Below are 258,731 nucleotides of genomic sequence, written 5' to 3'. Positions count from 1 at the left end.
TGATCCTTTGCCCATCAGATAAGTGACTAATTTACCATGACTTTACAAATGAGGAAAATGAAACATAATTAAAGAGCAAAGACTGGAATTCAGGCCTTTTGATGCCCAAGAATTATACTATACCTACCCCAGGATAAAAATTAATCAGGGTTTTAAAGTCTAATCCAGGAATACTTTTCCGTTGACTTTCATGTTGAAAGAGCTCTTTCTATATCATAGAAATTCACATTTTTCTGGCCAGTATGTTACAAATAATGTTTCTTTCTTTTTTTTTTTTTTTAAAGATGACTGGTAAGGGGATCTTAACCCTTGATTTGGTGTTATCAGCACCACACTCTCCCGAGTGAGCCACAGGCCGGCCCTACAAATAATGTTTCTGAATTTGTCATCTACTTTAAAATTGTATGTGGTAGTGGTATTTGTTGTTATTAAAAAGTTTTACAGGCCAGCCCATGGCTCACTTGGGAGAGTGTGGGGCTGATAACACCAAGGCCACGGGTTCGGATCCCTATATACGGATGGCCAGTTGGCTTACTTCGAAGAGCGTGGTGCTGACAACACCAAGTCAAGGGTTAAGATCCCCTTACTGGCCAGCTTAAAAAAAAAAAAAAAAGTTTTACATTATCCTGTAATCAAATCTATTTTTCTTTATAACACGATGAGGAAATACACAGCACACATTATCATTTCTCACTCCAGTGCCATGATTAAGTCATTGTTAAGATTCAGTTGGGTTTGGATGCAGCTGTACAGATCTTTTTAAAATTTTTTTTCTTTTTATGTTTTCAGATCTTCTCAAGGTAATGTTACAGGCGACCAATTTTCAGCATTGGCATGCAAGATTTATTATCCTAGTTTGGTCTTCCAATGTTATTTTATTTTATTTTATTTATTTAATTTTTTTAAAAGATGATCGGTAAGGGGATCTTAACCCTTGACTTAGTGTTGTCAGCACCACGCTCACCCAGTGAGCTAACCAGCCATCCCTACTTGGGATCCGAACCCGTGGCCTTGGTGTTATCAGCACCACACTCTCCCGAGTGAGCCACGGGTCCGGCCCGTTCCAATGTTATTTTAAAGAAGTCCTTCCTTCTCTAATATTAAATAATCATTCAACTGTTGTTTTCTTATACTTTTATTTCTTGTACTTAATTTTTAAATCCAAATGGTTATTATTTTCATATATAGATTAGATGGTAAATGGGTGTCATCTTGCATCTTTTTTTTTTGTGAAAAACAACCACATTTTCCAAAACAACAACAAAATCAGTAAATGGAATGTCACTGTTTTACATTTTGCTATTCTTTTTAATTCCTGGCTTAGCAGAAAACTGCTGGATTGTCATATCTGCTTCTGTGTTCAATCTGTAGCAAAATGTTGTCATGGTTGAATTATATGAAGAAAATCTAGCCTCACATGCATATGCATACATATACATATACATTTTTTTAATTAAAAAAAGAGTATTTCAGTGGCCTTGTCAGATCATTGTGGATATTTTTCTATAATACTGCACCAAAAATTAGTAGTAGTTTCTTAATTATTATTTTCAAGTGGAATCTGAACTAGTATCAATGAATTTTCATACTCTGTTACATTAGAAGACATTGGTTTCCTTGCACTTTGCATGGATCTTATATTCTTGCATGATTTTGTCACATCTGAAAATATTGGCTCACTGAGTGATGCAGATCTTCCAAGTGTTGATAGTTCGTTACACAATACAAATAAATAAAATGACATTATATAATAACAAACAAAATCACATCTGTTAACATCACCACTGATTTCAGCAGAAAATGCTTGAAATATTGGGAAACTGTCAAGCTCAAGATAATAGCAAATACAAGTTTTTCAAAATTCTAATTTGTGCTTGAAAGTTCAAATTTTATCATTGGCAACATACACCATCAGTAGTTTTCCTTGAAGTGACAGGTTCTCTTGGTTAATTTTCAAGAATGTATCTACCAAATACCCAAATAATCAATATTTTGTCTGTCAGACATTCTTTCAAGTAAAAATGGTTTTCCATGAAAAACAGCAGCTACTTCAGCTTCTTATAATCAAACAATCACATAAGTAATTTCCTCAAGACAACCACCATGCTTTGGAATCTAGATGAATTTCTTCATGGCTACTTCCCATTTATCACACAATGGATCAAAAGAAAAGTATACTCAATATTACAAAGATGTAACATTGTAAATTAAGTTTTATTCCTTCATCAGAAGACTTTCTTAAAAAAAAAAAAAGCCAGTTTCACTTAACTGTGAGCACGTGTTCGTAAAGAATACAATGGTGACTTTTGTATTCTCTACCTTGATTCATGCTGAGGCACCTGCAGTTTTAATTTCTTTTCTACCTATCAGTGCAAATGTCAACATAGTGAAAAAGCCAAGTAAGATCATGGTACATTATGAAAATACTTTTGACTTTGTGGACCTCCCAGGGATCATGTAGGTCACACTCTGAGAACCACTGCTCCAGGGCTAATTAACTCTGTTACTGGGGTGTGACACTTCTGAGACCTTCTACTGAATGCCTCAGATATTTTGTAAGGTCTCTGGTTGGTTAGCTCAATTGGATAGATCGTGGTGCTGATAATACCAAGATCCAGGGTTTGATCCCTGTATTGGCCAGCTGCCAAAAAAAACACACAAAAAACAAAACCACTCACACACAAAAAATAAACAAAGAGAAAAAGATAAAGTCTCTCCATTTTGGCTAATGTGAGCTCTGGGAATTTTTCAGTTTACAATTGAAACAACTTTTAGGTGTTTTTTGCTTGGTGTTAAGGAATTTCACCCTATAAATTTGCAGTTTAATATTCAGCCTGTTAAAAGAACAACTTTATTTTTTGGTAGCTGGCCTGTGCAGAGATCTGATCCTTGGTGTTAGAAGGCTATCCGTTAACCAACTGAGCTAACCAGCAAGCCCTAAAAGAAAAACTTTAGGCAAATTAAACAATTAAACTTTAGGCAGAGATTTTTTGAGCAAAGAATGATTCATAAATTGGGCAGCACTCAAAACCAGAAGAGGTTCAGAGAGCTCCCCTCTGCAACATGGGTAGTGAGTATTTACAAACAGAAAAGGAGAACTACAGAAATATCTTGATTGGTTATAGCTAGGCATTTGTCTTATTTGGACATGGTGTGTTCTGTTGGCTGTGGCTTTAGAAGGGGGATCTATGTAGACCACAGCAAACTTGCTGACTTGAGGGGACCGAAAAATGATTCAGGGAAGTTAAGGGAGCTAGAATTTCTGGGGCAGAGTATCAGAGAGGAGGGAGCCACACAATGAAAAGAGCTGTAGAAATCTCCATAGGGGTCCCCTTGAGTCTTTGGCTTGTTAAATTAAATAAGCAGGAGGCCAGTGGCCTGAGGCTGTCTCCGTATTTTGAGTTTTACCCAGAATTTGTCCTTAGGGATTGTCCTCATCTATGTGTATTTTGGAGTTTGTGGGGACATCTGATGTAGATACCTACTGTTGCAGAAAATGTTTTTCATGGGTTTTTGGTTGTTCTCATTTTCTAATAAAGGCCAATTTGTCGAAGAAAAAATTTTTTAATTGTTATTACTTTTTGGGTCCTGCTTAAGAAATCCTTGGCTATCACAAGGTCATAAAGATATTTTCCTGTTTTTGTTTTTTGTTTCTGCTGGCTGGTACAGAAACCGAACCCTGGACCTTGGTGTTATCAGCACCACGCGCTAACCAACTGAGCTAATTATGTTATGTTTTATTTTACTTTTCATATTTAGGTCTATGACCAATCTCAAATAAATTTTTGCGGATGGTGTGACACAGGGGTCAAGGTTCACTTTTTCATATGGTCATCCAATTTATCTACTACCATTTATCGACAAGACCTTTATTTCTCCACTGACTTACAGCAGTCAGTGCATTTGCTGTAAACCAGGTGATCGTATATATGTAGTTTTGTTTCTGGACTCTTTGTTCTAGTCTGCTTAATTGACCTGTTTGTGTAACAATGTCAGACTTAACTGTAGTTCTGTAATTATACATTTTGGCAGGGTAGGCTATTTCCTCCAAATTTATTGTTTCAGGAATGTCTTTATTATTCTGAGATTTTAACTGGAATTGTGTTTGATCTAGATCAGTATAAGAAGAACTGAATGTAGGAAAATGGTCTATTTCTCCCTTTATTCAGGTTTCCTTTAATCTGTGCTTTATAGGCTTCTGTGTAGAGATTGTGCATAATTTTCACTAGATTATTCCTATGCATTTGATTTTTTTGATGCTATTGTAAACAGTATTTTTCTTTTCAAATAATTTATTGCTAATACATAGAAATACAATTTTTTTTCGATATATTGGCCTTGTAGTTAACTGCCTTGCCAAATTCCTTATTAATTCTAATAGTTTGGCATAGTTTCTTGGTTTTTATCTGTATATAGACATGTCAGCTGCAAATAAGAGTTCTACTCTCTTTCCAATTTTTATTACTTTTATTTATCTTGCCTTATTGACCTGACTAGAACTTCAGGCAATGTGAAATAAAAGTGATAAGAGTGAACATGTTTGTCTTATTTCTGAACTCAGGGAGAAAAGTATTTCACTACTAAGAATGATTTTAGTTGTAGATTTCCTTTTTCCTAATATAGTTTTCCTCTAAGTTTGCTGTTTTTTGTTTGTCTGCAGCTTGCCAGTATGCAGATCTGAACCCTTGACCTTGGTGTTACTGTTTTTACTATGATTGTTGGATTTTATAAAATCCTATTTTTTTTTTTTTTGGTCTTTTTGTGACCGGTAAGGGGAACACAACCCTTGGTGTGGTGTCGCCCGCACCGCACACCGGCCATTCCTATATAGGATCTGAACCCGCGGCGGGAGCGCCACTGCGCTCCCAAGCGCTGCACTCTCCCGAGTGCGCCACAGGGCCGGCCCTAAAATCCTATATTTTTTGTTTTTTGTTTTTGTTGTTTTGGCAGCTGGCTGGGGATCCGAACCCATGACCTTGGTGTTGCAAGGTTGCACTCTAACCAAGTGAGCTAACCAGCCAGCCCTCAAACCCTATATTTGTATTGAGATACTCTTGCACTGTTTTTCTCCTTTTACTCTGTAAATGTGAATTTATACTGGTTGATTTTCAAATGTTAAAACCACCTTTTATTCCTAAAATAACCCTACTTCGTTATAATGTATCAGCCCTATTATTTACCACTAGAATCAATTGCTGGTATTTTGGTTAGGATTTTAGTATGTTTATGAGAAATTGGCCTACAATTTTTCTTTCTTGTATTCTTGTTATTTTTTTGGCAGCTAGCCAGTACAGGGATCTGAACCCATGACCTTGGTGTTACAAGGCTGTGCTCTAACCAACTGAGCTAACTGGCAGCCCTTTTCTTGTATTTGTTATCAGGATATTTCCAGCCTTGGAAACAAGTTGCAGAGTGCTCCTTTCATTCTATTCTCTGGGATTGTGTGTATAAGCTTGGTATTATTTCTTCTGTAAGTATCTGGAATATTTCACCAGAGAAGCAATCTGAGCTACAGTTTTTTTTGTTTTTTTTTTTAAAGACTTGACATTTCAGAGTCAATTTCATCCATAAAGGCAGGCCTATTCAGATTTTCTATTTCTTCTTGGGTCAGATTTAGTGAGTTGTGCTTTTTGAGGGATTTCTCCATTATATCAAATTTGCCAAATTCTTTGTCTAAGTTGTTCATAATATTCTTATGTTTTTAATGTCCATAGGATCTCTAATGATTCCTGATATATTTTCTTTCTCTTTCTCTCTTTTTTTTTTTTTTTTTAAAAAGATGACTGGTAAAGGGATCTTAACCCTCGGCTTGGTGTTGTCAGCAGCACACTCTCCCGAGTGAGCCATGGGCCAGCCCCTGATATATTTTCTTAAATCCCTTGATCAGTTTTATCACAAGGCTTACAATTTTATTAATTTGTAGGCACATATTATAAGTCTTTTTAATACCAACAGGAGTGAAATGTTAGTCCTATTTCCCAGGTTTTAGGTTTCTCTTGCTTTATTTAACTGTTGAAGCAAACTGGATTACTTTGCTCTTCACTCTAAACATGACTTCCAAGATGTTAGTTCTTAATCGTCTACTCTCCAAATTTAAAATTACAATCTTAAAAAAAACCCCACTACTATAAACTTTTGAAAATCTTCTCTAGTCTTCAAAATTATCAACACTATCTTCCCAAAGTAACTTTGCACTTTCTTAAAAACAAAGACTTGGGTACTTGGATCAAATTTTTCTTTCAGGTCTAGCTAAATTCTCAAATTCTTATTTTCAGCCTTCACATGGTGTTATGGTTTGGAGGTGGTTTGTCTCCTGCCAAAATTCCTGCTGTAACTTGATCCCCAACGTGGTGGTATTGGAAGATGGGGCCTAGTGGGAGGTGTTTAGGTTGTGGGGGTAGATCCCTTATGAACAGATCAATGCCCTCCCCAGTGGCGGTGAGTTCCTGTGAGAGAGGGTTAAGAGTCTGGCTTCCTCAGTTTCTCTCTCTTGCTTCCTTTCTAACCATGTGATCTCTTTGCACTCACCCACTTCCCTTTTTTTCTGACATGCCATGAGTGAAAGCAGCATGAGGCCCTTGCCAGATGTAGTTGTCTTATCTTGGACCTTCCGGCCACCAGAATCATGAGCTGAATAAACCTCTTTACTTTATAAAATATCCAGTCTCAGGTATTCTGTTACAGCAACACTAAATGGACTAAGATACATGGTCACACCTTATAATTCAACATAATAGAGCACTATTTCATTTCCAAAATTCCATACCTTCATGTTGTCTTTGTCTATCTCTTTCCTTATTAGTGTGCCCCTGATGACTGCAGCTGCCTATCTTATCCTTGTGCCAAGGAATTGGAATTTTAAACTATAAGCAATAGGAACTTCAAAGCATTGAAAAAGAAGAGTGATGTGACCTAAAAAGATACAGCATTATTCTTTCTGCTGAATTTGACTGAGTACTTCCATTCAAGAGAGAAGAGGGCCAGGGAATCAAAAGAGGAAAATGGTTCAGTGTAAGAATTTTAAAGACAGCAACTCTGAAAATGAGGTTTATTAAAAAAAATTTGAGGCAGGCTAGGTTCTGTTCCCATGCCTCCGCCACACCCTCTGTGCTAATAAACTCCTTCTAGCCTGATTTCTCATCTTGGTGCCAATTCTTCCCAAACCTTTTGTATTTGGTGCCAAACCTTGGGAATAAGATGAGAATCCATAGAAGCTCAGCCCTTCCATTGCTTGCTGCTCATCTACCACCGGTCACCGATTTGGGGGAGAATCCCAAAGTTCTGTCCCACCTAATACTACACCTTTTCCAGATTTAATCAACCCTCAGGTTTGGGACAACAAACTTCCTTCAGTGGCTACAGGCCTACATCAGGACATACTTCCACAACAATTCTCCCAGTTCCTCCACACGACCATCCAGAAGATGACTCATGAGTGGGTTAACTGAAATTCTGACGATGACAGATGCCCATTATCATCTCCAGCCTCAAGGACAGTGACCAGGAAAACCCCCAGATCATTAGCCCCTTGTCGCCCCTTTGTCAGCATAAAGAAGTTACAGAAGATGGACCTTCACTCATATACCCGGTTTGGGGGTCTCCCTAATAACAGTAACTCACAACTTTTCTTTTTTACCAAACACAAAAGGGAGGACTATTAGATTTGGGGAGGACTACTTAAGATGGCACCACCCAAAGATACTCAAAATGGTGGTTCCCGATCTATGGGACTTCTCTGTAAAATAAAAAGACAAAGGAACTCATAACTGCAACAGAACTCTATGCTATTGGTCCCCTCTGAAACCCTACTTTACATACTAAGGGAACCAATAATCGCAAACCTAAAAATCACCTAATTAACATAAGGCCTCAATAACTCCCATTGGATATTTCATTTAACTCCTCATTAACATAAGCTATGGCCAAGCAGAACAATACAACTCACCACAAGAAGAAATAAACATAAACCCAACCCCCAGGAGGGAGGGCAGGCTAGGTTCTTTCCCTACGCCTCCGCCATGCCCCTCTGTGCTAATAAACTCCTTCTAGCCTGAAAAAAAATAAAAATAAAAAATAAAAAAATAATAAAAATTCACTTGTTCTCTGTGAATTGGGAAAACAAAAGTCAATATTGGTTGGCACTGCCATTTCTCAAGGACTGTTATTCTGAGACTGTCCTTCCTAATTTATTTTTTTTTGTGGCTGGCCCATAAGGGGATCTGAACCCTTGACCTTGATGTTATAGTATGACATTCTAACCAAGAGAGCTAGCTCACCTTCCTAATTTTTGATATTAAATTAGTGGTAGAAGATGACTTTTTCTTTTTCTTTTTTCTTTTTTTTTTTTTTAAAGATGACCGGTAAGGGGATCTTAACCCTTGACTTGGTGTTGTCAGCACCACGCTCAGCCAGCGAGCTAACCGGCCATCCCTATATGGGATCCGAACCCGGGGCCTTGGTGTTCTCAACACCGCACTCTCCCGAGTGAGCCACGGGCCGGCCCGAAGATGACTTTTTCTAATGCCTCTTCTCAGTGAAATTAAAGACTTGGAAACAAACCCTGGGTGCAGTCCAGATCACTAACAAATCCTGCAGCTGGGGAGGTGGAGGATGGTAAACAGGAAATTTACTTCTATGTTTTCTCCCTTTCCTTACAGTAAACACATATTATTTTACCATGTAAAAAAGAACTAGAGGGCCGGCCCCGTGGCTCACTCAGGAGAGTGCAGCGCTGGTAGCGCCAAGGCCGCGGGTTTGGATCCTATATAGGGATGGCTGGTGCGCTCACTGGCTGAGTGTGGTGCAGTCCACACCATGCCAGGGTTAGCGATCCCCTTACCGGTCAAAAAAAAAAAAGAACTAGAAAAATAATTATCCCCCTGCCTAGAGATATTTACATTTTTATCTTCTAAATTTAGTTGATTTTTCCTCTAACATTTTATTATAAAGGTAAAACATACTGAAAAGTTGAAAGTCATATAGTGAATGCAGATCAACTCAGCACCTTCATCTTTTTAGTTGTTTACATTTAATTCATTATTATGTGCAGAGTTAATGGTACCTTATGTAGGTGTGTAGTATAAATGAATTTAAGGTGAGGATCTAATTTTTTTTCCTCAATGTATACATTTGATGTTTTTACCAAACTGTCTTAAGCAGCTATTGGTTGATTTCATTAGTTTACTCAGATACCCGAGTCTAATATAATTACACAACACATCTCTCATTTAACTGACTGGTAGGCTTTAATGAAATAATGAACACACTAATCATTTGCAAAGAAACTTCAAAACCTGTTACATTCTCTAGAGCATCCTCTCAGGCTTCTGAGAGTAAACTTGATTTTGGAAAACATTCAAAGCCAATTCAGATCCAAGTCTAAAAGACTAAATGATTTTTCTGGATATTCCAAAAATAGTTTTATGCACTAGCATCACTGAGAGTTTGCAAGTATTCCCAGTGTCAGCCCACCAAAAAGAACATATTTCCGACTCTACTCATTGTTCACATACCATTTTGTTTCATAGGAAAAGCCTTGAAAGGAAACAAGCCCAAGTATATATAAGAATTTAATACATGATAAAATTGGCATCAGAAATCAGAACAAAAGGGAGAATTACTAAATACACAGCGATGGTGATACTAATTGGCTGTCTAAAAAAAACATAGATCCAAGGGCTGGCCAATTAGCTCAGTTGGTTAGAGCGCCGTGTTGTAACATCAAGGTCAAAGGTTTGTATCCCCTTACCAGTCAGCTGCCAAAAAAAATTAAAAATAAAGAAAGAACTGTAGATCCTTAATATTCATTAGTGTTTCTCAAATTTCAAGCATGTTGTCTCTCCTTCCACAGTGGCAAAAAAAAAAAACAAAACCCTACAATACCTGAAGGTTAACGTTTTTATTTTAATATTTCTTATATTTGTATCAACATAAAAATAGGCATATATTCTTTATGTTTTAAGTTCTCATGCAATGATAAAAGCTAAAACATTTACAAATTAAATTAAAACAAAAATATGAAACCAATAAAATGCAAATTAACCACCTTATTTATTTAATATAACAAATGATGCTGTTTGCTCAAATAAAACTGTTTTGCTCAAAAGAAATAAATCACAAGTATTTGGTTTAATAGCAAAAGCTACAGTTGCAAATCCTATTCTGTAAACTGTTTTGAGTGTTTTTACTTTAATATGTTGAGAATGCTTGTATACATAAATATCTTATTCAAATAGTATTCATAAATTCAAGTCTTTCCTCCTCCTTTCAAGGTAATCAGAATAGAGTATTAACCAAACCTGTCAAATGGCAGTCCTCAAATGCCAATTTTAAAAATGTGTGAATTGATAGGTTGAGAAAATTTAAAATTGCCTTTACTAAAATTTGCATTAATTACTATTGAATCCAATTAGTTTCAGATTTGGAACAGAAACATTCTTTACTATTTATTTGCTAATACACTTATTGCTAATGAACTGTTGCAAGTTACTCTACATGGGAGACTCACAACACAAGGGTACTGACTGTTATGGTACAGATCTTTTCTGAGTAATGTAAGACCCTGTCATTTCAGAAAACAAATCAGGTATGTTATGTGTACAACAATAGCACACTATTATTTTTCTCATCTTCATATGGTTTGTGTTCTGCAGCTTCAACAGTTTTTTCTTCCAAATCAGATTTTAATTTTGAATACTTAACACTATTGTTGATGTGCATTTCACTTTCTTCATGTTTACTAAGAATATGTGATAAATGCTGCCAATCTCTGCACCCATTCTCATTTTTCAGTTGGCTTTTTCCTTCCCCAAAAAGTTTGCAAAATAGACAAAACACAGAATCTTTTGAGGTTGAATAAAGTAACCAGGATCTAGTAGTTTTTTCACCATTTGGAAGTATTCGTGTATAATATGTTTCTGAAAACTTCCTCCCTGTATTGTCTTTTGGAAAGTTAAAATTTCTTACTTGAGGTGGATCATTTTCAATAAGAGTGTACCACTGTTTAATATTCAAAATTCGGGGCCATGTACCTGGATCTGGAGAAAGCACAACTGGAATAATGGAGTCTTCCAATTTTCTCTGTTCCAGTTGCTCTTGAAATATATCAGCTATGGTTGACATGGAAGAAGAAGGTAAATTCACATCCTGTTTGACCAGTAATGTATCTGTGCTACATTCTGCTGGAACTTGTAGCTCTGAAGTCTTTTCCTTTTTTTCTGGTATTCTCTCTGTTTTTCCCAAAAGTGTATTCAATGATCCATATGATTTTCTTTCATTTTCTTCTCTAACAGCATTCCTTTTTCTGTTTTCTGATGGTGATAATTTTTTTGACTTTGTTTCCATCATCTGGGGAAAACAGAATAGATTATAATTTCATTTTAGGGTCGTTAAGATTTAAAAAATGATACACAAATGCCCAATAAGCAAACACAAAGATGCTCATCATTAACCATCAAAGAAATGCAAATCAAAATGACAATAATATACTACTTCACACCCACTAGTATGGCTGTAATAAATCGATAATGACCAAGTGTTGGCAAAGATGTGAGGAAAAGGGAACTTCTCCCAAGGTGCTGGTGAGAATGCAAAATGATGCAGCCACTCTGGAAAACAGCTGGCAATTCCTCTAAACAGAGTTACCATACTACCCAGCAATTCCACTCCAAGGAATATACCAAGAGAAATTAAAGTATGTGTTCACACAAAAACTTAATACACAAATGTTCACAGCAACATTATTCATAATAGCCAAAAAGTAGATGTAACTCAAATGTCCACCACAGATGAATGGATAGATAAAAATGCAGTAGTATCCATACAATGAAACACTATAGAAATAAAAACAAATTAAGTACTGATACATGCTACAATACAGATGAACCTGGAAAACAGTATGATACATGAAAGAAGACAGTTGAAAAGTACCACATATAGTTTGATTATATATGTGTGAACTGTCTGGAACAGGCAAATCTATAGAGACAGAAGGTAGATTAACAGTTGCCTAGGACTTTGGGGGGTTGTAGCGAGAAATGGGAACTGACTGTTAATAGGTATGAGGTTTCTTTTTGGGGTGAGAGAAATGTTCTAAAATTGACTATGGTGAGGGGTCGGCCCGTGGCTCATTTGGGAGACTGTGGTGCTGATAATACCAAGGCAATGGGTCTGGATCCCTATATAGGGATGGCTGGTTAGCTCACTTAGGACAGTGTGGTGCTGACAACACCAAGTCAAGGGTTAAGATCCCCTTACAGGTCATCTTTAAAAATAATAATAATAAAATAAAATCGACTATGGTGAACTGTAGGGTGTTGTTAATTATATCTCAATAAAGTTGTTAATAAGAAATTAATGTAAAAGTCACTAAAATTTAACAGCAATTAGTTTTAATGGTGAAATTTCCATAAATAATTCTATCAATACACATGAGCATGCACACACACACACAAATATGGAGAGAGGGCTCTAATTCTGGTATACTTAGTACTTCGTTTATCATTGATCATTAATGATAAATGATTACTACTTTTTAAATTTGTCATAATGTGGACTGGCTGGTTAGCTCAGTTGATTAGAACTTGGGGTTGTTAACACCAAGTCAAGGATTTGGATTCCTATACCAGCCAGCTGCCAAAAAAAAGGAAAATTTGTCATTATGAAAGTACCTACAGATTTAAAGTGAAAACTGAGCATACTATATTTGTACTATACACATAAATATATATATATATATATTTATACTATACTATATATTAATACAAAGAGGACCTTTTTTAATTTGAAGATTTTAAACGATCAGCTCCTGGCTTGGAAACACAGGTCATTTTTAGATGTTGTTAGATTAACACTGTAAATTCAAAGTAGAATGTTATATACTGACATTGTTAGACCAAGGTGCCATATCTGTCAGAAATTTAATTCTGATTGTTTCTGAACATTTTACTGCCATCTACTGAAATGTGTTGTAGTAGACAAATTATTTTGTAGTCAACAAAATTATAATAAAAATGCAAAAAAGATTCAACATAACGAAGATGTATAACATGTAAATGGCATCCTCTTAGTTGTACACAGTACAACCAGAACTGTATACAATGGAGTTTAAGAAAGTAAGAGCCTTGGGCCGGCCCGTGGCTCACTCGGGAGAGTGCGGTGCTGATAACACCAAGGCCCCGGGTTCGGATCCCATATACGGATGGCCGGTTCGCTCACTGGCTGAGCGTGGTGCTGACAACACCAAGTCAAGGGTTAAGATCCCCTTACCGGTCATCTTTAAAAAAAAAAAAAAAAAAGAAAGTAAGAGCCTTGTCTAATTCTGAAAGCAGTGGGACAGCACTGAAGTAAAAAAAGCAGAGACATGATCAAATATGTACTTTAGAAATAAGTAATACAATCAGAATAATCTTTCTAACTATAAGAAAGCAAGACCAGAGGTAGAGAGATCAGTCAGGAAGCTGTGTTAGTAATTCTGGCAAGAGATGATGATAGCTGTTTAGGGTTATAGTAGTAGAGATATGATAGAGCTGAGAGATTAGGAAGTAGTTGGTAATTGAGGGGCTCTGCGGGCTAAGGAAGAGAGAACAGTCAATAATGACCTTATGTTTCTGTATGGGCATCTGACTGGATGGTAGGATCATCTATTGATATTGGAAACAAATAAAGAAAGCAGGTTTGGAGAGCCAGTTTTAGACTGAGTTTGAGGTAAATATGGAACACTCAAAGATTATAAATGGATACATTGGTCTAAAGCTGATGAGAGAAATATGAGCTGGAGATATATACTTGGAAGTCATCAAAATACATACCATTGTAACTACGGGACTGGAAGAACATATTTAAGAGACAAAAAGCCCAGGGCTGTAGTGTTATTTTTTACATAACCAAGCCCAAGCTCCAGTCTTACTAGTTTTTATAGTTACAATTTTCTTTTTTTTTCTTTTTTTTTTTTTTAAAAGATGACCGGTTAAGGGGATCTTAACCCTTGACTTGGAGCGAACCGGCCATCCGTATATGGGATCCGAACCCGGGGCCTTGGTGTTCTCAGCACCGCACTCTCCCGAGTGAGCCACGGGCCGGCCCGTTACAATTTTCAATGTATGGGCCATGTCCCAACTGCATGACCTTTGGCAAGTTATTTAACTTAAGCTTCAGTTTCTTCAGCAACAAAACAAGGATATTAATTGCATCTAACTACAAGACTGTTTAGATAAGAAATGAGAAAAGGCATGTAAAGCTGTAGGTATCTAGTTCCATAGTAAAGTCACGTTAGCTATTATTATTGGAACACACTCACACATGGATATGCTTATATGACAATTACTGAACATGGCCTAATAGCAAAGAATTGATAAAAAGACAAAGCTGGTTGATCCAGCTACCCCATGGTGCAAAGGTTCACGGAACTTCGGCCCTACATTCTAGGTTCCAAAGTTAAACTGCTTGTCTTCCCATCTGTGTCGCTCAGGAACTCTCTCCTGGAGCACCCATATGAGATTCTTTGAAAAACAAATTCAACGATACTGTACTTTAGTGCGGTATTACATTATTCTGTCACAAGGAACACTTTTACTGTTGACCTGGATAAAAACTGGAGCCAAATAAAAGGCAGGTGAAGGAGGCACCAATCAACTAAAGCCCCTAAAAAAAAGGACAAAAAGCCACCAGAAAGAAAGGTAACAAGATGGAGAGCTCAATATTTAATAACAGAACGTCGTATCACTCTCGGAAGTACCCCAGGTAGATGGTTGAGCCACTCCATGTATAAGGCCAGTTAGAGACTACTAAGTTGAAGCAGACATAGATACTGGCCTCAGAGAAACTATGGTTTACTGGGGGAGATGATGTACACATATAATTAAATATTTCTAGGGGGTGAGGGAGGAGGGAGAGAGGGATGGGGAGAGAGATTGGACAAGGGGCTTAATAATTATGACTTGTAACTATATATGCTAGTAATATTGATTTGATCAACATATCTCAATGTTGAACCCCAAAAATATGTATAATCAATTTTGATTAAATAAAAAAAAATAAATTAAAAAAAATTATATATTTCTACCAGAAGCACACTAATGAAAGTTTCAGATATGAGTCAAATCTAGCTATGTGATTTTTGGTTAGACACACTCTGAACTTCAGTATCTTTAACATTTAAAAATTAAATATACATTTAATATAAAGCATCAACTAGTTATATCAGGTTAATGCAAACAAATAGTCCCCTATCGCGTCCACCCATTTCCCCTTACCTAGAAGTTAAACTTAAAATTTCTTTTTTTCTTTTTTTTAGCAGCTGTCTGGTATGAAACCACTTAAAACATTTTTAGTCCATACTTTTAGTGTTGACTTCCAAATCTCAAAGCATGTTTGTGTCACTACTTACTGATTCTTCCTCTCTAGGTACCAAGTGACTTCTTTTTTTTTTTTTTTTTTTAAAGATGACCGGTAAGGGGATCTTAACCCTTGACTTGGTGTTGTCAGCACCACACTCAGCCAGTGAGCGAACCGGCCATCCATATATGGGATCCGAACCCGGGGCCTTGGTGTTATCAGCACCGCACTCTCCCGAGTGAGCCACGGGCCGGCCCCCAAGTGACTTCTTGATAAGCAAGATGGCAATTTAGTTCTTCTTCCTCTCACCATGCTTACCATGTACACACTCACCACCCAGCCACCTATGCACTCTTTAGTTACAGGATTTCTTGGGCAGGATAATAGTTTGTTGCAAGGGATTGTCTTGTGCACTGCACGATGTTTAGCAGCATCCCCTGCCTTTATCCACTACATTCCAGCAGCATCCCCTACCCCCCCAGATGTGACAGACAAAAATGTATCAAGACATTGCCAAATGTCCCCAGGAAGACAAAATCACCCCTGGTTGAGAACCACTGGCTTAGATCAATATCCAGTCATTACATTTTTTTTATGACTGTGTATATTATTCAGAGACACGCCACTAACTGCAAGATTTCAGTTTTCTCTTACAATCTCCATATACTACTAAGGCTTTAGCTAGTCTTCTCAGAAGGCAGCCACTAATCACTTCAAAATACTCATGTTCTGGGGGAAAGCACATTTATAAAACTCTATCACACGGAAATATCGTGCCTATCTATATTTGCCAACTGTTTATTAGATGCTCTGCATTACTGGACTATGCATGAATGAACAAACTTTCTTCTAGGGGATGAGTGGCAGGCAATAGTTATTCAAGGAAGTCTGGATATACGGTTGCTGCCTATTTTGGCCATGCATATTTCCTTATTTTTACTTCCTCTGTGGTGCCCATTTAGGAGTAAAAAATTTATAATCTATGTGTAAGCCTTATGCTTTTCAGAAAAAAGCATTATATCTGTCTTAAGTTTATGAGCTCACTGTGCTTAACTTAGCAAAAATTCAGACCCGAATGAGTCATCTATTTTAAAAATAAAAAAAGACTTGGAAAATATTAAGACTTAACAATGGTTTTATTACCAAATTAAAAGTTCCAGGTTACTTCTGTCATGTACTTTCTTTGAAAAAATATGTTGTCTTTGCCAATTTTTAAATCATTCATTGTGCTCTTCTATAAACCACCTCCAAAAGCTTTGTTAAACATTAGGTGCAGTACATATAAAGAAAACAATAAATTTGACATAAATAAGCCTGGCAAAAATAACTTAAAAGCCAACCATGGGTATGTACCTTTTCTTTTGTTCAATAAATATAGCACTTCAGGGTTACTTCTTCCTAAAGCCAATCACTTAAACCCTTATACAGTGAAATGGGGGTTAAGAATGTTCCTGGTTTTACATCTATGATCCATCTTGAATTAATTTTTGTGTATGGAATGAAATGGGGTCAAAGCTTACTTATTTCCATACAAACAAACAAACAAAAAAACTGCTTTAGCATCATTTGTTTAAAAACCTTGCTTTTGGGCCGGCTTGTGGCTCACTCGGGGGAGTGTGGTGCTGACAAGACCAAGTCAAGGGTTAAAATCCCCTTACTGGTCATCTTTAAAATTTTCCCATCAAAATGATCTGGTACCTTCTACAATCTGCTGACTACATGTGGTTCTATTTCTGGACTGTCTTCTATTCCACTATTTTTAAAAAAATCTATTTGTTTATATGCTAGTATCACACTGCCTTAATTACTGTAGCTTTTTAATGTCTGAAAATCAGGGAGTTGATGATTCCTTAACCCATACCTCAGACCATACACAAAATTAAGTCAAGATGTATCACAGACCTAAAAATACAAGCTAAAACCAAAAAGCTCCTAGAAAAAAATTTAGAAAACTATCTTCCTAACTTTGGTAGGCAGATTCTTTAAACAAGACTTTATTAAAAAAGTATTAATCAGATAAAAAGCCAATATCACAATGCCTTGATTACTGTAGTACTTTATTTTTTAAAAAGCACTTTATTAAAAAAGTATTAATCAGAAAAAAAGCAATTAATAAAATGGACTTTATAAAAATTAAAACCTTTGCACTTCTCAAAAAAACACTAAGAAAATGAAAAGACATCAGTCAGAGAGAAAATCTTCTGAATATCTTTATTTTACAAAAGACACATATGCTGAATATATAAAGAATTCCTATAACTCAATAACAAAAAGGCAACTCAATAAAAAAAATGGGCTGAAGACTTGAACAGACAAAAGATATATGTGATGAAAAGAGAGTATTAGTTATCAGGGTAATGCAAATTAAAACCATAATGGGATCATCAATTCATCACTAGGATGGCTTAAATCAAAACAAACACCAAATTTTGGTCGTAATGTGAAGTAACTGAAACTGTCAAGTTGTTAGTGGGAGTGCAAAATGGTACAGAAAAAAAGCACTCCTGTAATTTCTTCAAAGAGTAAACATTTATGACAAACTTACTTACAAGCAGTTGATAGATTTCAATATTAGAGATGGAACGGCTCAATGACAGAATGACAAAATGGAACTAAATGACATTCTGTGATAACTCTGGTTAATGTAAGCTAACAGGATAGAGCTGTTGTATACTTGATCATTTAAAGCTCATTAGAGAGAATTACCTGTTTATATTCATTAATGCAGCTTTGGCAGCAAAATCTCTTTTGCTGACTTCCAATCATCAGGATGTTTCTAGTACTTTTACTAGGCATGTACTCTCCACACTGTTCACAGCAGTTCATTACTAAACCATTGGCCAATCTGTACTTATTAAAGCAATGGTTACTGCATAGTTTATGTGTTACATTATTAACGCTGACTTCATGGCGAATCTGAAAGAAAAACCAGAATTTATTAACTAAAAGAAATCAACTGGGTTAGTGCAGTAAGCAATGAGATAACTAGTTTCTGCAACCGCTAATAAAATCTCAGTGAAAGAAATATTCAGGGAAAAGAAGACTTAAAAGCATATTTTGTTATTCTTTCATTTTTTTTTATGATTTCTTTGTAAGATAATTCTTTGATTTTATAAAAGAGAAAAAGAGTCACAGAACAAAAAGCAACAGAATCAGTAATAACTTGCTTAAAAACATTAAAGAATGACAGGAAATGAATTGGTAGAAGATTTTGATATGACCTGCTTTAAAAAAATAGACTTTAGACAGTATTACAAAGTTCATAGGTCTAGAACATTTGTGGGAGGGACTAAGGGAATTATTATTATCCATGTTAAGGATGCTGTCTGTGTATCCACAAGTAAGGTGGTTCCTCCTGTGGTAACTGATATAAAATCATGTCCTTGATTTGCGTAGCTCTGGTGTAACCAACACCAAATGTAGTTATCAAGTACTGTGTTAAGTGAGGACAGTCTGTAAGTATGTTTTTTTCTCTTCCAGCAACTGGAAAGACTGCAATGTCTTAATTAGTGTGGACGTTCACCCCACTTGTTCTGCATATTCTCATACCAGGATCCACTCCTTCCTTCTTGCCCCAAAACTACATTTTTATTTAGCATTGTTAATAGCAGCAAAATCCACCCTAAAACTATTGCCTTGTTTTATGAGTACAACCAATTTCATAGAAATAGATATGTACCTTCCATACTATGCAAATGGGATTTGTTTATAAGACAGTTCTAACATATCATTTTTTCTTTTAACTTCACATGCATTATGGATCCAGGACATGTGCATTACACAGACGGTAGAACATATAACAGCACTTAAAAGTTAAAATTATCTCTGATGGCCTAAATAATAACTTAGGTATAAAAATCCAGACCTCTGTTAATTTACTACAAATTGTACATCTTGACTTATTAAAAAGTTCTTTTCTAAGATTCTGGTTGTCTTCACAGGGAGACAAACAAGATGTATTACAAAATTCTTGGAAAGATTTGCTTGACTCCACTGGAGGAACAACAGTAGCCTTCTTTGTAGGTGCATCTCTGAAACACAAGGGACAGACACACAAGAACACTGCACTTTAATAAAAGTCAAATATATGAACAATAATTGACATTTTTCACTTTCTTATGATTTAATCCTAGGAATCAAGCATAATTTTTGGATGTAGCAAAATCCGCTTTTGGCTTCATTGCCAAGAGTTCATAAATACCATAAAAAGAGAAGATTCAGAAGTAAAAATATTTTGTAGCATAAGAATCTTGCCATGAGTTCTTTCAGATTTTCTAGAAACATTAAAAAATGCGGGTAGTAACTTGTAGAACTAAGGTGTAAGATGAGGAGACAAGGGAGGCAAAGGCAGTGGCAAGGAGAGTGGCAGTTTACATCCACACCTATCCCCCATTTTCCTACCCAGCTCTGACATACTCTAGGAGAATGCAAGCTCAGTAAACTTGAAGACACCCCTGCAACAATACTAGCCATGAATCTATCCAGCTCTGCAATTACATTCACGACATTTATTTATACTCCTAGTATTTGACCATAAAGAGAAATGTTGAAAAGAAAATACTGCTTACTTTTTACACATTACCCTTGGTGTCTTTGGAGTATGTTTATGAGAGAAGGAAGAAAGGCAGGTGGTAGAACAAAAGAGGTGAGCTGATCCTTTCCGTTGATAAGCTGTCTGTCCCTTCTGTAAAGGCTTTTTGCAGTTTGCACAAGTGATTTTGGCTGGTTTACTAAGTTGCTGTTGTGCTGAAGGCTGGAAATTCTGTTTAGGAAGTAAGGCGACTGGTGATAAAGAAACAACCCCGGGTTGTTTCTGATTATGGGGAAATGATGCTGACTGGGAAATCCAAGAATCTTAAAAATGAAACATACAAGAAAAAGTCATGGAATAAATCAAAATGTGCAGCAGAAAAATATTTTAAATTTTCACTTAAGAGTTTATGAGACTAGTGAGGCAGCTGTATAAGCATGCGGTTAAGGCCAGAGAGCCTTGACGCACACTCCCAGGGGAACTATCCACTTTGTATTCCAAGTGAATGATACTCCATTGTGCCAACAACAATAAAATACACGGTGGCCCCTGGAATTGTGCAATGTGGTAGCCATCAGCTCTTAGGTCAGATTCCCCAGGTTCAAAATGTATCTCCTTACCTTACTAGTGTGCAAGTATATTAAGCTGTGCCTTGGTTTTCTCAGCTATAAACTGGGCAATGATACCTAACTTATCAGAGTGTTAGGAGGAATAAATGAGATAATGCACAGTGAAGCACTGCCTGGCACACAGGGCACACTCAAAAAATAGGAGCTACTTTTTCTTCCCTAAAAGGAAAGTATTAAAACATTTATAGAATAAAGCAAAGGATATGCAAATACAAAGATAAGCATAGTAGAAGCTCGGCTATTCAGAACCCCTGAGGAATGTAATAGTCTGGTAGTTTATATGATATCCATTTTCATTAACAACTTCCTCCACCCCGGCATTATGAAAAATTTTGAGCATACAGAGAAGTTGAAAGAACTTATCCCCTTTTAACATTATATATTATGCTTTATTATGCTTATAGTCTGTCTACACACACATAGACTAATGTGTGCTCCACGTAAGCATCATGTGGGCAACAATTTTTTTTTTGTCTGTTTTGTTGCTGTTATATTCCAGTGCCTGCAAGAGTACTTGGCCCCTGTAAATGCTCACTTAACACGCTTATACTTACCAAGTAGATTCCACACTATTTTTGCTGTTTTTGTTCTATCACATCTTTCCATCTATTCATTTCTCTAAACAATTGATCCATCTTTTTTTTTTTTTTTTGTCTTTTTCGTGACCGGCACTCACCCAGTGAGTGCACCGGCCATTCCCATATAGGATCCGAACCCGCGGAGGGAGCGTCGCCGGGCTCCCAGCGCCGCACTCTCCCGAGTGCGCCACGGGCTCGGCCCAAACTAAGGCTTTGGTTTTATTTAATTTTTTTTTTTGTCTTTTTTGTGACCGGCACTCAGCCAGTGAGTGCACCGGGCATTCCTATATAGGAGCCGAACCCGCGGCGGGAGCATCGCCGGGCTCCCAGGGCCGCACTCTCCCGAGTGCGCCACGGGCTCGGCCCTTGATCCATCTTTTTAATGTATTTTAAGTCAAGTGCAGATATTAGTACTCTTCCCTTCAAAATACTTCAGACATCACACTTTAATGCAAATCTTCCCATAATTATTTCCCAGCTTTCTAAAATATTATTTCATAGGCTAATGCTTATATTTATAGGTGATGGATTACTTAGGATAGACTCCGCTTTCCTAACTATACTTCATACATTACTGTTAGCTTCAAAATAGTGCAGTATTATGTATAGGTGAGGTGCTTCTCGAACTTTAACACATGTATGAAATCACTTGGGAATCTTGTTTATATGGAGAGCCCAAATCAGTAGGTGTGAGGAGGGACCTGAGATTCTGTACTTCTAACCAACTCTCAAGTGGTGGTGAAGCTTCAAAAACACAAGGCCCGAGAGAGTATGGAATTATTTTGTCATCTCTCTTCAAAAGGAGCTTTTGTCATTAGCAAGAGGCCCATGGCTCCCTCCTCCTGTCACTGCTCCAAAGGCCTCTCACAATACTAACAGCACTAATAATCCTATCGATATTCATTTCTAAATTACAACCTAACTGCTTCTAACCTTCTTTGTCCTATTTTCAGACTCTTTCATTTCAAAGGCAAAAACAAAACAAGTAACAAATTATTTCATTCCTCAGGATGACATGTTGGCGAATCTTAAGTATATCTAAGTAAACTTTGTCACCAAGTACTCAAGGAGGATGTTTCTTTCTAGATAAATTTTATTGGTTCAGAACCATACCATTAGAAAACAAAACCAGGGCCGACTCCGTGGCACACTCGGGAGAGTGCGGCGCTGGGAGTGCTGCAGCGCTCCCGCCGTGGGTTCGGATCCTATATAGGGATGGCCCGTGCACTCGGTGTGGCCGGTCACAAAAAATAAAATAAAATAAAATAAAGTAAATTTCAAAACAAAACAAAACAAAACAAAACAAAACCATTCTGAACCACTCCAAAGAAAACAAAACATGCATACTCATCCACAGAATAAACAGAGGTTGCATTCTAGGATCGAACATTCTCTGCATGTCAGCTGGATGACAAGTTAGATTTAATAAATAGCAGAAAGAGACAGCAAATCATTACAAGTTTTTACCAAAGTTTTTACCAAATCATTACCATTGACATGGGAGAAATAAAAACCTTGAACACAGAAAAAGTTTGGTTTTGTGGACTTAACCACATTTACGGGAGCATATTTATATACAATTATGCAAAATGGGACATCAACTATAATGCTGAAGACTGTAATTTGACTCTGAATTTTTTTTTCATTCTGGCTTTGCTGCATATATAAAGAAAATGTTCCCTTTGTTTATACTGCAACTTTTAAAATTTTTCCTAATCAAAAAAATGTTTAACATCCTCTATTCTTCTTTCCTTGCTTTTTCTACATAGCACTTATCCCCTTAACATTCTATATATTTTACACTTTATTATGCTTATAGTCTGTCTACACACACACAGACTAATGTGTGCTCCACGTAAGCTTCATGTGGGCAACAATTTTTTGTTTTGTTTTGTTGCTGTTATATTCCAGTGTCTGCAAGAATATTTGGCCCCTGTAAATGCTCAGTACATGTCTTTTTATAATTTTTTTTGTGGCAGCTGGCTGGTATATGGGGATCTGAACAGTAACCTTGGTGTTATCAGCACCACACTCTAACCAAGTGAGTTATCTGGCTAGCCTATATTTTATTTTGTCAAAAAAAATTGTTTGGGTATTAAGTGTCTCAGGGTTAAAGTTAAAGAACTCTTAACCAAATCTTTCCATGCCTCCTCCCCAGAATAAATTTTAGGACCAGAAGGGGCCTATAGATTACTCAGTCCAAGTCCCTCAACATGTGCAAGGAAAATTAAGATCTAAAAGTTAGGTGATTTGCCTAAAAGTACTAGGTCCACTATTTTAATTTCTGGGTGTCTTCACTTACATCTTCCTGCATCTGAACTTTTCTGCCTAAACTTAACCTTTTAGTATTTCTTTAGTGTTGTTCTGCTGGTAAGTTTTCTCAGTATCTCAGTATTTTTATTGTTGTTAAAGAATAACATACACACAATAAAATTTTAAAATTTAAGTGCAGAGGTCAATTACTTTTTTACAACTGAATATACGTGCATGACCACCACCCAGATAAATATACAGAATTTTTTTTTTTTTTTTATACAGAATATTTCTAACATCCCAGAAGCTTTCCATATGTCTCTTGCCAGTCAACAATTCCCCTACAATCTTTGGTGACTGCAACCACCAAAGATTACTTGTCTTACTTTGAACTTCATATTCATGAAATCATATAGTATGTATACTTTAATATTCTAGTTTTCTGTAACTCAACATTTTGTAAGGTTCACCCATACCGCACATAGTTGGACATCTTTCTTTTTCATTGTTGTTGTGGCTAACACTACTTACCCATTCTACATCTGGATCATTTCCAATTATTGACTACGATTTCTGTATGTCTTTTAATGGTTTCTTAGGCATTTATTCTGATTGGGATTTGTAAAGATTCTTGAATTTGTAGGTTAATGGTTTTTCATTTTATAAAATTATCAGCTGTACCTCTTCTGCCTCATTCCTCTCCTGCTCTTTCTGGGACATTAACTATATGTCCTTTTCATCAAATGTCATAGGTTTCTTACATTCTTTTCTGTGTTTTCCACCCTTTGGCTCTCTCTGATTCAGACTGAATAATCTTCCCTGATATATCTTCCAGTTCACTCATGCTCTCTTCAAGAGTGCCCAATCTACAGTTAAAATGTAGTTTCTTCAAATCTGTGTCTGATTACCCTATTAACTTGAACCCTTGCGAGCTCATTTTTACTGTCTGCTTTTTTTATCTTGATTTTCTGTCATGTGACATTGCTTCCTATCTCTGATTGCTTTTTATCACTTTTATATGAAAAACTGCAAAAAAGCTTGAGGTTTTGGATGATGTCAGCATTCCAATCCAAAGGAAAGGTTTTTGTTTTGTTTTGTTTTTACCAGCAACCCCTTTGTGGGCCCCTAGTCAGTCTACTGAAAGTTTCGCTTAGCTTCTCAGCTTTTTGGGGGAGGGGGGCAGCTGGCGGGTGTGGTGTGGGGATCTGAATCCACGACCTTGGTGTTACAAGCCTGCTCAGTTGGTTAACAGGCTAGCCCTCCTCAGCCTTTCTTAGCAGCCTTTTCTGGAACATAGCCATCAGGGAAAAGCAGCCCAAGTACTAGGATTACTTCACTTCTCTGAGGTTTCCTCTCTCAGATCTCAGAATGCTAATTTGTTTGCTGTATTTGTAGCTCTATGATGTTTTTTTAACAAATATTTTATATATTTTGTCTTTTTTTTTCACTAATTTTTCTCAGCAGGAGGGATACTTATTAGAAGTGCAACTCTCTACAATCAGTTTCATTGCCAGAAATGCTTACTATGGAATAAAAATACAGCATAAATGCAAGAGCAATTTCTAAGCTTAGGCATTTTCTGTAATGAGATTTTACTGTTTTTTGTTTATTTGTTTTTGTTTTTTACTGTTTCTACATGTGGTGAGTGGAGAACTTTCACTGAATTACAGTCTACCCTAAGAGTTAATGAAAGGATTAAACGTCTGAAAGGCCCATTCTAATGAACATAATCCTATTTTCATAAAATGAAAAGTTTTACCTATGCTTTATGAAGAGTCACAATTTTATTTTTTTATTTTATTTTATTTTATTTTATTTTTTATTTTAAAGATGACCGGTAAGGGGATCTTAACCCTTGGCTTGGTATTGTCAGCATCACGCTGAGCTAGTGAGTGCACCGGCCATCCGTATATGGGATCCGAACCCGTGGCCTTGGTGTTATCAGCACTGCACCCTCCGAGTGAGCCACGGGCCAGCCCAAGAGTCACAATTTTATATGATGAAATTTGAACCTATGAGCCCTGGATTTAAATATAACTCAACTCCAGAAATCCTTGCCTTTTTTTGTTGTTGTTGTTACTAGAAAACCTTCAATTTAAGTGGGAAGCACATAGTAACTAAAGTTAGACACTGTGGGAGCTTTGACTTCGAATAGTAACTATAGCAATAATATGATAACTACCTTCTTACTCTAAAAGTTTTGTAGTAAAATTAATTAGTTTTACTAATGTTAACAACTAGTAAAAACAAAAGAGGGTTAATACTAAAAATAGACAGCTTTTACTATGCTATATTTAAGTTAGAGTGTGAAAAATAGCAACACCAAGAAGTCCTTTCAACAAGTGACTTAACCTTTAAGAAAACTTCAAATAGATCTTTGCCATACTCTTCACCTGAAAACTTGGTGAACATTCTCTTTAGAATTCTACATTAAGTATTATTTAGAGGATACAGTTTTGTAAACTTTGTCCTCCCAAACAGACCTTTAGAGAACTCAGGAACATTATAAATTCATCCATGCTTCAGAATAGACAATAAAAATTCATTGCCAAATATCATAAATAAAACAGTTTAAATGTAGTTATGAATATCTTTCTGCTTCATATATATGAATGAGTGTCAAGTGAGTCATTCAGTGCTTTTGGTCTTTCTGTTACATTTTAAAATCATTGATAGTTCATGTGACAAAAAAAAAAATCAGACATACAAAATACAGTTTTGGGGGCCGGCCCGTGGCTCACTCGGGAGAGTGTGGTGCTGATAACACCAAGGCCCCGGGTTCGGATCCCATATACAGATGGCCGGTTCGCTCACTGGCTGAGCGTGGTGCTGACAACACCAAGTCAAGGGTTAAGATCCCCTTACTGGTCATCTTTAAAAAAAAAAAATAAATAAATAAATAAAATAAAATACACTTTTGAATTAATGAGATAAAGGGATGACAAGAATAAAAATAAACCCAAGAGTAGTTAAACTGCTTTCAAACAACCCTGGCAACTCTCAATTACACCCACAATTTGAGTGGAATAATAGCACAGTATCTACTATGTTTGGAGGTAGTTTGTCCCTGCCAAAACTCATGTTGAAATTTGATTCCCAATGTGGCAGTGTTGGGGGATAAAGCCTAGTAGAAGGTATTTGGGTGATGGGGGCAGATCCCTTATGAACAGATGAATCATGAGCCAAATACACCTCTTTTCTTTATAAATTACCCAGTCTCAGGTATTCTTCTATAGCAACACAAAAAGAACTAAGACAGTATCTAACTACAGGATGACTTCTTATATTTAAGTATCAGACTATATATGATTTTATACTGAAAAGCATCTATTTACCCATGTCTACATCACACACTGTGATATGCCTAAATACACAACATTAATTTACTCCAGAAGGTGAAAAATAGTCTTGAAGACTGAAACATAAAAGAAATATATGGCAACGCTTCAAGTTTTAGCTCCATTTAAGAACTTATATTTATATTAGAAGGAATTTATGCTTATATAAACAAGCGTGAATAATATCTAAAACAACCAATAAATAAGCATCTGAAATTTAGGAAATAATTATCAAACAATAAGTAAAAGAATGAAAAAAATAAACAGGCCCAAAAAGATGACTTTCAATGCACATTATTTCAAAGTCTTTGACACCTTTAATGTTTTTAACACATGCTTCAATGTACAGATCACAAGTTTTTTGTGTTACTTCTCAGGTTTAACTATCAATAAACAAAAGATGCACATATCCAGTGTGAATCCTTCAGATGAAAAAATGTACCTAGTAATAAATGGATGACAGACATGAATTTGAGCAAATTTGTTAAAAAATTGCAAATAAATTTTTAAAAGGTCAATGATGTACAAATTAAGATGATACCACATTTCAATTTAGCAAACATTAAATAAAACTCCTACCCTTGAGAAGTGCTTACAATATGAAAAAAGAACAGTTATGTTGTAAGGAAAGTAAAATATCTTTTTGGTCAGGGAAATTTTGTATTAACCATCAGATGCTTTAAAAATATGTTGACATTTTGACTACAAATCTCTCTCTAGAAACTTTTCAAGAAATTAAGTGCACCAAACATAGAGATATTCATGAGAAACCTTTTTTGCAACTGCAAAGAATAAAAACAACACCAAATAACAAACTATTAAATGAATCATAAACATAAAAAAAATTATATTTGATATGAGCTAATAATATACTTAATGATGAAATTTCTGATGCTTCCCTGAGGTGGAGAACAAGACAAAGCTTCATTCTCTTACCCCTTCTACTCAGCATTGTACTGTATTAGAAAAAGCAATTAAAGGGGATGTGTGAGGCCAAACTATGTCCATAGTAATAATATTTACTACTTGCCTTTTTCATAATATTTACTACTTGTTGGCATTTGCACTAATAGTGTGAAAGCAAAACTTCTGGCAGTAGAACTAAACTGTACTAACAGTTTTCATTATCATGCACTTGCAAAAAGTGTCACCTTCAACTACGGATGTTATTCCAACACCAACTGGTATACTTGTAGCAATACAATTCTGACACTAACCACTAAGAATTAGCTTCAGACCCCACAGGTTTAAAGCTATGGTCCCCAACAAGACTGCCCTCACTTCAGACATCACCCGCACTTCTGATCAACTGACTACAAATACAGGAGGTTTCCAAGACTCCCCTATGGCTCGGTAATTTGCAAGAATGACTCATAGAACTCAGGAAAGCGCTATACTTACAATTACAGTTTTATTATAAAGGATACTAATCAGAAACAGCCAAATTAAGGGATTAACTGGGAAAGGTCTGGGAGGGTTCCAAATGCAGAGCTTCCGGGCCAGCTTTGTGGCATCAGGCAGCATCTTCCTCCTGGCACACTAATGTGTTCACCAACCAAGAGAATGCACTGAGCTTCAACCTCTAGTTTTATTGGGGTCTGATTATATAAGCATAACTGATCAATTGTTAGTCACATGACTGAACTCAATCTCCAGCTCTCCTTCCTTTCCAGTTTGGGCTGGCTCAAAGCCCCAGCTCTCTAACCACAAGGTCAGTCTTTCTCATGGCCAACACCCATCCTGAGTTATCTCATCTCTTAGCATAAATTCAGGTATGATCCAAGGGGCTCATTAATATAACAAAGACACTTTTCTCGGGAAATTCAGAGATTTAGTCTCCCTCCCAGGAGCCAGAGACAAAGGCCAATCAAATTCTTTACTATAAACAAACAGAAAGGACATTGTTGGGGGGGAGGGGGGGAGGGAGAAGGGAGGGAGGTTTTGGTGATGGGGAGCATTAATCAGCTACAATGTATATCGACAAAATAAAATTTAAAAAAAAAAAAAAAAAACAAATTCTTTACTATATAATATATACCTTCGATGAAACAGTAAAAATTATTAATTTTATTAAATTTCAGCCTTTGACTACATCTTAATTCTGTATGACAAACTGGGAAGACGCAATAAAGCATTTCGGTTTCACACCAAAGTACAATGGTTATCTTAAGGAAAAGTGGAAAAGCACTTGCGCAATTGGTGCACTGTAAACTGAACTAGCCATTTTCATAAAATATTTTTACTTGAAAGAATGACAAACTATGGCTATTGGGAGACATTTTCTTGAAAGGAAATCAAATGAGCCTGTCACTTCAAGAAAACTGACAGTACTTGCTGTCGATGACAACATCTGAACCTTCAAGTGAAAATTAGAATTTTTGAAAACTTGTATCCACCACTGTCAGCTTGACAGCTTCCTAAAGTGTTAACATTTCAAAGATCTGTGTAACTCAGTGAACTAATATTTTCCAAATAACCAATGCACAATGTTATTAAGTCATGCAAAGGCAAAAATCCATAAAAAAAAAGATCAATGGATTTTAAAGTAAGATTGTGAAAAGTTCATTACATGGTTTCAGAGTCCACATTGTTAAGAACTTTTTTTCTTTTGCAGCTGGCCAGTAGGAGGATTTGAACCCTTGATCTTAGTGTTTATCACCATCAGACTTTAACCGAGTGAGCTAACTGGCCTAGTCCACATTGTAAGAACTTTTAAAAACTACTAATTGTCAAGTTTTGGTGCTGTGTCAAAATAACACTATACATAACTATCTAAAAAGATTGTTAAAAGTAGTCCTCCCTTCTGCAACCACATTATCTATGTGAGACCAGATTTTCTTCATATACTTTAAACAGAACCACAAATTGCAACAAATTCAATATAGAAATACATCTAAGAAGCTTAGCTATACCTCTCTATCTTCTATTAAGCCAGATTTTATTTTATTTTACTATTTATTTATTTATTTAGTTAGTTAGTTAGTTAGTTATTATTATTTTTTTTTTACAAAAAGATGACTGGTAAGGGGATCTTAACCCTTACTGTGGTGTTGTCAGCACCATGCTCTCACAAGTGAGCTAACCGGCCATCACTATATGGGATCCGAACCCGTGGCCTTGGTGTTATCAGCACCACACTCTCCCAAGTGAGCCACGGGCTGGGCCAAGCCAGATTTTAAGTTGTGCAAAAATGTAAAGGTATATTATTCTTTTCACTTAATTTTTTTTACAAGTTATTTCTCATTAAAGATGTTATTCATAAAATCATATAATGGGTATTTATTGTTAAATAAATATTTTAATGATTTATTAATAGATATAAACAAAATACAATCTTTGGTATCCACGATCAATTTAAGAGTGAAACTGACACCAACAAGTTTGAGAATAAGTGCCCCAGGAAATAACAAAAAAAGTAAACAAAAATATTGGGTGTAGAGTTTTAGAAGTAAAAAATGGGAAATCATGTAAATGCTAATAAAAAGTAAGGGAATGGGTACCTCAAAGGAATATTTCGTGGCTACTAAAACTTATACTGTATTTATATTTTTAAAATGACATACTAAAATTTAAGTAAATCAACAAGACACAAAACCACATATAATATGCTCTTAACTACATTTTTAAAAACCAGAGGCAAAAGACTGAAAGCAAACAAACCCAAATTTTAAGTGTGGTCACTTCTGGTTCTGGGGTAAGGTGACAGATATTTCCTTACTTCTAACTTTCTAACTATGAGTTTTTCCCAAATATTTTGTAACAATCAAATAGTAGTATCATAAACAGAGAAAAAGAATAACTAAAAAAAGAAGAAAAAGACACCAGCATTCCATTAAACAATAACAGTGATAAGGTTCTTAGGATGTAGTCATTTTTCAGTCCTTTCCTAAAATTCAACTGGCTAAAAGCACTATCAAAAAACAATACCAACATCCCCCCCATGAAAAACGCCATATACAGTGTGATCGAGCCACAAAAATACATTATTAATCTGTTGTAACTCTGTTACATTTTAATTTTATCAGAACAAGACTGTCTCCATAAAATTTTTAATATACAATTCTTTGATTTAGAAAGTTTCCCAACTTTTAAAATCAAGCAACTAATACAATGCTGTTTTAAAAACTGAAATTAGAAAATCAAAACAAAAAATAAAAAAACCCTAAAATCAGAGATAAGCAGCCCAAGAGTAAACACTTAAAAAAGCAAAAATTGAAATTTCAAGTTACATAATTACAAATGAAATAAATTCACTTATTATACAATATTACTTTGTTCTTTCAGTTCACGATCCATCTTTTTATTTCACAATTTTTATATTAAAATAAACAAGATAAACAAGAATAGTGATAGTAGTTATGCGGGTTTTCAATTAAAACACTTTAGAAGTAAATCGCATTGGGTAAAACAGATTAAATTCCCCAAACTTCAGACCAAGTAGACTGCACGGTTTTACTAAGTAAAATATTCTATCTTAATACAAAAGTCAAGAGAAATAATGTAGTTCACATACAAAATGTAAATAAAATAGATATGGGTCCTAAAAAGAACAGCCAAAAGTTTATTTACTTCAGATAGAAGGAAAATATTATCACTTACTGCTTACCAGGATTATGATGAGTTGCAGATTCTCCATTCTGAAATATGTCTCCTGCCACATTCATGCTACCAGGATTAAAAGGTCTTACTCCAGTCTTGGTCTGTGAAGTTAAAGATGGGGTGTATGTTTGTATATTAACACCAAAATTACTTGACTGCAGTCCTTTCACGACATCTCCCAAGTTGGTATTCTACAGTCATGTTATATGTGTAATCATTAAGTTCATATCTCGCCCAGCATTCAGAGCTTATACCTGTTTCTAAGGTTGTAACATTAGTAATGTGTATTTCAGAGTCGATTCTGCAGTGATAACACTATTACCCATTCCTGCATTTACCTTACTTCTTGAAAGACTGGAAGTGGAGAAATCCAAATCTATGGTTCTGTTTTTAGTTCCAGGAAGTCCCCATTCAATAAAACCGGAGGAATTTTTCTCCTCCCCTCCATTTGTTTCTATGTCCTCTTCATCATCAATAACAATCGTCTCACTTATATTTCCCTTCTGAGAAGCCAAATCTCTTGAGGGAGGAAGAATTATGGAATAACTTCCTTGTGGCTTTTCATTTTTTGATGATGCAAATATAAGGTTGCTTTGATCAGCTATTGCTGGAGCAGAAGTTGAAGGAGGTTGAACAGATTCAATAAATACAACATCATCATCATCATCATCTTCCACTGATGAATTTTTAGATCTACTGACTAAAGGACTAGCTGGATCACCAAATGAACTTCCTATGTCCATGAGACTAGCTGCCATGGCTGTACTCCCTAATAAAGTAGGAGTCTGTTCAGTCAATTCTAATCCTCTCACTGAACATTTATCCATGCCAAAGACCCTGTAAGAGACAGAGAAAAGAACAAAAAGTTCTAGTATTTTACATGTTTCGCATTTCACTCCAATAAAATAGCACAAGTAAAATTTAAAACCCTTTTATGTGATTTCTTATCTAACTTTCAGAGAAAAAACTGATACCCATTCTGTTTTTCCTCTCCTGTTAACCATCAAATGTTTATTTCTTTGGGGTTTGATGGAAATTATGTAATTTTTGCTAGCCCTTTAAAAAAAAAATCTACCCAGTTTATAGTACTCACATCAAGCTACTCACCCTTTATAATGAAAAAAATACCTAAGTCTTTCTTTGAATTAGAAAATAGCAACAAAATAATTCTATTAAGTACCACTGACCTAGGATCCTAATATAATCCCTATACTCGATATGTTTTTATCTACTACAGTGTTTATAACATCATCCAATTCCTATTTCGCTAGTGTCTTTTATCAGTTTTTTCAAATTCTCTGCTTCCTGGGCCGGCCCTGTGGCTCACTCGGGAGAGTACGGCGCTGGTGGCACCGAGGCCCCAGGTTCAGATCCTATATAGGGATGGCCAGTGCGCTCAATGGCTGAGCGTGGTGCAGACCACACCGTGCCGAGGGCTGCAATCCCCTTACCAGTCAAAAAAAAAAAAAGACAAATTCTCTGCTTCCAATGTTAACTATGTGATTATGTCTTCCTGAATCTTTCTTGTCCTTGTCCAGGAAGCTTAAGTCCTTTTGTGCAAGACATTATTCTATGGGCTTAGGTAAAATTCTCAGAATAACCACATTATGGTGGGTGTAATTTACTCTATTTTACAGATCAAGAAAGTGAGGCTTAGAGAAGTTAAATAAATTGTTCTAGGTAAGCCTGGGTAGGACTTTAACTCAGAGCTCTAACTCTAGGACCCAACTGCTCTTGTTATACTCAATAAACATTTTTGTGTACCTACTATGCACTAGACTATTATGATGGAAAGGATCGAGCAGAGAAACAATAGTTGAAGAATCTGGAGAAGTGAATGATTGTAGAGCGTGGCTCTAAAGCATAGGAGAAATGAGGGCATGTGCACAGATGGTAGTGAAATGGATCATGTAAAGGAATCACCTCCGTTTCAACAGTAAGAAGGCAAAAGTAAGTATAATTGGAATGTATATAAGTACTGTATGTAGAAATGAATATATAAGTACTGTATGGAGAATGTGGAAAGTCGTGGTAGTTTATACATGCTCGCTCCAATTTTCTCAGTAGAACAGAAACTTAAGAGAGTGAAAGGGATAGAAACGACACAGGTGTTGAATGATGAAAACTCACTTCATTATGCACTCACCATTCCATTTTAAACATCTCATACTGAAATATGCCAACATTTTAATTCTACAGTTTTCCTACTTTTATAGTCATGTGACAAATAGGCAACATTTATTCTTAATAATGTGCTATGCCATCAAATATATTAATTCAGTTAATGCTTACTTAAATGATATAGAAATTTATTTTTCCCACTTTACCAACTAGGAAACTGAGACTCAGAAGATAAGTAACCTACCCAAGTCTCCATTCCTGGAAAAGGGAGAGTCAGAATTCAAATCCAAGAAACATGATTCTAGAACCTATTTCACAGCCACCATATTATATGCATTAATGTAGAAAACAATTTTTGAAAATTACTTATCTTTCAATAAGATGAGCTAATTCATTAAAATAACAAAATCAACATTCAAATAAGCCTGTTTCAAATCTAAGGGAGCATTTTTGTTGTTGTTGTTTGTGGACGGCAGGTACAGGGATCCAAACTCGTGATCTTGGTGTTATAAGGCTGCGCTCTAACCAACTGACCTAACTAGCCAACCCTGAGGGAGTAGTTTTAAAGGTTTATAAAAGAAAATGAACATTGGGATCATGGTTAATATTCATCCATTAAGCTTATTATGGTTGATTTCCAAAGGAAAGAGGCAGTAATTCAGTTTAAATAAACCGAGTTATAAAATATAAGGGCAGTTAAGACATGAATTCTCTCAGTCCTTTCTAGATTTGAGAAGCTTAAAACAGAGATGGACAATTTCTGAAAAAGAGCTATTACTGAATGTACAGTATCTTCTTGTGGTTGCTAGGATCCTATTTCAATCTTCCCACAGAAAACAGAAAGAATATTCTTTACACTTAGCTCACTGCAGTCACCTACCTCTGAAAAAAAGATTTAATATTCACCAATATTTACTTTTTTCCTCCTTTTTTCATTTACTCTTTATTTTTCACCTATATTTAAATCCCAGATCCAGTACTAAAAGCCACTGTGTTTATAATTTAACCATCACTTACTTTCTTAATTCCGTAAATACAAGACCACAAAGAAGTTTTGACTATTTCTACAATATTGTCCAAAAACAGAAAAAATTACTGTTAAGCCAATGTGGCACTGGGCAAATTACTTAACAGAAATAATACAAAAGTACTTCAAAAAGTTCATGAAAAGATTCAAAAGTCATTATCTTTTAATGACTCTGAGGTTTTAAATGAGATAACTGGACATGCATACTGCCTACACCAAATTAAAGAGTGCGAAAAAAAAAAATGTTAAATCCCTTTCCAGTTAGAAGGTATTCAGGCCAATACTTTGACTACATCTTAGGATTTCAACAAGTGTCTAGTTAACTTTAAATACTCAATTTTCTTGTGGTATATCATTCATCCACAAATTATAACTATTTAACATCTAATTCATTTTCATTTGATGCAATAAAAATTACTACTAAAGACCACACATCAAAGTAAAATCTAAGGAAAATCTGCACAAAGAAGGTCAACACAAAATTATATTACCATTATACAAAAAGTTAAGGCTGAAATCCAAGCAAGAGGCTTAAATGCAAAGTATCTCTTGGGAATGGGTAACAACCCTATATAATTAACAGTATATTTAGTGAAGGATAAAGATAAAAGATAACACTAAAACAAAGACATAAATAAAAATACTTTGTCCTACTGTATTTGGCTTTCTTCTGGTAGACTACTTTCTGTAACACCTCACAGTTTCTTTTTTCCCTGAAGGTTGTTGCATTTACATGTTCTACAGCATCTCTGTGGACTTACAGTGTCCCAGAACTAACAAATTTTTCTTAAAAGTTTTTTATACTTATATAAAAATAATCGCAACTCCAGAGCTAGCTTCATATTTAGTGAGTATATATTACAAGCTTTCCCATTTCAAATCAGAAATAAAATAAAGGTGTACCATGATATCGAAAGGTATGAACAAATGTAATGAGATAGAATAATCACCTGAACTACCACCACAAAGAGAATTATCGCGGTACCTAGGTACAAAATTATTGTCTAGAAATTAATAGTTGAATCAATAGCTTAATCCTTGACAGGGATATTAAGATGGTAGATTGATCACACACAATTAACTTCATGCCCTTCCAAAATTCCCTTAACAGCAGTACATGTCCAACTCACAAGGAAAGGAAGAACAAGAGAAGCAGCAGAAGCAACAAAATTTTATAAGCTGAAGAGCAGACGAATGAGTGGGTAACTAAGCTGACCTGTGATAGAGAAACACTAAAACAATGATGGAAAAAGCTAAGAAACATCTTGATTTATGTTGCAGAATCCTCAAAAGGCTGAGGAACCTGTAGCACCAGATATCCCTAGAACTGGGAAAGGAGATGGCTAAAATAAGGAAGTTGGGCCATGCTAGATCCCTCCCCTCCCATCATGTTGTTGGTGATAGGACTTTTCCCTAGCACATGTTCTAGAATTTTATTCTTTGGCGAGGACAGAACATAAAATCTTTGTCTTGGGTCCACCAAGCACTGGTGAATATTTCAATATCATGCATATGAAATATCTCCCCTCCCACTTGATTGCCAGAGAGGTGGCATCCCAACCTCTATCATCCAGGCAGCAGACTCTTCTCTGGAAGACTTCTTTCTCAGAACACTCTTCCCTGTGGAACTAAGAACCAGCAAAAAAGAAAGATCTAAAGATAATGATCCATGGGGTTCCCCATCAATTGGCCAAAAGATCACCCTACAGTGAAGCTTGAAGGCCCCACTCTCACTATTCCAATCTGCTTTCTACTCCCAAATTCTTTTTTTTCCTGGCAGCTGGCCAGTATGGGGAACTGAACTCTTGACCTTGGTATTATAACACCACAGCCTAACCATCTAGTCCCCAATTTTTATCATAAGTAGACCAGTCAAAAATTACAAAATACCTGAGGAAATCCTCTAATATGAAAAATAGTTAAAGAGGAAAAAAACAAAGATAAGAGATAATGCAGGAAAAAGAAAACATAAAATGAAAAACTGCATAACTATCATTAGTACTCTAGATGGGTAAGAGATGAGCAAAGATCACAAAAAATTAACATTTCTAACACACAAAAAAAGCTGCTAGAAATTAAAAGTTCAAGTAGCAGAAACAGAAAACTAAGTGAAAGGGTTGAAAGATAAAACGGAGGAAATCTCAGGAAATACAGAATAAGAATTACATCTACCTATAACTATATACATACGTGTGCATGTGCGTGTGTGTCCCATACCTTATGGGCTAAGTACTTTACCTGTTTTTATACTCTTTTCAATCCTCATAATAATCATGGGAAGACAGACATAATTTACTCCTTTATAAAATGTGCATAATAAAGGTTCAGAGAATCAGTGACTTGCCAAAGTAAATAAGAGAGCAGACACTTGAACCCCATTCCAGCTGGCACCAAAACCAAGTTCTCTGCACTACAGCATGCTGTAAATACCCTAGGAACAGTATACTGAGAAAAATGGCCTTTCTAAGTGGTAATAACTGAGACAGTGACATGTTCCTCTGCCAGTCTTCTTAGTAGTCCTCACTAATTTCCTTTCCCTAGGAAAGTTCATCATAGAGCTCTGGATTCACACCCACATCTCATCATCTCACCAAACAACTACCACGAAAAGTGAAATGTCACCGCTTCGGATACCCTATGAAAATTACCTATGTGAAACAATAACCATTCCAAGAAGATAAACATAGAACTCTATATCCTGACACGCTGTTCTAAGCTTAACTAACTAAAGATGTGTGCTGTGAAGTACAAGAAAGTAAGTGCTAATAAGTTGTCAGGGAGCAACAAGGACAAACGGAAGGCAGGAATACTGCTACAGGGGTAAATTAATCACAAGCTTCTTTTTGATGAGCAATCAAAAACTTTGATCAAAGTTGAAAAAAAACCCCGGAAAAACCTTAGAATCTCAGGTAATAAAGGTAGAAGCAGAGCTTTTTGAAAATTCATTTTGTGGCTCCTAATACAATTATCAATTCAGGCAAGGATTGGTGTTAAAACCATTAACTGAGTAACTAACAGAGAACAGGCATTCCTACCGCACGAAATGACCACATATGTCACTTTCTGGTAGCAAAAAAACCCACACTTCGTAATGGATAGATCGGGCAATCACTACCGATTCAGTGGTCAATCTTAGAATCAGGAATAGTCTGACAACTAGATTATATATTTCCTCATGTGATGTTAGCTGGAAGACTGTCAGGGTGCATAAATAAGTCTTCCTCAAATATAACGCAAACATACAAAAAAACCTCCCTTCCTCAATCTTAAAACAACAGATTATTCAGTAGTTTTTTGGTTTTTTTATCCAACGGCAAGAAAGAAAATGTTCTATCTATTGGAAAGTAGAAAAATAGTATAAAATACAAAGAATTTAAAACGGAGCTAACTTTAAATCCTAATCTAGAACTCTAGAGAGTACTACTGGTGTAAATGCCAGCACCCACCCCCAGTGCCTTCCCAAGATCACCCTGATTTAGCTCTGGGACCAGGGGCCACCCAAGCAATTAACTCTTTGCCTTCAAGATAACAGAAAAATAAATTGAACAGGAAAAAGACCCTAGTATTGCACTACGTAAATTAAACTGGAAAGCAGGGCAAAACTCACAATGGAGATGTTTTCCTTAATTTCTGCCACCGCTTCACCTGAAGATTGGCCCGAAGGTGATTCCTAGCCCTAGAATGAGAAGAGATGGAAAATGACTTACTAACAAAACGTGGACTCAGAACTGATTTCTTGACACCAAAGGGAGGAAGCAAAGGGATGAGAGGACAAGGAGTTTGGGCGCTCTTCGAATCTCATGCTGTGGAGATAGCAAGTTAAAAAAAACTATAGGAACTGCAACGACGAGACAAAACTAAATGTTTCTTCAAATTACAGAATGGGGGGTGCCCCGAGGGCCCCAAGCCTGCTCCCCAGAAGGGAGGGGGGAAGGACAAAAGATGCCCCGACGCCAGAAAGGGATTTAGCTTCCTCCCTAGATGTGTCCACCCGACGTCTTCCCCGTCACTCCTGGCAACAATTCCGAGGTAAGGGGCGGCTCACGTCACTACTGGGCCGATATCTGCCCCCCCTTTCACCCACGCAGTTGTCTACTGGCTCCAGATCCGCCATTAGAAACTCGTCCAAATAAGTAGAGTGGAAGCCGCGCAGCTCAGCGCCGCGGAGGAGCGGGCGGAGGGGCAGCCGGCGGCGCCGAGGCAGCAGCCCTCGCCCAAAAAAACTTAGGGACCTCGGCTCCGGCCACAGGGCGGGAGCGCAGCCCCGAGGCGGGAGAGCCGACCGGGCGCCCCTCCCCCCGGCCCCCAGGAGAAAGGAGAACACCCCGCGACCTCCCGGCCGGCGGCACCCCCGCCCCGGAGACCCCCGCCTCCGGCGTCCGCCTCACCCAGCCCGCCCGGCCTCGCCCCCACGCTCGCAGCCCCTCGGGCCGCACGCGAAGGCGCTCGTGACATGAGCGCAGCCCCGAGCCGCCCCCGAGGCCCCGACGCGGCAGCGGCGACGGCGGCCGCGCCGCGGGGTATTAAGCCCGGGTCGGTGGGAGGCTCCGGGGGCTGCCCTCACCCATCTCCGCCTCCCCGGCCGCCTCCGCCTCCGCCTCCTCCTCGGGAGGCTGCGCTGCACCCAGCCACCCCCACTCTCGGCGCCCCTGGATTGGGAAGACAGCGGGGATAAGCCTCACCCGGTTCTGGCTGCGCTCCACGGAACGAACCTCCCCTCCCGCGGCCCACCCCACTTCGGCGACACGCGCAACTCCGCTCGGTCCAGTCCCGGGTTTAGCGCTGGTGAGCAGCAGGAGGAGGCGGAGGCGGCGGCGGTGCGGCCGAGCCCCGGGAGGCCCCGCCCTCCGCGTGCTCACTGGCTGGCGACGAGGGCGGGCCGGGGCTCCTCGGGCACGTCCATTGGCTCCGCCGGCCTTCCCTCAGGACCCCCCTCGGTGGGGTGGTCCGAAGGGCTGTCCGTCAGGTGCGGGCCACGCCCCCGGGCTTGCCCTTCCACTCCCTCCCTCCGCCGACCCTCGTCTCCCGGCCGCGGCCCCTCCCCTTCGTTTCCCCGCCCCCACCCGCCGGATCCGCCGGGGTCGGGAGTCTGAGCTCTGTCGCCCGCCACAGCTAGGCTCCTGGGGCCCCCCCCACCGGGACCGCTGGGGAGACTGAGGCGGGGCCGCCTGCGTTCCCTGGGCCCGGGCACCCAGGCCGCTGCAACGGCCCCCAACGACTCTGCCCGAGGAGAGACTCGGCCTCGATGCCCCAACGTCCTCCCTGCCCAGTTCCTGGACGCCCCCCGCGAGGGCCGAGACCCCGAGGGCTGGAGCGAGGCCGAGCGGGCAGTCGGGTCGCGGGTCCCGGGGCGCGTCGAGGGCAGTGGAGGTACTTCCACCTCGCCCCGTGGGGAGTAGTCCCCCCACCTCCCGTCATGGCTGCAGCGGGAGGGGACGATGTCCTCCATCTTGTCGGGACCGCTGTGGAAACTTGGGGCCCCTTCCAACCCCAGCCCCGTGGGGCCCGGAAACTCGTCCCGAGAAGCCCCTGCTTGTTAGGTTGACGAGACAAAGGGATCAAAGGACTCCGAGCTAAACGTTTACCGCGTCAGAGAGTTTATTTCTAGCAAAGCTGGAGGGGAGACTGAAAGATCCCTTCCTGCCCCCTCACAGACCAGTAGAGGTTTTATAGTTTGAATTAGGGGAAGGGCTTTGGGTAGATAGTATAAGTTTTTAGATAATGTTTGGTAGCTATTTTGAGCATTCAGCACTTTGTAACGGCTTTGCGGTTTTCCTGTTTCGCACAAGAATCTGTTTTGCACAAAACCCGGTTTTTCTCGGAAAGCACTTCCTTTAGAGAAAGGGAGGGAGTAGGGGCCAGGGTGAGGAAGCGGTAACATGGCTGTGCTTATGCTAAGCTGACTGTGAGGCCTAGTACGGCTGGGCTCTGCCCTTCGGCCGATGGCACGGCCCCCGCTTCCGGTGTCTGCGCCCGCGGGGCCGGGGTGGGGAGGGCGGGGCGCCGCTGCCCACCTCCTTCGACCTAGACGGGGGAGCTGCGGCCTTCCCCGGGGGGGGGGGGGGGGGGGGCTCCCGCCGCCTGCGGTAGAGGGGCCGGGGCTGCCCCGGGGCGTCTCTCAGCGCCGCCACCCCCAGCTCCGCAGCCCCGGGAGCTCATCCTCCCCGGCCTCCCACCGCCTGCCACAGCTCCTGGTCCTCAACTGTTGGTGGAGGCTCCGCTCCACAGCCCCCTCCAACGCTTCGCCCCACCGGCGTGGCCCCCGCCCGAGAGCCCAGCCAGGTGCAGACGGCGTCGTGGGCCCCAGGAGCAACCTGCACTGGGGTCTTCTCTTTTGTTCCTCGTCTACACCTACGTCTTAGGCGGACGTCATGGTGCTGGGCGATTTCCAAGACTCCACGTAAAGAGGGAAGTGATGGCGCTGTCGTCTCGCCCTGGCGGTGGTTAGTGGGATTACAACGGATGGTGATGGATAGAAGTTGGTGAAGTACTTTGTGGCCATGATGTCTGGAAACCTAGATAATGTGATTTTTAAAAAACACATGGAGTTTTTTTGCTTTGTTTTGTTTTGTTTTTTACTTCTCTTGGGGAATGGCAAATGGTTTATTCAATGACAATCAGACACAAACCATCCAAAACAAACGCATGTTCATGGGTTGATGAGTACCATGAGTAGGACTTGGTGCTGTATTTCGTGGCTATTTCTTTTTTTTTTTTTCTTTTCTTTTTTTTTTTTTTAAAGATGACTGGTAAGGGGATCTCAACCCTTGGCTTGGTGTTGTCAGCACCAGGCTCAGCCAGTGAGCAAACCGGCCATCCCTATATAGGATCCGAACCCGGGGCCTTGGTGTTATCAGCACCGCGCTCTACCGAGTGAGCCACGGGCCGGCCCTCGTGGCTATTTCTAATATTGCCAAGGTTTTTTAAAAGTTCTCAGTCACTAGATAGAAATAAGTGAATTAAACGTAATGCCAACATTTTAGTAACTACTGTGAATTAGAACCATCCCTTTTTTGTTAAACGTGTTAAGTGCAAAACCAAAGATACATTGAGTTTATAGAGAAAGGCTCCATAGAGAACATTTAAAGTCTATACAGACATTAATGTCAGGCTCAGTAGCCAGGCACGTGTCACAGTTTCTGAAGGCCTGCCTTTCCCACAATTCTATGGCATTGGTACTGTTCAAAACTTTAAAAAAAAAAAAAAAAAAAAATTTTTTTAAAAGATGACCGGTAAGGGGATCTTAACCCTTGACTTGGTGTTGTCAGCACCACGCTCACCCAGTGAGCTAGACGGCCATCCATATACGGGATCCGAACCCATGGCCTTGGTGTTATCAGCACCACACCCTTCCGAGTGAGCCATGGGCCGGCCCCCAAAGCTTAAAAATTAATAACATTTATTTTCCCTGATAGTGGCAAGAGTACCAGGTTCATTTGCCAGTAACTCTCACTTTGGTATGTTGCCATGATTTCAGGGAGTGTTGATAATTTAGAACAAAAAAAATTTTCATTGGTGATAGTGTATTCTCTAATAAATTTAGTGTCACATAAAAGTAATTTTACAAATACATTTTCTTCACTGAAGGTTGACACAATGGTGCCTGTACTGACCACAAAAGCAAACTAAAGAGGCAGTATGTTGTAACTGGATTACATAAGAACTTTCCAGGGCAGACGACTTGCATTTCGATTCTTGTTTGGTCAGCTGCTAATTGGTAATCTCTTACTCTGTCTCAGCCTCACTTACTGTTTTGTAATAGACTAATACAGGATATTGTAAGGTCCAAATTTTTTTAAAAAGTGTTAAATACAAGACAATGTTATTTATTATGAATCTTTTGATAATTAAGAACTTAAGAGTAATGTAAAGGCAGAGTAGCATTGACCAAGAGTACACAATCTCTGGCCTGCCTTTGAATCTTAAATTTATCACCAGTTAGCTATGTGATCACAAGCAAGTTACTTAAACTCTCTCAGCTTCAGTTTCAATATCTTTATTTTTATTATTATTATTGTTAATTTATTTTTTGAATCAAAATTGATTTGACATATTTTGGGGGTTGAACATTGAGATATGTTGATTAAATCAATATTACTAGAATACATATTGTTACAAATCGTAATTATCCTTTATGCCCCTTGTCCAATCTCCATCCCCCTTCTCCTCCCCTCCCCCTCTAATTACCCTAGATTTCTTCTCTCCTTCTGAAAGAATAATGGTTACTCTGTTGATTTGTTGCCTAGATGATCTGTACAATGTTGAGAGGTGTAATCAGGTCCCCCAATATTATCATAGAGCAGATGCTTCCTCTGTCACTCTGAAATGGATTTTGTGGAAAGAGACATCCTCTTGTTTTCTTTGTCTCTGCTGGTGACTCTTCTTGTGTGAATGCACTCCAGTGATTCGTGGACCATCTGCATGATGGTTGTGGCAGGCCACCCACGTGGAGGTGCTGTTTTTGGCATGCTCCTTGGCCCTGGCAGTATGCCCGGTTGTAGGATGTGTTTGGTCCCCTTTGCATGCCTCTGGTCCCTGGGCAGGCCCCAAGGTGCTGGCGCAGTGTGCCTGGTTGTGGGAGAGAGATCTGGTCCCCTTCTCCTTGCCTCGGGTCCCTGGGCAGGCCCCAAGGTGTTGGCTTGCTGTGCCTGGTTGTGAGAGGGGAGTCCAGTCCCCTTCTCCATGCCTCAGGTCCCCAGGCTGGCCCCAAGGCACTGTGCAGTTTGTCTGGAAGTGGGAGTGGCGTCCAGTCCCTGGATCCAAACCTCCAGTTCCCAGGCAGGCCCCAAGGTGCTGGTGGTGTGCCTGGGCCAGAACTAATTTTCTGTCCTTTGTTTCTAATGGGGGAACTTCCTGTGGGAACCAGTACTTGAGCCCTGTGGTTGTTTAAATGCTACTTTGCTGCTATTTCCCTAGGGAAGACTTTTTGTGCAGCTCAGGGTTTAATGGTTGATCTTATAGGTACTTCCAGCTCTCCAGAGACCTGGTGGATCTGTGTTCTGTAGGATCTCTGATCTGGGCTGGACTTTTTCATCAAACTGCACCCCATGCAATTCTGCATTCCTGACCAGTCTCCTCTGAGTGGTCCTGTGCTGATTGGGGGGTGGATTGGCTGTCCTTGCTGTGTCCCAGTGTTCTCCTGCTGTTCCCATCTTGCCCACTGCTTGTGCTCCAAACACTTCCTATGGGATGGGCCCTGCGCTGGTCTTGTGATGACTCACTGGCCTCTGAATGGCTCCTTTTTTTTTTTTTTTTTTGTCCTTTTTTCGTGACCGGCACTCAGCCAGTGAGTACACCGGTCAGTCCTATATAGGATCCGAACCCGCGGCGGGAGCGTCGCCGCGCTCCCAGCGCAGCACTCTACCAAGTGCGCCACGGGCTCGGCCCTGAATGGCTCCTTTTTTTCAGTTGTTCTGGTTCCTTGCTCCTGCGTGGGTACATGGGAACCCTATTAGTGGTGTTGCTGTCCTGGGGGCCGCCAAGGCCCTCTTCTTTCCTGCTGCCTCCAAGTAACTCCATCTGAAGGGCACAGCTGCAGCTTCTGCCGGCTCCTGCTCCATGTGCTCAGCAGCTCCAGCCTTAAAGCAGCCGCGGCCAGAAATGCTCAGAGCAGCTTTTTCTTTCTCTCATCATGGTTTCTCCTGCCTTCATGCACTCTTTAGGTCTCTCCTCCTCTTCCCGAGCTCCAGCAGCCCCGGCTTGGCTAATGTTACATTTTTATAGTTGTAAATTTGGTTGATTTGTGGGAGAGAGTGATGCTGGGGACCTTCTATTCCACCATCTTGACTGGAACTCTTCCAGTTTCATCATCTTTAAAGTGTGGGTAACAAAAATACCTAAGAGGATTTTTTGAGGATTAAATGAATTACCATTCATATGACACAGAATTGAACCTGGCACATAGTAGAAGATTCATAAATTTTAGCTGTTTCTGTTAATTTCCCGTTAGCTCAGTGGTACGTTAAGAAAAATAAAATTTAAAAAATACTTTTATGAAACAAAAACATCTGTAATATAAAGTTAGCACTTTCTTAGTGTTATACTATAGAAAGGAAAGTGCTGGTCCAAAGGCAGTGAGTTAGCTACAGATCGAACTCTTTATATTACTCGTTTCTCTCTTCTCGCTACTGCACTTGATTAGTTTTAAAAAGATAAAAATGAAAATATTCTTAAAATAAAAAGGAAAGATTGAATATGTAAAATAAAGGAAACTTGGAGGAAATGTACTTGGAGCCAAAATTTATTTATTCTTCAAAAGTGGCTTAGAAAAATATTCTGAAATCATCATCCAAGTATTATACAGGAAATCAGAAACACGGATCAAAAACATTTGTGGGGGTGGGGGAATAGAGAGAAAAGAGTCTAAATGCTTATCTTGCATAAACCAACAAAAAAGTGTTTTAAGCAATAAGATAATGAAAATTTATTAGGAAAGAAAGAACAGGAACTAAGATTGAAAAAGCTTGAGATAGCTGATTACCATATTAAAAAAAAATTCTAGAACAGTAGGATGCTTATAATAGTTACCTTTGTAATTTGGTAACACAAAATAAGTTTGGTTTCATATATATGAAAATATTTTTCACATAAAAATATTTAATATGTTTTGTATGTCGTGTGTGTGTGTGTGTGTGTGTGTGTGTGTGTGTGTGTGTGTGTGTGTGTGTGTGTGTGTGTGTGTGTGTGTGTGTGTGTGTGTGTGTGTGTGTGTGTGTGTGTGTGTGTGTGTGTGTGTGTGTGTGTTTAGGTTGTTTACTCTGGAGAAAAGTTCCAGTCCTGGTATTTGAAGTATGACTGAACTGTGAAGTTTTGCAGTATTCTTCTCATAATTCTTAAAAGTCATTCTTTTTTGTGGGGGGGGGGGGATGGAGTTCATCTTTTTTAAACCTCATTCACTAGTCTTATTACTAGATGTGATTAAGGAATTGTTATTGAATTTGTTTAATAGATTTAAAGATAAAGTAAATATGCAATTATTTCGATGATGTTAGAGCCACAATTTTTACTGTAAAATAGATACAATATAAAATAAAAGAAATTAAGTAAAAGCTATTGGTCATCTTTGGAAATGACTGAGGCTACAACTCCTTACTCTGCAAATTGGCAAGAAAAAGAATTAAGAATTTATCTTGCCTTTTTGTTTAAATGAACTATATTTACAGGAAACCAAATAAACTTAGTTAATGATGGACATTTTGTTTTTACTGAAGAAATCCAAATAGCAAATATGGAAGAAATGCCAGAATTAAAATCAAAAGCATATTCTTTGAAAAAATTAATAACATAAACAGACCTCTGGCAAGACTATTAAAAGAGAGAGAAATAACAAATATACAGAAAGAAAAAAATGGAAATAACAACTGAAAAACATTATCATTTGGCAAGTTCTAATTAAATAATTGATCAAGGCCCCCCCCAAAAGAAAAAAGGCCCAGTGGAAAAAAACAATTAAGTGAAAGTTGGATGGTGACTTTAAAACAGAGGGATCATGCTGTCATCAAATTCCTAACAGTGGGATATTATGTGCTTCATACTGATAATTAAAAATGAGGTAAAGTCTGGCCAGTTAGCTCAGTTGGTTAGAGCACAGCCTTATAAAACTAAGGTCATGTGTTTGGATCCTTGTATCAGCCAGCCGTGTAAAAGAAAATATATATATATAAACAGTACTACGTATGGAATGGTTTTGTGAAAATAGTTTAACTATTAGCAAACTTGTAGAGCCAATTTCTAGCTATTATAGAAAATATTGAGCTCAAGGAACAAGTTAAGTAACAGGATCAAGAAACAAAAAGACACATCCCAAAAATGGGATGTACTGTTAATCTAATGATATGGATCTTTTATGCAAAAAAAAAAAATGTGGGAGCTGAATATTAAAAATTTACAAACACAGGGCCAGCCCGTGGCTCACTTGGGAGAGTGTGGTGCTGACAACACCAAGTCAAGGGTTAAGATCCCCTTACCGGTCATCTTTTAAAAAATAAATAAATAAATAAAAACTTACAAACATGGCAATCAGATTCAATGTGCGGACCTTGATGGATCCTGACTCCAACAAACCAAATGGAAAAAAAAAGACATTGAGACAATTGGGGAAATTTGAATATACATAGGATAATTTATAATATAAATGAATTATTTTAAATTTTGTTATGTGTGATAATGATATAGGTATGTAACAAGATCATTATTTTTGAGAGGTATGTTCTGAAATATCTCTACTTCAGATTCTGAAATCTGAGAGTACCTGAATTTATTATTTATTTATTTAAAGAATAAATCTGAATTTATTTTTAAATTCTTCACAGATAAAAAAATAAAAAGTTATAGATGCAGCAAGATTAGAAAAATTGTGATAAATTTAAAATCTGGTTAGTGAGTATAGAGATTCATTATACTACTATACTTTTACCAATTGAAATTTTTCATAATAAAATATTGAAATGTTATAATAAAAATTAGATATTTATATATTTTTTCGATGGCTGGCTGGTAGGGGGATCTGATAAAAATTAAAAACTTAAAAGATGGTTAAAGGCAGTGCATAAAAAGATAATTTTTGAGATGTATCTATTAGGAGTTCTGGGGGAAAAATTAGAATTGGGGCAAGGCAATATTGGAAAAGATAGTAGTTCCAAACTTTCCACAGTTAAAGAAAAATATGTAACTCTAGGCTGAAAAAGCATGCTTAGTTTTGAACAGAATAATTAAAAACAAATCCTCAGCTAGTCAATCATAATAAAATGGCAGAATATCTAAAGTAAGAAAAATTTTAAACAGTGAAATTAAAGTGTTTATACAAAAAGTTGAATTAGAATCATAAACTCATTAGGTATAACAGATATTTGAATGTAAGGCAATAGTATATTTAACATGTTAAGGGAAAATAATTGTCAACTTTGATTTCTGTACCTAGTTAAGTGATCCTTCAAGACTGAGAGCAAATAAATACTTTCTAGGACAGAGTCTGAGGGATCTTTCTTCTCACAGGCCATCACTGGAAGAAACGAGATAAACAGAAATAAACAGGAATTTTAAGCTGGAATAAACAGGAATTTTCGATAAACAAGAATTTTAAATAAAACCAAAGAGTAGGATTCAGGAAGGAATGGTAAACAAAAACATTTATGTACATGCTAAAAAAATGAAATAATCATGGTCTATATAAATAAAAGAATAATAAGAATTATTTAATTTGCGGAGAGTTGAGATTAAGGTAGCCCCTATTGAAATAAAGGAACTTGGCAGGGATGTAGGCAGTCTAGCAACAATGAAAGACAAAGCCACTAGGTAAATGCTGATGGAGAAGTTTCCAGTGGACGGACCAGGCTAATACTACCTGTGTCAGTTATTGATTTATTGCCTCTCAGCTCTAAATTCACTTTTTTTCCCCCTACTCTGTGAAAGTGGATCTGGGTTCTTTAAATGTTTTTCCTTGTCCAGATGGTGCGATGTTTGGTTTTGTCAGTAGAGAGTACTAGAGAGTACACTGGGTAGAAAATGTTTTGCTTCCCGGTGCAGTTTGCTCACCAGGCCCCTGCAGTGCTCCAAACTTTTGCAGGACCTAGCTCCTGCCATCGACGATGGCCAGCAGCACCCGCAGTCAGTGACTTCCCTGGGAACTCACCCCTCCAGGAGGTTTTGTAGTGGAGTGCCTCTGGTGAGACACCTCCCCATTAACAACTTTCCCCAGCACCGCAAAGGGTGAATTTCCAGAAAGTTCCAGAGCATAGGTGTAGTGGATTGAATTATGTCCCCCCAGAACTCACTGAAGCTTGAATTGTATGCCCCAAGTTTTATGTATTAGAAACCTAGTCCCCCAGGTGTGACTGTTAAGAGGGTGGGAAATTCTATTATGATAAGTGAAAGGTGGAGCCTTGAAAAGGTGATTGGTTTGTAGGACCATGCAGTAGTGAATGGGTTAAAAATGGTGGTCAGAGGTGTGGTTCTGAAGGCTTTAAAAGAAGAGGAGAGGCTGTCTTCCTCTCTCTCTGCTCTCTCTGCTTCTACCATCTTGCAATGTGAGACCCCTGGATCACTGTCGCCACTACCAAATGGAATTTGGACTTTCCAGCATCAGAAATTGTAAGCAATAAATTTTGTTTTTCTTTATAAATCACCCAGTTCCAGGTATTTTGTTATAAGCAACAGAAACTGACTAATAAAACAGGTTTCAGGAACTTCCACTGGCACCACACAGGATTTCTAGTAAGTTCCAGTGGGTGTATTTCCAGAAAGTTCTGTGGTGCTGCACCACAGTGATTTCCCTGCCATTCTGTGGGTTATGGTCATGCCCTGTCCGACAAATCTGACTCTTACCCTGGCAGAGGGGTGTCTTCCTTGGGCATGCTATCTTAGCCCTAAGGGTGCTAGCTACTCTTAATGTCTATTATTCCTAAATTTTCTAGAGTTTCCTTCACTTCTTACTAGCTAGTCCCTTACTAGTTCTTACTCCAACCCCCTCGTGCAAGGAGTAAGCAAACTACAACTACCTACAAGAACCGTCCTCACTTCTGACCCAAATTACAGGTTTGTGGGGGGTGTCCCAAAACCACCCTCAGGTTCGATAATTTGCTGAAGGACTCACAAATGTCACTGAAAGGTGTTATACTCCTGGTTTATTACAAGGAGAGGATACAGGTTAAAATTAGCCAAAAGAAGAGACACACAGGGCAGATTCTGGGAAGAGTCCAAACAAAGTAGTTCAGGTTGTCCTCTCCCCGTAGAGACTTAGGGGGCACTACCTCTCCAGCCATGATGTGTGGCACTGTGCCCAAGGTGTTGCCAACCAGGAAAGCTCACTGAACTTTTGGCGTCCAGAGTTTTTATTGGATATTAATCACATACAACCCACATGGCGACCTTTAGTCTCTAGCCCCTTCTTGAGGTCAGACTTGTACCTTCAGTCTCCATTTCTCATAGAGGTAGGAACTGATATGGCATGGTCAAGCCCCCATCACAAACCACATTGTTAGACTGTCCAGTGGCCAGTGCCCCAGGCAAACAAAGATCCTGTATCCAGTAGGCCTAGAGGCAAATACCCCTTTTAGGGTGAAGTTAATTCTTCCCTACCCACTTGTTATAGTTTATAATCTTTTTAAAATAATTCATTAGCTGGAATATTTATATAAAGAGAAATTTCTTATCAGTAATCTGGTGATTTGGAGATACAGTTTCCATAGAAGATTAAATCTTGATTATTTCTCTTTACAGGTTTTTAAGATAATGAGTAGTTTTACAAGTATCCTTCAGAGCAATGAAAATTTTTTTATAAGTGCAACCCAGGGATTGAAACATATGATAGCTTTTAATCCAGTCTAGTTATCATCCTATTGGTGGTCATCATGTTTCATGCTTGTCTTTTCAACTTTGCTCCTGAGTCTTTTTTTTTTTGGTGGCTGGCTGGTATGGGGATCAAACCCTACACGTTGGTGTTACCAGCACCACGCTGTAACTACCTGAGTTAACTGTCCAGCCCTTTTGATATGATCTGAATTGCCTTTCCTATCTCCTTACTTTCTCTCTTAAGACGTTCCATGTTCATTGCCTACATTTCCTGCCCCATACTTAAATCAGTCATTTCTCCAAAGTTTTGTTTAGTAGGACATAGTTGTTGGGGACCATAACCCAGGCGCTAGTGTGTTTAGCACTACTAAATAGGTCCTTGTTTATAGGCTTTTCAGTGGTCAGAGCTAGGAATGATGCATTACATTAGAAACATAACATGAGTTCATATTGAGCCACAGGGTTTTTACTTAATCTCATTGATCTTACATTTTTATTTCCTTTGTCTCATGCCAAAAATCCCATTTCCCAAAGACAGAAATATAATTCTTACATGATTTACCCTACACGTAGACACAACTATCACAGAATAACAATACATCAATACCACCCACAATATGATTACTGAAAATAGTTTAAAGTTAGTGCACAAGGGCTGTCCGGTTAACTCAGGTGATTAGAGCACAGCCTTGTAACACCAAGGTCGTGGGTTCAGATCCCTGTCCTGGCCAGCCACCAAAAAATAAAATAAAATTAGTGTGTAGTTACTTTTTCTTTAGGGAAATTTCAACTTAGCATGTACAGTAAATTAACGTGTGTAAAGTTACACGGTGTTTCCTGTAGGTGGCTATGCTGCCAACTGAATACATGTTTTACTTGTTTATTGTATTTTCAGGGATTGCTTTTGTAACTTTAATTTTATAAGTAATAAAATATTAACATGGAATATAGGAAAAATTAGAGTTAAGATATTCTGAAGTTCTTATATTTTTCAAGAGGAGGGTATATATGAGAGTACTTCAAAAAGTTTGTGGAAAAACAGAAGTAAAAGATAGTATGAATCTTTTCATGAACTTTTTGAAGACCCTTTGTATATAATTTAACTAGATATTTTTTAATTGAGTATGTATGTTAAAAATGGAAGCACAGCTGCTAAAAGAATACAAAAATTGGTGGTGATGGAATAAGGAGAACTTGAATCATGGCAGCACAACAGTTGTCTATTACCGCATAACAAATCACCTCAAAACTTAGTGGCTTAAAGCAACAAATATTCATTATCTCTCAGTTACTGAGAGTTGGGAATTTGGAAGAAACGCAGCTGGGTGGCCCTGACTTGGTGTCTCATGAGGCCACAATCCACATACAGACCAGGGCTGCAGGCGCAGGAAGGCTGGACAGGAGCTGGTGGGTCCACTCTAATCCCCACCATACCCACATGGCTGTTAGCATGAGGCCTCAGTTCTGCCTCCAGACACTGTCATTGCTGCTTTATTCAAGTCACGACAAACAAGTCTCTAAGTGCATCCCACAGTCAAGGAGAGGGGAATGAGACATCACAAATTAAATGGAGGAGTACAGAGGATTTGGTGGATATACGTTAAAGTTGTCACAAGCCAAAAGGAGAAAAAACACAAGCAAAGAAAAAAAAAATTGTACTGTAAATAGAAAGCACAAAATAAAATGTTAAAAATGGATGCCAGTATGAATAATTTCAATGAATATAAATATAAATAGACATTATACTTGTCTATTGAAAGAGAAATACTTGAAGACTGGATTTATTAAAATGATGACAATGTGCTATTTATGAGATACTCCAAATCATAATAATACAGAAAGTAAAGAGGTAAAAGTATACTAGAAAAATATTAAGCAAAAGAAAATTAGTGAAGCAACAGTAATATATAAAATAGATATTACAGTGAAATGCATTAGTAGGCAAAAGGAAGATTACTTATTGATAAAAGGTACAATTAACCAGAAAAGACTATCAGTTATGCAATTGTAAACACATATAAAATCATTCATAACTATATGGAGAAATGGAAAAATCCACAATTATCCCACACTTTAATAAAATCAAGCAGAAAAAAATTTGCTTAGCCCATTTATGGTTTTACTTTACAGTGAATTTAAAAGGTTAATCTGCACCAAAAATGAGAGAATGACTATTTTCTATCAATCATATGTGGAACATTTACACAAACTGACCACCAACTGGATCGTAAGGGATTTCTAAACAAATATTAAAGAATGGATCCTATACAGACTGCACTGCCTGACCACAATGCACAAAAAAGAAAGGTCAATATTGAAAAATCAGAGAGTAGTATCTGGAGAAACTTAAAAATGTGTATGTGTAGAAAATTTTAAATGTACTTGATGGAGTTTGGATGTGTTGTCCCCTCCAAAACTCGTGGAAATTTGATCTCCAATGTGGCAGTGTTGGAAACTGATTGAGTCGTGGGCGTGGATCCCTCATGAATGGATTAATGCTCTGCCTGGGGGTGGAGGGAGTAATGAGTGAGTTCCCAGGAGAGTTCTACCAGTTCCCACAAGAGCTGATTGTTTAAAAGACCCTGGCACCTCCCCTCTCTCTCGCTTGCTTCCTCTTACCATGTGATCTGCTTGTACCTGCTGGCTGCCTGCCACTTTCCACCATGAGTAGAGGCAGCCTGAGGCCGGTGCCAGATGCAGCTGTCCCAGAATCGTAAGCCAAATAAACCTCTCTTCTTTATAAATTACTCAGTCTCAGGTAATTCTGTTATAGGAACACAAAATGAAATAAAACAGTACTCACACATTTATAAATTTAAATATGGACTTCACAACAATTCATAGTCAAAGGAGAAATTATAATGAAAATTATAAAAATTTAGAACAGAACAAAGATAAAAGTAACATATTTGAAATTTCGTGGTATGAAGCTAAAGCAGTTCACACCAAGAAATGTGGATGTTATTGCCTTTCCAGATAAAAAGTAAAACTGAAAATTGATGGGTTACCTTTTAAACTTAGAGTTGGAAAAAGGACAACATAATAAATTGGAAGAATGTAACAGGAAAATATTCAGAGACAAAGAAAGAAAAACATGAACAAAAATTATTTGAAAATATCAATAAAATAGACAAGTCACTGGCAATATTAGTCATGACACCATAGAGACTACATGAATAAATAGTATTAGGAGTACTAAATAGAACATAGTGATAGCAGATTTTTATAAAGAAAACTATGAACAATTTTATGTCAACAAATGTGAAATCTCACACAAAATAGGAAATTGCTTAGAAAAATAAGAATTACCAAAAAAAAAAAACGAAGAAGAAATAGGAAATATGAATATTTTTTAAACTATTAAAGAAAAGCTGTCATCAAAACTTTATCTCCAAAAACCTAACAAACCCAGATTTTTTTTTTTAAAGATGACTGGTAAGGGGATCTTAACCCTTGACTTGGTGTTGTCAGCACCACGCTCTCCCAAGTGAGCCATGGGCCGGCCCCCAGATGTTTTTTAAGGTAACATTTTTTACTTTGAAATAATTTCAAACTTACGAAGAGTTATATTTAAAATAATACAAAGAATTCTGTATACCTTTTCACTCAGATTCACTGCTAACATTTTGCTACATCTGCTTTATCACTCCCTTTGATATGCACATATTTGGTTTTTGCTAGAATGATTGGAGATAGTTGCAGATGTAATGTCTCTTTACTTTTAAATCCTTCAGTAGCTATTAAAGAATAAGAGTGTTGTCTTTCATAATAACAGAACAAGTATCAAATTCCACTGTTACAATATCATCTAGTATCCAGATTTTATCAATGGTCCCCCTATTTTCCATTATGGTAATTGTTGAGCTAGGGCTAGGGTCTGGAGCTCACAGACCCCCTCGAGCCCGTTCACAAACCCTTCACATGCAGGTCTATGAGCTAGGTAACTGGCAAAAAGGTCCTTGGAGCCTTGGTTGAAGAAGGAATAGTCTTTATTCAGCACACACACGTCTAGGAGATAAACAGTCCAAAGGAGAAACTCTGAAACTCAACTGCTACCAGCAAAGTCCAAAGAAAAACTGAGCAGCTGACAGCAGAGTGAACATGTTCTATTTTTAGATGTAAGCTCTGCTCGCCAGCTCTGCTTCACAAACTCAGGAACACACAATAGCAGCAAAACTAAAAAGATACATTGGCGCACTGTGCGCACTAACTCCACCCACACATAACTTGTTTACAAGAAATGTGCTGTTCGACCCCAACTGGACCTGAACCGAGGGAGCCTGATTAAATTATCCTGTTTTCCCCACAGCAATTCTCCCTCCCGATCCAGGACCTGGTTCAGGAACACCGTTGCATGTACTTGTGCTATCTCTGTAGTCTCCTCCCATCTGGGACAGCCCCTCAGCCTTTCTGTCTCTTGTGACACCGGCAGTTTCCAAAGGCTCAGCCGACTGGTTCTGCAGACAGAGCTTGATTTTAAATATGTTCCTCTGGTGATTCTCTTGCCCTCTCTGATTTGAGAACCACCATCTGAGAGCCTTCTTCCTGTCTGAGCCATCCTTTCCACCCCAGCTGCAGAGAGTCTCTGAGTACTGTTGCTATCAGGGAGTCAGGAAGATATGGCTGGGCCCACATCTTACTCATTTGGGTCTCCCACACTCAGCCCAGTGCCTGGCACCCAGTAGGGGCTCAATAAAAACCAGACTTGGTTGTTGCATGGACCAAGACTTATGGCCCAAATATGCTGTGAGTGCCTTGGCAATGGCTTAAACTCTCCAGGATCACATTTCTCAATGGTGAAAAAAGATGGACAGTGGGTTGGGCTAGTTGGTCTTCAGAGCCTTTCGCAGCTTTGAAACTTGGTTATTTTTTGTTTGTTTGTTTGTATCTCCCATTTTTTTTTTTTAAATTTTATTTTGTCGATATACATTGTAGCTGATTAATGCTCCCCATCACCAAAACCTCCCTTCCTTCTCCCTCCCCCCCTCCCCCCCAACAATGTCCTTTCTGTTTGCTTGTTGTATCAACTTCAAATAATTGTGGTTGTTATATCTTCTTCCCTCCCCCCCCCGATTTGTGTGTGTGTGTGTGTATGTGTGTGTGTGAATTTATATATTAATGTTTAGCTCCCTCCAATAAGTGAGAACATGTGGTATTTCTCTTTCTGTGCCTGACTTGTTTCACTTAATATAATTCTCTCAAGGTCCATCCATGTTGTTGCAAATGGCAGTATTTCATTCGTTTTTATAGCTGAGTAGTATTCCATTGTGTAGATGTACCACATTTTCTGTATCCACTCATCTGATGATGGGCATTTGGGCTGGTTCCAACTCTTGGCTATTGTAAAGAGTGCTGCGATGAACATTGGGGAACAGGTATACCTTCGACTTGATGATTTCCATTCCTCTGGGTATATTCCCAACAGTGGGATGGCTGGGTCGTATGGTAGATCTATTTGCAATTGTTTAAGGAACCTCCATACCATTTTCCATAGAGGCTGCACCATTTTCCAGTCCCACCAACAATGTATGAGAGTTCCTTTTTCTCCGCAGCCTCGCCAGCATTTATCGTTGATAGTCTTTTGGATTTTAGCCATCCTAACTGGGGTTAGATGGTATCTCAATGTGGTTTTGATTTGCATTTCCCGGATGCTGAGTGATGTTGAGCATTTTTTCATATGTCTGTTGGCCATTTGGATATCTTCCTTAGAGAAATGCCTACTTAGCTCTTTTGCCCATTTTTTAATTGGGTTGCTTGTTTTCTTCTTGTAAAGTTGTTTGAGTTCCTTATATATTCTGGATATTAATCCTTTGTCAGATGTATATTTTGCAAATATTTTCTCCCACTCTGTTGGTTGTCTTTTAACTCTTTTAATTGTTTCTTTTGCTGTGCAGAAGCTTTTTAGTTTGATATGATCCCATTTGTTTATTTTTCCTTTGGTTGCCCGTGCTTTTGGGGTCATATTCATGAAGTCTGTGCCCAGTCCTATTTCCTGAAGTGTTTCCCCTATGTTTTCTTTAAGAAGTTTTATTGTCTCAGGGTGTATATTTAAATCCTTAATCCATTTTGAGTTGATTTTAGTATACGGTGAGAGGTATGGATCTAGTTTCATTCTCCTGCATATCGATATCCAGTTATCCCAACACCACTTGCTGAAGAGGCAGTCCCTTCCCCAGTGAATAGGCTTGGTGCCTTTGTCAAAGATCAGATGGCAGTAAGTGTGTGGGTTGATTTCTGGATTCTCTATTCTATTCCATTGGTCAGTGTGTCTGTTTTTATGCCAGTACCATACTGTTTTCGTTATTATAGCTTTGTAGTATAGCTTAAAGTCAGGTAGTGTTATGCCTCCAGCTTTATTTTTTTTGCTCAGCATTGCTTTGGCTATTCGTGGTCTTTTATTGTTCCATATAAATGTCTGAATAGTTTTTTCCATTTCTGAGAAAAATGTCTTTGGAATTTTGATGGGGATTGCATTGAATTTGTATATCACTTTGGGTAGTATGGACATTTTCACTATGTTGATTCTTCCAATCCAAGAGCATGGAATATCTTTCCATCTTCTTGTATCCTCTCTAATTTCTCTCAGCAGTGGTTTGTAGTTCTCATTATAGAGATTTTTCACCTCCTTGGTTAACTCAATTCCTAAGTATTTTATTTTTTTGGTGGCTATTGTAAATGGGCAGGCTTTCTTGATTTCTCGTTCTGCATGTTCACTATTGGAGAAACGAAATGCTACTGATTTTTGTGTGTTGATTTTGTATCCTGCTACTGTGCTGAAATCATTTATCAATTCCAACAGTTTTTTTGTAGAGGTTTTAGGCTGTTCGATATATAGGATCATGTCATCTGCAAACAGGGACAGTTTGACTTCATCTTTTCCAATCTGGATGCCCTTTATTTCCTTCTCTTCTCTGATTGCTCTGGCTAGTACTTCCAACACTATGTTGAATAGGAGTGGTGAGAGTGGGCATCCTTGTCTAGTGCCTGTTCTTAAAGGAAAAGCTTTCGGCTTTTCCCCATTCAGGATGATATTGGCAGTGGGTTTGGCATATATGGCTTTAATTATGTTGAGATACTTTCCCTCTATACCTAACTTATAGAGGGTCTTTGTCATGAATGAGTGCTGAACTTTATCAAATGCTTTTTCAGCATCTATAGAGATGATCATATGGTCCTTGTGTTTGAGTTTATTAATATGGTGTATCACATTTATTGATTTGCGTATGTTGAACCAACCTTGCATCCCTGGGATGAATCCCACTTGATCGTGATGAATAATTTTTCATATGTGTTGCTGTATTCTGTTTGCTAGTATTTTATTGAGGATTTTTGCATCTATATTCATCAAGGATATCGGCCTGTAGTTTTCTTTTTTGGTTATATCTTTACCTGGTTTTGGTATCAGGATGATGTTTGCTTCATAGAATGAGTTTGGGAGATTTGCGTCCGTTTCAATCTTTTGGAATAGTTTGTAAAGAATTGGTGTCAATTCCTCTTTGAATGTTTGGTAAAATTCTGCTGTGAATCCATCTGGTCCTGGGCTTTTCTTTGTTGGGAGCCTTCTGATAACAGCTTCAATCTCCTTTATTGTTATTGGTCTGTTCAAATTTTCTACGTCTTCACGGTTCAGTTTTGGGAGCTTGTGTGTGTCCAGAAATTTATCCATTTCCTCCAGATTTTCAAATTTGTTGGCGTATAGTTGGTTATAGTAGTCTCGAATGATTCCTTGTATTTCAGATGAATCAGTTGTAATATCGCCTTTTTCATTTCTAATTTTTGTTATTTGAGTCTTCTCTCTTCTTTTTTTTGTTAGCCATGCTAATGGTTTGTCAATTTTATTTATCTTTTCAAAAAACCAACTTTTTGATTCGTTGATCTTTTGAATTGTTTTTTGGTTTTCAATTTCATTCAGTTCTGCTCTGATCTTAATGATTTCTTTCTGTCTGCTAACTTTAGGATTGGATTGTTCTTGTTTTTCTAGTTCTTTAAGGTGAAGTGTTAGGTTGTTCACTTGCCATCTTTCCATTCTTCTGAAGTGAGCATTTAATGCAATAAATTTTCCCCTCAATACTGCTTTTGCAGTATCCCACAGGTTTTGGTATGATGTATCATTGTTTTCATTAGTTTCAATAAACTTTTTGATTTCCTGCTTGATTTCTTCTTGGACCCATATGTCATTAAGTAGAATGCTGTTTAATTTCCATGTGTTTGTATAGTTTCCAGAGTTTTGTTTGTTATTAATTTCTAGTTTTAATCCATTGTGGTCTGAGAAGATACATGGGATAATTCCAATTTTTTTGAATTTATTGAGACTTGATTTGTGACCTAATATGTGATCTATCCTGGAGAATGATCCATGTGCTGATGAGAAGAATGAATATTCTGAGGTTGTTGGGTGGAATGTTCTGTAGATATCTGCCAATTCCAATTGGTCTAGAGTCTTGTTTAGATCTTGTGTTTCTCTACTGATTCTTTGCCTAGATGATCTGTCTAATATTGACAGTGGAGTGTTCAGGTCCCCTGCTATTATGGTATTAGTGTCTATTTCCTTCTTTAGGTCTAATAGAGTTTGTTTTATAAATCTGGCTGCTCCAACATTGGGTGCGTACATATTTATGATTGTTATGTCTTCTTGATGGATCAGTCCTTTTATCATTAAGTAGTGTCCCTCATTGTCTCTTTTTATGGTTTTTAGTTTAAAGTCTATTTTGTCAGATATAAGAATAGCCACTCCAGCTCGTTTTTCTTTTCTGTTTGCATGGTAAATCTTTTTCCATCCTTTCACTCTTAGTCTGTGTGAATCTTTATGGGTGAGGTGGGTCTCTTGTAGGCAGCATATAGTTGGGTCCTGCTTTTTGATCCAGTCAGCCAGTCTGTGTCTTTTAATTGGGGAATTTAAGCCTTTAACATTAAGAGTTGTTATTGAAAGGTGTTGATTTATTCCTAGCATTTTATTGGTTGTTTGGTTGTCTTAGGTGTCTTTTGTTCCTTGCTTTCTGATTTACTGTTTGGTTTCTTTGTTTGTTGGTTCCTTAGGTTGTAGATAGTGTTTTTGTTAGCTTGTTTTCTCTTCATGAATGCCATTTTTATTGTACTAGCGGGTTTAGATTTTTCTTAGGTTTTTATGGCAGTGGTAGTTATTTTTCAGGAACCAAACCCAGTACTCCCTTGAGGATTTCTTGTAAGGGTGGTCTTGTGGTAGTGAACTCCCGCAGTTTTTGTTTGTCTGAGAAATATACTATTTGCCCCTCATTTCGGAAGGATAGCCTTGCAGGGTAGAGTATTCTTGGTTGGCAATCTTTGTCTTTTAGTATTTTGAAAATATCATCCCATTCCTTTCTAGCTTTTAGGGTTTGTGATGAAAAGTCTGATGTTAACCTGATTGGGGCTCCCTTATAGGTGATTTGACGCTTCTCTCTTGCAGCTTTTAAGATTCTCTCTTTGTCTCTGAGTTTTGCCAATTTGACTATGACATGTCTTGGAGAAGGCCTTTTTGGGTTGAATACGTTTGGAGAGCGTTGAGCTTCCTGGATCTGAAGATTTGTGATTTTTCCTATACCTGGGAAGTTTTCTGCCACTATTTTGTTGAATATGTTTTCAATGGAATCTCCATTTTCCTCCCCTTCTGGAATACCCATGACTCGGATATTTGAGCGCTTGAGGTTGTCTGATATCTCTCTCAGATTTTCTTCCATGTCCTTGATTCTTTTTTCTTTCTTTTTGTCTGCTTGTGTTATTTCAAACAGCCCATCTTCAAGTTCAGAGGTTCTCTCTTCAACTTCGACAAGCCTGCTGGTTAAACTCTCCGTTGTGTTTTTTATTTCGCTGAATAACTTCTTCAGTTCAGCAAGTTCTGCTACATTTTTTTTCAGGACATTGATTTCCTTGTATATTTCCTCTTTCAGATCCTGTATACTTTTCCTCATTTCATCATGATGTCTAGCTGAGTTTTCTTGTATCTCATTCAATTTCCTTAGAATTATCACTCGAAATTCCTTGTCAGTTATTTCAAGGGCTTCTTGTTCTATAGGATCTAGAGTATGAGATTTATTAACTTTTGGTGGTGTACTTTCTTGATTTTTTGTATTTCTGGTGTCTTTTTTTTGGTGTTTATTCATTGTGGCAGGGGGTTTCACAGTCCACCGGTTTGAGACTAATGACTAACTAGGATGTTGCTGTGGTTGCCAATTTGGTATGGCTCCCGCCGTGACTGCTCAGTTGGCCTCTAGTGTCTTGTGTGTGTGGTTGCCTCGGGTCTTGGGCTTCTCCGGGGATCCACCTTTCTGGTCAGCTTGTACTCTGCTGGGCTGGTGGATCACGTACCACAGGGTGTGTGATCTCTGTTGAGCTTTCACTTTCTGTACAGGACTTCTCCCCGTTCCGTGTGCTCTGGCCCAGGCTGTTAGATCGTGCAGTGGCGACCCCACCGGGTGTGTGGTTTCTGTCGAGTCTCCGCCTCCCTGGCCGCACGTCTCCCCCCTCTGTGCACACTGTGCTGGGCTGGGGTGTGTCTTCTGCACCCCTCGTCTATCAGCTGGGCCTTCAAGACCCTGCTCAGCACCGCCTCGCCCAGGAAGTCTACCAGGTTTCTGCTAGGCACAGACGACCGGTCTCTCTGGGTGCCTTTGTAGCACTGTGTAGATCTTTCTCGGGTCTTGTTCACCTTTGTATCCCCCCGGTATAAACCGAGTCTAGTGCCCGCCTGCAGCCTGCTCTCCGGCAGGTTCAAGCGGACCTGAGAACTCTCCTACCACACTATTCCCAACCAGAAATTCGTTAGGCTTTTTTCCAAACTGGTGGTCGCAGAGATGTTATCTGCCTCCCAGTAACAGGAAGTTTACCGGGGCCGGAGTCCAGGGTGTGGTGGAGTGACAGTCGGCCCGCCCGTACTTTCTAGCCCTCCCAACACTGGTCGGGACGCCCCACACCCCCAGCCCCACCAGAGAACCGCGGAGGGAGTGGGAGAGGAGGTCAGCCCGCAGGGTCTGGAAAGCCCCGCGCCAGGCCAAGCAAATGGGCTCAGTGATGGCCGAGCAGGGCGGAGCTGCCCGCACCTGGGAAAATGGAGGCAGCACCGGGGCAGTGAGTGGCCTGGTGGTGCAGGCAGGAGCCGCGTGGGCATCCACCCCCTGAACAGAGCTGTGCCAGGGATCACTCACAGTGCTGTGCCAGGTCGGGCGCTCGCTCTGTCTCTGGTTTGTTGCCTTCCGTGTTCTCGGCGCTGCCGCCTCGGGCTGTTCAGTCGCGGCGCCGCTCGGGCGCTCCCAGGAATCTTCTTTAATGCCGGCCTGAAACCTCGAATCCTGAATAGGGCAGCTGGCCGCCTTCAGTGCGGCCCCAGCCTCCGGGATGCTGGCTGCATCCACAGCAGCCCTGGCGCCGTGTTCCCTGTTTCAAGACTCGCTTTTGCAGCTAAGAATCAGTTCTTTTCCTGCTCCACACTTCAAAGCTGTTGCCCTTAAATGAGGCAGCCTCTCCTGCCGGGGGCAAAGTGGCGTTGAGCCCCCACGACCGGCCAGCAGCAGCAGTCCTCCCTTAAGAGATGGCCAGAGGAAGGTCCACAAGTTTCCCGGCTGCCTGAGGCCCAGTGGCCACCTTTTCCACCTCAGCTACTCCGCGCCAGCCGCCGCAGCCGCCGCCATCTTGAAACTCCGAAACTTGGTTGTTGACCCTGGAAAGGATCCCTGTCTTCTCACCTTGATTATCTCACTCTCTCCCTAATTCAGGATCCTTAACAACATTTGCAGATCTTTGCCATGTAAAGTAACACTTATAGATTCCAGAGATCAGAACCTGATATCTTTGGGGGGCATTATCCAGCCTATTACAGCTAGTGAGAATCATTTAAAGTTGGCTCCAGTGTGCTTTTTTTTTTCTTCAAAAACATTTTAAGGGCTGGCCCGTGGCTCACTTGGGAGAGTGTGTTGCTGATAACACCTAGGCCATGGGATCTCTATATAGGGATGGCCGGTTAGCTCACTTGGGAGAGTGTGGTGCTGACAACACCAAGTCAAGGGTTAAGATCCCTTTACCAGTCATCTTTAAAAACAAACAAACAAACAAATAAATAACCTTTTAAAAAATTATGATAAAATACAAATAACATAAAATTTATCATTGTAACTATTTTTAAGTTTACAGTTCAGTGATATTAAGTACATTCACATTGTTGTGCCACCATCACCATCATCTGTCTTCAGAACTCTTCTTATCTTGAAAAACTGAAACTCTATACCGATTAAACAATAGTTCCCTATTTCTCCTCTCCCCAACACATGGCAACCACCATTCTACTTTCTGTCTGTATGAAGTGGGGTATTTTGTGTTTTATTTCACTAAGCATAATGTCCTCAAGGTTCATCCATGTTGTAGCATATGTCAGAATTTCCTTCCTTTTTAAGACTAATATTCCATTGTATGTATATATCACATTTTGCTTATCCATTAATCTACTGATGGACACTTGGGTTGCTTCCCCATTTTAGCTATTGTGAATCATGCTGCTATGGACATTGGTGCACAAATATCTCTTCCAGACCCTGTTTTTAGTACTTCTGGCTATATGCACAAGAGGAATCACTGGATCATATGATAATTATATTTTGAATCTTTTGAGGAACAGATCTACTGTTTTCCACAGTGTCTGCACCATTTTACATTCCCACTAGAAGTGCACGAGGGTTCCAATTTCTCCCCATCCTTGCCAACACTCATTACTTCCTTGTTTTTTTGATAGTAGCCATCCTACTGAGTGTGAGATGGTATCTCATTGTGATTTTGATTTGCATTTCTCTGATAATTAGTGATGTTGAGCATATTTTCATGTGTTTATTGTCCATTTGTATGTCTTTTTTTTAGAAATGTCTATTCAACTCCATTGCTCATTTTTGAATTGGGTTGTTTGTTTTTGTTGTTGAATTTTAGGAGTTCTCTAGATATTCTGGTTATTAATCCCTTATCAGATATATGTTTTGCAGATATTTTCTCCTGTTCTGTGGGTTGCCTTTTTACTTTGTTGATAGTGTCTTTTCATGCAGAAAAGTTTTTAATTTTCATAAAGTCAAATTTGTCTATTTGACTATATGTTAAGTGTGCCTTTGGTGTCATATCCAAGAAATTATTGTCAAATTCAATGTCATGAAGCTTTCCCCCTATGTTTTCTTCTAAGAGTTTCATAGTTTTAGCTCTTACATTTAGATCTTTGATCCACTTTGACTTCATTTTTGTATACGGTGTAAGGTAAGGGTCCAACTTCATTATTCTGCATGTGAATATCAGTTTTCCCAGCACAATTTGTTTTAAAGACTGTCCTTTCCCCGTTGAATGGTCTTGTACCCTTGTTGAAAATCATTTGAAATATACACAAGGGTTTACTTCTGGGTTCTCTATTTTGTTCCATTCATTTATATGTCTGTCTTAATGACAGTATCACACTTTTTTGATGACTGTAGTTTTGTATTAAGTTTTGAAACCAGAAAGTGCAAGTCTTTCAACTTTGTTCTTCTTTCTCAAGATTGTTTTGGTTATTCAGGATCCCTTGATGGGCTGGCAGGTTAGCTCAGTTGGTTAGAGTGCAGCCTTGTAACACCAAGGTCAAAGGTTCAGTTCCCCATACCAGCCAGCTGCCAAAAAAAAAAAAAAAAAAAAAAATGATCCCTTGAAATTTCATATAAATTTTAAGATGAGTTGTTCTATTTCTGCAAAAAATGTCATTGGGATTTTGATAGAGATTGCATGAAGTCTGTAGATTGCTTTGAGTAGTATTGACATTGTGATGGTTAATTTTATGTGTAAAAATATTAATGTGTCATGAGCTCCCTGGTTGGTGTGCTTGATGCTTACTCCTTTTGGTTATTAGTAACCTAGTAAGTTGGACTAAGAGATGCCCAGATAGCTGGTAAAACATTCCTAGGTGTGTATGTGAGAGTGTTTCTGGAAGAGATTAGCATTTGAATCAGTAGACTGAGTAAAGATCCACCCTCACCAATGTCGATAAGCATCCTCCAATTTGTAGAGGGCCTGAATAGAACGAAAAGATGGAGAAAGGGCATATCCTCTCTCTCTCTTTCTCTCCAGGAGCTGGGACATACATTTTCTCCTGTCCTTGGACATTGGAGCACCTGGTTCTTGGGCCTTCGGACTCCAGGGCTAACCCAGCAGCTCACTGCCCACCCCCAAGTTCTCAGGACTGTGAACTTGGACTAAATTACATCACCAGCTTTCCTGATTCTCCAGCTTGTAGACAGCATATTTTGTGACTCCTCAGCCTCCCTAGTCAGGTGAGCCAGTTCCCATAATAAATCTTCCCTTAAATATCTATGTATATACTATTAGTTCTGTTTCTCTGGAGAACTCTGACTAATGCAGACATTATACAATATTGAGTCTTCCAATCCAATAACATGGAATGTCTTTCCATTTATTTGTGTTTTCTTCAATTTCTTCCAGCAAAGTTTTTGTAGTTTTCATTGTACAATTCTTTTGCCTCCCTGGTTAAGTTAATTCCTACATACTTATTCTTTTTGATGCTCTTGTAAAAAGAATTGTTTTCTTAATTTCCTTTTAAGATTTTTCATTGTTAGTATATAGAAATGCAACTGTTTTTTTTTTTTTTTTTTTTTTTGGCAGTTGGCCAGTATGGGGATCTGAACCCTTGACCTTGGTGTTATCAGCACCATGCTCTCCCATGTGAGCTAACTGGCCTGCCCTGCAACTGATTTTTCCATGTTGATTTTTTGTCCTGCTAGTTTGCTGAATTCATTTGTGAGTTTTAATAGTGTTTTTGAGGAATCTTTAGATTCCCTACATATAAGATGTATTCTGTGAAAAGATAATTTACTTAATCCTTTCCAATTTGAATAGCTTCTGTTACTTTTTCTTGCTTAATTGTTCTGGCAAATTGGGGAAAGAATAGTATCTTCAACAAATGGTGCTAGGGTTAGAGCCAGCCTTATAACACCAAGGTCATGGGTCCAGGTCTCTGTACCAGCCAGCTACCCAAAACAAAACAAAGCAAAACAAATGGTGCTAGGATAACAGAATATCTACATGGAAAAAACTAAAATTTGACATTTTTACAAAAATTTTATATATAAAAATTAACTCAGAGTAGATTAAGGACTTAGATATAAGAGCTAAAACCATAAAACATAAAAGATGAAAATATAGAAGTAAATCTCCATAACCTTGAATTGCCTATGTTTCTTAGATATAACACCAAAAGTTGAACAGTGAAAGAAAAAAATAGATAAACTGGACTTCATCAAAATTTTTTAAATTTGTGAATAAAATAGAATTATCAATAAAGTGAAAGGACAGTTTTCAGAATGGGAAAAATATTTGCAAATAATATATCTGATAAGGTCTAGTATCCAAAATATATAAAGAACTCTTACAACTCAACAGCAAAAGGGCAAAGAACTCAATTAAAAATGGATTAAAGACATGAATAGACATGTCTCCAAAGAAGATATACAAATAGCCAACTAGCACATGAAAAGATTCTCAACATCATTAGTCATTAAGAAATGTGCATCAAAACCACAATGTGATGCCAGTTTACATTCACATTGCTGGTGGGTGTATGAAATGGAGCAGCCACTGCAGAAAACTTGTGGTTCTTCAAAAAGATGAGCACTGAATTATTGTTTGATTTAGTGATTCACTCCTGGGTTTATGCCCAACATAAGTGAAAACTGTGGTTCAATCAAATATATATATGTACTTTTTCTCACATCTGTTTGCCAATTTCAAATATATATACATGAAACAACATGTATCTATCAATGGATGAATGAATAAACAAAATGTGGTCCATACAAATAATTAAATATTATTAGTTTATCAAAAGGAATGAAGTATTGATGCATGCTACAACTTGGATGAACCTCAAAACATTATGCTAAGAGAAAGAAACCAGACACAATAGGTCACATATTGTATGGTTCCATTTATATGAAATATCCAGAATAGGTAAATCCATAGAGGCAGAAAGCAGACAGGTAGCTTCTAGTGGCTAGAGGAGTGAAGAATGGGTATTGACTGTTTAATGGGTACTGGGCTTTCTTTTGGGACAATGAAAATGTTTTGGAACTTGATAAAGGTGGTGATTCCACAACATTGTGAGTGTACTAAGTGTCAACTGAATTGTACTTATTTATTTATTTATTTTTAAAAGATGACCGGTAAGGGGATCTTAACCCTTGACTTGGTATTGTCAGCACCATGCTCTATGAAGTGAGCTAACCGGCCATCCCCATATAGGGATCCAAACACATGGCCTTGGTGTTATCAGCACCACATTCTCCCAAGTGAGCCACAGGCCGGTCCTTGAATTGTACTTTAAGGTGTCTAATTTTATGTTATATGAATTTCACCATAATTCTTTTTTTTTTTTTAAAGATGACCAGTAAGGGGATCTTAACCCTTAGTGTTGTCAGCACCATGCTCACCCAGTGAGCTAACTGGCCATCCCTATATGGGATACGAACCCGTGGCCTTGGTGTTATCAGCACCACACTCTCCCGAGTGAGCCATGGACCAGCCCCACCACCATAATTCTTTTTTAAAAGTGCAAAGCATATCTCTGAATTAGACAACATGTATAAAATAAGGCTGGAATTTAGTAGTGCCCTCTTTGGAAGGATATTCTTTAATTGCCCTGATAGCGGGTATTGGGCATTCCTAATAATTTCTAAGCCCTGGCTATGTTTATTTAGTTTGTTTGGGTTAATGGCAGCTTTAAAAGTCTCTTTATTTTTCTTTTTGTCTTTCCAATTAGTGCTTACTATGTGCTGAAGCAGTACAAGGATACTTCAAAAAGTTCGTGGAAAAATAGAATTAAAAGGTAATACAAATTTTTCTGTGAACTTTTTGAAGTTCTCTTTTATATTAGGCCTTATGGATTCAACATGAGTATACTTGTAGTATTCTCATGGTATGTATTTTTTTTTTAAACTGTTGGTTTGAAGCGTACTTAAATAGCATCCCTTTTCAGTTTTCTAAGTTGGGGTTGAGGATAGATATCAGACGTTGTTCACTTTCCTGTCTTCCATTATGAAGACTGGTTCCAGTTTGCATTATTTTTCTATTAGTAGGAGCAGGAACTCAGCTGCCTAAAAGTCCCAAGATCACAGCAATGTCTATATAAAGTGGGCTTTCAGTACTGTTTTATTTATTTATGTTTTGAAATATGTATTTTAGGTCTTTTTAATCTGTAGGTTCCATATCCATCTCTTCCCTGTCACCCCTTTGCCAAGAGAAGCTACTGTAAAGGATTCGTAAAGCAAATGTACTTCACAGGGCCTGGTTTTCCAAAGCCTTGCAGTTTCAAATATTGACTTTGCAAAGGACAGAAAATTTTCCTCAAGCTATTGAGTGTCTGTTGCAAGATAAGAATTGTAACACAGCAAGGCTGCTGGTTCAAAGACAGACAAGTTACTAATTGATATGTAAAGTTACTAAAAAGCTGCTGGAGAGAAAAGGAATGTTTGCTAAATCAAGCCTTTGTTAGTGGATCACTTAATTGCCTAACAGAATGTCATCTGACTTGTTTTTATTGAATGTTACTAGCTTCTATTGTAAAACTTATTAAACTGTACTTAGCAAATCCCACCTATGTCTCTTCCTATAACTTCTTGGTCTGGAGAATAAATGCAGGAAGATAACCCCAATTCGTGGTTAGTTTCCCAAATGGAAGGATGCCTCATGCTCGAGGGTCCTGGGATATTAACCCCTTTCTGGGGCTTCTCACTGCTCAAAAGAGATGGGCTTTGAGTAATCTTTGGTGGCTCTGTCACCCAGGGAAAAAAGGGTGACAAATCTGTGGGAGGCAAAGCAACAAGCTACATAATTTGTGGACCCTGTTCAAAAACTATTGATAATACAGTGACAGCATAGCATTAGACCAAGTGCAGCCCTTCCCCATGTGAAGTCCTGCTCCACTGCCCAGTGCACACCCAGGAAGCCAGCCCTGTTGTTCACAATTTATTTGTTGCAGAAACTGGGTAATTTGTCTACAGAATTTTACTCAGTTTTGATTTTGATGATTACATTCTCATTTACATTTTCCTCAGTCTTTTGAATTCCCTGCAAATTAGTTACTGTGTCTAGCTGTTTAATCATATTCAAATGTGATTTTGGGGGGTAGATTACTGACATAGATTGAATGGCCTCCAAAGTTATTGAAGCTTAATCCTTATAACTGCTGATGGCGGGAAATCCTATTATGGTAAATGAAAGGTGGAGCCTTGAAGAGGTGATTAGATTCTGAGGACCAGGCCCTAATGAATGAATTAATAATGGTGGTCAGCGGCGTGGTTCTGAGGGCTTTAAAAGGAGAGCATGTGAGAGCCTCTCTCTCTCTGCTCTGCCATTTTCTGCCATGTGAGACTCCTGCATTGTTGTAAAGCCACCACCAAAGATGATCCTCTCCAGATGTGTTCCCTGGACTTTGGACTTCTCAGCCTCCCAAATTGTAAGCAATAAATTTCATTTTCTTATAAATTACCCACTTCCATGTATTTTGTTATACACAATAATAATGAACCAATATAGAAAATTCCTACCAGGAGTAGGGTGCTGCTTATAACAAATACTTGAAAATGTGGAAGTGGCTTTGGAAGTGGGTGTTGAGAAGAGGCTGGAAAAATTTGGAGGTACAGGCTAGAAAAAGCTTAGCTACTGGTGGGAGTTTAGATTACAAGAAAACCAGGGAAAGTTCGAAACTTCTTAGGGACTGGTTAAATGGTGGTGAGCAGAATGTTGATAGACATGTGGACAGTAAAGGCCATTCTGAGAAGATCTCAGATATAAATGAGAAGAGACTTAACGGAAACTGGGGCAAAGGTCACCCTTGCTATGAACTGGCAAGGAATATAGCTGCATTTTCTTCATGCCTAAAAGTAATATAGAGTGTGGAACTTAAAGGTGCTGACCCAAGGTATTTGGCAGAAGAAATTCCTAAGCAGCAAAACATTCAGGAATCTGTGTGGCTACTTGTGACAGCCTACACAGAGTTATGGTGGCAAAAACATGACATAAAGCCAGAAGTTGAAAGGGAAGCAGAGCATAAAGATTTAGAAAATTTGCAGCCTGGCCATTTGGTAGAGAAGCAGAGAGCATTTTCAGGAGACAAGTGCAATGGTTCAGCCCAAGGACCATTTGCTAAGGAAATTAGTACAAAAGCAAGGGGTTATCAAGAGAAGGGAAAAAAGGCCCTGAGGGCATTGCATAAATCTCTGTGGCCAACCCTTCCATCACAGGCCCAGTGGTCTAGGGAGACAGAATGGTCTCAGGGAACAGATATGAGGTGCCCTCTGTGGGCACTCGGGAAATTGCTTCCTGCACCAGCCCCCCAGCTGCTTTGGCTATTCTAGCTGTGGATAAATTGGCCACCAGTGTGGCTGGACCTGAAACTATGAAAGATACGAGCTAGAAGCCTTGGTAGTGTCCACATGTTGTTAAGTTTGCAAGCTCACAGAATGCCAGAGCTGAGGAGGCTTGGGAGCCTCCACCCCAATTTCAAGGAATGTATGGAAAAGCCTGTCACAGGGGTAGAGTCACTGTAGAAAGCTTTTATTGGAGTAATGCCAAGCAGAAATGTGGGCTCACAGTTGCAGCAGAGAAATCCCATAGGTGCCATGTTTACTGGAGCCTTGAGAGCAGGACTGCCATGGAGACCCCAGGTTTGTGGAGACCCCAGATTTGTGCAGCTACAGCCTGCAAGACCTAAAACATGGCCTCAGACTAGGAAAGCCATAGAAGCTGAGCTGCCTGAGGACTTGGGGACCCAGTCCCCACACCAGTGTGCAGAGGACATCAAACATGGAGTCAAGGTACATGATTTGTCAACTTCGAGATTTAATACCTGCCCTGTTGGGTTTTGGACTTGCTTAGCACCCATTACCCCTTTCTTTGGGCCTATTTTCTTGTCTCACTATTGTATCTTGGCAGTAGATAACTTGTTTAGATTTCACAGATGGGACTTTGAACTTTAGACTTTTGAGTGGAAACAAGAGTTTGGGGACAAAATGAATGTATGTGAAAAGGACATGGATTTGGGGGGAACAGGGATAGAATGCAGTGGATTGAATGTCCCTCCAAAGTCATTGAAGCTTAATCCTCATAACTGTTGAGGGTGGGAAATCCTATTATCGTAATTGAAAGGTGGAGCCTTGAAGAGGTGATTAGATTCTGAGGACCAGACCCTAATGAATGAATTAATAATGGTGGTCAGCGGCGTGGTTCTGAGGGCTTTAAAAGGATAGCACATGAGAACCTCTCTCTCTCTGCTCTGCCATTTTCTGCCATGTGAGACTCCTGCGTTGTTGTAAAGCCACCACCAAAGAAGACCCTCACCAGATGTGTTCCCTGGACTTTGGACTTCCCCGCCTCCCAAACTGTAAGCAATACATTTTGTTTTCTTATAAATTACCCACTTCCCTGTGTTTTGTTATAAGCAACAGAAAAGGACTGATACAATTACTTAATAGGTGGTGGCATGTTTTTTATAAAGTGGCACATAATGTCAGATTGGCTCTCTTTTTGCCTCCTTAGTAGCCATTGATGCTCAATGCTTAGATTATTTATTCATCAGAGGTTGCAAAATGGCAATATTCAAATTATATCATCACTTTCCTCATTTATTTGTTGGAATATTTCTATAACAAGAAACTACTAATTTTTCTATTTGATTACTCAGTGGTGCAGTTTTTAGGAAAAGCAGGATAAATAAACAACTCTTTCCCTTTATTTAAGTTTTTTTTTTTTGTCATTTTCGTGACTGGTAAGGGGATCGCAACCCTTGGCTTGGTGTCGTCCACACCACACTCAGCCAGTGAGCCCACCGGCCATTCCTATATAGGATCTGAACCCGTGGCGGGAGCGTCGCTGCGCTCCCAGCGCCGCACTCTCCCAAGTGCACCACGGGGTCGGCCCTAAGTTTTTTTCTTTTCTTTTCAACCATACTCTTTTAACCTTGATATTTAAGTTTTTGAGGTGAAGAGTTGGTCCCTTGGATACACCAAATGTGACCAATTCTTTTTTACAAGAAATATCCTTATGAGCATATGATTTTAAACACACCTGATGTGTTTTAGTCTTTTGCAATTATTTTCTTTATTTCATGCTCAAATTGCCTTATCTTTGTATAGTGGGAGCCTCTTCAATTGGCCTTCAAGTACTTTTAACACAACCTCAAAAGTGTTCGATGTGTCTTCACTATCTGGAGTGATAAGACATTCCATGCTCATGTCATACATGTCATGCCTTTTCTGCCTGAGACCTGAGATCAGTCACCTCATCCTCTCTCTTCAATAGACAGAGCTAAGAAATCTGTATCTATATCTATACTCCCTCCCCACAAAGATGAGATACCTCATGAATTTATCCTACTATCAATTCAAATTCAGGACCAAAAGTGTTTACTTAACCTATTCTATCTTAGATCCATGTCTTCTTTTTCCCACAGTGAAAATATTTTTCCCACAGTGAAAATATTATGATTAGAATATATGATTAGAATATAAAATAACATGATTAGAATATAATACAATTACTCATATGCTGCATCCCATATTACACATAAAACATACTCAGAATAAGAATAACACTGAAAACACCATTATTACAAAAGTAATTTTTTACAAAAGGGGTTTGCCTATGTTCTCCTTTACCCATCATTTTAATAGTTGTTTTGTATCTACTTTGTTATGGCATACAATCATTAAATACTGTGACTTGTATCCCAGATATATTCCTCGTATAGAAAATATATTCTCAGTTCTACATGTAAATATATATTCAATGCTCACCATCTGTCTTTCTGTCAATGACACTCCAGTCATTATTGTCCAAAGGTAATTTTCTCGTGGATTTGGAAGTAAGGACTCACAGTAAGAACATTCTTGGAATTTCTGCATGTAGTTGACAGTTTCTCTATATCCTTTATAATTGAAAATTAAGTTGACTGGATATAAGATCCTTGGCTCACATTTTTTCCTTGATTATCTTGAACATATTTATTTTCTTCAGGTACAAAATATTGCTGTCAAGAACATCTGGTGACAATCTAATTTTCTTTTATCACTCGTACCTGTGGATCCTCACAATTTATGTTGTTTTGTCAATTCTTTTATCATTTCAAGTGTCTTTTAACTAGTTTTGAAACATTAGGCTATTCTTTCCTTCTATTTTGTAAACATGTCTGTCTGGTGTCCTTCTATTTTCTGTAGAGAACTTGTAGAGGATTGAATATATCCCCTAAAACTCACTGAATCTTGAATTGTGTCCTCAAAGTTTTATGTATTAGAAATTTGGCCCCCACTGTGACTGTTAAGAGGATGGGAGATCCCATTATGGTAATTGAAAGGTGGAGCCTTGAAGAGGTGATTAGATTGTAGGACCATGCAGTAGTGAATGGATTAAAAATGGTGGTCAGGGGTGTGGTCCTGAGGGCTTTAAAAGAAGAGGAGAGTGTGTCTCTCTGTCTGCTTCCACCATCTTGCAATGTGAGACACCTGGGTCACTGTCACCACCACCAGATGTGTTCCTTGGGCTTTGGACTTCCCAGCCTCAGAAACTGTAAGCAATAAATTTTGTTTTCTCATAAGTCACCCAGTTCTGTGTATTTTGTTATAAGCAACAGATACAAACTAAAACAGAACTTGTCTGGTTTCTAATTCTCTCTCTCTCTCTCTTTTTTTATTATTTGTATGAGATTTAACTTGGATCTTCTTCTGTTATTTATTTTTAGTTTAAGTTAGTTCCCCAAACTGTTAGAAGGGAGGTGTGATTTAAGACTGTCTTTCTAATTTTACAGCTCTATAGTGCCATCTTCTGTTGTTTTTATGGGGAGTTAAACTGTATGGCAGATACTTTGTGAGGTCTCCTTTGTCCCCCCTGTCTTATCTTGACCCTCTTTTTCTTTTGTGTGCTTTGTTTGAGAACTGCATAAATCTTCAACACTCCTGGTAAGAGAGATTTAGCTGGTTAGTTTTGAGAGTTTATGCAGAAGTCTATCCCAGCCTCCTCTTATCTTATTAAGGATGCCTTGTGCAAACACCTGGAATTTCGAATATTATTCTCAAATTAGCCTGCTGAGCTTGCCAATGAGTGTCTACTGGTTATTTTGGAATTTTTAGATGTCTTATGCTCTGTTTCTTCCCTCTGCTTCTTCCTGCACAGCTTCTGATACCATTTATCTCCTGTAGTTTTTGGTGGTTTGGTGCTACCTGCTCGTGTTTTGTAGTGTGTGGGATTGCTGTAACATGTAGTTTTGTTGTAGGGATAATTCAAAGGTTTTTGTTTTTTATCCTAGTTCTTTGTGGGTTTTGAACCAATAAAGATACAGTTTTTGTTTTTGTGTTTTGTATTCAGAACTTGAGCAGTCATTATCGTGAAGTTCGTGGCATGAAATACACTTGTCATCTTCTCATGGGATGCCAACAGCTCACAGGGTATCAGTACTTTTCAATTTTGGTAGGATTGTTTTGATCCAACTGGATTAGAAATATACACAGGACTACACACTAAACTGTCAAAACTCATAAAAGGGCATGGTAATTAGCTGTAAAATTAGAGTTATCTATTTCCTTTGATTTAGATATCTCTGCTTCTGAGACTCTATGCTATAGAAATAGAAACATCAGTATGAAGAAACATACATACAAAGATATTAAAGCAACATCATTTGTAGTGCTTTTGTAAAAAAAAGTTGTGAAAAAAACCTATATGACCATAATTGGGGAATAGGTAGGTTACTTGTAGAACATCTATCTCTAGATTGATTATATAGTTATTAAAATTAATTAATAATTCCTGGAGGAATATCCATAATCTATTTTGTTTAGGAAATTTTCTAAAACTTGGAAATAAAGCAAAAAAGATTATTATATAATCTTAATATTCTGCTACAGCATTTTCTAACAAATTAACCTGAGGCTCTTGGGACTATAACTTGGTTTGACTTACTGTTCATAAGTGATCATGACCCAGGTATTTTACAGCTCTGTAAAGTTAGAGATTAACTTGTAGAAAACAGTAAGGTGTGCATTATGGGCTGAATTGTGTCCCCCCTCCAAAGTTCATATGTTGAAGCCGTGACACCCACTGTGACTATATGGAGATAGGGCCTATAAAAGGAGGTAATAAAGGTTAAGTGGGGTTGTAAATGCAGGGTCCTAATCTGATAGGACTGGTGTCATAAGAAGAGGAAGAGACATGAGAGAGCTCTCTCTCTCTTCACTGCACACAGAGAAGAGGCCATCTTAGGACACAGCAAGAGCATGATCTGTAAGCTGGGAACGGTGGCTTCAACAGGCACCAACCTTGATGGCACCTTGATCTTGGACTTCCAGCCTCCAGAACTATGAGAAAATAAATTTCTATTGTTAAAGCCACCCAGTGTATGGTATTCTATTATGATAGACTGAGCTGATTAATACATTTTTTTCTGATCATTTTTTCCTTTTTAGTAAAGAATTTCACCCCAAAGATTATGATTTTATTTCCTAGTAAGACTGTGACCAATTTTGTATTTAAAATAGCAGTCATATTATTGCATTCTTTTTATCATTGTTTATGTAAATCCAGGTTTCTCATATCTTAACTGAATCACCATTGTTATTCTACTGGGTTTTTTCTTCATTAATGATTCAAATAAAATTTTGACATGTACTCAGTAATATTTGTGTGAGAGTTGGTTTTGACCAATTTGAAAAATAGAGACGAATTTTAAAATTATAGTAAAGTATATTTAACATAAAAATTTTCATTTAAGCCATTTTTAAGTGTATTAATTACATTCACATTGTTGTATAACCATCATCATTTTAAAATATTTTGCCATCCCAAACAAAAATTCTAAAACCATTAAGAAATTTTTTTCCATTTTTTTCCTCTCCCACAGCCTCTATTTTAATTTCTGTCTCTGAATTCACCTAGTCTAGGAAGCTCATATAATTGAACTTGTAAAAAAGTGGGCTCACTAAAAAAAAAAAGGGTGCTGCACAGTAACTTGAAGACAGATAAAAATGTAAAGTTCTGGGGCCAAGCCCGTGGCACACTCGGGAGAGTGCAGCGCTGGGAGCGCGGAGACGCTCCCGCCGCGGGTTCGGATCCTATATAGGAATGGCCGGTGCACTCACTGAGTGCCGGTCAAAATAATGAAAATGTAAAGTTCCTTGGTACAGTTAAATATATGAACAACCATAAAAACCTGTATTATTGAAATTTGGGTTCAGAACTTCACTTTAAATTCTTTTATAGCATTTAAAAGACAAAAGCATAAAGAATAATTATGTCAACAGAAATGGATACAAAATACATAAAGATAATATCTGAAAAAAACATAATATTTGAGTTTAATAGTATGAAGTGGAGGGTGATGGAGCTGTAATGGAGTAGAGTTTTTGTATGTGATTTAATTCAGCTTGTTTCAGTTTAAAATAGATTGCTGAATCAAAACCATAATACCACCTCAAACCCATTAGGATCACTATTTTTTATATATATATATATATATATATATTTGAGGGTACGTCACAAAGTTCATGGAAAGATTTGTATTACCTTTTAGTTCTATTTTTCCACAAAGATTTTATATATATATAAAGAACATATATATAAAACATATAATATATATAAAACAGAAAATAAGTGTTGGTGTGGATATGGAGAAATTGGAATTCTTGTGCATTGATGGTAGGAATGTAAAATGGCACAGCAGCTGTGGAAAACAGTTTGGCTGTTCCTCAAAAAATTAAAAATTGAATTACCATATGATTCAGAAATTCCACTTCTAGGTATATACCCAAGAGAATTTAAAGCAGGGACAGAAAGGAGATATTTTTACACTTATGTTCACCCCAGCATTATTATTCACAATATCTAAAATGTGGAAGTAACCCAATTGTCTATTGATGGATAAATCAATAAGCAAAATGCGGTATACAGGGCTGACTCATGGCTCACTTGGGAGAGCGTGGTGCTGACAACACCAAGTCAAGGGTTAAGATCTCCTTACTGGTCATCTTTAAAGAAAAAAAAGTGGTATATACATACAATGGACAATTATTCAGCCTTAAAAAAAAATTCTGATCCATGCTACGACATGGATGAATCTTGACAATATACTAAGTGAAATAAGCCAATCACAAAAGGACTAATATTGTATAACTCCACTCTTATATGGTACATAGAGAAGTCGTATGTATACAGACAGAAAGCATGAAGAACGGTGATAGGGGTTGCCAGGAATTTAGGGTAGGAATAAGTAGGGAAAAATCAACTAAACACAAAGGAAGGAAGAGTGGGAGTAAGTGAGACACAAAAAAGATATAAGACAAAAAAAAAAAAAAAGATATAAGACACACAGAAAACAATTAAGAAAATGGCAATAAGTCCTTCCCTATCAATAATTACTTTAAATGTAAATGTATCAAAGTCTGCAATCAAAAGAGACAGGCTAGCAGAAAGGATAAAAATACAGGATACAAATATATGCTGTCTACAGGAGATTCACTTTCAATCTAAGAACATGATGAAAGTGAAAAGATGGAAAAGGATATTCCATGCAAATAATAATCAAAACAGAGCAGGGGTGGCTATACTATTATCAGATGAGAAAGAGTTTAAGTCAAAAACTGTTAACAAGACACAAAGAAGGACATCATATATAAATATATAAAATATAATTATATATATGTAAATGCATATATATATATACACATAGATATAAAATGACCATATACATACACACAAACACACACACATGTGTGTGTGTATATATATATATACACATTTATACAGCCATGCACTGTAAAACAACATTTTGGTCAGTGATGGACATGTACAATGTTAGTCTCACAGTATTTAATACAGTAGCATGTTGTATGGGTTTGTAGCCTAGGACCAACAGGCTCCATATAGTCTAGGTTTGTGTAGGTGCACTCTGTGATGTTCATGCAATGACGAAATTGCCTAACAAGACATTTCTCAGAATGTATCCCCATCTCTCAGTGACTCATGACTGTGTGTGTGTGTGTGTGTGTGTGTGTGTGTGTGTGTGTAATTGACCATATGAAATGGTTAATTCACCAACAAAATTATGACAATTATAAATATATATGCACCAAACGTCAGAGCTCATAAATATATGAAGTAATATGATAGAACTGAAGGGAGAAATAAGTCTAAATAATAGCAGAAAACTTTAATACTCCACTTTCAATAATGGATAGAACAACCAAAAAGAAAATCATGAAGGAGATAGAAGATTCAAACAATACTATATAACAGTTGGGCCTAACAGACATATACGGAACATTCCACCTGATAACAGCAGAATATACATTTTTCTCAAGGGCACATAGAAAATTCTCCAAGGACAAACCATATCTTAGTCCACAAACAAGTATTAATAAATCTAAAAATATTGAAATCATTCCAGGTAGTGTTTCTGATCACAATAGAATGGAAAAAGAAATAGACGAAGGAAAACTGGAAAAGCTACAAATATATGAAATTAAATAACACGAACAATTTATGAGACAAGGAAGAAAACACAAGGGATATTAAAAAATGTATTGAGACAATCAAAATGAAAGCACAACATAGCAAAACTTATGAAATACAGCGAAAGCAGTGCTAATGGGAAATTTATAGCTGTACATGCTGACATTAAAAAAGAAGAAAGATCTCAAGCCAACAAGTTAACTTTAAAAAGGCGAAAGATTTATACGTTTTGAAGAGAAACAAAGAGAGTATGAACAACAAGTTAACTTTACACATTAAGGAACTAGGGGGAAAATAGAACAACTAAAACCAAAGCTAGTAGAAGGAGATTAGAGCAGAGATAAACAAAAGAGAGAACAGAAAAACAGTAGCAAAAATCAATGAAACCAAGAGTTGTTTCTTTGAAAACCTCAACAAAATTGATTAACTTTTAGCTACATTGATTAAAAAAAAAAAAAAGACTCAAATAACTAAAATCAGAAATGAAAGAGATGACATTACAACCAATTTTATAGAAATAAAAATAATTATAAGAGAATATTATGAAGAATTTTACACCAATTAAATGGATAACATGTCTGAAATGGGTAAATTACTAGAAACACACAACCTACCAAGAATGACTCATGAAGCAGTAAAAAACCTGAACACACCTATTACTGGCAAGGAGATTGAATTAGTAATTAAAAACCTTCAAAAAAGAAAAGCCCAGAACCAGATGGCTTCCTGGTGAATTCTAGCAAACATTTATCAAAGAACTGACAAACACAATACTCCCCAAACTCTTCTAAAGAACTGAAAAAGAGGAAATGCTTCTGCATTCATTTTATGAGGCCAGCATTACTCTGTTATCAGACAAAGACAATACATAAAAAGAAAACTACAGAACAATGTCCCTGATGAATATTAATACAAAAATTCTCAACAAAGTACTACAAAACAGGATTCAATAGCACATTAAAAGGATGGTACACCATGACCAAGTGAGATTTATTCCTGGAATGTAAAAATGGTTTAACACATGAAAGTCAATGAATGTACTACACTGCACTAACACAACGTAGGCAAAAAAACACATGATTATCTCAATTGATGCAGAAAATGCATTTGACAAAATTGAGTGCCCTTCCATGATAAGAAAAACTAAATACACTGGGAATATAAGGAAACTACCACAACTTAATAAAAGCCACATATGAAAAACCCACAGCCAACATCATGTTCAATAGGGAAAGGCTCCAACACTTCTCTCAGATCAGAAACATTGTTGTCTTATTCCTGATCATAGAGAAATCCAAGTCCTTTTTATATGAAGAACATGAGGATTTTGAGAAGAGGCTGAGCATATCTGTATAGCGCTTAGGAGCCATCTCAGATGCTGAACATAGAATACCCGGACTCTGGAGTTTAATGCCTTAGGTAACACCAGATTGAAAACTGGTTTGAAACCAATGGGACAGAATATTTCATAGGGTTCAGAGTATCTGAAATATATAACGAAAAATAACAAGAGTTTAAAAGAGAAAAACATATAATCAAATGGCTATGGAAGCACTGTAGATAAATTGATTAGTTCTTCTGAGGGGAGCTTGTAGAACTTGAGAAGAGATGACACATGCGGGAGCCGTGAGTGAAGGACTTTGTCTGCAAGGGGGAGAAAGCATTAGTGTTAGACAAAGAGAAATGTATGAGCACAGGTGCAGAGATAGAAAAATAAGTGATTTGGTGTGGCTGAAGCTCAGCATGTCTGTGGGGAGGAGGAGTTGAGGCTAGAAAGGCAGGTTGGGCCAGATTGGAAGGTCCAAGAATATAACCGCAGACTTTTAGGTACCTATTCTGAAAAACATTGCCTAATAACAAATACCAAAATTACATATGAAGAGCTAAATATGAATAAAAACATCAAGTATGAATAAATATTATTTGAAATAAAATAGTCTCTACATCCACTGTATGTTCCTGAGCAATGAATGTCCCTCTCAGTCCTCAAGTACGTAGAGTTTACTGCAGGGCAGTTTGGATATTATTTTATGTGTACATATCTTATCTAAACATTGTGATCACAAGGATCCCATTGTGGATTTATTTTTAGCTATGCAGTACCTACCGTTTTTATGTAGGAAGTGCTACTTGTTTAGGGGGAAAGAAGTAGAAACTTGAGTTTCAGTTCCTCATTCACTTCTTTGGGAAAGTACAACCCCTATTTTACCTGTTTAGAAAGGGTGATTGCTAAAGTACTTTTTGGTGCAGACATTCCGATTCTAATAAAGCATATTAATGTCCAGATTCCAGGGAGCTGAAGGACTGTTAATGAAAAAGCATGTGAGTTCATTTTTAACTATTCTGAAAAAGTAATTATACATCAACATCTTGGTTGTGGTACTAAGCTATATTTTTGCAAAATGTAACCATAGGGGGAAACTTGGCAATTAAAGATCTATTATTATTATTCTTATTACTTTTATTAAGATAAACTTCATTATTTTAATCATTTTAAAGCGTATAACTCAGTTGTAGTTAGTACGTTCACAATGGTGGGCAACCTTCATCAATATCTAGTTCAGATACTTCTCCAAAAAGAAGCCCTGTATCCATTAAGCAGTCATCTCTATTTCTCTCTCTCTCTGTCCCTGGCAACCACTAATCTACTTTCTGTCCTTACAGATTGCCATATTATAGATATTGATATGAATGGAATCATGGTATGTGATATTTTCTAACTGGTGTCTTTTACTTAGCATAGTGTTTTCAAGATTTATCTAAGTTGCAGTGTGTAATATGATGTTAACTTTGGGCTTTCCTTTCTACCCTTTATCAGATTGAGGAAGTTTGTTTTATTGCTAGTTAAGTGTATCATGAAAGGGTGTTCGATTTTGTCAAATGGCTTTTGTGCATCGCTTGAGATGATCTGGTGGGTTTTTTCTGTTCATTCTGATAATATGGGTATTACACTGATGGATTTTCATCTGTTGAACCATCTTTGCCTTCCTGGGATAAATCCCATCTGATCATGATGTATAATCATTTTTATATACTATTGGATTCAGTTTGTTAATATATTTTGGAAAAATTTTGCACCAATATTTATAAGAGATTTTAGTCTATAGTTTCTTTGCTTGTGATGTCTCTGACTTGTGATGTTTTTTGGCTGGCTTATAAAGTGAGTTAGTAAGTTTTTCCTCTTCCTAAATAGTTTGGGAAGAGTTTGAGAAGAGTTGGTGTTAATTCATCAGTGAAGCTGTTTAGGGGCCGACCCCATGGCGCACTCGGGAGAGTGTGGTGCTGATAACACCAAGGCCCTGGGTTTGGATCCCATATAGGGATGGCCGGTTCGCTCACTGGCTGAGCGTGGTGCTGACAACACCAAGTCAAGGGTTAAGATCCCCTTACCGGTCATCTTTAAAAAAAAAAAAAAAAAAAAAAAGAAGCTGTTTAGTTTGGTATGCTGCCAGAACAATATACCATAGACTGGGTGGCTTAAACAATAGAAACGTATTTACTCACAATTCTGGAGGATAGTAGTCTGAGATCAAGGTTTTGGCAGGATTGGTTTCCTCAGAGGCGTCTCTCCTTGGCTTGTAGATGGTCATTCTCTCTCTGTGTCCTTACGTGGTCTTCCCTCTGTGTGTGTTTGTATCCTAAACTCCTGTTCTTATAAGGACACCAGTTCATACTGGATGAAAGGCCTACCCTAATGAACTCCTTTCAATTTAATTTCCTTGTTAAAGACACTGTGTCCAATATAGTCATAGGCACTGGGGGTTAGGACTTCAACATATGAATTTTAAGGGTATGTAATTTAGCCCATAACAGAAGCCATCTGTTCCTGGGTTTTTCCATTTTAGGAGGTTTTTAATTTTAATGGTGTGGTAAAATAAACATAAGATAAAATTTATCATTTTAACCATTTTTAAGTGTACAATTTAGTGGTATTAAAAACATTTATGAACTTCCAGTCAAGATGGCAGAATAGATGGTCCCCAGCATCACTCTCTCCCACAAATCAACTGGTTTAGAGTTATAAAAAAGCAACAACAGCCAAGCAGGGGTGCTAGAGCTCAGGGGAAGAGGAGGAGAGACCTACAGAGAGCATGAATGAAGGTGGGAGAAGCCATAATGAGAGAAAGAAAAAACCCCTCTGACTGTTTCGAGCCCTGGCCGCTTCCAGGCTGGAGCTGCTGAGCACACAGAGCAGGAGCTGGCAAAAGCCACAGCTGTGCCCTTTGGATGGAGTTGCTTGGAGGTGGCGGGGGAGAAGAGGGCCATGGTGGCCCTCAGGCCAGCTATACCACTAATAGGATTCCCGTAGACCCACATAGAACTGAAGAGCCACAAGAACTCATAAAAAGAAGCCACTCAGAGGCAGGTGGGTCATCACAAAGGACCAGAGCATGGCCCATCCCATGGGAAATGTTTGGAGCACAAGTGATGGGGGAGATGGCCCACCAGGGGAACACTGGGGCAGAGGAAGGACAGCTGATCTGTCCCCTGATCAGCATAGGACCACTCATAGAAGACTGATCAGGAATATGGAATTGCATGGGGTGCAGTTTGATGAAAAGACTCAGGCCCAGATCAGAGTTTCTACACAACCCAGGTGCCCCAGATTCCTAGAGCCAGAAGTACCTATAAAGTCAACCATTAAAACCTGAGATGCACGAAAAGCCTTCCCTAGGGAATCAGCAACAAAGCAACAATTTAGCTCAACCACAGGGCTCAAGCACTGGTCCCCACAGGAAGTTCCCCCATTTTAGAAGTAAGCAAAGGACAACAAATTAGTTCCAGCACAGAGTTTGAGTGATGGGACCAGCATATAATCCAACACAGAACTGAAAGAAAAAACAAAGTACCCATAACCAGAGACAAAGTTTGATATTAACTAGGAAAGTTCTCATTTCACCAAAGAACACCTATAACACCTAGAAGGACTGGAAGTCCCCTGGACTACCTAGCCTGAAAGGGGGGAGGGCTGGGGGCCTCAGCCATGCCCCCCGACACCTGCAACCAGTCCCGAGGGTGGGGGCCTCGGGCCTCAGTCACACCTCTCCAACAAACACAACTGCCCCAGCAACAACCACTGAGCCACCACGGGAAGCTCCCTGGGCTCTGCCGAGCTGGGGCAGTGGGGGGCCAAGGGCCTTGGTCACACCTCCCCAACATGAGCAACCAGCTCAGTGATAACCACTGAGCTGCCACAGGAAATGCCCTGGGCTCTCCCAAGCCAGGATGGTGGGGGGCCAAGGGCCTTGGCTACGCCCCCCACCCCCCACTCACAGCCAGCCCAGCAATGACCACCAAGCCACAGCAAGAAGGGCCCTGGCTTCCCAAGCTGGGGTGGTGGGAGGCAAGAGCTTTTGCCACACCCACCTGACATCTGCACCCATCCCAGTAATGACCAAGCCACCCCTGGAAGACCCCCGGTCTCTCCTGTGGGAATGTGGGGGTGCCACAGGCCTCAGTCCTGCCCTTCCTTTTTCCTCCTTCTTCCATCACATTTCCTTCTCCTTTACCCTCTCCCCCTCCCTCCCAAATGTTCTGCAACAACATTATAGAATGTAAAAAAATATTAACAATAATAAAAAAACATTTACATGTTGTGCAGCCAATTTCCAGAGCTCTTTTCATCTTGTAAAACTGAAGATCTCTATCAATTAAGCAACAATTCCCTACTTCACTCCTTCCCCCAGTCTGTGGCAGCCACCATTCTACTTTCTGTCTGTATACTTTTGACTACTGCAGGTACCTCATATAAGTAAAATCGTGCAGTATTTGTCTTTTTGTGACTAGCTCATTTCACTGGCTCGTTTCATAGTTAGCATAGTGTCCTCTAGATTTATCCATGATGTAGCATGTGTTGGAATTTCCTTCATGTTAAGACTGAAAAATATTCCATTGTATGTCTATATTACATTTTGTTTATCCATTCATCTATCAATTAATGGGCACTTGGGTTGCTTCTACCTTTTGGCTGTTATGAATAATGCTGGTATGTACATAGGTTTGCAATATCTCTTTAAGACCTTGCTTTCAATTCTTTTGGATATATACCCAAAAGTGGAGTTGCTGGATATTACAGTAATCCTATTTTAATTTTGAGGAAGCATCTGTATTAATCATGGCTTTTTTTCCCCTGTATTTTGATACTTTGACATGTGAGGCCTTCCTGATGCTATAGGCACTAGCCTTCCCCAGGTTAGCCAATTCCTAGAGATAGCAAAGGACTCACCTGCAAGTGTGCCTTTCATATGCAAAACAACTAATCCAGAGCCCATGCCACAACCACCTCTTTTACCAGGCTCTCACACATCTTACTCAATTCAGAAATGCTTTACTCACCTCAGGGCTGGATACCAGATGCACTACCTTGACCTTATACTTCCTGGCCTCAAAAGCTGAAAGAAACAAATTTCATTTCTTTATAAATTACCCAGTTTCAGATATTCTGTTACAAGTAACAGAAAATGGACTAATACAGTCCCTTTACCAATGTTGTTTATTTCTGCTTATGGCATTGAGCTACTCTCTAGTGTATTTTCTTTTGAGCCTTGAGAACTCTTTATTAGTCAGGGTTCTCCAGAGAAACAGAACCCATAATAAATACTGTTGATCATTTATATCTGTGGGTTCTGCATTTATGACATAGAGCTAGGGCTAGGGCTCACAGACCCCTCTTGCCCGTTGTCCAGACTGGGTCACAAACCCTTCATACACAGGTCTACAAGCTAGGTAACAGGAAAAGGTCCTTGGAGCCATGGGTGAAGAAACAATAGGCTTTATTTTTAGGCGCGAGCTCTGCCAACCAGCAGTTCAGAGCTGCTGCCTCACACACTGAAGAGCACACAAAAATAGCAACAAGCCCAAAGATACATGGGCACACATGCACACTAATTCTACTCCCACACAACCTGTTTACAAAGAATGTGCTGCACCACACCCACCTGGACCTAAGGTGAGGGGGCCTGACTAAACTACTCTATTTTCCTCACAATCCACCCCTTCAGGGTCCCTCGCTGTACAATCTACATGTTCAGAATCTTCTGCAATGTTCTCTTAGCGAGGATGAATGACCCTTATATTCATATAACCTATTGTCTGTTCAATATGCCTTAAGGCTTGTCCTTAAGACTTGTCCTTAAGGCTTGTCCTGTAGTTCTGTCCTTTAGCCGCGCATGTCTGGTTAGAAATCATCATTGGTGTGATTTTCCATGGGAATCCTGTAGTCATACTGATGGGCAGTTCAGTGCATATTCAGTAGGCTGACACATTGGTCACACAAATGTATTTAGGTACCCGGTCGACTCTGGTGCCTGCCAGGCACCAGAACACTAGGGGTGAAAAGACAGAAGGGTTATTGGTACCAATAGGGGGAGTTCTAGCCACTCTGATAAGATACATGCCAGTTTGCCATCCTGGGAAAGGATGGTTGCAGGAATAGGTATCTTACCTGGTTTGTGATACCATACTTTATCTGCTAACACCATTGGATCTGTAGGTTCTATATGTAACAGTATAGGAGAACTCACAATTGGCCATAATGATAATACAAATGTGCCGTTTGGAATAGAGTGCTTATCTGTTCCAGGCCATGTTACCTTCTACTCGAGGAGACCAGGTACTTGTCACCCAACGTGAAGCTTGCAAGTCTTCCTCTAATCCTTTCCCCAAGCCCCTATTAGGCCTACCCAGCATATATGGAGGGCTTCTATTCTCCAAGGCCATTCCCATTGTACTGTCTGTCCCTGTTGTAAACAGGTTGGGGCTGGTGAGAGAATATTTCCATTCTTGCCATATCCTGCTTCAAAAGCTCATCTCTAGCAGTGAGTGCACTTGTGTAGGTGCTGCGGCCCTATGCAACAGAGCTTCCACTGGAGGAGGCCCGCCTTTGCGGGGTCTCTCATTTAGCATCCTGACCGTTGGCCATAACTGCTGTGTCCACCCCTTCAGGGATGGGGGTTGGGCAGATAGCCTTAGTCCCTTTTAAAAAAATCCATTATACCGTTCAGTCATTCCCACCGCCTGGGGATGATATGGCACATGTAACTTTCACTGAATAGACAACTGGGAAGCCCACCTATGAACCCCACGTCCAGTAAAGTGGGTTCCATTATCACTCTCTATGACTACAGGCTGGCCATACATAGCCGTAAGGCTATTCCGTGCCTTCACAGTGTTTATCTGATCTAGGGCCTTACAAGGCCACACAAACAGAAAGACCAGTAGCCGTATCAACAGCTGTGAAGATGTATCTGAAATTCTCTGACCTTGGCGGTGGTCCAACAAAGTCCACTTGCCATCAAGTCAGGGGCACCCTTCCTTGAGTTATTTGCCCATCTGTATGGGGCACCCACCAGGGGTGTGGACTCTCTTGAGCACATACTGGACAAGCATGACAGGCATTCACTACATCTTCCCATTTTATAGGCAAGGCTCATCTTTTTTTTTTTTTTTTTTTTAAGATGACTGGTAAGGGAATTTTAACCCTTGACTTGGTGTTGTCAGCACCATGCTCACCCAGTGAGCTAACCATCCATCCCTATATGGGATCCGAACCCGTGGCCTTGTTGTTATCAGCACCACACTCTCCCAAGTGAGCCACAGGCCAGCCCCTAGGCAAGGCCCATCTTTGAGCCACCATCCATATATTATTGCTGCCAGCATGCTGCATTCGTCGATGAAACCACTGGGCTACATCAGTAGCTGGGGCTGTCTCCAGCCATCTTATCTTAGCCCAGGCATCGGCTTCATCATTTCCTGGACTGGCTAAGGGGAAGTGTTCTGTGACATGGAAAAGAGTTACTTCTTTCTTACGTCATAATTCCCATAACTCTTACCGCATGGCTTGTCCCCACAGGGGTCGGTGGCCTACCATCCACCGTTGATACTTCCAAGTAGAAATCCAAAGGGTTAAACCTTTGTACACAGCCCAGCTGTCAGTACAGGTGGTTAATGGCCCAGGCTCATTTTTTATCACCATCCATACTGCTCTCAATTCAGCCTATTGACTGCTTTGCCCTGTGCCGTTTTCATACCACATAGTATCTGTTAAGGGCTGGACAGCAACAGCTGTCCACAATGCTGAGGGTCCCATACTAGAGCCATCTGTATACCAGGCTTGCTCTGTGATAGGTCTCTGTCCCTCATGGAAAAGTGTAGCCTCCACCTCCATGGGTAACGGTTGTGTCAAAGTTTCCTCCACTGGTCCTAGCACAGTTTGCAACTCTTTCCTCCACCTCTACTGGTCCTAGCACAGTTCGCAACTCTTTGGACAGAGGACTCGTTGACCCAGTGCTTCTTTGTTCTATATATGCTCACCATTTAGACAGAGTGGGATTCTGAGCTATGCCCATTTTAGGGTTGGTTGCCCACATGTGCAGCCAACGTAGTATGGGGTATGTAGTCCTTACTAGGACTTTGGCAGTTCCTGTGATAGCTTCAGTGGCTATCAAGGCAGAATACACAGCTGCTAACTGTTTTTCTATTAGGGAATAATGCACTTCAGCGCCCTTCCAGAGCTGAGACCAGAATCCTACAGGTGTTTGGAATCAGTCTTGTCTCTGCCACAAACCCTATCCTAACCCCTCTTAGGTTATGTGCACATCTAATTCAAAAGGCTTGGTGGGATCTGCCACTTGTAAAGCCTGTACTTGCTGTATTGCCTCAATGTAGTGAAACATTGTAACCATGCTGGGTCTTGTCCACTTGTGTAGGTCCCCAGCCACTAAACCATGACAGATGATTGGGCTATGCAGATAATCTTGGGGCAATACTTGAAAGGTCCACTGCCTCCCTTCCCAGGTGAAGGCAAACTGATCTTTGCTATCAGCTAAGATTGGAATAGAGAAAAAAGCATTTACAAGGTCCAGTACATAATGGTAAGTTCCCAGCTGAGTCAAGTTGTGAACTGAAGGCACAGCTGCATGCAAAGGGGGCACTACTTTGTTTAGTTCTCGATACTCTACAGTAATTCTTCAGGTACCATCAGGTTTTTTTTTTTTTTTTTTTTTTTTTTTTTTGTCTTTTTCGTGACCGGCACTCAGCCAGTGAGTGCACCGGCCATTCCTATATAGGATCCGAACCCGCGGCGGGAGCGTCGCCGCGCTGCCAGCGCAGCACGCTACCGAGTGCGCCACGGGCTCGGCCCCATCAGGTTTTTTCACTGGCCTTACGAAGCATGAAATGGGCTATGAGCTGGACGAATAATGCCAACTTTCTCTAACTCCAATATCATGCACCTATCTCTGCATGTCCTCCTGGTAGGCAATACTGCTTTACATTAACTACATGCCTTGGCTTGGGTAACACTTGTGAGTTATGTTTAGCATATCCTCATATCACAGGCTTTACTGTCCATATTTGCAGCCAAAACTCTCCAACTGTTGTTTGCAGGTGCAAACCATAAAGTACATCCATATCCAAGATGTATTCAGCTACTGGGAATATATATACAGTATATATATGAGGGAGAAATCATTCTATGCCCAATGGCAATGACACAGCTTTGACTTCAATCATATGTCCTCCATAGCCATCTATACGAACTATGGCCCCTGGAAACTTATCTGGGTTGCCATATATCAGGCTACATTATGCACCTGTATCCACCAATGCCAAAACATGCTGCACATTTGTCCTTGACCAATGTATTGCCAATTCAACGTGAGGCCTTTGGTCATCACCTGCCCCCAAAAGATGAGTACCTTGGCCTGCTCCCTAATCAAAATTGAACAGTTCATCTGCTTCTTTGGGAGCAACCAAAAAATCCTTTAAATCCACTGAGCGTACCTTGCTACCTGTTTCCGGATGTTTAGTGAAACGCCGTTCAGGGTGCAACTGTTGCCACAAGGCAAACAGGACTACATTTGCCTGCCAGTCAATTTTCTTGCTATCAACCCCTGCTGCAAGCAAGTCAAGCCACATCTGCTTATGCCTAGTCTTGCTCGATCCCTTTGGGATAAAATCCCAAGCATTTCTTGGGGGTTTGGTCTTAGCCACCTTTCGGACCCTTTTTACTTCTCTCTTCTCCTCTACTTCACCCACGCTGGCTATCATGGTCATTACTTCATGTATGGGATGACCAACGTATGGGGCCAGTATGGACATCAGTGACCCAAAGGATGTTGACAGGGCATTTTGCAGCACAGTGTCTTTCATGCTGCCTGTAAAATTTTCATCATACGTTCCATGGGTGTTTACATTAAACATGGACTGCCACATCCCCAGCTCCCAAATTATCCAACTCAGCATGTTTGCTGTTTACTCACAATCTTGGGCAGTTCTCCAGTATTTGCCCATACAGTTCTGGCAGCTGCGTTCACCCATTCCATTAAGGAGTGATTACCTGCCACAATTCTGTGGCTGCTGCCTCAGGGACGGGTGCATGGTAATGGAGGCCAATTTCTCCATCTCCTCACCAGAGCACAGCATACTATCCACCCCTAGGTCCCATAACTGCAGCAGCCAAGCAGCCAGGGGCTCCCCCTGTTTCTGCTGAAACTGTCTCCCTAAGTCAATCAATTCAACCCGGGTATATGGGACACAGGTAGTGAATTAGGTCACCTGTGGATTGACCACTGGTTGTCCATCTGGTCCCATAGGCTGCTCATGTTTCACTTTCTGATGCACAACAGGCCATGTCTGGAGATGTATGGTTTGTTGTCTTCCCTGCTGTGAGAGGCAGAACTTGCCAGTTACTGCACGTCAACCTCCAGGACATTTATCCGCACTTCCAGCAACTCTGCTTTCTGCTTCAAATCTCTATCAGTTTGCAGTATAGTGAGCAGTAGCAGGGCTCTGGTCAGCAGAAAAGTGGCCACTGGGCACCACATATTCAAGGATAGCCACATTTCCTTCCCCTCCCAAGGGGTTCTCCACTGTAGTGCCTGGTCTATGCTGACTTGCAGTATAGTGAGCAGCAACCAGATCCCGGTCAGCAGGAAAGTGGCCACAGGGCACAACATGTTCAAGAGTAGCCACATTTCCTCCTTATCCCAAGGGGCTTTTGGCTCCTCTGCCTGCTCAGAATCCTGCTGCAGACCATGCCAATTGTAGAGCTAGGGCTAGGGCTCACAGACCCCTTGAGCCTGTTGTCCAGAATGGGACACAAACCCTTCACACACAGGTCTACAAGCTAGGTAACAGGAAAAGGTCCTTGGAGCCATGGGTGAAGAAATGAGTCTTTATTTTTAGATGTGAGCTCTGCCAACCAGCAGTTCAGAGCTGCTGCCTCACACACTGAAGAGCACACTAAAAATAGCAACAAGCCAAAAGATACATGGGCAAGCATCCACACTAATTCTACTCCCACACAACTTGTTTACAAAGAATGTGCTGCACCACACCCAGCCAGAACTGAGGCAAGGGGGCCTGACTCAAATACTCTATTTTCCTCACAATTGCCAAAAACGTATACAGTTGTTAAACTTTCTTTCAGTCTTCCCCACAGGGACCTTAAGCCTTTTACCAGGGTGACTATGTAATGGCGAGAAGGAAATAATCAGAACTTTTGAGGATTATTGTACAATGGCTCTTAAGTGATATTAATTCTAGAAGACACAGAATGTTACTGTGATCCACCTGTTAGATGAGGGGTTTTTGGAGGTCAGGTGATAAATAGAGTTTTAGCTCAATTTCATCTCATAGTGGGCCCAGTGGATGCCCAAACCCATTCTGTTGTTATTTCCCCAGTTTCACAAGGAATAATGTAATAGACATACTCAGCAACTGGCAGAATCCCCACATTGGTTCCCTGGCCTGTGGAGTTAGGGTTATTACGGTGCAAAAACCAAGTATGCCTGAGTGTGAGCTAACAGTACAATGCCCACCAAACGGAGAAGGTATCCGGACACCAAAGAATGAAGCAGACAACTCCATAGAATTTACAAGGAGTTTATAATTATTATTACTGATGGGTCAGTTACTTACAAGGAACAGATCTGGTGGAGTGTCAATGTATTTGCTACACAGTTGCTTTCTCTGCAATACTGGAGAGGGGAGGAGTTAAAGCTTACCAGGGACTTAGAGACAAAAGTGGAGCCATGCCAAAGAGAGAAAGGCTGCAGAAGTGGAAGATTCCCAGGTGCCTCACATCTACCTGTTGCTTATTCTTGGTGTTGCTGGAGTCACTCCCTTTATTGTACACAAGCATAGCATTCTGTTCCTTTCCCTTCCTTGCTTGCTAAGCAATCTGTGTAGGGGGAGAAATTGTAACTATTGAAGCCAGAGCTCTAAAGGCCACAAGAATAGAGTGAGTTTTGACCACATCCCTGCAGTCCACCCCCAACATCCAAATGGCCTGCACAATCTTATCCACCAACTTTCTGCAATGGTCCATAGGGAGGTGATAGTATTTAAGGTTCCTAAAATGTCCTTAGTGTAAGTGGTCACCCAGCCCTCCCCACCCAGAGTTCCCATTCAGTTCTGTTAAAGGGATAACCCTCCATGGCATCCCTTCCGAACTGAACACTGGCAGCAATTCACACATGCACCAGTCTGATGGGTTGTGATCTTTAGCATAATGTGGCAGCCCAGGACAGAAAGGCCTTCCTTGTGTTGCAAGCAAGAATCTAAAAGTGAAGAAGCAAAGGGCGACAAGACAAAAGTTTTAAAGGCACTAGACAAGGTAAATCTTCATCTAATAATAACATAGTTGCTGTTTGATCACCATCGTCTAACACCACCCCTGGTTTGGGCATTGTCCTGGGGGGGCAATACCGTACATTTTGGCCTTTGATGTTATCAGTAGGTACAAGCATATAGATGGGGGTCTTTGTTGGAGCCTGTAATAGTAAACTAATTTCTGACCCCTTCTTTATGAATCCTGGAAAGGCTGTAGTGGCCAAGGCTGGGCCCCCATTTAAATAAAAGGGGGACTGAGTGTGATGGCAAGGTAAGGCCATCCTTGCATGGAATGAGAATACCAAGCCCCTGGGAGGGTGATACCGCTGTAGTTTCCAGTCTATTAAAGTGTTACCAGGTGGGAGGTTCTGTGGCAAACAGAACAAGTCCATCCTCCCACCAGATGGGCCGTAGTCCTCCTTCTTGTACCTGTACCTTTAGAGCTCCAGTTATTAGTGTGTGTTCTGCAAGCTGGTCTTGTACAGACATGTGCCCCACCATGGGGGCAGCATTTATAAGTCTGATGGCTTCAGTCAGTTGGGGAGACCATCCCTTCAAGATCTACTCTGGTGACAAGATTTTCAGTGTGGCTTGGATCATGCCATTCAGCTGTTCAATGAGGCTGGTAATGGTGGGGTTATAAGGCAGATGAAAAGTCTGTAATGTGTTATGGGCTTGGGCCCACTCCTGCACATAATGTCCAGTGAAATGATATGTTAGTCTTTTTCTGTTGTTTATAACAAAATATCTGAATATCTGGACTGGGTGATTTATAAGGAAAATGAAATTTATTGCTTACATTTCTGAGGCTGGAAAGTCTAGAGCCTTGGTGGTGGCAACAGCAATGGCAGAGTATCACATTATGAAAATGGTGTAGGGGAGAGAAAGAGAGAGAGAGAAACTCTCCTCTCCTTTTAAAGCCCTCAGAACCATGCCCCTGACAAACATTGCTAATTCATTCACTACTGCATGGTCCTACAATCTAATCACCTCTTCAAGGCTCCAGCTTCCAATTACCATAATAGGATTTCCACCCTCTTTTCATTGTACAGTGGGGTCTAAGTTTTGGAGAGACATTCAACTGAAGGCATTCTACCCCGGGCCCCCAAAACTCATGTCCTTTTCACATACAAATATATTCATTTTGTCCCCAAAGTCTTAACTTGTTTCAACTTAAAAGTCCAAAGTTCAAAGTCCCATCTGTGAAATCAAAGAACAAGTTATCTACTTTCAATATACAGTGGTGGGACAAGCATAAGGTACATATTCCCATTCAAAAAGGGAGAAATAGGCCAACAGAAAGGTGTAATAGGTCTCAAACAAATCCAAAACCCAGCAGAGCAGGCATTAAATCTCAAAGCTGATGAGTCATATCCCTTGACTCCATGTTTGACATCCTCTGCATGCTGGTTGGATCCCCAAGTCTTCATAGCTCCACTGCTATGACTTTCCTGGTTTTAGGTGATGCTTCATCTGTCACAGGCTGGTTTTGCACACTGGTAGCTCCACAGGTCTGGGGTCTCCATGGCAGTCCTGTTCTCATGGCTCCACTAGACATGGAACTGATGGGGTTTCTCTGCTGCAGTTCTGACCCCACATTTCCTCTTGGCATTGCTCTAGTGAAGACTCTATGTGGAGACTCCACTCCTATGACAGATCGCTTCCTGGGCCCCTAGGCTTTTCCATACATCCTTTGAAATCAGGGTGGAGGCTTCCAAGCCTTCACAGCTCTAGCATTGTATGAACCTGCAGACCTGCCAAGGCTTCTGGCTCATATCTTCCAAAGCTGCAGGTCCAGCCACACCTGGGGCCAATTTAGCCATGGCTGAAGCAGCCAAAGAAGCTGGGGTGCTGGTGCTGGAAGCAGCTTCCCAAAGTGGCTCTGGGCAGTGAGCTTGTGGAGGGCACCTTGGGCCTGTTCCCCCAGAGCATTCTGTCTCCTAGGCCTTTGGGCCTGAAGTGGAAGAGTTGGCCCCAGAGCCTTCTGCAATGCCTTCAGGGCCTTTTCCACTTCTCTTGATGATCCCTTTCTTTTGTACTAATCTTCTTAGCACCATTACATTTTTATTGTGAAAATGTTCCCTACTTCTCTACCATATGGCCATACTGCAGATTTTCTAAGTTTTTGCTCTTTGCTTCCCTTTTAAATTCTGGCTTTGTCATGCCTTTGCTGCCGTAACTCAGTGTAGGCTGTTACAAGTAGTCATGCAGCTTCCTTAATGCTTTGCTGTTTAGAAATTTCTTCTGCCAAATACTCTGGTTCACAACTTTTAAGTTCCAATTTCCACAAAGTCCTAGGGCATGGACACAATGCAGCCAAGTTCCTTGCCAGCTCATGGCAAGTTTGATCTTTGCCCGATTTTCCGATAAGTCCCTTCTCATTTCCATCTGAGACCTCCTTAGAATGGTCTTTATAGGCCATATTTCCATAAGCATTCTGGTCACCACCATTTAACCAGTCTCTAAAACATTCTAAACTTTCCCTGGTTTTCATGTCTTCTGAACTCCCACCAGCAGCTTGGCTTTTTCTAGCCCACTCCTCTAAATTCTTCTAGCCTCTCCTCAACACCCAGTTCCAAAGCTGTTTCCACATTTTCAAGTATTTGTTATAGGCAACACCCCACTTCTCTAGTACCAATTTTCTGAATTAGTCTGTTTCTGTTGCTTATAACAAAACACCTGGAACTGGGTGATTTATAAGGTGAACAAAATTTATAGCTTAGAGTTTCTGAGGCTGGGAAGTCCAAAGCCCAGGGAACACATCTGGTGAGAGCCTTGGTGGTGGCGACAGTGATGGTATTGGCTGGCCATTCTAGTGCTATATTGATTAGAAACATTATTGGTGATTCTTGTCTTGTTTATGAACTTAATTCAAATGCTTTTTAAGCTGCCATTAACCATATTTGCTATAGATTTAAAATACATATTTAGAATTATTTTTAAAAGAAATCTTTCTCACCTGAAAGTTATAAAGATATTCTTTAATATTTCACTATGTTCTTCAAGAAACTTTAATTTTCCTTCTCAAAGTTAGGTCTTTAACCCAACTTGAGCACATTTTTGCATGTGGTATGTAATAGAGATTTAATCTTTTTTCATTTTTCTCCCAGGTAAAAAGCCAGTGGTCTCAGTGCTTTTCAGTGAGTCATTTATCCTTTCTTCACTAAATTATAATTCCTTTTCTCTGATGCATCAAAGTTTTATATGTATCTACTTGGATCTGTTTGGGAGCTTTTTGTGCTGTGCCATTGACCTATCCCTGTGCCCTATCACACTGTTTTAATTCTCTTTCTCTCAGTCTTTTTACTATCTTAACCATTCTTAAGTGTTGAGTAATGTTAACGTTAACTATATTCACATCGTTGTACAACAGATCTCTAGAACTTTTTAACCTTGCAAAACTGAAACTATGTCCATTGAACATCAGCTCCACATTTCCCCTCCCCTCAGCCCCTGGTAGCCTCACTTCCACTTTCTCTTTCCATAAATTTGACTACTCTAGGTATCACATATAAGTGGAATGATACAGTATTTGCCTTTTTGTGACAGCCTTATTTCACTTAGCATAACGTCTTCAAGGTTCATCTGTGTTGTAGAATGTGTCAGGATTCTTTCCTTTTCAAGGCCGAATAATATTTCACTGTGTATATATCTCACATTTTGTTTATCCATTCATCCATCAATGGACAATTGGGTTTCTTCCACCTCGTGGCTATTGTGAATAATGTTGTTATGAATATGGGTATGCAAATATCTCTTAAGATTTTGCTTTCAATTCTTTTGGATATATAACTAGAAGTGGGATTGCTTGCTGTATCATATGGTAATTCTATTGCAATTTTTTTTTTTTTTTTTGTCTTTTTCGTGACCGGCACTCAGCCAGTGAGTGCACCGGCCATTCCTATATAGGATCCGAACCCGCAGCGAGAGCGTCGCTGCGCTCCCAGCGCTGCACTCTCCCGAGTGCGCCACAGGCTCGGCCCTCTATTGCAATTTTTTGAGGAAGTTCTGTACTGTTTCATAGTTGCTGCATATTTTATATTATCACCAATAGTACTATTTGCTATGGATTTTGCTTCAAACAATAAAAGACCTATTGTTTTTTGTGAGGTGAGTGGGTGAAGTTAGGACTACTTATTCTGTTTCTTTAATAGTTATTAGACTACTGAGATTTTCTATTTCTTTTTAAATTAGTTTTGATAATTCTTACTTTCTAGGCTAAGATTTTGTCTAAGATTTCAAATCAATTAGCATAAGTGATGTTTTTTCTCTTAAGATTTCTACTGTACTTACAGTTGTCTCTTTTTCATTTATTTTATTTAGAGTTTCTCTCTTTTTCTTGATAACATTTTTAAATGTTATAAAATGTCATAATATAATGAACCTTTGTGATCCAGTTTCCCAAATCAAGAGCAAGACGATTGCCAGTGGCATGCATTTACCTATGTTTACCTCCCTTTTCTCACATCCCCATTTGCCCACGAAAGGTAGCCGTTATCTTGAAATTTTTAAAAATATACTTTTATCACAAAGACACACACAAACACACTCATAATTGCTTACATTTGCTAGTTATTGAATGTTAAAAAGTTATAGTACTGTTTGTAGTCTTCTGAGGCTTCCTATTTTCGGTAAACATAATACTTTCTTGATTCTTGTATGATAGTACTAGTTGTAGTTCATTTATTTTCATTACTGTCCATTGTCCAGTCCATTGTGTGAATATACCAGAATCATCTATCAGAGCTTTTGTTGATGGATGTTGGGTTGTTCCCAGTTTTTGCTGTTAAGGACATTACTGCCATGAGTATTCTTATAGTCATTCCTCGTACACATATATGCATGAGTTTCTTCTGGGTTTATACGTAGGAGTGAGATTGCCTGGCTATAGATCTGTGAATGTTTAGCTTTGAAAGAGAATGCAAAATTGTTTTCCAGTGTGGTTGGACTCATTTATACATCAGGCAGCCATGTATAGATATTCCCTTTGCTCCATATCCTCTTCCTACATTTTGTATTGTTGAATAACAAATTTTTAATCTGAGTGGGTTTAACCTAATATTTTACTATAGTCTGAATTCACATTTTCCTGACTACTAATGAGATTGAGCATCTTTTAGTATGTTTAATACATTTATTAACTATGATGCTTATATCTTCATGCAATACCTGTTCATATTTTTGTCTCTTTTGTCAGTTGGGATGTGTGCCTTTTTCTTATTGATTCGCAGGAATATTTAAAATACATTTGTGTGTCAGGTATGTGTGTCAAAAATATCTTCTTTCAGATTGTGATTTGTGCTTTTCATTGAGTCTTTTCATTAACTGATTTTTAAAACAACTTCAATAGAGTTAATATTGTCAGGATGGCTGGTTAGCTCTGCTGGTTAGAGCACACTCTTATAACACGAAGGTCAAGGATTCTGATCCCCATACTGGCCAGCTGCCAAAAAAAAAAAAAAAAAAGGGAGAAAGAAAAAGAATCGATGTTGTCTATCTTTTTTTCATGTTTATCATTAAGAAACCCTACTATACCCCAATATCAGAAAGATATTTTCTAATAAAGTTTTCTTAGTTACATCCTTAATCCATCTCAAATGGATGTTCATACACTTTGGGATCTAATTTCACCTTTGTCTGTATGGATAAATGTCTCAATACCAGTTTTAAATAGATACTCCTTTCCTCGCAGTGCCATCTCTGCATATATTGAATTTCCTAATAAAGGTGAGTCCGTTTCTGAAACATCTCTTCAGTTCAACTCGTCAATTTGTCAGTCCCTAAGTCATTATCACACTGCTTTAATTATTATGACTTTAAAATGAAATTACACATGACTGGGTATCTCGAGTAGTGTCTTGACTATTTTTGGCATTTTGTTTTTTCATTATAACTATTAGCTTTAACTTGGCAAATTTTATAAAAATTCCTGTTCATTTCATTTTGTTTTTTAACTAGAATCATATTGAACTTATAGATGAATTTGAATGGAACTGACTTCTTTAGCAACTCAAGTCTTCCTCTGAATGACACATCTACTTTTTAGATTCTTTCAAACAAGTGTTTTAATTTTCTACCTATTGATGTGTATATTTTTTGTTAGATTTAATCTAGGCTTTGGTTAAAATTGTAAATAGTGTCTTTAGAAATTACATCTAACTATTGCTGGTATATAAAAATGCAACTGATATTTTTCTATTGAGGTTATAACCAGCCACACTGTGAAATTCTTTTGTTATTTATAATAATGTGCCTTTAGATTCTTTTAGGCTTTCTATGTAGACAATCATATATTTGTGGATAATGACAGGTTTGTTTCTTCCTTTCTAATTTGTATGCCTTTAATTTCTTTTTATTGTTGTTTAGTTGATATTATGTAATTTTTCTCCTTTTATCTCTTAATGTGATGATTAACATTTAAAGATTTTTCTGACTTTGAACCATTCTAGCATTTCTGCATAAACCACAATTTGTCATAGTGCAATATCTTTTTTATATAAATTTTTGAATTTATCATGCTTATGCGTGGCTTGGTCTTTTAATTTTCCATCTCAGACCTTCATTTTTATGATCAAATGTTACTTGCTTCATAGAATGATTTGGAAAATATTAATTTGTCTCAAAATTTTTCTAGAAGACTGTGTATAAGATTAGGTTAATTTAACCATAAACCACATCAACCTCTAATTTCTTCTGTGGGAATATTTTTACCTGTTTCAATTTCTTAAATGATATAGATCTATTGAGACTTCTTAGTCTCAAATCAGTTTTTAAATCTACGTATTGTTTTAAGAATTGAACTGTTTCATCTAAATTTTCAAATACATTGCTATAAGGCTATTAAAGTATTTTTTAAATTATCTTTTCAATTTCTGCAGTATCTGTTGTTATGCACTCTTTCTGTTTCTAATATTATTAATTTGTGAATGTTGGTCCCTTTTATTAATTGTTTACACACCCTTATATTAGTTTTGTTGATTTTTTTCTATTGTATGCTTTCTATTTTATTGATTTCAGCTTCATTCTTTATTATCTCCTTTCTTCCACTTTCTTTGGGCTTATTATGGCTTTTTCCCCCTTATAGCTTCAGTTGAACATACGAGTACAACTCATCTTTTATTCTAGTTAATTATTGTTCATATATAGAAATAATACTGGTTTTTGGGAGCTTATCTTTTATCCACCAACCTTGTTGAACTCTTTGTAATTATAACAATTATCATTTAAATTTTTTTGGCTTTTGGTCAAGATGGCAGAATAGACGGTCCCCAATGTCACTCTCTCCCACAAGTCAACCAATTTACAACTGTTAAAAAGCAACGACAGCCAAGCTGGGGCCACTAGAGCTCAGGGGAAGAGGAGGAGAGACCTAAAGCTCATGAAGGCAGGAGAAGCCACGATGAGAGAAAGAAGGGACCCTCCAACCATTTCGAGCCCCTGCCGCTTCCAGGCTGGAGCAAGAGCTGGCAGAAGCTGCAGCTGCGCCCTTCCTTCTTTCTACAGTATCCATCTTGCTTGTTTCCTTTCTTTCCTCCTTGTTTCTTTCCTCTCTCCTTCCCTCCCTTTCCTTTCTTTATTCCATCTTCCTTTGTCTTTCTTTCTTTTTTTCTTTTCCTCTCTTCCTTCTTCCTCCCATCCTGCCTGCCTTCCTTAGCCAGGATCCACCTTGCTTGCTTCTTTGCTTGCTTTCTTCCTCCGCCCTCCTTCATAGGTAATTATGAATTTTATCAAATTATTTTTCTGTGTCCATTGAGGAAATCATATAATTTTTCTTTTTTTCTTTTTATAATGTAAATTATATGATCAATATTCTGATATTAAACCATCTTTGCATTCCTACTTTGATCATACATTATGTAAAAAATATTAGGTTTGTTAATGTGTGTTGGATTTTTTTTTTTTTTTTTTTGTCTTTTTCATGACCGGCACTCAGCCAGTGAGTGCACCGGCCATTCCTATATAGGATCCGAACCCGTGGCGGGAACATCGCTGCGCTCCCAGCACCGCACTCTCCCGAGTGTGCCACGGGCTTGGCCCCGTGTGTTGGATTTTTGCTTTAACATTTATAAATGAAATGGACACCTTTCTTATATTGTCCTTATCTCATTTTTAAATTTACTTTAAGTGGTTTTGAAATCTAGACTATACTAGCCTTAAGAAGTGGTATGGATTATTTTCACTGATTATTTTCTGTAAGTATTTGTATGAGTAAGAATTAACTTTCCCTTCAGAATTTGTTATAATTTGCCTGAAATATCATCTGGATTTTAGATGTTATGGTGGTAAAGATTTTTAAAAATTTCTCATGATCTATTCAAATTACTCTTTCTTCATGTAACTATTTTGGCATTTCATATATTCCAAATCATAAATGTTTTTCTCAACATTTTATTATGGATATTTTCAAACACAGAGCAAAGTTAAGAGAATTTTTACAATGAATAACCATGTACCCACCACCTATATTTTGTCACTAACATTTTACTATACTAATTTTATCACGTCTGTCATCTCTCTATCCCAAAATTCATCCATCAATGCATCTTATTTTTTGATGCAAGTTATAGTAAATTATAAACCTCAGTATATTTCTCCTTAAATTCTCCAGCTCCATTTCATGTAGACTTAAAACAATAATTGTACGTAAGGCTCTTTTATTATGTTTCTCAAATCTTTGTTCCATCTGTAGTTATTGTCCCTTATTTTGTCCTATATATTTTTTCAATCTTCTTTTCATTTAAGTTAATGAATATTGCTAATATTAGGCTTAGCTTATTAGTATATTCCAATAAATCTTTGTTTTCTTAAGCATCTCTATTTTGTAGTTTGTGTTATTGTCCTCTATTTCAATAGCTTATACCCATTCCCTGATTTTTATTTCCTCCTTTTTACTTCTTTGATTTTGCTTTGTTACCCTTTCTCCTAATTTTCTGAGCTGAATATTTAATCTTGCTTTCCTCATAAGTTCATCATAAGGCCATGAATTCCCATTTTAAAACTAATTTAGCTGTGTTCCACAACTTCTAGTGATAGATTATCTTTAAAATTTTCATTCGAGTCTCAGTCTTATAATTTCCATTGTGATTTTCTTTTCTTTCTTTCTTTTTTACAAATAGTTTTTAGAGCCATTTTAGGTTCACAGTAAAATAAATTGGAACTGAAAGAGTTATAATGAAGGCTCTTGTTGATGTCTAATACTCAATTTTAAAAGAAAGAAAGAAAATGAAGCAGGAAAAGTAAGTAAAATAAAGAAATGAAATAGAGTTCATCCTTTATGGGGAGCCTCAATTGGGAGCTCAGTGAATGTGACAAGCAGTTTTCTCCCAGCCAAAGTCTATCTACTCAGAATTTGGTAGCATTGAAGGAAAATTATTTCCCATGGTTTATAGTTAATTTGGAACCAGTTTAAACGAAATCACTAAGTTTTCTCCAAACTTGCTGTTGATATATGACCTGATATTTATTATATGACAAATTGGTAACTATCATGCCAATATCATTTCCATTCTCTGCTTTCAGAGATTGTGGTACTAGCCTACAGTTTTTTTTCTGAAAGCAACAACAAATGATTTTATTTCTTAAGTAAATTAGTTAGTCCCAAATAACTCTTTAACATCTTTACTTAGTTTCATGGAATTTGTGTAAGAGAGATCCAACTAAACCCAGTAGACTATATTTCAAATGGCTTTGGACCATTTACTTAGTGACAATTCAATTTCTCTAGGTAGAACCAGATGCTTTCTCAGTGCACTATCGGATTCAAATGTGTATTTTTCTAGAGAAATGCTATAACCTATTCCCACTGTAAACTCTAGGACAGGACCTACATCAAAAACATTTCTGAAGTATATAACAGAAATAAATTCGTAAGTATATACTCTGCACCTATACTTACACCTGGCATGGGAATATGAAGATAAATAACTCATTGTTCCTGCCCTCTAGGAGAGTAGGGAGACAGAGTTGTAAATGACTAAGCTTTAAACCTGTATTACGATATTTTATATGCTGTAGTGTTAAAAGAAAAATTTCAGACAAAATAAATTTAACAGAATTTATTTGAGCCTTAAAGGATTCATGAATCAGGCAGCACTCAAAACTGGAAGAGAGTGCCACTCCAGCAGTGTGAGCAGTGGGCTTTCATAGGCTGGACACCAAAGCAAAGTAAAGATGTTACTTGATTGGCTACAGCTGGCTGTTTTCCTTTTTGGAAAAGAAACCATGGAAGGGACCATGGAAGGTCCCTAGTTATACAAATATAACTAATTGGCTAATTGGCCTTCTGTGACTGGCTGAAGCTTGATTCAAAATTAATCAAGTACAAGGAATGCCTCTAAATTAAGTTTTGGTTTGCTTTGTAAGGGTTCCAGGTACAGGAACAATCCCAGGCAAATGGCCTCCTGCTCATTTTGCTTTAACAGTAGCAACTGCACTGTGTTCTGAGGAAAAAGGAGAGAGGAAGGACAAGTGAGACTCTACAGAAGCTCACAAACCCTCTAAAATGATTTTGATTAACTATAAGCCAACTTACATAATTTAAAGTGACACCTAATATAATTTCTGTGTAATGCAAATATAAACATTTGAAAATAAAAATCTTAAATCACTGTTATTAATGTATCCAATGGAATCTAAATACTATATTGATTTGGCATTTCATTCTTTTAAAAATTACGTGAACAAGAAATGCTTTAGTAGTAGGACATTTTGCATGGTTTCTTTTTCTCATTTGAATGTGTATTTTTATTTCATTTTTCTTACAGAATTTTATCCTAGTGTACTATATATTTATTCTTAGAAGTCTTTTAGTGTTCATCCTACTATATCACTCTGCAACAATATATAAATAAGTTAAAATTGATAAATTTCTATACCCATAAATCTGTGTTAAACATTTCTTATACATGAAGAAGCTATTATTAGATTATTAACTCTTTTATTGTCGACATATGTATTTATACATTTTTTTTTTTTTTGTCTTTTTCGTGACCGGCACTCAGCCAGTGAGTGCACTGGCCATTCCTATATAGGATCTGAACCCGCGGCGGGAGCGTCGCCGCGCTCCCAGCGCTGCACCCTCCCGAGTGCGCCATGGGCTCGGCCCTGTATTTATACATTTTGATTAATAATTATAAAAAGTAGAAAAAGTATAATTTTTTTAAAGTAAAAAAAAGAAAAAGAAGACAAAAAAGAAAAGAATTTCAGTAGTAATTTTTAAAATAGCACATGAATCTTTGGGTGAAATATTACTTCTTGCTAGAGCACATGAATCTTTGGGTGAAATATTACTTCTTGCTAGAGAGGGATAAATTTTATTTCCTCCTTTTTCAGTTTTATGTACGTAGGTGATGAAAAAACTGGTTAACATAAGTAGATGAAAATAGAAGGATTTTTGTTTAATGCTTTCTCTCAATTACTTTAAACTCTTTTACATGCTAAAAGTTACGTAGAAATTTGTATTAGTTTTCTAGGGCTGCCATAACAAAGACCTGCAAACAGAGTGGTTTAAAACAGCACAAATTCATTGTCTTATAATTCTGTAGGCTAGAAATCAAGTAGTCTTAAATCAAGGTGTTGGCTGGGCCAAGCTCTCTTTGACAACCCTAGTCAATTAGCTGTAGGGACGAATACTTTCTTGTCTCTTCCAGCTTTTGTTTTTTTGCTGGCTATCCTTGGAGTTCTTTGGCTTGTATGTTTGTTTTTTGGCAGCTGGCTGGTATAGGGATCCAAACCCTTGACCTTGATGTTACAAGGCAGTACACTAAGCGACTGAGCTAACCGGCCAGCTCCTCTTTTGTTTGTAGATGTGTCATTTCAGTAACATGGCCATCTTCTCCCTGTGTTTCTTAGGTCATCTTTCTTGTGTGTGTCTGTCTCTGTGTACAAATTTCCCCTTTTTATAAAGAGACCAGTTATATTGGATTTGGGCTTATCCTAATGACTTCTTTTTAACTTGATTATCTGTGTAAAGACCCCACCTCTGAATAATGCCACATTCTAAAGTACTGAGAATTAGGATTTCAACATATATTTGGGGGAAGGGGTACAATTAAACCCATAACACCATGTACACACTTTTTATAATTAGTCCAAAATAATTGGTCCATAATTATTTTAAGGACCAGTCAGCTGAAATCCTAATTAGATCTTCATTCAATTTTGTTGCAAATGAATTAAAACCCACCTCATATTCAAAAAACCTTTTTTTTTTTTTGTGACCCAGTCATAGAGTCATTCATTTACATTCAAATTTACACTAGTATTTCAAATTGTCTTATTAAGGGATATTCTGAAGGCTTTTTCACAAGGAGGTACCTTGCCTTAATGAGATTCTGGGGTAAGATGCCTGCCTTTTGTTTTAAAGTGGGAGAACAGTGGATGTGAAAGGGACAGGTCAATTTTAGGAAAGAGTACAAATAAATTTCAGGATATGGAAACTGATTATTCTAAAACTGCCCTTGCCCCTCACCTCTTGTAAAATGTTTACGAACCCCAGCAGTATACGTACCCAAGTGTGAAATTTTCTGCCTTTAAGATGAAGTAGTTTACCAGATAGAGTGGAAGGTAAATTTTTACTAGTTTGAGGAAACAGCACAAAGGCAAAGTCTTTTGAAAGCATGCAGAATTGTTGGGGTAGAGTAAATCATTTCACGTAGCTGAAGCGTAGGCTGTTTGAAGGGAAAAGGAAGAGAGATTAGGCTGGGTTGGTGGGCCTAATTGTGAAATACTGGGGGCCATTAAAAGAACTTTGGAATAGATCCTGTGGGCAAAAAGGGGCCATTAGGCAGCAGATTTTTCTTTGCTACTTCTCTTTTGACACGCATATCTAGAAGGACTTTTTAAATATTTAAAATAATAGTAGGAAAGAAACATGAACAATTGCCACAGAGACAGTAATTTAGTAATCAAAACATTATCCTTTGCTTAGGATAAAATAATTTTAAAAAATAACAGTTTCAGTTCAGTTCGATCTCTGAGTAAAGTAAAATAAATAAGTAAGTAAGTAAGTAAGTAAGTAAGTAAGTAAGTAAGTAAGTAAGTAAGTAAATAAGTAAGTAAGTAAGTAAGTAAGTAAAAGTAAGAAGAAGGTCAATGTGCAAATTACTTCTGAAAGAAAGTGGGCTGAGACATCGGGTACCTATCAAGCTTTATTAAAGGAAAAGAATCTGCTGGGGTGCCCTCAAAATGGGGGACAGCAACAGAGGTGGGAGTGGTAGAGCTTATATAGGGCACCAAGGGCTGGCTGATATAATCAAGGAGGGGCATTAAGCTAATGTGGAAGCTATGCAACCAGGGTGGAGAAGTGCACCCTTGCAGAAGCAAAAAGGTTTCTGTTTATCACGAGGCTTCTTGTAAAGGGAAGGAGGGAGGGGTTTGGTGCTGGAGTGGATGACAAAGCCAGTGGCTATTTTGTGCTTATTGTGTGCACAATGGCACCAGTCACGTCCAATATCCATCAACTTCCTATTATTAGAATTAGATATTAAGGACAAGATGATGACATGACTGATGTTGATTGCAATTGGACTCTGTCAATGAGTAATGTGGTTTAAATAAATTATAGTACAATTGACCATTATGCAGTCCTGAAAAAGAATGGGATATATCTGTGCATGTTGATGTGGACTTAATTATAAGGTACATTGTTGAATGAAAAAAATAAAGATGCAGAAAAAGAATATATACTTTTTCATGGGCAAATGTTCCTGGAAAGAGTTAGAAGGAACTGGTAACTGTGGTTGCCTCTGGAAAGGAAGACTGAATGGCTGGAGGATGGGGTTGGTGCGAGAAGATTTACTTTTCAATGGGAATTTCTTTCTCTTCCTTCTTCTTCAAGGAAATCCCCTCTCCTTTCATGTCTGTATTTTTCATTTTGAAAAAAAAAAAATTAAAAGCAAGCAAAGCAAGGTCAAAATGAAAAAAGAAAATAAAAACACCTCCAAGGTTATTCATTAATGTTGTAAAGGACTACTATGGTATTATAGAAATATATTTAAATTAAAAAACGAAACTTGGAGGAATTTGAAGTTGGTTACAAATAATCAAGTTATTTATTTAAATTCAGAAGCATTCAGCTATTTTTCCAAGTTTGTTGGAAAAAAAGTTAAAAAGAAAGAAAAAAGCTCAGTAATGTTTTACTTATAAATTTTTAGAATGTAATTTTTAAAAAAAAAAATCCAGACAATTCAAAATATTAATTTATTGTTCTATTTAAGATGACTTCTATTAGCCACCCTTCTTGAAGATCAACTTCTTATCTTTTCTTGTACAAAACTGATTAGATTTGCTAACAATTTACTATCATTACTATCAGAAACTTTTCTGTGTCTACACTTTATATTAGCTCCGAAATTTAAGAAATTCTTTTCTGTGTGCTGATCTGGATCCCTGTAGAGCTAGGGCTAGGGTCTGGAGCTCTCAGACCCCTTGAGCCCATTCACAAACCCTTCACACGCAGGTCTACGAGCTAGGTAACTGGACAAAATGGTCCTTGGAGCCTTGGCTGAAGTAGGAATAGTCTTTATTCAGCACACACACACTATGAGCCAAGCAGTCCACAGGAAAACTCAGAAACTCAACTGCTACTGGCAAAGTCCAAAGAAAAACTGAGACTGAGCAGCTGCCAGCAGAGTAAACATGCTCTGTTGTTAGATGTTAGCTCTCTGCTGCCAGCCTGCTTCACAATCTGCAGAACACACTATAGCTACAAAACTAAAAAGACACATTGGTGCACATGCGCAGCAACTCCACCCACACACAACTTGTTTACAAGAAATGTGCTGCTTGACGTCCCAACCAGACCTAAGCTGGGGGAGCCTGACTAAATTATCCTATATTTCTCACAACCCCACACCCTTCCATCACTGAGTCCAGTCCACTCACTTCTCCCACCTCTGTTGGCACCACTCTACAAGAGACTGCCAACCTCAGTTCTTGCTCAGACTACTCAATAGCTTCCCAGATGCTACTCTTACTACTCTATGACCATTTCCTGCAAGTGGCCAGAGTTATCTGCTTAAAATTTACATTCTATTGTATTACTTTTTCACTGACAACCCTTATCTGTGGCTTCTCCATGCACTGCAATAACATTCTGACTTCTTAGCATGGCCTCCCAGACCCCCAGGAACCATCCTGCCCATCCATGCTTCTCCCTCATCTTCTATGACTCCTTTGATTTGGTATTCCCCATCTGCTATGGTTTAGATGTGGTTTGTTTTTGCCAAAACTCTTGTTGAAATGTGATCCCCAGTGTGGCAGGGTTGGGAGACGGGGCCTGTGGGAGGTGTTTGGGTCATGGGGCAGATCCTTCACAAATAGATTAATGCCCTCTCTCAGGGATGAGTGAGTTTTCTTCTCTCAAGTGGGTTGTTAAAAAGAGCCTGGCTTCCTCGGTTTTTCTCTCTTGCTTTCTTTCTTGCCATGTGACCTCTTTGCCCACTTCCCTTCCGCTTTACACTATGAGTTGAAGCAGCCTGAGACCCTCACCAGCTGTAGCCACAGGAATTGTGAGCCAAAAAAAACCTCTTTCCTTATATATCCAGCCTCAGGTATTCTGGTGTAGCAACACAAGATGGACTAAGACATCACCCACTGGCTATCCTCCACTTCCTAAAAAGAAGTTTAATTCTTTATTTACCATCTGTCCAGAACATTATTCACTCTGGCTCTTTTAATGGCTGCTTCTTTGGCAAATCTGAGTTTAAATGCACCTTCCTCAGAAAGGTCTTCCGTGATCATCAGTGTAGGTCACTATTGTTATTCTTTATAATAGAGGTCTGCTTATTTTTGTCCCAGTTCTCAACTGTAATTACTCATTCTGTTGTTCCCTGTTATTGGCTCTTTCTGGTCTAGCACAGACTTTACCTTCCATGAGGGGATGGACCACATCTGTTTTATTTGCTGTTATATCCCTAGCACATATCATAGTGTCTGGCATAACTTAGACCCTCAATTAATATTTGTATAATGAAGGAATAAGAAAGATCATTTTTTTGGGAAGCTAAATGAAGATATTAATAAAAGTTCCACACTATGTTAACAATAATGACTAATTTTTGTTGCCACCGCCAAGTGTACATTTAAAGAATAATAACTAGATTCAAAATTATTTTCTTACCGCTATAGATGTGGTGTCTCAGAAGCATTTTCCATAAAACCTTTTTTTTTTTTTTTTTGTCTTTATCGTGACCGGCACTCAGCCAGTGAGTGCACTGGCCAGTCCTATATAGGATCCGAACCCACGGCAGGAGCGCCGCCGAGCTCCCAGCGCCACACTCTCCCGAGTGCGCCACGGGCTCGGCCCTCCATAAAACCATTTTATAACACATCATATAATCAATAACTGTCTAATGCTTTCATTTCCCTAAGTGTTATGAGTATGCTACCTACCTCAAGGATGTCACTCTTGCATGGGTGGATCCTTAGATTTGATTTCTTATCAATGTTTTAGGGATAGAAGGACGACCAAGTGCAATTCTTCATGTAGCTACATAATACTCTCCACTGTATGTATCTCTTCTTAAAATCCTTTTACTTATCCAACAACAGAAAAATGAAGATGATAACTGTATTCCCAATGAAAATTCTATTTTCTTAGATATCACTAGTTCTTTAGAGAATCTCTTCTTCATTCTATGCTATATGATAAAAAAACTAGTAAGATATAGATCTTCTGGGGTGATATAAATGTTTTAGAGACATTTTATAAGTGGAAAAATATTGTTACCTCAAAGTGTTTATGTCAAAACAACAATGGGATACCACTATATGCTGGTTAGAAAGGCGATAATTGGAAACACGGACAACACCAAATGCTGACAAGGATGTGCAGCAACAGGACTTACTCATTGCTGATGGAAATGCAGAATTATGCTTGGAAGACAGTTTGGCAGTTTCTTATAAAACCAGACATATTATTTATCATATGATCCAGCTTATCATGCTTCTTGGTATTCACCTAAATAAGTTAAAAACTTATATCCACACAAAAACCTGTGTATGGATGTTTGTAGCAGTTTTGTTCATAATTGCCAAAACTTGGAAGCAACCTAGATGTCCTTCAGTAGGTGAAAGGATAAACACCTGTGGTACAGCCGGACAGTGGAATATTATTCAGCACTGTTGGGAAAATAGAATAGTTTGGTCAGGGCCTTTCACCTTGGGGCCAGTTGGGTGTGGTTCAGCATCCTTTGTAAGCAAATCATGTATGTGTGTGGGTGGAGTTAGTGAGCATGCTCGCCAATGTATTGTTTTAGTTTTGTTGCTATTCTTGTGTTCTTCAGAAAAAGCGGGTGTTGGCCTCAGCCATCAGCCCAGCACAGCCATACTTTCCAACTTGTAGCTCCAAGGACCTTTTGGCTGATTATCTAGCTCATAGACCTGCGTGAAGGGGTCTGGTGACCCAGCCAGGCATGTGAAGGGTTTGTGACCCAGTCTGTGAATGGGCTTGAGGGATCTGGGAGCTTCAGACCCAGCCCTAGGGCAACAATCGTCCTGGTTGGGGCAGGATTAAGAGCTAGACAATTGGCGCTGTGAGCAGGATTCTAGCCACCGCAGACCGAGACAAATTGGCATAGTTGGTGCAGGATTACCAGCAAGTAAAAGAGCCCGACAACTAGTGTGGTCGCCGAGCTTCGCAAGCACCAAAAAGAAATGAGCTTAAAAAAAAAAAAAAAAAGAGCTATCAAGCCATGAAAAGACATGGAGGAAATTTAAATGCATATTACTAAATGTAAAAAGCCAATCTGAAAAGGCTACATACTGTATGATTTCAACTATGTGACATTTTAGAAAAGGCAAAATTAGGGGGGCAGTAAAAGATCACTAGTTGCTAGAGGTTAGGGGAGAGGGAAGGAGGGAAGGTGGGAGGGAAGAACACCATCTAGATGTAGCACCAGGAGTAAACCCAAATGTAAACTATGGACTTTGGGTGAGAATGATGTGTCAATGTAGGTTCGTCTGTTGTAACAAATGAACCACTCTGGTGGGGGATGTTGCTAGTGGGGAAAGCTGCCCATGCGTAGGGCAGGAGGTATCTGGGAACTCTGTATTTTCTGTTCAATCTTGTTTTGAACCTAAAACTGTTCCAAAAAATAAAGTCTATTTTAAAAATGTTAACAATGGTAATTCTTGAATGCAAGGGTTATTGGTTATTTTTTTCTTTTGAACTGTTTGGGTTTTCCAAATTATGGTTTGGTTTTTGTTTTTAAATCACTGAATGTGATTTATTACCTTTGGAGGTAGGAAAAATATTTTCAAAGATAAGCTTACTATGGTTAAAATCTGCCAGACCTGCTTTATTTTAGGTTTTAATTTCTTAGAGAATAGCTACCTCTACCTAGTACAGAATTTCCACAAATAATAGTTAACGATGTAAGAAACCCTTAAGTGGGCAAAAGTTAAACCTTAAAATAATTATTTTCAGCTTGTTATTTTTTGTTTGTTTGTTTGCTTTTTGGGTGGCTGGTCTAGGATCGAACCCTGGACCTTGGTGTTATCAGCATCATGCTGTATTCAGCTTATTATTTTATAAGATCATAGAATTTTATTGCTGGAAAGAACCTCTTGAAATAATCTAACATTCTCTTTTAAAATTTGGTTCTGTTCTCCAGTGAGTACCTCTAAAGTTTGGATGCACTTGGTTGAGCTATACTGCTTGGGAGACAAAATGAGGGTCATAAAAACACAGGCAATAAAAGGGAAAATAGACAAATGGGATTACATCAAACTAAAAAGCTTCTGCAGCCAAGGAAACAATCAACAGAGTGAAGAGACAATCTAAAGAATAGGAAAAAATAAGGGGTTAATATCCAAAATATGTAAAGAACCCAACTCAATAGCAAGAAAATACATAACACAGTTAAAAAATTGGCAAAAGACCTGAGTAGAGATCTCCCAAAAGAAGACATGCAGATGGCCAACATATATATGAAAAAATGCTCAACATCACTAATAATCAAGACAATGCAAATTCAAACCACAATGAGATGTCACCTCATACCTGTTAGCACGGCTATTATGAAAGATAACAAGTGTTGGTTGGCAAAGATATGGAGAAAAGGGAGCCCTTGCACACTGTTTTGGGGAATGTATATTGGTACAGCCATTATGGGAAAGAGTATGGAAGTTCTTCAAAAACTAAAGAATAGAACTACCATATGACCCAGGAATCCCACTACTGAGTATTTATCCAAAGGAAATAAAATCGGTTTGTTGAAGAGATATCTGCACTCCTGTGTTTACTGCATCACTATTCACATGGCTACGATATGAAATCAACCTAAGTATCCATCAATGGATGAATGGATAAAGAAAATGTGGTATGCATATACACAATGAGATAATATTCAGCCTTAAAAAAGAAGAAAATATTGTAATTTGCAACAACACGGATGAACCTGGAGGACATTATGCTAAGTGAAATAAGTCTGGCACAGAAAGACACATACCCCATGTTCTCGCTTACTTGTGGAATATAAAAAAGTTGAACTCATAGAAGCAGACAGTAGAAAGGTATGTGACAGGGGCTGGAGAGTGGGGGAAATGGGGAGATTTTGGACACAGGACACAAAATTTCAGTTAGGAGGAATAAGTTCAGGAGACCTATTGAACAACACAGTGACTAGAGTTAATAATATAGTATTTTCTTGAGCATCACAAAGAGAATAGATTTTAATTGTTTTCATCACAGAAAACAATAAGAATGTGAGATTATGCATATGTTATGTAGCTCAATTTAGCCATTCAACAATGTATACATATTTCAAAACTTTGTGTTAATTATAAAAATGAGGAACGTGATGGGTCACCATACTCCAGCGTGAACCAGGTAAGGAGGAGTAATCTTTGTTAAGACATTTTTTACTACTCAGTAATAAAGCCACAGGAACTCAGAAGAAGGGAATACTTATAATAAGCTGAAAAGTGAGAAAGGGTTGGTTGGAAGCATTGGGATCCCAAGAGATGAGAAGAATATAAGGAGAAAAAACGGGATTTTTCTTCAAGGACACAGGATGTACAATTCCCTCATTTTATTTTTATTTTTATTTTTTTAAAAGATAACTGGTAAGGGGATCTCAACCCTTGGCTTGGTGTTGTCAGCACCACGCTCAGCCAGTGAGCAATCCGGCCATCCCTATATAGGATCCGAACACGTGGCCTTGGTGTTATCAGCAGCACACTCTCCAGAGTGAGCCACAGGCTGGCTCTCAATTCCCTCATTTTATTGAGGAACAAACAGGTTCAAAGAGGTCTAGGGTCACTGCTATGGTTTGAGTGCTTGTCCCCTCCAAAACTCATGTTGTGCTATAGGATGCTATTAAGAGGTGAGACTTTTAAGAGGTGTTTAGGTCAGGAAGGCTCTGCCCTCATGAATTGATTAATACCATTATGGTGCAAGTGGGTTTACCTCTCTCTCACTCTTGCCCTCTCTTTGCCCTTCAGCCATGTGATGCTTTCTATGATGCTATGACACAGCAAGAGGCCCTTGCAAGATGTCAGCACTTACTGGACTTCCCAGTCTCCAGAACTGTTTTTTATGAATTACCCAGTCTCAGGTATCCTGTTATAGAAGCACAAAACAGACTAAGACAGTCACCACGCTAACAAGTGATGAAATCAGTATCAGCTTCAACTCTGCATACTCTTCCAATCACCACATTGCTTCTCTAGAGGCATTTTTTTTCTTTAAAGATGACCAGTAAGGGGATCTTAACCCTTGACTTGGTGTTGTCAGCACCACACTCTCCCAAGTGAGCTAACCGGCCATCCCTATTTAGGGATCTGAACCCATGGCCTTGGTGTTATCAGCTTCACACTCTCCCAAGTGAGCCACTGGCCGGTCCTTAGAGGCATTGTTAATCAGCTGCATTACAGTTTTATAAAGTGTAAAGCATGTTGTTAGGAAAAAATAAGTATGTCATGTATTTACGGAGAATGGCAACTTGAATGTCTTTTTAAGATTTTCAAATATAGTTCGTTCCAAATTGCTCTCACTTTTTGATGTTATCTTGTGTTTTTTCTTTTCATTTAGAACTCAGATTTATCTATGATTTGCTTTCTCTTGAATAGTGTTTTTCAAATCACAGTTTGTAAGCCATGAAATCAACTGGTGGGCTGCAACTACCATTTATTAAAAAAAAGGGGGGGGAAGGAAGAAAACATTATAGAAAGATTTAAATAGACTAGAGAATGCTAAAATACATCTAATGTAGTGAAGGAAATAATTCTTCTATGAATCATGTGTTTCAGTTATATAGTTGTGTATCTAGGTGGGTTTGCACTGGGTTTCCATATGCAATGTATATCCTAGTGGTTGTCATGGTCAGAAAAAGGTTTATAAGCCACTGCTCTAGAATGTATTATTTAGTGCTGAGCTTTAAGTTACCTAGGATGATATGTTTAAGAGCTGAATTTTGAGAATGAGGAGAAAGCTATCCTAGAGAGGCAACGTGATGAGGTGGCTGAAGGCCTGGACTATGGAGCCAAGAATCCTAGGGCTATGATTCCTCTCTGCCACTTGTTAGCCATGTGACCTTGAGCAAGTTCCTTAACTTGCTTCAGTTTCCTTCTTTGCTTTAGTTTCTTCATCTGTGAAAATGGGACAATATTATTAACTACTTTATAGAGTCATTAAGAGAACAATGAGTTATTATTTACAACATACACAGAACAATTCCTGGCACATAAGTTCTATACAAGCAGCTTGTTAAATAAAATTGCACAATTGACTTTTTTTTTTTTTTTTTGGTGACTGGCCAGTACAGGGATAGAGCTCTGGACCTTAGTGTAATCAGCATCATGCTTTAACCAATTGAGCTAACCAGCCTACCCTTGACTCATATTTTAATTTATCAGGACTTTATTCTTTCTCCACAATGGTCAAATAAAATTATTATGATTTTTGATTGTTATACTATAATATCAAACATCATTTATTATTAAATTAATAAATGCCAAACATGCTAAAATGAACAATTTTTATTTAAAATTATTATTTTTTAATCTTAGGAGAAGCACCCTACCCGGTGGTACCATTTTTATGTAGCAATCAGCCATGTTAAGCTTGTTTCAGTGCTTCAGTGATTAAAATATTGCTTTTTTTCTTTTCAATTATAAGCGTTAAAATGCTAGTCTACATTAGCTTTCCAGTCTTCAGCCCAAATCAATTCTTTGATCTGAACTTCTAGTCTCCCAGTATCCATATTAGGAAGATGAGACAGATTATACTAAACTCCTTTCCAATCGAAACAAAATGAGAAAACAAAATCATTAACAAAGCTTTTATTTGAAGTACATTACTTCCAAGACTAATTGATTTGATCTGTGTATTGCAATTTACAATTTATTATTATTATTTGGATTATGCACTAGCACATTATTGCTGGTGGAGATATCAGTACAGTCCTTACAAAATATTATAAAGAAATTTTGCAGCTGGCCAGTTAGCTCGGTTGGTTAAGAGTGGTGCTGGTAACACCAAGGTTCAGGGTTTGATCCCTGTACAAGCCAGCTGCCAAGAAAGAAAAAGAGAAATTTTCTTTTCTTTTTTTTTTTAGAAGATGATCAGTAAGGGGATCTTAACCCTTGACTTGGTGTTGTCAGCACCATGCTCTCCAGAGTGAGATAACAGGCCGTCCCTATATAGGGATCTGAACCCTTGGCCTTGGTGTTATCAGCACCACACTCTCCCAAGTGAGCCACAGGCCAGCCCTAAAAAATAGAGTAATTTTCTAATATTCCACTGAGTCAGTTATGAGTAATAAAAACAACTAACATTTATTAAAGTCTACCAAGTGAGGTGCAAGTTTTATAAGTGTATGTTCATTTAATCTTCCTAAAAACTCTGAGAGAGGAATTATCTACATTTTATACATAATAAAGCTGAGACTTAGAGAAGTTAACACACGCCTGAAAACACGTGGTTAATGCTGAAAGTCACGTTGTAATACCATGGCAGTCTGGCTCCTAACCAGTGCTCAGAATCACTGTTATACTATTTGTACATCTAATTAATGGTTTCCAAAATGAAATACCTAACATTTTAATATCACTTTCACAGAAGTTACAATATTTGGTCCTTTAAAAGAACTTTGTATAACTTTATTTTACAAATGAGGAAACTGAGGCTCAGAGAGAAGGTAACTTTCTGAGGTTTTGAGTGGCCAAACCAGTATTTGAAATTCAAGTTTTCTACTCAAATCTTCATGTTGCTTGTCTGCAATGTTTAGTAGTCTTTGTGATTGGTATCGAATAACTCCATACACACAGTCACACACATTTTTAGTTGCAGATTTATTGAGATATAATTCACATACCATGAAATTCACACATTTAAAGTCTATAGCTCAAAGGTTTTTTAGTAAATTCAGAGTTGTACGACCATCACTTCAATCTATTTTAAAACACTTTCATCACTCAATAAAGAAACGCCAAAACTTTCAGCTATCGTTGCCTACTTATCACCTCCCCAGCCCTGTGCTAATCTATTTTCTGTCTCTATAGATTTGCCTGTTCTGGACATTTCACATAAATGGAATCATGCATGTATCAGAACTTCAGTCCTGTCTATGGCTGAATAATATTCCACTGTATGGCTATACCACATTATTTTTTTTTTAAAAGATGACCGGTAATGGGGTCTTAACCCTTGACTTCGTGTTGTCAGCACCACGCTCTCACAAGTGAGCTAACCGGCCATCCCTATACCGGGATCCGAACCCGTGGCCTTGGTGTTATCAGCACCACACGCTCCCAAGTGAGCCACGGGCTGGTCCCTACCACATGTGTTTTTGCATTCACCAGTTCGTGGACATTTGGGCTGTTTCTACACTTCTGGAAAGTATAAATAATGCTGTTATGAACATTCAAGTACTTAATTTTAAAAGTACTTGTACATAAAATTAAGAATAATTTTTATTTAAATTATGACACAAAACTTTTTTTCCCACTTCTAAACTCTTAACTAAAATTCTCCCTATCATAGTCAATAGTTACATGGACAAACGGGTCTGAATGAATAAAAAATGTGAAGAATAAATACTACTGTAATTAATATTATTGTTGTTAATTATAAAACAGCAGTAATGCCAGGGAATTGGTAGCAGTATAGAGCCTCCTCCAGCTGAACAGAATGGAATGGGGCAACCCAAAATATCATGTTAAGTCTTTGTCAGTTTATTTGGAAGTACCTCCACTCAACCCTTCCAACTCAGTAAGCTGAAGCTATTGCAATAGGACATGGTAGCAGAAAACCGGACGGTGTAAATTTTCACTGTATTATTACAATGTTGCCCCGAATTTGGTAACAGAGGACTTTTTTGTCGTGATGATAATGACATTAAGCATGTCAATGTAAAAAAGCACTGAGTAATATGAGATCTTATAAGGATATTTTTTACTGTTTTCAAAACTGAAGTTTTGCAATTATGAAATAAAGTTTCATGAAAAATAAGAGTGATACTTTCTGAAAAACTGTTTCAAATACATGCTGTGGATTATTTTTTTCAATTTAAAAAAGACCAGTATATTTATGGCATTTAGCTCCAGCTGGAAGTACTGCTTGATTTAATTTTTATTGATAATGAGTGAATGCATCTGTTTCTACTATATTATTCTCTGTAACTGGTGTCTATCAGAGGTTTACACGTCAGTCTTTTTTTTTTTTTCTTTTGGCCTTGCTGTTGTAAAACCTCTCTGTAACCAACTGAGCTAACCCGGCAGCCACCACAGTCTACAAAGTCCATCTTAGGTAATTAACTTCATGAAAAACTTCATATGCATCATCGTCGTGTTGAACTTTAAATTGTGACATCACATTTCTATTTATTAATAGCCAGTGGTGTCAGATCATCGTGAAATTGAGAAGTCCTGTTCACCCATCACCATCCGTTGTAATCCCACTAACCACCGCCAGGGCGAGACGACAGCGCCATCACTTCCATCTTTACGTGGAGTCTTGGAAATCGCCCAGCACCATGACGTCCGCCTAAGACGTAGGTGTAGACGAGGAACAAAAGAGAAGACCCCAGTGCAGGTGGCTCCTGGGGCCCGCCCTCCGCTCCCCGGGGCGCGCGGCGCCGTCTGCACCTGGCTGGGCTCTCGGGCGGGGGCCACGCCGGTGGGGCGAAGCGTTGGAGGGGGCTGTGGAGCGGAGCCTCCACCAACAGTTGAGGACCAGGAGCTGTGGCAGGCGGTGGGAGGCTGGGGAGGATGAGCGCCCGGGGCTGCGGAGCTGGGGGTGGCGGCGCTGAGAGACGCCCCGGGGCAGCCCCGGCCCCTCCACCGCAGCCCCAGTCCCTCCATCTTGGTCGAGGGAGGCGGGCTGCGGCGCCCTGGCCTCTCCACCGTCGCGCCTGCCCCCTACGGCCCCGCGGGTGCAGACGCCGGAAGCGGGGGCCGTGCCCTCGGCCGAACGGCAGAGCCCAACAGGGGCTTCTCGGGACGAGTTTCCCGGCCCCACGGGGCTGGGGTTGGAAGGGGCCCCAAGTTTCCACAGCGGTCCCGACAAGATGGAGGACATCGTCCCCTCCCGCTGCAGCCATGACGGGAGGTGGGGGGACTACTCCCCACGGGGCGAGGTGGAAGTACCTCCACTGCCCTCGACGCGCCCCGGGACCCGCTCCCCCCGCGACCCGACTGCCCGCTCGGCCTCGCTCCAGCCCTCGGGGTCTCGGCCCTCGCGGGGGGCGTCCAGGAACTGGGCAGGGAGGACGTTGGGGCATCGAGGCCGAGTCTCTCCTCGGGCAGAGTCGTTGGGGGCCGTTGCAGCGGCCTGGGCGCCCGGGCCCGGGGAACGCAGGCGGCCCCGCCTCAGTCTCCCCAGCGGTCCCGGTGGCGGGCCCCAGGGGCTGAGCTGTGGCGGGCGACGGAGCTCGGGCTGCCGACCCCGGCGGACCCGGCGGGTGGGGGCGGGGGAACGGAGGGGAGGGGCCGTGGCCGGGAGAGAGGGTCGGTGGAGGGGGGGGGAGTGGAACGGCAAGCCCGGGGGCGTGGCCCGCACCTGACGGACAGCCCTTCGGACCACCCCACCGAGGGGGGTCCTGAGGGAAGGCCGGCGGAGCCAATGGACGTGCCCGAGGAGCCCCGGCCCGCCCTCGTCGCCAGCCAGTGAGCACGCGGAGGGCGGGGCCTCCCGGGGCTCGGCCGCACCGCCGCCGCCTCCGCCTCCTCCTGCTGCTCACCAGCGCTAAACCCGGGACTGGACCGAGCGGAGTTGCGCGTGTCGCCGAAGTGGGGTGGGCCGCGGGAGGGGAGGTTCGTTCCGCGGAGCGCAGCCAGAACCGGGTGAGGCTTATCCCCGCTGTCTTCCCAGTCCAGGGGCGCCGAGAGTGGGGGTGGCTGGGTGCAGCGCAGCCTCCCGAGGAGGAGGCGGAGGCGGAGGCGGCCGGGGAGGCGGAGATGGGTGAGGGCAGCCCCCGGAGCCTCCCACCGACCCGGGCTTAATACCCCGCGGCGCGGCCGCCGTCGCCGCTGCCGCGTCGGGGCCTCGGGGGCGGCTCGGGGCTGCGCTCATGTCACGGGCGCCTTCGCGTGCGGCCCGAGGGGCTGCGAGCGTGCGGGCGAGGCCGGGCGGGCTGGGTGAGGCGGACGCCGGAGGCGGGGGTCTCCGGGGCGGGGGTGCCGCCGGCCGGGAGGTCGCGGGGTGTTCTCCTTTCTCCTGGGGGCCGGGGGGAGGGGCGCCCGGTCGGCTCTCCCGCCTCGGGGCTGCGCTCCCACCCTGTGGCCGGAGCCGAGGTCCCTAAGTTTTTTTGGGCGAGGGCTACTGCCTCGGCGCCGCCGGCTGCCCCTCCGCCCGCTCCTCCGCGGCGCTGCGCTGCGCGGCTCTCGCTCCTCGCGTATTGTTTGGCTGGGTCTCTAATGGCGGACGGGGAGGCAGCGCTGCCGGTCGCCGACTGCGGGGGGGGGGGTTTGGGGGCAAACCTCGGCCCAGGGCAACTGCTTGGGCAAATATGGGCTATATCGGCCCAGTAGTGACGTGAGCCGCCCCTTACCTCGGAACTGGTGCCGGGAGTGACGGGGAAGACGCTGGGTGGACACATTTAAGAGGGAAGATAAACCCCTTGCTGGCGTCGAGGCATCGTTTGTCTTTTCTCCCTCCGTTTCCAGGAGCAGGCTTGGGGCCCTCAGGGCCCCTTCCCTTCTAGGTTTTGCGTTTTACCTTGGTTTCTGCCCCAAATGTGTATTTTACAATGTTTTGCTCCGTTACGTAGGAGGGGGCTGTTTGCGTGGTGGGGGTAATAATAGCAGAGCCTAACCTCCTTGACCTCGTATTCCCTTCTCTGCCTCCTCCTGGCTGAAACGCTTGGTGCTCCCATCAGGTTGGGTGTTCTTGATCCACTTAAAATTTTTCCTCTTATCTCAGGACCAGGAATCGCCTTCAGCCCTGTCTGGTGCATCTTTGGCAGAAAGTGAGGAGGAAAACACCCCCATTGTGAGTTCTTTGCCCCTAATTTGTAGAGGACGTTGTCAGGTTGTCGGGGTTCGGCCATGGGACTTGGCTGGCCCTCCCCGTTGCTTTGAGGGGGAGGAGCTTTCCCTTGGGTGGCAGCTGCCCCCGGGGCGAAGCCTGGGTAATGGCTTGTGAGGCAGCTGGGAGTGGGCGCTGCTGTTTCCACCGCTGCAGACATCGCTCCTGCTGCTGCAATACCAACCTCAGCAACCAGACGACGGGCTTCTGCAGCTGCTCACGTTACTGGGAAGGAGGGGTGGTGCGAAGGAGGGCATATTTCTGGTGCCCTCTAGAGTTCCAAAGTGGAAATGAAAGTTATTTCATTTTAAATGTTATGCATACAACCATCCTTAACATTTTTTCTTCCTTAACAATGTGTAATTGACTGAAAAAATTCTATGGAAACATAAAAGGAAACATTTAAATTTTTGTTTATGTCTAATCTAAAACAGAAATTCTGACTCTTACGGTTGCTAAATATATTTCATGAATTTTCTTTGGAAAGGGCGTGGAGTCTAGTCGTTTAGTACTATCTTAGTTCACCAACTAGCATGGTGATCGGACCAGTGTACTGCTCTAGTTACTTCCTCTGTCCCCCGTCTTCAATGTTGACTTGTCTTCACTTAAAAGGCATTCTTGAATGTTAACCTGAGAATTATTATTTAATGTTTGTGATTTGTTGGTTTTAAGGCAGTTTTGTAATGTGCTAGACAGTGGGATAAAGGTAACCAGTCAATTTTTCTTTCAGCCAATTGAAACTAGTTACAAAATATCACTGAAGTCAGCTCTCTGGACACATTATATCCCTTGAGCCCATTGACAGTTGGTACTGTAACTTGTGTATCTCTGTCAGAGGTGGGTCATGAGTGTTGTAGCTTATGCTTAAATATTAAGTTCAAATGAGTCCAAAGATAGTTGAAGATAAGGATTTGCTGAATACAGACTGTGAGGGATGATGTGAGGATTGCAATTTATATTAAATGCACACCATTCTAGGCACATTGCAGGACACTTTCATCTGTTACTTCTTTAAATAGCTGTCAAGGTAATAAAAGTAGTGTTACGTTCAGCCTTTAGTTATAGGCCAGCCAAATTCTAAGTTAAAAAAAAAATGTTTATTATGGAAACTTTCAAATTTGTAAGTATAATGTGCCTCCATGTACCCATCATTTACACTCTGAAATTATCAGCACATGTCCAAATAAATTTTTATTGTGTGTTAAGTAATTTCATTCTCATAAAAACCCAGTGATGTAGATACTGGTTTTTTCTTTTTCTTCTTTTTTTTTTTAAAGAAGACCGGTAAGGGGATCTTAATCCTTGACTTGGTGTTGTCAGCACCATGCTCTCCCAAGTGACCTAACCGGCCATCCCTATATAGGGATCTGAACCCTTGGCCTTGGTGTTACCAGCACCACACTCTCCCAAGTGAGCCACGGGCTGGCCTTAGATACTATTTTTATTCCTAATTTGCAGAGGAGAAAATAAGCATAGTAGGTAAAGTAAGGATTTGAATTTAAGCAGTTTGGTTACAGAGGCGTAAGGACAGCAATTATGCTATCCTGCTTCAAAGTATGAAATATGCTCCTCCTTAGAATCTTAGCCTATTGTTTTTTCCTACTTAGATGTGTGTAAACAAATACAAAGGGCTTGAACCTTATTGAATACCCTTTTTTAAAAATAAGAGAATGACTGGTGGTTTAGCTCAGTTAGAGTGCAGCCTTATAACACTAAGGCCATGGGTTCAGATCCCATACTGGCCAGTGACCGAAAAAAAAAAAACAACCAAAAAAAACCCACAACAGTCACCAATTAGATTTTTTTATTTCCTTATTTCCAAACTAATGGGGTCTGTTTGGATCAGAATTAACATATTCTCTTTTTCAATGTGTCTGTACAATTTACAGCCTGTAATTGTTTCCTAAATACTTGAATGAATATGACTTTTCTAATGAGTATAAAGCTCTTTTCAGGTATCAGATTAGTCAAATACGATGGATTAAGAATTGGTGATGCTTATCACCACATATTTTCACAAAAGCTTTACCTGTGTAGGATTTTTTTCTTTGTTGTTAGTTGTGATGTTCATAGGGGAAGCATGGTAATTGATTATGTTTAGTAGCATTTGGAGAGGGGAACATACAAAATGTACAATCAGGACTTTTCTGTAATGTCAACACGTGTACTAATGGGAAGTGGTTCTTTTGAATAATACCAAAATGTGGTTCTTGTTTTGCTTAGTGATTTAGCTCAGAATTTAAAATTTCTTCACTTCGGGCCGGCCCGTGGCTCACTTGGGAGAGTGCGGTGCCCATAACACCAAGGCCGTGGGTTCGGATCCTATATAGGGATGGCCGGTTGGCTCACTTGGGAGAGCGTGGTGCTGACAACACCAAGGCAAGGGTTGAGATCCCCTTACCGGTCATCTTTAAAAAAAAAAAATAATAAAATAAAAATAAAATAAAGTAAAATTTTCTTCACTTCCATAATGTGCTAGACAGTAAGATGAAATAACCTGACAATGTTCAATCGACCTTGATGAAATAAGTTCTCTTATTATATTAACATTTATTGAGGACCTAATGTGAGTTAGGTGCTTTTAGATGTACTTACAAAGTATTTTGATAGTTAAAAATACTTTGCATATTTATGACATCTTTCTTTAGTGAATCTTTAGTGGTACATACCCCTCTCCCCTCCCATCTATCCTTTTAAACAGGTGGGGAAACATAGGTGATCCCTACTTTTCCATGTTCTTTTACATAACCTCATAGGCTGGACTTTTGTACCTCGTGGTGAGATAATCCTGAATCACTCAGGTATCACACAAATGCTGAAATATGAACATTTCAGGCTTTTGCATGGATATAGAGTTGGTCATACCATCTTTGTACAACAATGTTTATATTTTCTGAATTTTCTATTGTTTTTGCTTGAGGTACAAAAAGTATACAAACTGCATTTGAGACAAAGTGAATCTTTGCGTTTTATCAGATCCTCTTATTACTGTGATGGAAAGAATGTGTATGAAATGCTGGAACTCTATTTTTGTCGTCAAAAGTTGTGGTATAGGGCCGGCCCTGTGGCTCACTCGGGAGAGTGCGGCGCTGGCAGTGCCGAGGCCACAGGTTTGGATCCCCTTACAGGTCAAAAAAAAAAGATGTGGTATAGGGGCCGGCCCGTGGCTCACTCAGGTGAGTGTGGTGCTGATAACACCCAGGCCATGGGTTTGGATCCCATATAGGGATGGCTGGTTGGCTCAATGGGTGAGCGTGGTGCTGACAATACCAAGTCAAGGGTTAAGATCACCTTACCGGTCATCTTTAAGAAAAAAAAAAAAAGTTGTGTTATAACTAGAAATTTTATATTTTCTGTCTCTAGATGTTAATATTTGTCACCACCCCATTTGACAATATTATTAACGTACGAGGGTGCTTCAAAAAGTCCATGGAAAGATTTGTATTATCTTTCAATTCTGTTTTTCCATGAATTTTTTGAAGTACCCTCATATATCTTATAATATTAAATGATATTTATTTCAAGAAGTCTTTGGCATATTTAAGTTGCGTGTGTTTTTTTAGGGAATGCAAGAGGAGCCCAAACTCAAGTGTTTTTTCTCTTTAGATTCTCAAACAGCATTTATGTAGGACATTTCAAGTTAGGAAACAAGTAGATTGCTTTGATTCCATGCATTTTCCTTTTTTCCATTTTTTTATTTGACTTGGTTAATTGTCTTCTATGCCTGTCAGGAGCATAGAGTTGGGATTTCAGAATTGAACAGGACTTTTGAAGTATTCACATTTAAAAGTTCTTATTCAGAATGCCAATATGTAAAACTTATAAAGTTGTCACTGAGAAAAATTGCTGTTGGATATATTTATAAATTTGAACTTTGGGGCTCTGGGTGACAATTGCAGTTTATTTTTACATTTTATTTTATGGCATTATTGTATGCCAGCAAGAAAATTCATTTTTATATAGTTGGAGCTGCAAATTTTTATATTTGCAACCTGTTTTTTAAACAAGTCACTTTGTAATCTTAGGTTTCTCTTATTAAAATAGAGATGGGGAGAGAATCTTCATGGAGACTAGCACCAAATATTTAGTAACAAGATGAGCAGGTCATTTTAAAGTGTGTTAAAATTTGGTTTACAATACATTTGAACATATCTGTTGTTTTATTACATATTTTAAAATATATTAATTTTGGAGGGCCGTGTTTTACAAAGCACTTAAAGCACTTCTGTGGGATTTCAGAATAAATTTTTAGAAACCATTGAAAAATTGATTTTAGAGATGAAAAAATGATGTGCAGAGAGGTTACCAAAAATCACTTGATCATGTGACTGTTTTGATATTTGTTCTTAGTTCTAGTTTATTTTTAACCTTGTAAGAGTCCATTCAAAATTAGCACTAGTAAAATTTAAGAAAAAGTAATGGTTTTGAATTTGAAAGAAGAGTATGACTGTTGGGGGTTTATTTTTACTGATTTGATCAATGTTTATAAGTATTCATGTTTGCTATTTCAAGAGATGATTTAAGAGTAAACTTTGGATATTAGGAAGAACAGGTAATGAATGTTTAATAGATCTGGTTTTAAAAACTTTTGCATATTTATGTTTCATTAGTACAAGTTATCTTGTTTTTGCTTATTTTTCTTGAAATATTCCAAGTCATTGGTAGAGAATTTAGACCCTTCTGTTTAATATTAATAGGCTGCCAAGGGTCAGGTTTTCTGTCACTTCTCCAGGGGGTTCTTGATTTTTTTTTTCCTCTCCAGTGTTCCTAGTGAATTTGAAAGTCAAATTTGTTTTTGTGAATTTATAAATTAAAGAGTTTAAGATATTTTATCCTGAAATTATTATTCAAGTATTATTCTGATTTTAAAAGTAAATATTAAATTTTAATTTTTTCAGGAATAGAATTGTTGAAACTTCATAGAAAAAAAGTTGGGAAAGATCTGGTATAACTCTTGAAGTGAATTTATTCCTTTCTAACCACACATTTAGGTTGGATAAGAAAGATTATTAAGTAGCTGTTGTAGGTAAAATCATGCACGGTTAGAGGTTGCAGACAGAAGAATATTTATAAGATGTGGCTATAATATGAGACAAATTCTTTAGTCTTTTTACTTTATAGCAATGCATTGTATATTACTTTTGCTGTAGTCACCTAGATACCTTCTCGGGATGTATTAGTGTAAAAATTTGGAACTAAATTTTTTTTTCTTTTTGCGGCTGGCCAGTATGACAATCCAAACCCTTGACCTTGGTATTATCAGCACTGTGCTCTAACCAAGTGAGCTAACTGGCCAGATGTGGAACTAAAATTTTGGGTTTTGTTTATTTAAAGCATCAATAAAGAACTTTTTGTTGTAATAATGGAACAGTTTTGTAGTCATGTATTTTAGAGAGGCATTTCTTTTGCCTAGGAACAGTGGAGTGTCTTGGACTGTTGACCTGTACCAGACTGAGAATGGTTTAGGGTACAAATCAGGGTACTCCAGAAATCATGTATTCAACAAATTGGATGTTATAACTAACACCTGCTATGTATCAGGTAGTCATAAAAGATATGTTCTGTTAATAGTGGACTAACAGTTTCTTTGGCTCTTTGCTTGAAAGAGCCTTTTATCTGGACTTTGTACTTTAGGAACCTAATTTGGAATTTGCAAGTTTTTGGTTAGGCCCATGATTATCAGATTAGTGAATTGTGTTTCCAGTTCTGAAGAACTAAGTAAAGGTTTGAGAGGAAGTGAAAATTTTGGTTAAATGAAATTTTAATTTTGTCCTCTTGTTTTAGATTTATATTATTTTTCCTTCTAACCTTGTCATATTTTAATTATTTTAAGTTATTTTAATTATTTCTGGCCCCAACATGGCATGTAAATTCTTATATGTTCATGATTCTGTTCGTTTTTGAAGTTAAAGAAAAATTTGTCCTTGTTTTAGTTATGTAAAATCATTGCTATAAAATTTAACTGTTTTTAACTTTGCAGCTTTGATTGCTATGAATAGTGGGTCACTTCCTGTTTTTATTTTTGACTCTTAATATTGTATAGTTCTGTATCTTATCCAAAGAAGTGTTAACTCCTGCCTTGGCAGTCTTTTCATCATGTGTCTCAAAACAGTTTTACATTGCTCATAGAAGAGAAGCTTCTGTTTAGATTAGTCTGTCTTTCACAGCATAAACTCCCGACTTGTGTAATTCCATTTTCTCTCCATTTGTACATCACATTTCTCATCCTTAATGGCTTTACCTGGCTGTTTTCATCCTTTCTTCCTCCTGGCATCTGTCTTTCCTTTTCCTAATTCCTTTTGCACTTTTTAAAAAGACTACACAATATCTCTGTCCTAAGTCTAAATATGCTGTACTTTTAGGTAGCATATTTTCAAGTTTTAGTAAACTTGTGAATTTGGTGAGATCATGGGCTATGGGTATGGTTCTAGAGGCATGTTTGGGCCTCTTATGGAAAGGGAGCTAGTGAGGACTAAGATTGGAAGAGTAACAACTTAATTTTGCTGTTTTTCTATATAAAAAGCCATTTTTCTTACTTGAGTGTTGCCTAAATTTGCAGCATGACATGAATTGGGAGTCAGAGATTCAGATTCAAGATCTGCCCTGCTCATGAAGGGACTTTTGAGGTGACGAAGTGTTCTAAGACTGGATTATGGTGATGGTTACACAAGTGAATACATTTACTAAAATTTATCAGAATTTCACTTAAAATAAGTAAACTTTACTGTGTGCAAATTATACCATAATGAAACTGTTAAAAAACAGTTTTTTCTAACATTTACCGGTTTGTGATCTCAGCAAGTCATTTAACCTCCGAGCCTTATCTTACTCATTTGACAAATGAGTATAATAATGCCTGCTTTCCTGAGATTGCTGAGGTAAGGATTAAAAATAACATAGGGTATGCGACTGACCAATAATAGGTGCTCAGTTAATAGCAGTTACAATTCTTAATCTGTACAGACCAAACAGCATAAATTTGTTGCCACTACTGGTATACTAAGTACACCTACTGCTTACTTCTCTGATAGAGGCCAGAAGGATTAATTTCTGCCTCTTCACCGCTTCTGTCTGCTGGCTCTTTTATTGGTCTACAAGTATGCTAAGTGCTTTATTCTCCAGGATCTCTGCATCTTTTTCAAACTATTATATATTTCTTCTTCTTTTTCCTTTACTTTTTGAAAGAAATCCACTGTCTGATTTGTACTCTCAAACACTATACCAGATCTGCTCTTTTGAGATAGTAGTGACCTAATTGCCAAATCTTTAACTGCTTCTTTTTGGTCTTAATTCTGTAACATTTGAAATTTAATGTTTTGCTTTATTCCTTGAAACTCTCTTGACTTCTGGGACTTTGAACTTAGTGTGGTCTCAGACTTCTGACCATCCTCTTTACTTCCCCTTATTAGACTCTCAAATGTTGAGACTTTTAGTTGTCCTTTTTTCCTAAGGTACCATCCTTGGCTCTCCTGTTTTGCTTTGTACTTTGCCTTAGTCCATTGTGTTAGAAAACAGGAAATTTATTTACAAGGCAATTTCTTCCTATTCTTTATTCTATTCTATAGCCAAATTAAATTTTCCTAAAGCCCGGTCTCATCGCATCACTCATTTTGCGAAAACTTGAGGGATTTCCATTGGCATATGAAACAAAGTACAAACTAAGCTTAAACTTTAAAACCCTTAAAAAGAAGAAATCAACTAGGAAGTGTTATGTATGATTTTTGGGTAGATTCTCACTGTTGAGTTTGGAGAGAGAGTCATGTAAATAAATAAATATAAACAGTGATATAGAAATGAATAATTATGCATATCACAAAGGAGAGTTCTTAAAGAATATGTTGGTTATAAAACGGCCTGAAAATTGTCAAACAGTAAACAAATATATGACATAGACAGTGAAAGTTCCCCCATAATCCTACTCCCGTTAAAATTAATGTTTAAATTTTTAAATATACTCTTATGATTTTTTTTCCCTGTTGATCATACTAATATCTTGCATATATACTATTACGATCAACAATTGACATGGTCTGACATTTTTGTAATCACTTCCCTATCCTCATGTTGCAAGTCTTCAGCTGATTGAATTCTAGTGGTCAGTGTATTAGACTAGTTCACGAATTTCAGTTATACTTGATTGGGAGATAAAGTGGTGTAATGAAAGGTATGTGGACTTTAGGTACAGACTGTGTTTGCCACCTAACAGCTGTGTGCCATAGGAATTTTATCTGATTATACAGAATAGTTTACTCATCTACAAAATAGGGTAAAAATAATATATTTACAATCTATTATGAGATATATTTCAGGGTAGTTTTGATGAGAATGGTATCAAGCATGTCTTCATAAGTGGTAGTTATTGTTATTATCATATTAGATGTGTGATGAAATTCTGAGACAAAAAGTAAAACTCAAGGCATTGAAGGGATTGAATAAAAGGGATAAGTGAAATAAAACTCAATGAGTGCCTTTGCTTAGGCTCATTTAAAAGAGCTTTCAATATTTACTAGATAATTAAGAAAATAAAAGCCATTGAATTGTAAATGATAGGTAGCATTGTTTACTTTCTGAAATTTGTTTATTAAGGGAGAAAATAGATTTTCTTTGGTATACTCCATGTTTGTATTCCTTTGATTTTTAAAAGCAATTAATGAAACATCTGAAGAACAGATCTGAAGGAAAAAATGGTAAAAATTGTCATGAGTTTTGAGGCTTAGGAAATAACAGGCAATAGATTTTTATTTAATAATAATAATCTGTATTGTAGAAATCATCTGTATTGGAAAAATAAATGCTAAGTACCTGAAATCTCGCCTTTTTGAATCTGGTCTTATTTGCTTGTTGTTGCAAGTGTTGTTTCTTTAGGTTAGATCAGGTCTTAATCATGAAACACTTGAAGTCACATAAAGATGGTAATTTTATTTTAAAGCCCTCTACTGCGTCATGTTTAAACATTAGGGAAAATTTGTTATCAAGAACAATCATTACACCAGATCATAGGTTTGGAGTACCAAGTGGTCATAAGAATAAATGAATATTTTGATGATTTGTTTCCAGATTAACATATGTGGTTGAAGTTTACTTATGTTGATTTAGTTTTTAAACTATGTGTGGAGAATTATGTGTGAGTTTATTTACCTTATTTGGTTAATGGGAACAGGGATAGGGTATCATAACCTTTTATTAGGGACTGAGATCAGGTCATGTTACTAACTGTAATTATTTAGATGAAGTAATAAAATCATGGCCAAAAATATAGGGCAGAGATATTTTTATTTTAGCTTGTTTCGTCTTTTAAAGAAGTTATTCTAATTTTCTGTTTTATAGTGGGAAAACTGAGGTTCAGGGTGAAGTGATTGTCCTATGGCACACAGGAAGGGAAGGATAGAGCTAGAATTCAGAGGGGGTAGGGAGGAATTAAAAAAAATCAAAAAACGTTCAAAAACCCAGAAAGTTATTTGTTATCTCTCTTTGTAGAGAAAAGTATTCATCTAATAAATATTTATTGACCAGGCACTATGTTAAATTCAGGGGATTAGGGCCGGCCCCGTGCCTCACTCGGTAGAGTGTGGTGCTGGTATTGCTGAGGCCACGGGTTCGGATCCTATACAGGGATGGGTGGTGCGCTCACTGGCTGAGTGTGGTGCAGACAACACTGTGCCGAGGGTTGCGATCCCCTTACCGGTCAAAAATAAATAAATAAATTCAGGGGATTAGACCAGGGATGGGCTAGTGGAGTGTTTGGCACAAAAGGATCTTTGAGAGTGATATTTAAGCTGAGACTAGAATGAGTCTAAAAAGAGAAGTGCAGAAAGGAGGCTTGCAGGCAGAGGCAGAGCATGTACAAAGATACTGAGATGAGGAGCTTGGACCCTTACACAAACCAAAAGAAGGCTTAGTTTAGCTGGAGCTTAATAATGGGGTGGGGAAGAGTAGTGCTGAAAGTGAGCCTGGATTGTAGACAGCAATCAAATCAGACATGAATCTCACAGGTTGGAAGAATCATAGGTTTTCTGCTAAGTACACTAGAAAGACATGTAAAAAGTGAATGGTGTAGCTGATTTAATTTTTAAAAAGATCTTTAGATAGTCTGGGTAAATGTATTAGTTAATGTCAGTAACCTACTAGTAAAATGATGGTAGGTTTCTAGGGCTAGAGAGGTATCAGTAGAGGTGAGTAAACATAGACAGTTGCAAGATTTATTTTCAAAGTAGGATAGGACTTGGTGATGGCGGGCTGTAGGTGAAGAAAGGAGAAGGAAGTAAGAATGACCTCCAGATGTCTGGTTTGAGTAGCTAGATAGATAATATCCCGAAATGGTAAAAACTGGAGGAGGTGCAGATATGGGGGAAAGAGAGTTAAAAAAACAACAACTAGATATAAGTTGTAGGCAGTTTGGAGCTTTGAAATATCTTGATTGAGATAAATTAAGGAGTCTGGGGTATTAAGGCATCATTTAAAATTATGGGAGTGGATGAGATCCTTAAAGAAATTTAAAATTACTTAAAACTATCTTGTAGTTAAGTTTGGTCCTGTGGGAGAGAAGAGATTATTACAGCTAGAAAGTCTACACCCTAGAGATACCTGTATGAATTAATTGGTTTATTCATTTACTTATAGATCAAAAGAGATTTTTGTTTAGACTCAATCATAACCGTTGAATGGATTTTTAATAGCTGAGTGTGTGAATTAAATGATTCCTATCAGCTTCTAAAGCCAGTGTAGCATTGTTTTAGATATCAGATAAAGATGTTAAAAAAAAAACACCAAGATTTTGTGACTAGATTGTAAGCAACATGAAGGCATGATCTGTTATGTCAACTATTGTTGGTCCCTTGCCCCTTTCCCCACTTCTTCAGAGGTTAAGACTATTAGTTTAGTCTATATTATTCCAAACTCTTTTCTGTGCATATGCTAACATGTTACCCATAAGAATTATATAGTCATTTTGTCTGTGCATTTTTTTTTTTTGGGGGGGGGCACTCAAGACCTCTTAACAGTGTAGAGGGTCAGCCAGGTGGTTGTGAAATTGTATTTGTCAGGGTAGGAGATCAGAACTTACAGGGTGCTAGTTTGACTTATAACTTTTAAATACTTAGACATACAGTATGTGGGTTTCCATTTATGCTTTTTTTTGGGCAGCCGTTCTGTACTAGGATCGAACCCTTGACCTTGGTGTTATCAGCATCATGTTCTAACCAACTTAGCTAACTGGCAGCCCTTGTGTGTGCATTTTAAAAACATGAATACTGCACCTACCTTTCTGCAACTTGCTTTTTTTTTTTTTCACTTAGTGGTAAGTCTTACATATCTTTCTGAGTTAGTACAGAAAGGTCTACCTTTTTTTAACTGTCCTGTAGTATTTCATGGCATGGATTGAATACAGTTTAGACATTCTGTTGATGGACATTTAGTCTATTTCCAATTTTTTGTTATTGATAGTGCTGCAAAGAATATACTTGTAGTTTCTTTGGGTTCATGTGTGTTTTCTCTAGGAAAGATTCTGAGAATAATCTGAGTCAGAGTATGTGCATGTTATATATTTTAATAGATAATGCCAAATTGCCCTCCACTGTACCACTATACCAACGGCATTTCTACCAGTTTCTCAACATTCTTCCACTGCATGTTATCAAATAGCTAAATTTTTCTAAATATGTGTTCTTTCTAGAGTATGAATATTAGTTCTTTGTTATCACTGTTAAAAATATATATTCAGTTTGCATATTTTTAAACCTTATGGTGTTTCTTTTCTGTACAAACTTTGTTTTCTTTTTTGTCTTTTTTCTCTCTTTTTTTTGTCTGTGTAAACATTTTTTAATGTAATGGGGAAATCTATTTCACTATTGCAAGAAATAGGAATAACTGTAACAAAAAATAATGCCTAAGTTTTATGAAGGAAACTGTAAAATAACACTGTAGGACATACAAGAAAACATGAATGGAAGGATATGCATATGTCTGAATGGGAAGACTTCAATAATGTAAAAATGTTTTTTTTTTTTAACCTTTAAGTTAATCTCTAAATTCAATGAAACCCTAGTTAAATCCCAGTATACATGCATATGGTGCCAATTTTAAAAGGTGAAAGAGGTTAAATAGTGAGTAGGAAGACCCTTTCTTCTTCCCTCTGATTCATCTACACAGTTCTCTTCCCTGGAGATAAATCACTGTCATCATTTTCTTGGCTATTTATCCAGAAATTGTGTGTGTGTGTGTGTTTATCCATTGTTCCGTACCTTGTTCATCATTTTCTTGGCTATTTATCCAGAAATTGTGTGTGTGTGTGTGTGTGTGTGTGTGTGTGTTTATCCATTGTTCCATACCTTGTTCATCATTTTCTTGGCTATTTATCCAGAAATTTGTGTGTGTGTGTGTGTGTGTGTGTGTGTGTGTGTGTGTGTGTGTGTGTGTGTGTGTGTGTGTGTGTGTGTGTGTGTGTGTGTGTGTGTGTGTGTGTGTATCCATTGTTCCATACCTTGTTCATCATTTTCTTGGCTATTTATCCAGAAATTGTGTGTGTGTGTGTGTGTGTGTGTGTGTGTGTGTGTGTTTATCCATTGTTCCATACCTTGCTGTTTGCACTTAATTTATAGGTGAGATTGTTCCATATGAGCTTGTAAGTATGTTTACAGTTGCTTCATTGTTTCCAAGGCTGCAGTGTTTCATTGTATGTCATTGTCATCATTAATTTTACCAGTTATCTGTTGAGAGACATTTAGGCTGTTTAAATCTTTTGACTTTACCGAATATCCTTCTACATTTTTGTTCTTTAAAATATGAGATAATAATGTATGTAGGATGGATGCCTAGAAGTGGAATTGTGTGGTCAAAGACATTTTGTTTTTGAGTTGCCCTCCGTAATAGTTTGTGCCAGTTATCAGTATGAGCTTCTTATTACACAGGGCATTGTTAAACCTTTGGATCTTTGTTGATGTTAGAGAAAATTGGTGACCCATTAGTGCTTAAATTTTTCTTAAATATTTAATATATTTAAGAGCCATATATGTTTCCTTTTCTTGTGAACTATGTTCATTTTTTTTTTTTTTTTCCCCTTTATTCTGTTTGGTTGTTGGTTTTATCTCATTGACTGTAGGGGCTCTTTTTCTTCATTTTTTTAAAAATTGAAGGATATTGTTACACATTTTTTTCATAGTTTATTGTGTTTGTGATATTTTTTCCCCATGTAATTGTCTACTGTTTTTTCTTTTTTCTTTGAGCTTTTCTAAAAAAAATTCTGGTAAAATATACTAACATAAAATTTACCATTTTTACCATTTTTAAGTGTACACATTTCAGTGGCACTAAGCACATTCTCAGTGTTTTGCAAAAATCACCATTATCCATTTCCAGAACTTTTTTGTCATCCCAAACAGAAACTGTATTTAAACAATCCCAGTCTCCCCTCCCCCCAGCCCTTGGTAATCTCTATTCTACCTTTTGTCTGTATGGATTTGCTTATTATAAGTGTTTCCTAAGTGGAATCATACAATATTTTGTCTTTTTGTTTCTGGCTGATTTCACTTAGTATAATGTTTATTAAGGTTTATGTTGTAGTACATATCAGAATTTTGTTCATTTTTTAAGGCTGAGTAATATTTTATTGTATATGTATACTAGCATTTTGTTTATCCATTCATTTGTTGATGGACTCTTAGGTTGTTTCTACCTTTTGGCCATTGTGAAAAATACTGCTATGATCGCTGGTATCCAAGTATTCATTTGAGTCCTTGCCTTCAGTTCCTTTGGGTATATACATTCAAATGGGTGTGAAGTAGTATTTCACTTTTTTTCCTTTATCTTTTATTTTAATTGTAGTAAAAAAACCACAACACAAAATTTAGTATCTTAACCATTTTTAAGTGTGCAGCTCAGTAATGTTAAGTGTATTCACAGTGTCATGCAACAGATTTCCAGAAAGTTGTCATCTTGCAAAGGGGAAACTCAACCTATTAAATGACAGTTTCCCATTTTCAATTTTGTGGGGATAGTTTGAGAAGGATTGGTATAATTCTTTAAATGTTTGATAGTATTCACCAGTGAAGCCATCTGGTCTTGGGCTTTTTATTGTTGGGAGGTTTTTGATTGCTGATTTAATCTCCTTGCTTTTTATAGATCTCTTCAGATTTTGTATTTCTTCTTAAGTCATTTTTGGTGGTTTGTGTATTTTTAAGAATTTGTCTATTTCATCTAGGTTATCCAATTTGTTGGCATATAATTGCTTCTCATATTCTCATAATTCTTTTTATTTTTGTAAAATTGGTAGTGATGTTACCATTTTCATTCTGATTTTAGTAATTTGAGTTTTTCTTTTTAGATGAGGAGTCAGAGGTGAAATGTTCATCTCTACTAGCCCTGTGCTGTTTTGTTTTGGGCCAGTAAGGTGATCCGAACAATTGACCTGGTTGTTATCAGTACCAGCTCTAACCAGTAAGCTAACCAGCCAGCCCTGAGTTTTTTTTTTAAAATCTAGGTAAAGATTTATTCCATTTGTTTATCTTTTCAAATAACCAACTTGTGGTTTTATTGATTTCTCTCTATTTTTATGTTCTCTGTTTTATCTCTGCATTAATCTTGATTATTTTCTTCATCTGCTAGCTTTGAGTTTAGTTCACTCTTTTTTTTTCTAGTAAGGTATAAAGTTTGCTTACTGATTTTGAGATCTTTCCTTTTTAATGTAGTATTAATAGATAAGTTTCCTACCGAGCGTTACTTTCACTATATCCCTCAAGTTTTGATATATTGTGTTTTTGTTTTCATTTGCCTCAAAGTATTTTCTTATTTCCCTTTTGATTTCTTCTTTGACCCATTGGTTTAAGAATTTGTTGTTTAATTTCTACATATTTGAATTTTCTTGTTTTTCTTCTGTTATTTCTAGTTTCATTCCATTGTGATTGGAAAAGATATACTGTATCATTTTGTTCCTTTTAAATTTATGAGGACTGATTTTGTGGCACATGTATTGTCTCTTCTGGTGAATGTTTGAAGAGAACGTGTATTCTGCTACTGTTGGGTGTAGTGTTCTGTATATGCCTCTTAGGTCTAGTTGGTTTGTAGTGTTGTTCAAGAGCTTTCTATTTCCTTATTGAACTTTTGTGTGGTAGTTCTGTTTACTATTGAAAGCTGGCCAGTTAGTTCATGTGGGAGAATGTGGTGCTGGTAACACCAAGGTCTGGATCCCCTTACTGTCCAGCCACCAGAAAAATAAAATGGTGTGTTGAAGTCTCCAACTATGATCATAGAGCTATTTCTCCTTTTAATTCTGATAATTTTTGCTTTCATATATTTTTGGGCTTAGTTGTTAGATGTCTATATGTTTAGAATTGTTATATCTTCTTGCTCAAATGAACCTTTTATCGATGTATAATGCCCTTTTTGGGCTTAAATTTAGTTTTTTTTAAAAAAAATTTTTATTGAATCAAAATTGATTAGACATATTTTTGGGGCTCAACATTGAGATATGTTGATGAATTAAGGTTTCTTTTCTTTTCTTTCTTTTTTTTTTTAAAAAGATGACCAGTAAGGGGATCTTAACCCTTGACTTGGTGATGTCCGCACCATGCTCTCCCAAGTGAGCCAACCGGCCATCCCTATATAGGGATCCGAACCCGTGGCCCTGGTGCCATCAGCACCACACTCTCCCAAGTGAGCCATGGGCTGGCCCAGCGTTTATTTTCTGATATTAATATAACCATTCCAATTTTCATTTGGTTAATTTCATTTGCATATAATATCTTTTCCATCCTTGTACTCTCAACCTCTTTGTGTCTTTGTATCTAAGATGTGTCTCTTGTGAGCAGTATATAGATGGATCATGTTCTTTTAATCCAATTTGCCAATTTCTATCTTTTAATAGAATTTAATTCATTTGCATTTAAGGTAATTATTGATAAGGAAGAATTTACCTCTGCCATTTTGCTATTTGTTTTCTGTATGTCTTGTATGTTTTTTCTTCCCATTTTCTCTGTTATTGCCTTCTTTTGGGGATTAAAATGGCCACTTAAATTTATAACAATGTATTGCTAATAATACCAATTTAGTTTCAGTAGTATATTTATTGTTTTATGCCTTTGCCTTTTAAATCATATAGGAAAAAAAGTAATTACAATCCTAAGATACATTAACAATGGCTTTTCAGTTTACCTCTGTAGGTACCTTCTCTTGTATTCTTTTTCTTATGATGTTGAGTTACTGTCCACTGTGTTTTCATTTTTGCTTTAAGGACTCTCTTTAGCATGTTGGGCAGACTGTAGGAAATGAACTCTCTCTGCTTTTGCTTATCTGGAAATGTCTTACTTTCTCCTTATTTTTAAAGGAATTTTTTGCTGGAAATAGAATTCTTGGTTGACATTGTTTTTCTTTCAGTACTTTAAATATGCCATTCCTCTTGCTTCTGGCTTATATGGTTTCTGATGAGAAATGAGCTGATAATCTTTTTGAAGATTCCTTGTAAATGATGAATCACTTCTTTCTTGCTGCTTTCAAATTCTTACTATTTTTGACACATATCCACAATGTGTCTTGATATGAATTGGATATCTTTGAGTTTATCCTGCTGTTGGAGCTCATTGAGCTTCTTGGATATGTCTGTTTATCTTCATTATATTTGAGACATTTTTGGCCATTATTTCTTCAAATATTTTTTCTGTCCTTTTCTTTCTCTTTTTATGTTGGTACACTTGGTAGTATCTCACAGGTCCCTCAGCCTAGGCTCTGTTCATTTTTCTTCATTCTTTTTTCTTTCTGCTTCTCAGACTGGGTAATTTCAATTGTACTGCCTTAAAGTTTACTTATTCTTCTGCCTGCTGACATCTGCATTGAACTCCTCTAGTGAATTTTTCATTTCTCTTATTGTACTTTTCATCTCCAGAATTTATGATTGGTTATTTTTTTAGAATTTCTATTCCTTTATTTATGTTATTTCATTTACTGTTTTCTGATTTCCTTTAGTAATTTGTCCATGTTATTCTTTAGGTCGTTGAGCATATTTACAATGGTTGATTTAATGTCTTGGTTTCTGTCAAATTCCTTTATTCCTATGAGTTGGGGCATACTTTTCAGTTTCTTTTCATGTTTTTAATTTTTTTTGTTGATGATTGGACATTCTGAATATTATTGTGTTTTGGAGAGTCTGGAAATCTGATTCTCCCAGTCTTTGTAGATTGCTTGCTTTTACTTGCTGTCGGATAGAGCCATTTATATGGACTTTTGCTTAGGTTTTTTTTTTTGCACAGTATATAGTTATGTTGTTTATGTCCACTGGAGTTTCCATTCTGTTATCACTGTGGTGAGGTAGTGACTTGACGAAGATTTTCCTAAATGTCTGGATGAAAAAAAGAAAGAATGGAAAAGAAGATCATGTTTCATTAAATCTTCTGATAGATGCCACAGGAGAAGCTGCTGATACCCAGAGGACAGAAAGCAAGAGAAGTATCTGCTCCAGACCAACCCAAACACACAATCCAAAATTGTGGTAGAAGGTCTTCACTGCCAGCCCCATGTCTAGCCAGCTGCTCCGGGAATGTAGTGTGTTTTCTATAAAGCTAACGTCGGGTGAGAAATGGGGAGTGGTGGCTGGTTTGTGCTACTCACTTTTGAATGACCAGCAGCCTCTCCATCAAGTACTCCCCTGGTTGTTACAAGTGTCCAGTCACATTCCAGATATCCAAAGTAGTTGGTTCTAGTCACTCTTTCTAACTCAGTGGTTGTTTGGGTGGAGGTACTCAGACCTAGAATTTCCTATCCCACCATTTTACGTAAAGTCTGTCTTTGTATTTTTTTTGACATATTTTCAAGGACCTTGCCAACTTATTATTAATAATAGAAAATTTTCAGTATTATAATTTATTCATTTTCCCACTCAAGTTTTTATTTTTACATTGGAATTTCTTTTGGTGTGAGTTTTATTTCCCATTGACTTCCCAGTTGTTTCATACTACTTTACTGAAAAATTCATATCCCATTTTTTTTTCATTTTTTTAAGCTAAGCAAGTATAACATACCTAAAACTGATACAGATTGCACTCACACACAGAAAATGGTAGACCAATATCATTTATGAATACTGATGTAAAATTTCAAGATAAAATATTAGTAGACTAACAGCACATTCCTATCCTATATTGAAATCTTTATTGTATACTAAATTTCTTGATATTGGATTTATTTCAGACTTTGTTTTGTCTGCCTGTTCTTGTTCTGTACCTCACTATTTTATTTTTTGTAGTTTCACAATATGCTAATTCCTTCTGTTATTCATCTCTTCAGAATTTTTTTGTTCTTTATTTTTCCATATGAATTTGAGAATCAATTTATCTAATTAAAGATTCTGTTGGTATTTTTATTGGGAGCAAGATAAATTTATAGATTAACTTAGGGAAAATCTTATCTTTATGTACTGAATCTTTCTTTGTAATTAGGTTTGCTTTTGGTGTTAGTATCATGGTGAATTCATGGATTTAAACATATTTGATGTATTTTAATTTGTTGCAGTGATATTAGTTGATGTTTAAATTGTCACATTTTCGGCCAGTTGGAGCCTATTCATGTTGGCTCTGGAGTCCATTTAACTCCCCCCGCCCTTCCCACTGCTAGTAGTCTTTAATAGCTTCCTTGCTATCTAGTATAAGCAGGTGTTCTGGGTTCATCTTGTACATTTCCTGCCTCTGACCTGCAATAAATCATTTCTCCAGGGAGGTCTGGTTTCAGTAGGTGGGAAATGTATTTTCATCTGTTGGATTTTAAGTTTCTTCACTCGTGATTTTAACATGAAAGAATGTGTTTTTCCTCTTCTGAATATTACTTATTTTTCCAGCATTCTGTTCTTACTTTGTGGATATGATATCTTATCTCTCTGCGTATATTAATGATTTTCTTTAAAGATTGTTTTCCTCCTGCATAGTTATTTCTACCAAGTTGAGTTTCACTGTTTGTTTTTATCATGAAGATACCTTTCATATCTTTTCTCAGCTGTCAAGTAATCCTTGGTTGTCTGTTCATGACTCAGAGTGAAAAAAAAAAAAAAAAGAATGGATGTCTAAAAGCTATTTGGATACACTGAGCCCTTGGGGGTTGGTACTGTTGGTGTTATACCCCATTGTGTGTGATCTAGGTGGATGTTTGTTGGGAAATCCCTATCCTTCGTATTTTTAGGTGTTTCTTTTTAACAGTCATGTTTTCCAGTTTTCCAGAAAAGAGTCTGAATTTCCTGAGGGGAGAGATGTGTGGCTTTGAGTTTTAATTCAGTACGAAGTATGTATTTTATACCTTAGATTCCAAGTGAAGCAAAGTATGTGACCCTAACATGTGCCTGGCATCCTTCTGTCCAAAGTCAATCTTGTACTTTCTCCAGAGATTAAACCTGTAGACTTATTTGAATGGGAAAGGACACCTAGGTATCTAACTGCTTTTCAAGTAGCTTTCACTCAGTCCTCTTAGTTTAGCTATTTTACATACACTGTCCCTTTTGCAGATGAGACGGCTGCATTTATTTGAACCTTTTTTTTTTTTTTTTGGTGGCTGGCTGGTACAGGGATTGAACCCTGCACTTTGGTGTTAGCAGTACCATGCTCTAACCAACTGCGCTAACTGGCTATCCTAGTTTTTGAATCTTCTGAGGACTCTTTTGAGTTGTTGCCTCATTCCTCTGAAAATCATCATGTGTTATGTTTTTCTACCTTATGACAAGTGAATGTTCACTACAGTTCAATTTTGTTTGTAATCAGTTCATTTCAGAACTTTTCATGTGGGTTCAGGGTTTACCTTTTGCAGGTCTGTTAAGTCAGTTAAAACTAATCCATGCTTATCTGCTTTCCTTCTCCCAAAATTTTGGTGCTGTTGAATTCTCCCTTGTCTCTCCATAGCTTTGCGGTTTGTCAAAATCGCCTTATTTTAGGTTAAGCTGGCCTCCGCATGGAAGCAAAATTTTGTACATTAGTCCTCCATTATCTGCAGTTTTACTTTCTGGGGTTTCAGTTACCTGTGGTTAACTAAGGTCCAAAAATATTAAGTGGAAAATTCCAGAAATCGACAATTTGTAAGTCTTAAATTGTGTGCCATTCTGAGTATTGTGATGAAACCTCCTGCCCCCTCCCATTCAGGACATAAGTCATCCCTTTGTCCAGTGGATCCACGCTGTGTACACTCCCTGCCTGTTAGTCATTCAATAGCTGTCTGAGTTATCAAATCGACTGTGGAAGTATTACAGTGCTTGTGTTCAAGTAACCCTGATTTTACTTTTATTACGGTATATTTTTATAGTTCTATTTTATTATTTCTTACTGTTAATCTCTTACTGTGCCTAATTTATAGATTAAACTTTATCATAGGTATGTAAGTTTAGGAAAAACATAGTATATACAGGGTTTGGTTATTATCTTTGGTTTCAGGCATCCATTGGGGATCTTGGAATGTATCCCCCACAGATAAGGGGGCACTACTGTATCTGTCTTCAATTGGTCACCCAATTGACTAATTTCTGCATTTTAATTTTGTCCCCAGCCACTTTGCTAAATTATCTCACAGTTTTTAGTAATTTTTCAGGTAAATCTTTTGGGTCTTTGAGGTAAAGTATTATGTAATTTGCATATAATGATATTTTTCCTTCTTTCAACTTTTTATATTTCTTTTTTGTATAATTGCATTGGCTGTCATTTCAAGAATAGTGCTATATGGTAATAATAAAGGAATATCTTTATTTTTGGTTTTAAAGATAATGCTTTTAATATTTCCCATTAAGTGTGATATATTTTGGTCTGATATATACATACATATATATAAAAATAAATCCATTTATTGCCATTTTATTAGGAATTTTTATTCAGTATGAATTTTAAATTCATATTGACTCAGAACTATTATAAGTGCCATGAACACATATTGACTGTAGAGAAGAACTCACCTTAGTGTTCTTTGTAAATCTTTCATGGTACCTAGAAAGCTTCTAGGTAGGCTTATGAGTGAGAAAATGGTTAATATTTTTGTTGAAGAACTTTCAAGAGATTTCTTTGTGATTTTATTTTCTTGAAGGTTCATCGATGTTTTCCAGCAAGTACTAATATTTTCTTGTTATAAATATGTCAACAGTTATATTTTAACTACTACCTTTTCATTTTATCATGAGAACATCAACTGTTGTGTTACTTGTTTCTCATTGAATCAAAATAAAGACCAAATAAAACTGTGAAAGCATTATAATTTATCATGATAGAGTGTCACAAGGAAGCTTAAAAATTAATTGGAAACTTACTGAAATCCTGAGGTGCAAGCAAAAATTGCCTGGTAATTGTTTAGGAGTTAGGAAATTATTTAGGATTGTGCTAAGTGGCTTTATATCCAGTTATCTCTTTGAATTCCAAGAAAAGCCCTGGGAACCATTTTTGTACCATTTAATGTAGGGGGAGTTGAAGCTCAGAGAAGGGAAGTTATTTGCTCAGTGTTAAATAGCTAATTAGAATTGACTTGAGGTAGAAAAGTGGCTAAATGGAGTAGATTCACTTGGATAATGGAGAAGTGGTCAACTTTTAATTGAATTGTCTTTCTTTATAGGACTAAGTAAGCGCTTGTTGCTTGAAAGATATTCTTAATGACATGTAGAAGTGGCTAAATTTATTTACAGTGTAAGATTTGTTAATATTACAATCTAAGATTTGTAACAGCTAATAGCTGTTACAGGGCTAAATAGCTGGCTGGTTAGTTCACTTGGTTAAGAGTGTGGTGCTGATAACACCAAGGTCCAGGGTTCTATCCCTGTACAGGCCAGCTGCCAAAAAAAAAAGAAAGGAAATAGTGGTTACAATTCTACTGTTGAATGGTTATTCTGTTTAGAGAAGTTGACAACTGCAGATAACTGTGTGGTAAGGAAAGTCCCATTCTGTGCTCCACTGTTGTCTTCTGGGGAGACTGAAGTGACACTTAGCAGCCACTAGAGGGTAGTGTGAAGTCAGTAGCTTTTCTGTCTCAGAAATTGTTTTCTTGTTTTAGATACGCTGAAACATGGAAAGGATCCAGAGAACTTATACATTAAAAGCCTGCAGATTTTACAACAGTAATTTTAGACTGAGCTGTTGTTTCTTCTTTGAAAAATGTTATGTTGATCAGGATACTTTCTACCTTATGACAAGTGAATGTTAACGGAACGTTCAATGTTATGTTTTTTAAATCCCCTTTTAGCTTGGCATTTTGGGTTTGATATTTCTTTCCTTGGAAGCTTGTATATATATATGTATATATGTATTTTTCTTAATTTTATTTTATCAATATACAATGTGGTTGATTATTGTGGCCCATTACCGATACCTCCCTCCCTCCTCCCTCTCCCCCCTCCCTCCCAACAATGTCCTTTCTGTCTGCTTGTCGTATCAACTTCAAGGAATTGTAGTTGTTATGTCTTCTCCCCCCCCCCGTTGGTGTGTGTGTGTGTGAATTTATTTACTTATTTTTAGCTCCCACCAATAAGTGAGAACATGTGGTATTTCTCTTTCTGTGCCTGACTTGTTTCACTTAATATAATTCTCTCAAGGTCCATCCATGTTGTTGCAAATGGCAGTATTTCATTCGTTTTTATAGCAGAGTAGTATTCCATTGTGTAGATGTACCACATTTTCCATATCCACTCATCCGATGATGGACATTTGGGCTGGTTCCAACTCTTGGCTATTGTAAAGAGTGCTGCGATGAACATTGGGGAACAGGTATACCTTCGACTTGATGATTTCCATTCCTCTGGGTATATTCCCAACAGTGAGATAGCTGGGTCATATGGCAGATCTATCTGCAATTGTTTGAGGAACCTCCATACCATTTTCCATAGAGGCTGCACCATTTTGCAGTCCCACCAACAATGTATGAGAGTTCCTTTTTCTCCGCAACCTCACCAGCATTTATTGTTCAGAGTCTTTTGGATTTTAGCCATCCTAACTGGGGTTAGATGGTATCTCAGTGTGGTTTTGATTTGCATTTCCCGGATGCTGAGTGATGTTGAGCATTTTTTCATATGTCTGTTGGCCATTTGTATATCTTCCTTAAAGAAATGCCTACTTAGCTCTTTTGCCCATTTTTTAATTGGGTTGCTTGTTTTTTTCTTGTAAAGTTGTTTGAGTTCCTTATATATTCTGGATATTAATCCTTTGTCAGATGTATATTTTGCAAATATTTTCTCCCACTCTGTTGGTTGTCTTTTAACTCTGTTAATTGTTTCTTTTGCTGTGCAGAAGCTTTTTAGTTTGATATAATCCCATTTGTTTATTTTTCCTTTGGTTGCCCATGCTTTTGGGGTCGTATTCATGAAGTCTGTGTCCAGTCCTATTTCCTGAAGTGTTTCTCCAATGTTTTCTTTAAGAAGTTTTATTGTTTCAGGGTGTATATTTAAATCCTTAATCCATTTTGAGTTGATTTTACTATATGGTGAGAGGTATGGGTCTAGTTTCATTCTCCTGCATATGGATATCCAGTTATCCCAGCACCATTTGCTGAAGAGGCAGTCCCTTCCCCAGTGAATAGGCTTGGTGCCTTTGTCAAAGATCAGATGGCAGTAAGTGTGTGGGTTGATTTCTGGATTCTCTATTCTATTCCATTGGTCAGTGTGTCTGTTTTTATGCCAGTATCATACTGTTTTGGTTATTATAGCTTTGTAGTATAGTTTAAAGTCAGGTAGTGTTATGCCTCCAGCTTTATTTTTTTTGCTCAGCATTGCTTTGGCTATGCGTGGTCTTTTGTTATTCCATATAAATGTCTGGATAGTTCTTTCCATTTCTGAGAAAAATGACATTGGAATTTTGATGGGGACTGCATTGAATTTGTATATCACTTTGGGTAGTATGGACATTTTCACTATGTTGATTCTTCCAATCCAAGAGCATGGGATATCTTTCCATCTTCTTGTATCCTCTTTGATTTCTCTCAGCAGTGGTTTGTAGTTCTCATTATAGAGATTTTTCACCTCCTTGGTTAACTCAATTCCTAAGTATTTTATTTTTTTGGTGGCTATTGTAAATGGGCAGGCTTTCTTGATTTCTCTTTCTGCATGTTCACTATTGGAGAATAGAAATGCCACTGATTTTTGTGTGTTGATTTTGTGTTCTGCTACTGTGCTGAAATCATTTATCACCTCCAAGAGTTTTTTTGTAGAGGCTTTAGGCTGTTCGATATATAGGATTATGTCATCTGCAAACAGGGACAGTTTGACTTCATCTTTTCCAATCTGGATGCCCTTTATTTCCTTCTCTTCTCTGAATGCTCTGGCTAGTACTTCCAACACTATGTTGAATAGGAGTGGTGAGAGTGGGCATCCTTTTCTAGTTCCTGTTCTTAAAGGAAAAGCTTTCAGCTTTTCCCCATTCAGGATGATATTGGCAGTGGGTTTGTCATATATGGCTTTAATTATGTTGAGATACTTTCTGCCTATACCTAACTTACGGAGGGTCTTTGTCATGAATGAGTGCTGAATTTTATCAAATGCTTTTTCAGCATCTATAGAGATGATCATATGGTCCTTGTGTTTGACTTTATTAATATGGTGTGTCACATTTATTGATTTGTGTATGTTGAACCAACCTTGCATCCCTGGGATGAATCCCACTTGATCGTGGTGAATAATTTTACGTATGTGTTGCTGTATTCTGTTAGACAGTATTTTATTGAGGATTTTTGCATCTATATTCATCAAGGATATTGGCCTGTAGTTTTCTTTTTTGGTTATATCTTTACCTGGTTTTGGTATCAGGATGATGTTTGCTTCATAGAAAGAGTTCGGGAGATTTGCGTCTGTTTCCATCTTTTGGAATAGTTTTTAAAGAATCAGTGTCAATTCCTCTTTGAATGTTTGGTAAAATTCTGCTGTGAATCCATCTGGTCCTGGGCTTTTCTTTGTTGGGAGCCTTCTGATAACAGCTTCAATCTCCTTTATTGTTATTGGTCTGTTCAAATTTTCTATGTCTTCATGGCTCAGTTTTGGGAGCTTGTGTGTGTCCAGAAATTTATCCATTTCCTCCAGATTTTCAAACTTTTTGGCGTATAGTTGTTTATAGTAGTCTCGAATGATTCCTTGTATTTCAGATGAATCAGTTGTAATATCGCCTTTTTCATTTCTAAGTTTTGTTATTTGAATCTTCTCTCTTTTTTGTTAGCCATACTAATGGTTTGTCAATTTTATTTATCTTTTCAAAAAACCAACTTTTTGATTCATTGATCTTTTATATTGTTTTTTGGGTTTCAATTTCATTAAGTTCTGCTCTGATCTTAATGATTTCTTTCCGTCTGCTCACTTTAGATTTGGATTGTTCTTGTTTTTCTAGTTCTTTAAGGTGAAGTGTTAGGTTGTTCACTTGCCATCTTCCATTCTTCTGAGGTGAGCATTTAACGCAATAGATTTCCCCCTTAATACTGCTTTTGCAGTATCCCACAGGTTTTGGTATGATGTATCATTATTTTCATGAGTTTCAATAAATTTTTTGATTTCCTGCTTGATTTCTTTTGGACCCATATGTCATTAAGTAGAATGCTGTTTAATTTCCATGTGTTTGTATAGTTTCCAGAATTTCATTTGTTATTAATTTCTAGTTTTAATCCATTATGGTCTGAGAAAATACATGGGATAATTCCAATTTTTTTGAATTTGTTGAGACTTTATTTGTGACCTAATATGTGATCTATCCTGGAGAATGATCCATGTGCTGCTGAGAAGAATGAATATTCTGAGGTTGTTGGATGGAATGTTCTGTAGATATCTGCCAAGTCCAATTGGTCTAGAGTATTGTTTAGATCTTGTGTTTCTCTGCTGATTCTTTGCCTAGATGATCTGTCCAATATTGACAGTGGGGTGTTCAGGTCCCCTGCTATTATGGTAGTAGTGTCTATTTCCTTCTTTAGGTCTAATAGAGTTTGTTTTATAACTCTGGCTGCTCCAAGATTGGGTGCGTACATATTTATGATTGTTATGTCTTCTTGATGGATCAGTCCTTTTATCATTATGTAGTGTCCCTCATTGTTCTTTTTATGGTTTTTAATTTAAAGTCTACTTTGTCAGATATAAGAATAGCTACTCCAGCTCGTTTTTCTTTTCTGTTTGCATGGTAAATCTTTTTCCGTCCTTTCACTCTTAGTCTATGTGAATCTTTATGGGTGAGGTGGGTCTCTTGAAGGCAGCATATAGTTGGGTCCTCCTTTTTGATCCAGTCAGCCACTTGGTGTCTTTTGATTGGTGAATTTAAGCCTTTTACTTTGAGAGTTGTTATTGAATAGTGTTGATTTATTCCTAGCATTTTATTGATTGTTGTTTGGTTGTCTTAGGTGTCTTTTGTTCCTTGCTTTCTGATTTACTGTTTGTTTTTTGTGTTTGTTGGTTCCTTAGGTTGTAGATAGCCTTTTTGTTTGTTTGTTTTCTCTTCATGAATGCTATTTTTATTATACTAGTGGGTTTAGATTTTTCTAGGGTTTTTATGGCAGTGGTAGTTATTTTTCAGGTACGAAACCCAGTACTCCCTTGAGAATTTCTTGTAAGGGTGGTCGTGTGGTGGTGAACTCCTGCAGTTTTTGTTTGTCTGAGAAATATACTATTTGCCCTTCATTTCGGAAGGATAGCCTTACAGGGTAGAGTATTCTTGGCTGACAATCTCTGTCTTTTAGTATTTTGAATATATCATCCCATTCCTTTCTGGCTTTTAGGGTTTGTGATGAAAAGTCTGATGTTAGCCTGATTGCGGCTCCCTTATAGGTGATTTGACGCTTCTCTCTTGCAGCTTTTAAGATTCTCTGTTTGTCTTTGAGTTTTGCCAATTTGACTATAACATGTCTTGGAGAAGACCTTTTTGGGTTGAATACATTTGGAGATCATTGAGCTTCCTGGATCTGAAGATCTGTGATTTTTCCTATACCTGGACAGTTTTCTGCCACTATTTTGTTGAATATGTTTTCAATGCAATCTCCGTTTTCCTCCCCTTCTGGAATACCCATGATTTGGATATTTGAGTGCTTAAGGTTGTCTGATATCTCTCTCAGATTTTCTTCAATATCTTTGATTCTTTTTTCTTTTTTTTTGTCTGCTTGTGTTATTTCAAACAGCCCATCTTCAAGTTCCGAGGTTCTCTCTTCAACTTCCTCAAGCCTGTTGGTTAAACTCTCCGTTGTGTTTTTTATTTCACTGAATAACTTCAGTTCAGCAAGTTCTGCTACATTTTTTTTTAGGGCATTGATTTCCTTGTACATTTCCTCTTTCAGGTCCTGTATACTTTTCCTCGTTTCAGCATGATGTCTAGCTGAGTTTTCTTGTATCTCATTCAATTTCCTTAGAATTATCACTCGAAATTCCTTGTCAGTCATTTCAGGGGCTTATTGTTCTATAGGATCTAGAGCTTGAGATTTATTATCATTTGGTGGTGTACTTTCTTGATTTTTCATATTTCTGGTATCTTTTCTTTGATGTTTATTCATTGTGGCAGGGGGTTTCACAGTCCACAGGTTTGACACTATTTTGACTTAGATGTTGCTGTGGTTGCCAATTTGGTATGGCTACCTCAGTGACTCCCTGTTCCCTGTGCTCTGGCCCGGGCTGCTGGGATGCGCTGAGGCACCACAGAGCGTGTGGTCTCTGCAGAGCTTCCCCTTCCCCTGCAGGATGTCTCCCTGCTTTGTGCGCACTAGGCCGGGCTTGGGATGGAGCTGGGTGGCTGCGGTGAAGCCTACCTGCTGCTGGATTGCACGGCAGCAGCGTGGACCCTGTGGAGTTCCCGCCTCCCCTGCTGGACGACTCCCTGCTCTGTGTGCACTGGGCTGGGCTGGGAATGAAGCCCGGTGGCGGCGGTGAAGCCTACCTGTTGGATCAGGCAGTGGCGGCCCGCAGGGTGTGTGGTCTCTGCGGAGCTTCTGCCTCTCCCGCTGGACGTCTCCCTGTCTCAGCTGCTGGTTAATTCACTTCTAGCTCCAGGGACTGCGGGTGGGGGCGGGGGGTCAGAAGCCTCGGTCACTGTTGCAGCCCAGGGTGACACACGCTGGCTCAGATCTCCATGTTTCCACGTCTGCAGCTGCGGCTGGGACGCGGGCTGTGGCGCACCGGCGGGTCGCGCGCCCGGGTTGGGGGAAGATTCCCGGTTCTCTGCAGGGTAAAGACACCCTTTCAAAGCTGTTCCTTTGCGCCGATTCTGCTACAGCTGCATCTGGCGCGGGCCTCAGGCTGCTTCTACTGCTGGCGGAAAAGCGGCAGGCAGCTCTCCTCTTCCGCCATCTTGACCTCCACCGGAAGCTTGTATATTTTGAATATTGATTTAGTTATTCTTTTATTGAATTGCTATATTTTTTATTAATAAGAGCTGTGTTATTTATTTATATTCAGTACTTGATTGCTCTTGCATAGTAGTTATGAATATTTAAATCCTGACCTCTACCACTTCCTGACTGTGGTCTTGGGCAGCCTACTTCTCGTTTGAGATTTTTTTTTTTAACCTGTAAAATAACATTAATAATGATTCTACTTCATGGGGTTGCTATAATGTTTAACTGACATGAATATTTGGCTTATAATAAGCATTAAATAAATGTTAACTATTACTGGATGGCTGTACTTGTATTTTTAAAAAATGTGATTGAATTAGTTGTGAAACATTTGAATCAAATTGTTATTCAGCATGTATCAGTTTTTAAAACTTTGTGTAGCAGTAATGTTAAATTTTTTTTTCATGTTTATTTAAAATTAACTTAAGGCTTTATTTGAAGCTTTCTCCTTAGCATACTTTATTGTTTTACTATAAAGAAGTTTTCCTTATTAAGGTGCTGTTTTAAAGTAAAAGTGTTTATATTTTAATTTTTGAAAATATATTTAAATTGCCTTAGGGTATGGAGTGGTAATTTGTAGATTTTTAGGTGAAGCAAATAATCACTTCTTAAGTTTTTAAATAGAATTACCCATTTTATCTAAAGCAGGTATAAATGTATCTTGCCATTTTCCATCCTCAGCATGTCTTCCATCCTGACCCAGATAGATACATAGCTCTTGTTCTGAGAGGAACAGAGACTGATTTTGAAATTGAGCTGTGTGCATAGTGTTTGAATCCTGTGTTGTTTTGGGATCTTGGGCAGTTTTAATTAATGTCTGAGCTGCTGTTTTTTTTGTAGAAAAAAGTTAGTGTCTGTTTTATTTAACTCAAAGGAGTTAATGTCCCAATTTAATGAGAGTAAAATAAAACCTTTGTATCCTATAAAATATTATATGTTATTGAAAACATTTCATTTTGTTACTATATTAATAAGAAAAAGTGCTGTACTGGTTTGATGAGGATGCTTAATGGTCAAAGAATAACACAGAATATGTAAAAGAATGGCTAGATTGTGTACATTGACAAATAATATTACTTAAAAATAACTCTGGTCGTTAAAATGAATGTAATTGGTTCTGCCTCTGGTCTTTCCACAAATATTTGGCACAATTGAGTGTGAGTGTCTGCTTTGTGTCCAGGCACTGTTTTAGGTCTTAGAGATTTAGTGAGAAAACAAGTCACTTAAGGTCTGTACACAATGTTTCATAAGAAAGTTGGTATGGATCCTCGTACTGCTGGCCACCAAAAAAAAAAAAAAAAAAAAAAAAGTTGGTATATCCTTATGTTATTGTGTGTGTGCAAAATGCTTATTCTGTATCATTTTTGTATTGAGAGATTGATAATCCCTTCATCTTTGCCTAGATTTTTACTAACCGTATATCATCTTCCTTTACCAACTCCTTCCCCTCCCCCTTTATTCAGTCAGGGGCTTGGCTGCCTAAAATTCTAAATTAAAGTGGAATCTAAAGTGCTTCTCATTGACCACCTCCCCTATGTAAACCTGTCCCTCCTAGCAAACTACTTCTGTTAGTATGGTGTGATCCTTCCAGAGTTTTTTTTTCCCCCCATGAATTTATGTACAAATATGTGTACTTTAGGAAATGTACAGTATGTATTTATAGGTTTTTGGGATATGCATAACATTGTAATAATACTCTTGTGTTCTGTAAGTTTTTTGTAGTTAACAGCATATCTTGTAGATTTTTTCATGTCAGTAAAGCTTACCTGTTAAAATACCCTAATTTTCCCATCTCCTATCACTACCTTTGTTTCAGCTACTGTCATCTCTCATTTGGACCATTCTGATGGCCATCTAGTTGGTTTCTTTGCTTCCAGTTTTTCCCTTTTCCCACACTGTAGCCAGATTGATCTATTTAAAACATGAGATTATGTTAGCCCTTTGCTGAAAATATGGTAGTGTTTCTTGTTACAGTAAAATCCAAACTCTCGCTTTTAATATTCATGCTTTCTGAGGGCAGGGATGTTTACCTGATTTTTCCCAGGTGCCTAAAACAGTGTCTTGTGCATACTAAGAATTCTGTAAGTCTGGTGAATGTAATCAGTGAATTAACTTACTGGTCTTGTTGAGTTGTTTTGTGCTCAGTTCTCTGTTGCCTCTCATCCTCCTATTTCTTTCCTTCCTATTTGGTTCCAGCCACCATTGGCTTTATTGTTGCTTGAATTGGTCAACCTCGTTCTCTCTAGGCTTTGCAGGAGCTGTTTTCTTTGCCTGGAATGTCTTTTCCTCTGTTTTCCTATAGCTGGATCTCTCTTACCATTTCATATGTCAGTGTAAATGCCACTTACTCCAAGAGGTGTTCTCTGATCACCAAAATGAAGTAGTTGTCTCTTCATTCTCTGTTCTTCTGTTTTTTAAAATCTAAATTTAGTTAAAAAAACAAGTGATAAATCATGTGGTCCAAAAATTAAGGAAATACTTCAAGATATAAGGTGAACAGTTTCTCAACCCATTCCTGTCACCCATCAGTCAAAGTGATAATTATTTGTATGTCTCTTCTTCATCCTTTGAGGCTCTTAATAGTTAGGATTCTTGAATCAGTCTTTAAGATCTGTACAATCACTGTCTCCTCACCTTCTCAGGTAGCTAACTTACTCTCTGAAAATGAGGCTACTGCATATAAACCACTTTATCTTCCCATCCATCTCATCTAGAAATTTACCTACAATCTATACTCACCCTTCAATCTTTTCCCTTCTACTTGATGTCTCCCCTCACCCCTTTCTTTTTTTTAGTATATGAGGTCAAAGTGATTCCTGTTCAGGATTAGTGATACTACCAATGACCTCATCCTCTCTAACAGCTCAAGAACTTCATTCTAGAAATAATCTTATTAACTCTGCTCTCTCTTTGGCATGGCCCTGCATATAGTAGATGCTCAGAAAGTAGTAGCTGAATATAGGAGAGTGATGAAGAGTTTAGATTCTTGAGTTTTAGAGACCTGGGTATTCATCCTAGTTATGTGACTTGGACAAATTAGTTAGCATCTCTAAGCTACAATTTCTTACTCGTTAAAATGGGACAAAAATTATACCTATATCAAAGGATGTTTTGGGGATTTAACTAAGAAGATTTTATTAGCTTCCTGTGGCTGTTGTAACAAATTACCATGGATTTGGTGGCTTTAAAACAACAGAAATTTATTCTCTCACAGTTCTGGAGGCCAGAAGTCTGAAATCAGATTCACTGGGATCAGATCAGGTGTCAGCAGGGCCATGCTCCGGAGCGTCTGGAGGCTCTAGTGGAGAATCCATTCTTTGCCTCTTCTGCATTCTGGTGGCTGCTGGCATTACTTGGCTGCATCACTTCAGTCTTCCCCAGTTTGCCTCCATGGTCACATTGCCTTCTCTTCTTTTTGTCTATAATCTCTTTCCACCTCCTTCTTATATGGACACTTGTGACTGCTTTCAGGGCCCACCCAGAGAATCCCAGATAACAAAGAACCTTTTTCCATATAAAGTATTATTTATAGATTCTGTGGATTGGGTATCTTTGGCTGTCATTTTCCAGTCTTCTACATGCATTTAAAGTATACTGCATAGTGCCTGGCAAAAAAAGACTTACACTTTCTAGCTAGGGTCAAGAAAGGTTTCAAATTTTCAGAAAGATTTAATTGTATGGTTGCATGAGGAAAAAAGATTAAAAAAGAAGGAAAATTAGGGATTAGACCATAACATTTTATTTAATACAGTGGATAAATGGGTTAATTGCATATTGAAGGGATCGTTTTTATTGTCATATTTGGGTTATTTTTCCTGTTATGTCTGGGAGGATTTATCTATATTTTCAATTTTAAAAGTTTATAGACTAAACAGTGTACCCTGGAAAGGAGCTGGTGTTGGTAGGTATATACCGCTTATGATTGCTGAAAATTGGATAATTGCCTTTGTTATCCTGTAAAAGTTAACATGTAAACTATATGAAATGATTAATGAAAGGATATTACATATTTTCCTGTATGCTAGGAATCATTCTCATGTAGAATTAAAAAGAAAATAAAAGTATTTAAAAAAATAGTTTCAGAGTAACATAAGAAGTCATATACTGACATTTTTATTGTTTTTTTGCCTCTCCCTAACAGGTTATTTGGCATGGACACAAGTTCAGTGGGAGGATTAGAATTGACTGATCCTGTTTTATTAGGAAGTACAGCCATGGCAACTAGTCTCACGAATGTAGGAAACTCGTTTAGTGGTCCACCTAATCCTTTAGTATCCAGATCTAATAAATTTCAAAACTCCTCAGTGGAAGACGATGATGATGTTGTTTTTATTGAACCTGTACAACCTCCCCCATCTTCTGCATCAGTGGTAGCCGATCAAAGAACCATAACATTTACATCATCAAAAAACGAAGAACTACAAGGAAATGATTCCAAAATTCTTCTTTCCTCAAAAGAGTTGAGTTCTCAGAAGGGAAGTGTAAGTGAGACAATTGTCATTGATGATGAAGAGGACATTGAAACAAATCAAGGGCAAGAGAAAAATTCCTCCAATTTTGTTGATCGGAGACCTCCTGAGACTAAAAACAGAACCAATGATGTGGATTTCTCCACTTCCAGTTTTTCAAGAAGTAAGGTAAATGCAGGAATGGGTAATAGTGGTATCACCACAGAACCAGACTCTGAAATTCAGATTGCTAATGTTACAACTTTAGAAACAGGTGTAAGCTCTGTGAATGATGGCCAATTAGAAAATTCTGACGGGCGAGATATGAACTTAATGATTACACATGTAACGTCACTGCAGAATACCAACTTGGGAGATGTCTCTAACGGACTGCAGTCAAGTAATTTTGGTGTTAATATACAAACATACACCCCATCTTTAACTTCACAGACCAAGACTGGAGTAGGACCTTTTAATCCTGGTAGAATGAATGTGGCAGGAGACGTTTTTCAGAATGGAGAATCTGCAACTCATCATAATCCTGGTAAGCAGTAAGTGATATTCTACCTCATGTAAAGGAATTTAAACTTTTGATTGGTTCTTTTTTCATTATAGTAATTGGTGCTACCTTTTTCTTCATGTGAAATGCGTTAGTTCTATTGGCTTTTATCTTAAAAGTTTGAAATTTTTACTAATAAGAGTTGTATAATATTTTTCTGTGGATTATTAGAAAATTAATCATAAAGTGATTTGTCATGCATTACTCACTTGCTAATATATTTTTATTAGTATTTTAATGTGTAAATGAGAACAAGAAGATTAAGTTCATTTAAAGAACAATGTAATATTGCATACTTGCGTTTACATTTTTTTCTACTTTCCCTGTGTGTGGTTTTTTTTTTTGGGCGGCTGGCCCCTACGGAGATCCAAACCCTTGCTTTTCCTTGGTATTTTCAGGACCACATTCTACCAATGAGCTAATGGGCCAGCAACCTGTAGGTTTTTTTGGTTTTTTTTTAAGAGTTGGTTGAAGTTTTCTTTTATTTTCTATTTCACTTTTGAAGGCAGGCACTTTCTTTAAACCACTTCAAAGGTATGATTGACATGAAAAAGGCTATAGTATTTAATGTACACAGCTCAATGACTTTAGGGCCTCTGTGTTTATTTTTTACTGCCTATCTGATTTTAGTTTTTAGTTAGCATTTTATGAATTTTTTTCATTTCTGAAGGTTTGCAGATTTATTGACTATTTGAAAAATTTTTCTGTGGGCAGCCTTGCTCCATGAAAACATTAAAATATGGAAGCTATAAGAACTCTGTGGCTTTTTCAAGACCATATCTGTGTGTGTTCATCTCCCTTTCACTGTACCTCAAAACCTATGTGTGTGTCTGTCTGCTTCTGTCTCTCTCTTTACTTCTCTCTGACTGTCTCATTCTTTCATCATATTAGGCTTATTAGCCACTTACCAGCCTAGGAATTGTGGAAAATAATGTGGAGTAACTAAAATTTAAGCAGTGTAGAATGCTTTATGAAGTGCTGGTAATTTTTATTATTTGGAAAGTAATGTCTTATTATTGGAGAATGTTTGGAAAATAGGTAATTAAAAACCTTCCGTAGTCCCAGTAACTAAAGATGATCACTGTCAATGCTTTGCATGCTTGTCTTTCAGTTTTTTTCTTTGTAGCTTTTTAACCTAGTAGAAATGCAGCTCTGTATAGTTTTGCTTCCTGTTTCTCCCCCACTTAATATTACACTGTATTTTCTTATACCGTTAACATTATATATACAAGTTTTAATGGCTGCACAATGGGTATTGATACTATTCCCATATTTGGCTTGTACATGGTTTCCCATGTTTTGCTATTGTAGGTCTATGATGACCATCTTTGTGCATATTTTTGGCTATTTCCTTAGAGTATATTCCTAGAAGTGAAGTTACTGGGCCAAAGGATATAATTACTCCTATGCCCCTGTATTAGTCCATTTCTGTTGCTTGTAACAGAATACCCGAAACTGGGTAATTTGTTAAGAAACAATATTTATTGCTTATAGTTTCGGAGGCTGGAAAGTCCAAAGTCCAGGGAACACGTGATGAGGGCCTTGTTCTTGGTAGTGACTCTGCACTGATGCAGGGCATCACATGGGTGAAAATGGCAAAAGCAAGAGACGGACTAACTTTCTCAGAGACGGACTAACCTTCTCAGTCCCTCTTCTTATAAAGCCATCAGAACCATGCCCATGAGGACCATTAAACCATCAGTGTTGATTAATCCATTCACTAGGGCATGGTCCTCACAATCTAATTGCTTCTTCAAGGCCCCAACTTTCAATTCCCAAAATAGGATTTCCCACCCTCTTAACACTGTCAGTGGGGATTAAGTTTCCAGCATGAGCTTTGGGGGGACAAACATGTCCAAACTGTATCACCCCCAAAGATTTTTGGTTTAAAAATATATATCTGGTTTATAGTGGTTTTATTTATTTTAATTTAATTTAATTTTTAAATTTTAACTTTTCAATATACATTATAGTCAATTTTCATGACCCCTTACCCGTTCCTCTACCCCCCTCCCTTACTCCCCTCCCTCCCTACATCATATCTGTTCACTTGTCTTAAAAAGTTCAAGGAATTGTTGTGATTGTTGTGTCTTCTCCCTCCCACACCATTTGTTAGTTTGTGTTTATTTATTTATTTTTAGTTCCGACAAATAAGTGAGAACATGCAGTATTTCTCTTTCTATGCCTGCCTTGTTTCACTTAATATAATTTTCTCTAATTCCATCCATGTTGTTGCAAATGGTTTTTCATTTTTCTTTATGGCAGAGTAGTATTCCATTGTGTAGATGTACCACAGTTTCCTTATCCACTCATCCGATGATGGACATTTGGGCTGGTTCCAGCTCTTGGCTATTGTAAATAGTGCTGCAATAAACACTGGAGTACAGGTGTTCCTTTGGCATGATGATTTCCATTCCTCTGGGTATATTCCCAGCAGTGGAATAGCCGGGTCATATGGTAGATCTATCTGTAATTGTTGGAGGAACCTCCATACCATTTTCCATAAAGGCCGCCCCATTTTGCAGCTCCACCAACAGTGTATAAGAGTTCCTTTTTCTCCACAACCTCTCTAGCACTTATCCTTCTCAGTCTTTTGGATATTAGCCATCCTTACTGGAGTGAAATGGTATCTTAAAGTGGTCTTGATTTGCATTTCCCGGATGCTGAGTGATGTTAAGCATTTTTTCATGTGTCTGTTGACCATTCGTGTATCTTCCTTTGAGGAATGCCAGTTCAGCTCCTTTGCCCATTTTTTAATTGGGTTATTTGTTTTTTTGCTGTAAAATTGTTTGAGTTCCTTGTATATTCTGGATATTAATCCTTTGTTTGATGTATATTTTACAAATATTTTCTCCTACTCTGTTGGTTGTCTTTTTTTTTTTTTAATTTTATTTTGTCGATATACAATGTGGTTGATTATTGTTGCCCACTGTTGGTTGTCTTTTCACTCTGTTGATTGTTTCTTTTGCTGTGCAGAAGCTTTTTAGTTTGATATAATCCTGTTTGTTTATTTTACCTTTAGTTGCCTGTGCTTTTGGGGTCCTATTTATGAAGTTTGTACCCACTCCTACTTCCTGGAGTGTTTTCCCTATGTTTTCTTTAAGGAGTTTTATTGTTTCAGGATGTATATTTAATTCTTTAATCCACTTTGAGTTGATTTTGGTATATGGTGAGAGGTATGGGTCTAGTTTCATTCTCCTACAGATGAATATCCAGTTTTCCCAGCACCATTTGTTGAAGAAGCAGTCTCTTCCCCAGTTTTATGAACTTGCTGCCTTTGTCAAAGATCAGATGGCTATAGGCGTATGGGTTGATTTCTGGGTTCTCTATTCTATTCCATTGATCTGTGTGTCTGTTTTTATGCCAGTACCATGCTGTTTTGGTTATTATAGTTTTGTAATATGGTTTAAAGTCAGGTAGTGTTATGCCTCCAGCTTTATGTTTTTCCCAGGATTGCTTTGGCTATGCGTATAGTCTTCTGTTATTCCATATAAATGTCTGGATAGTTTTGTCCATTTCTGAGAAAAATGTCATTGGAATTTTGATGGGGATTGCATTGAATCTGTAGATCACAGATGGACATTTTCACAGTGTTAATTCTTCCAATCCAAGAGTGTGGGATATCTTTCCATCTTCTTTTGTCTTCTTTAATTTCTCTATAGTGGTTTTAAAAGAAATATGTTCCATCTTATTCAGTTTTGAAATTTCCTTCTAAGACCCCTATGTATATATATTTGTAGGTACGTAGGACTGTGTGTGTATTAGTCTGTTTTCATTGCTTATAACACAATACTTAAACTGGGTAATTTATAAAGAAAAATGACATTTATTGCTTATAGTTCTGAGGCTGAGAAGTCTAAAGTCCATCTGGTGGTGGCAACAGTGACCCAGGGGTCTCACATTGCAAGACGGTGGAAGCAGAGAGAGCAGAGGGAGCAAGAGAGACATACTCTCTTCTTTTAAAGTCCTCAGAACCACACCCCTGACCACCATTTTTAATCCATTCACTACTGCATGGTCCTACAATCTAATCACCTCTTCAAGGCTCCACCTTTCAATTACAATAATAGGATTTCCTACCCTCTTAACAGTCACAATGGGGGCTAAGTTTCTAACACATAGAACTTGGGGGACACAATTCAAGCTTCAGGGAGTTTTATGGGGGACATAATTCAATGTACTACAGTGTGTTATGTAAGTGTGGGTGTATGTGCATTTTTAACTTATAGAAATAAATTGTCATACTGCTTTTCAGAAAGCTGCTACTAATTTATACTGCCACCAGCTGTATGTGTGTCTTTCATTGTAACCTTCCAGCTTACATTAAAGTTTAAAAAATGATAATGCTCAAGTTAGTTTTAAAATAGCTACTTTGTCAAAATAAGAGTATGAAGTAGTAGATAACATTCAGTCTCACCACTAAGAGTCAATTAATTAATTAATGGTACATATAATTCTAACCTGACATCATGGTACAGGTACAGTTTTACTACCTCTCCCCTGCTACCATTCTTTCAAATACCTACCAATAGATCTTTAACTTTTGTCCATATCAAGTGTATATATGTGAAATTCGCTGATTCTCTATTTTCCAGTTTTTCCTACTTAAATAACTCTCTTAAGAATATTCTTGTGCATATATCTCGGGATACTTACTTCCTTAGGAACGTGCTGGGTCAGAGGAGTTATATCATCATAAGAATTGTGTTCCTATTTACTCAGACTCTTACACAAGAGAATGTAAAAGTACTCGGAAAAATTGTGAACAGACATCTCTTGCTCTTTCATTTATGAATTAGTTCTTGCATTTCATAAATTGTTTTTGTAATAGAGAATAACAGATCAAGAGTTATAAATTATAAAATCTTGGCTATTTATACTGATTCTTGGGCTAATTGTAATGTAGGCAAATTTAACTGTTATCCCTTGATGTCCCTTTTATGAAATTGATGGTTTAGACAAATAGGTTCCTTCTATTCCTAAAATTTTTTTTTGATGTTGGGGGAGATGAAAATGTGAAAGTAGGGGATGTAAGAGCTAAAATATAGATAAAGGGAGCCATTATATTATTTATACAGGGCCTAAAGCTAAATAGAAAAAAGAAAAGCACCATTTTTTCAAAATCAGGTTAATAGATTTCTTTAAGTTTAAATAGGCTCCTTTAAGTATGTAATGAAATAAGCCTACAAAATTGAAAATCTTAAGGAGCCAATATTTGTGTTGCACTATGCTATTCCTTCTAGCATACGTTCAAGTATAATTTTTGATTGAAGGCCCTTGTTTCCTTCATAAGATGGAATTGCCAGTTCTTTTAGTGATTTGCTTTCTCCTTGTTGATTAGTATTTTTACCTATTTATTAAAACTGGCCAGTTACCCTGCTGATAGCAACATAATAGATTCCAGAATGAACTCTGTATTTTCTGTTTTAAGTTTTTTTTTAATTGAGGGGTATTAAGGGGTCAGGTAAAATTCAAACAGCAGTGTATGTAACCCCTTGAAACTATTAGATTGATGGAATGGGTCAGACCCAGAAATTGCCCTCTTCGATGTTTTGGTAATGTGGCCAGCCACAAACCCCCGCCCCCCAAAATACCCAAGATTTTAGTAATAAAGAAGTTCTCTGAGCTCTGATTATATTTGTACTTCCCATGGAAGGAAAATAATTTTTTAATTTTTGTGTATGGAAGTTCAAAAATTCAGTAGAAATGAGAAAGTAAAAAAAATTATGAGACCAAAATAGTAGAAACTAGAAGTGGTAACCTGAAAAGTTTCAAAGTGAGGATAGCTTATGTTATTGGTAGTGCTGTGAGAGACCTGTGGAACAGGAACTAGTGTGGCAAGCCGGAGACTTCCTGCTAAGAACTAGAGAGCTTAAAATGAAAGAGAAGAGACGAATAACTCTGCACTTTAGTGTTAATAATTACATGTACCTCAGTTTTGTGCTCTGCCGAGCTCTACAGTGGTAGAATAGTTTGATACTGAATTGGTCAGTATATGTTGGTTTAACGCCATCATTTCTTTGTAACACTCTAGTTTCTGTGAGATTTTGTGGTATGGTTAGAGACCATGGAACTAAACATATATGGAAAAGCTATTCCTAAAAAGATGTTTGGAAGTAGTTATTTATAAACTTTATCAGACCTGTGTTACATTTGTCAAAGATTCTAGTTGGTCAGGTTCTTATTATACTTTTATGTTGATGTATATATTCCTTACTTACAGTAATATGTGAATGCTTCTACTTAACAACTAATGTCTGATGTTGTGGTAGTCACTGCGCTTTAATACGTGTATTATCTCTTTTAACGTTTACCATTTGTATGAGGTTGGTACCATTTCCAGTACCACTGCAGAGCAATGAGACATAGAGTTTGAGTAGCTTCTCAATGTTGTAAGTGATGGAGCTGGAATGTGAACCACCCATTTTTTTTAAAATTAATTTTTAAAAAATTGACAAAAATAGTTTGTATTTATCGTGTTTTGAGATATGTATACATTGTGGAATGACTAAATTGAGCTGATTATACATTATCTCACATACTTAGCATTTTTTTGTAGTGAGAACACTTAAAGTTTACACTCTTTGCAATTTACACTTTTTGCAATATATAATATATTGTTATGATGAACAGGATAGTCTTACTCCAGAACTTGTGCTGCACACCTCTGTACACATCTCTGCTATATTACTGTTTCATTAACATCTTAAGCTTGTATTAAGTAGGAAGTTAAAATTATCTCTGATATGAATTTCAATGTGCATAATTACCTGTTTCATTTCTCTCTTGTGCATTTTGTTTTTAAGATTCTTGGATCTCCCAGTCAGCATCATTTCCCCGTAATCAGAAACAACCAGGAGTGGATTCTTTATCACCAGTGGCCTCACTTCCTAAACAGATTTTCCAGCCTTCAGCCCAGCAGCAACCCACTAAACCAGTTAAAGTCACTTGTGCAAACTGCAAAAAACCTTTACAGAAGGGACAGACAGCTTACCAACGAAAAGGATCAGCTCACCTCTTTTGTTCTACCACCTGCCTTTCTTCCTTCTCTCACAAGCCTGCTCCAAAGAAACTCTGTGTTATGTGTAAAAAGTAAGGTTTACCTTTCAACATAAGTCCATATGGTTGAATATTGGTGGTATAAAATTTTAAGAAATTAGAGGTGAATTACTACTGTATTTTAAAAATTGGTAAGCTACTTTGAATCTTGAAGCCAAACTCAAATTTGTAATGGCTTGGGAAGTTTCTGTCAAGTCCAGGTGGCTTATGGATGAAAGAAAGGCTTTCTATTTGGATACGCTTTACGGTTCATTTAAATAGACTCTTGTAATTAATTTTGTCTGTAATCTCAATTGGACTCCTTGAATTTGTAAAAATACATGCTTATTTACATTATTAATTATAAGAATTTAGTACTTCTAGCCAGATAAAAATTTTAAGCAGCTAATATATGACAATTCTAAATTAAAATAGGTCAGATTTTATCCTATCTTCAGATTGAGATTATTTAATATTGGCAAGTCTTTGGATTTTATATGTGTTTGTTTATGTTTGTTATGTACAGTAAGTCATTAGAAGTACTTATTTTTCAAGACTCAAGTACCTGTTTTTCGCCAGCCTTGGAAAGATGGGATCCTCTTTTCTGCCAGTTTTTTAGGTCTGGCCTCATTGGTTAAAAATAGTTGGATTATGGCATACTAAATACAAGGTCAAACCAGGTGGACTTTTGGTACCATCTGTTGGAGAATCCTTAAATCTGTGAAGCTATTTTTAGATCTTGACATTCTGGAAAGGGCTTAGTGCTCTGTACATGTTTAATAAATTAAAATATTTTCAAATATTAGTTTCAAATATTCAAATATCAGTTTTTAGATTGCTTTACAGTGGTAGATTTATACTGCAGTATAGGATCTTGAAATTCAGAAATAAAAGAAAACTTCAGAGGTCATCAATACTGTCATTTCCTAACATTTCTAATTGTGATCGGGGAGATGTGTAGAATGGTGGGTGAAATTATTTAGGGGTGCAGTGTAGGGTGTATTTAAGTTCAGTCATCCTCTCTAGAATGTATGTCATATTCCTGTGACCCATATATCTTTCCACTTACCCAGGGGAGCGGAATTGAACAGGTATTAAATTTATACCTCAATAAATTAGTCCTTGACATTATTATACTATTAAGTATAAAATATTTTTGCTTCTCAGTCTTCATTACCGAGTTTCTAAATGGTAATAATGATTTAATGGATCCAAAAATGGTGTTTGATTTCTAGTATTCAACCTATGGAAATGAAAAACATCAGTTATTAAACTCTTGTATTTGATTTGTTTTAAAATGGAATTTAAGTTGTACCTTTTATTTTTCAGAGATATAACTACAATGAAAGGAACCATTGTAGCTCAAGTGGATTCAAGTGAGTCCTTCCAGGAATTCTGCAGTACGTCTTGTTTGTCTCTCTATGAAGACAAACAGAACCCTACTAAAGGAGCTCTAAATAAATCGAGATGTACAATCTGTGGGAAACTAACAGAGGTTTGTGTTTCTTTATCACTTAGTTGTAAGAGGAATATTTTAAACTTTATTTAACAGCTATTACATACTTTTTTACTAGTGTATATATTTCCTTAAAGGGGAGATAAATAAAAACTATCTTATATATCTCTGTGGGAGAATTATTTAGGAAAAATTATAATGTTAATTGCTTATTTTTTTCCTGTGGTTGGGAGCACTCACAGAGCCATACTATTGTGGTTGATTTTTTTGTCTAGTAATTTGTTTATGTGTTTAAACAAAGAAGCTGACTGCACAAGAGACAGCAGATAATCTTGCTGAGAAGTAGGAAAGTAGAGAGAATATTTTTTGATAACTTCACATTGTTAATACGATATTAAATAAAAAGAAACCTGTGTTTACATAACCTCATTGCTTCTCTCTTTCCTCCCTTTTCTAGAGCAATGTACTTTATTTATAGTTCCTTTAGGGTTTGTCTCTTTATGAAGTCTAATATCAACACTATCCAAACTTGGTTGTTTCCTATCATTTTTAGATACCTGTGGAGAAGTTTGTAGTGATGTCACTGGTGGCATTTTTTTTCTTTTTTCCGTGCCATACACATGTTCCTGTGTGTTTAAAAAACAGTTCAAAAAATTAATGAAATATACTTTGCTTTTCCTTTTCCCCAAACAAGCCTCACTGGGGCCTCTTTGTTTCTGTTGGAACACCTTGTGTTATTTAACTACTCGTCAGACTAATCTGTTTTTAAAATTTGTTTATTGTTTTCCTTTTAGATTCGCCATGAAGTTAGCTTTAAAAATATGACTCATAAGCTGTGCAGTGACCACTGCTTTAATAGATATAGAATGGCCAATGGTCTAATAATGAATTGCTGTGAACAGTGTGGAGAGTACCTGCCCAGTAAAGGTGCTGGAAATAATGTTCTGGTGATTGATGGTCAGCAGAAAAGATTTTGCTGTCAAAGTTGTGTCAGTGAATACAAACAGGTAATTCATGTTCTAATCAAAATTTGCCATTCTTTTGAATGTGTTCGAAAGTGCTGTAAGAGTTTTATTTACCAGATTTATCTTGGAATTTCATGGAATTCTATTATTATCTTCATATCATGGAGATGACCAACCTTAAATTAGTACTGAAATATATCTAGATTATTGGAAATAAACTTACGATTTTACCTGCAATGGTAAATGCTACCAGAATGATTCCTCTTTGGAATTTTCTTCTTTTTGGGAGTTGGAGAGAGGTTGCAAATATGATTTTTTAAACTGTTAAAGCTTAGCTTGAGAATGATTATCTTGTTTATGTTTAAATTTTAAGGTTAATTTCAATTTTAAGATCTTCTTGATTTTAGTTTATTTTTGAATTTATACATATGGTTCAAAGTAAAGTGTACATAAACAGACTCGGAAGTGTAGTGCCCATTTTTATTTTCTCTTGGTTCTCAAATCTTATTTTTTATGCTTCCTGTTCTTTTTGAAAAATTAAGGAAATACATAATTCATTGTTAATTTCCCTTTATTCTTATACAAAAGGCAGTATATACTGTATGTATTGTTCTCCGTCCTCCATATTTTACTTCATAGTATATCTTGGAAATCATTCTCTTTCAGTATATACATAAACCTTCCTCATTCTTTATACCTGCATGGTTAAATTTTCAGGACTTTTGTGAGCCAGTTGTTAAAAACACTCATTATTAAAAATGACATTATAGAAACTTATAGATAAATTAGTTATATTTCTATTAGACTGCCAGGGTTGTCATAACAAAATACCACAGACTGGTGGCTTAAAATTTACTTTATATTCTCACAGTACTGGAGGCTAGAAGTCTAAGATCTAGGTGCCAATCAAGGTTGGTTTCTGCTGAGGCCTCTTCCTGACTTCAAGATATGAATTTGGCCGGGGTGGGGGGGGGGGGGAGGGAGGGAGGGAGGGAGGGAGGGTGGGCGGGCGGGCGGGGAAGAGGATGTAATTTAGCCCACAACAGTATTAAAAACAAATACAATACTTACTCAAAATTCATTGCTTTTTAATTATTTTACTAAATTTTAATATCTGTGCTTTTAAGGTTATTTACATTCATTGTGTTTGTATGGTGGAAATAACTGTATGTAATGGTGTGCTTCTGTGTATCTCTTCCCAATTCCATGTTCAGTTTCATGCTGGCAGCCTGCAATTAGCCATAGTGGTAGTATTTCTGGTAAAGGCTACAAATCGTGGTGTTCCCCTTCACCCCCCAATAGCTGGTGGTTGACCATACGAGACAACACTGCACTGTACAGTAGTTTATTTAATCAGTTCTCTGTTGATGGCATTTGGGTTATTTCCAGTCTTTTTGTTGTTACAAATAATAGATGATGAGTAATCTGTATATATATGCTTTACTCTATTTGTGGAGGTATGGTTTCAGGGTAGATTTTTAGAAGTAAGATTGCTTGGTTAAAGTCAGTGTATGTGTTTTAGATATTATTAAATTTCCCTCTGGATTGTACCAGTTTTGCACTCCTTTTAGTAATATATGGAAGTGCCTATTTTTCCATAGCCTCACCAACAGAGAACATTAACACCCCATTGATTGGTGAAAATGGTATCAGTGTAATTTTAATTTCTATTGCTTTTATTAGGAATGATCATGGACAGTTTTTCATGTTTCAGAGTATCTTTTCTGTGAATTTTTTGTGTATATCTTTCAACCATTTTTCCGTTTTGATCATCTCTGTTTTTTTCACTTTAAGTTGAACATTTATTTAAAGTACAAAGTGAGTCTGTGATTTGTTCACGAAACCAGGCACTGCTAGTTGCTGGTAATAAAGCAGACATAGTTCCTGCCTTCTTAGGGTTTACACTGCGGTGGCATACTTTAAATTTTTATCAGGAAGAGTATGTGGTGGTGGAAAGGATTAGACTATTTATAATCCTCAATACTAGTCATACTGTTTGATGTTGATGATGATGACATATTTGTTACCTTCTGATATCTTGAAGGTTTGTTAAAAGTGCTGGCTTTAGAATTAGTTGGCATGGGTTAAAATCATGGCCCTACCTGTTACCAACTGGGTGCTCTGGGCACATTGCTTGGGCTCCCTGTGCCTTGCTTCTTTTCATCATCTGTAAAGTTGGAAAAATATTAATCCCTGTCTCATAGTATTATAAATATCAAATCTGTGCCTTTCCTCTTGATTTTTAAGAGCCTAGTTCAAGAAACTGAACATTACCAGTTTCCCATCTTGTGCCCTCTGGTGATTACTATCCGCTTCCACCTCCTCAAAGGTAGCCATTTTCTTTGACTTCTGACATCATAGTTTGACTTGTTTATGAACTTTATGTAAATAGCACTAATATGTAAGATCTATCCTTGTTCTTAAATATAACTGTGATTGGTTGCTTTGGTTTTTAGAAATTTTATGTCAAATTTAACAGTTTTATTGCTTCTGGATTTTGCTTCATATGCTTTTCCCTTTTATGTTGTAAAGGAATACTTTCCCTGTTTTCTTTTAATATTTGTAAGTCTTTATTTTGTGTTTAAACATTTAATCCATTTACAGTTTATTCTGATATATAATTGAGTATTGGATCAAATTTTGTCTGCTTCCAAATTTTTGTCCTCATTTGAAAATCATTAATTAAAAATTATTAACCCTTTGCCCAGGTACTTGATTGTATAGTAAATTTTTTTATAACTTTGATAAAATATTGATTTTTCTCAAAGAAGATGAACTTCAAAAATTGATCCAAAAACACAAAGAAATTCAGAATAAACCAATAGCCACGACAGAAATTAAATTAGTAATCCTAAATTTGTCCCAGAATTCTCTCTCACCACTTCCAGAAAGACCCAGGCCAGATGATTTTACAGGGAGTATCTTACCAAACTAGCAAGGAGCATTTATCCTATCTTAAACCAGTTAAGAGAAAAAAAGAGAGGGGAAGATACCCAGCTAATACTATGAGGTTAATATAACCTAGGTACCAAGACAGGACAAGGATGGTACAAGAAGAGAAAATCGTAGGCAAACTACACATATGATTTAGATGCAAAAGTCCTCATTAAAATACTAGCAAATTAAATTCAGCATTATATATATCCAAGAGGCCAAAGTGGAAGCTTTAATGCATTTTTCAACCTGGCCTCAGATGTCACACATTGCTGTCTTCTCTTGGTGACTCACACCAGTCCTGACTAAGTTGCCTACACTAGGAGGAGGTGAGGACCACTGGGGGTCACCTGAGAGGCTGGCACCAACAACCACATTCCCTATTTTTAATTATTTTATTTATTTATTTATTTTATTGTACATGTTTATGGGGTACAATTTGTTGTTTCAGTACATGCATATATTGTATAATGATCTAATCAGAATAGTGAGCGTACTTGTCACCTAAACATTTATCATTCTTTTGTGGTTATAACATTCAAGATTCTCTTTTCTTGGTATCTTGAAATATACAATATTATTAGCTATTGTCATTTTAGGGCACCAGAACTTATTCTTCATATCTAACTGTAACTTTGTACCAGTATACCAACCTTCCCCTGCACCTCCCCCCCGACCTTTGGTAATTGCTATTCTACTCTCTATCTCACTTTCTCTCTTTTTTTCCCCTCTCTTTTAAATTTATTTTTCTTAACTGACCCATGATAATTGTATATATTTATGGCATACCTTATGATAGTTGGGTATATGCATACTGTGTGCAATGATTATATCAGGGTGCTTAATATGTCTATCACCTCAAACGTTAGGCACTTCTTTGTATGAAGAACATTCAGTATCGTCTTGATTAGCTATTCAAAGATAGACAGTATTTTGTCTTTAACTGTAGTTTCCCTGTATTACTACAGAAAACTAGATCTCATTCTTCCTATCTCTAATATTTTGTATCTGCTGACCACCCTCTCCCCTTCCCCTTCCTCCCGCCAGTCTCTAGTAACCACTATTCTACTCTCTACTTCTATGAGGTCAACTTTTTCAGCTTCCACATATGAGTGAGAACATGTGGTATTTTTGTCTGTGCCTGGCTTATTTCACTTAACGTAATTTTCTCCATGCTTGTCCATGTTGCTGCAAATTGCAGGATTTCCTTTTTTTGTGGCTGAGTAGTATTCCATTGTGTATATATACCACATTTTCTTTATCCATTCTTCTGTGGAAGGACATTTAGGTTGGTTCCAACTCTTGGCTATTGTGAATAGAGCTGTGATAAACATGAGAGTGCTGGTGTCCCTTTGAATGATGATTTCAATTTTTTTGGATATATACCCGGTAGTGAGATTGTTGGATTGTATGGTGGTTCTGTCTGCCATTGTTTGAGAAATTTCCATGATCATATAGTAAATTATATATTAAATTTCTATGTATCTCTTTCTGGGCCTTCCAGTCTTTTTCATACTCTCACTATATACCCATCCCCCCACATTTGTATTGTTACTTAAATCCCATTTCAATGTCTGAAAAGGAGTTGTCTCTGGAGGAGATTGTACGATTTTTTTTTTCTTCTGTGGATCTGTTAATGTGTGAATTATATTAATGGATTTCCCAATCCGTTGAACCATCCTTGTATTCCATACCAGAATAAATATACCATACCAGATCATCATTTTAAAAAAGATATATATTCTGAATGCTAATACTTTATTTAGTACTTTTCCATTGATACTCATAAGTGAGATTAGTTTACAGTTTACTTCTTTGGTATATTCTGTAAGACAGTGTTATATTTGCTTTGTAAAAATGCTTAGAGGAAAATTCATATCTTTATGTACTTAAGACAGTAAAAATGAAAATGAACGAATTAAATATTCAACTCAAAAAGCTAGAAGAAAACAAAATAACAGAGAAGAAAGGAAATTTAAACATTTTTAAATATACAATTAAGTGGCATTAATTACATTCACTATGTTGTACAGCCATCACCTCTGTCTATTTCCAAAACTTTTTCATCACCCCAAACAGAAACTTTGTAACATTAAGCAGTAACTTACGGTTTCCTCCTACTCCTCAGTTCTTGTTAACCTCTAATCTACTTTCTGTCTCTATGAACTCTAGATAGCTAATGGAAATGTACAGTATTTGTCCTGTGTGTCTGGCTTATTTTACTTTTCAGTTTCATCCATAGTGTAGCATTTATCAGAACTAAGTTACTTTTTATGATTGAATAATATTCATTGTATGTATATACCACATTTTATTTATCAGTTTGTTGACCATAAGATGGATAATGCATCGTTTCCACCTTTTGGCTATTGTGAATAATGCTGCAATGAATGTTGGTGTATAAGTATCAGTTTGATATAAGTATCATCCTGGTTTTCCATTTCTTGGGGTATATACCTAAGGAGTGGAATTGTTGGTTTTTATGCCTAGCTTTTTGAGAAACTCAAATTATTTTTCACAACAACTATACCATTCTATGTTCCCACCAGCAATGCACAAGGCTTCCCTTTTTTCTATATCCTTGCTCAACACTTATTTTCTGTTTTTAAAATTTTTTATTTGTGTTTTATTGTAGACATCCTAGTAGGTGCGAACTGGTATCTCATGGTTTTGATTTGTATTTACCTAATGTCTAATGACGTTGAGCAACTTTTCATGTGCTTATTGGCCATTTTTATATCTTTTTTTTTTTTTTGAAGGAAAATAGTTTTAATTTGTGTCACAAAAGACTTATTTCCCTAACATAAAAAGAGCCCCTAGATATCAATGACAAAAAAGATTAACAACCCAATAGAAAGAGGGGCCAATTATATGGAAAGGTAGTTCACTGAAAAACACAATGGCTCTTAAACGTATACATTTTTTTAAAGTGCTGAAGAGAATTATTTTTACCCTTCTTTGTTTCCTGTGCCATTTTGGTTATACATTCAATTTCAACTCTTTTTCTGGTTACTCTTAAAACCTTAACATCTATACTTGCTTAATCGGTTCTACAGTTAATATCTCTAGCCTCTACCCAAATGTTACAGGAAACATTTTTTGCTTAGATAATATATTTGAATGGCATAAAATTCAAAAAGGTACAAAGTGTATATAGTGAAATATGTATAGTCTACCCTTATTCACATCTACCCAGTTCCCATGCATTAAGGCAACCATCTTTGCCAGTTTCAAGTATATTCTTCCACAGACCTTGTACATAAAACAATTGCGTGAAGGATTCTTTTGTCTTGATTTATTTTAACCAAATGGTAGGGCACTGTACATACCGTTCTGCACTCTACTTTTTTACTTAGCAATTGTGAAATCGTGCTTAATGTTTGTAATTATTCACTCTCTCTTTTCCTGTAAATGGAATGTATGACAAATCCATGTTCATTGTTATAACCTACTGAGACTTTGTAGTTGTTAATGCAGAAAAATATGACTCATCGAGAAATACATTTATCCTATCTCATTCTTGAAAATACATCTCATTCTTTTCAATGGCTAAATACATACACATATATATATATATATTTAACTTTTATTGAATCAAAATTGATTATACACATTTTTAGGGTTCAACATTAAGATATGTTGATCAAATCAATATTACTAGCATATATATTGTTACAAATCGTAATTATTCTTTATGCCCCTTGTCCAATCTCTCTCCATCCCCCTCCCTCCCCCTCCCCTCTCTAATTACCCTAGATTTCTTCTCTCCTTCTGAAAGAATAGTGACTACTCTGTTGATTTGTTGCCTAGATGATATGTACAATGCTGAGAGGTGTAATCAGGTCCCCCAATATTATCATAGAGCAGATGCTTCTTCTGTCACTCTGAAATGGGCTTTGTGGAGAGAGACATCCTCTTCTTTTCTTTATCTCTGCTGGTGATTCTCCCTGTGTCAATGAATTCCAGTGGCTTGCGGACCATCTGCATGGTGGTTGTGGTGTCTGGTTGCTTTCACAGCAGCCATGGTTATTGTGGTGGCCATGGTGGGCCACCCACATGGAGGTGATGTTTTTGGCATGCTCCTTGTTCCTGGCTGTGTGCCTGGTTGTGGGGAGTGTCTGGTCCCCTGATCCATGCTTCAGGTCCCCAGGCAGGCTCCGAGGTGCTGGCGTGGTGTGTCTGGTTGTGGGATGGGAGGTCTGGTCTCCTTATCCATGCCTTGGATCCCAGGGCAGGCCCCGGGGTGCTGGCGTTGTGTGCCTGGTTGTGAGTGGGGGGTCCAGTTCCTGGCTCCAAGCCTAGGGTTCCTGGGCGGGCCCCAAGGTGCTGGCAGCGTGAGTGGTTGTGGGTGGTGGTCCTGTCCATGGCTCCATGTGTGATGTCCCCTGTGGGCCCCAAGGCGCTGGTGATGTGCCTGGGCTGGAACTAATTTTTTGTCCTTTGCTTAATTCTAACACCGGGGAACTTCCTATGGGAACCAGTACTTGAGCTGTGTGGTTGAGCTAAGTTGCTGCTTTGCTGTTGTTTTCCTAGGGAAGACTTTTTGTGCAGCTCAGGGTTTAATGGTTGACCTTATAGGTACTTCCAGCTCTCCAAATACTTGGTGCACCTGGGTTGTGTAGAAACTCTGATCTGTGCTTGAGTTTTTAAATCAAACTGCACCCCATGCAATTCTGCATTCCCGACCAGTCTCCTCTGAGTGTTCCTGCACTGATTGCGGGGGGCGGGGGGGAATCAGCTGTCCTTGCTGTGTCCCGGTGTTCTCCCAGTGGGCTGTCTTCCCCACCGCCTGTGCTCCAAACACTTTCCATGGGACGGGCCCTGCACCAGTCCGTTGCATTGACTCACACCGGCCTCTGAATGGCTCCCCTTTTTCAGCTGTTCTGGCTCCTCGCTCCTGTGTGGGTCCACGGGAACCCTATTAGTGGTCTTGCTGTCCTGGGGGCCACCAAGGTCCTCTTCTCCCCTGCCGCCTCCAAGTAACTCCATCTGAAGGGCACAGCTGCAGCTTCTGCTGGCTCCTGCTCCATGTGCTCAGCAGCTCCAGCCTTAAAGCCGCCGCGGCCTGAAATGCTCAGAGCAGTTTTTTTTCCTCTCATCTTGGTATCTCCCACCTTCAGGAACTCTGTAGGTCTCTCCTTTTCCCCTGAGCTCCAGTGGCCCCAGCATGGCTAATGTTACATTTTTATAGTTGTAAATTGGTTGATTTCTGGGAGAGAGTGACACTGCGGACCGTCTATTCCACTATTTTGACTGGAACTTTATTATCTTCTTTGAAGAAGTATCCAAGTTCTTTGCCCATTTTTGAATTGGGTTGTTTGTAGTTATGTTCTTGAGTTGTAAGAGTTCTTTATTCTGGATATTAATCCCTTATCAGATAAATGTTTTGCAAATATTGTCTCCCATTCTGTATGTTATCTTTTTATGTTTTTGATAATGTCCTTTGATGCACAAATGTTTTTAATTTTGATTAAAGTCCAATTTATCTTTTGTTGGTCATGTTTTTTGTGTCATCTAAGAATTTATTGCCAAATCCAAGGTCATGATGGTTTACCTCTACATTTTCTTTTAAGGATTTTATGGTTTTAGATCTTATATTTAGGTCTTTGATCCATTTTGAATTAATTTCTATGATGTGAGGCAGGTGTCCAACTTCATTCTTTTGTCTGTGGAAATCCAGTTGTCCCAGCATCATTGTTGAACAGGTTTGTGTTTTCCCATAGAATGGGCTTGGCACATCTGTCAAATATTAATTGGCCATAGTTATGTGGGTTTATCTCTGGACTCTCAATTCTTTGTTCCATTGGTCTAAATGTCTGTTCTTATGTGTGTACCTTATGTTTTCATTACTGTATCTTTATAGTAAGTTTCAACATCAGGACATGAGTCCTCCAACTTTGTTCTTCATTTTCCAGGTTATTTGGAGTATTCTGGACCAATTCCAATTTCATGTGAATTTGAGGATTGGTTATTTCATTTCTGCAGAAAAGACTGTTGGAATTTTGATAGGGGTTGCATTGAATCAGTAGATTGCTGTGGGTAGTATTGACATCTTAGCAATATTAAGTCTTTCTATCTATGAATGTGGGATGTTTTCCCATTTATTTAGGTCTTTAATTTCTTTCAGCAGTCATTTATGGTTTTTTGTGCACAAGTCTTTTACCTCTTTGGTTATATTTATTCCCAGATATTTTTATTCTTTTAGATGATATTGTTAATGGACTTGCTCTATTAATTTCCTTTTCAGATTTATACATCACTTGTGTGTGGAAACACCACTACTTTTTGTGCATTGAATTTGTACTCTGCAACTTTGCTGAATTTGTTTATTAGCTCTAATAGCTTTATTGTGGATTCCTTGGAATTTTCTCTATATAGAGTTATGTCATCTATGAATAGAGATTGTTTTACTTCTTTCTTTCCAAGTTCAATGCCATTTATTTCTTGACTGATTGTTCTGGCTAGAACTTTCAGTACTGTGTTGAATGTGGTGAAACTGCATGCTTGTCTTGTTCTTGATCTTAGAGCAAAATCTTTCTTTTACCTTTGAGTATGATGTTAGCTATAGGTTATTCATATATGGCTTTTATTATGTTGACATACTTTCCTTTTATTCCTATTTTATTGGGTGTTTTTATCCTAAAAGGGTAATTTGTCAAGTGTCTTTTCTTCATCATTTGAGATGACTGTGTGGTTTTTACCTTCATTCTATTAATGTGGTGTATGTAGTACATTGAGTTCCTTGTGTTGTACCATCCTTTCATTATTGGGATAAACCCTACTTGATCATAGTGTATAATCCTTTTCATGTGCTGTTGAATTCAGTTTAGTAATATTTTGTTGAGGATTTTTACATTTATATTCATAAGGGGTGGGGTTTCTAATTTTCTATTGATAATCTTCATCTTTGGAATGAGGGTAATGCTGGCTTCACAGAGTGGGTGGGACATGTTGCCTTTTCATTTTAGGGAGATTTGAGAAAAATTGGTGTTAATTATTTAAACATTTGATAGAATTCACCAGTTAAGCCATCTGGCCCTGGGCTTTTCTTTTTGAGAATTTTATTTTCTTTTAAAGGGGACTGGTAAGGGGATCTTAATCCTTGACTTGGTGTTGTCAGCACCATGCTCTCCCAAGTGAGCTAACCGGCCATCCCTATATAGGGATCTGAACCTGTGGCCTTGGTGTTATCAGCACCACACTCTCCCATGTGAGGCACAGGCCAGCCCTTCTTTTTGGGAATTTTTTGATGGCCGATTCAGTCTTACTTGTTATAAGTCTGTTGACATTTTCTACTTTTTCTTGTGTCAGTTTTGGTAGTTTGTGTGTTTTTAGGACTTTGTTCATTTCATCTAGGTTATCTAATTTGTTGAGATACAATTAATTGTTCATAGCATTTTCTTGTAATCCTTTTGATTTCAGGAATGTCAGTAGTAATGTCCCTACTTCTTGATTTTGTTCTTTGTGTCAGTTGTTAGTTTAGCTAAAAGTTAGTTGATTTTCTTGATTTTATTTTATTTTTCATGTGAAAACACATAGCCTTCTTTAATTCTGAGAAAATCAACATTTTTGTTTCTTCAGCTAATTCATTCTCTACTTTCTTCTTTAGGTCAAGGTTGGCATTTTGGGATGTATTCTGCATGTTCTTTTTTTCTTTTAATTTTAATTTTAATTTTTGGACAAAAAACAAGTCTTAATACATTTTTTTAAAAAACTAAGATCATAGAAAATATGTTCTCTGACCACGATAGCAGAAAGAAATTTAGAAAATCCACAAATGTGTAGAAATTAAACAACAATCTCCTAAATAAACAATGAGTAAAAGGAAAAATTATAGGGAAATTAGAGAGTGCTTTGAAATAAAAAAGAACATATCAAAATTTATAGGATGCAGGGCTCATGCAGTGCCTAGAGGAAAATTTATGCTTGTAAACACTTATATTAGAAATAAAAAAAATCTCAAATCAGTAATATAAACTTCTACTTAGGAAAATAGAAAAAGAAGAGCACACCAAACCAAAAGCAGATATATGTAGGAAATAACAAAGATTACAACAGAAATATATTAAATAGGGAATTAATAAACAATAGAGAAAAACAGCAAAACCAAAAGTTGATTCTTTAAAAAGGATCAACAAAATTTGCCAACCTTAATCTAGACTGACCAAAAAAAGACTGAAATTACTAAAATCACAAAAAAAAACAGGGGTATTATTACATTGTCACATGGTTTTTTGTGTTGGTAAGATTGAGTTTCTCTTTCTCATTTGCATTTTTGTTTTACCAGTGGGTTTTGTTCTTTCTTGTATATTCATTGTAGTGAGTATCATTTTTCAGATTCCAGATGCAGAACTTACTTGAGGATTTCTTGTAGGACTGGTCATGTATGGTGGTGAAATCCTGCAGTTTTTGTTTCTCTGGAAAATACACTATTTTCTCCTCATTTCTGAAGGATAGCCTTGCTGGATATAGTATTCTTGGCTGCCAGTTTTTTTAGTACTTTGATTATATCATCTCATTTTCTTCTGGACTGTAGAGTTTCTGTTGAGAAGTCTGCTGTTAGTCTGATAGGGGCTACTTATAGGTGACTTGACACTTTTCTCTTGCTTCTTTTAAGGTTCTCTCTTTGAGCTTTGCAAATTTGACGTTAATGTGTGTTGCAGAGGACCTTTTTGGGTTGAATCAGTTTGGAGATCTTTGAGCTTCCTGGATCTGAAGGTCCATGTCTCTCCATATACCTGGGAAGATTTCTGTTATTATTCCATTAAATAGGTTTTCTATGTCTTTTCCTTTCTCCTCCCCTTCTGGAACACCCATGATTCAAATGTTTGTATGCTTAAGGTTGTCTGTTCGCTCTCTCAGATTTTCTTCATTTTTTAAAATTATTTTTTCCTTTTTTTTTCTTGTCTGCATGGGTTATTTCGAAAAGGCTGTCTTCAAAATCAGAGATTCTTTCTTCTGCTTATTCTAGCCTGCTGCTTAAGCTGTCAGTTGTGTTTTTTATTTTGTTAGTGAATCTTTCAGTTCCATGAGTTCTGCTACATTTCTTTTTAAGGTATTAATCTCTTTGTAATTTTCCTCCTTCATATCCTGGATTTTTTTTCTTGTTTATTATGTTGTCTAACTGAGTCTTCTCCTATATCTCAGTGAGTTTTCTTAAGATTGTTGCTTGGAATTCCTTTTCTGTTATTTCAAGGGTTTCCTGCTGTATAGGGTCTGGTATTTGAGAATTACTGTATTTTTTTGGTGGTGTCATATTTTCTTGGGCTTTTGTATTTCTGGTATCTCTACCTTGGTGCCTGATCATCTGGTAGAGCAGTTGCTATTTCTACCACTCTGAATGGGCTTTGAGGAGAGAGATGTCCTCTTCTTTGTCTGCTCTCTACTGGTGATTCTACTTGTGACAATGCAGTCGAATGTCTGGCAGGCTGCCTGTGACTTTGGCTACTGCTGTGGTGTTGAGCCGCTTTTGCAACACTGTGGTGGTGGCTGTAGTGGGCCACCTGCATGAAAGCAGTGTTTTTGGCATGCTGTCTTGCCTGCTTCCAGGTGGAGGGGGCTTCTGCCCTTGGCTCCTGCCTAGGACACCAGGCATTGCTGTTGAGATGCCTGCTTCCAGGCAGAGGGGGTGGCTGCCATTGGCTCCTGCCTAGGACTCTGGGTGTTGCTGTCTCACCTGCTTCTGGGTGGAGGAGGTGGCTGTCCTCAGTTTCTGCCTAGGACTCCAGGCATTGCTGTCTTGCTTGCTTCCAGATGGAATGCTATTTGGCCTTTTTAGATTACCAGCTTTTGGTTTCATTGATTCTGTTATTTTTATCTCCATTTTATGTATCTGTGCTCTAATTTTTATAATTTTCTTTCTTCTGCTGGCTTTGGGTTTAGTGTTCTTTTTTCTTTCCTCAGGTGTGAAGTTAGTTTATTGATTTGAGGTCTTTCTTCTTTTGTAGCATAGGCATTTACAATTATAAACTTTCTTCTGATCACTGCTTATGCTGAATTCCATAATTTTTGGTATTTGTTGGCTTTGTTTTCATTCATCCTTAAGTTTTTAAATTTTGCTTGTGATTTCTTCTTAACCCAAGTGTGAGTGTGCAGTTTAATATCTCTGTGTTTGTGAATTTTCCAATTTTCCTTCTGTTATTAATTTCTAATTTCATTCTGTTGTGATTAGAAAGATACTCTGTGATTTCTTTCTTTGTGAATTTATTGAGACTTAACATATGGTCTGTCCTGAAGAATGACCCATATGCACTTGAGAAGAATGTTTATTCTGCTGTTGTTGCATAGAATACTCTACATATGTCTGTTAGCTCTAATTGGTTTATAGTGTTGTTCAAGGCCTGTCTTCTTCAAATTCTGTCTAGATGGTCTATTATTGAAAATGATGTGTTGAAATCTATAACTATTACTGTAGAATTGTCTGTTCCTGCCTTCATTTATTGACTATTTCTCCCTTCACTTCTGTCAGTGTTTGCTAAGTATATTTTGGTGCATATATGTTTATGATTGTTATATCTTTTTGATAATTTGACCCTTTTATTAGTATGTATTTTTCTTTGTCTCTTACATCAGTGTTTAACTTAAAAGGCTTTTTTGGTCTAATATTAGTGTAGCAACTGCAACTCTCTTTTAGTTACTATTTGTGTGGAATGTCTTTTTCCATCCTTTTACTTTTGACTTATTTGTATCTTTGGATGTAAAGTGAATCTCTTATAGACAGCATATGCTTGGATCATATTTTTCCTAGTCTGCCAATCTCTGCTTTTTGATTGGAGAATTTAACCCATTCACATTTATAGTAGTTACTGATAAATGGCTTCCTTTTCTGTTTGTTTTCTATATGTCTTATACCTTTCTTGTACCTCATTTTTTCCATTACTGTCTTCTTTTATGTTTAGTTGATTGTTTGTAGTGAATTATTTTGATTCACTTCTCCCGAAATTTTCTTCTGTGTATAATTTTTTGACATTTCCTTCATGGTTACAATGGGAGGATTACATTTAACATTCTACATGTATAACAATCTAGTGTGAATTGATAACAATTTAATTAGCATTTTAAAACTCTGCTATAGCATATCTCTGCCCCTTCCCTTTTTTTGTCTCAAATTCATCTTTAAATATGGTATTCCTAATACAGACATAAAAATTTTTTGGGTGTATTTGTCCTTAAAATCATGTAGGAAATAAAAAGTGGGCTTGTAAACCAAAAATACAATAATATTGTGTTTTATATTTGCCCGTATATTTACTGAAGATTGGTTTAAGTGTCCTTTCATTTCAGTAAAAAACTTTTTTTTTTTTTTTTTTTTCATTTTATTTTGTCGATATACATTGTAGCTGATTAATGCTCCCCATCACCAAAACCTCCCTCCCTTCTCCCTCCCCCCCTCCCCCCAACCATGTCCTTTCTGTTTGTTTGTTGTATCAACTTCAAATAATTGTGGTTGTTATATCTTCTTCCCCCCCCCCGTTTGTGTGTGTATGTGTGTATGTGTGTGTGTGAATTTATATATTAATTTTTAGCTCCCACCAATAAGTGAGAACATGTGGTATTTCTCTTTCTGTGCCTGACTTGTTTCACTTAATATAATTCTCTCGAGGTCCATCCATGTTGTTGCAAATGGCAGTATTTCATTCGTTTTTATAGCTGAGTAGTATTCCATTGTGTAGATGTACCACATTTTCCGTATCCACTCATCTGATGATGGGCATTTGGGCTGGTTCCAACTCTTGGCTATTGTAAAGAGTGCTGCGATAAACATTGGGGAACAGGTATACCTTCGACTTGATGATTTCCATTCCTCTGGGTATATTCCCAACAGTGGGATGGCTGGGTCGTATGGTAGGTCTATCTGCAATTGTTTAAGGAACCTCCATACCATTTTCCATAGAGGCTGCACCATTTTGCAGTCCCACCAACAATGTATGAGAGTTCCTTTTTCTCCGCAGCCTCGCCAGCATTTATCGTTCATAGTCTTTTGGATTTTAGCCATCCTAACTGGGGTTAGATGGTATCTCAATGTGGTTTTGATTTGCATTTCCCGGATGCTGAGTGATGTTGAGCATTTTTTCATATGTCTGCTGGCCATTTGGATATCTTCCTTAGAGAAATGCCTACTTAGCTCTTTTGCCCATTTTTTAATTGGGTTGCTTGTTTTCTTCTTGTAAAGTTGTTTGAGTTCCTTATATATTCTGGATATTAATCCTTTGTCAGATGTATATTTTGCAAATATTTTCTCCCACTCTGTTGGTTGTCTTTTAACTCTTTTAATTGTTTCTTTTGCTGTGCAGAAGCTTTTTAGTTTGATATAATCCCATTTGTTTATTTTTCCTTTGGTTGCCCGTGCTTTTGGGGTCGTATTCATGAAGTCTGTGCCCAGTCCTATTTCCTGAAGTGTTTCCCCTATGTTTTCTTTAAGAAGTTTTATTGTCTCAGGGTGTATATTTAAATCCTTAATCCATTTTGAGTTGATTTTAGTATACGGTGAGAGGTATGGATCTAGTTTCATTCTCCTGCATATCGATATCCAGTTATCCCAGCACCACTTGCTGAAGAGGCAGTCCCTTCCCCAGTGAATAGGCTTGGTGCCTTTGTCAAAGATCAGATGGCAGTAAGTGTGTGGGTTGATTTCTGGATTCTCTATTCTATTCCATTGGTCAGTGTGTCTGTTTTTATGCCAGTACCATACTGTTTTGGTTATTATAGCTTTGTAGTATAGCTTAAAGTCAGGTAGTGTTATGCCTCCAGCTTTATTTTTTTTGCTGAGCATTGCTTTGGCTATTCGTGGTCTTTTATTGTTCCATATAAATGTCTGAATAGTTTTTTCCATTTCTGAGAAAAATGTCTTTGGAATTTTGATGGGGATTGCATTGAATTTGTATATCACTTTGGGTAGTATGGACATTTTCACTATGTTGATTCTTCCAATCCAAGAGCATGGAATATCTTTCCATCTTCTTGTATCCTCTCTAATTTCTCTCAGCAGTGGTTTGTAGTTCTCATTATAGAGATTATTCACCTCCTTGGTTAACTCAATTCCTAAGTATTTTATTTTTTTGGTGGCTATTGTAAATGGGCAGGCTTTCTTGATTTCTCGTTCTGCATGTTCACTATTGGAGAAACGAAATGCTACTGATTTTTGTGTGTTGATTTTGTATCCTGCTACTGTGCTGAAATCATTTATCAATTCCAAGAGTTTTTTTGTAGAGGTTTTAGGCTGTTCGATATATAGGATCATGTCATCTGCAAACAGGGACAGTTTGACTTCATCTTTTCCAATCTGGATGCCCTTTATTTCCTTCTCTTCTCTGAATGCTCTGGCTAGTACTTCCAACACTATGTTGAATAGGAGTGGTGAGAGTGGGCATCCTTGTCTAGTGCCTGTTCTTAAAGGAAAAGCTTTCAGCTTTTCCCCATTCAGGATGATATTGGCAGTGGGTTTGGCATATATGGCTTTAATTATGTTGAGATACTTTCCCTCTATACCTAACTTATAGAGGGTCTTTGTCATGAATGAGTGCTGAACTTTATCAAATGCTTTTTCAGCATCTATAGAGATGATCATATGGTCCTTGTGTTTGAGTTTATTAATATGGTGTATCACATTTATTGATTTGCGTATGTTGAACCAACCTTGCATCCCTGGGATGAATCCCACTTGATCGTGATGAATAATTTTTCGTATGTGTTGCTGTATTCTGTTTGCTAGTATTTTAGTGAGGATTTTTGCATCTATATTCATCAAGGATATCGGCCTGTAGTTTTCTTTTTTGGTTATATCTTTACCTGGTTTTGGTATCAGGATGATGTTTGCTTCATAGAATGAGTTTGGGAGATTTGCGTCCGTTTCAATCTTTTGGAATAGTTTGTAAAGAATCAGTGTCAATTCCTCTTTGAATGTTTGGTAAAATTCTGCTGTGAATCCATCTGGTCCTGGGCTTTTCTTTGTTGGGAGCCTTCTGATAACAGCTTCAATCTCCTTTATTGTTATTGGTCTGTTCAAATTTTCTACGTCTTCACGGTTCAGTTTTGGGAGCTTGTGTGTGTCCAGAAATTTATCCATTTCCTCCAGATTTTCAAATTTGTTGGCGTATAGTTGTTTATAGTAGTCTCGAATGATTCCTTGTATTTCAGATGAATCAGTTGTAATATCGCCTTTTTCATTTCTAATTTTTGTTATTTGAGTCTTCTCTCTTCTTTTTTTTGTTAGCCATGCTAATGGTTTGTCAATTTTATTTATCTTTTCAAAAAACCAACTTTTTGATTCGTTGATCTTTTGAATTGTTTTTTGGTTTTCAATTTCATTCAGTTCTGCTCTGATCTTAATGATTTCTCTCCGTCTGCTAATTTTAGGTTTGGATTGTTCTTGTTTTTCTAGTTCTTTAAGGTGAAGTGTTAGGTTGTTCACTTGCCATCTTTCCATTCTTCTGAAGTGAGCATTTAATGCAATAAATTTTCCCCTCAATACTGCTTTTGCAGTATCCCACAGGTTTTGGTATGATGTATCATTGTTTTCATTAGTTTCAATAAACTTTTTGATTTCCTGCTTGATTTCTTCTTGGACCCATATGTCATTAAGTAGAATGCTGTTTAATTTCCATGTGTTTGTATAGTTTCCTGAGTTTCGCTTGTTATTACTTTCTAGTTTTAATCCATTGTGGTCTGAGAAGATACATGGGATAATTCCAATTTTTTTGAATTTATTGAGACTTGATTTGTGACCTAATATGTGATCTATCTTGGAGACTGATCCATGTGCTGATGAGAAGAATGAATATTCTGAGGTTGTTGGGTGGAATGTTCTGTAGATATCTGCCAATTCCAATTGGTCTAGAGTCTTGTTTAGATCTTGTGTTTCTCTACTGATTCTTTGCCTAGATGATCTGTCTAATATTGACAGTGGAGTGTTCAGGTCCCCTGCTATTATGGTATTAGTGTCTATTTCCTTCTTTAGGTCTAATAGAGTTTGTTTTATAAATCTGGCTGCTCCAACATTGGGTGCATACATATTTATGATTGTTATGTCTTCTTGATGGATCAGTCCTTTTATCATTAAGTAGTGTCCCTCATTGTCTCTTTTTATGGTTTTTAGTTTAAAGTCTATTTTGTCAGATATAAGAATAGCCACTCCAGCTCGTTTTTCTTTTCTGTTTGCATGGTAAATCTTTTTCCATCCTTTCACTCTTAGTCTGTGTGAATCTTTATGGGTGAGGTGGGTCTCTTGTAGGCAGCATATAGTTGGGTCCTGCTTTTTGATCCAGTCAGCCAGTCTGTGTCTTTTAATTGGGGAATTTAAGCCTTTAACATTAAGAGTTGTTATTGAAAGGTGTTGATTTATTCTTAGCATTTTATTGGTTGTTTGGTTGTCTTAGGTGTCTTTTGTTCCTTGCTTTCTGATTTACTGTTTGGTTTCTTTGTTTGTTGGTTCCTTAGGTTGTAGATAGTGTTTTTGTTAGCTTGTTTTCTCTTCATGAATGCCATTTTTATTGTACTAGCGGGTTTAGATTTTTCTTAGGTTTTTATGGCAGTGGTAGTTATTTTTCAGGAACCAAACCCAGTACTCCCTTGAGGATTTCTTGTAAGGGTGGTCTTGTGGTAGTGAACTCCCGCAGTTTTTGTTTGTCTGAGAAATATACTATTTGCCCCTCATTTCGGAAGGATAGCCTTGCAGGGTAGAGTATTCTTGGTTGGCAATCTTTGTCTTTTAGTATTTTGAAAATATCATCCCATTCCTTTCTAGCTTTTAGGGTTTGTGATGAAAAGTCTGATGTTAACCTGATTGGGGCTCCCTTATAGGTGATTTGACGCTTCTCTCTTGCAGCTTTTAAGATTCTCTCTTTGTCTCTGAGTTTTGCCAATTTGACTATGACATGTCTTGGAGAAGGCCTTTTTGGGTTGAATACGTTTGGAGATCGTTGAGCTTCCTGGATCTGAAGATCTGTGATTTTTCCTATACCTGGGAAGTTTTCTGCCACTATTTTGTTGAATATGTTTTCAATGGAATCTCCATTTTCCTCCCCTTCTGGAATACCCATGACTCGGATATTTGAGCGCTTGAGGTTGTCTGATATCTCTCTCAGATTTTCTTCCATGTTCTTGATTCTTTTTTCTTTCTTTTTGTCTGCTTGTGTTATTTCAAACAGCCCATCTTCAAGTTCAGAGGTTCTCTCTTCAACTTCGACAAGCCTGCTGGTTAAACTCTCCGTTGTGTTTTTTATTTCGCTGAATAACTTCTTCAGTTCAGCAAGTTCTGCTACATTTTTTTTCAGGACATTGATTTCCTTGTATATTTCCTCTTTCAGATCCTGTATACTTTTCCTCATTTCATCATGATGTCTAGCTGAGTTTTCTTGTATCTCATTCAGTTTCTTTAGAATTATCACTCGAAATTCCTTGTCAGTTATTTCAAGGGCTTCTTGTTCTATAGGATCTAGAGTATGAGATTTATTAACTTTTGGTGGTGTACTTTCTTGATTTTTTGTATTTCTGGTGTCTTTTTTTTGGTGTTTATTCATTGTGGCAGGGGGTTTCACAGTCCACCGGTTTGAGACTAATGACTAACTAGGATGTTGCTGTGGTTGCCAATTTGGTATGGCTCCCGCCGTGACTGCTCAGTTGGCCTCTAGTGTCTTGTGTGTGTGGTTGCCTCGGGTCTTGGGCTTCTCCGGGGATCCACCTTTCTGGTCAGCTTGTACTCTGCTGGGCTGGTGGATCACGTACCACAGGGTGTGTGATCTCTGTTGAGCTTTCACTTTCTGTACAGGACTTCTCCCCGTTCCGTGTGCTCTGGCCCAGGCTGTTAGATCGTGCAGTGGCGACCCCACCGGGTGTGTGGTTTCTGTCGAGTCTCTGCCTCCCTGGCCGCACGTCTCCCCCCTCTGTGCACACTGTGCTGGGTTGGGGCGTGTCTTCTGCACCCCTCGTCTATCAGCTGGGCCTTCAAGACCCTGCTCAGCACCGCCTCGCCCAGGAAGTCTACCAGGTTTCTGCTAGGCACAGACGACCGGTCTCTCTGGGTGCCTTTGTAACACTGTGTAGATCTTTCTCGGGTCTTGTTCACCTTTGTATCCCCCCGGTATAAACCGAGTCTAGTGCCCGCCTGCAGCCTGCTCTCCGGCAGGTTCAAGCGGACCTGGGAACTCTCCTACCACACTATTCCCAACCAGAAATTCGTTAGGCTTTTTTCCAAACTGGTGGTCGCAGAGATGGTATCTGCCTCCCAGTAACAGGAAGTTTACCGGGGCCGGAGTCCAGGGTGTGGTGGAGTGACAGTCGGCCCGCCCGTACTTCCTAGCCCTCCCAAAACTGGTCGGGACGCCCCACACCCCCAGCCCTGCCAGAGAACCGTGGAGGGAGTGGGAGAGGAAGCCGGCCCGCAGGGTCCGGAAAGCCCTGCGCCAGGCCAAGCAAATGGGCTCAGTGATGGCCGAGCAGGGCGGAGCTGCCCGCACCTGGGAAAATGGAGGCAGCACCGGGGCAGTGAGTGGCCTGGTGGTGCAGTCGGGGAGCCGCGTGGGCAACCACCCCCCGAACAGAGCTGTGCCAGGGATCACTCACAGTGCTGTGCCAGGTCGGGCGCTCGCTCTGTCTCTGGTTTGTTGCCTTCCGTGTTCTTGGCGCTGCCGCCTCGGGCTGTTCAGTCGCGGCGCCGCTCGGGCGCTCCCAGGAGTCTTCTTTAATGCCCGCCTGAAACCTCGAATCTTGAATAGGGCAGCTGGCCGCCTTCAGTGCGGCCCCAGCCTCCGGGATCCTGGCTGCATCCACAGCAGCCCTGGCGCCGTGTTCCCTGTTTCAAGACTCACTTTTGCAGCTAAGAATCAGTTCTTTTCCTGCTCCACACTTCAAAGCTGTTGCCTGTAAATGAGGCAGCCTCTCCTGCCGGGGGCAAAGTGGCGTTGAGCCCCCACGACCTGCCAGCAGCAGCAGTCCTCCCTTAAGAGATGGCCAGAGGAAGGTCCACAAGTTTCCCGGCTGCCTGAGGCCCAGTGGCCACCTTTTCCACCTCAGCTATTCCGCGCCAGCCGCCGCAGCCGCGGCCATCTTGAAACCCCTCAGTAAAAAACTTTGACTCCCTTTAGTATTTCTTGTAGGTAACAAACTCCCTTGGCTTTTGTTTATTTGGGTACGTCTTTATTTTCCTTCATTTTGGGGTGATAGTTTTGCTGCATATAGTATTGTTTGAAAACTTTTTTCTTTCAGCATTTTAAATATGTCTTTCCAGTGTCTTTTGGTCTTCTTGGTTTCTTTTGTGAAACTGGTAGTTAACCTTATTGAGGATTTCTTATGCTGAATCACTCCTCTCTTCTCTAAAGATTCTCTTTGTCTTGGTCTTTCAGCAGTTTGATTATAATGTGACTTATTGTATGTCTTTTTAAGTTTATCCTCCTGTAATTTGCTGTGCTTCTGAGATTTGTAGATTTGTGTCTGTTATCAAATTCAGGACATTTTCAGCCATAATTTTTTCAAATAACCTTTCTGCCCATTTTTCTTCTTTTTCTATAACTCTCATAATATGCATGTTGGTTTGCTTGATTTTGTTCCATGGGCCCCTTAGGCTTTGTTTAATTTGCTTTATTCTTTTTTTTTTTTCCCCCCATTATGCTCCTCAAACTCTGTTATTTCAATTTGGGCCCCATTACTGCTAATTGTTGGTGTAAGTTCTGACTTGCTATTATGTCAGACTGCCTTATAGGGGTTTGGGGTAGGGATGGAGGTGTTTGGTGGTGATAAGGTATCTTATTACCACCTGGTGCTATAGAAGTTCAGTTTCCTACTTGGTCTTCTCTGACTTCACCATGGCTAAGATGCTACGTGAGGTACCTCATTGCAGCCTGGCTTGGGTGGAAGTCTAGGCTCTGTACTTGGCCTTTTCTTGTGTGGGTGTGGTTAAGAGTCTGTGGTATTTGACTGAAGTAGAGGTGCCGTTGTCTAAAATTTTCTGTTTCTCCAGGCTACTATTCCAATAGTATTTCTCCAATAGCTGTGTTATTTTTCTTGTTGGTTTCAAGATTTTTTCATTATCTTTGGTTTTTATAAAATTTGACTGTGATGTATCATGGTATTTCTTCAGGTTTATCTTTTCTAGAGTTTGTTCAGCTTCTTCCATCTGAAAATTTATGAAATATGTGTGTTTTGCCTAACTTGAGACATTTTCAGAAAGTTTTTCTTTGAAGACTTTTCTACACTGTCCTCTTTTTCTTCTACCTTCCTCCAGGACTCCGATGGCATGAATGTTACATTTTTTGTTATAGTCCTACAGGTTCCTAACAGATTGGATAATTTCTGTTAATCTGTCTTCTAGGTCACCGATTTCTTTCTGTTTGGTGCTTCTTTTTATCTTCCATTTCTTTGCTGAGAGTTTCTGTTTTTTCATTTGTTTTTAACTGTCTTTGTACTGGTGGTTGAAGCATTTTTATGATTGCTTTAAAATCTTTGTCAGATAATTTTAATATCTCTGTAATTTCGGTGTTGGCATCTGTTGATTGTCTTTTTCGATTTACAGTGTGGTTTTCTTGGTTTTCTATATGATAAGTGATTTTTGATTGAAACTTGAACATTGTGGGTATTATGAGACTCTGGATCATATTTAAACCTTCTGTTTCATTTGACCCTGTTCTAGCAAGGGAAGGAAGGCTACACTTCATTATTGCCAGGTTGATGTATAGAAGGTCAGCCTCTCTGCCTGGTCTCTGTTGGGACCCATGGAAGGGGTTCTTGTTATTGCTGAGTGGGTGTGGGAGTGCTGGCTCTTTTCTGGGCTTTGGCTGATACCACCACGCTGACTGGGAGGAGTATGAGTTCCTCATAACTGCTCCCCACACAGCCTCCACTGACACCAAATGATTCTGCTCTCGTAGATATAGAAAATGTTCTTTGCATTCTCCTTAAATAAAGTTAAAATTATTTAAAAATAATACATCTTTCATTTTGTAAAGTATTATTTGCTTATGTTTTATAATTCATATAATAAATATTCATAATTTATAAGTCAACAGATAGGTGGGAGTCAGTGCATTCCTTTTCACTGATAAATGGACCCACCCAATCAGACATTTTTGGAGACAGCTACATGAGGTGCTCTAGTAAATGTCTTCTTTTTCTGCAGGTTGGGAACTAAAATTGTATGGTGATCTTTCTTTTATCTTTCTTTTTTCCCCCTTTTGACCTTTGTCTCTGACATTTAACTTGGCTGCCTTTGTTTATGTGTTCTCATTACTCAGTTTCTGGAGTATACTAATACCACCAGCTAATAATCTAGATCCTGGCAGTGGAGACCATATAATGCTTATCACTTGTGTTTCAGTAGTTTTCCTCTTTTAGCATAGTATTTTGATTTTCATGGAAAGCAGGAAGCCTTTCTTTTTAAACTTTTCTGCAAGGAGTAAGGATGTTAATTGGTATTATGTGCTGGAAACTGTTATATGTGCTCAAAAAAGGATTTCCAAAACAACCCATTTTGCAGATGATGAAAAGTGTAACTGTGTAATCTCCAAATTACTTAATTTAGAGAGCTTTGAGATTTCATTATAAGTATTACAGTTTAATAGGTTTTAAAAAGATCTTAGAACACACTAAGTTGTCTAAGACAAATAAGTGATTATTTTTTTCTCAATTAAGGAGGCAAGTCAATCTAAGTGTCTATCTTTAATTCCTTACTCCATTATTGTATTATTGTTTTATCATTATGTCATTTTTTCTAGGATCATTAAAGGTATTTGATGATTCTTTTGTAAATTGGGCAACAGCAGTGGGGATAGGACAGATTGGCATTTTTAAAAGTTGGAATGAGTTTGTAAGTCAGAAAACAGATAATTGAGAATCAGCTTTTATAGACTGCTTATTTACTTTTCAGTCTATCAGCCTTTCTTTATATGTATTTATAAAGTCTTCTAAAATCTTTTTTTAGGTAGGTAGCCATCCAAGCTTCCTGAAAGAGGTTCGAGATCACATGCAGGACTCTTTCTTGATGCAGCCTGAGGTAAGCAGTGAAGTAGATGAGGTTTAAGGCCCTAAATCACATGCATTTTGAAGTATATTAAAATTTATGAACTTATATTTTATCTCCAAAAGAGATTTTCTAATTTCACTAAATTTCCATGTAAGTATTTTCTTCTGATATGTTCATTTGCCTTTAGATGTTTATGCTCTTAGAAAATTATTTTCAGATATAATTTTTTAGTGCATAGTACTTTGTACACAGTAGGCATTTATCCATAGGATATTAAAATCCCTTTCTTTCGTGCCTACCTGAAAGGTAAAGAAACATCTTTTCTTTCAAAAAAATTTCCAAGTCTATGTTTCTGTTAATCCAGATGAATAAATTAGTACATGAATAATAAACGTATTACAGGAATAATTTTAACTGTAGTGCAGTGATCAAAATAAGGAAATTTACATTGATAAACTATAGACCTTATTCATATTTTGTCCGTTAATGTCCCTCCATAGCAAATGAAAAATTTCTTTCTTTCATTTTTTTTTTTTTTTTGTCTTTTTGTGACCGGTAAGGGGATCGCAACCCTTGGCGTGGTGTCTCCCGCACCGCGCTCAGCCAGTGAGCACACCGGCCATTCCTATATAGGATCCGAACCCGCGGCGGGAGCGCCGCTGCGCTCCCAAGCGCTGCACTCTTCCTAGTGTGCCACCGGGCCGGCCCAAAAAATTTATTTCTTATCTAGGATCCCATCCAGGATCATAGGCCATTATTTCTTTAACTATTTTTTCAGTCCTTTTACCCCTTTTTTTCCTGAGATCCCAATTCTAGATATGCTTGTATTAGACTTCCCGCTATTGTCCTTGGGTCACTGAGACTCTGTTGTCCTCTTCTCTCCCCCTACCTCCCACCCCCAAATCTTTTTTTCCTTCTATGCTCTATTTTGGAGAGTTAAAATTTTTTTGTTTGGGGTGGGGGTGGCTGGCCCTTAACCTGAGTGTTATCAGCACCTCCCTCTAACCAAGCCAGCTAACCTGCCATTGGAGAGTTTCTATTGCTGTATCTTTAAATTCACTGATCTTTTCTAATCAACTGTTAGTGCCATGTAGTATATTTTTCATGTAGTGTATTTTTCATCTCTAAAAGTACTGTTAGGGTCTTTTTATAGTGTACATTTGTTGCCTATTTATGTTGATGTTTTCCTCTACTACTTTTTAAATATATTACCATATTTATGATTGTTTTTTCTAAGATCTTTTGCTACTATTTTCATATTTGTTATTTCAAGATCTGTTTCTATAGTTTTTGTTTTTTGGTTTTTTTTCTTAGCAGTCGGTCATATTTTTCTGCTTTTTTGCAGAATGCTTGGTAATATTTTATTTGATTCCAAATACTATTGTGAATTCTACATTTTTGGTTGCTGGATTTCATTAAATGGTTTTGGACTTCTTTCTGGCATGCAGTCAAATTGCTGGAGTTATTTGGATCCTTGTGAGGCTTGCTTTTAAGCTTTTATAATAGCCTTTGATAGAACAGACCTTAGTCTAGGGCTAGTTTATCCCCGCTATACTACCTAAATCTCCCTGAATTATGTCTTCCTAGTCTTGAACAGGTAGCTGAGTACACAGAGTACTCCCAGCCCTGTGTGTGCTTTGGGAATTGTCTACCTATTGCTTTTTTGTGGTTCTGTTGTTCTTACTCTGGCCTTAGGTGGTTTCTTCTTTTAAGAATAGTACCACTCTTTTAGATAACCAGAGCTCTTTCTTGTGCATCTTCCTCATCTTCAGTATTCTGCTTCCCAAAGTCTAGATGCCCTGACTCCATCTGTTTCTTCAACTCAGTGAAACTACTAGCCCCCCCCCCCCCCCCCCCCCCGCCGCAATCAACTGCCTCCAGACAAGTACGTAGGGCTCACTTCATTCATTTTTCTTTTTTTCCCCAGGGCTTGGGGTGGAATTCCTGCTTTAACCTGAACTGTTCCCTAATCTGTCTTTTATGAATACTACAGGCCATTTTGTGTAGTGCCCTCAATTTGTGTTTGTCTAGTATTTTCTCAGGATTTGATTGAGGTAATGTGGGCTGGCCAGTTAGCTCAGTTGGTTAGTGCATAGGTTTCAAACACCAAGGTCACAGGTTCAGATACTCATATCCCCATACCAGCCAGCTGCAAAAAAAGAGAGAAATGTTCAAATTATTTAAAAAAAAAAAAAGTTTGAGGTAATGCATTTTTGGCATGAATACCTCATAAGTCACGTGTCCTTAGTGCATCACATCAGGAGGTACATGATATCTGTCCCATATCTGTGTGTTAACTTGGTTAAGGTGGTGTCTGTGATTTCTCTAGGGTAAAATTGCTAATTTTCCCTCTGTATCTATCAAGTTTTGTTAATTCAGGGGCAGGGGGGTATATTTGACACTATTGTAAATATCCTGCTCAAGACACTTTTCACTCACTATTTTTAGCATCCATTGTCATTAGAAAATTAATTAAATTAATTAGTTAATTTATTTTTAAGTTTTAGCATGTTTTTTTTGTTTGTTTTAAACCTTTTTAAATTTTTATTTTATTTTATTTTATTTTTATTTTTTATTTTTTCTTAATTTTATTTTGTCGATATACAATGTGGTTGATTATTGTGGCCCATTACCGAAACCTCCCTCCCTCCTCCCTCTCCCCCCTCCCTCCTCCCTCCCAACAGTGTCCTTTCTGTTTGCTTGTTGTATCAACTTCAAGGTTAGCATGGTTTATTAAGCAGCAATAGATAACAAAATCCTCTCTGACATTCTTAATCTTCTGGGAACTTTCCCTTCCGTATTCTGGCTGTAAAGTGACTTTGCACTTGAGGACAGCATTTTACTGTATAGCAATCTCAAATGACATTAACTTTTTCCCTCACACCCCACCTACTTCAGCGTCAGTAAATAGCAAATAGCATAGGTATTCTCCATGGTCCCTATTGTCCTCTTGCAGACTCTGCTCTTTTGAAGTTCATGCCATCTGGCTATATGTGTTTCTAAGTCTTGTTGCCATCTGCTGATCTCTTGGCCATTCTTCTTTACTCACAGGTGACCTAGGTTCTGCCTCACACTCCTACGTTTTTTATCTTGCTGTATGATTTCACTGTCACGTCCGAGTGATGACCTTCTCAGTTCTTGACTTTTTTAAAATTAAAAGTAGAAGATGTGTTTTAAAAAATATCATAAACTGTACAATAGTGGAGAAAACTAAAATATGATGGTGTGTTAATTTTTTTAGACCTTTTTTTCTTTGTATAAGCAGATCTTGCAACATAGATGATTTCAGGGTTTTATGGAATAAAGGAAGTATTATTTTTACTTGAATTTATCTCTTAATCTTACTTAGTTTAAAAAATAGTACTGTATTGTGCCATTTTTTTTTTATCACCACTTCTGATTAGGGTTCTTCACTATTTCTGTGCTTTGGACTTCTTTGGTAATAGGAACAGACCCATTCTCAGAATGTTATTAAATGCATAAAATAAAATGATTATAAAGAGAACCAATTATATCAAAATATGGTTACCAAAATGTTTTTTAAAATTTGAAATGCAGTATATGCGCTGCTTTATTATGCAGTAATGCTTTAAGGAATAAGATACAGTGGTTAATAACTATAATTTTGAAGTAAAGTTGAGTGTCAATGATATATTGAGGTATCTGCAACAAGTATGATATAAAAATTGGGAATTTTTGTTTTTGACAGTCACAGTTTCTGGTAAACTAATGTGGTTGGTTTGTTGCCTGCAGTGAGAATGAGAGAGAAAGTTACGTTTCAGTTAGATGTCAGTAAATGTAAAGATGATTTTTTTTTTTTCCCCGTGCATTGTCATTGGACCCAAGTTAAGTATTTGAATGTGGCTTGGAAGTAGATTATGTGCAGGCTCTATCTTGGGGCCCCATTTCCTAGATCAGATTTGTAGCAACAGGTATATCAAACTTTTCTCTTTCGAACACTTTCCTATGTGGTCCACTGGCTTGGTCAAATGTACTGAATGAAATGTATTCCCTACATGTAGAAGAAAAAATTAGGAGAAAACTTTTAAAATCATGTTATGGTTGATTTTGGTATTCATGTGGAATTGATTACAATTAAAATATAATGCACATGTTTTAAATGAGTAGATTGAAAAATGAGCCAATTTGTAACAAACTTCCCCATCACATCTATCTTTTATCTTACTAATATCTTGTTTTAATCTTTCTTTTTCACTGATGTACTATATAGAATTATGTGTGCCTGAAAAGAGAGTATTTTTAACTCTGAATTTGTTCTATTTAGTTTTGTTCCTTTAGATTTTAAATAAATGCATATTTTATAGGGTGCATAGAAAATTTGTATGAAATTTAAATGATTATTTTTATAATTTACATACGAAGCTGAGCAAACATGGCATGAAAGTTTAATTTCTTTTTTGCTGATGTTCTCTTATTGAGTCCTTTGGTTTTCGAAGTAGTGGTAGCTATGAAAGTGGCAGTGTTGAAATATTGTCAATATTAATGATTTTGTTTTTCTAACAGTACTTTCTCATTCTCTTCAGATAAAAATATTTGTCAGTGTAGACCAGTTGTTGAGCTCCTTGATTACCTGATGTCGTAGTTACTAATTAATCATCCTGCCAGTAAAATTTGTGTTGGGATCACACATTCAAGTGATAGACTCACTCAGTCAACTTGAAGAATGTTTCTAATAAGTTTTTAAAAAATCAAATCAAGATTTGATTAGATGGTTAGGCTTCATTTATATTGGTAAAAGAATTCTTTATTGGTGTTGATGCATGGAGACCTCACACATACATTTAGAGGAAGCTGCGTTTTTCTCTCTGTAATCCTGCAACACGGTGGCAGGTATCCTGAATATTTTTTGGTATCCCTAATTTGTACTATGGTTCCAAGTTTTAAACATTCTTTCATCTTCTGTTGTTAATAAAACAATAGGATCTGTTTTTTGGCATTTTTCCAGTATAAAAATTTAAGTCGTCAAATAGGCCTCAGGAAATGCCAAAAAACAGAGCATTCTTCTCTGTTGTGAGTCGTAATTAGATGTAATATATTTGTAGTCATTCTTGTTTGTTCCATGTTACCATTCTTTTGCTTTTGATGAGTATTTCTTTTTGGGGCCTATCAGAGATTGAAGAATGAGTTGTTTTCCACTGTGAAAAGTAAAATTTAGGGCTTCCTTTAGGTGATATTTGAGTAAATGAGGAATAGGCAGCATGGGTTATTTTTTTTGTAGTACGAGAATGAATGTAACAAACATTCCTGGCACATAAACAGCTATGTTTACTCATGCTTGTTCTATTTGTTGCATGCTGAGAAAGTTTTCTTCTTTTTCTTTTTTGATGTTGATGTTATCTCTTTGTTTTTTATTGTTTTTTCCTTCACTTTATTATGTTCATTTTTCTGAAATCCTGTGATGTTTGTGAAGTTTTTCCATGCAGTTTATCCATTTCATGTGTTATTTTTGGCCTGACTGTCATCCTCCCTGACATCTATTCATCCATCCATGGAACATTTTGAGGCCTTCTTATATCCTCATACTAGATGATTTCAGGTATAAAGATGGAGTTAATTTCAACACAGGTGGATGATTGCTACAATATTTCACAACATGATTTGTAATGCTTCATTTAACTTTATTATGACAGCACTGTAACCACTGAGGGGATTAATACAAGTTGCACTTAAAGGCTTGCTTTTCCTTGTGGTTGATCTGTAATTGTGACAAACAAGTTAATTTTTTCATACAAACACCACCAGTTCATCTGAATTGTATTTTTGTAAGACTGTGTATATTTCAGTGGTAGTGCTTTTGTCCTAGTGAATTTTGAAGTACCCCCTTTGGTCTTACCTTATTCTTTACTGTTTTTTTTTTTTTTTTTTTTTGTGACCAGTAAGGGGATCGTACCCCTTGGCTTGGTGTCGCCCGCACTGCGCACAGCCAGTGAGTGCACTGGCCATCCCTATATAGGATCTGAACCCGCGGCCTTGGTGCTCCCAGCGCTGCACTCTCCCGAGTGAGCCACAGGGTCGGCCCTTACTTTCATATTCTTTATATCATGTCTTTAAGTTACCTAATATTTGGCAAATATTCACCCGTGGCAGGATTAACTTTATTACCATCCGTTGACTAATTATTAGCTTTAGTTAATATGTACTGTGGTTGTATGAGGTTTTAAATACAGTAGATAAATGGTAAATCATTTTTTAAGAGAAGTTCTTAAAGTGCTTGAAACAACAGCAGCTCAATGGAAAGTATTTCAAGTCTTCAAGTAATTAGGTCTTACATTTCATTGCTGCGTTTAATTTCTCTGTCAAATGACAAAGAACTGTGTCCTCATTGTAAACAAAAAACACAGTGCCTTTCCTAGATGTTTAGTTTTTGCTTACCTATGTGTAAGGGATTTGTTAAACTTAGCTATATGTAGGGATTTGTTGAACTAAATAGAGAAAAATACTTTATTTTTGCATTAGACTTAGCTTATGATCATTGCTTTGTTTGAACCCAATTTAGCAATTATTGCAGTTAACAGTTTGACTCTTTAAACCTGATTAAAGATTAACAATTGTTTTGCAGAGACAAAAGGTGAAATGAAAAATATGATTTTTTTCTAGTTAAATTGTGGTTTTTAAAATTATCTTTTTGTTTCAAATTTTAGAAATATGGAAAACTGACAACTTGTACTGGTTGCCGAACACAGTGTAGGTTTTTTGATATGACTCAGTGTATAGGTCCTAATGGATATATGGAGCCATATTGTTCAACTGCTTGCATGAACAGTCACAAGACAAAATATGCAAAATCACAAAGTAAGTTTCAGGTATTTGTAAAGTTTAAAAACTTTAGTGACATAATTACTGTTTGCATAAATAACTGCTTTCTCATGGAACTTTATTTTTATGCTTGTATTTAACTGCTTTTATTTATTTATTTATTTATTTTTTAATCTTATTGTAAAATATTTTGATCATTCCATACTTTTAATTTTTTAATATTATTGAGGTTCTCTCCATATCAGTGTTCTTAGCTTAAATTGTTGTTTCATCCATCATTGGTTTTCATTAAAAAATAACGGTCAGTTAAGATTTTTAAGAAACTTTTATTACTTTTTAAGAAATAAGATATGTACCTTTTCTCCTAGGTTTGGGAATCATTTGCCATTTTTGTAAGCGAAACTCTTTACCTCAATACCAAGCCACAATGCCTGATGGAAAACTGTATAACTTTTGCAATTCCAGTTGCGTGGCTAAATTTCAGGTTTGTTATTTATTTTGCATCAACCCTGCCCCCAATAAAATAATAGAGAAAATAAATAAGTGGTGTAATACACTCTCTTTTTTTACATAGTTTGTTGAGAGTCAAATTGAAGGTTGGAGATTCCAGAGTCACAGAAGACCTGGCTGCACTGGCTTTCTTCTTTAGCGTGGATAATCTAATTGACTTTTAAATTATTACTGTGATATAGATTTTGAAGGAAAATCAGTTTTAATATAGTTGAGCTAGGTGCCTGATATGGTAGTATTTTTTTATTAGGGGAACTCTGTTCTATGATAAATGTATGAAGGACCTAGGTGTCCTTAGCCTGGAAGAGATAAGCATACATGCTTTCTTTATATGTTAGAAATGGGCCGTATAAAGAAGGGAATTAGACTTCTCCTAGAAGGACTGAATTTAATGCAAGATAAGTTTCAGGGAGACATTTTTCATTTTGGTAAAGGTAAAGAAGAACTTTCTGACATAGTTCTTTGAAGTTGGAGTGTAGATAATCTTAGAAGATAGTCCTACTAGGAGTGTTCAAACTTAACATGGTTAACTACTATGAAGGAATAATTTAGAGGGGGTTTAAGGATTATTAGCTAGATGGTACAAGTAGGTTTATCTGTTGTGTATGCAAATTTCAGGGTATTACCCAAAGTTTCAAACCAATGCATAAAGCCATGCTTTATTAATTCATCCAACACTTGTACTTTGTGCCAGGTACCGTGCTCTGTGCTGATTTATTTAAACTGAAAATATATTCTCTTAAGTATGTTACAAAATAGTTACTATAACAGTTATTAGCATTTAAATTGAGATGGTTTTGAATTCAGCCAAGTCAGTGTCATTTTTGTTAATAGTTATATCTTCACTCATCTTAGGTAAACCACATTCAAGACTAAACTTTTATTTATTTATTTATTTATTTATTTATTTATTTATTTATTTATTTATTTATTTATTTATTTTTCTTCTTTCAAAAATTTTTTTTATTGGAACATGATTGTACATATCTGTGGGGTACAGCATTGAATATCAATGACTGTGTGCAATATGTGCTGCTCAAATCAGGATAATTACAGTATTTATCATTATACAATGTAATCATTTTTTGTGGCCCTTTACCACTTTCTTGCTAACTATTCAAGTTTTTTGCCCATTTTTAAATTGGATTGGTTTTTTTTGTTGTTGAGTTGTAGAAGTTCTTTATGTGTTTCGGATATTAACCCCTTAACAGATATATGGTTTGCAAGTATTTTCTCCCATTCTGTGAGCTGCCTTTTCACTCTGTTGAATGTGTCCTTTAATGCACAGAAGTTTTAAATTTTTATGCAGTTCAATTTATCTACTTTTATTTTCATTGCCTGTACTTTTCTTATATCAAGACTAAACTTTTATTTTAGAAGTTGGGATCATGCAACTTGATACATTCTTATAATGGTAATTTTTTTTGCGGCTGGCCGGTACAGAGATCTGAACCCGTCACATTGGGGTTATAAGGCTGCGCTCTAACCAGCTGAGCTACCCAGCCAGCCTATAGTGGTAAATATTGATTCTGCCTTGGTGGCTTTTCTTAAACTAGAAATTAAGGAATAATGACTAATTAGAAGAGAGAAGAATAGTGTCTGGCATGCTGCTTGTCACATCTCGAACTTTATTTCTTTTTTATTCTGTTGGGTAAACTGAACTGATCATTGAAAATGTTTTAACTACCTTTCTCATTTAATTGAAATTTGTATTTCCCATGATTTGATGAGACTCTCCATTATATGTACATTATATATTTTATTTAGGCTCTTAATTTTGAGGAATGCATTCAGGTGTGCCTACAGGCAGCCATATTCTATCTGTATATAAATAATATAAAGTTGACAGACAGAAAAGCAGCATATTTTCCTTTCTCTTTATCTTAAAACCATATCTCTTGAACTTTATATCTTCATTAGATGTTTTTCCTTTTAAAAGTAAGGTAATATAGTACAGTATTTTATCTTTAGTTCATTCATGCTGCTATAACAAAACACCCTACATTTGGTAGCTTATAAACAGAAATTTATTTTTCACAGTTCTGGAGGCTGAGAAGTCCAAGATAAGACTCTGGCAGATTTGGGTGTCTGGGGAGGGCCCATTGCTCACAGATGGTGCCTTCTAGCTGTGTCCTCACATGGTGGGAGGGGCGCAAACAAGCTCCCTCAGGCTTCTTTTATAAGGGTGCTAATTTGGTCATTGGGAGGGTGGGCTTGTGATCTAATCACCTCCCATAGGCCTCACTTAATATTATAATTCTGGGGGTTGGGGTTAGGATTTCTACGTAGGAACTTTAGGGGAATAGAGATATTCACACCATAACATATTCCATTTGTTTTGAAATAATAGTTAACTTTAATGAGGTTCAATTTTTTGGAAACTGTAAGGATAATGGTTTTATTTAAGAAATTTATTCACCTGATAGTAAATGTTTTAAATCTGCATTTTAAATTTTTTCATAAACTTTAATTGTACCGTACAGTATGTGCAGAAGTTTTAAAAATGATGGCTTCTTTCTTCATTGCATCTTGAATAGTTAGTTTTTATTAACTATTTCATACGTACAGAAGATTACATGTAATATTTGTGTGTAATGTGTAATATGGTTCAAAGGAATAATAATTAAATACCAGTGTACTCACTACTCAGGTTAGGAATTAGAAAAAAACTTTTAAAGTCCATTTATATTTATATTCTATCTTATTCTGAAAAATGTTTTAACTTTTTAAGAAAACAGTTTTCTAAAATAAACTAAAATAAATTTCTGGTATGAATACTAGTCTGTAAATTTGTTTTGCCCCAGTTTTGTAGGAGACATGATCAAGTTTTAAAGTAACATAGGCTGTTTTCATTGATGGATTTGGAATGAAAATTATGTAAATTAGATATTTGATGGTTATTGGAGAGAGCAATAGGAGCTGGGTTTCATTTGTTGGTTTGTCTTGGCAGCTGGCCAGTATCAGGATCCGAACCCATGATCTTAATATTTCAAGACTGTGCTCTAACCAACTGACCTAACCAGCCAGACTGAGCTAGGTTTTCTGTTTTGTTTCGTTTCGTTTAATTTTTATTTGGTAGTTCAGAACTTGGGCGACTGACTTCAGTATTATTTGCTTACATTTTCTTCAAGTGAAAAGTCATAGTTGAATTGTATGATTGTTTTCTTTTTCATATTATTTTGTTATTTTGGAAAATAGTAGTAATCCTGTGGCAAAAAATAAATTGAATTTCAATTTCATAAAACTAACAGTATACTAGTATAGTTTTTAAAGACAAAATTCAGAAATGTTTTTTATGTGCTGAAAAAATGTTTAAGCAAGATACACATTACTTTCTGGGCATAATAGATGTTAGATAATAGTTGTGAACAGAAATTCTAAAATACATATCAGGCTCAGAATATTTTGTTCTTTGTTATAGGCTCTAAGTATGCAGTCATCTCCAAATGGCCAGTTTGTAGCGCCAAATGATATTCAGTTGAAATGCAACTACTGCAAAAATTCCTTTTGTTCAAAACCAGAAATCCTGGAGTGGGAGGCAAGTTATATTTTATTATGTATATTATCTAGTGTTAAAATGAAAGTCTAGTAAAGTAACTGTAGTATTTTCATCTGGAAATCTATTATATAATGGATAAGATTTTCAGATTTTGTGATGGTTTGTGTTACTTATGTGGGAGAGGAACCAACAAAGGACCTATTTTTTTTTCAGGTCAAACAAAGAATTATTGAAGTTGTATTCATGGTATATTATGTTCGTAATAGTGTACAGCATGTCACTTTTTTTTAGCTACGTATCTGGAGTGACTGTTGGTACATTATTTTTCCTATTTTTTTTTCTGCCCTTATAAGTGTTACCTGTGAACTATAATATCTTCTATCCAATACAAATTAGAATTTGTTAGTCATATGCCATGTTGTCATGTAACATTTTATAATTGTGTTTTAATAAAAGAATAGAGGCCTTATAAGTCATAATATGTTTATTTTCTCTTATCACTCTTACCTTCACTAGTTTACTAATTTACTTTGTCATGTCTTTTTGCCATTAGCAACATCTCTGATCATTGACTTTCGTTTCCATAAGGGGGCAGTAATGGATAGAAGGACAAGGTGGTCCCAGCTGCCCATTGCTTTTTTGAGCAATGTTTACCTTTGGCCATTATTTCCTTTTACTATTTTTTGGAGGATGGGGTGAGAGGTAGGATGTGGAGTATGTGATAAAATGGTGTACAAGTGTAGTACTGGCAACAGACTGCTCTTTTTTTTTTTTTTTTAATTGCAACAGACTGCTCTTGAGCCAAAATTTATTACTGGCTGTCGGCAAGTCACCCAGTATCTGAATCTTAGGCAAAAGGTGGTTCCCAGAACTAGACTACATGATTTCTAAAGTACTTTGGATATCTGAAATTTTATTATTTTAACACTTTATTTCCTGGAGGATTTTTTAGTTTATTATATTGTTTGGTGCATTCAAACCAAATCATATTTTGAAACTGTTGTTGCCATCCAGTGATGATTTTTATAGTGACTAATGTCCTCTTTCAGTAACAGCAAGAAGAATGTTGAAAGCCCAGCAAGAGAGAATAAAGGAATGATGAGAGAATGAGGGAAAAAGTCAACTAGCAAGCACATAGAATAGTGTTTTATAGGAAATAAAGATCCTGCATAGACCGAATTTCAATAATAGATGAAAATGAGGTCCCTTTCACTATGTCCATGTTAGTGCTACCCCACTTTTGTAGTCTTGTTGGCATATTGCTTTTATTTACATGGAGGTTAAGTGTTGGAAGCAGTTAAGAGACACTATCACGCTGAAAGTGAGTTTTGTTTCTTTCTTAGGAGATTAAGAATTCAGGGGCCTCTTGCTTCTCACTCCATGGTTGGCAGTTGTGGTTTGTTGCCTTTTCCTCTTGTAAGTTAAATAGTCATAACAGGGCAACTTTCCACTGATGATTGCCTTACTGCATGAGTTGATTCCTAGACTCTTTCACCTTCCTCATTTTGGTCTTCAGATAACTTTGTTAGGTGTTAGGTAGATGGTTTACACTTAGTCTATATCCTCCATAATAACAGGGGAGAAAAGCTGCCTCCTTGGAAGTTTTAACTGTTTATAACTGCTTGGCTGGATATTTGAAAAGTAGCTTTGGCTATTGTGGGTTTGGGGCCAGGAGAAATAACTAAACAGTTACTAACCATGTTCCAATCAAGGGAATCAACTCAGTCTCAAGTTTAGCAGCACTCTTTGTGATGGCACTAAATAGAATACCTTACCCATGATAGATGTGTAACTATTAAGGTGTGATAGGAGTGGGATTGAGCCTACTTAACTACACTCAGCAAAGGATATTTCTTTTTGACTAAAAATGTTATTAGTGTCATAATTCTCATCTTTCTGTATTTTACCCATGTTGTATCTTCCATTGTTTTCTTCCCATTTCTCCAATTCTATTAGCAACACCAGACTGCCATCTTATTTTAGTGATACTTTTATTCTTTCACTGAGTAATTTTAGGGTAGTTAATAGTATTGAGTTTTGTGGAGCTATGTTTATTTTATTTATTTATTTTATTTATTTTTTATTTTTTAAAAGATGACCGGTAAGGGAATCTTAACCCTTGTCTTGGTGTTGTCAGCACCATGCTCACCCCGCGAGCTAACTGGCCATCCCTATATGGGATCTGAACCTGTGGCCTTGGTGTTATGAGCACCACACTCTCCCGAGTGAGCCACGGCTATGTTTAAATTAGCAGTGAATTGGTTAAACTAAGTGTCTGTGGTCTATAGGAAATGTATCCCCAAGGATTATAACAGTAAATAGGTAAATGATTTAACTTTGTTTCTAGAAAAGTGGCTTGTTTATTTCTTAAAATTTGTTCTTGAGGTGGTTGTCATATACTTACCAAGGTTCCCATTGTGCATTTAGAACAAAGTGCATCAGTTCTGCAGCAAAACTTGTTCAGATGACTATAAGAAGTTGCATTGCATAGTTACATATTGCGAATACTGTCAAGAGGAGAAGACTCTTCATGAAACAGTAAATTTCTCTGGCGTTAAGAGACCTTTCTGTAGTGAAGGCAAGTGTATATACAGTGTTGTCCATAACTTTTATTGAAATTTAATGTTTTTTTGCCAAAATATTTTAAAGATATACAACTTCATATGTCTAGAGTAGCTGTACAGTTTTAATGTAGCTGAGTAGCTGAGCAAAAAAAAAAAAAAATGAGTTTTCTTTTCTGCTGACTTGATTTGTTATTTATATATGTTTGTACACCCCTGGACCTCAGGATGTTTTATCTCTAAAAATTTGGTAACCTCTGGTTCCATTACAAAGGAAGTTTTGAGAATATAATAAAAGCATTATCATACGATGTCATTTGTAATCCTATACATTGTGATTTGAAAGTTGGTCTTCCAAGTGGATTAGAATGGTTTCCCATTAGCCTCATTTTCCCTGCCCAACTTACTGCCTAGCCTACAAAGGTTTTCAATATACCAGAAAGAAAATCACATGCAGCAGTACTACTAAGAGAAACTACTTTTAGGTTTTCAATTTGGGATGCCAGGGAAATACTGGATTCTGTTTTAGTACATTCAAGAATTCCTTCTCATCTCACCTACACTTTTGCTACTCTCGTGCCTGGCAGCAGGTTATAGAAATGCGCTCTATTTCTAAATGTACTTCTCCAGAGATAGGAACAAGGATTGTAGCCGTAGATAGGTTTGGGGCTCTTGTTATGAATGTTCCCCAAAGTCATATTCTTGCTCTGAGCTGGCTTTTACTTTCTATTCTTTCTTTGTCCCAAGGCACTACTTTCCTGTCTGCTATCTTCACCTAATATTTTCCAACGAAGATTTTTTTTACTGGATCTACTTTTTCTCTGGATTTCTACTGCTAGTTTGGGCAAGAGAAAGGTTGGAAACTCCTAAATGCCAGCAGTAGGGAATGACAGCAAAAATCAAAAGATTTATTAGTCCATTGAACTAGTGCCTCCATTTATTCTTTTCACATGTTATATAAAGTTATGTATGTAAGAGGGTATGCTTATAAAACAAGGCATTCCTATTTAAGTTCAATTGGTACATTTCACCTGGAATGAAAGGTAACCATGTTTTACTGTTATTTAAAACAAATGAAAAATGATAAATTTTGTAATGTTTCATTGAAGAGATTCACACCTGAGTTTTTGTGAAGTGACAGTCTTATTGATCGTAAGTCTGAATGTATTCATGTTGATTGCTCACATACGTATCAACGGTGTGGTACCATTCAGGCTATATGGATTTTACTAAAATGAATAGACAATTAGTAGCAAATAGATAATCGACATTTAAGAACTTAATTTTCTGTTGGAGGGACTTAACATTTTAGATGAATAGTAAAAAGTTAAAAAGGATGTGTGTTTTTTCCTGTTAAATGACCTATTTTTTGCTTTCTCTTACTGTACCTAGTTCCCTGCTGGAACCTGTCAGAAATAACAAAACATGTAATACCTAGTACTACCATCAAAATCTAGTTAGATAAAGCTAATAAAGGTAAATTTCTAAAAATGTTTTAAAATATATTTCAAGGTAACAGAAAAGTCATAGGACAGTACATAAATGATTGCCGAAAAATTATATAGCAAACAATTGCAGTCATGTTCACAGATAGGAAAGATCATGTAAAACTAGGTTGGTGAGGGCAGAGTTTGTGGTGGAGTATAATTTGAGCTCCTTATTAAAGGATGAATAGAGTTTCATTAGATAAATAAGAGTGGAAGATCATTCTACTTACTTGGCACGGCATGAGTTAAAAAGTATGGAAGATTATTTAACCCTCAGAAATATATAGGGAATAAATAAGATAGATATGTAAAAATACTTAACATAAAACATTTATATAGTAGATAAAATAAATATTTAAAGGAACAGATGAAATATTTTCTCTGGACAAGTAAATAAACCACTTTTACTTCTGTTAAAGTCTTTGACAGAGTGAGGTGTAAGCCAGAAAATTTGGCTCAAATGCCTACTGAGCTGAACATACCTACAAGTTTACTCATAGCCTCCCAGTAGTCTGCATTGTTTCATTTTTCTAAAATGCCTATTTGTGGTGTGCTGTCTCTGATACTTAAACAAAATTCGATTTAAATAGAGCAAAGAAAATAGTTCTGAGACATTACTAGATTTTAATGTCTTAAAACATACCCACATGTTAGAGAATATTACATTACCTGGTATAATATTTTGTATTCTGTTCTAATTTTTATAGGTTGGTGTTGATCACAGTAGATTTTATAGTTTTGATCAGGAGAGAAAGAAGACTTGATATGTTAATTTATAGGACTCTTTCTAGAGCTAATAATCTACTTGACTTATAAGATCTGTGTCAGCTCAAAGAATAGTTTTTCATGTATTATTTGTTTTAATATGAAAACCTTATATTTTTCAGGCTGTAAGCTATTGTACAAACAGGATTTTGCAAGACGTTTAGGACTGAGATGTGTTACTTGCAACTACTGTTCTCAGCTGTGTAAGAAGGGAGCAACTAAAGAACTTGATGGTGTCGTGAGAGATTTCTGCAGTGAGGACTGCTGTAAAAAATTCCAGGATTGGTACTACAAGGCAAGTAACTCCAAATTTTTATTATAGCAGATACTATGTTAGTCTTTTAAAAAACTTTGTAGCTATTACCACTACAAATATGGTAATCTCATTTATTTTTAAAATGTACACACTTTAGGTATAGTCCTGATTATACTATTCATTAAAATTATTTTGTCATTTCAGTTTGTTCTTTATAACTTGACATAGTATTTTCACTTTTTTTTTTTAAGTTAGGCATTACCAAAGACTAGGCTGTACCTGTATTTTCAGCAGTGTAGTTTAACAAAATGGATTATTTCTCTAAAATTTGTTGTGTCTTTATTTTACTGAATAGAAGTATTTTTGATGACTACATTGTCAGTGTTGAACATTAGTAAGTAAATGTTTTGGATAGTTGGGATATGTTTTAAAAACACTTTGTTCTTTTTTGCCTTTTTATTTTGGATTTTTGGAGACTTTTATTACTGAAAGGGCACTCAATACATAGAGACTAAAAACATTTAATTTAAAACTGTAAATAAGTGTTTGTGTCTTATTAAAATATACTTCTAAAAAGTCAAGATAAATCTCTTGGCCTATTGCATTCGTTTCTTTCTAGATAAGAAAATGAGTGTAAATTTGAACTTTGGATAGTCAGATATTACCCAAGCAAAAGTTATTAATTCCTATGTTGATAACGTGGAAACATCTCAATGCTAAATCTTCATTATGGACGCAGTTCTAAAGCATGTGCAGACAGGCATCTTCATGACTTCAAAATTGTATGATACCTCAAAGGAAAGAAACAATAAAGTGGTTGAAGTGTGGAGAATACTGTTTAGTTCATTTTATGAAGGTGATTAGTTTTAGAATACTACTAGGAGAGTTGCAGGAATGACTCTTGGTTTGTGGTTTGTGAATATCTACAGTTCAACATATTAACCAGCATTTTATAAATAAGAGGAAGATATGAGTACTCTAAGTTGTCAGAAATAGAGTAATTGAGGTGGTGAGTGTTTTGGTGCACTTTTAAAAAAAGTTACCTCATTATTTTACTGTTACTTCTGAGTAATTTATACCTTAAAAATTAAAGTTCAAATTTAAGAAATACACAGAAGACAAACATACTAATAACCTTCTAACATGCATTCCTTTTAGTCTTAACCAATCTTTGGTTCTGTTAGGCAGCGTTTTTGAGAAATGACTCAAAATGTTATTTTGATGACTTTAAATACTCGATTTTAGTTTAGCAGACACAAACGCACCTTTCTTTTAGGAAGTTTTATTCTTGAGAATTTGTTTAGGTTAATCTCAAAACAATAAAGATCCATTGTTTTTTTCTTCTGTTTCAGGGAAGCAAAGGACCACATAATTGTAGATTTGTCATTTGCTCCATTTTGCTACTTATTTTAAAGGATAATTGTTTTTAATGCTTTCATTTATGTTCAGTGATGAAGATTCAGTGAAGCAGTGCATTTCAGAGAATTTAAGAATGTATTAGTTAAATATCTGGTTATAATTATCTAGTTATGTTTAATGTCAGTCTTCTGTACATAAACACATTTCTATTATGAATTCCTTGTCTTATTTTAAATCTTTGTATAATATACACTGTAGTATTATATTAATTGTACTAATCTGAGGAGTAAAGGTAAGAGTTTTTTTGTCACATGGCAGGAATTTATAAAACAAATAATGCTGATTTTTACATGCAATCTATACAATACAGCCTTGGACATGTGAAGAGTTGCCCCTCCTCATTCGTCCTTGGCCTTTCTGTGCAGGCATCCATTACTATAATCAAAGAGTAACTTTATCCTCTGTGCTTTCTACTTGAATCAGATTATATTTCTTTTACCTCTCATGAGTCCCTTCTGTTCACTGCTACTGTCATATCATCATCTTGAAAATGTGGTAAATTGAGTCCACCCTAATTATGGTTTTTTGACCTCCTTGCTTTCCACAGTTTATCTTTTACTTAAATACTCAAATTTTTAGATTTTAGTCCATTAAAATCCGCTAATGGATTTTAGTCCATTAAAACTGTGACTTTTACTAGTCATTCTAGGTAATGAGAGAAATAAACTTCAATCCAAAAAAAAAAGTGCCTCATCAAAGAAAAACAACAATCTAGCTAATCTGGATGTTATTTCATGTTTAGTCATGAACACTTGCTACCTAAACAGTAGAGCACACACATTGTATTTTTACCTTCTTTTATCTTTGTGCTTTAGATTGAGAGACTACCTAAAGTATAAATAACTTTTACATTTTTATTTATTTAAACTTAATTTAAATATTTACTATTATGTTTTTAAAGTTTCTGCTTTTGTTTCTTTTATTTGATAAGACATTTTGAATGATCTGTGTTTTCTGGTTCATATAATGGGTTGCTTCTGGATTAAAATAGAGATTTATTAAATACTGTTTCTTCTAAATTGGCATTTAAAAAATCTGTTGATATCATGAACCAAAAAAATGCTGAGAATAAAATTGTCTTTTTCTTCTCCCAGATAGCTTTATAGAAGGAGAGGTAGATTTTACTTTTCCTTAAAGTAAATGTTTCCAGGCATAATATGAAATCAAGTGGGAAGATAGTTCTTTTGATCTGTGTAATTTTTGAAGAAGTATTTCGTTTTGTGATGGAATAATAGCTAGAATGTGTTTGATATGTGGTGAAGATAATGTTTTTAAAAGTCCACTATTTTCCAAGGATACATCACAGCACTTCTTTTTAGAGCTAAGCTTTTTTAAAACTTTATTACTTCAGTGTGCACAGTTTTCTAACACAGGTTTTGATTTGTTTTTCAAACTGGCAATAATTTTTTAAAATTAATTTTAGAAAGAATATCTAATATTCTAGCTTTAAATGTGTTTTTTGGGTAACTGAAGAATTCCTTTTACTTAAATGCTTTGCATTGTACCCAACTTCCTACTTTTTTATCACTGCTTTTTTTTTTTTTTTTTTTTTTTAACTCCACTGTACTTGGAAAGCTATATTGGGAAGTTGTAAATAATAAGTTTTAAAAGTGTTTGTAAAATCCCCCTATTTCATTTATATTCATGGTTTCCCCCTGCAAAATGAGTTGTGTTTGATGAAATAGGGAATAATGGATAGGAAGGTTGCAAGCATGTGTATATCAACCAGTTAGGAGAAGTTGAAACTATCCAAGAAATGTAAGGGACCTCATCAGTATAGACTGAACGACCTTTTGTCAGTTATTGAAGATGAAATTCCTGCTTAGCTGATAGGTTGGGTTAGGGTTTTTGAATCAGAGTTTAGTACCTGTCTGTTGTGTAGATTATCTGAACCAGTTACTGTTTCTTTTTTTCCCATAACATGAATTCTTAATTTACCACAATGATGAGAAAACCACAAAGTAGATGATGATGTAGTATTTTTTAAACCAGAGACTTACGTCACATTTATTTTCGTTCTTATGTTAAACCTTCCTAAAAGGTTTCTTTTGTGGGTGGCCAGTGGTGGGTGGGTCCAGAATGGCACTGGTATTGGTAAGGAATGATGGTCATTAATGATGTTTTTAAGTTGGCCCTCACAGTTTACCTCAGTTCCAGATGCTTTACTGGGAGTTTGAATGAGTGGATATAAAAGAAAGAAAAAAAGAAATTCACAACCTCCAAAATTTTTATTATGGCATTAAGCTTGGATTTATTGAGTTCTCATTTTCCTCTCAGTCTGAAAAAATATGTGCTTATTTTGTTTCCATTTGTAAATCAGCATTAATCTTGCCCCTTTTTTCTTAGGATAGAGAGAATCATCTAAATTTGTTTTGAACCTTCTGGAAGAAAGGAACTTCATTGTTACTATAAAAACCAAGTGTCTGTAGTTACAGAATGATGAAGTGATTTCATTGTTCAGATTATTTTGGTGGAATGGGTCTTATTTTATGCCCTTGGCCTTCTAAATTATTTGTGTAAATGAAAATATTACCATGTACCAAGAGTCAGCATGTTAATGATTTGAGTAAATTTTGTACAAATTGATTTGGGTTTTAGATGTTAAATTGAGAGTCTTGCAGCCTTTTACTTTTATTAGGATTTCTGTTTTCTAATCATTTTTAGTAACTCATTTTGTCTTTCCATTGTCTTTATAACTTAGTGTACAGGATAAACCCCAGGTTTTGACTTTGGTTGTCTGCTTTGAGTCGTGTCTCTGCATTTTTAATATCTGACCTTAAGTGCAAGTCATTCATTCCTTTTGAGCCTTAGTTACCAGTACCCATTTTGCGGGGCTATTGTGAGGATTGTAGGGAATAGATGTAAGTGTTGGCTTTTAATTGAGGTTCTCAGTGGATGAGATGGTCAGGCTGCAGTTTCATTTCTGCTTTGTTCTTGCACTGCTCAGTCAGTGAGTAGGCGTTAAGCTTCCATTTCCTTACTTTGTGCCTTGTCTTTTCTTTGAATATAAATTATAAAAGGGGGAAAGAAATTGGAACCTGGAACATTTCTGGGTTATTTTGAAGAACAGTCTTTGGCTGCTTGAGAATTTTAGATTAGAGATTTTTTTCATTATTGAGTAAAATATGACCCAGGTTGATATTAAGTGCTACTGTTACAGAGATTACCACATAATACGACTAGCAATGTAAAATTTGGGTTCACACGTTTTTGGAGAAAAGATGTGATATTGGCATCACTTAACAGTCATAATTTATACTACAAAAAAATCTTCATTCATTTAACATTTATTCAGCAGGAGAAATACCTGACCTGGAGAAAAAAAGAGCCCGTGTTCTAACATTGGGGTATGTTTGTTATATAAGACCTGTTTACCAACACAATCATTTGTTAATATTCCTGACTAGGAATTTTGACATGGTGTTTATTCATAGAACTCCTGTTGAGACATAAAGTGAGAGAGATTTCAAAATTCACAGTATAAAACTCTCCATTATTTAGAGTAATAGAGGAAAAGCCACAGCCACAGTTATTATGAACTGTGAAATACTTAATATTTGTTGCTTTATCAAAATTTCTAAGCTGTTATGCCAATCGGTAATTTAAAAAGTTACAGTAGTTCATTTCTAGATCAGAAACTTAATTGTGGAAAGAACTATATTTGAAATTAATCATTTATATCTTTTGGTCCACTCATTGATCAAGATGTTAAGAAGTAGTGAAAATGGGATCTCTAAAACATAAAAGTCTGTCTTTAGATTATTGATTCACCCTTGCATCATAAAGTATAACTGTATGAATTTTAGTTTTTTGGGTTTTTTTTAATGTTAAGTTATGAACTAGTTTGGGCTGATTGTTTTCCTAAACGTAGGTCAAATTGGTTGTCCAAAGATGATATTGCTTTTTTAATACAGTCATGTGTCACTTAATGATGGGGATATGTGCTGAGAGATGTGTCGTTGTGCGAACCTCATTAGGGTATACTTACACAAACCTAGATGGTGTAGTTTACTACACACGTAGGCGGCTATCTGGCTTCTAACATGAGTGATGCAGTGTGTTACAATGGCCAAATATTGTCACTAGGTGAGAGGAAGTTTTCAGCTCCATTGTAATCTATGGGACCACCTTACTATATACAGTCCATGGGTGCATGACTGTAGTTAAACACTGAGTGTTTTAAAACATGAAGTTCTCATTAAAATTAAATCAATGTATTTATTAAAGCTTTTCAAATTTATATTAAACTGTTAAAAACAAAAATAGAACATCCATAAATTTCCCATCATTTAAAGAGCTTGCTTTAAAATTACTCTGGTCTTGTACAATTAACCTAGGAAATCTTTTCATTAATCAGAAATTTTCAGTATAATGTGACTGTAGGAGACTTCTACAGTATATCATTATGGCCCTCAAAATTATTTTTAAATATTTAAATAATGTTGTATTAATTTGGCCTACCAAAGTTCATTTAGTTGTCCTGTCCTTGTAATATTGGTCTTTGACTTCTGGTAATTAGATAAGGGGACTTTGTCAGTTAGACAAATTGCTCCATTTTTTTAAAAAAAGTTTTATTTATTGTGGATTTTACTGTATGTGTATGATTTATAATTTTATTTGTCAGACATTGTTTTATTATTACATTTGGCAATAATCACAGAAAAACTTTCAGAAATCTTTAAAAATAGTTATACATGTGTGATGTTTTAAATCTTCTAATTTGAAATATCTGAAACCTTTTTTTTATTAAGGCTGCAAGGTGTGACTGTTGTAAATCTCAAGGAACTCTTAAAGAGCGAGTGCAGTGGCGTGGGGAAATGAAACATTTCTGCGATCAACATTGCTTACTACGTTTCTACTGTCAGCAAAACGAGCCCAACATGACAACTCAGAAAGGACCCGAAAACTTACATTATGGTATGTAATAATTTAGATATTACTTGAAAACCCTGTACATCAGTCTTTATTTTCTTAGTTTTGAATCCAAAATACTGATAATAAATAGTTGATTTTGGAGATAATTTAACAGCAATTTAAATTCCATATAGTTTCTCTGGGTCAGAATATCCTCTTTGATGTTTCTATAGATGTATTGCTATTTATTTTATTCTCTTCTAAAAATTTAATGCTAATTGAGAAAATAAAGCCTAGTTGGGGGTGGAGAGAACCTAAACAGTATTAAGACAAAATTTTTAAAAGGATTATTTATGTACCTATCAAATATTATCTGCAATTTTAGATGAAAACCATTTTTAGCAAATTGTATGTGCTGGTGGCAGGTTGGGAGAAACAGTAAAAACCCTTTAGAAACTGTGACTTTTTATTTTATTTAAGAGATAAATCTAAAAATGTAGTAATTCCCCCAAAGCAATGTATTCTTTCAGTGGGGGCAAAATGAGAAAAGGTTTAATTCCACTTATTTAGCACTGTAGTTGTACACTTTTATTCAAATTTGAGATTCTTAAAGTATCTTAAAATATTTTCTTCACTAACCTTTAAAAAATCAGTGAAATTTCATAAGAAATAGGGATTTAGAAAATTCTGAAGAAAGTGATATTTGTCTTATTTTAAATTTGTTTGTGTTTTTTAGATCAGGGTTGTCAGACATCCCGAACCAAAATGACAGTAAGTATTGATTAAGTGGTATGCTAAATTGTTATTTTTATAATGTGGGGGCAAAAAATAATTAGGCCAATTTAATCTGATCATCATAATAAAGGATGTTTCCTTTCCTTTGTTGAGACAGTGGAAGTATTCAGCTGAATTAGAATAATACCAGAGACTTCCATATGTGCCAAGAATATAAAAGTGAATTAATGGCGATCTCTGTCCGCACTGGGGAGATAGACACGTAAATGGGATCTGAGTTGAAGCTCTCCCTATCCCCTACGCCCGCCTTGTGGAAATAACATTTTTAAGTCCAATAATTCAGAAGTGCATGAAGTATTCAGCTGAATTATCCGATTTTAATACCAGGCACATTCCTCTATGATGAGGAATATAGAGATGATTATTCCCTATTTTGTTATCTTTGTGCAGCCATAGGGTAGCTCCCCAATCTTGTGTCAAAGGAATAAGCTTTTGACTAGCGCTTCAGGAAACCCCCTCTACCAGCACAATGTTAAGTGTTTTTCCCCCACAGCCCTTGAATCGTATTAAGTGACTGACAGAACTATGGAGGGAGCGTGATTAGTTGGGAAGTCAGGCTGCCATTTCAGCTGGGCTTTTTGTCTTAGAAGTCTTTTTTGTAAGCTTTTGTAATCTTCTAATTCCCCACCCGTGAACTTCAAAGGATGAGAGCTTAGCTGTATAAATTTTGGGAAAGTTGTTTCACTGTTCTTTGCATTTCCTGATTTGTAAAGTTGGGATGACAATGGTACCCACCTCAGGGTTGTCACCTAGTAAATACTGAACATATGTAGTTTTGCTCCAGACCTTGTGGAGGCAGTATGTGTAGTAGTTAATAACACAGTCTTTGACATCAGATGAATCTACCTGAATCCTGACTTCAGAACTTTTAGCTCTGTAACCCTTACCAGATTGTGTAACTTCTGAGTCTCAGTTTCCTCATCCGTAAAATGGGAGTGATGAAAAGACCTACCTCTTGTGCTGTTAGGAGAATGAAATAAGATTTTGTGCTTTACATAGTTACAGGTATACATCAGATAATCAGCAGGTGCTGGCTTTTGTCATAATAATTTTCATTTTTCAGGTCCTTCTCCAGTATTCAGCTTAAGTAGCTATAGATCCTGCCTATGGACTAGCAGAAAAATAAAAAGCATTCTAAAACAGAAAGGTTTTCACCAAGTGGCATAGTTAATTGACATGAGGTAATATTTGCAGAATGGCAAGAGGTACAACATTGAGCAATCCTAAGACATCTATGATTTTGGACACCTTGTTCTTAAGTGGGGATATCAGAGTATTTTTCAGTTCATATCAAACTTATTCAGTGCCTGGTATGTAGTAGATACTGTTTACAAGTAATTCTCCCCATAATACAATTGAGTGACTTGCCCAGTGTCACACAGCTGTAGTGTTAGAACCAAGTTCCTTAGCTCCTTGTTCAGACAAGGCTCTTTCTCTTATAACTAATGAAGTGTGTGGTTTGAAATTCAGATGAATCTGGAATAAGCTCATCCTAGTGCCAGTCCCCTTGTATAATTTGTATATGTATATACAAATGTATATGTATATGTATAATTTGTAACTAGTAACATTTCCACTATAAACAATTTTGTATATATATACTCTACCCTTCCAGATCTTTCAAAAAATGCACAGATAAAATTTTTAAGGTACAGTCGATATTCATGGATTCCATATTTGCAAATTTGCCTACCCGTCAAAATTTGTTTGTACCCCTAAACCAATACTTAAGGTGCTTTCACAGTCATTTGCAGATGTGCAAAGAGACGAAAATTTTGAGTTGCTTGATGCACATGATACTCATGTTCCCAGTTGAGGTAGAACGAGGCGATGCTATGTACCTTCTTGTTTCAGTTCATACTATGAACAAGTATCCTTTTCATGGCCTAATTAATGCCATGTTTTTGCATTTTTGTGCTTTGTGTTTATGATTTTGCTGTTTACAAGGGCCCACAAGCATGGTGCTGGAGTACTGTCCGGTGTCCCTAACCACAACAAAGCTGTAATATGCCTTACAGAGAAAATACTTCTTATATAAGTTTCATCCAGGTGTGAGTTACAGTGCTGTTGCTATGAGTTCAATATTAGTGGATCAACAATACAGTACAGCTAGAGAAAAGAAGAGGAAGTTTGTCAGTCTGTATGTGAGGCCACTCCAAGTGCTAGAATAACAGTTCTAAAAAAATAAAGTAACAGTTCTAGTGTTGGTGAAGCTGTGGAAAAGATAGAATAGTGACTGAATTTGTGGATTCATGAGATTATGACCGATTTAATAAAAGCATGGTGAACAATGTTGTTGTGAGACTTTCAGCTCGCAACACGTGACCCAGGATTAGGAAAATGTCAAACTCTTCTCAGCTAGTGCTGGCTGGCTTGAGTATTTTCAGGCAGTATGGTGTGGAAAATGTTAAACTTGAAAGTGAGATGGGTTCTGCTAAGTGTTATACAGGGAAAGGTTATAGAAGAGCTAGTTTTCAACATTAATGAGACTGGCTTATTTTTACAAAGTTGTTGGCAAACAAACGTGTATAATGCAAGTGGTCTCCAAAGCCTCTGGCTTTAAATCATTCAAAGTCTGTGCAACCTCGCTATTGTATACCAGTGCCAAGGGCAAACCCCTAATGATGTACAGAGCCTAACATTCATGAGTGCTTACAGGGAAAAACATGAATATTATGTCATTCCATTGGAGGTGGGACAAAAAACATGGCTGGTGTCTAAATATTCTAGGATTGGTTCCACAACTGCTTCCACAACTGTTCATCCAAGAAGGTAAACACTATCTCCAGGGTGAAAACTTTGCCTTCAAGGTTTAATTATTGGATAATGACCCAGCCCATTGCTGTGAAGGACTTGAAAATGCCCACCCCAACACAGGAGTTCTTTTCATGCCTTCAAATACTGTCTCTTATTCAGCCCCTTGCTCAGGGCACACTAAAAACTTTCAAGGCACACTTCACGAGGGAGTTTATGTCAAGGCTTGCCAGGTTCTTGATGCCAACACAGAGACCACCATGATGGAGTACTGGAAGTCAGTCACTTGATGCAACTTACTGACAGTGTTGACACAGCCTGGGGCAACATCAAGCAGACTACTTTCAATAACTCTTAGGAAAATGTTTGGCCAGACTGTGTGAAAAATTTCAAAGGTTTTGAAGGTGTTGCAGAAAATATAAAGAACAGTGTTAAAAACATAATGCATATTGTTCAGCAAATGAGTGGAGAAGGCCTTGGCAACATGAAGGAAGATAATATTGGAATGGAATTTTGGCTTAGGAGAAATTGTCAACAACATGGAAAAATGTGACCCTATGCTTGAGCACAGCCTCAAATTTTAGCACCACTGCATACATGCCTTACATCAAGAGGCTTAAAGATTTGAGGGAAAAAGCCAAGCATTCAAGGCTGGCAATTTTGGGAGCCAGTTTGGGAGGAAAAATTGCTGACACTCAACAAGTCACAAGTGCCAGTTATACCAGCTTATCCTTTGGTTTTCATGGGCCATGCCAAGGTCAAGAGGTTAAACCACACAGTGCCCTGCTCTATCACACATCCTGCAGGTCCATCCACAATAAAATTTTAATGTTTTTAGAAAACTTTAAATGCTTAATCTTTGTTTAATGTTTTCAGGACTTTATTTGCATTACTGTACAGTATACAATATGTGTGTACTGTGTGTGGTTAGTGTACAAAATGTGTACTGTGTGAGTATTGTGTAGTGTGTGTGTGCTGTGTGTGAATACTGTACAGTATGTGTGTGCTGTGTGTGAGTATTGTATTTGTGTACTCTGTGTGTATGACTAAGTTAAAGAGTTGATAGTGTCAATACAGTAGAATACATTACACAAAAATGCTGTGATTGATATTAGAGTCTTCTCTTCTTTTGGTGGTTGGCCTGTACAGGGATCCAAACCCTTGACCTTGATGTTATCAACACTGTTCTATACCGAGGGAGCTAACCGGCTGGCCCTAAAATGCTGTAATTGAAATATTGTTTTGTTAGAAAGAAATACTAAATATAGTTATTTGTAAGAAATATTAAGTAAACTGTCTTTAAACAGAAACAAGATTATGTATTTATCCATTGATGAACATGTTGTGACCAGAGGCTCATACCCTGTATTTCCCCATGGAGCAGTGGTTCAATATTTGCTAATTCTGGGTTCCAGGCAACTGTATAGAATATAACTACTGTGAATAATAAGGATTGACTGTATTATATTCTGTATATGCTTTTTTCCCATATCAGTAAGTTATACTGAGTGTACTTTACCTTCAGTCTCTTATGGACAGATCTTCAGTTATGTGAGATTTTTCTTAAGTAGGCTTTTGTTTTGTTTGTAATGCAAATAATGCTACAGTGAAACTGGTGTAAAACACCTGAGCAACTGTATCTATAGGATAAGGTTTCTAAAGTTGCAGTTGCTGGGCCACAGGAAATACACAACTTTAAGTTTGATGATTCCTTTGGTCATTCTTTTCATCATTTTCTTGCCTTTCCAAATTAGCATCATATTTTAAACTGTTTATCCAGTAGAGGGAGCTAGAGTGTCAGCCATAATAACTGCAAGAAGTTTTCTCAAATAAATTTAAAAGAGCCTAATTATTTTCACAGTTTGGGTTAACAACCTTGATTTTGTACTGAAAAGTGAGAATTGTTTTTTCATATTCTTCTTAAAAAATGCTTTGAAGGTAACACAAATCTATGGAATAAATAATGCCTACTACTTTGCCAGTCCTTAGGATAGATTCACATTGATCCTTCCATATTAAGACTATGGTAAGCACAGTGATAATAGAATAATTTGGTTATACTCTTTCACTTCTGTGTGTTTTTCTCTGTATGGCTTAGAAACCAGATATTCATTAGCACGAGGAAGTAATGAAAATTAGAGGCAAAATAAAAATGTTTCTCTTTGTTTCTCTATAGGGTTCAGCACCACCCCCTTCTCCAACACCTAACAAAGAGATGAAGAACAAAGCCGTTCTTTGCAAACCTTTAACAATGACAAAAGCTACTTACTGTAAACCTCACATGCAGACCAAATCTTGTCAGACAGGTAACAGGAAAAATTGACTTCCCTATAGTTACATCTCACTTAATGAAGTACATGTTTTTCTTGAATGACAGGCTACAGAATAGATTTATTTGGTCATTTTGTCATCTTCTGTTGATTTTGCTTATTCATTTTTAGACATTACCTTGAAAATACAGCGTTTAAAATAATTTATTATCACTAAATCTCTGATAAAGGTCTAGAATACAAATTATGTCAAAAGTGAAAAACTATTGTATCAAAAATGTTCTTTGGCCTACTAAAATTACAGTGTTCCCTTTGAGAAAATCATCTAAGTGTGATTTGTATGATAATTCTATTTTCTTCCTGTCACAATGAGATGAAATAATTCAAATAATTATTTTCATTAAATTTACAATGTTAGCTCTATTCTAATTGATTAAATCTTTTTGGAGGGAGAATGAGGGAAGGATGGTAGGGTTTCTGGAACTATACGATGTTTTCAAAGGATTTTTTTTTTTTTTAAATATTTTTTTTTGTTGATATACAATGTGGTTGATTATTGTGGCCCATCACCGAAACCTCCCTCCCAAGGATTTTTTTTTTTTTAAACAAAAAATAGCCTAAATTCTATTTGAGCTCTCTATAAATTAGAATAGCTCCTGCTTTCTGTTTTGTTATTTTTAAGGTACCTAATCTTGTAAAACCTGGGAATTTTTTTTAATGCGTTCTGAGGTAGTTAGGATTTTCTTTGTTATCAAATTATTTTAACATTGAACAGCTATATATAGTGTTAGTTAACATTTTTCCTTAAACACACTTTGTGTATCTAGATGATAATTGGAAGACAGAATATGTTCCAGTGCCTATCCCTGTGCCTGTGTATATCCCAGTACCTATGCACATGTACAGTCAGAATATTCCTGTTCCTACTACAGTTCCTGTTCCTGTAAGTCAAATTCTAAGTTGTTTTTCATTTTGAGATTTATCAGGCACACATGGGAGAACAGTGTAGTTGCAATTACTAGCTTAGTGGAGTTAGTAAAACCATCTTTGCCTTTTTTCAACAACTAATTTAGATTTGGTTGAATCTCTGTTGTCATGATTGCTTTGTGTTTAATGGGAGTGAAGTTTAGCACATGTCTGCTTTAAGCCTATTGTGTTTTATATTTGGGTTCATTTTGAAAGAAATATTTGTGAAGTCATCAGGTTTAGAACTGAAACATAGAGTTTCATGTAAAATATCATTACATTATTTCATTCCAAATCCCTTGTAGTACTTAGAACACATTGTCAGGCCTTGGCTATTACAGTCCCCTAGGGGACAGAAATAACTTAAAAATTATTTTCTTTTAATTTTTGTTTTAAAAGGTAGCTGTTTGTATTCTAGGCTTTTCATGTCACAGTTGACATCTTAGGTTTTATATGTGTCCTTTCCAAAGCTTTCACCCAATGTGGTATTATAAGGTAGATTATGTCTCAGAATAATTTTTAATTTGAAAAAATATCTTTTAATGTTTAATAAACTGAACACTAAATGGTTTGGTTAATTAGGTGCCAGTTCCTGTTTTTTTGCCTGCTCCATTGGACAGCAGTGAGAAGATCCCTGCAGCAATTGAGGACCTGAAAAGCAAAGTTTCTTCAGATTCTCTTGATGCAGAGTTGCTTACAATGACAGATATGATGACTGAAGATGAGGGGAAACCAGAGGCTACCAACATCAACAGTGAGCTACACTGTATTACACCTTGTGAATAAGTGTATTGTTGGTTTTTTATGTGTTGTAATTGTTACAGTATTTCCTGGGGAATATCATTGTGCTTCAACTTGATATTGGAGTGGAGGGAAGCATTATAACAAAAATGTACTTTATATTAAGAGATTCACACTATATCGAGCCTGGTGCCCTTTAATGCCACGCCCAGTCTCCAGAGCAGGAATTTGTATATTCTCTGTTTTAACAATAACAGAATTTGATTCACAAAATCAACTCAAAATTATTCTTGTTAATGGAGTAGCACAGATACAGAACTAACTTGTAGTGGGCTTTAATAATGAGCCAGACTCTTACTTTGTACTAGTTATTTTGTTTTATTGCTTATACTAATAAAATAATGTGCATTATCTAAACCAGGGATTATCTGAACCCCTGTTAGGGCAGTGCTTGCTACATGGTGTAGCATGAGGAATGTGTTGTGGGTGATTCTACATCTCTTGGAATATTTATTCCTACCCTTAGCCCTCTGGTGACACCCAGAGTCTTGTTTCAGCCATGAACTGCCTGATTACTTTTACCTGGAGGACAACTGAAACGCTATGATTTTCTGTGGATTTCATAATATGTGACGAGTGTTTTTGAAGCACTGTGTCAAGGAGTTGTGAACTTAATTTAGTGGGTTGCAACCACTGTTTTTTTCAAAGAAGTGGAACAGGAAAAAAATATATGCGAGAGTCCCTCATGTAAAGGATAAATATTGTTTTGTGAAATTTGTTTCCAGTGTGCGTATGTGAGTCTGTCTGTTTCCCACCATCACCCTGTAGCATGTACTGGATAAAATGCATTTCTTACTGCAGTTAACGCACAGGAATATTTGAAAACAACTGATGAAAACATTAGAAGGCCATTGTTAATAAGCATGTATTGAAAGATGTGGGAAACTATGGTCAAAATTCAAAAAGAGTGTTGAAAATTGCAGTTACCTAGAGATTGCTTTCAGAAGTTCTCTGCATATTGAGCTTGTCTTACTACCGAGCATGCCTATTAACTTATGAAGGAGACAAAGTTTATAGGATTAAAAGTTTTCATGTATTTATGATTAATTATAATTATGAAGTTTATAATAGTTTACATTATAAGATAGCTATATGCCTTTTTGTATTGTGGCATAAGTATTCTTGTATTGCATTTACAATTAAATGATTTTCTTTTGCCAGATTAAATACAAGTACTATTGGGGTTTTCTATTTTGACTTCTGATGATATTATGGATTGATTATAGGTGTAATTATTGAAACAGATATAATTGGTTCAGACCTCTTGAAGAACTCTGACCCAGAGACACAGTCCAACATGCCTGATGTACCATATGAACCAGATTTGGATATTGAAATAGATTTTCCCAGAGGTACTAAAAATGCTACTTTATTGTTATGGAATTTAGTTATGGAGTCAACTGTGGTTGTGATCATTAAGCATTTAATGGTTGTGTCATTGCCTTTAATGTTTGTATCTGTTTTCCAAATAAAAATTAACAGTTAGCTCCTGAAGTGAGAGATAAGATTGAAGTGTAGGGACTTAAAAGAATTTCTTAGAGCCTTAAAAAATAACATTCTGAAAGCAATTTATTATGAAAAGTTTGAAGATAGAGAAAAGAATAAAGAAGTGTTTGTGTCTTTTTTAATTTAAAAAAATGTTGTTTAAAGGTCTTTTGCAAATTAAGTTCACCTTCAAAGGGAAAAAATTACTTTCAGGTCTTTTGTAAAAGAAATGTTTCATTTTTCTTTATTTTCTTACTCTATGGATAGTTCATGAGCACACTGAGTAGAATGTAAAAATTTTGTTTTTGGAAAAAGATTTAATACATTGAAACAGATTTGCTTTGAGACCATTTAGATCTTATAATTGAATTTTAGGTTATAATAATTTTTCTGATATTACACATTCCCATGAAAATCCTGTGTTGGTATTCATAATACTTATGGCTTTTTAGGAGTCTGAACAGGGTTTATGAGAACTCACAGACCGTGTTAGGTCCAGCCTAGGCCAGGTTATCCCCATTTGCGAATGCTTGTTCCCATTCTGTGGTTAGTTCTTTGTTGGCTGTGTGTAACATAACCTGTGATAATACGTTTGAAATAAAAGTTCTGATTTGATTGTCAGCTGCTGAGGAGCTTGATGTGGAAAATGAATTTCTATTACCACCTGTTTTTGGAGAAGAATATGAGGAACAGCCCAGACCTCGATCTAAAAAAAAGGTACAAAATTTATGAGTATTCTTGCATTCACTTAATGTCTCTGTATAGCAGTATCTCTATAGGCACAGAGGAGCATACAGAAAATTTTGGTGTGTAATAATATACCTATAATATGGGAAGGTACTTTGTTTTCTAAGTTGAAAAAGACTTTAATGGGTAATTTATTTCTGTTGTAATGAAAATGTCTCAGATTTAGTTGTTTTATCATAGAAGAAGAGTGGATATTATTGCCACTTAGTTTTTCCTTTTAAATTTATCTTGTTATAAGATCAGAATAAAAACATTTACTAAAAATGTAAATTCAATTTTTTGACAAGGATTGAGACTATTTTCTAGGGAGCTGTTTTTTCCACCATTATTTTTGGTGAGCTTAATCAGCAAGGATGAAGTAGCTGGTCTCTTTTAAGCACACCAACACATAGAAAGAAGTGCTGGACAGTTTGATCATTCAGGTAGATCAAATCTGAAGGTATTAACAGGTGTAATATTCTATCAACAACTTTCTGTGTTTCTGATTTCCAACATAAAGCAAGATCAAAAGATACATTAAGAAAGTTGGCTTTCACAAATTTCCTTAGAAAGAAAGAAAACTGAAAAAGCAGTAAGTACCTGCAGTAGAATGAAAAGTGGACTCCTGCTTGATACCATGTACAAAAATTAACTCAAGATAGGTCAGAGACCCCTAATGTAAGAGCTAAAAATAGAAAACTCTTAGGAGGGTTAGGCATAGTTTCTTAGATACAACACCAGAAACACAAGGAAGAAAAATAAATAAATAAATAAATTGGACTACATCAAAATTAAACTTTTGCACTGCAAACACAGTACCCTCAAGAAAGTGAAGAGTTGAGTGGTCATTTCCTATAATGTTGAATTGTTGAAAAGTTCTTCAGTTTCTCTTTCATTAGTATTTAGATTCCTTTTATTGTAGATTATTAGATCATTCATTGTCTTATATTATTTTTTCATCATTAGTACTGACTCAGTAAAATTTAATATGATTTTGCTATACAAAGTAGTTTACTTAGAAACATGATATTCCTGGAGGTGTCTTTCAAGAAATGTTATAGATATCAAACTATTGTTAGTTTCAGGAATACCAGTCAATTCTAAGCAAATAAATATATTTCTCTTTAATTTGCTGTTGTTGAGGGATGGCTTATATATGAGTCATAAAATAATGTAGGCTTCAAAAATGACTTTACAATGGTGTTTTTCTAATAGGGAGCCAAGAGAAAAGCTGTATCAGGATACCAGTCTCATGATGATAGTTCTGACAATTCAGAATACAGCTTTCCTTTCAAATACACATATGGTGTAAATGCATGGAAACACTGGGTCAAAACTAGGCAACTCGATGAAGACCTTCTGGTATCAGATGACCTAAAATCTCGTAAGTGTTTGAATTTTGTTTCTCCTAAGTCCTAGTTAATATCAAGATTTCTGTTATTGACTAGCTTTAATTTTAAAAAACATTAAGTGTAGCTTAAAACACTTCTAAGAATCCATTTTATTTTGCTTATGAAGAATACATTAATTTCAGAAAGTTTCTTAACCTTACGTAAGACAGTAAATAATAACAATTACTGACTTTTATTTTATTTCTTTATAGCTAAATCGGTAAAGTTAAAAGAGGATCTACTCTGTCACACCACAGCTGAGCTTGACTATGGGTTAGCCCATTTTGTCAATGAGATCCGACGGCCAAACGGAGAGATTTATGCACCTGACAGCATCTATTATCTTTGCCTTGGAATACAGGAGGTTAGTAATTTGATGGCTGCTTTCACATATAACATTAATAAGAAAAGCTGTTGTGGTAGTTCTCGGACCGAAGAGTGTTGTGCCTCCAAAATATTAAGGGTAGTTTTATGGAACCTTTATTTGCTTTCCAAGAAAGACAAAGAAGAATTTATCTGTTTGGAAATACTAGTTGTATTCTTTTAAATACAAGCCTACTTCAAAAGGTTCACAGAGAGATTCATATTATCTTTTAATCATTTTTCCATGAACTTTTTGAAGTATTCTTGTATATGTTCCTAAAAACCTTCAAGTTCTCCAAAACTGTGTACCAAAACCAAAAACAATTATAGGGGAAAAAAAGGGTACAGACAAGCCACTCAAAACTCATGCATCTTTTATAACAGGTCTAACAAAGTTGTATATTTGCCACTAAATATATACGATAATCGGGACGACATCATTTCTTCCTTGCCAATTGAAAATAAATGAATTCACATTATGGGGCATGATGTATAGCCACATCTGGCTGTAGATCCATTCTGATCTACATGTAAACAGAAAAATGTCTTGCCTCTGTGAATAGTAGGTCTGTTTTATATGCTTTTGATGTCTTTCTAACTTGTTAAATAGTAAAACTACTCATTCTTTGGAATCATCTCATAAAAAGAGGTCATTCTTTACAGGTTTTAGGTAAACTTCATTCACATGTCTCTGAATCTGAGTAAGTCTGCTTTCCACAATAAACATGAAAATCAACTTTAAGTAATGACCTCTGGTTCTGAATAGATTCAACAGGTTTGAGCCCAAAGGTCAGAAAGGATCTTCAGTTTCACATCTTATGTATATTGAAATGTGGTAGATGACAGGCAAAACCTCTTCAGAGTTTTGTTTACAGGTCTAAATTGTAATGTTATGCTGCTAACAGGTGTTAGATACTGAACTGTTACTGAAGAAAACTAGAGTTGTCTTAATTTGTGTTTTATTTATATTCTCTCCTGGGGTAGAATTTGCCTAAGATTCTGTTAATGGCGGTGGGGAAGTAGTACATGGCTGTAAGTTACTGTGTATTCGAGGGCCATCACATATTTTGCAGTAGCAACCTAAAAGAAATATAATAGATTTTACCTTTTCTTATTCTCCTTTGATAAATTTGTGTGTACTTTCAGATGGTGATATACAATGGTAACTTCAAAAGTTTGTGGAAAAATAGAATTAAAAGATAATACAAATCTTTCCATGAACTTTTTGAAGTACTCTGTGGGTCCACCATTCCAAAATCCTAAAACCTGTGAAAACCAGAAATTTTGCCCTTCAGTTTTTCATGATGTGAAGGTGAATTCTAGGTGTCAACTTGGTTAGATGAAGGAATGCTGAGAAACCTGGTAAAGCAATCTTTTTAGGTGTGTCCATGAGGGTGTTTCCAGCAGAGATTACTATGAGAGTCTGAGTGGACTGGGTGGGAGAGACCCACCCTCAATGTGGGTGGGAACCATCCAGTCCGCTGGGGGTCGGGAGAGAACAAAAGATTCTGGGACAGCTGCATCTAGCATGGGCCGCAGGCTGCTTCTACTCATGGTGGAAAGTGGCAGGCAGCCGGTGGGTACAAGCAGATCACATGGCGAGAGGAAGCAAGAGAGAGGAAGCAAGAGAGAGAGAGGAGGTGCCAGTATCTTTTAAACAACAAGCTCTTGTAGGAACTAATAGAGTGAGAACTCACTCATTAATCCCCCTACCCCCAGGGAGAGCATGAATCCATTCATGAGGGATCCACCCCCATGACTCAATCAGTTTCCAACACTGCCACATTGGGGATCAAATTTCCACATGGGTTGTGGTGGGGACAAGTCATCTAAACTCCAGCATTCTGCCCCTGGCCCCCCAAAACTCATGTCCCTTCCACATACACACCAGTGTACAGAGGACGTTGAAAATGGAGTCAAGTTACAAGATTCACCACCTTTAAGATTCAGTGTATGTCCTGCTGGGTTTCAGACTACTTGTTTGGGACCTGTTACCCCTTTCTTTTGGCCTATTTCTCCCTTTTGGAATGGGAATATTTACCCTATGTTTGTCCCACCACTGTATCTTGGAAGTAAATAACTTGTATTGATTTCACAATGGGACTTTGAATTTTGGACTCTTGAGTTGAAACAAGTTAAGACTTTGGGGATGAAATGAATGCATTTGCATGTGAAAAGGACATGAGTTTTGGGGGGCCAGGGGCGGAATGTAGTGGATTGAATTAATGGCCCCCCCAAACTCCCTGAAGCTTGAATTGTGTCCCCCAAGTTTTATGTATTAGAAACTTATTCCCCACTGTGACTATTAAGAAGGTGGGAGGTCCTGTTATGGTAATTGAAAGGTGGAGCCTTGAAGAGGTGATTGGATTGTAGGACCATGCATTAGTGAATGGATTAAAAATGGTCGTCAAGGGCATGGTTCTGAGAGCTTCAAAAGAAGAGGAGAGTCTGTCTCCCTCTCTCTCTGCTCCCTCTGCTTCCACCATCTTGCCATGTGAGACCTCCTGGGTCACTGTCGCCTCCACCAGATGAACTTTGGACTTCCCACCCTCAGAAACTGTAAGCAATAAATTTCATTTTTTCTTTATAAATCACCCAGTTCAGTGTACTTTGTTATAAGCAACAAAAATGGACTAATATACATGAAGATGCAGTTGGCAGTAAAACGAGAGTTGAAGAAATGTGAAGCTATTGTTGTCTTTATTACATTTAGTTTTAATATTCATCTATAGACTTAGCTATAGAATTCGTTATAAAATTGATGTTTCTACATAAGTACAAGGTGCTAGCCCAGACCATTCTAGGAATGTTATTTAATTACGTACATGCCCTGTATTTCCTCTGTAAAATCTGGAAAGTTATGAATTCCAAAACATCTGTCCCCAGTGATTCTGACTCAGGGCAACCCTGTGTGTGCATCCTACACCTCCCCACCCCTGTTTCATTATACCTAGTAGTAAAAGAATAGTAGGAATAGCATTTATAAATACTGTACCAGGTATAGGTGAAATCATCTCAATCCCCTGATTTCAGAACAAATTATTTATTATATATCAGTCCTGTAAAGAGCAAATAGGAGCTTTCTTGTACCATGCTGTCCACATAACAGGCATTCATTGAATCAGTTGATTGTCAGGACTTTTACACAGCATACCTATAGATCCTGTTTTCTGCTGTCTTTGATTGTGTGTGTATTTTCTTATTTAAGGTGGTTGAAGAATTTTTTTTAAAAGGAACATTTATGTATTTATCTTAGATATAGTTTTGTTATCTAGATTAACTATTTTTTAAGGTGTTGTAGAGAGCACTAGGCTTTTGCCAAGTTAACTCAGCAGGAAGGAGAGTGATTGAGTTCCAGGCTCTTCTTGTTAGTTTAGTCCAACTCTACTGCCTTGGGATTCTGTATAAAATTTCATTTTAAAAAGGCTTCTGCTAGGAACAAAGCTTAAAAACTAGTATCTGGATAATATAACTTTTAAAATCAGCGAGTCCTAAAAGATTTACAATAAAATTGTGGGCTTCTTTGCCTTACCCATCTCCAGTCCACCTAGCTCCTCTCCCAAAAGTCAAATACTTTTTGCTCTTTTAGCTATTTCATCTGGCATTACTCACATATAAAAATATAGTTGATTTTTACATATTCATCTTATATTCTGTACTGATTCCCTGTTAGTTCTAGTAGATGGGTTTTTAAAAAATTTCTTAGGCAGGCAACATGATTGTGTAGTAGAAAATTCTATGAAAAAGACAGTTTTACTTTCCAGTCTGTATGTCTTGTATTTCTTTTTTTGTGCCTTAATACATTGCTTAAGATTTTCCCACTCCCCCACTTTCTCAGTACAATGTTGAATAGAAGTGGCGAAAGCAGAAACCCTTGCCTTGTTTTAAATCTTAGGAGGGAAAGTATTCTTTCATTACCATTAAGCTATGGGGTTTTTTTGGTTACCAGGTTGAGGAAATTCTCTTCTATTCCTAGTTATTTTGTTGCTAAGCGTTTTTTTTTTAATCATAAATGGTTATTGAACTTTGTCAACTGCTTTTTCTGCATCAATCGAGATGATTTATGTGGTTTATCTACTTATTCTATTAATGATGGTATGTTATATCAGTTAATTTTCAGACATTAAACCAACCTTGCATTCATTGGATAGACTCCACTAGATAATGATAATATTATCCTTGTAATGTATTGCCTGATGAGATTTGCTGGTATATTTTTAATGATTTTTGCAGATGTTTATGAGAGATAATAGTCCATAATTTTCTTGTCATAACTGGCTTTGGTTTTGGGATGATATTGCCTCACAAAATGAGTTGAAAAATGTTCTTTTCTCCTATTTTTGATAGAACTCACTGGTAAAGCCAAGTGGGACAGGGATTTTTGTTGTTTTTTGGTGGGTGTAGTTTTACATCACTAAATCAATTTCTTTAGTTGATATAGGGCTATTTTAAGTTTTCTCTTCTTTTTGAGTCATTTTGCCTTTCAAGAAATTTATACACTTGTCAAAGTTGTCAAATTTCTTAGTATGTTGGTAATATTTTCTTGTTATCCTTTTAATATCTATAGAATGTGCTCATCCTTTCATTCCTAATATTGGTTATATGTGCCTTTTTTTGTTTCTTGAACAGTACAGCTCAGGAATCAGCAAAGTTTTTCTTAAAGGGCAAGATAGTGAATAATTTGGCCTTTGCAAACCAAGAGGCAAAAATCTAAGTTATTACATAGCAACTTAGATAACTGTTTTAAATATAACCATTTATAAATGTGAAAAAAAATTGTTAGCTCACAGGCTGTAAAAAAACAGGTGGCCGGTAGGGTTGGGCCTAATGGGGCTAGGATTGTAGTTTGCCTAGACCTTTTATCTAGCTAAAAGTATATCAGTTTTATTTGTTTTATATTGAGTCTCTGATCTTTATTATTTCTTAATTTGCTTTTTTCTCCTAGCTTTTTAAGATGGAAGCTTAGATTATTGATTTTAGTCCTTTCTTCTTTTCTAGGAAAACATTTAAACTATAAATTTCCCTCTAAGACTAGTTTGCCTGCATTTCACACATTTTTTTTCATATGTCCTCTTTTTGTTTTCTTTGACTTAAGTAAAGGAAACCCTATCATAGGAAGTTGAGTCTCTGGATTGCTTTGTATTGAATGGATTATTTAAATATTAGAATTCAAAATATAGTATTAGAGGTTTGAGAGCTTAATGAGTGATTATGAATTATGTTTATAAATAGGTTCTTCCCCCCCCCCCCCCAGTTTTTGTCATTGAGGTAAAATACATACACGATTTACCATTTTAGCGTATTTTTAAGTGTACAGTTCAGTGGCATTAAGTACATTCACATTGCTATGTAACTATCACTACTATCTACACAACTCTTTTTATCTTACACAACTGAAACTCTGTTAAACAATAGCTCCTCATTTCCTTCTCACTAGGCCCTGGCAGCCCCCATTCTACTTTCTGTCTCTCTATTAATTTGATCACTGTAGGTACCACATGTAAGTGGAAGCATACATTATTTGTCCTTTGTGGCTGGCTTATTTCACTTAGCATAATGTCCTCAAGGTTCATCTGTGTTGTAGCAGAATGTCAGAATTCCCTTTCTTTTTCTAATAGGTTCCTTATGTACTGATAAGTGTTTCCTCAAAAAAATTGTTTTACTACTGAACTTATAAGTGGTTAAGATGGTAAATTTTATGTCCTGTGCATTTACACATGTTCCTTGTACCAAATTTATCATAAATTGAGCTATGGATAGATACCCTTCTCCTTAATCCCCTCACCCCAACACTATTAGCTAGATATGTGTACTTCTTTGTGCTTTTTATGAAGATGGGGAAGGATACACAAGTTTTGTCAGCTAAGAACACAAGACCATATTACATACTTCTACATCTTGCTTTCCCTCCCTCTACTTCCCAGTACATGGTGGCAGTTCCTCGAAATCAGCTGAAACAGACCTAGCTGTATGTGTATTTCATTTTATGCTATACCATTTATAGCATACCATATTTAATTCAGTCATTTCCACAATGATGAGCATTCCCTTCGTTTTATAAAATTTCGCTATTATAGATAGTATGTACTATCCTCTGTCCCACCCGCCATCTTGTATAATTATCCTAAAGAACTGGTGGTGCATTTATTTCTGAGATAAGATTCTTGAAAGAGTGTTATGGGATCATGAGAAAAGTGTGTTTTTGATTTTAGAAATAATTACCAGATTTGCTTTCCAAAAAGGCTGAGGATCTTTTCATGTTTATTGGCCATCATTCATTGTATAGTGGGTTGTTTATCCTTTTCAGTTTAGGAGAGTTCCTTTTTTGTTCTAGAAAATAACTCTTTATTTGTCATTTTCCCAGATTTTTTTTGCTGGGATTTTTATTTTTTATTTTTCACATTGTCTTTTATTTTGGAAGAATGTGTTAACAAAAGTGAGCTCTATTTACCAAATTAAGAAATATAGCAAACTGACTTATGTGGCTCCTTAATTTAAATTCCGTGTAAATGGATAGTTTTCAAATAATTAAATTCTATTGAAATGCATATAACATTTCTAAATTTATTTAATCTTTATTCAAGGACCTTAAGAATTAGCTTTTTTTTTTTTTTTTTTTTAAAATAGCATTGATGAGATGGATTCTGAGTTTTGCTAAACTTCCTTTCATTGTTTACCTCAGCAATCATTAGTTAATAAGTGCCTTCGTATGCTGGACACTAGACATTAGAGTAGGCTTTGGAGATTGAGATAACGCATATTGACATTTATTGACTGTTTACTGTTTTCCCTGTACTGTGCTAAGTGCTTGACATGCCATTTAATCCTCTCCAGAACCTTACTATTATTATCACTATTTGTTGATGAGGAAGTAAAGTAGCTTGCCCAAGTTTCACAGCTCATAAATTTTGAATCTGGTGAGCAGTTTGACTTAAAAGCCACTATTATGTACTCTGCTGAAGGATTTGAAATACATAGACAAATAATATTTAAACAGTTCTATACTCATGGTATGTTGGTAGCACAGAATTGGGACTAAGGATGTAATAGGAAAACAATATAACAGTGTAGAACACATTTTAAATTGAGTTTTGAAGTACATATAGAAATTTAATATATGGATTACGGTAGGACAATGGCATTCCAAGAAGAGAAATATATACCAGTTCTGGGAACTGCTTGGCATGGCTGGAATGTAGAATATGAAGTAGAGAGAGCTTTGGAATGAGGGGTGGGTACTACAGCAGGTAAGAGTCATACCACAAAGGACCTGTAATCCTTGATAAAATGTTTAGGTTTCATCTTTTATCCAGAATGAAACATGAAAAGGCTTTAAATATTTTTAAAGATCACACTTGATATTTTTTTTCTTGGATCTAGGCAACTGAAGGCTGGAATATTATCATTGAAATACAAATTATTGTGCAGAACTACTGATTTGTAGCTAAGTTAATGGTGGGTTATTTTACATTTTTCTTAATGAAGCTTTATTCAAATAACATTTAATAAAACAACATCTAATAGACTTCAAATTATGAATGTCTTATATTTCCAACATTTGCTTTAATTTTATAAATTGCTGTGTATATTGTTATATGTAATAGAGTTCTTGCGTTAGCTAGCTCTCCAGAACATTCTTTGATAATACATATTTGTCATATTGGTGACAATACGTATCTGAACAGACTCTCTAAAATACATGCTTTTCAACTATTAAATATGTTATATATGGGACTTTTGTTCTGCTTCTCAAACACCAATACCATAATTTCTATTTAAGTAAATAAACATCTACCAATGTGCTGCTTTGTCCTACAAAGCAATTTTAATCCATTAGAAACAGGGCCCTGGAAATGTGGTCTGTCTGAAATGAGAAGTGTTCTGAGTATAAAATATATACAAGATTTCAAAGAATTTATATTTTTAAAAATGTAAAATATCTTGTTAATTTCTATGTTATAATATGTTAAAATTATATGTTTTGACTATATTGGGTTAAATAAAGTATTAAATTAATTATACCTGTTTCTTTTTAATTTTTTTTAATGTGGCTACATTTAAAATTTTATTTGTAGCTCATGTTATATTTTTCTAGTTCAGTACTGCTCTCTATACGTTTGTTCCAAAATTATCTAGGGAAGTCTAATTCTCCTGTATGTAGTTCCAAGGAAATCTAAGTGAAATGAGAGACCAATAACCCTTATAAAAGAATTTGTATTTTAAAAAGATACTTATTAATTCAAATAATTCTAGAATTGAAGACTTTTCTGTGAAGATAATTATTTCTTAACATTGCTACTGTTCCGACAGGCCTGTCCTAGGGAATTTTCCCTGTGGCTAGTTCCTGTAAGTTGCTGCTGTCTTTGACAACTTCTCCTTTGCCTTTGTTTCTGAAACCACAGGTTCTCTTTTCATCTTTCGGTTCCCATTGGTTGCAAGGGCTTTGGAGATATGGAGTCATGTACGAGGGCACATCAAAACGTTTGTGGAAAATTGAATTCAAAGATAATCTGAATCCTTCTATAATCCTTTTTGAAGACCCCCTGTTTGTATAGATTGGTGTTTATAATAAATTGGGACTGCATTTAATGGAAAATAACAGCCACAATGATAATATGGCATTGTTTCTCATACTACAGCAATGACTAGTAAAGCATATTTTAATTTATTCTGTAACAACACGGGCAGCAGATCACTTGATTTATCATGGATTGCCTTGAGAAACCTTTTCAGAAGGATTGAGTATTGGTACTTTTAGGAACTGCTTTTAGTTGAGCTGGGCTGGGAGCTTAGTTTTTGGCTTGTTATTATTGCTAAGGTTCTGAATGTACATAGAAATTATTTTTCCTTTGTTGCTAGATTCACAGATGAAAGTACTGTAATTCAGGATTATTTCCCTCATTTTTTATTATGTGTTGTATGTTGTTTTATGGTAAGAATAAAACATCTAAATTTGGGGATTTTACTTTTGTGATTATTTTATATAATGTGCAACTAAGTTTGCATTTAAAAAAATCTAGGAACCCTAATTTACAAAAATTTACAGTCCCATTAAATAGATTGAATCATGATATTATATTTTAACCAATCAGTGCTACAGTCATTACATTGAGGATCTCTAGATAGTTTAGGAAACAGTGTTTTTAGAACTCCTACCCTTTAACTAACCCGAAAGCAGGGGAGGGATGTGGTATTGTCACTCCATTCATTGCCATGCTTTTGTCAATGAGCCTAACTCTCATCCTGTATGAAAGGCATTAGTTAAGAGTTTTGGTTTCAGTATTTTGGAATTGTGATGGCTAATATTCCTTTTGACTAGTAGGAGTAACATTAGATCATTTCAGATGCTGACACTCTGGGTTTTGGTTAGTGTGTATGTGGGGTACATTTTTTCTTTTACTTTTCAAGTATCTGTGTCCTTTTTAAAGTAGTTTTTTTTTTTTTTTTTAGAAAGCATATTGTTGAGTTGTGCCTTTTTTTTTTTCAATCCAATTTGACAATACCTGTCTTTTTTTTTTTTTTTTAAAGATGACTGATAAGGGGATCTTAACCGTTGACTTGGTATTGTCAGCACATGCTCTCCCAAGTGAGCTAACTGGCCATTCCTATATAGGGATCTGAACCTGTGGCCTTGGCGTTATCAGCACCATGCTCTCCAAAGTGAGCCACGGGCCAGCCCTAATACTTGTCTTTTAATTGGTGTGTTTTGACCAGGACCAACAAACTTTTTTATAAAGGACCAGGTAGAAAATGTTTTAGGTTTTACCAGCCGTACTTGTCTGTGTTGTGCAACCATTCAACTCTACCGTTGTAGCTTGAAAGCAGCCTTAGACAATATTCAAATGAGCCGGTGTCTGTGCTCCAAGAAAACTTTATTACAAAATTAGTGGATTAGTCAGTGGGTGGGGTATGGCTCAAGGTCCTCTAGTGTGCTGACCTTGGTTTAGAGCTTTTACATTTAATGTAATTACTGCTGTCATTGGGTTAAAATCTGTTGTTCTGCTGTTTGTTTTGTATTCTTTCTGTTCTTTGTTGTTTTGTCTTTTTCTGCTTTCTTTTGAGTTTTTTTTTTTTTGTGTGTGTGTGTGTGATTCTGTTTTATCTCCACTATTGGTTTATAATTTATACCTCTTAAAAGTTTTTTAGTGGTTGCCCTAGGATTTACAAAATACATCTTCACTTAATCTTGTCCACGTTGAAATAATATTATATCACTTCACATGTAGTTTACAATAGCATACTTCCAATTACTGCCTCCCATTCTTTGTGCTATTATAATCATACACTTTACTTTTACAAATTTTATTTTTAAATCCCACTAGAAATAGACTTTTCAAACTTTAGTGTTTAAATCATTCTGCAACAAGCTTCACTGTTAATATTTAAGGTTTGTCGTAGTAAGTTATAAGATTCAAAAATTTGTACTGGCTCACAGGTGGAAAGAGTTAAGCATATAGAGACAATGAGAAAAAAATATTAGCCTAACAAAGTGACAGTGCTACAAGAGAGCTTCCCATAGCAACAGAGTAACATTGCCTCCCATCCTTACCACTCAGTATTTTTCTTTAATCATTATTTAATTACTCTTACTTTAACATTTAAATTTTCTTTCATGCAGTATATAATAAGCACTGGAATTAGATATTTTGTTTTCTTTCTGACACAAAATTCTCATCTAGTTTCTACATTCTGGATTATGGGATGTATATTTCAGCTTTGAGTGTTTTAAGCAGCAGATTAATTGGTAATTTATGATTCTTTATGATTTCTAGGTACATACATAAAACCAGGAATCTCTTATGGTTTATTAGTATGCTTGCCTTTTTTAGACATACAGCTTTATTTTTTTCTTAAGAAATACTGAGTGTAATATATTCGCCGTTTATAATTAGCTGGATTTTCTTCAAGAAAATTTTTTTTCTTTTTGTAGTACTTGTATGGTAGTAATCGAAAAGACAACATATTTATTGATTCAGGATACCAGACATTTGAACAAGAATTGAATAAAATACTTCGAAGTTGGCAACCAAGCATCCTTCCCGATGGTAATGCTATTTTAAATAAAGGTGTCGCTAACTTGATATTTGGATTATTATTTTTACAGAAAGTATGTTAAAAATAATTAGGAAGTCATTTAAATTAGCATGTTTCTCATAGTATTAACTCATGAACTCATCTGTTCATTTCTTGTTGAACTAGAAATGAATGTGGTCAATAACTAGTATTTATGGAGAACTTTGTGAGAACTGTTACCTACTTTCTCTGGAATAAGAAACTGGATGTTTATGTCTTAAGCCCTCCAGTGGAGATGTTGATATAAATTTCTGTTAAGCCACTATTTTAGACGTTTGAAGAAAATGTGTATGTATATGGAAATCACCTATTTTTTTCAGGAATCAACAGATTTAAATTCTTTTCTGACCATTGTCTGCATGTCCTATTGAAGAACAGAAGCAAAAATCCAGTCCCTTATTCCAGAGATGATAGTTCCAGTCATGTGTGTTTCCTAGCCTTTGTATTGTTAAAGAGCTGCATAGGTAATTCTGAAATTCATTCCAGTTGACCTGGTGTGAATGGAGGCTTGGTATAGGTTTGTTCTTAAATTAACTTTATTTCTGGATGGTTAAATGAAAACTGTTCTATTTATTATAATTCTTTTAAAATAGTTCTCTCTGTTTAAGGGTCAATATTCTCTCGAGTTGAAGAAGACTATCTCTGGAGGATAAAACAACTAGGATCACACTCTCCAGTAGCTCTTCTAAATACCCTGTTCTACTTTAACACTAAGTATTTTGGCCTGAAAACAGTGGAACAACACTTAAGACTTTCCTTTGGCACTGTGTTTAGGCATTGGAAAAAAAATCCTTTAACAATGGAAAACAAAGCATGTCTTCGATACCAAGTGTCTTCCTTATGTGGAACAGATAATGAAGGTAGTGTAATAGGTTTTTATTTTGAGATTGTCTGGCGGGGGTGTTCAAACCTTGCCTTACTAAAGCCCACCTGAGCCACTTGTTAAGAACCTAAGGACTTTCATTTTCATAAAATAAGACATCCTATGTCTTCTTAAAATGTCTAAGTTCCTTTTGCTTGAAAAATTGTACATTGCCAGAAACCACAACTTAGAACTCTGAAGGACATCGAGTCCCATTCTTTGGTATAATGGACACCAGGATTAAATAGAATACTCTCTTCCTTCAATATTGGTTTTAGGAGGTTTATTTAACTTTTATTTTTTAAGATAAAATTACTACTGGAAAGAGAAAACATGAAGATGATGAGCCAGTATTTGAACAAATTGAAAATACAGCCAATCCTTCTAGATGTCCTGTGAAAATGTTTGAATGCTACTTGTCTAAAAGGTGAGTGTTAATAACACTTAACTTTTTAAAATGGTAGTATTAGTTGGTTGGTTTGAATTTAACACTACCAAGAGGTGACATTTTTTCCACTTGTTTTTTTTTTTTAGATTTCTCTCTCATATCCAAGTCAATTCAGCTATAGCTCTTTAGTCTCATTATTATGAAATACAAAGCTTAATACTTCATACTTTGGGATTCAAGCATATGTTAAGAAATCACTCTACTGATGAAATTATTGCTGTCATCTTGTCTTAAATTATAGTAATTCCAATAACTGCAAAGTAGTGGGCACAAACCTTTCTGTAAAGGGTCAGATAGAAAATATTTTACACTTTTGGGGCTATAGAGTCTCTGTTGCAACTACTCAGTTCTGCTGTTGTAGTTAGAAAGCAGCCATGTACAGTACTATATATAAATTCATGGCACATGGCTGTGTAATACTTAAACTTTGCACAAACAGGTGGCTGGCTGTAGTTTGTCAACACCTGCTGTAAAAGTATGTTCAAAGGTAGGATTGAAGTATTGCATTTAAGAGAAAATAGCCCTTTAACAAGGTCTGAAAGCTATGGTAGTGTTTTGAAAGCACAGTTGACCCTTGAACAACGAGATTAGGGGTGCCAAGCCCCACACAGTCAGGGGTGGGTGTGGGGGATGTTGAGAAGTGGCTGTTGTTAGTCAGATACTAATAGCCTACTGTTAGGTTAGGTATGGCATGGATTAGTCACATATCTGACCAAAATTTTCCCACTTTATTTATTGAAAAAAATCTGCGTATAAGTAGACCCACTCAGCTCAACTCCATGTTGTTCCAAGGTTTTCTTGACTGTGCTTGCTGAACATGGTTCAGGGTATGGCTGTTTGGCTGCAACAGTATCAGCAGTATCAGGATCTTCCACTGGTAGTAACTATTTTTTTAGGTGGAAATTTCTATCTTAGCATTACCTTGTGGTTATTTTAAAAAATTAAGATTCTGTTGTGTAATGCTATAAGGATTTTTATTTTATGTGCTGCCATATTTCCTCAGTTCTTAGACATGTTTTTCACAATTCACTGTCTCTGAAACTGGGATGCATCTTAAAATTATAATTGGCAGTGTTCTATTTGCTTAGTGGTAACATTAAAATAATGATTCAAATAATGGTATGTCTCTTGATGGTGTGTTGGAGTCAGTAAAATACAAAGTTTAAATTATGGTGGAGAAGTAATCCTTTTATCACAGAAAATAACTTGAAGAATATTATAATGACAGAATAGTTAATGTAAAAAATGAGGTATACGGTCTGGCCAGATAATGTGATTATTGAGGTCTGAATTATTCTTGAAAGAAGAAAAGAAAATTGGGAGAAATTTTGTATATATTTTGTGAAATTGATGTTTTCTCTCCTTTCCCCTAAAGTCCACAGAATCTTAATCAGAGAATGGATGTTTTTTATTTGCAACCAGAGTGCTCTAGTTCAACAGATAGCCCTGTCTGGTACACAGCTACTTCACTGGACCGAAACACCTTGGAAAATATGCTTGTACGGGTTCTTCTAGTAAAAGATATTTATGATAAAGACAATTATGAACTGGATGAAGACACAGACTAAAAAGGAACTTTTCAGAAGCGATCGGGGTAAAACAGCATTAGATAGTCATGCTGCTAGATCTTTATTATGGAAAACATTTCAAGTTTACTCCTTCTGTTTTGAGTTTTGTAGCAGTGTACCCACACTGGGTATTACCATGTAAATAATCTGTGAGTGAAAGTTGCCATTATTCTATGTAGTGGTTTTAGGATACTTAACAAATACATTCAAGTTCTTTTTTTATTATTATTTATTTGATTAGGTATGTTTGTAACTTTTTACATTACAAATATGAATGAAAATGTGCCATGTATAATTTTTTTCTTATAGTAGGAAACATCCATATTGCACAACTCTACTGTCGCAAAGCTTCCTTGGAAGGGGGCTCTTTTACTGGGTTATTGACCAGATGGTTGTGTATGGGTAGCACTACTAAAAGTTTAGAACTTGCAGTGTTCTTCAGAATTTTTAAAATAAACTGTAAACTAATAGGCTGGGTTTTTTGTTTTGTTTTAGGTTTTTCGTTTGCTTTATGTTTGAGTTACTGAAGCCTTACAAGGTTATGTAGAGAGATACCATCTTCTGTACCAAAAATAGACAAGAGAATGCTGTTAATATTGGTGTACTGTAATGTGAATCTATACTGGTGAAAACACTTTTTGTTCCCCTTATTAAAACCTTAGTGTCCTTTTCTCATTTGTGGCTTTCTGCATCACCCTAGTCAATAATAAAAATAAATATATATAATATACACATATATACACATATATATGTATATATGTAAAGAATGACTGTAAGTTGAAAACACAATCATCAAGGCATTTTCTTTGTAAAAATGACTGATGAAAGTGTAAAATTCTGTTTTCTTTTTCTATGACGTCTATAAGCATCTGAAATCCCCTTCGTTTATAGAGGTTTAATTTTTATTTATTTCATTTTCCCCCCTTAAGTATACAAGTCATGCAATATTACCTGCATAGTCCTCTAATACTTGACCAATTTTATTAGAGTTCTTGTCCCTGCTTCCAAATATGACTGATGCACACATTGGATAAAATTATTTTTAGAAATGCCACCCCTGAAGTAGTTGTTATAGAAAGTCAAGCTACTTTAAAGAAAATGTATCACATTTTGCTATGAAGATTACCAGTGTAGTAATTCCAATATTTCAGATGATTGAAGAACAAAGAAGGAAACTGATGGGCAAAGTCTGTCTCAGAGGAACTCACATTTGATGTTAGATTGTTTGGCTTTTAAAATTTAATTACTTCTTATAGAAGATTGCATTAAAAAAAACTTTGTGCTTCTGCATAGCAATTTTTCTGTTCATACCTTTTCTTTTAAAATAAGGAAGTTTACTTAAAATCCTACTTTCTAAAGACACAGTGCTAGCTGCAGATTATCATAAAGAAATCATTTGACTGACTTCGTATAGCATGTTTATAATCATGTTGTTTTCCTGAATCATCCAGGTGATATTAGTTTTTAAACATTGTCTGGGGGGCCATTGGGCTATTTTCCACAGTGGTCAGGCAATGTCTGCGCATCCCTTAGATATTTCTCTCTCTCATTTAGGATAAATGTTAGCACACAGAAGAAATTTTCTTAATCACAATTTGGAAATTTTCACAGGCATAATCACTGTATATTTAAGCAATAATTATCTGAAATGTTTTTGGCATAAAAAATTATAATGTTCTAACTTGTTTTATAAGTTTGAATAACTTTTCTGTCCCTTGATTTTATATTTGTTGAATGATGATCAGACTGACAGTAGCAAACCTGATACTACTTTACTAAAATAGATTGCTGATTGTCTACTTAATGAAGAAAAGTGGGTAACATTTAAAATACATAATACAAACTTACCTTTTTCCAGAACTACTTCTTTAAGCACTTTTCTTTTACATGCATATTGTTGATTAAAAGGTGGTTAATCCTAACCATCTTTTATTCTTTAGAGTGGTGCTATATTCCATCAACAGCAATAAAGTTTTTCCCAAATGTCACTTACTGTATATTTTAGCAAATACCCTAAATTTCTGCCACCACTAAGCACCTTGTCTTGCTATTTACGTTTTCTTCATTTGTACATTTTAGCTTCTTTAAGCAAAAATGTCTAGATAATTTTGATTTTGACATGATTGAGAATTTAGAGCTCTTTGTCTTGATTACAATTCAGTGAAAGGTTAACTTGATTCTCAGGGGGAAAAGAGAAAAAAATCTATTTTATGAGAATTGTCTGTTCTGTGAAGTTTATTACACCTAAAACACATTTCATTGATTCCTGGATCTCGTTAGTTTGTGTGGTCATACATGACTGCTGAGAAAAAGGATAATGAGGTGAGGGCAGTTTCTTTTTGCTTCTTGGTGTTTTCTGATTATAGATAGCATACTGTAAATGCAACTTTGTTTTGAAGATGTCTATTGGAAATACTATATTTTTCTGTTCTGAAGAGGATTTTGTCATTTGAAATAATCCAATGAAAAAGATATTTATCCATATTGAGGAAAGTGGATTTCCCATGCAAATTGAATCTTTATTAATGCATTTTAAAAAGGGTTTTTACTGTATTAGGTAACATAAGATATTAAAAGATTTTTCTAGGCAAGAATTTCAACATTTTTTTTGTATAAAAATTTTTTTTGCTTGAATAGTAATTCATGTTTTACTTTTATTAAATGGAGTTGTTACCAGTGTGTTAAACATTGAAACAGGAGGAGGATGCATATAGTACTATGCGTTCAAATTTTTTCTGATGGATTTTCCCTTTGTCCTGGCCGGTTGTGATCTGGGAAGAGGGTAACTGGATTGTGCATAGAATTAAGGATTACAGTAATGGAGAAGTCATAAAATTGCAAGTTTTGGTTTGCACTGCTCTAATGTGGGTCCGTTTAATGTGAGATCTTAAATATCTTGCAGTTTTAAGGCACTATACACATTTACATTTCTATTTTGCGAGTTATTTTTAAAATGTATTGTTATGCATATGTCACTTATATTTTACGCTAACATTGACTGTAGGATAATCTCCTTGTTCCCCTCAAAGTAGACATAAAAGTGTACATGAAAATATTTTTAAAGAATAAATTTCTTCAACTAAATTATAATACTTTTGAGTTTTCCCCCTTTAATAAGCTCCTCACTCATTTTTAGAGAAGATTTCTAATTTCATTTATTCCGTTCTCCTGTGTTCCTAGGGTTAGACCACTTATAATACTGTGTTGAGTATTCACATGCTTTTTTGTTGTTGCTGGTTGTGTCATATCTGATACCAATAACCCCCTTTTGCCAACTTAGAAGTGACGTCCAGAACAGGTTAGAGCCGCAACAGTCTCGCTCTGCGAATAGAAGCGCCTAAAGTGCTGTCCCAGTTTGTACTTTTTTTTCTTGGAAGCTAAATGTTAGAGGGACACGTGTCCCCCAGTCAGTGGCTGTGATCTCTCGCCTTGTAATGAACTGAAAAGGAGAAACTTGTTCTAAACTCTGTGATATCCTAATTAATTACTGAGTTAAATAATGAATTTACTTCATGAATTGAAGCCTTTTGAGAAAGAGAACCAAAGAGAAGCTAAGATTTAACCTGTAAATAAAATATTAAGAATAGAACCAAAGAGAAGGCCTTGGAACACACTGTATCGTTGACAGGTGTGAATCCTAACTGAGTGCATTTTCTATTGTAGTGCAGTGAAAAGAACAATCATAGCTCTTTTTAGGACTTTAGGTACTTCGTTCTGTCTGGGCTTCAATTTTTTTATCTGTAAAATGAAAGCATTGCCTTGATTTCTGATTCTGGAGTTTCAAATTGAGCATGGTTGATAGTAAACTTTACAGATGTACGTTTGAATCCTTGTGATTTATTTAGAAACACATTTTCTTGGAGAGGGGAAAGATCTTTTCTAAAATAGCCTTAATACTGAGAGCATGTTAGACCTAATTTTAAAAGTCCAATTCAGATAACTCCTCAGAAGTAAACTCAGCACATGAAAATTCATGATCACAAAACATTGTTATGTATTCCTCTGTGCCAAAGAACTGCTGGTAACCATGGCAGTTAGGAAGAGAAAAGAAAAGATTAGGAAGACATTAGTGTTCCAAAGCTTGCATCTTTGGGGGAGGTGGGTGGGTGGGGGGTTGTAACAAGGTACACCATACATTTAACTCCTCAGGGGTGTGTAGAAAACACATTCATGAGAGTTCAGAACAGTGAATATTGTGGACTCAAATTCTCCAAGACTATTATGGTCTAGGGTAGGTTTCATAGGATTACCACCATCTGTGATTATACAAAACATGAGATTCCTGTAGCTTTGACGTTACTTTTAGCTCTGTTAGAAATGGTCAGTAGAGCAATTTCTGGTTATTTTGATGGTACCATTTTCATCCCAACTCAGTACAAGAGTAGTTAAAAATAGTGCCCAAAGGGGTAGCTAGAGCACCCTCACCATGCATTAGAGAGAAATCTAAAAGGTATTCAACCACATTGAATCAAAATGGGTAGAACAACTTCTGGGTTATGTAGTGTTGGATGGAACACACAAGGTCCAACATATTGTAAGTTTTTAAAAACCTTTATCCACTTATGGTGTTGTGACTTTTTTTTTTCTTCTATAATATTGCCTTTTAAAATTAGAATCTACACCATTTTCTAAGTCATGGTTCTAAATTTAAGCAAAATGAAACCTTTCCATTTTGATCACGTATTTGTAGTTCTAAACTGATGTCAGCAGATGGCAATAGTATGCAGCACAAGGCTTTGCTTTTATTTTCCTTGTTTATACCATAAGTGTCCTATAATGTTTTATCTGAAACCCTTGGGGGGTTTAGAATTCAGAATCTGCTCCTTTTCAAAGATAATATAAATGCTGTAGATTTTACATAACACCCTCAGTGGGATCTGGGACAGCACCCCATGATCAAACATTAATATTTTGCTGTAATAATCAGACATTCATAGTAACTGGGATAAACTATATAAGGCTATAGATTGGTCAGTTTTTGTTACACACTTAGGGAAGAAACTAGTTTTCAGAATTTTGGGGGTCTTGGAACTGCTGACTTGTATAAGAAAACTAATGTCAGATCTAGTATTTTTCTTTTAATAAAATATTTAGTAGTTTTCTCTTTTTTTCATTCTTAGTTTTGGTAAAGGTAACTGAAGGCTTTCTTTTGTAAAATTTGCAAATTAGATTTTGAGAAAAATGTATGAAACACTTAGAACATGCACTCATACAAATGGCAGTTCTAGAGCCATTATTGAGTTCTGAAGCACTTAAAGATAACTGGTTACTTTACATCTTGCCTCTGTATTTGTAACATAATAAGTATTCTATATAAATACAACGTACCTGTGTGAAGAGCTGCAGTTATGTCCTGGAGCCGGTCATTTATTCGTTCAACAAATAGAGCGATGACTCTTCCAGGCACTAACCTAGGTGCTGGGAACACAGTAAGACACAAGACCCGGCCCCTCCTCTCAGGGACTTAGTCTAGTTGGGGAAAAATGGGAGTGAGATGGAATGTCAGAGTAAGGTGGGCCCTTAGGCCTTACTGAGCATGTAAAATAGTAAGGTCAAGTATTCTGTCAAGAGCCTATTCTTGGTGAGACCAACTCTGTCTCCTGGCTGTGGTTCCAGGTGTCTCTATTACACCAGGCAGTTTCCTGTTCTGAACAGGGAGAGATGCCAGCTAGTTTTAGGATGTAGAGAGATGCAGATTGAAATGTAGCAGTGAACATCTGTCACATTGAAGGCTCTCCATCTTCAGAGGTTATTAGTGTTTGTCCATTCAGTTTTCAACCAGCCATCTTGCTGCAAGAGCAGAACTTATTTCACTAGAATGTGACGTAGAGAATTTTCTTTTGTTCCTTTCAGTATCCTGAGCACTTAGTCCTAGCACATACTAGGTGTTAATAAATGTTTGTCGAATGTGTCAATGGTTATTAGAACTTTTAAATTCAAGAACTTTGAAAATAAAGGAACCATTGGAAATATGACCTATCATCTATGAAGAAAGTCCTATTTTTGGTGTGCCTTTGAGCACTGGTCTCTTGCGCGCGTGCGTGTGTGTGTGTGGCTTGCCCTGCATGCTGGTGCTGCCTGAGTTCCTCCAGCCTTACATTTGTGATAGCCAAGGGGATGGTTTGTTGTAGTGCACAAAATATGAACACTTAAAAGTAACTTGTGAAGTTTGTTAAAATGGCGATTTCTGATCTACCCCTGGAGGTTGGTTTAGTTGATCTGGGTGGTTTTTTGGTTAAAAACTCAAAGATCTACAGTCCAGAATTTGGCCCACAACAGTTTTTTTTTTTTTTTTTTTTTTAAATGAAGTAGAACTGCAGGGACTAGAACATAGTAAAGATTTTCTTCATGAGACTTTTTGTTATACTCATATAAGTTGGGCAGCAGCTGTAAGATCTGTTCTTATGATTCTCGAAATTTGAAGGCCCTTCCCTAGGAGACTCCCTAAGAGAAACTCTGTACCGTGGAAGGGTTTGATGTTGCTCTGTGCCACCCATTTTGTTTTCAGATACCATTGTCTTAGTTTTATCTACATTGAATTCCAGAGAGTTGTGAACTTTGGGGACACATGCTTTTCATTTCTCCATAATCAGTAAGTGGCTAGTCAAAGCTAGTGTGGTGGAGCGTGTGAGAAAGAACCATTTCTCTGCCGGATTGCCATAGTTTGAGGCTCTTTTTTTCCCCCCAAGAGTTTCTGTGGGAATAAGAGCAATAGTTATTGGAGTGATTTCTGTGTGTCAACCCATGAGGTATGTTTGGTATTATACCCAATTCAAAGATCAGCAAATGTGTAGGGTCACATAACTGGTAAATGGCAGAGCTGTGATCCACATTTTTATAGGTCTTGGTTCCTGTGGCATCTAAAAGCCTGTGTGTTCCTGAAACACTTGGCTGACTCTTTCTGTGATAAACATGAAATAGGTAATTCTATCAGGCTACCCCTGAACTTCTCACTCATAGAACAAGTGTTCAATAAGCGTATGCTGAGACAAAAATAACAGGTGAGCATGCAGCAAAATTTTGGAAGATAGAAAGCAAATGGGTAAGTAGACATGGACTTGGCAGAGCCAGTAATAGCCACACACTGAGCACTTTCCCTGCCTGCCCCACCTGCATGCCTGCAGCTGAGTGTGCCTAGAGGACACGACTGCAGCAACTACATTACTATTCCAGACCTTTCATCTCCTCAGATCTCTCACACTTCTCCCGTCCTTAAGCTCAGTGGACAGTAAACTTTTTCTGCAAAGGACCAGAGTCAGTTTTTTTATGCTTTGTGGAACAAGAGGCAACATTGAGGACATTCTGTAGGTACTTATGAGAAACTTCCACAAAATTTTTATTGGCGAAATTAAAAATACAGTGAGTAAAATTTTTTCTAATACAGGTCTATTGATGAGAAGAACAGAATGAATTTTGGGGGAGTATCCATTTTGGTTAATTGGATTCCAAGTTAGGAGTGGGGAACCATCAAAATGATTGCAGGTGTTCACCTGTTAGGTTTTATGTATTTCATCTTTTAAAATATCTTTTTTTTTTTTTTTTTTAAAGATGACCGGTAAGGGGATCTTAACCCTTGACTTGGTGTTGTCAGCACCACACTCAGCCATTGAGCGAACCGGCCATCCGTATATGGGATCCGAACCCGGGGCCTTGGTGTTATCAGCACCGCACTCTCCCGAGTGAGCCACGGGCCGGCCCTAAAATATCTTTTTGAACAAGTAGGTAGTGCCGAATACCGATATCAGTGGATGACATATGAACTCAATTGAGCATTGTCATCACTTGGAAGGCGTTTGTACAGTTCTATTAGATTCTTTGATACTTGCCTTTCAGCGTGTCATACGGTGCAGATAATCACTTCCACTTGAAGGTTAAATGGAACTTCCTCAATTGCACAATTAAATGGATTTCGAAAAATGGAAATTTCCTTTACACTTGCATTGATCTCTGAAAAACTGCTGGAACTGTAGTTTGAGATTGGAAAATCTGCTGTCAATGTGTGTGGAAATGGGAATGTTACTGCTTTTGACTTTCGACAACATATATGTATAAGGAGCTTGATGTTACTTCTAATTCAAGCAGCATTAGTTGGCTGGAAATTATTGCAGTATGTTTTGCATGTAAGCCTTGTTTCAACTTGTAATTTCAGGTTGAATTCATTAAGAAACATTATCAAGCCAGCAACAAAAGCTAATTTCCAAAGCTATTCATTGTTTGTAGTTGAGTGTGGTTTTTCTCATTCAGAAAAAATGTAGTCTTGGCCCTGAGCTCAAAACATCACAGTAAAACTTTACTACTGCCAAGCTGTCGAACTGCTGTGTGCACGGGCAGGTCGGGACACTCAGCTTTGCTAAGTAACAAAAATTCACGGAACCGATGATGGCTAAGTCCACGAGAGTGAAGGAAGATCACCCTCGACACTACTGGTCCTGTATCACATGACAGATTCAGATATTTACTGCAAAGTGCCTGCTCACTTTGTAACTGCGTGATGAGCAACCTTAGGCTCTGAACATTGACAATGCAGCTGAGACTTTAACTGCTCCATACGTGCTTTTGCCACCATTAGGTGCATGCAGCACATTCTACTTTCAGGTTTTACTGAATTAGTGTTTCCTCCACTTCTTTAAAAATATTCTTGCCTGTAGTTGTTACCCACAGATCTATTCATTGAGGCTAATTCTTCAGTCACTTCAAACTTGGCTTTGGCTCTTTGAAAAGACAACCAAGCAGTACTGGTAAAAGTCTTTTGACTTATCAAGAGTGAAAAAAAACCACTCAGAAACGTCGGTCTTGTTTTAAAATTTTTTAATAACTCTTCAAGCAACTCTTCTTGCCAAAAGGCCAAGAATCTTAAACAAGCTTATTTTCTCTGGATACATTTCTTTGGCTGCTGTGATCAAGATGCAATTTAATTCACCATCAGTAAATGGCTTCTCTTGCTTGGCTAACAAATGAGCCAGTTGGAAACTTGCTTTGGTTGCAGGTTCATTTGAATTTTTCATTTTTGTGAGAAAATTCTGCTGGAATGAGTGATTCCGTTTAAAATTTTTTAACTTTTCTGACCATTGCTTTCTGGTGAGTTGGAAATGTTGTGACAAGTGCTCAATTTGGTAATGTCTATGTCTATTACATTCTTTTAGCCGAGCTGTAGCTTTACTGGATAATAAACACAATGCTCTGTAATTCAGTAACATAACCCACACTCCGCTGTGCCTTCGTGTGACGTTCAAAGAACACTTGCTTTGAGGTGATGAGATTGCATGGGTAAAATTAACAAAGCACATGTGTGGCACTTGAAACACTCCGTTATGACCATCGCTGCGATTGGTAGTGAGCTGGGCAGCAGCACGAAGCTGTGGGGGTGCCACGCGTGACTGTCACCACCACTCAGCCTTGCTTGCACAGGGTAAAAGCAGCCATAGGTGATACGTAAATGAAAACGTGTGGTTTATGTATACTGAAATTTGAATTCCATGTGTCACGAAATACATATTTTTAAATTTCTCTGACCATTTAAAACCGTATAAACCTTTTTAGCTAGTGTGCCATGAAAAACAGTCAGTGGGCAAGACTTGGCCTGCAGCCTACAGGTTCCAATCCCTGCTTAAGTTGCTTACCTTACTTTCTACATCGATGAAGATAATGAATGCATTTTTAAAGCAATCAAAAGAGACTTTGTTTACTTCTATGCACCTACAGCGTGTGGATTGTTTGCACAAGTTGCTGTTGAGCTCATCTTCTAAAACCCTCTTTTAACTCTACTTCTTTCCACCCCATTTCTCTGCTTCCCTTTGTAGCAGGATTCCTCAACAAAAGAGTTGTCTATCCTGCGTGGTCTCTAATTCCTTTTCTGTTTTAAACTTCAAGGTTTTTGTCCCTGCATTCCAGACTTCTCTCACCAGTGTCACCCTGACTTCCGTGTTGTTAAATCCAATGGGTAGTTCCTAGTCATCATACTACTTTGTGTTAGTAAGAGTTAAAACCGTAAATCACTTCTTCCTTTTTGAAACACTTTTAAAAACTTAGTTTTCAGTAATCTATATTCTCCATTGAATATAGAAGATATATTCTATATTTCTACTTTTTTTTCCTTTTTATATACTATGGAATTCTATTTTTTAAATTTATTTTATTTTTTAGTTTTTAATTGAATTGTTTTATCATAGAGCAGATGCGTCTTCTGTCACTCTGGAATGAGCTTTGTGGAGAGAGGCATCCTCTTCTTTTCTTTGGTCTCTGCTGGTAACTCTCCTTGTGTCAATGCACTCCAGTGGCTGGTGGGCCATCTACACAGTGGTTGTGGCATCTAACCGCTTTCACGGCAGCTGTGGTTATTGTGGTGGCTGTGGTGGGCCACCCACGTTGAGGTGATGTTTTTGGCCTGCTCTTTATATAGTTGGTGGTGGCGATGGCAGTTTGCCTGGTTGTGGGTGGAGGGTCTGGTTCCTGGATCCATGCCTCCAGACCCTGGGCAGGCCCCATGGCACTGGTGGTGTACCTGGTTGTCCCCCTTTTCTGGCTTGGTAACCCAGGGGACTTTTGGTCCTTCTAGGTGTTATAGGTGTGCTTTGGTGAAATGAGACCTTTACTAGTTAATATCAAACTTTGGTTGTGGGTGCTCTGTTTTTTCTCTCAGTTCTGTGTTGGATTGTTTGCTGTTCCCACCACTTAAACTCTGAGCTGGAACTAATTTGTTGTCCTTTGCTTACTTCTAAAGGGGGGGAACTTCCTGTGGGGACCAGCACTTGAGCTCTGTGGTTGAGCTAAATTGCTGCTTTGCTGCTGATTACCTGGGGAAGGCTTTTTGTGCAGCTCAGGTTTTAGTGGTTGACTTTATAGGTACTTCTGGGTTTAGTGAAATCCAATGCACCTGGGTTGTGTAGAAACTCAGATCTGGGCCTGAGTCTTTTCATCAAATTGGACCCCATGCAATTCTGTATTCCTGACCAGTCTCCTCTGAGGGGTCCTACACTTGTTGGGGGGCAGATCAGCTGTCCATGCTGTGTCCCAGTGTTCTCCCAGTGGGCCCATCTCCCCCACCACCCACGCTGCAAACACTTCCCATGGGAGCGGCCATGCGCTGGTCCCTTGTGATTACTCACCGGCCTCTGAGTGGCTCCTTTTTTTCAGTTGTTGTGGCTCCTTACTCCTGTTTGGGTCCACGGGAACCCTATTAGTGTTCTTGCTGTCCTGGGGGCCGCCAAGGCCCTCTTCTCCTCTGCTGCATCCAAGCAACTTCATCTGAAGGGCACAGCTGTGGCTTCTGCTGGCTCCTGCTCCGTGTGCTCAGCAGCTCCAGCCTGTAAGTGGCCAGGACTTGAAACGGTTGGAGAGGTTCTTTCTTTCTCTCATTGTGCCTTCTTCCTGCCTTCGTGCACTGTGTAGGTCTCTCCTCCTCTTCCCCTGAGTTCTAGCGCCCCAGTTTGACTGTCGTTGCTTTTTAATAGTTGTAAATTAGTTGATTTGTGGGTGAGAGATGCTGGGGACCATCTGTTCTGCCATCTTGACTGGAAGTCTTCTCCTACTTTATTTAGCTCTTCTCAATATTCTTTGCTGATACCCTCTCTATCCCCTGACCTCTTAAAGTTGGAGCACCCAGAGCTCAGTTCTTGGGCCTCTTTTCTTTATCTAACTTAATCCTTTAGGGTTCTCATCTGGTCTCAGTGGCTTTAAATGCCATCAACACACTGAAAACTACATGCATGAAATACCTATTTCCAATCTGGGGAATAAATCAACGAACAGCCTTATTTTGTTCTAGTGCATTACCTGTATTAATTCACTTAATACAACTACCCTATAAGCCAGGGGTCAAAAAACGTTTTCTGTAAAGATCCAGAGAATAACCTAGGCTCTGTGGGCTTCCTAACATTTTCTTGCATATTCTGCTGTGTGATTTTTGGGTTTGTTTACGACTATATAAGAAGTGTAAAAGCCGTTCTTATCTCACAGGAAATACATACACAGGCTGTGTGCTGACCCTGCCATAGCTATTACGAGGTAGTTGTATTATTATTTTATGGATGGAGAAACTGAGGCACAAAGAAGCTAACTAATGCCTAAGCTCACCAGCTGGTGAGTGATGAAAGTATGGTTCCAGTAAGCAGTCTGGGTCCGAGTCTGAGCACGTAATCACTGCACTGCCTGGAAGGTTAAAATGTACAAAAAAGAAAAGCCAACAAAAAGTTAGTGATTTATGTTCCAGAACCCCTCAAATTCTCGGGAATTGGAAGCAACAGGTACTCTGAAGATGGTGTGTAAGGGATTGTATAAAAGTTGATCAGAGAAGCTATTCAGCCCCTTCCAAGATCCTCTCTCCCAGCCTATGCAGCCTTTCCCCACACCCATGGAAGTCTCTGGAGAGGGTGCAACAGAGAGGCCCAGAGCTCAGAGAGACCAGGCGAGGCTGAAGCAGGAGTGGAAGCTGCTCTGAAGCAGATGAGTTGAGCAAGTCTGCAGCTCGAAGTGAGGGCCCAGCCCTTGGCACCAGGATGCTCAAGGCCAGGGCTTTAGCCTGTGGGCAGAAGATCTGATGATCCCTCACTGCAATACCAACAGTTGCTGACATGGTGACCTTGCAGTGAACCCCAGCAGTCAGGAAACTCTTCTTGGCTCACTGAACTTCCTTTGGCCGGGGTGTGTGTGTGTGTGTGTCCCGGGGTGTCCCAGGGGGGAGGGTTCCCACTCTTGAGTAAGGATGGGCTAGACATGTGAGGAAAGCTTTCAACAGGAAGGATGGTGATTGAAACAAAGTAAAAAGGAAATGGAAGAACTACAATGTAGGAAGCAAAGAAAAACTTAAAAAAATAAAATTGATACACAAAGATAAACACATCCAGGAAACAAGCAGAGGTGATGAAAAGGAACATTAAACAAGAAAGACTTGGAAAAATCTGAAATATGGTAGCAAAATAAAGTGTTCAGTAGAAAGACTAGATGACGAGGTTGAGAATATCTTGCATGAAGTAGAGTAAAAATGTCAAAAAGGACAAAGTATGAGGAAGAAAAGAAAAAAACCTTGCAGATTCAACCTAGGAGATCCAAAATCAAACAGGAAAAAGTTCCAGAAAGAGGGAACAGAGAATGCGCAGGGGAAGGAAATGGCAAAGAATATGGGAAATGTTCCCAGAACAGGAGAACAGGATTATCCAGACTGAAAGTGCATAGGGTGCCCAGGATAATGAATTTAAAGACTCAGACCAAGACACATCATTGTGAAATTTCAAAAATCTGGATATGAAGAAAAGATCCTAAAGGGTTCCCACAGAGGAAGAAAAAAAAAATCCTAAAAACAGATCACATACAAAAGATCAGGAATTAGAATATCATCAAGCTTTTTCACAGCGGTGCTGGAAGTTAGAAAATAACAGACATGCAAAGCCTTTAAAACTCAGAGGGAAAATTATTTCCAGCCTAGAATTCTTTTTCTAACTAAACTATCAGGCGGAGTACAGGAATTTTCAGATCTGCAAGTTCTCAGAAAGTTAACATCTTAGGTGCTTTTGTCAAGAAGTGGCTCTATTCTACTAAAATGAGATTATGAATGAGGAAGGAGGAAAACAAGGACTCCAACACAGATGGGAGGCACTGAAGAGTAGGGAATGGGGTTTCAGGACAACTATGTGACACAGTCACAGTGCACCAGTTATCATTTTATTGTCTCTCAGCTCAAAATTCACCTTTCTGCCCTGCTTTGTGGTACTGGAGCTGAATCCTGTAAATATTTCTCCTTTGCCGACTGTCACAATGTCAAGCTTTATCAGCAGAGGGCACTGGAGACCATTGCAAGAGGAGGGGCTCCTCCTGGATTTCAGGCTTTGTTTCCCTTGTTTTTGTGGTAGGGCTGCCTGCAGGAACCCAGTGGCAGCTTCCCCGTGTTTCACTGGCAGCTCAGGGGTGGCTTCTGCCCATCAGCCCATCCCCAGCACCTCATTGACTTCTCCACCGCATCAGAGGCCATAGCCTTGGTCCTGCCTTGGATTCTTCCTCCATCCTAGAGGCAGCAGCTGCTCCCAACACCTGCTATTCCTGCATCCTTTAGAGTTCTCTTTATTCCTCTTAGTAGTTAATTCCCTAATGACTAGTTAATGCTTGTTTATGTCACATTTTCTCTGTTCATATTACTGGTGTGGTTTCTGTCTCCTGACTGGCCCCTGACAGATATGCATAGTACTATGAACGCTGAAACATCGTGTTAAATGTTCAATGTAGTTGCATCGGCGTAATGGCAGAGGGGAGGTGTCTGTGTGGACACGGGCAGGGTGCATGGATGTAGGACAGTAGCTCTTCTGTGGTGAGAAGCCAGAAGATTACGTGAAAAATGTAAAAACTCAAGAAAATACAGGTGTGTTTAGAAATGTGGCTATAATGACCAGAAGAGAGAGCTAAATAACGTGAAAGTTACTGTCTTTAGGGAGCAACAAGAGAGGAATCGGCAGTGGGCGGCGGACTGCTGGGTTTTGTTGTTTGCTTTTTAGTACTACTATATTTTTAAGTTATTTAAATGTACTGTATTACTTAAATTTAAAAAATTTATTCACAATGGCCAAAGGGTGAGAATAATCCAAATATCCATCGCTTGGGATGGATAAGTGAAATGTGGTACGTACACACGATAGAATAATATTCAGCCTTGAAAAGGAAGGAGATCCTGACACAGGCTATGTCGTGGATGATGCTTGGAAATGCTGTTTCAAGTGGAGTAAGCCAGACGCAGAAGGACAAACATCGCATTGTTTCACGCCTAGGGCAGGCAATTTCATGCAGACAGAAGGAGTGGTGGGTGCCCGGGGCTGTGGAAGGGGAACGCGACGTTCGCGTTTGATGACGACAGAGGTTCAGTTTGGGAACATGAGGAAGTTCTGGAGACGGTGGTGGTGACGGCTGCACAGCGCTATGAATGCGCTTAATTCCACTGAACTGCACACTTAAAAACGGTTAAAACGGCAGATTTTATGCCACGTGTGTTTTACCACAACAAGAAAAATAAAATTGGTGGATTCAAAACGTGGGTCTCTGCTAGAAAGAACATTATTTATGCCCGATGACTTGCAACATTATCCTCTGAGAGTAAATTAAGCATCAGCTAGAGAAAGACGTTTTGGGCATTTCGTTTACTTCGTATTGAGCATGACAAATTTATCTCTCCTACGTAACTTCGTCTTACGTATTACACGTCGTCAACCGGAGAGAAGTACTTGCACCTGCAGGAGCGGGCGTCAGGGTGGCGCCCGTGACTTGCCGAGGGCCCGGGAGATCCGGCACCGAGTCCGTGCAGGCCTGCGAGGCACAGGGTGAGCCGAGAAGAGCGGCGTCTCCCCGCAGCCCGCACCGTTCAGCAGCAGAGGCCGAGGGAAGCGGGCCAGGGCCTCTCATCTCATGCGGTTCGAGGTGAGCGCCCGGAGGGCCGAGGACGCAGAGGGACAGGAGCGCGCGGCGGCGTCTTCAGGGGGCCGGGGACGTTGTCCCGCACAGGAGCGCTGCCCGGTGCTGCGCACAGCGGCTGATGCGACCGCACGCAGCGCCGTGTCCCCGCCGTGTCCCGGGCGCGCCTCCTCTCGGGGCAGACAGAGTTGGGGGCGGAGCATTACCACGCGGGCAGGTGTCCCGACAGGTGCCCGGGACAGTGGGGGAGAGGCGGGGCGGAACGGGGTCCTCCCTAGCGGCTGGGTGGGAAAAAGAGCAGGCGCCGCAGTGACGCGACAGCGGCATGTCCCACACCTGTCAGCCGTCCTCGCAGTTGCTGTCCGGCCAGCGGGCTGTGGCCGCGTGTGCTAGGAGGTGCCGGGCGCTGCCACCCAAGTGGTGGCCCTGCCACCTCGGGGCCCTGGGTGAAGCCGGGCGCACGCGTCCAGGCCGGCACACCCCGCCCGCCCGCCCCTGCCCGTTTCTTACTGGACTGGAGCATAGAGGCGCCTGGGATTGTGAGGCTGAGTCCACCAGCTTTAAAGGACAAGGGACTTCGGGACAGGCCTCGAAGCTGTCCTCAGTCCAACACTGAACGGCAACCCTTGGTAAATGGGGACACGGCACCACCTTTGCAGACACACCGGGAGCAGGGCCTGCTTGGAACCGCGTTGCTGGCTGAGCAGGCTAAGTATTTGGCATCCCTTTAAAATCATACTCTTTAAACAATTGCTCAATTTTTATTTAACAGAGGTGCTGACCTGGGACTGGTGTGGTGGTGAAGAAGGGGGCCCGAGAAGGGGCTCAGCCTCTCCCTAGTGTCCTGGGGATCGGCTCTGGACTCTGATGCGCACACCCCACTCAGCTAACAGACGCGTCCCCTGGACCCCCACTCCGTGGAAGGCTCAGGGGATCACCCATGGGGCTTGGCTGCAGCCTGGGGATCTCACCTTCTCTGCAGAGGGCTGGTGAAACCATTTCTTCCCCCCACGCGCTGCTCTTGCTGAGAGGGGTTCTGCCTGGCGACATTTCTGCTGTTTCAGTGCCCTCATTACATTGGCATCCTGGCATTCCTGGCCCACCCTGGCATCTGACTCTAGTGGCGAGGACTGGCTTTGCAGCAAATGACAATATCTGGCACACAGTAGGTGCACGATTAGAGCCGCTGTGCCATTATTACAGGAAGTCAGCGAAGCTTACAGAATTCCTTAGTTGAAAAATTGCAAGAGTAAAGCTATGCCCTTTTTCCTGAACCTGAAGAGGAAAAAATTCTATAATTATAGAGGTATTACCTGTTGTCTACGTGAGCTTGCTGCTTTGGGGAAGAAAACTGTGTTTTGTCTTTCTTTTCTGCTCATCATCTTTATTTCCTCAGAGACACCAGAACGTATCCCTCCCTAACAAAGTGAAATGAATCTGATTAATGCAGAAGCTCAGCAGCCTGAATCCTTCATCACACCATCAAGAATTTTAAAAAGAAGGGGGGGACACACAACACGAAGTGCCTAGGCGGACTTTTGTCTCCTGCAGTCCACTGTTGCCAGCCAGATTAGCATCTGAGGCAGGGAGTGTAAGGGTCTGACATTCAGCAATGTGTTTTCGAGGCACTCGAGGCTTTGGCAACTGGGACTTCCTGGCAGATCTGGCTCTTTTGCCAAGGAATGAATGTCAAGGGCTTTCTTGTCCCAGAAAGGAATGTGATGTTTCGGTGGACTGCAGCAGCTTCCAAGGGACACAAATGCCAGGTCATAGCCCCATGTGTTCCGGCTGTTGACTGGTGACAACCAAGATTGGCCAGAAGCAAGGTGCCCCCTTGAACAGGTCTTCCCACTCTTTTGAAAGAAAAGAGGAAGCAGGGTTAGGGGAATAGGTTCTTGTGAGAGAAAGGGAAAGACAGGAGTCAATAAAAAGAAGTTTCAAAATCTGGAAAATATTAGGTCCCTTAGAACCCTGCATGGCCTTCAAGCCTGTCTCATGTCACAGTTTCCTCTCCCTTCACATCTACTGACACCAGGTTCCCCAAGCACACTGATCTTATTTTAGGGCCAAGTTCCCTCCCTCCACAGTTCTTTGCACAGGCTGTCCTTGCTCCCTGAACATTCCCAATCCCACCACTAACTGTCCCCCTTTACCTAGCTAATCCCATTCAACATTCAGGTCTTAGTTCAGAGATCATTTCCCCAGGTTGCCTTTTTGAACTTTCCGGCTAGGCCAGGCCCACCTGTGTAATGATTCAGAACACCTGCTTCTGCTGGAATTTTACATTTATTTGTGAGATCGTTTGAATAACATCTGTTCCTTTCACATGATGGTAATCTCCATGGCACTAACTCCTGCATCCTTGTTTCCATGGTATCTGCAGCACCCAGCCCACTTCGTGGCACAGAGTGAACATGACTGAGCAGTATCATGAGCAGCATTGTTACCAAGGAGAAAACTGAGCCCTAGAGACGCTGAGCCCCTTGTGCAAGGTCACACAGCTGGGAAGTAGAGTAGAGGCTCGAAACCAGGCCCCTCAGCTGCCAACACAGTGTCCTCACTTCACTTCTACGTAGGTGGCGTGGAGGACCTGAGTTTTAAACTTTACTCCTCCATTTCCTTACCATGTAAACTTTGCCAAGTTCTATAACTTCTCTTAGCCTCATTTTCCTTTTGTGCAAAATGGGATTAATTAAGAATCTGTGATAATTCAGACAAGAACATGGCTGGCACTGACTTTTTAAAAATCCATGGAGCTTGTAAGAGCTGTTTAAGAACTTACTTGAGGGGAAGAGAGAAAGATGAGAAGAAAGATTAGAATGCAAGTGGAGGGTGTTAACACTTCGGAAGGAGCAGGTTTAAACTGCTTAAGAAGGCAAATTGGGTTTTTTTTGTTTGTTCATTTGTTTTGTTTTTAAAGATGACCGGTAAGGGGATCTTAACCCTTGACTTGGTGTTGTCAGCACCACGCTCAGCCAGTGAGCCACAGGCCGGCCCTACAAATTGTTTTTAAAATGTCAAATTAGGTTAGGGTTTTTTTGTTTTTTGTTTTACTTTATTTATGTTGATCAAATCAATATTACTAGCATATATATTGTTACAAATTGTACTTATTCTTTATGCCCCTTGTCCAGTCTCTCCCCATCCCTCTCTCCTTCCCCCCTCCCACCACTGAGATTTCTTCTCTCCTTCTGAAAGAGTAATGGTTACTCTGTTGATTTGTTGCCTAGATGATCTGTCCAATGCTGAGAGGTGTGATCAAGTCCCCCAATATTATCATAGAGCAGATGCTTCTTCTGTCACTCTGGAATGGGCTTTGTGGAGAGAGACATCCTCTTCTTGTCTTTGGTCTCTGCTGGTGACTCTCCTTGTGTCACTGCATTCGAGTGGCTGGTGGGCCGTCTGCACGGTGGTTGTGGCATCTCGCTGCTTTCACGGCAGCGGTGGTTACTGTGGTGGCTGTGGTGAGCCACCTGCATGGAAGTGGTGTTTTTGGCAGGCTTCTTGTCTGGTTGTGGGAGGAGGGGCCGGTCCCCGGTTCCACCTGTTTTTACATTATAAGATGTTGTTGTGGAGGAGTCAGGTGGGAGGGGGGAAGGGGAGAAGGGGGAAGGAAATAGGGTGGGAGGAGGAGGAGGAGGGGGTGTATGGTTGAGGCCTGAGGCACCCCCCTCATTCCTGCAGGGAAGCCCAGAGTGCTTCTTGCAGTGGCTCAGTGGTCATTGTTGGGCTGGTCGTGGGTGTTGGGGGCGGATGGCTGAGGCCCGCAGCCTTCCCACCTCTCTGGCTTGTGGGCCCAGGGGCTTCTGGTCCTTCTAGGAGAAAACCGTGTTCTGTCTTGAGTTGGTAAGTGAGCAGCAGCTTGGCGTCCTGAGTCCGAGTGCCTGCATTTACACCTACTTCCCCCCATGTGTGAAAGAAGGGGGGATTTCCCTCCTTGCAGTGTGTGACGGATTCCTGTGTTTGAGTGACTTTGCCAGCTAATGACACGGAAGAGCCTTAACCAAGAGAAAAGTGGGTTTATCACTGAAATTACAGCCCTGCAGTAAACTCTGGAAGCCCTCAAAACCTAGGTGAGTTTTACAGACTTTCCTATGAAGAGCCAAACCTTATAGGAGGTCATCGTTTGACTTATCATCCTGCTTTCTTCTTCTGCCCTAGTCTGATGATGTGGACAGAAGCCTCTCCTGTCCTGTTGAGTAAACGTCTGAGACCGTCCCCTGTGGAGCTTCCAGTTATCACACCACACAGAGCTGCAGCCACGGAGCGACATGTCACGAGAGGCTGACGGAGACATACTCCGGGGAGATGCAGGAGATAGATGACCATGTGGAAGCAAAACAGATTTTATACAGTTTTGTGTCAGGGATAGTAGAACTCTCAGGAGTTCGGATTTCTAAACAACAGCTTTCTGATCAACTCTCATTCTTATCAGTAAAATGCTCTGCTTCAGATTTTTAAATTTTTTCTCATATTATTTTGTAAAAGCAGTAAAGAATATAAAGTTGTAACCATAAAAGGGAAACATTTTAATACAGCAAATGTATCAGAAGCTTTACCCCCTTAGCATATCAGCATCTCCCGGATCCAGGCCTTTATGTTCATATTATTTGTATGTACATACAACCATCACGACATTCCACCTTTTCTCTGGTATATCGTAAGTGTTTTTACATAGTTCCTCTGAGGAGTTTAGATCATATAAAATATTTCTGCAGTTTACTATGACACCCTTAAAATTTTTTCAGCTCATGGCACTAGGGAGGCGCCGCCATTCTTTTTTTCTCTCTATTGTTGTGCTTTTTTTTCCTGATCGGTAAGGGGACCGCAGCCCCCGGCTCGGTGTCGCCCGCACCACGCTCAGCCCGTGAGCCACCGGCCTTCCCCACGCGGGATCCGAACCCGCGGCCTCGGCGCCGCCAGCGCCGCTCTCCCGAGCGAGCCACGGGCCGGCCCTTGATCGTTGTTCTGGGGAAGATGATTAGACGTGTACTGAGAACCTCCGGTGAAACGCATCTCGCTAGTCTGTGCAACGGAGTAGAGCTATGAACATCGGCCTCAAGACAAGGCTTCTGTGCATCTTCTCTCCGGAAACGGGAGAGACAGCCTCCTCCTGTCGCTCACGCCGGCCGGACGCCTGCAGCGGGGACCGGACGCCTGCAGCCGGGGCCGGACGCCTGCAGCGGGGGCCTCGTGAGCAGCCCCCGCAACCTGCCGGGAAGGGCCCGCGCGTGGGGCCCCGGGCAGCCGCGTCCCGCCGCCGTGACTTGGGGAGACACCAGTGGAGCTCGGGGAGAGGCAGGGACAGACGGACAAGACACGCTGCTGTCCGGGAGGGACAGAAGTGAAGTCCCGGAGGCGGCGCCGCTGGCTGTGGGAGGAAGCCCAGGCCCGGTGACAGGCGTTGGGCCGCCGCTGGGAGCGGGGTGGCCGAGGCCTCGGAGCGCTACTGAAGTGGAAACTCACCGATGGCTTCTAAATAGGCGAGTGACTTCAAAATGGGGCTTTGGAATCCGAGTGTGGGCAGGTTTGTGCAGGTGGCTGCACGCGCAGCTCGGGAGGAGGCAAAGGGACCGCTCCGGGGCGGGGCGGGGGTCGCAGGGGACGGACGCTAGCGACCACCCGAGCCTTTGCGTCTGGGGCGACGACGGTGCCCCAAACTGAGAGGACCGTCGGGACCAGGCCCCAGGCCGAGGCTCAGCTGGAGTGCGGGACACTGACGCTCAAGGGACAGGGGACGAGGGTGGCGGTGACCACGACGAGGGACAGCCCTAGACACAGCCGAGACCTCACGAGGAGAGCAGGGCAGAGCCGGGGCCGGGCCGGAGCCGTTGCTGCTGGAAGGGGAGGACGGACAAGAGCTCTTTCCCTCGCGAGCGCGTCCTGGGTTGGCACCTCGGCCGCCACAGGGTGGCTCATGGCGACCTGTGTTCCCTGCGAAAGAATCCACGGAGAGGTGGGGCCGGACAGGCCACGTCAGCCGGCTGCTCTTCATCCACGGGGTCTCCTGTCCCCACCAAGGGTCCTGGGCCGCTCCTCGGAAGAGGTGCTGGCCACCGGCTGCCTCTCCTCACCCCAGGGCCCAGAAGCAGAGTCAGTGCATCTGCAGAGCTGGAAGACCCGCCCCGATTACAGAAACTTAACAGGAACAGAGTCAGAAAAAACCCAGATGTTAACACGTGAGCCGGAAGAGAAGGGGAGAAACCTTGAGCCTGGCTTCCTGCAGCTGCTGGGCTCTGCTGGCCTGCGCACTGGCCATCTGCTGCTGGATGTGAGCGGAACCCCCCTTCCCTCCACCCTCCTGTCCAACACCAGCCAGCCTAGGACAACCTAAACCCAGAACACCACATGCCCAAAGGCCCAAGCCTGCTAATACATCCAGAATTTCAGCTTGCAAGGGACCTTAGAGGTAACTGTGAGATCCTGAACAAGGACAGGGCACCCGAAGGCCGGATGGTCCCAGTCCCCGGCCACACTGCTTGTTGACATGTCACCTACAGCTGTTTCATGTCCCCGGGGCAGAACTGAGTGGTTGCATGAGACCATTTGGCTCACGATACCCCAAATATTTACTATCTAGCCCTTTACAGAAAAGGTTTGCGGAACCCTGGGCTGTGTGGCTGGCTGGCTGTGATCTTACTGTGAACAGATACTCTTTCTCTTTCAACTTGGACAAATTGTGATGTTTCAAAAAAGCACCAGGAACACTTTTTGGAAGTCAGAGTTTTCCACCAAGTGGCTTTGGCTGGATTCCAGATAGTTTCTATTCATTTAGTGGTAGAGCGGGACAGGGCACATGGTTTAAAAACAATTCTCAGACCTCACTTTTGTTTCTGCTCAATCCCTTGTCCTTTTAACCAGCACAATAAAAGTGCTTCAGTCAGCAGGGTCAAGCAGGATAGCCAGAGAGAAATGTGGAAATGAGATTAGAGGCTGTGATTAGAGGCCGGGCTGTGCTGAATTCCCTGTTACCACGTGACGTGAACTAAGGCCACCATTTATCATAAAACAAACTGTCCGGCTCTGGGAGGCACAGAATAGATGACAACTGCATTTTAAAATGTTTTGTTCAAGTAAATGAAGTACAGTCACTTTGGAAAACAGGGAAGCAGACCTTAAAATTAGCTGAAAGGGTATTCAAATTTTCATATTTTTGTGTTCCTGAGGGATTTTGTTACTCTTGTTCTTAATTCGGATGTGGAGTGGTGCCTTTTACTAGTTTATAAGCATCAGCATCTTTTGTTTTTAGATAGATGAACAAAAGCCAATTAACACCTGGGGGGTAAGTCCGCCAACCCACTGTGAATTTACCTGGGTGAAGTTAGGCAAGAGGAAATCTTCCCACGTGGTGGGACGTGCGCTCGTGGGCTGCGGAGAGGGAGCGAATCGGTACAGTCTTTTTGGAAAGCAGTTTGGCAATATGCATCACAGCCTGAGCAGAGTTTACAATCTGTAACCCAGCAATCCCACTTCTAGGAATCTGTCCTACGGAAATCATCAGTAACGTGGAAAAGATTTATGTACAATAAGCATTATTCGAAAAAAGCCAAAAATTATAAATAACTTAAATGTTGGATTCTGCTTAAACAAATTGTCACACATTTTTTATATGGCAGAATATCATGAAGCCTTTAACATTATGCTTTTGAAGAAAATGTATTAACATGGAAAAATCTTTATCATATGTTAAGTAAAAAATGTCAGGATGAATGTACAGTATGATTCTAATTTTGTATGTGTGTGCGCTTAGGAGATATCTCAAAGAAAAGAAATTGTGATGCTTGCAGAGGTTACCTCTCGGTGGTAAGATAAAAATCTCATATTTTTCTCTGTGCTTTGGTGTTTGTACTTTCACTATATGTGTCTTGGTGTGGTACTTTTGTTTTTTTTTTTCGACTTGGGATTTATTGGGCTTTTGAATCTATGGATAGGATCTTTCATTAATCTTGGAAGATTTTGGACAGATATTGTCTCTGCTGCTTCCCTGTCGCCTTTCCTTCTGGTATACTCATTAGATATATGGGAGAACGTCTCTCTGTGCTTCACATCTCTGAACCTCTTTTTCATACTTTTCGTGTCTTTGACTCTCCGTGCTGCATTCCAGATCATTTCTTCTGCTATATTTTTCAGTTCACCAATTCTTCAAGTTGTGTGTTAAATCTGTCTACTGAGTTTTTAATTTCAATTGTTATTATTATGTTTTATTTTCTAGAGCTTCTATTTGGTCATTACTTTTCCTTTTGTATTCTCTGTACATATTTCTAATCTTGTCTTTTAGTTCATCAAACACATTCTGTGTCTAATAATTCTAAAATCTGAAGTCTTTGGAGGTTTATTTCTCCTGTCTCTTGTTTCTGTTTATTCTCATTCATGGGACCTTATTTCTTTGTGCATGTAATACGTTTTATCTGTGAGCTGTGTAAGGGTAAATAAAAAATGAAATTTTCTTGATGCTGAAAGGGAAAGAGACCGTTACTTCTTCAGTAGCTGCTCACTAGAAAATCCTTTGTGGGCTTGCGATGAAGGGTGGGGGTGATTCCTCCAGAGAGGACTTGCAGGTGCTTCTCCTCCCAGCCTGGAGACACCTTAAGCCCAGCTCTCAGCTCGAAGGCATTCTGTGTAGCCAGCCGTGTGAATTCAGGCTGCAAGTGTGCACAGGGACTAGCTAATGGTCATGTGTCGTCTGGAGGAGGAGCCCTTTCCACTCAGCACCAGGCATTAAAACAGGCAGTTCCTTACAGTCTTAGTAGTACCAAGATTTTGAATTCTTTTTCTCTAATTTTTAAGCTGAATGTGTAGTCCTTTGGGATGTCAGTTTTTGGGTGCCTTTTAGACCCTTTGGATGAGCCCTACTTTACTCTTGACCCCTTGACCCCATTGCCTCATGAGGCCATGAAAACTGAAGCTCAGACTCATCCTTGACTCCTTTCTTTCTCTCCATTATGAAAGGATATCCACTGGCTGTGTCCCCCAGTTATGTCCAGACTACTGCACATCCCAAGCCCGGCTGGCTGTCACAGCCCCCGAGTGCTCTCAGTCCTTCTGTCCCAGCCCCTGACAGTCTGTCCTCAGCATAGAAGCAAAGTGGTCCTTTCATAAGTCAGATAATATCACTTCTCTGCCAAAACCCTGAAGTGACTGTTCATTTCACTTTGAGCAATAACAAAGTTTTACCGGGATGTGTTAACGGGTTCCCCCAGCTCCCCGTCTACCCTCACTGACCACTCTGTCCCTGTGCTTGTGCTCAAGCCGTGGCACCCCTCCTCCCCAGCTGTCCTCATCTCCTTCTAGGCTTTGCTCAAACCACACTTTTCCAGTCAGGCTTACTCTGGTGGGGTTTTATTTTCAATAAAATATTTATCTTCCACATTTATTTATTTGCTAAGAATTAGGCGGCTCTATCTGGAACTCTCCTACTCTGCTGGTGGGGATGTAAAATGGTACAACCACTTTGCAGACAGTTTACAGTTTCTTTAAAAAGTTAGATATGCACTCAGCACACGGCTCTGCCATTGCACTCTCAGAACTCACAACACATGTCTCCACAAAGAGCTGCACACAAATGTTCATGACAGTACAAACCGGAAACCACCTGCAATGGTGAATTTTATGTGTCAACTTGACTGGGCCACAGGATGCCCAGACGTTTGGTCAAACATTATTCTGGATGTTTCTGAATGAGATTAACATTTGAATCGGTGGATTTCGAGTAAAGCAGATTGCCCCTCCAAAAGAGGGTGGGCCTCATCCAATCAGTTGAAGGCCTGAACACAACAAAAAGTATGACTTGCCTGCTAGTAAGAGAGAATTCCTCCTGCCTGACTGCTTCAAGCTGCGACACTGGTTTTTTTCCTGACTTCCAGCTCAAACTGAAAGATCAGCTCTTCTTGGGTCTCAAACCTACTGGCCTTTGAACAGGAACCACAGCAGTAGCTCTCTTGCAGCTTGCCAACTACAGATCTTAGGACTTCTCAGCCTCCGTAATCATGTGAGCCAATTCCTTATAATAAATTATCTGTCTGTCTATCTGTCTGTCTGTCTGTCTATCTATCTATCTATCTATCCATCCATCCACATCCTATTGATTCTGTTTCCCTGGAGAACCCTAACTAATACACCATCCAAAAGTTCATTAACATGTGAATCAGACAAACAGTGGGATTCTCAATGATAAAAAGGAGCAAACTACTGAAACCTGCAACAACAGAGACAAATCTTGAAAACATTATGTTCAGTGACAAAAGACAGACAGAAGAGTTCATACAGTATGGTCCCATTTATATTGAAATTCTGAAAAAGACTATAGATGGTCCCCATCTTATGATGTTTCAAATTAATTTTTTGACTTTACGATGGGTTTATCAGGGTATTAAATGCATTTTGGACTTTAGTTATATCCCAGAAACCCATTGTAAGTTGAGGAGCATCTGTAATCTACAGAGCCAAAGAGCAGATCAGTGATTGCCTAAGGCTGGTGGTGACGAGAGTTGACAATCAATTCTATAACAAAAATTTTGGAGTGATGGAAATGTTCTTGATTGTGCTGAAGGCTACATATACATTTGGCAAAAGTCAAATTATATCAAATGAAGTTCACTGAAAAAAAGAAAGAATTCACCAGCTCCGGCAAGGGAATAAGCTTCTCTGATGTCATATTCTTTGATATTCCAATCTGGGTCAGATGAAGCCCCAAGCAGAATCCAAGGTTTTGTTCATTTGTTCACTCGTTTGATCACTATTAAGTGCCTATTGCATGCTGAGCCACAGTCTAGGCAGATTCTGTCCCAGCCTATCTGGAGCACAGAGAG

The 258,731-nt window shown here is 37.9% G+C and overlaps 2 protein-coding genes across 4 annotated transcripts; one reads left to right on the top strand and one right to left on the bottom strand.

Moving 5' to 3' along the window:
* Positions 1 to 10,074: 10,074 nt before the first annotated feature.
* Positions 10,075 to 39,188, bottom strand: ZMYM5 (zinc finger MYM-type containing 5). 3 transcript variants are annotated; one of them, XM_063102772.1, is made up of 8 exons: positions 39,092 to 39,188; positions 38,017 to 38,085; positions 31,600 to 32,098; positions 31,269 to 31,362; positions 19,902 to 20,187; positions 19,199 to 19,364; positions 18,040 to 18,249; positions 10,075 to 11,346 (listed from the first exon to the last, which is right to left on the bottom strand). In XM_063102772.1, the coding sequence occupies exons 3-8, from the start codon at positions 32,086 to 32,088 to the stop codon at positions 10,591 to 10,593; spliced, it is 2,001 nt and encodes a 666-aa protein (XP_062958842.1). In that variant the 5' UTR covers positions 32,089 to 32,098; positions 38,017 to 38,085; positions 39,092 to 39,188; the 3' UTR covers positions 10,075 to 10,590. The 3 variants fall into 3 exon arrangements, with proteins under 3 accessions (XP_062958842.1, XP_062958843.1, XP_062958844.1); XM_063102773.1 differs by lacking the exons at positions 18,040 to 18,249; positions 19,199 to 19,364; positions 19,902 to 20,187 and having other exon boundaries at positions 11,204 to 11,346; XM_063102774.1 differs by lacking the exons at positions 10,075 to 11,346; positions 19,199 to 19,364; positions 19,902 to 20,187 and having other exon boundaries at positions 18,168 to 18,249.
* A 77,844-nt stretch (positions 39,189 to 117,032) lies between these two features.
* Positions 117,033 to 233,004, top strand: ZMYM2 (zinc finger MYM-type containing 2). Its single transcript, XM_063102594.1, has 26 exons — positions 117,033 to 117,110; positions 118,189 to 118,257; positions 150,698 to 151,193; positions 151,455 to 151,548; positions 158,370 to 158,655; positions 159,931 to 160,096; positions 160,852 to 161,064; positions 184,865 to 184,936; positions 191,569 to 191,719; positions 192,052 to 192,167; positions 195,615 to 195,731; positions 198,120 to 198,270; positions 200,628 to 200,800; positions 206,932 to 207,097; positions 207,771 to 207,805; positions 212,760 to 212,889; positions 213,681 to 213,796; positions 214,402 to 214,573; positions 215,847 to 215,972; positions 216,728 to 216,822; positions 218,047 to 218,215; positions 218,435 to 218,586; positions 229,516 to 229,630; positions 230,267 to 230,518; positions 230,827 to 230,947; positions 232,344 to 233,004. Exons 3-26 carry the CDS (start codon positions 150,708 to 150,710, stop codon positions 232,534 to 232,536), a joined length of 3,867 nt encoding a protein of 1,288 aa, XP_062958664.1. The 5' UTR covers positions 117,033 to 117,110; positions 118,189 to 118,257; positions 150,698 to 150,707; the 3' UTR covers positions 232,537 to 233,004.
* The last annotated feature ends 25,727 nt before the right edge of the window (positions 233,005 to 258,731 follow it).

Source organism: Cynocephalus volans, chromosome 7 (assembly GCF_027409185.1).
Source record: "Cynocephalus volans isolate mCynVol1 chromosome 7, mCynVol1.pri, whole genome shotgun sequence".
In the NCBI taxonomy this organism is placed as follows: Eukaryota; Metazoa; Chordata; class Mammalia; order Dermoptera; family Cynocephalidae; genus Cynocephalus; species Cynocephalus volans.
The sequence above is the reverse complement of the archived record's forward strand: the minus strand, read 5'-3'. Positions and strand labels throughout refer to the sequence as shown.

What these genes read in the sequence shown, in the direction of transcription:
- ZMYM5 (XM_063102772.1), bottom strand. Translation starts at nt 32,088, where the DNA reads ATGGATAAATGTTCAGTGAGAGGATTAGAATTGACTGAACAGACTCCT. An exon ending in CCAGTCTTTCAAGAAGTAAG is followed by an intron (nt 31,363 to 31,599) that starts GTAAATGCAGGA and finishes TTAACTTCACAG; the next exon opens with ACCAAGACTGGAGTAAGACC. An exon ending in TTTGTAGTAAATTAACAGAG is followed by an intron (nt 18,250 to 19,198) that starts GTCTGGATTTTT and finishes TTTTTCTTTCAG; the next exon opens with ATTCGCCATGAAGTCAGCGT.
- ZMYM2 (XM_063102594.1), top strand. Translation starts at nt 150,708, where the DNA reads ATGGACACAAGTTCAGTGGGAGGATTAGAATTGACTGATCCTGTTTTA. An exon ending in GTGTCAGTGAATACAAACAG is followed by an intron (nt 161,065 to 184,864) that starts GTAATTCATGTT and finishes ATCTTTTTTTAG; the next exon opens with GTAGGTAGCCATCCAAGCTT. An exon ending in TGAAATAGATTTTCCCAGAG is followed by an intron (nt 215,973 to 216,727) that starts GTACTAAAAATG and finishes TTTGATTGTCAG; the next exon opens with CTGCTGAGGAGCTTGATGTG.